The sequence below is a fragment of the Salarias fasciatus genome, chromosome 22 (genome assembly GCF_902148845.1).
Source record: "Salarias fasciatus chromosome 22, fSalaFa1.1, whole genome shotgun sequence".
In the NCBI taxonomy this organism is placed as follows: Eukaryota; Metazoa; Chordata; class Actinopteri; order Blenniiformes; family Blenniidae; genus Salarias; species Salarias fasciatus.
This window is the reverse complement of record NC_043765.1, coordinates 7,066,213-7,289,986: the sequence shown is the minus strand read 5'-3', so window position 1 is coordinate 7,289,986 and position 223,774 is coordinate 7,066,213. Positions and strand designations below refer to the sequence as shown.

Genomic DNA, 223,774 nt, shown 5'->3' with positions numbered 1-223,774 from the left:
AGCAGCCGACCGGCACACACTTCACCTCATTTGACTCACCTGTGATCGGCTTTCAAATATTACCTCATTTATGATTTCATGACCCAAAATAGAAACTGACACAGGAAGGAAAACAGCCAAGAAACACAAGCGATTTGCTCAGAGGCTGCAGGAAAATGTAACTATCAGTTTAACGGGGGCGTCTCAGAGCGTGGCAGGATGAGCCCCACTTCACACACAGCTTGAACCGCATTACACCTCCTGAGCAGCGAGTCCTGCTGGTTTTCTAGACTTCCTAATGATATTTACTGAGGCTACCATTAATGGCTGTTGTGATCCATAGCAACAAAAACAGCAGGAGTCTGGTCACCCTGGCCAGATGCTGACGCTTCCAAATATCTGGTTAGTCTTTATGTAACAGGAGTTGAAACTAAGAGTAAGAGGGACGAAATTGTAATTCTACCCAGAGAACCAAATGGTGACTGAATCAAACTTGAACCAAAAGTTTATAAATAAAAAGAATTGAGTGTATGTCTCAAAGCTAGGCTTTTTAAACAGATATATATATTTGATATATCCTTCATAATTGCATGAATTAATCCAGTATTCACTGGGTAGAATATTCATCTTGTTTTTCTTCCTCCTGTCACCTGTGAGGTAAATAATTTGTTTTTTGAAAAAAAAAGCTTGTGGACAAAAAAGAAAGGTCCAGGAGCCAAAGGTGTGCCCCGAACCGCCAGAGGACCATTTCTGTGATAAAGCTTATCGACTGAAACTGTCCGGAATGCGACATGTTCTGCATTTAAAGTTACTCTCTTGCCCATTTTTAAACAGACAGAATTACACTCCGTCACAAACACCCTCAAAGCCTAAATGCAGAATCACACGTAAAGGTAAAGATCAAAGGTTTAGGTTTTATTTGAAACAAGAATCAATAAGGTCAAAACACTGGATGATTAGACGTGACGATTCTAAGATCATCTGGCAACAGGAACAAAAGGGAAGTGAGTTTAAATAAAGCAGAGAGGGGCGAGATGCAGGTGAAGCACATGAGGGAGGAGTCATGTGAGACAGACAGGGAGACAAGAGACCTGAAACAGAGACAAGACTGGTAAGAAACTCAGACTTAACCAGGGCTGGAGCGAGTATGATCAAATTCAATTCTGAAAATGTATGACAAATAACAGTGATATCATCTGATTTTTGTTTTCTTGAAGAGAAAATGCTGGGAAAGGAATTACCTGAACCTGGTAGAATTGTGTTTCAACAGTTGAACAGATTGCCAGATTCTTCACCCATACAGTAGTTTTTTCACTTCTCAGTCATGTATTTTAACTTCCATTCGCTTTAAAAATATATTAAGTGTCTATTTATTCATGAGAGTCTCATAAAAATCATGCGGCCTTGCAGAGAAATCAATACCTCGAGAGATTACAGCCTGTCACAAGGAAACGCAGAAATACAAACTCACATGCAAACTCATCACTAAATGTTCCCAGGCGAGTTACCGAACCAGGATTTTCTCACTCACCGCATGCAAATACCTTCATGTAATGTTTCACCTAACAGCCCCAAACACCCAGTCATTCAAAGCTGATCCCCTGCTGCGTATTCATCAGTCATCTATATGAGGGAAGCAGACTATAAACTCCACAAAGTCTTCTTTTTTTCCACTGCTGGTTAACCACGCACACTGATTCACTGAAAGACCAAGTCAGCTGGTTGCCAGAACTCCAGCTGGTAAAGTAACCGGCCTCGCCGCCAGGCGCTGACACACAAAGACAACCATGTGTCACGGATGATGGAGCCGCATCAGAGTTTCACGGTGGCTCCCCAAACCCTCATTTCTGGTCAGCGCAGTAGCATCATGCAGAAAGCATGGGAAGTCGACGGTTTGGCCGTTGCCGGGATGAGTGCGGCGGTTTTCCCAGACTCCTCCCTGCCGATCCAATCCTGCCTCTGTCTGCCTGCATCCAAGAGGGACTTAAAATCAGCCAGTCAGCGGAAACAGGCCTCTGAGGTTTTTTCTTTTATGGGAGGAAAAATGATTCAGGCTGCTGGTCGTCTTTCCTGTCATTGCATGGGTGTTGTACAGATTCCAGCCCTGGACTGCAGCAAGGTGGAGAGTAACACCGCTGAAGTGGAGTCTTTGTGTTTCTTCACGTCTCTGAATCGTTTCCATTTACACACCGTTTCAACATCCACGGAGGAGAATGACTTTTAGGAGAGTCTGTCTTGTAATTTTTTTTAGCTTTGCGGTGATTTGACAGCGATGCTGGTAAAAACAGTTAAGTGAAACCACTGACAGGATTAAGAAAACATAAAAATAAACTGCTTGCCGCGCTCTCCCGTTTTCAGCTGAGTCACACGGTAATGAGTCCCACCTGGAGGAGCGTCTGAGGGGCCTTCAGCAGCAGAAGTGCTGATCTCTGTTCCGCTAACACATCAGAAGTGTCCCAATTTAAGCTGAGATGAATGCAGCTAATCTCTGATGAAACGGTGGGAAACTTGCAGAGATTTCACAAACAAAAGAAACATGATTTTAAAGATAGGATCATTTTTTGGGGGAGTTCAAGCGTCTTCTCAACATCTGAGGACACTTGAAGGCTGCTCTCGACTCTTGATGATGTAAGTGGAGCTACAATGTAATGGTAGCGTCTAATTATAGGCTGGAGCTTTGAAGGCTGCTGGAAAATGAAACATTAGCTTGTATGCAGGTCTGAGGCATGGCGTGCCTGCATGTTCAACTGCGTTCGGTCTAATTTAGTCAGCTCTCAGTGAACTTTTGAGTATAGGACCTCAATATTGTGTAATTTTAAACAAAGAAGGCTTCTGAAATAATGTTTGTACTCTTCTATTATGGACTCTCTTTATATTCTGTCTATTCATTCATTTTTATACCACTTTATCCAACTCAGGGTCTCGGAGCGCTGAGTTTGACCCCATCTGATGAGCGAAGACAGCGTACAGTCAGCAGACCATCACAGGACAGACAATCACACACACACACTCACACACACTCCTATTCAATCCTATGGGAAAATAATAGTCATGAATTTGCCTCACATGCATGTTTTTAAACTGTGGAAGGAAAGCGCGAGTCACCCACGTAATTCAGAATCTAAACTCATATACGTCACATGGACAATTATACATCAGAATGTGTGTTTTACAGAAAACAACAGTAAATAAGAATTCTCTCTATCCTAATGAGAACTTGGCATTGGGCCCTCGGAGTGGAGTTAAACGCAGCCTTCTCTGTTGACTCAAACCTTATTAGGCTGTTATCATTAAGCAGTTTGGTAAAGACATGTTTATGACGTCAGGAGTAATACGGATAATTGCACCCTGCACTCGTCAGAGCTGTAGTAAACTGTAATGTATCCTTAATGATGGAAAGAGGCACTCGCGTCTTGTGGTAGTCCAGATCTGGCAAGTTTCAGTTGATGTTAGCATTTAAATTAAAAAAAAAAAAAAAGGCACCAAAAGTTTAGTGTAGGCGATGCAATGATTACTTACATTGTCATTTCAATTACAGTTTATTTTCTGTGTTGATGCGATACATTTCCCTACGGTTATCGGTGCAAACTGTGGTAAAAAAAAAAAAAAAGATAAAATCTATAAAGGCCTAAGATAGAGATGTTTTCTGAATGAAAAAGTAGATAAGTAGAATGTTGCCGCTGTAAAAGGAAACCTGATTCAGCTAAAATCGTCTTAAACCGAACAAACCTGTCTGTGCATTGTGGGAGTGAATTAGACTGAAAAAAAAACATGCAGGGACAGGAAGAACATGCAAACTCAACACAGGAGTAGTGTTGGAAATATGCAAATTGTTAAACCACCAAAGGCCACCAAAGTTCTACATTTTGTCTTGGCTCTGAATTCTCCAGCTGAGACGATTTCAACATGAAATCCGTTTAAATCCTCCTCTGTAACATCTGTTCACACCCAGATAAGCCTCTGTCAGCTCTCTTGGGATCATTCATCAACTTCAAAATAAGACACTTCACTGTGAAATGCAGATTATCAAGAACCATTATTGAGTGTAATATATCACAGCCAAAATAGGTAGAACACAAAATGAACATGATTAGGTATTATCAGTCAGTTTTCAGCTTCTAGTTTGTAATTAATCATGAAAAGAGCCACATCAGAGCAAGTTTCCTCCTCAGTCCTGACCTTCTTTTTCAGGTAACCGTGTGATTTGCTGAAAACCAGAGGCTTCAGATTCTTAGGTGTTGAGTCCGCCTGTGCTCGGATCAATCTGGGTCAGTGTGGCAGCTGAGGGTAGCTGGGAGCACACCTCTGATCTCCGTCTGCCCTCTGAGCTCTGACATTTCCCTCCCAGACAGCTCTGCTGCTATGTGGGTGTGAAATTCCTCAGACGTGCAGCACCGAGTCACGGGATGAGTCCGACAAAGCGCCATTCACTGCGTCTGCGGGCGGCACAGCCGCTCACTAACCTTGACCTGTCCGTGTTGTGTGTGTCTGTTAAACCGGTAGAGGATGCAGCGGAAGATCCCCGAAAAAGCACGTAGCTTTATGTGATACAGAAAACGTAAGACTTCAGTGTGGTCGTAAATCTCACATGGTAGTTACTGAAATGGCCATAAAGTGTGCACCTGTTGCACAGCCTGCAGAGGTTCTGTTATTTGGTGACTGATAAACGATGGATAAAGTGTTTGTGAATGTGAATGAGTTTTCTCTTCAATATAGTGGCACGTCTCACTTTTCATGATAAAGTGACGATGGAACCTAAACATTAGCCTCAAAGTGTAATCATCATCAAGAGGAATCACCGATGTGGTTTGGCATCAGTACGCCTCCAACGCCTCCTATTAGCGTTCTACAGACAAGTCCAATATGGAGGACGTTAGCCCAGGACCAGCTGGGTTACAAGGAAGACTGAACTTCTGGCACCATGAGACCGATGGAGGACCAGGAGAGACTGTTAGTACCCTGATGGGAAAGATTTCCATGAATGTCCCAGTGGACGTCACAGTGATTTTGACCAAAAATGAAGAGCTAAACTACATCTTTAACAAGCAGGAAGGAAGGTTTCACGTTGGAATTCCGTTCGGTGGAATTCAAGCATCTTGTGGTGGATCAAATGTTTGATCAGGATGCCCCCTGATCAGGATGACACCCATTAGAGGTCTGCCAGAGAGGAGACCTGGACAGTCCAGGATTCCTCTGATGCTGTGGCCCCAATGTGGACCAAATGGAAAAGAAGATGGACGGATTCGTGAACTGGACCACAAACGTTTCCTTTGTTCCTTCACAGCAGCAGTGAAATCATTTTTAGCTTCTTGTGTTTCTTCAGTTCCATCACTGTTTGTATCAAAGGCTACACTTCTATTTTTATGCTACTTTGAAGCATGTGTCATGCTGTTTTAAGGCTATTTCTGGATGAGCTGTACTTAATGATTCAGTTCGTGACATGCTACTTTTTGTTTAACTCTTTATTGGGCGGCTGACCATACTTAGTAATATCCACAGTTTTCACAAACAGCAATAATAAATTAATAGATGACAAAATTAAAGCTAATATACACAAAACAATAGAGTGTTTCCAGTAAATCATAATCAATGTCATGTTATTAGTTAAAACCAAATATTACTGTGGGGTTGTAGGACTCAGTAATCTATTGAAAGTGTCACCAGAGTGGTGGAACACTTTAAAAAGAAGTTTATGTTATCCAGTGATATTTTGAAGCTATTACAAATCAGCCCAAACTGCAAGCTTTACTAAATAAGAAAATTTCAAGCCTTATCTTAAAAGCACAGACTGTGCAAGCCCGCTGTTAACTGCGGCTGGCAGCTGGTTGCAGGAGAGGAGTCTGGTGAGTGACAGAGCATCTGCTGCAGCCTCACAGAGGGGATGTGATGGGAAGTGCGCGTTACACCTGAGTGAGAGCGTGCAGACTCATTTAGGATGATTCAAAGTGAGGCAGGAGTCATACAAAATAGAGACAGCTGTGTTTGTCAGTGACAGGGCAGCCTCCCTGTCCCATCCAGGGACTGCTGCAGCATCAGAACCTGCAGCAGCATCAGCAGCATCAGCAGCTCCGGACTGCTGCGCTGACTCGACGCGCCCTGATCCATCCAAATGACGCACGCTCTGATTGTTTGTCGCCTCCCTGCAGAAAGAAAGGGGGACAAAAAAAACTTTGAGGTCTAGGTTTCACTTTACAGCCTATTACACCCTTCTCTCCTCTGACAGGCACGCGCCATCTCCATCCTGCGTGCTGGGTGGAAAAGTGGGCAGTTCAGGGTTTCATATGTGGCGTGGCTCTCTCTCTCTTTCTCTCTCTCCTTTTCCTCTGCGAGCGCGTCTGTGCAGCAGCCTCCTCCTCCTCCTCCTCCTCCTCCTCCTCCAGCAGCAGCTTCACCTGTGCAGAGCAGCATCCAGAGCCGCTTCCCCTGGAAGGACAGACGCACTGCAGCACGCAGAGAGCAGCTGACGGAGAACCCTCCGTGAAAGAAGTCCCTCCTGTCCCTCCTGTCCGTCCTGTCCGTCCTGCACCCGCTGACATGCTGCTGAGGAGAAGCCGGTAGGGTTTGACTTGGCCTCGTGTGTTCATGCTGCGTGCTTAACGTGGCCTGCTCGTTTTGAAGTTATTTTGGGTAAATTATGTCGAGTTTCAATACGACATCATTCAGGAGAATTCTCAACTTAAACACTTAATTGCTTTGGAAAAGTTGTTTTCCTGGTGTATTGACACTGAAGGGGATAATATCTCTCAAAACAAGACATTTTGTGCATCAAGAAACTTTAAAAAAAGGAAAAAAGCCAGTCTGCATAATTTTTGTATAGATTTTACAGAGCTGCTGTATGTGCAGCCTTAATTAACTTTATTGATTCAGACCATGTTGGTATAATTTCAAGGTCTCTTTCTTATAAGCAGCTGCACTCCTAGTTATTGTTGTCTACCTTAAGATAAATGCAAACTTCTTCATGACAGCTGCTTCACTTAGATCTTTATGCATTTCAACCAAATGATATTTTGCACTGTGTTAGCTGATGGTAGAGTTGAATATGAAATTGAAATTTTAAGCCAAAATATTAGTTTTCTGCTGTATGGAATGTTTTACATAATCTCTTTTGCTTTGGGAATGTTTGAAAAACATTGTTTTTAAAATCTGAGATCCTCTAATGGAGCACGCGATTACCAGCCAGTTGGAATTTCTGTATTATAGAGCAATGCCTGGCTTCAAAGTGATATATAGTTGATGTCAAGCACCATCTTTGGTGGCTAAATAGACTGATTCTGGAGTTAGATCTTCAGTTATGAGGGAAATGTGAAGGTAAAATTAAGAGGGAGGCTCTGTTGTATTTGACCAACAGACAGAACTGTACATAACCAAGCGAAAGAACTTTAGTGGTTTGTGCTCTAGGCTCACAGCATGAACATTACCAGTTCCAGTCTCATTTCCAAAAACATGCATTCACATATCTTTGAATATGAATATCTATTGTATTACATGTGTCCCTGCATTTGTCCTGTGATGAACTTTCTCCATTGCACTGTGACCCTGAGTCAGAAAAAGCAGCTTTATGGATGGATGGATGGATTAAACAGGACTCTGTGATAATTGCATGTGGAAATAGTTGAAATAACTTTGATGTTTTGTGTCTCAAGTCATGTGCTTTCTGTGGCCTGCAGACACAAGAAGCTGCTTTTAAGTTTTAAAAGCGTATCTGGACTCTTCACTGTGTGTGGCTCACCTCAGGGCTCAGGTAGATCTCAGTAATGGAAATGCAGCCCGACTAACAGACATATGAAGCAGACTTTTGGGGTGGATGTATTTTTTGTTTGGTGATGGTCCGGTGGTTCTTAGCCCTGATATGACCCTGTCCAGCAAGCAAGCCTGAAAGCGCACATTATTACCAATAAGCTTTCCCCTGACCTGACCTAATCTGGGGTCATTCACTCTGCGCTGGCGTTAACGCGACGCTGTGGAAAGTGTGAGGCAGCCTGTTGGAAACGGAGAGGCAGGTATCATGTTGAACCTGGCTGGTGGTGCCAGAGCAGCAGCAGCAGGTAGTGAGCCCGATTCCTCCGGAGGATGCGTTGCTCTTAGATGTATAACAATGAATAATGCATTAAATCTGCCGTGGTAATACAACCTGGTTAGAAGGCTTGTAAATATAAAGCTGGGCATCACAGGTGGCAATGCTGTCGTCAGGGGTCTTTAAATAGTGTAAATCATCTTGAAGTTGAAGTACAAGCTGAGTGTTTTAAGATAAAATAACTCTTTTTGGATTCAGGCATGCTGTTTTAAGTCTTTATCAATGTCTAAAACATATAATTTTACTAGTCTGTGGTGTAAAAAAGCTTTCCCCTGAATACGTATTGATTATTTGAAGCAGCAGCAAAAGTTGAAATCTAGTATTTTATTACTGAAAGGTAAAGTTACCCGCATCTATTAAATCCTCACTGATTTGTCGGCAAAAATTACATGATCTGAGACCATAAAGTTCACCCAAAAGTAGGAAAACCTGATGGGTATGGCTGAAAAAGCGTTTCATGTTTGGTCATGGTTTCCATCTGTGGATTTGTTGAGTCAGCTCTGAGATCAGGCTCCTGTTTGAATTGTCCTTCCACTGTTTCCCAGACAGGGTGGGTGGGGAATCATCTGGTGGGCGGCTTTTCCAAAGTAGCCATCTTGGTGAGAGACAGACATTTGGAGATGTCTTCATTGTGCAGCTTGGTTTGGGAAGTGTGGATGTGCTGCAGCTGAGTCAGTTCACATGAGGCCAGCTCCCTCTGCTCCGAATCCTCAACTAAGTACTGATGTTCACTGAAGACTGAAATTAGGCCAGTCAGTAGAGAAATGAAATGTAAATTTGTCTTCATCCTTTTTCATAATGATTTTTCCCCCGATGTTCTTTCCCTTGAACTGGATTAACAGCAGATGTTCTCCTTTGTATGAGCATTTAGAGGGTTTGTCCCCGAGGTGAATCAGAGGAAGTTTTACTGTTTTCTATACACACTTTTAATGTGTCCACGGTTGTTGTCTGTGTGGTCGATCCTCCGACCACAGTGGTCCAGCAGGTCGATACCAGCTTTGACATATTCCAGACCTGAGCCTTGTATTGCTGTGTGAAGTCACTGAACAAATTCTGAATCCAGTGACATTCACTGTACGTGAAACTCGCAAAACCAAGGCTTTTCTGAGATTGTCAATTTGGACTCTATGTTTTAAGCATATTTTCTGCTTCTTTTTTAAAAAAAAAAGGAAAAGGCAAATATGATACATTGTAGCAGATTTAAGTTGATTTTGTAATTTGGGCTATCGCAGCGGTCTTTGCTTTTCCATGTGGCTCATCAGGAATATTAATAACCAAAGCCCCGAGTTCAACCACAAGTTGTCCACGATGGCTTGTGATCATGTTGCGTAGCTGAGTTTCGGTGGGAGAATGTGGCTGAATCTGAAATCCAATTTGAGGCAAATAAGGTGCAAAAGTTCTGTACACTGCAAACATACTCCATTTATTATTTATACGGCTGAGGAGCCACTCAGATACAGAGAGGGTGAGAAGCCAAGCTTGAATTCAGCAGCTATTTATCAAATTCCAATGAAAAAACAGTCATTTAACAAGTATACTGGGGGGAAAATTGCAATTGCACATTCATAATGAATTCATACACTAATTTTCAATGTTGTGTACATCATGTTGCACTAATTTGAATTGTGTATTGTTTTCCTTTGTGTCAGTACGCTTTAGGTTTAAAATGTGAACGTTTCTAGATAATTAAAAGTATATCAAGTCAGTAGCTTAGACCAGGATTTATTTCTCTGCTGTTAAAACTCAATTTCTGGGCTTTTTTTTTTAAAAGCGTTTTATTGTGCCTAATTGTGGATTCTTTCTCCTGAAGTCATTTCCACCTTGGCAGTCCTCAGACCACAGAGCACATCAGTCAAGCGGCCATGTTTGAACTGGCTAAACTGGGACCAAGCAGTCATTTTCTGGTTTGTTGGTGGAGACGAGGTTCGCTTCTATTGACCTTGATGCAGAACACTGCAGAGGCCACCCACGAGATTGGCTGGCCGCTCTTTGCTGTTATTGCAGCACTGAAAGAGATCCTAGCATATCCTGCTTTACTCTGATTCCTATCTACACTGGCATTTTATCTCAGCAGTGCAGATTTAAATCAGATTTTTTTTCCTTGTCCTCCAGATCCAACATGTTACTCTGCAGCTGCTTTCTGCTCTGGCCCGTGTCTGCAGGAGGAGACTGGATTAGTCCCTAGTGTGGATAATGCACTGGCTGCACTTTGTGGACCTGTAAATGCAGTGTGTGGCATTGATTTCAGCTTGACTTGTCTTCATTGTAACTCTCATTAAGACGAGCAGAGCTGCAGAGTGCCTGCATGGTGACAGCGAGGCCAAAGACCTCTGTGAGACGACGCGATCTAAAGCGGACAGAAACAGGCAGAATTTTCTCCTCTGTCACTTGCTCTGAATGCACACACTGATATTTAAGCTCACTATCAACAACAGTTACACCATTTGAATCAGTGTGCAGGTCCTAAATGTGGCAGTCTTTTTTGTACAAAAGCCTGCTCCAGAGTGATTCTTGGTGCTCTAAAACTTCCTTTTCCATCGCTGAAAAGAGCGAGAGAAAGGAAAGAGAAAAAGCAGGCGAGTGTGCCAGTGCCCCGTCCTTTAATTTTCCCTGAAGGCTTTTGTGAGGGAGTCGGTATGAAATGAAAGCACAGTGTGCAGCTGTCCTCTTGGCCCACTACTCGCTTTTTGTGAGAGGTTTTCTTCTCAAGAATACTAATAGTGATCGCGACTCTGTGGAGCCCACCCAGCTGGCCAGAAAACAGACAACAGTTATTCTGCCATCAAAAGAGGTCATTTGAATTGACACGAGTTAGTGGGCTGTTTGTGCAAACCCCTCATGAAGGGTGCATTCGGTAAACAGATGCAACTTTATGGGACTTTTTGCATTTCTGCTTCACTCAAGAGGCCCGGTTTATGGTAATATTTACTATGTTGTTTGAGCTTTGACATTAAAGACGGGAACTCTTCTAATTATCTGGTGAAATTTGTTGACTCATGGCTGTAGAGGCTCATAATTAGATTGTACGTGTCAACAGAGCTCAGCGCAGGATGTCATCACCTTGTGCAAGGGGTGCAATTTTTTTTTTATGTTTATTTATATAGGAACAAGTGTGTAGCATCATTCAATAGCACATACGACATCAGTTATAGCCTGAACTCATTTGCGTTGCCTGACTGTGGCAAAAGACTGAGTCACAAAAAAGACACGTGCAAATAATCCAAAATATAATGCAATTTGTGAAAAAGCCAGATGACCTTTTTACAGATTGGCCTTCCGGCAACATTCATACAAGAACTATATCCAGAATCCCATGGTTTAATTCTGCTCATACTTAGTGGTACAACATCCCATTAGGTTGTTCGAGGATAGACGGCATGCAAATTGAAGAAGGACGAGCATTTATAATGCGATGACAGAGTTTTCATGTTTGGTGACATTTTGATGAAGACGTAGATCTAAACAGTGGAATCGGGATCACCATGAAGTTAGATGAGTTCCAGTGCAGAGAGTGATGATACATTGCTTCTGGATTGTTCTCAAGTTGTAGTCCTTGCTTCCACATACAAATATATTATATTGCGTGTTTTGTCTGGTTCATATAAAACAATAAAAGTAATCAGAGTTAGGTAGAGTTACAGAGTGGAGAAGGATTCCTCTCTTTGGCATGCCCCCATGTACTTATTGTTTTATTAAATCCATTGTTATTGTTGCTCAGCAGAGGATGTATCTGACAGCAAAAACTAGTTCACTATCACAGCAACATCACCGCACTATTAAATCTTTAAGATACAAACATACAGTTCTTCTTTGTCCTCCATGTTCCCTTGATGTTCTCAGTCTTTGATATTTGAGAGTTTTCTTGTTTTTTGGCATCAGCAACAAACTTTTCACAGCCAGACTTTTTATTCGTAAACTTTAAAAAAAAATCCCCAAAAAGTAATTGTTTGGTAAAACTATCATTTTATGCTTATAATTTTTAAAGAACTTGTATAAATGTTTTAATGCACAGGTTTATAAAACCAAATTTATTCCAAAAGAAATAGAGACCTATCTAATCAATAAAATACCACCGCGCAATACCACAAAGTGAACAGTTATGAGAGGCTTTATCTAATATCAGATAGTTAAAGTTAAAAACCACCAAAAGAAACACAATTGTGCTTTGTTGCCTTTATTGCTCTGCTGCCATTAAATATAATAATTTATATTGTGAAAGTTCAGAGTGAACCAAAAAGCACTACAGAGTAAAAGTGTGGTGGGATTGGGCGGGACACAGTACGTCTCAAATGAAGGAGACCCATCCTCAATAACTAATACTTCAGGTTGTTTAAACCATTTTCTGCACTGCTTTTAAATCATAGATGTCTTAAACCTTGCAGCATTTCTAAATATTTGACAATAGAGAGGTCACACACTGCAGAGTTTAATGCTATAAATGCTGTGGATATTGCTAAAATGTGCAATTAACTGTGCTATAAATTCACTGAAACAAAGCAGTAGCAGAAACACATTAGTGTAATTAAAGCTGCACCCCATGCTGGAGCCATAAAGGCACTTTTTTTTCTGTGTCGAGCCTGAAAAAAAAAGGCCGAGCCCCCGAATGAATGAACATTTGCAGCTTCATCACGGCATCCTCTGGAGGTTGTGTGAGGTCAGTGTGGCCGTCCTGCCATGCCTGCTGGGTTAATAACAGGGCCCGGCCTGGTGACGGCGCGCTGGCTGGATGCCCCCGGGCTGAGACGCTGTGTCATTAGCTCCCGGAGGTGATGAATGGCTTGTGGTCGGCAGCCTGCGCCTCAAGCTTCCCTTTGAAAACCAGAGGAGTTGGTATTTCGTGGTCGAGCGCTGAGATACGTTTCTTTTTACGGGCTTGTGGGACTCGTGTGCTATACTCAGAGATTCTGCTCCAAAATTACGCTTAAAGACAAGAATCTGTCGGGGAAAAAGCGGCAGGTTACTGTGATTTAGCAGTAAGTTTATTGAGTTTGCAAGGTTTATTGGGTACAAGTGGCAGCAACAACAAATACTGTCTGAAAGCAACAGCTCTGCAGTAAATAATAAACCTAATGCAGCCTATATTTGTAAGTTGTTGAAAAAGCAACAGGAGGAAGCTGATTTAACTTTACCTTCACGCAAAAAGAAAGGAAACTTGAAGAAATTTGAAATCTCATCAGATGTTATTCTTTTCTTTTCTTTTTAAAATGTATTCGATGCATGAATCCTCCTTTTTTTGAGTCAGAATTTTCAAAACCAACTTTTAAGATCTTGGATGAAAAGGGCAGGAGATTTGATGAACTGCAGCCGTTTCGGTGAATAGCAGCAGGCTGGCTCGGAGAGCTGCTCACATGGATCTTTTTAAAAAATCTCCAGCCTTTGTGGTGAACATGTTTCCCTTCTTTCATGAGATCTGATATTTTCCCAGAGACATGAATCCCTGCTGTTTTTACAAGTGTTTATAGCTCCTTCTTGATTTTGTGAGTGTTTCAGTTTGTGTTTGTTTTCTTTGTCTGTTTTTTTAACTTTTCCCTGTCTTTTTATGTTTCCTTGTTTAATGTGTTTTTTCTTTTGTTCTTCCTATTTCAGTGTTTCATCATAGCATCCCAGACCAGTATCCTCAGTAAAACATGTAAAATTTTCACATTTAAAATATGTAATTTAAATGTGTATATTTTATGCATTTTTTTCTCAATATTCATGACAAAAAACGTCCAACAGCATGACCTTAAGACTGTGTACAGGTGCATGTGCCGGACTGAGGCATGGTTGGGGGATGTGGTGATGAAAGTAACACGAGGGTATGCAGGTTGTGACCTTTAACTCTACAATAAATCAGCGTTGTGCAGTCAGTGGAGCGTGTTCTCGCTGAGCCATCACAATACGCGACCACCGCTGCCGGAAATCACTCTGCCTATTCAAGGTTAAATGTGTGTGAAATTGGAAATTTTTAATGCTTTCCTCCATGAGTTCAGCTCAGGATTTTCACATCAATCCTCTTCCATTTGAAAATGCATTTTATTGATTTATTTAGCTGTTATCACATCTTTTTCATTGAAAGTGCTCTAGTGTCTCCATTCATCTTGGACTCACTTCCTGTTCCTGTGCTGTTGTCTCCTCAGACATGTACAGATTCTTCCACTTCTTTGTGCTGCCTGTCATCTCACGTTGGCTTTTCCCACCCAAACTCCATCCGCCTCTGGTATGTCCACGGTTTCCTCTCGTCTCCTTCTCATAAAAAAAAAAAAGCGAGAATGGTCTCCAGGTTGAATCAGCAGGCTGACGGCCTCCTCCGCCCTCCTGTACCTGTCTCCTGCCTGCAGGTGATGCGCAGCAGCTCCGGGTGAAAATCCCCCACCCGGGGCCAATCGTCGCCCCACTGGGCAGCTCTATCTCCCTCCCGTGCTCGGTGTCCCTGTCCTCTGTGCCCGCCACCACCTCTTCCGCCCCCATTGCTCCGCGGGTGAAGTGGACGGTGGTGTCCGGCGGGGTGGAGACCCAGATCTTGGTGGCGCGGGGTCAGAGGGTGAAGGTCAACGAGGCGTACAGGGACCGCGCCGCCTTGCTCAACTACACGTCGTCCCCCGATGACCTGTCGCTGTGGCTGGGAGATCTGCGGTCCAGCGACTCGGCCCACTATCGCTGCGAGGTGCAGCAGGGCCTGGAGGATGCCAGCGACCTCGTTCAACTCAAGGTCAAAGGTACAAAGATGAAAGTCATGGATCGTTATTATTAGAACTAGCCTGGGGTGAAATAAAGGAAATGTTTAGATAAGTTTAGATCCATTTAGAGCCTCAAGATTCCATCCAAGTGAGCTGAAAGCAGGAGAAGAAGCAGATTTATGTCCGGTTGTTGTGGGTACGTTCAAATTGTTTTGTCATCGAGCTTGAATTAGTTGCATGAAAAGTAAATGTGAAGGTGTCAAAATCTGACAGAAAGAGAGTCACTGGTTATTAGCAGAAAGACTGAAAGGGTCTGAACTTCGCGGATATTAAAGCTGAAATTGTCGATTCATTTTCAGTTATTAAAACACCTCTTATCTGATCACAGGGAGAAATTAGTAAAGTAATCTACAGGTGTTTCTCTTATCTTTTCCCTTCAATTTTAAATCTCATTAAATCACTCACTGATATATTCATACTCTTCTTGAGTCTTCTTACTTTTCACCGTCATGCCTCCATTCCAAGACTTCATCATTAGTATTTTAATGTGTGTGACTCTGAATGCTGTTCCTCTGTTTGTTCAGGCGTTGTCTTCCACTACAGAGACGCTCTGGGTCGCTATGCCTTCTCCTTCTCCCAGGCAAAGAGAGCTTGTGAGGCCATTGGGGCACGGATTGCCACCGCTGACCAGCTGCTGGCGGCTTATTACAACGGATATGAGCAGTGTGACGCGGGGTGGCTGGCAGACCAGACCGTCAGGTACTTCAGTCTCTCTGTGTTGTCCTCTGTGTGTACCCATACAGAACAAAACATATGGAAAAACCCTTCATAAGGGTCGTGTTTGTCAGTGGATTGTTTTTGGTCTTTTTTCTTTGGAAACAACAGACTTTATTTTTTCACTCACAGCCTCTTGACATGAATTTGTAGTCACTGAATTCAGTTTTAGATATTTCTGCAGGTGAACTGACTGCGTGTTTTTTGCCTCTACAGGTATCCAATCCAAGTTCCCCGTGAAGGTTGCTATGGAGACATGGATGGTCAGCCGGGAGTGAGGAACTACGGGACGATGAATCCTGATGATCTCTTTGACGTTTATTGTTACGTAGAAGAAGTTTATGGTATGAATCTCTTCTGAATCTCAAACTGGTCCAAGTGTTGAGGCATATTATTCAAAGTTCAGCTAATTTTTTACTGAAGTGTGAGTCAGTGGGATGATTCATATTTAAGGTAGGCTGAGGTTAAAAAGGTTAAATGTGTAAAGCTCCATATAATTAAATCAATTTTGTTGTTAAAACCCCCAAACCTTCTAGTTCCTACAATGCAATTGATCATACACAGATATTCTCAAGATGTGGTTCATGAAATGAGCTGAAATGACGCTTTCTTCCCAGGGGAGGTTTTCCATGACTCCATCCCGCAGCACTTTTCATTCGATGAAGCGCAGTCGTACTGCAGGGCTGCCGGGGCAGAGCTGGCTACAACTGCACAGTTGTACTGGGCATGGAGTGAAGGGCTGGACCGATGCAGTCCCGGCTGGCTGTCCGACGGCAGCGTCCGCTACCCCATCATAGTCCCAAGAGACCGCTGCGGTGGGCCTCAGGCGGGCGTGAAAACTCTATACCAATTCAGTAATCAGACTGGATTCCCAGAGCCCACAAGCCTTCACGATGTTTATTGCTTCAGAGGTGAGTTTCTTGCGTTTCAGGAATCTGTTTACACAAAATGATATAGATTACTGCATTTTTTTTTTCCTATCTTCTATGAAAGTCTCATACTCTATAAATCTATATTTCCCACACAGAAAACAGAAACCCCTCCACTGACTCGCCAATGAGCCTCTTGACCACAGAAGCTGAAGACATGGGACAAGACATTGTTATTCTCGTGGAAAATGATCAAGAGCTTCATCTGCAGCAAGCGGAACACGTGGAGCGAGAGGCCCAGAGTGTGCTTGAATCTTTGCCATTTTTCACAGGCCGGTTTACTGAAGAAAACCTGGCTGATGCACAAACAACGGTTTCAACAGACACAACCTATTCTCCGCCCAGCACCACATCCACACAAGACTCTGATCGGTCATTTGACGAAACTCCATCGCCCACAGAAACAAGCTACGACTCACAGCCAATGAACAGCACAAAGAGCACAGAAACACTTAATTCAACCCAGAATGCTTCATTACTGCCTGATGTTCACAATGAGACAGACTCCCACCAGAACGTGAGCTTCAGCCTCCACCAAGCTGAGTTTGAAGGAACATCATATGAGCTTGAGCTGGAAAACCAAACTGTGGTGGAAACAAACCCAGAGGAGAGTGCTGAGCTGTCAGAACAGTCCAAAGAAATGCCAGACAGAAGCTTCAACAGCTCACAGGTCAATCACACGGAGACAGACAGCAACCGGACACAAGACGAGGCTTCTTGGGAGGTAGTCTCTCCGACCACTGAGGCTGCGCTGCAGGTGAAGCTTGATGAGGCAGCAGTCGAAGATCCGGTGCAGATGTTGCTTCCAACCGAGTCCTCAAAACAAGACGGAGTGCTCCTCACACAACCAGCACAAACCACCGACATTATGATCGAGGCACAAACTTCCCTGTGGACCCATATGGATGGATCTGGTGACACCTCTCCAGGTAAGTAAAGTCATGTTTCAGCTCATAACAATGTACAGATGTTCTCACAGATGTTTTGACAACTCCCAAAATCCTTTGTTGTTTTCCAGAGAGCGTCCTGGATGTGGAAGTGATCAGCATCCTCTCCACCTCGGACTCGGCCACTCCTGCCGTTAGTTCCTCTACGATTCCGTCTCTTTTGGCGTCAACCACTGGCGCTCCTGCTGAACCTTGGACGCCTCGTTCAGATCCAACCCAGTCGACTGACTCTCTGGGATCGAACATCCACTCCACTGCAACAGCACTGTGGGAGTCCTCCATGACTAGACAAGAGGGAAGCACAAGCTTAGAAACTGAAGACACACACCCCCTGGAAAGTGAACAAAGCCCAGAGGACCACATTGTTTCTGGAGAGAGTCTGTCTACCACTGAGTCTCCAGAGACCGTGAACGCCTCTCAACACTCGTCGACTGATCCCACTTCAGCACAATACCAAACCTCAGGATACAGAGTGGGGTTCGATATCCTAACCGATGTTTATGAAGAGGCGAGTGGACATGACAGTGATACATTTGGAGAAGACGTCAAAGTTATTCCGACTGCCGAAGACGGAATTACAGGTTCCTCAGTCCTCGAAGAAGTGACCAACAATTCTTTGTCTTTGGAAAATGAAATCCGAGTCACTCCAACCCTTGTCCCTGGAGAGGAAATCAATGATTCCTCAGTGGTTGACGACAAATCTGGTGAAACCTCAACCCTTGTCCTTGAAGAAGATGATGTTGGTCCAACCCATGCTGCTGAACAGGGAACTCCTGTTGTTCCAACCATTGTCTTTGAGGAAGAAAGTAATGTTTCCTCAACTCTTGAAGAAGAAGAAAATGCTGGAGAAGTCCTTATAAATGTTAATGTTACTCCAACTGTTAATGAGGATATTAACATCAGTCCAACACTTGAAGATGATGTTAATGTCACTGAAACCTTTGATGAAGTGATTGACATTGACCTAAATCTGGAAAACCAAGCTACCATTCCTCCAACAATCAATGAAGGTAGCAACATTACTCCAACATTTGAAGATGATGTTAATGTTACTCAAACATCTGAGGAAGCAGTCAATGTTGATCCAAGTCTGGAAGGCAACGTCACCGTTCCTCCAACCCTTGAAGAAGATATTAATGTTGCTCCAACCCTTGAAAACAACGTTAATGTCACTTCCAACCTTGAAGACATGGTGAATGTTCACCCAAACTCTGAGGATGAAACCAATGCTACTCCACAGACTGAGGACGAGTCTGACATTGACCCCGCCCTCACGGACTTCACTGTCTCCTCTTTGGACTCTCACACGTCAAACTGGGCTCCCTTGACCACCACCGCCGGACCCCAGGAGTCACAGAACGGTCTTGAATACAGCCGAGAAACCTCCACATCAGGCCTCGACTTCTTCCTGAGTACAAGGCCAACTGCTGCGTCGGCAAAGACGACCGCCACTGGCACCGTCAGGACCACCACGCACTGGTCCAGACGCTCCTGGAGCCCGGCCACCACAACGCAGAAGGTGACGCACACCATCCCGCCAGTGGATCACGGTCTGGCGGACTTTGAGATTAGTCTCACGCAGCCTCCCACCCTACTTATCTTGCCCAATGAACGGGCGGCTGTAGGTGGTACAGGGAAATCTTCAGGTAATGTTAAAGCCACTCTCATCAGCCTAACTGCCCTCTTCCTACTCGACGCAGCGACGCACTAAACTCCCCGGTCTGTCCTCTGCCCCAACCTGCCTCTGCTCCATTTTTCCCCTGTAAAAACACCCCTCCTGCTTTTCAAACGACTTCCACTCCCCCCCGTTTGTTTCACTTGTTGCCTCAACAAGTCCACTCCTCACCCCTTCTGACTCCTGCTGCTTCACCTTCAAATACTCCTCACTGCTCCCCTCGTGGCTCCCCACTCTACCCCCCCCCAAGATACTCACACTTGGACAGCTCCCATGTGACGTTTGTCAACAGTCCAGTCTTGTTGTGCATGATGATTTGTTTTTTTCTTCCAAAGATTGACTTCTGTGAAGTACTACAATACACTAGTATGTCTGACTGAGCGTTTTAGTGCCGCGATCATCTGACAGTGACAATCTTAGCTCGGTGAAGCTTACCTGAGTTTATTGATCATCACATTTAATTTGAAAATAATCCATCTCTTTACAAATTATTTTCCCTAAAAGTGGAAAAAAAAAAACATGTGGGACTTTTTTTTCTCATGAATGTATCAGCAATTGTGTTGAATGTAACAGCACTTACCAATGCAGCTGCAGTATTGCTCTATATTTAAGTGTTAACGTTTCTCTTTTTTTTTTGCCTTATGCTGCTTTTTAATATGGTATGAGAAGCACACATAGTTATTATCATTACAAGCACAAAATATGTTCAGTGCTGATTTGACGCTAGTGGCTGCGTTGAGCGACATGTTTTGAAATGTCATTTAAATGTTTACTCATGCACAGTCTGCTGTAGTTTATTCATGATTGTTCACTATTTGTATTGTTTTTAGGTCTAATACAGATAAAGTCAAATAATCTATAAGTGTTTCTTGTCTCGCCATCGCTTGATGAATGTGTCCCTTTGCTTTAATTTTCTTCAGCTTAGCTGTTCAGTTGAAGACAGCGATTCATCATATAGGAGCTAATTTCTGTCAAGAAGGAAAAAAGCAAAACAAAAAAATGAAAATAGAAAACTATTGATGATTTAACTTTTTAAAAACGGATTCCCAGGAATGGGTTTCTTTATCTTTTCAGTATCTTTCAGTCTACTGGGTGAAATTATGCACAGGAATTGAAAAAAAATAACTTTTAGTGACAGTATTTACTCACATTAAATGTCAGGGGCAGAGCCTTCCACTATCAAACTAAAATTGGTCGTCTTTATCTCATAAAATAACAAAATCATCTAAAAAAACAAATATAAAATCTGCACAAACTGGACAATGCAGAAGCCTTCTTTGCTGTTTAAATTTATTCACAGCATCACATTATATGTCTTCTAAAATTTCCAAATATTAACTGGACACACCTTATAAGTCAATGACTGAAAAAACACTTTTCATAAAGTTACTTTAAAACTTTTCACTATGACTTTTACAGCTGTTTTTTTTTCTTCTTTTTTTTTCTATCCAGTAATAACAAGACAGCCATTTTCATCTACAGCAAGAGATTCTCAAACATTGCTTCATGCCAAGTACTAATTTAAGGTTGGATGCTAAACTTCCTCAAGTAAAGACATAATCTAGTTAATGAGATCAGTAAACAAACAAACTAAAAAAATTAAAAACAGCTTTTTTGCTCTCTCTTTCAGTTACACTTAACATAAATTCAGGGATCCAAATGTTTTCTTTTGGTGTATAATAGCTGTAGAATCTACTCATGTCAAAAAAAAAAAAAAGCATAATGTCTTCTAAAAATTACAGAAAAGGCATCACTTTGACCCCCACATTTCTCCTGCAGCTGGTTACTGTGTTTTGGACTTATTTCATGCTACTATGAAATAATTCATTCATAGTAACTCTAGCTTCTTGTGAATATCACAGCCAGAACATACAGTGTGTTATTTCACAACAATGCAGACTGAACAGCTTTCAGAGCAGGTGGAAGAAAAAAAGGCCGCGAAATTCACAATTCGCTTGAAGTTATTGACTACAGACGATTAAAAATGTATAGATTTTTCTTTTTCTTTTTTTTTTTTAGTATTTTTTTTTTTTTTAGGTTTTTTTTTTTTTTAGAAAGGAAAGTTTCTCACAGGGAGTGATTTCAATAAAAAACAACAAATCATTATGTAGATGTGAAGGAACAATGTTTATGTCTGTCATTTTCACAACTTGAAAGGCATCTCAGTGGTTTCCACACACTGGAAACCAGCTTTTTGTAGAGTTTGGCGACACTCAATGCCAGTTTGTCATTCAGTACATATGATTCTCATTTTATTCGTCTAGAACAGTGATTGCCTTTTGTACACACGCACACACACACACACACACACACACACACACACACACACACACACACACACACACACACACACACACACACATCAGACCAGTGTGAGTGTAATGACAGAGGGAACCTAGCTCTTGTTTACAGGGTGTCAAAAGAAGCGAATAAACCAAGTTCTCTTGTAAAATGTATAATTCCAGCTTTGACACACATGAATTTATTATACCATCATTTTACAAATTTAGAGAATGAAAAGCGAAACTCCAATTTTCCATTTTGTCATTCAGGAGCTGTCCAGCTGTTATCTGGTGGTGGTCATCTCCCGGAAGTCACAAGATTGTTCCTCTTTACAATTAATAATGTAAATAAACATAATGTGTCATAATGACGAGAGGCAACCGAATCCTGACAGTAACTAAAGATTAAACGTGAATCTGAGAAATAAGAGCTGTACATGAGAAACTAATCAACATAGGTATTTGTGTAATGTTTAAAAACATGCATACTGCTGAAACTTCTAGATCAAGCGAGTGGCTTCAGTATTTTGAACATAGGAAAAGTGTTCAAAAAGAAATCACTTTCAGTAAGCAGTTTCAAAATAAAGCTCTGCAGGAAGTTAAATAACAAGCAGCACTGCAGAATAGGGTGTTTTGAGGAAAGGTCACAAACTGAGGCCCTGCAGGTCTGGAACTGTCCAACTCTGCTCCAGAAGGGTGTTTGTTATTTACACATCATCAGGTTTGTGATCCATGTCTGTATCACAATTCTACATTGCACATCAGATAAAGAACAAAACCATACCAGAGATGCATCGTCTTTGAGAAGAGGATCTGAGTTTTTCTGTTTAGGGTTTTTTTTTTTTTTTCCCTGCTGTGAGTGTGAAATTTTTCCTCTGCTGCCATCTACTGGCTCCTGTGGATTCTGGCGTTCTGTCTTTTTAAAATCCCCCTCTATTTTCTTTCAGAAAAATAATACTTTTAATGTTTTATTTTTATTTAGAAACAAATGGAACACTTATAATTTTGAACTGTGTAATATTGAGGAATTTTCTTCTTCTTCTCTCTTTTTTTTTTTTTTGCAGTGCTCTCAGCTGAGTCTGTCTTAAAACTTAAATTGGCCCTGTGCTGTTTTTTTTTTAGATGCGTGTCTGAAGGACCCCTGTCTCAATGGAGGCACGTGCACTGATGGAGGAGGACAGGTTAAATGTCTCTGTTTGCCAACATATGGAGGAGACTTGTGTCAGATCGGTGAGCTCTTTTTCTTTTACTTCAAAGACAAAAAATGTTGCTGGAGAAAAACAAAATCTACAGTGACGTCTGCCTGTTCATTGCTTGGTTCTTCTCTCTCCTCTCTTACGGTGCTTTTCAGACCTGGAGCAATGTGAACCGGGCTGGGATAAGTTCCATGGCTTCTGTTATCGCCACTTTGGCCAGCGTCAGGGCTGGGAGGTCGCAGAGCAGCACTGTCGCATGCTGGGAGCTCACCTGGTGTCCATCATGACCCCAGAGGAACAGAGTTTCATCAATGGTACATCTATCCTCAACCGATACTAACGTCTATCTTCATTTTATTCAATCACTGAAGGGCTTTATCTATATTTCCTTTTCAACAGACAACTACAAGGAATACCAGTGGACCGGTTTGAATGATAAGACCATTGAAGATGATTTCCGCTGGTCTGATGGAAACCCGCTGGTGAGGATTGTTTCCATTACAACAGGATTCACCAATGTGATCATAAATACAACTTACAGCTGGAGTAATACACCGAAAGCTAGATTTATCTAAAGACAAAGACTTTCTGTCTCACATTTGTATGAACACAGGGAATGTCTTCTGTGCATTTCTGTATTTACAGGCAACAATTTCCAATTACTACCTTATATAAACCCTACACTTTCTCTCTCCATGTATACAGCTGTATGAGAACTGGTACAAAGGCCAGCCGGACAGCTACTTCCTGTCAGGAGAGGACTGCGTGGTGATGGTGTGGCATGACGAAGGCCGCTGGAGCGACGTTCCCTGCAACTACCACCTGGCGTACACATGCAAGAAAGGCACCAGTGGGTAGCTTTAGTGAAAATGACCTCTTATCTCTCAGAACTGCTTCTTGAAGGAAGTTTTAAATTCTTGTGCAGTTGTTTTAAGCTAATAAAGCACTTTGCAATGCATATTTAAAATTTGAGGCGATGGGTAAAATGTCATTGAAAAACTGTATGTGATGTGTTGTCACATTTTATTCAATAAGTTTAATTTGATGGAAGAAGGACATTTCAGAAGTATTTGGACAGGTGCGCGACAGATGAACGATCTTTCAGCTGTTCTGAACGCAGCTGACTGGAGTTTGATCGTTTTCCCACAGCCTCGTGCGGTCCACCACCAAAGGTCCGAAACGCCTCCATATTTGGGAAACTTCGACAGAGGTATGAGACCAACGCAGTGGTGCGTTATCGCTGTGCAGAAGGTTTCCATCAGAGACTCAACCCCGTGGTGACGTGTCTGTCTGGAGGCATCTGGGAGAGGCCTCTGATCCGCTGCATCCCCGGTGAGACAGACACTTCAAACTATCACATTACATTACAATATATGAGATTATATAGATAACTATGTTAGAATCTTCAAAATACACTGAAAGCAGGAACAGACACACAAAACTGAAGCTCCACACATAAAGGATCTTATTTTTTTCCATTCAGAGGCTGGAGGACCAACACAGCACCCTGACGTGATTTCTGCGACTAACAACAACTACGCTGCGGCTGAGGAGGATGAATTTGAAGCGACGAAAAAGACACCGCAGTACTGGGACATCAAGTTTTAAGACTCCCTTTCCTGGTCTTATTTTCCTAATCTCTGCTACTGTAACGTCACGAGGTGCAAAGAACCGAGAGCTTTTACCAATGAATGCTCAAACAGGACAAACTTTAAAAACAGAAACACAAAGACACAAACTGGGGCTTCCGAGACACACAGAGCACAAACAGTCAAACATTCCCATTTCCTGTCCTTTTTAGGATGAATTGTAATGTACTTGGGAGATTTTAAATGCTAAAAGGCAGAAATTAAATGTACTTGTAAGTATGTGATGAACGTTTTTGTGGAAACACAAAAAGTTTAAGATGAAACAACATATCAACTCAAAATCAACACCTATTATTGTGTTTTTTCCATGATACTGAGAACCTTTTAACAACATGGTGCTAAAGTATTTGAAGCATTTAGTAGAAAACATTAATTGTTGTTACTGTGACATTTTCCTGTTTTATCAAAGAATCCCACAGCTCCAAAGTTCAGCAGATAGTCATGAAGCACTATACCTTTTTCACACCTGTGATTTCTGTCTACATTTTTCCTGAGTGAAACTTTACATTTCCGGCAGACACCGTTTTGTTCGTCAGCTTTATGTTGTAATAAAGTTTTGTAGAACAGAGCAAAGAATAAATCAGTATCTTACTTTACCCTCGGTGCTGTGTGTGGCCTTTGTTTCACATGTGATGAAAAAGAATTTTGTGTTTGTTAGTCAGCTGGTTGTTCATGTATCCGCTTCACGGGAGAAGATGTTCACCAGTTTCACTTTTCAGGCATCTTAAGAAGGATTTTTGTGATCTGTCTTTGTAGTATGTCACCTCCAAGCTCAGTGCAACAACTCCTGCTCAGCTGTATTTATATCAGTTTACAATCAATGAAACAGACATTATCTTCTTTTTGGGTTAAATACAATAACACTACAGTGTCACCGCTTTAAGCAAATTGTGACGTATGAATGTACTGGTAGCTTTTTAATCAGGGTTTTTTTTCTTCTTTTTTTTACTGACTTACATAGGCTATGGTGACGTAGAAAAAATTAAAATATATAAGATCACATCTTTCATTAGATTTCCTCAAATGAAGCATAAATTCATGTCTGTGCTTCTTTTTCTTTAGCTGTTGAATACAACAATATTGGAAGACCAAAAAGAATCACAAATTAAGACATGATTTCTGGGTGGTTAACTATATTTTTCACCAAGAGGTATCATTAAAAATAGCATGATGTTGAAACGGCACTGGTTTCTCCTCAAACTGTTCAAGCCAGTGAAAAAATATTGAATTAAATTTAGATGTTTTCCAAATATTTCATTTCACTAGAGCAAAATATGATATTTAAAACTGACAATAATTGGTTTTGATAAATTTATTAGTCATCCACAAATTGAGCTGTGTGACCCCTTCACTTAAAGCTTTGACCCCCATCCAGACAGCATGAACAGTGCCTCAATATTTGGCCAGTAGGGGGCAGTAAATGATTAGATAAGAGACAAAGTTAATAGGCTATTTTTTTGCTTGTGTATTACTTGAGGACAACATAGAAAAAAAAGCATAAATAAATACAGCTACGTATGTATATGCTAGTTTCTAGAATTTATGGATACCAAGTATTGCAAGTAACTACTGATTGTCATTTGGTAAATGTGTACATTGACCTCTTTTTAACTTATACAAATGTGTCTACAACAACCTACAAAGGATCTGAATTGATTCTTCTTACTGGGTATTTATTATAGTCATTTTTATATGAAGGTAGATATGAGGATTCGACATAAAGGCTGCTCTGTCATTTGAGAGCTCACCTGTCTTATCAGGCACTTGGTTTAATCATGGATATTTTAACAGGCTGTGTAGTCAGTCTGTTAAAAAAAAAAAAAAAAAAAAAACCTGTAATATATTGTCTTTTTTGCTATAGCAGTTTACCTTTTTGTTGTGTAAAGTGATGTTCATGATCCAAAATGTGGACTTGTAAATTTGTGGCAGTGCTTATATTATTTTTTTCTAAAAACAAACAAAAACCAAAACATGTCCATAGCGGAAGTTAGTTGAAAACAGAAAAATAATTCAGCCATATTTTATTCTATTTCTTTACTTTTTTAATTGGGTGAATTTTTTGTGGTTTTATCAACAATGTCATAAACTATAACAGCCCAAAAGACAGCAAGCACAAAATAAAATACACTGAAATAAACATATTTTAAAATCAGGCGACCAACGTGACCAACCTCCGTGTACACAGTAGGCAAACATCAGACCGTCACTGCGTTAAAAACTGTGGAGACGTCGGAAGAAGAAAAGAAGCTGTAGAAAGTAAGTCATGTCATGATTTAAATGTGTGTTTTTCTCAGGGAAAAACTGCAGATATCCGTGAAACGTTCATAGTCAAAGAGCAAAAACAGGTACGTTACATGCGTGACCTGTCCCGAAAAGAAGAGGAAATAAAAGAAAAAACACCCCTAAAGTCAGGAGAAAAGTCTGTCAATTCGATTCAAAAACAATGTTAAATCTCATAAATTTAGTACCACATTGTTAATTGTTCGAATGGCAATTTTTTTTTAAATATTTAACCCAATTTTGTCAGAAGTTGAGGCAGTTCTTTATTTGCCGCCAGGGGGCGTCGTGGGCGCACGGTATGAGGGATCTATAGGAACAAATAATGGCAAAAAGTCAGGGAACGGACCCAGTGTGTGAAATCACACACATCACAGCTGAGTCCTCACCAAATGTGTTGATCTCCACCATATTAATGACAGACAGGAGCAAACAAACACAGCTGCTGTAGCAGTCAGTGCTTTGTGTCATGGACCATAGTTCTGGATCTGTTGTAAAAAATTCTTTATATATACATATATACACTTTACAATCCATCCATTAAATCTGCCGTTTAATGTGATTTCTTCAAGAAAAACTTCTCCAAATTAGATCTAAATGGAGTCTGGCTGATGCATAACGAGGTATGACACTCCTGCAGCCTCCCTGCAGAATCATTTTAATGATGGAAGATGCAGTATAAAAACACTCTAATCTTATTTTTAATCACCCACTTTTCATTAATTTAATTTTAACAGTGAAAAAAGTTTTAAGGTCTGACTAAATGCCACCTTAACTCTTAGCTCAGCTCTAATGCAGCTTGTACTTCAAAATTTTAAAAAATGAATTGTAATAGGAGGGAAAAAAGGAATTTTCATCCATTTCTTTTATTTTTTTTGTTGTTGCTTGAATTTTTAATATACTTTGTGGCTTTTTGGGCACAAACATGTGTTTGTTGATAAGTGTTTCAACAGTTTATCATGAATCAGCAAAGCCACATCAATGGATGAAAAGTCATTTGAAAATCAAAAATGAAATTCCCTTTTTCAAGTAAAAGCCCTGCTTTCATCAGTATTTACAAATAATCGACATAACCAGGATACTTGTTGTGAGCATTATTGGTTTCTAAATATCAATAGAGATTACAATAATGTTTCAGCTGGGAAAACAGGAGTTGCTGAGTGACTTATGAATTCCCCCAGTGATGAATAAAATCCCACTCTAACTCCAATCCCATTCATTTGAAAAGTCTGAATATTAGAAGAAAATAAAACAAACTATGCAATTTGATGGGAACAGGTAAATGCATAAAAGTGCAATCACCCCTTAAATTATAATGAAGTAGAAACTTAAAATATTTTAAAGATGAAATTATCGACATGTTTACATTGTGCCTAAGTGAAGCTCTCAGACATTTCTATAATTATTGATTAGTATTTTGTGTTGATCTTAATGTAGAGGATGCAGCATGGGGAGGCAAATAAGAAGCACAACTCTATCCAGCGCTGCCACTGGGCAAGGCATGCAGCTCAGCCTGGCTCCTCATTAGTGCAGCTCTCTGATCAAACTTATAAGTTCATGGTTGCCCCAGGGAGCTCCCCCAGGGCGCAGTTTATATATGTGCTGCCCTCATTCCTTAAGCTGCTGCTCAATTAAGGAGGACGGGTCCCAATCATCGGCCCTGATCAGAGGCTGAGGCTGGATTTGTGTCGCTGCGTGGAGGTACAGAGAGGTGTCTCCCGTTCTCAGGCCTTGAATAGCCTCACACGGCTCGGCCTGAATGCAGGACGCCGGTGTCCGTCCCCTTTGTCATAGAGCCGATAACACAGCCCCAGATGGGAGTGTATTGTGGCCTGTAACCCTGGAGGTCGCGGGGTCAGGGGAGAGTGAACAGAGGCCAGTCTTTAGGGACTCCTTATGGAGTTCCTCTTTCTTCCGCAGGACGCGTGGCTCACTAATTGACGGCCCACCTCCTCTAACTCCAAGTGTGAGCTTGGTGGCGTCTTAAAAAGCCTGCTGGGAGCTTGAGGGAGAGGAGCGACCTGTGGGCAGCGTCAAAAGAAGTGACAGCTAATCCTCCGGTTGTTATCGAGGGAGATATGTCATATTTTTCGATGTAAACTTTTAACAGGATTTATTACTCAAAAGAGTGTTTTCTTCATGCACTGATCAGTTGATAAATTAAATAAAACTGAATGAAAAGACCCAAAGTCAGCAGTTCTTTTATGTTAATTCAATCAGCTTTTAAAAACCTGAAACTTCTCTTTGAAATAATATAAACCAAAAAACTGTCTCCGATGTGACACTTTCAGTCACAAATACTGACTAATTCAAATTTTCTTGAATGAAATTGCTTCTTTCTATAAACAAATGAACAGCTTTTCCATTAGGAGTTCAAGGCCACTTTCACTGTTGGATAAAACTAATCTGATCAAAAAATTACTCACATTTACATCCCACATTATATTATGGGCTCGATTTGAAGAAACTACTGAGATGCCTTCTGTCAGGCCATTCTAGGGGTGTTCGTTACCTCTCAGAGGACTTTCTCAGGTTTTGTACGGCACCTTAAATCAGTGACTTTAAGTAACTTAACAGATGACTGATAATCAGAGGGATTGTGTAGGTCTGCACCATGAAAAGACTGAGTGCTGAGGAGAAGTTAAAAGGCGTGCCAAGTTGGCTGGGAACCTCAGCAGTGAGCGTTCCCCACAACCCTTCACCCCTCCGTCGACGCTCACGAGGGTACAAACAACCTTTGTGAATCCCTCGCTCCCGAATTCCAATCTGGACAAATGCAGACGTTTCTCCTTTTTTGTTTTAGTGGCCTCAGTAACGTCCTCCCTTCTCCCTTTGCTTCTTAAATATGCAGAATTCGTGCAGCAGAGTAATCCCCCCCCCCCTCGTTTGTTTATTCTAGAAGAGATGCATGACATGTTGAGTTTTTTTCCCCAGTGATTTTCTCCTTAATCTGACTTTAAATAAAATCATCACGACAGTCTAAATCTTTTTCATTTTAAAAAACATGCAGCCATCAATTTTATCAAATATAGTCTTCAAATCAAGCTGAATCTCCCTGTTCTTGTCAGAAACTCCTTAAATAAAGAGGCATAGTTTTCAGTTTTTTGTTGAAATTAATGTTTCATTTGTATAAGAGACCATATCTGATCACTTTCAAATTTTTTTCTGTTTCCTCCTATCTAACAAAGATTAGCTCATGACATGCACAGAAGACAGGAAAAACAATCATATAGCACACAGGTGTAGATTTTGGGTAAATGTTCTATATATTGTATAAAACCAGGCAATAATCTTGTAAAAATAGTGTTGTTACATATCAGATGAAGCTCGGGAACCTCCTTGACAAGAATATGTAAGCCATTTGTACACACTCCAAACAAAAGACCAACTAAATTCATTCACAAAAATCCCTTTGTCCTCATTTCATAAGCCCATTCGCCACATTTTGGAGAAAACGCAAAAGTGTTTGGTTTAGTTCAGTTATTCAAATAGACCCAGCGATTTATACACATTTCTGAGCAGAAGCCTATAAAATGGGCTCATCTGCTCCTGTGATATGGAAAAGTACAGCAAAATGACAACATCATATTCGATCCCATACAACAAGCATCAGTAGACTACTGAGCAGCACATTATATTATAGTACTCGGCGCATCAAGAAGATTCTGTAACTGACAGAAAACTAGAGGGAAATATGACCGCTGAAGACAGATTCTGAACTACAAATCAAGATGTATGTCCAATACTCTCTCCAAAAATGTTACTGTGCTTAAATTACTCATACTGGGGTTAATATTTTTATTTTGTATCTTAAACAACTCTCAGGTCAAAAATCGATCCTCAAAATGCCCTTAAGAAAAGCCCCCTGGGGTTGACTGTTTAATGATTTTAGTGAATTCCTTTTGAAGATTTTAAACAACAGGGGGTTTTGGTTTATAATGAGGTGATCATTATGCAAAAATCTGTGTTCAGATACTTTGAGAAAAATCCCTGAACAAAGTTATATCTCCTTTAAGGAAAAGTGTATTTGGCACCAGTTGAGATAACATTGACAGAACAAACTTTTCCTCTTGATATGTGAATTTTCACATCCACACAGCAAATTTTCCAGTGTTGAATTAACTGTGAAAGTGTTAAAGAGTGATCTCATATGTACACTTTTGCAGTGTTAAAATCTCAACACTGACCAGTGTTAATTTTCTTATGGTGACACTAGAGTTATATTAATATTCCTCTCTGTTGACCAGTGTTCCTATTTACTCTATACAGTGTTAATTCTTAGAATGAACACTTTAAAGTGTATATTTTGACACTGACTTTTAACACTACAGCAGTGTATATATGAGACCACTCTTAACACTTTCAGAGTTAATTCAACACTGGAAAATTTGCTGTGCACCCATCCTACAAAATATGAATCTTTTGCCTGTGCAGTGTTTTATTTCCCCCCTGTTCGTCTTTGTTATGTTGCATATCGAGTACTAAATATCTATCCTGCAATTACTGACCTCCAGTCGTATTTCACTGTTTAATATTGTTATTCTCAGAATCAGATGCAAGCAAACTGAGGCATGACATTGGGATTAATACAACTGTTAAATGACCATTGTACTTAAAATACTTCCAATAAAATTAACATTTTGACCCAAATCATTTAAGAAGCACCAGGATTTAGGAACTGAATTATTTACTCTGTTACAGATTTCATTGGTTTGAGTGAAATCTCTTTAAATCTGAGTCTGAGTGTGTGGCGAAGCTGCGACTGGATGCAGCTGCATCGGTTTCCCATCACGGGGAAAGGTGGCTGCCGCCTGCAGCGGCTTTCGGATCAGCTCCCCAAATCCGAGCCAATTAGACCCACAGAGCATGGGGAGTGGCTGTTTTCACACTGCACCAATTTACGCTGGGGGTGGGAGGACTGATTGACAGGCAGCCGTGTGAAAACAGAGAAACAAATAGGTTATGATTTGAACCCGTGGAGGTGCAGCATGGAGGAGGCAGTCGACATGGGAAGCAATTTATGTAGGCGTTTCATTCTCTATAAAGAGTTTCTCTCTTAACTTCAGAAACAATAGTTCATTTGCATTTGATCAAATCAAACATTCGCACCAGTTGGAATCATGCTGAGAGCTGAAATTCACCTGATGAGTCTGGTCATTTCACACTACACAGATTTATATGCATGTTATGTTTATCAGTTTGAATATTAAACAAAAAACAAACTTCACCTATAATTTGGCCACATTTTCATCATGTAAACTGTTTATTTTCCAATGTTGTAAATAAATGATATATGAAACAGAATCCCAGATATACATGGTCTTGATTTCTTATCATTTTTGTATTTTTGATCTCATTACCTGGTTTTTGTTTGTTTTTTGTCCACAGTCGGCCCTCTTCTATGAATCTTTTACACTGTGCACACTTTATTCTTTCTACATATTACATATTTTATTATGTATATGCTGTGCTAATTGGAAGCCTTTTTTAATTTGTTTAGCACCAACATGAACAATATTCTGACTTTGATGCCAAGATTTATCTTTTCTTATGTCTGAAAGAATCAAGTGTAGCTTAGTTGCCAATAAGGACATTATTGTTAAGGTAAAATCCAATTACAAGATTGATAATATCCTATGATCATTAATGTCAAAAAATGTATGAAAACTGCTTCAAAATTCTCACTAACAGAAATTTTTAAGTTGTTCAATTTAAAACAAACAAAAATAGGTCACATGTTTTATCCATTTTAAATCTGCACAGACGAACATGAAATGATTTTCCTTTAATAAATGAATTAAAAAAATGAAGATATTTGAAGCAGTTTTCACAGCTAGAAACCTTTTTCCATCTTGAGGCGTCTGTAGGCTGCCCTGTGGCTGCAGTGCTGCAGAGCTCCAGCTGGGGGCGCTCTTACCTGAACTTGTACCTGCAGAAGCCCTGATGCATGGTGGGAATCTCATGTATTCGCCCTCTGTTTCAGTGTGATTGAACAGTGTGGTGGGAGAAAAGTCTTGAGAATGACTGTTAAAGCTCAGACGCCGGTGTCACGTGTGTTTCTGTGCTGTTCCCACATGGTCACACCTCAGCTCTGATCACTGATTTGCAGGATGTAAAATCCCACCATCCTCTCCAGATGATGGTACATTTTTTTTGTTTTTGGTGATATAATAGTTTGCAGGATGTAGATATATTTTTTAAAAGCAGTAAAGATGTGATAATAAATATAGGTAAAGGGTCAGCGAGGTTTCTGATTGATTCTGAAACCCAGGATGCTGATATTACGCAGTCAACACTGTAAATCACAAGTAGCTACCCCGAGACCCCCTGCAGGACGATTGTTTATTGTGGTTGCACATCTTTAGAAATCAGTGGTCTTTAAACACATAAGCAAAACACTGAGCTTGTGAAACATGGTGGAAATTGCTCCCTTGTTTCCCACTCATGTTGATATGTTTGGTTTTCTAATGGAGATACAAAAGAAATTGCAGTGAAGGCAATAATGTTTATATAATGACCAATGTAAATATAAGAAAGAGCAGAAAATATAGTAGAGAAAATGGACAGCAGTTGTGTGTTTGTAGTGCGAAAACGGTGGATGTAGAGTAAAAATAGTGCTGCAGGAAAAAAGCTTTTATCAACGCACAGAAAGAAGTATTATCCATAAAATCAGAATTAACAGTGAAAAGTCATGCTCCATATCGCACTTATACAGTCTTTACTCTTTATTGTCAATGCTACAGGCAATTAAATGGTAATAATGTCACGATCATTTAATTTGTAAGCAGTTTTTAACTGTTATATCAGGTTGAGGTGGAGCCAAATCACACTGTTTCACATTCTGTGGCTAGTTTCATTTATAACAATGATATTTTATGGAGATGTGTCCATATGAAGAGTCTTAATTAATGTTAGAAGTTGCTTCAGGTTGAATGTAGAACAGAGTGTGGTGTGAAGAACAGTATTTTCCTCTGAGAAGTATTAAAGTTGCACAATTTTTAAATACGAGTATGATAAACTCTCCAAGTACACGGGGGCATGTGAAGTTATCAGGTTTCTCCCAGTGGAGGTCGATGGTGAAAACACACCATCTGAGTGAAGTCTGTCCTTTCCACCGCTGACTGTGTTGGAATCAAACATGGACATGATTTATAGTAACCCTTATCGTCTACTTTACAATAATTTCCCTGCCACCTCACTCACGTTCACTCAGGTCCATATTCTAACGTCCCTGTGAAGCGCAGTTCTGATTTTAAACAGTCGGCTGTCCAGAGTCATTCATAACCGCCAGTTGAGCAGACATGTCCGTCAAACGTGAGATTGCGACACATTTAAATAAACAGTGTCCGGACAACATTATAATCACCAGGCTGTTTTCGCTTGTGTCGCTCTGAAGCATTAACATTTGAAAGCCCTGAGTTGCTGTGAACTTATTTGACCTGTGACCTCTCCTCTGTGTCTCGCAGACAACAAATAGCTGCAGCTGGGATGGAGGGCTCCCCGACTTGGTTCTCACCCACAGAATCCAGTCCAGACTGACTGGGATGTGTCTGCTCACCAGAAAACACCGAGTGAGTAAGAATAAGCGATTATTATAAGTGCTTCTGACTTGTTTTGACTATAATGACTTATTGAGACACACTCTTTGTGCTCTTTTATGCACTTAACGTAGCTTAAAGGTCCTGGAGGCCCAGCCAGTATGAACACACACATTGATGAGAGACTAAAATCCAAACTTTTGGCGCCACATATTTCACAGTATGCATCACTACCTGCACAGCAATGCAGGCTTATGATATTTAATGCCCTGCAGCTGCTGCTGTGATGAAGAAAAACATCTATTAATGATTAAAACTGAAGATGGGTAGACTGAGACGATTTAACTTCAGCATTAACACGTATGTCAATATTAAGAATGTACAAGGTAAGTCTGTTTCATTAGAAGTTAGGAGTTTGTCCCTAAGAATTGACCTGAAAATATATTTCTGGAACGTTTGAATTAATTGTTAGTGTGGAGTTTGTGCTCCTTATGTCTGTGCCATATCTTTTGCTCAGTACTTCTTTTGAAGAGTTTCAGCAGTGGTCTCTTGTGACCTCTTAGAAACGTTTGAACAGCCTAATATTACCTTTACCAACACTGGCTTGGCTGAAATTCACTTAGCCAACAACCCAGCTTTTACATGTAAGTCTTAATATGCACAAAGTCAACAGAGTTCATATTTATGCGCTTCAAATGCACATTTTGTTTCAGCGACTATGTTCCCCTGGTTTAAGAAGTCTGGAAGTGCTTTGAGGAACGTTAACACTTTGATCCAGGAGCAAAATTATGACCTAAAAAAGATTAAACAAATGTTTGGTACTTGCATTGCTGATAGAAGGTTTATTTTCTTCTTATGCTGAATGGATGTGAAGACATTTTGGATGTTTAGTGGCTTTTTGAATGCTCACAAACTGTGTTGTTTTCAGAGACAGTGGAAATCAGACTTTGCTGTGAAAATAAGTAGAGATCAGTGTAAGTATTGTAATTCTTATAAAAAAAATAAATTAAAAAAAATCATAGTGACCAGAGTCGAGCTGGACTGCTGCACTTTAGATTCACAGATTGATATATTAATGGTTAAGGTGAATAACGCTGGTCACTAGTTCATCAAAGGGCAAACCCAGAGAGACGTTCACACTGTTGGCCAATTTAGACACACCGGTACACTTGAGAGTATGCCCCAGAATTACACCTAGGATATCTCACTGTGACACCAGCCTGCTCTGCTGATCTGTAACGTGATATACGTTTTTATTAGTATTATGCCCACTTTAAACAAACAAAAAGCTCATTTTCAGCAACAGGATTATAATAAAGGTTTCTTGATTTCATTATTGCTCAGATAATGCAATAGCCAGTGACCACAACATTAATATGTATTATGTATACCAGGTTATAAATGAGCAGTCTTCTCTGTGCTGCAGATGTCTAAACATAAATGATCAGACACAATAAGCTGTGGTTGCTTTGGTAGAGAGCAGGTCCTTTAAGTGTTGCTGAGTATAACACTGAACCTCACAGTGGTCCTGGTGATAAGCAAGCACCTTGACTGACGGCTACCACTGTGTGTGTGTGTGTGTGGGTGTGGGTGTGTGTGTGTGTGTGTGTGTGTGTGTGTGTGGGTAAGTGCACGAATGCGTGGGAAAGCAGTGAAGACATTTTTAAGCGTGCTGAGAATACTAAAACTGCAAAAATATTCCTACAAGTGGAGTGTATACCAGTTACTCTGTTAAATCATGGCTGGGCAACTCCTTTACCTGACTGGGACTCATCTCTGCTCCATGTTAATGCATTCTGTTCAAAACGCAACTGTTTGTCTAATAATAGTTATTCAGACTGTGATCTTCCAACACAGTGAAAATGGGAAAAGGTGCACACACGAGCATGAACAGTGGAAAGCTAAAGCATCGAGACAAGCAGCTGTAGAACACTAGATTTTCATTTGATTCATATTTCTCATTGACATTGGCTCTCACTTCATCTGAAGGGCAACACGTTGCCCACGCGCGGTACGATGCTGCTCAGAGCGCTGCAACGTACCACACAGGCGTCTGGATTAGAGGAATTCTGACCTGACACTTCTTCACCAAACCTGTGTCACTTTCACAGATTTAGGTGTCCGGTGAAGGTCTGATTCCACGTCGTTCACAGATTCTTCAGACGGGCACATTCCTGCATGCAGCAGGCCCCGCGCAGCCGAGACTCAGACATGCAAGCGACACGCCGCGCGCGTTCTCACAGCGCCTCCCAGACACACACACTCACACACACACACACACACACACACACACACACACACACACCCACAGTGTGACGCAGACAATTTGAAGGGCCTCATCTCGCCTGGCTTTCTTTGGCTGTCTGCTCCGTCTGACCCAGCCTTTTTATATGTCTAATTAAGTAGTCAGACCCTCCAGCATGCCATGACATACTCATGGCTGATTTCTGGCCATGTTTTGTGCCTGTGTCTTCGTCTGGAAGGATCGTTTTTTTATCGCAACCTATGAGATATTGTTTTCCCATCGAGCCCGACGCCCCTTAAGTCAATGGTCTCAGAGAGCAGAGGGATGATTCACAAAATGTCCAGCAGGACCCTCGAGGCTGTTTTTGTGGGAAACCGGCAAGTGAATGACTCTGAAATTTCAGACATTGTTCAATTGTGGGGAGAAATTTGACTGCACGTTCCCATGCCTGATCTGTGACTGCAGGACAAAAAGGAAAAGTCAAGAGACTGTTTCTAAATCTTTGTCTCCCGTCAGTATTGTTTCTTCATCAGCCTCTGCATGCCTGCATATATTTAGGAATAAGTTCTGATGCCGGCGTCTGGCTGAGCGCGCGCGGTTTTTAATGGTTTAATTTCCACGGTCCACTGGGACCTGTCGACACACTTCGTCCCCCTGTCTGACCGTCCGCGGAGGACTTTCCCTCGACCCCTCCCAGCTGAGTCACGACCTCTGAGCTCCCATCAAAACGGGGGCCAAGAGGTTAAACTCGGCACACCAGCAGGTCAACGACCCCTTTATCCATCCCCGATCTCTGGCGCTGCTGTGGCGTGCAGGAATGAACCGCAGAGCACGCCTCTGATTTTTCATGTTGTCAAGACTTCATAGTTTTAATTTTTGATAAAGAAACTGATGTTAAAAATCTGAAATTGAGCTCTGCCTGCAGATATCTAGCATGAAACAAATAAAAACTTGACATGTTAAGTGTGAATGCAGTGAATTTTGTCCCTCGTCATTTTTAGTCATAAGATGCAACCTTACTGTATATTTGAGATTGGCATTAATATATAATAGTATTACCCAGTGTTTGCCCAAATTTGTGCATTTTTTTTCTTCTTCTTGCATTACTTTTCTTTCTGTGAGTGATTTTTCTACTGATGTGTTTGATCATAGATATAATTCATTGCAGATATTTACTTCTCCGTCTTTGGTGTTACGCTACTATATCTTGAGTGAATGTTCATAAATCAGAAGTGTGTGTCAGCGTGACACACAGGTGTTTTTATGAGAAATCCCAAAAGGCTGCGACGAAAACCAGCAACAATTAAAGGGATCAAAGGTCAAACAACTTGTGGATTTAAACGGCCATCAGTGAGCAGCCTCCTCCCTCTCTCACACTGAGCCATGTGACCCCTCAGAGGTCATGAAGCAAATAGGAAGTGACCATTGTCAGTCCGCCCTCAGGTCACATCTCTGGATGTCACACTTAATTTCTGACCTCAAACAGAGCGACGACCTTGATTTATTCCATGCTGCACACTCTGGTCTTCTGATCGATGACTTTTATATTGTCAGGATCATTTTAGATCAGTAACGGCACAGAAGAAAAATCTGACCAACTTAGATCTGAAGGGATTTAGAAGATCAGCATGTTAAGGAGATATTCATGCATTCACCTGTAAAGGCTTTGCTTTTATTTTCTACGATCTTTGGATGAACAGCGCTCTTTAACCAGCACCAAGATTCCTGTATTTTTTTTAAAATGCATTCAAACTCCATTATATAATTTATACATTTTTTTTACATGAAAATAAATCTTTTATTAAAATTTTCAGAGCTGGCCATTGTATTTTTAACCAATTGTCTGAATTAAGTATATTTAATAAGTAAGTAAAAAGTGTGAGACATAAGAAAGTTGTAATTACTGTGGAATTGTTGATCAAAACAATAACTGCAGACAGAAATGTCACAACATAGAATTGAGTCAGGAATTAAACTGTCAACACTAAAGTGGTTCAGTCTGCTCAGCATCATGAAAAGTCAAGCAACTCTCCTTTATAGCTGGATTCACCTTAAATCTATTAACATGGTGTCATTATGAAATGTAAGACAGGCCAGAAAACATTTTTTAGAGAACAAGACTGTGGACTTATTCACTCTGATTATCTGTAAATATTGTTTTTTCAGACTGCACTTTCCCAAAACTGGTTATCCTCCTCTACAAGTTATACCTTTTTGCAAGATAGCTATTTAAAGAAGATGAGGATCATTCTGTGGAAACAATTGCCCAACAGTGCAGTTGTATTAAACATTTTTAATTGATTTGATTACAAACACATTGTTTCATTTTCCGTGCACAGTTTGTTTTGCCAATAATGACATACTTGCTCAGTATTTAATGAAGCCGAAACTATCAGGATATTGTGATGATTTTCTCCTGTGATGGTGGGAAACGGGTAGTTTGGCCTGAGTTTGATTCAGACAGCGCTCTCCATGCGACGTTTCGTCGTCATCGCCTCGCCGTGCGGGGCGAGCATTTGCCATTGAACTTGAACCCAGTCCCCTCTCACGCTGCTTGATTTCACGGTGGCAGCCCCGAGCCCCGCAGCACCTCCCACGGTCTGCCCCCCACCCCCGCTATAGCACCATGCCCGTCTTTGTCAGGCTGTCTTCCTTGACTTTCCGCATCCCCCGTCTGGCCCTCTGCAACCTCTCTTCCATCTCTGCCCCCTCTCCTCCCCTCCCGCGCAGCCATTCTTCACTTCTGGGTCGGGGGCTCCAGGAGACGGCCTGCAGGGACCGGCAATACAGAATGCTAATCAGGCCCTCGGCAACACTTCCCACGATTTTCCTCCCAGACATGAGCTTTTGTTTTGTTATTGAGTCCATCATAATCAGACGGTTCCCGTAACTTTCCTGCTGTCTGGAGGCCGATCTGCAGCGCTGCGACTGCAACAGAGGGCCTACCTGTCATATGGCGCATTCAGCCAGGATTTATCTTTCACTTTAAAGTCAGTGTGTGTACTACTAATTCTCATGTTTACCACACTTGTAATGCCACTCATGCTCGTTTAATGGTGTGATTTTTTTTTTTTTTTTTTTACCAGAGTCATTGGATTTTAGCAGTTTTTCAGTATGTCAATAAAAGAGAAAGTGATTTTTAAGCTGTACAAATCATGTGCTAATACCCTGCAGATAGAAAATGTATGAAATTTGAAATACTAATGTATTTGGCTGATGTTTTTAATCAAAGCAGAGTTGGCCCTGATCCTAATCACTCTGTAATTACGTTTCTGTAAGAGACAGCACTCTGGGTAATTGCTCATACAGCTGCAACTTTAAATATTTGTTTTTTTTTTCTCCACAAAGTTCAATGCAGCTCAGGTTGATTTATGTAATGTAACAGTACCGAGACTGGTCCCTCTTCTTTTTCACACGGCGTCCTTGCTTCAACAGCAAAGCTGCAGTTTCCCACATTAGTTTCATGTTGGCATGCGCTCATGTCTTATGCAGATTTCTCTTTAATACTATGGTATATGTTCTTCTTGAGTATTCAGTGAGCAGACATTTGCCTCCTGTGACGACTGCTTTGCCTTTTAGTGCCTTTTAATCTAAGCGTACCTATTAATTAAGGTGTAGAGTCGTAACTTAGTAATGTGTGAAAGGTCAGCCAGTTGAGCTCATGTGGTGACATCAATTGTAAAACACAGACATTTACTTTGCTTTATTACACTGATTAAGATTCCTCTGCATAGGGGCCGTTTGATATAAAAATCAATAAATTCATCAATATTGTCCATGTACCTTCTCGTATTTTCCGGATTAGTTGAAGATATTGCAAAAATTTACAATCACACCTAAAAAAAAAAAAAAATGCAATTTATTTTAATTGGTCTGATAATTTATGTTGCTGAAAGGATTCCCAGAAAATTTTATAGAAAAGTCAGAGAGAACTGCTTCACTTATTAATGTATTTATGTTTTGGTGAAGAAGTTATAGCCCTGGAGCTTTTGTTTTCCCTCAATACCATCTGAAATTATTCCCAGTTGTAAATATTTTAGATGTGGAAACACTGTAAATAAATCCTAATTGTATCTGCTGGCTTCTTGAGCCTTGTGGGGAACAGGCATCTTTCATGTTACACACTATAGATTATTTCTAGATGGGGTGTAAACAAGAAACAACAACAAAAATGGCTTCAACAACAACCTCCTAATCTGTGTTTACATCTGTATATTGTCTAGGCTGAGCTTCATCAATAGCTTGTGACATCTGAACATGGATATATAGTTGTATGAATTGAGTACATTTATAATTGATATATATATAATTGATGTTGAAAAGGACAAAAATGTTCCCACTGACAGCTTATTAGCCTTTCCCCTGGCAGCCTTGCTTCTGGGTTCACGTTACAGAAATTGATGGGGCGGTATTGCTCATAGTTTCTACGATCTTTCTTGCTTCCTTTGGACCCTCGTGCTTCAGTTGACTGTTCGTATCCCAAAGTGTGAATGAAATAAGAAAACCTTGGCAAACTTCTTACCTCACCCTGACCCCCAGAGTGTTTGTAGTGTTTGTGAGCTGGTCGGGGAGCTCATCCTTCCAGATGTTTCCAGTGGCTGCATGCGGCACAGCAGCAGCTGGATTCACTGGGTTGCACATCCATCTGTAGCAGCTGTCCCCCGAGTCAACATTTGGTCCAGATGTGACTCACATTTTCAAATTGTTCATTGGGTGTAAAAAAAAAAAAAAAAAAAAAAATTCACTCACGGTTATGTTCACTCTTCATGCAAACATAACCAATTGCACAAGTTTATCCTTGTTCATACATTTTCTTTACTAGTACGACCTTATTACCTTTACTGTAGCACTGTACAACCGAAGGTTATGCTGGCTTTTCTGCAGCCATTATCCATGAATGGAGTCAATCTGGAGTACTTCCAGATCAGTCACATGTTGCACTATGTGACACTGCTGAGCTGCTTTCAGACATAATCCATATTTTTTTAAACACTCTATGGAAATATGTTAAAATACAACAAAGGTAGATTATCCCAAATTAAATATGCGCATTATTCCTGTCAAATGTTGTGGAATCAGGAAAGAGCTTACAGTGATATTAGTACTGCATATCTAGTAGCGTTACTAAGCATACAGTCTATTTACTATCTAATCTCTGTCTCCATCTGATGATAATATCTCTGCGTGGAAGTGAGAAACTTCGTCGTCTTGTGAAGATGCACAGAAACGGGAGCGTTCAAACTGCGATGCTCCACATCTGGAGGTGAGGCTGTACAGCAGACGGCTGCTGAGAGCACAGAGAGACTCAGCTGATTCTAAATGTGATGATGTGTTTGTCGATGGAGAGCATGCAGCCCGAGCCAGAAAACAACATGACTGCTCTCCCCAGCTACAGTATGTGAAAATGACACCAGCTTGTGTTGACACTACAGCACTGATGCGGTATAAATGTTGAGAAAAACATCCTGATGAAAGAAAGCTCAGGTTGAAACAAATCCTATTCAAATGGAAAATTAGCAATTTACTGTTTATTGAGAGTTTGATTGTGAAGTGAAATGTTGAATTAAAAGTTTTAAAATGCATTTAAATTGTAGCAATCTCACCTGACAGAGAGAGAGAACATAAAATTAAATCCACACATAGAGGTTTTGTCTCATTGTAAACATCACAACTTTTATTGATTATTATTGCAATAAAAACAGTTGCATAGTACAAAGTCGCTCACGTGCAAATTAAGCTTTTTTTTTTAACTCCTGAGACTGTGGTTTAGTTCTAGTGCACAAATGCGTCTCATTCTCTCGTAATAACTAACCTACTTCTTCACAACACTTCTCCACATTCACACTAGTGCAGGTAAGAAGTTCACATTGTCCGAACAGCTGATTTCAAACCAACTGTGACCCGAAACATCACGCATCTTCCACAAATGACTCTAATTATTGTTTCTGCCTCAGCACATTGAGACACACACATTGCACCTGCTCTCCTGTGTAGTGCATGTTAGTGAAACATCACAGTGCAACACATCTCACTCTGTGTTCAGCTCCTTGTGCAAACTCAACAACAGTGCCTGTGTGTAAAGACCTACATAAATGATTGAAATGAAACAACATTCATGAGCTTCTTTTTTGCATAGTTGAAAAAATAAACATTAGAAATTTATAACTGATTGGTCAAAAACATATCCTGCAGTGGGAGTTGTCATGATTTGACTGTGCGTTATGAATGAAGTGCATTTAAAGACTACAGAGGCTGCTCCAGTCTTGTGGTACTATTGCACAACAAAATAAAATGAGAATCTGTGTTGTGAGAACCGTATGAAGCCAGATAGGAACTGTATCAAGCAGTGCAAATCAATTACTCCCAATACACAATAAAAAAACAAACAAAAAAACCTTCTACAGTCACAGGACGCTAAAAAAAATTAGTGCATGCTATTTCAAATGCAGAGAAATTGTCACATACAATGCATAAGGCACAGAAAACACTTGCAACCACTTTCAAGTAATCCAGTTACACAGATTGTCAACAATTTGATACAAGGTTTTAACAAAAAAATTCAATTTTAGCAAAACAATAAAAAATAGAAAACCCTTACACAAATACAATTATTCAACATTACAAAAAAATCTAATGAATCATCCTAGCTTTCAGTTTTGTACTCTACAGTAAAAATGTTTATTAAAAGAAGAAAAAACTCAATATACTACTAAAAGCCAATAATGGACCCTAATTTTTTTTTTTTTTTTTTTTTTCATAAAATGTAGAAAAATCTCAGGAATGACTCGAATGTTTTTATGACAGAGAGAGAGAGACGGTGCGTGATCTAAGCTCTGACCTACATTTAAATCTAGTGCAGATGTTTCCTGAACAGCTGTGCAGAGCAGCTCCCAAGAACACAGTGTACAAGACTAACACACACACACACACACACACACACACACACACACACACACACACACAGAAGTATCCACTGTGCCGTCCCTCTCTCCGAGTTTCCACCTCACGAGTACGCGAGCGTCTTTTATCTCACTCGTTTCAAAGTCTTCTGTCCGTGGGGTTTTTTTTTCCGACGTTGTTCAGACTAAAAATAATTCACCGTAATTTGATGGTGACATCTGAGTCCAACACCGGAGACGAAAAGGATGGCTTTAATAGTCCAACGTCCGGCTGCTCAGTCAGAGAGGCCTTCTCTGTATTTCAGCCATTCTCTCCAGGTTCAAAACAGAGGTGAGCTGTGCTGTAGACCTGTGTGACGCAGGTACGCTGAATTAAAGGCATAGTCCCAAGGTCGAGTGATTCTTCACTGCAGGCACAGCAGGGACCTGAAAGAGAAGACAGGAAAGAAAAAAGATTTACTAAAACTTCACTGATATTTTATCATTACGGATTTAACACTCAATTGTTTTATTTTCCCTCATAAGATATGAGTTTGTTGTTTGCTAATGTCAAATTCCAGATAAAATGTGGAGGTATATTAATTATTAATTATTACAGGACTGAAAAAAATTGAAGGCATACATTGTGCTTGAATGAGGCTCGAAGTGCTTCAGATACACTTGACTTTAATGATCTGGAATGTGTTTTCCTGCCGTTTCAGAGCTTGTTTTTCTGAGGAAAGCTGGAGGTATAACTGGGCCTTTAAACAAGTATTGTTTCAGGTTTTGTCGACATCAAAAGAAGCAGATGGCCAGCACAAACTCAACTATTGGTGGGAATTTCTCTCTAAACCGGATATAATTGGTCACATCGCTCAGTGTTTGTGTGTTCGCCGCATCGTCTTCACACTCTCTACAGTAAGCTCCCAGTCAGCGCACACAGATGGTACACCGATAACAGAGGAAACTCAGCGTGATCACACACACACACACACACACACACGAGGTGAAATATACCCCTAAATATCAAACTCCAAAACAATACGTCTACACACATGCTCACTCCTCCTCTCTCTCCTCTCCTCTCTCCCCCATCATCCCACCATCATTGTCTCAGCCACCGGAGTGTTTTTTCCCACGCTTTATTTTTCTCTGTCCTGTTTGCAGCTGAGGAGGAGGAGGAGGAGGAGGAGGAGGAGGAGGAGGAGGAGGAGATGAGGGGTAGTGGGGGGATGGCTGATGGGGTCGCCATGGCAACCCCACATTGGCATGCCCCTGATTGGAGTATGTGGTGGCTAATTATTCAGTGCATATGCTTAAAAAAAACAATAAAGTAGGACGTATTGAAATGCAGAGCCAAGCATCGCATGGTGTGTGATTAACATATGAGCCCAGCGCTGCTTTTGAAGAAAGAAGCCTCAGTTCCTCCACATCGCCAGCAACCAACATTAAAATTTTATTGACTTAAACCCTACATTTTAACTGAGATTTCGTGTGTATATATATATATAAAAAAAAAAAAAAATCCTTGGAGATATTTTAGGAGTTAAAACTCAGGAAACTTTCTGCTGTGTTTTGTCAATATCCAGTAATTCTAAGTTATTTTCTATAAAAATCCCAACGTTTGAGCATGTGACCATCCATCCAAACTTAACACAGAGTCTGTGAAACAAGCAGGAAAAAAAAAGAACAGCATGCTAATGGCCGTCGAGTACCGGCATGACGTGTGTGTTTGTGTGTTTCAGGCTGCAGGGATGGATGGGCTGTTGTGTGAAAAAAAAAACCCCGCGGGGTAGGGGTTTGCGTGCGTGCGCGTGCACGTGAAGGGGGGGTTAACGGGAACAATACCCAGCATTGTTTACCAATCTCCCTCGTCCATTAATCAGGACGATCCGGCTCTAATTGGCGTTTTGGTTAAGCTGGTCTCCAGACCCCCGTTCCCTCCACTGGCCTAAATAATGGCGTTACGCCACAAGTGCCGCCACACATTGGAGAGGACAATGTGCCGCTTGTCTGAGGGCCCGGGATAGGATCCCCACCCTCTCCTCTTCCCCTCCTTTCTTAGCGCCCCCTGCGCCCCCCAAAATAAACCTCACACAGAAACACAAAGAAGGCCTCTCACTATTGAGATCTCACTGTCGCAGACTCCCTCTCTATGTCTGTCTGCGCCCCCACCCCTCCTCCTCTCCTCCCCTCCTTCCTTCTCACCCTCTCCTCCTGATTTCTCACTCATTCACCTGCTATAGTTTTCCTACTAGGTGGTTTCAAGGTTGTTGGGTTTTGTTTTTTTTTTATTTTCTCAGCTCAAGTTGTAGGATTAGTGTTCGAGTCAAAAAAAAAAAAAATCACACAAATCTGGAATTCCTTTTTAAACATTGAGTAAATTCACAAGCAGCTTAAAGTGCATAGTAGTTGATGATTTAATACCAAATTACCATTTTTACACCTGCTGAGGGATTGCGGTATTTGAATTTTGAGGGGTTTCAAGGATTTCTCGTAAAAGCAGAGTCTCCTGCAAGGGTTTGGACAGAGGTGCGGCTCATGTGCCACTCACATTAATACAGCGCCAGTAAAACAATACTGTCAAACTTCACAAAGGAAATGTCTGCATTTGTATATTCAGAAACAAAGAAATGCTTCATATAATGTTATTTTTTAGTAGTTCTTTCATTATTAGTATTATTATCACCCTATTTTCAACTATAATATATTTTTCTATGTATGCACAAACTACTGCAAACGTTTGACAATTTAAAATTTGAATCAAGTTGTGAAAAAAAAAAACCCTGTTATGCACACTAATGTATTTTTCTTTTAATCCTTTATGTAAAATCTGAGGTTACTCTGCTTCCACTGAGAAATGTGTGAAAACTAATACCACATTAAATATTTAATCTGGCACAACACAAGCAAATGAATTGTGTGCTCATTAAGATGAAATCAGCTGCATTCAGCAAGAACAAATGAGCCAAGATACGTGATCTATTTTAGGGCCATTTCCACTCAAATTTTAAAGTTTCCATGTAAGTCATGGATCAAGTCATAAGAAGTGGCTATTGTTTAGTCGCAAAACAAACACCATTATTGTGACTATTAACTGTAACCCTGACACAACCCTAACTCTGTATTATCTTCTAAATTGTGGAGTTTATATGTATAGAATTGCAATAATCAGTGAACGTCATTGTGTCAGATCTATGGAGGTGACAGGCATGCTGCAACGCCAGACGGGTTTCAGACTTTCTCTTAAAGGCGAATACGTTTCATGAAGTCTCAGTGACACCAGATGGTTTTCACTGAAGTGTGTCTTTGGGGTATGGCCTGAGAAGGTGGTGTGATCAAATTTCAACAAGCTCAGAAGTGACACTGAATTGTTTTACCCTGTTAATGTCATATTTTCTCAGAAGTCGGTAAAAGTTGACGACACCTTGTCAGTTTATTAAAACAGAAAACAGGATTTCTCGTGCGAGAGCGGTCGGGAGCGAACCGTACATGTGAGAAAACTGTTCGGCGTGATAACAAGTGGAGATTTATGAAGAATGCTGTGTTGCTAATTACAGCTCCTTGTGGATGTGAGGGCGCACGTAGGTGTTTTTTTTCCCTCACATCATCAAATGAGGCTGTCTGCACGTGTGTGTGGCATTAAGAACAAAAAAAAAAAAAAAAACGCGTGGATGCTCCTCATGCAGAAATGCAGTCAGTCGTCCAAATTAGAACTCTTTGTAATCAAAAACACTGGATCAATCTAATTAATGCCTCGGAGGCGAAGGGGTCGTCGAAAGACGGTCTTCCCTTTTCATGAGCGTCTCGACAAAATGGTGGCTCGTTGGCATCTGCAGCATGACGACGGGCACGGCGAAAAGCGACGCGGGAACCGCAGCTGCCCTGAAAAATGCCAGCTTGTCGACGCTCAAAAAAAAAAATTTAAAAAAAAACCCAGCGGCTCCACGGTTTCTCCCCTATCTCATCCTTGTCCTGGATGTCTCTTGGGGCGATCTGTACAATTAACACACTGGCAGTAATTAACACTGTCTTGAGGCAACCAATGGCGCGGAAAGGATCGGGGCCAACGTGAAGTGGGGGAAGGTGCAGCGCTGGCTGTCCACGTTCCCCCCCCCGTTCAGCTGCCATTTTGTGCCAGTCTTCACACCTAAGATGGTGGCAGGACTGTGACTTGCCGTGCGGGAGAGGAGGACAAACTGGCAAGGGAGGGGTCGGAGAAGAGGAGGATTATGGGATTGAGGAGGGAGTCTCTTATTTTCATTCTTGTAGTCAGTGCATTGCTGAACGGTTACCAAGACGGGGGAAGAGGAGGCAGGGAGGGAGAAAGAGGCATGATCATCAGATTGCTGCCCTACATGCACCACACATCAAGGAGGGATTCTCCCACACTTGGACACGCAGACACACACGCACACGCACACACACATGTCACAAGACGAAGAACAAAGTGTTTATACAGTGTGGACGCAAAATACAATGCCCTGTGTTGGTCTGTTTGTTGGAGGGAAAAAAACTGTAATTTACATGTGCTTAATATACCCCGCACACACACACATGTGCCCATGCATGAACACACGCGCGCACACACACACACACACACACAAACAACACAGCCGTTCTCATGGTATGGTCTGCCCCTGAGCATGCAAATGACATTCATTATGCAAATGCATACAAATCAGAACCATCCATCTGAGAATCCAAGCTGGGAAAAAACAGAAAGAATAAAATTAAATGAATGAGGAGGAGGAGGAGGAGGAGGAGGAGGAGGAGGAGAAGAAAAGAGGGTGACAGAAAAGAAAGACGACGCATGTTGGAAAGTGGAGAAAGTAGTGTCACCGTGCACATGTGGTCAATATTAAATAGACATGCTTTGTACTGGAAAAGAAAAATCATGAATTTCTGTTAAAGTGGAAGTTTTGAAGCTATGCTCACAGAAACTGAGGAAGAAGAAGCCTGTTTAGGGGGGATTTACATCCAACCACTGATTTCAAGTTCCACATAAACACACTTTCAGCTTTTCTCCCATTATAAACTTCTTTTGAAAATCTTTTAAAGAAGCCTGAAAGCTTTGAGAGTAGCTTTTGATTGCAATTCTAAAAGATTTCTTGCATTTATGCCCATCAAAGTTACACTAAATGTTAGACATGGACTGACAAACATGATCTCTCCTCGCTGCCATAATGCAGCAAACCGCCGCCTTGTTTGGGAGCATTTCGTTCTTCAGCGGGGAAAAGAAGAAAATCGACTGCAGTGGAGCATCGACAGGAGTGGAGATGCTCCAAATGATGGCAAAGTGGTGCTAATTGCCTCTCGAGGTGGTCTTTGTTTTGTTTCACCTCTCTCTCAGCCACAGCCTCTGTGTAGGACACGCTCTCTCAAAGCCCAGAAGAGCTGCAGTCACATCATCTGCCTTTATGAAATGTATCATCCAAACTCCAAAAAAAGGGGGTTAAAAAAAAAAAAAATCCAACCTTGATCTCTCAGTAGGAGATTAATTTCTGTATTCATGTTCGAAAATGTACGTGTAAAATAGATGAAATGGCCATTATGAGTGCGGGGACGGCTGGGAGGCAGAGTGACTCAGATTATCAGGTGTCTGCACACACATGGCTCGAGCTCACACTTCATCCAGCACCACAAACAACCGCAGGCACATTTCCCTCCTGGAGAGGAGAATCAAACTCCGAGCATGAGAACTTAACTCAACAAATTGCAGCTAAGTACCTGATATCCCTGAATAAAACCAGCAACAAAACAAAAGAAGACTCAGACATAAGAGTGTGTGTACAAAGGACAATAAGGGGAAAGATTATGCATCTTTAAAAATCTCAACCTAAACAGGTATTAACATTCTTTCAAGCACCTTTTTATCTGTCCTCTTTTGTACAGCCCATATTCCTAAAATGTCTGTCGCTTCGTATTTTAAACATCATACTCCAAAGGCTAAACTGTAAGGAGAAGTATGTTCACAATAAAGGTTTAGAAAGATCTAATCATAATCTAAATATGTGAGGTAGAGTCATAAACCTCTTCAATAAAGACTTAAATCAGTGAGTATAGACCTATCATTTTAATTATATGCGCACTTTCTTTCAAAAAGAGCAAAAAAAATTCTTGAGAAAACGTTTAATTCTGTGAAGTCGCTGCTCTTCCTGTTTCATGCTGAACCTGATCTGAAACGTCTGATTGAGATAATTAATCAGAGCAGATTCAACCCTGAGCACTGACTCCGAAATGAGTCTCGTCCTGAAGTGTCATCATCAGCTTTAAGGAGGATCAAAATCTGAAGAAAAACTTGAATTTGATCTTTTATTGTTTCTGGCCTTTTAGTGGAAGGCTTCTTCTCTGTACGCTACAGCGACTCTGAGTATGTTCAACCCTTTTATGACGAGAGTGAGGATCTGGTACATGTTCAAAATGTTTCTGATTCTGAATCTTAGTGACTGGACAATCATATCGCAGACATAGTGGTTCTATTACTGTAGTATATTGCAAATACATCTGCTTTTTGATGTTTTTATATACATCATACACAGTGTAAGAACTACGGTTGTGCTAAATTATGCCAACAGTGACAGGATATGGTTAAAGTCACAGAAAAACTGAGTTTAATTGGTTAGTGTGTGGGCAGGACGACAAAAATTCTTCGGGTTCTGGTATCTGAAGGCTTTAAACTTGTGTGTGACTGTGGCTTTTTTCAGGGCAAACATTTTTAATAGAAGTTTTTCTTTTAGCTTGATTAGACATGTTTCATTTATTCAGATACTGAAGTATATATAGAAAATAAAAAGAAGGGTTTATGCTTGATGAGGTAGTCTTTTTGTAAGTTGATGTGGAACACACACACATACACACACACACACACACACACAATGCAGAAAACTGAAAAATAAACACTACTGAGATTTCTGCTGACAATGAGCAGATTTTATGTTTTTGTGACAATCAAATTGCTTCCTGTAAATATGATTATCGACTGTCTTTTTGCTTTTAGTGCATCTCATATCCTTCGTGACACACGCCGCCTCCCCCTCCCCTCATTAAAATCAGATCTTATATAAGGCAGCATCGTACCTTAACGTCATTGGTTCACAGCATCCGTTGTCCACCTCCACTCCTCTCAGCTGCTTCTTTTATCCCTTTTTTCCCCCCTGTTGTTTTCTTCTTCCCGTGCAGGCATGTAATGGGATTCTTGTTACTTTCGGTTATCTAGCTTTATGAAGAATGTACGTCACTCATACAGCTAGATAACCAAAGATAACAGACAACCCCTCAGGCCTGCGGACGCGGCTCCTCAGCAGCAACGTACAAACACACACACAACCTCTGATACACCTGTAAGGACAAACAGTGAGAGGAAATAAAGGACTAATTCGCCAAGACAAAGCTAATTTACTCCAGAGGTAGAAATAATTATAATAATAGGCACATATCTGGAGTGTTCATATAGATGATTAATCACATGGCGTTAAAAACACCTCAGTGAAATGATATGAAAAACAAGCATGACTAAAGATTCACAGGGGATACTGCTGGGAAAACACATTTTCCAAGCTATTAAGTGTTTTTTATACGACTCAAATGTGAATGGGTCCTTAAAGGAATTCAAAACAAAGCATTACAACCGACCATCCGGTGAACTAAAGACAACAACAATAAAAAATTTTATGAGGGCGTCCGAAGCTGGAAATAAAATAGCACCAAAGGGAACAATTTACACAAATATTTCTGTAAAAAAAAAAAACAAAAAACAAATATGGCAGCATACAAAGGGAATTCCCAAGAAAATCTACCATATGCACTCATTTTGCTGCAAGTAAAGACCCAATTACATTACAAGGATGTATGATCAGATTAAATCTATTTCAAAGTGCAATCCTGAATTGTTTTGAATGCCAGAAATGTCCAGTTAGTAAAGATGTTTCTGTCACTTCCGGCTCAGTTTAAAAATCTAAAAACACATTTTAACTTTCCATCTCAGTCAGAGATTTTAACACAACCTTAACTTAGACTCTTCTTATGTGATATAAAACATTGAGAAATATCCTCAGTCTGTGTCTGGAATGACTACACAAAAATAAATAATAGCTTCATATTTTGCTTAAGAGGTGTGAAATTACAACATGATGGAATACTATTATTTTCAGACGTGGGATCAGAAAAATGTTTTATTATTGAAACTGACTTCAGGAAATAACATCCTTCCACTTTTATGTGTATATTTGTGCTGCAACTAAAGATGGGGTGATGTGGTCATTCCTTCTTATAGGCTATCAGTGTTTTGTGTTTGTGCATAATTTTGTGAAAATAATAAACCATTGTATTTACTCAAATAAATTACAGTGCATATTTATTAAAAAAAAACTTCCGGTTTGTAGCGTGAAATCGTTGTTGTTGCTTTCTGTATTTAATTGGCTTTTAGCGCGAGATGGAGGTGACGTCACCGGCATGGCTGGCTTTCAATTAATGCGTTAGCAACGAGGTGTGATGCCTAATTAACACGCACACGCACACACACACACACACACACACACACACACACACACACACACACACACACACACACACACACACACACACACTTGAAGATTTTTTTTCCCCCTTACAGCCTGGTGTAACTAGGCCACAGCTCTCATCCTCACATCTGAGTCGGTTAAAAACACAGTATTAATAAACTGCTGCGGGATGTTTGTAGGACACCTTAAAAAAATAATGACAGTAACAATTAAAGCTTTTCTCCTCGGTAATAAACACATTTTAAATTGTGTGTATATGTATTTTTATTCTGCCTGTGCGCTTGAGAGACAGCGCCGTTAATTCAGAAGAGGCTGAAACACAGACGCAGGTTTTGGATTTTTGCCAGAGAGCTCCATTAGTGCAGATCACTTCGCTGCAGGCCATGACACACGTTTTAACGCCAGTTTTAACACGACCTCGAGGTTTCCTTTCACACCTTATGGTGACAGCGCATCCCCTTTATTCGTGCATTTATTACCAAACGCACGCATATCTCGTTAGGCTTAAAGCCTTTCAATACATTAAAATTCTCCCCTAATTTTCCCGAGGCTGTATCTCTGTTTATCTGTGCAGCGAGCTGCTGCTTATCAAGGTAATAAAGTTATATTGAATTTAATTGAATGCTTCATAAAATAGATCCAATCAAGTTGGTGCCCGCGTGCCAGTTTTTTAATGTAATTTTAGACTTTTTAATTGCAGAAAATGGGGGACTTGCACAAAATAATTGTAATCTAATACTAAAGATAATGTGAGTGACCTTAGAAAATATTGAGGAAACGTGTGTTTAGTTTTCCTTCTCAATTCTGTAAAAGTTTTTTCCTTTTCTTTATAATTTGCTTTTTTTGTGTTATAGATTATTGACATGCGTCTGAATTTTAAAAGTTCACCACGCGTTTATGCTTCAGTGCTTCACATAATTAGGCAAATTTAAATTAAAAGCTTGACTTTTCGGTGTCTGTGTGCATGTCTCGTGAATGTACTGGATTTAGGCAATGCTCAGATTTGCTCAGCAGATTAAAACGACTGAAAAAGAGGACATCAGTTAGGTCCAAATGGGCTGCAGTATCCACTGACCCTCAAGTCCCTGTAGGGAAATTAGACTGAAGTTTCTCCTCAAGGTAACTTGGCAGCGATACAGTGAAAAATGTTCTGCTTTAATAGATTGTCAGGAGCATAAAAGGCTGCTGTAAATGGGACAAAATGTGAGCGTTCACGAGCAGGATCCTGAAAGGATTTAATAATGATTTCCAGGAGTAATCAGTTAGTTCCACACAGCGTGCTGCTGCTGCAGAGTGCTCACTGGAAGATAAAGAAGTTTGCACTGTTTTCCTTTTCCTTTTCTTTTTTTTTTTTTTTTTTTTTTTTTTTTTTGAAGCGCATTAAGGAGTCTAATCCAGGTTTAACAGCACACTGCCATTGTGTTACATGTGTCAATGGTGGCTTCGCCTCAAACAGGAAAACAGCAATCAATCATATTCACCTTGAAGTTGACTGAAGTCTTGATTTTCATTTCTGGATCCGCCGAGTGTACAAATCTGGAGAAAACGGGGGGAAAAAAACGTTGATTTCAGAATTAAAAAAATAATAATCAAAATGTTAGCGTGCTAAATTAGGCAAACTTATTTCTTCTCTCCCTCTCTCTCTCTCTCTCTCTCTCTCTCTCTCTCTCTCTCTCTCTCTCTGAAATTCCCTGGAAAGCTCCCTCCGTGGGAAATCTGCCTACTGGGTTTGGGGATAGCCCAGTCCAGTCTGTGTTAATAATCAGCAGGTTCTCGGTGCCAGAGCCTCGCACCTGCAGCTCCACTGACTCTGCACCATGATGCTGCTGCAGACTCTCAGCGCTCCCTCCTCAAATCGCTCCCTGCTCGATGCCAACAGCCCGTCTCAGCGCCCACTTCACTCCTGGGATCCACTGATGCATGAGTGAAGAGGAGCTGGTGTTTTTCTCGCTGAATTCACCTGCGGATTCATGTTTAACCCGAGTTGTACAAGTCAGGGCTTTCGCTGGGGGAGGATCCGGTCGTTTCGCCTTTGCGACATGCGGCCTGGGCCTTGTACTGAGAGGTGCGCTCTTCGTGGCCACAAGGATGAAACAAAACACATTAAGTAGCCTCGTGTACGCATAAAATCTATTTTCATCACAAAGAAGTTCTATGTGCATGTTTTTTTTTTTAATCTCATCATAATGTGAACCTCTGTTTAACCCGTTGTCAACAATAATAAAGCTTAACTCAGTATGTTGAGGTTTGCTCAAATGATGATAGGGTGGGAGTACTTATGTCTATATGGTGAAAGTTTGATTCCCTCTCACACGGATTAAGAAGGCCTTATATAAGAGCTCTCCATGCTGAGCGTTACGCTGGCACCATACAGTGTAATCCCAGCCCTGCCAGAGCCGCACGCTGTTGGGTCCATGTACAGTAATCACCTTTGCTTTTTTTCATGCTTTCCCCCCTGCTTAGCTTCTGGATGGCGTAATCTGTTGACTGCAAACATGCCAAACACAAGGCTGTCCTGTGAGAGGCTGTATGCCCCGAGGCCACTCTGGCCCCACCACGCGCCTTACACCGTGCCACTGCAATATTATCATTACAAATTAAAAAAAAACACACACACACATGCAGCCAGATTCTTCATGGAGATAAAATTGGATGCACTTTACTGGCTTATCCAGTTTGTGAAGTGGAGAAAATGCTGCAGCATGAACTTATGTAATACTTGGAACAATAACAACGGAACATATGGCTCATCCGGGGTCAGCGTCATTGGAGAGATTAAAATTCAACTCAAAGAGGCTTCACGTGCGTCAGTAATTACAAATCTTTCTTTTCAAAATAGCATTTTAAAAATGTTGTATTTCCTGTTTAGTAAATTTGGGGCTAAATAATGTAGGAAATCTTCAAATTTATAGAAAAGAGGAGTTCACACAAAGATGCAGGTTTCCATTCTTTGACGCACATAGTTTAACACTATCGATTCAGGTGATTGAAAACTAATCAAAGGCCTTGTAGGAGACGGGAACTTCCATCTAAAACTGGAGTTTGGCTTCACACACGTACAGTCAGGTCTCTGCAGACGCACAGCACCCAGAGCCAAACAAAAGTGGCCGCAGCCACAAGTGAAACTACACGTCTGTGTGCTGCTGCTGATGCTGCTGCTGCTGCCGCCGTCACCCTCCAGCTCTGAGCCTCTATCTCCGAGGATGCCGCTGCGCACCATGCATGCATCCTAAACTCAAGTGGGAGGCAGACAGATCGCACTTGAGCTGGTGTAAAACCTCCACATGGCCTGGAAAGCATCTCTTAATTGACGATCCAGTGCGTTATGATGCGCCCCGTGAGCGCGCCACGCTGAACCCCGTCTGTGTTGCGCCAAAACTCATAATCACGTTGCAACAAAATGACTTATAACACAAAAAATCAAGGTTCTTACTTTGTCCTCCTCGGCTGCGGCAGGGTGGGTTGCTCCGGGTTTGGATGAGCTCCCGGTAAGCAGCGCTCCCTCCGGACGTGCGGCATGCTGGGAGCCAAATGAGCGCGTTCATGAGTGGCGTACTGAGCTTTGTGGCGGCGGCGCATCGTGACGTCCCGCTGGCCCCGTCCATTTTTTTAATCTAGCGGGTCCTCTTGTGTTTCTCCTCGTGTGCCGTTGCACGGCTGTCCTCCGCGTCCCCAGCCCCGGTCCTCCCCGCGGCAGGCAGGGGAGTTGGGGCTGTCCACCCGGATGGCTACATCTCCACCACTGCTGTCTCCAAAATGGTTTAACATCTCATTTGTCCAAAATTCATATACTCCGTCCAAGGCCCGCCCCCTCAGTGAATCAGTGAGGTAACGCTGTTCCCACCCTCTGAGATTTTTGATATTATGCAAGAAGAGCAATGTAATTATAATACAGAGCTATAGCGGCGCCTCTCACGCCCCCCAACAGGCGCATGCAGAAGTGCATGGTGGCACCATCACTCATCCATCAACCCAACGTCCTCCTTGTTAAGACTGGGGCATCATAAGGCCCGCGGGCTGCAAGCAGCGTCCCTGAACGCCAATGTGGCCAGTGAAATATCAAGAATGAAGTTCAAAATGATTCTGCATATTGCATTCAGTACAACTGTTTTGCTTTAGGAAGTGACAGCTTATTTTTTTCTTTGTAGTTCATAGCTGTGGGTCTACTTCTTGTTGTGTTGAAAGATTACAATTTGAATCTCCATTATCAGACAAAACATGAAAAGAAAGCCAAGGACTTGAGTCATGCAGAGCAGAAACTGCATTGAGTGTAACTTACGGCTTGTCGCTTCATATGACCAAACTGGAAGAATTAATTTCCCACCCCTTTTCTAATTCATATACAGGCTTTAACAGTCACACATTAACTGTGTGTGCGTGTGTGCGTGTGTGCGTGCTTCAACTACACAATTTTATCTTGATGCTATCATCCCTATAATAATGTACAGCCTTATAATACCACTTAGACTGAAAATAATTGCCTCTATGTCAGCAAAGACATAAATCACACACTAAACTGTATCTGTAAGACTCCATGTGTTCTTATCTCAACAGTTTTTAATAACATCTTAAACATTACACACCTTCCTCCAGAAATATTAAGGCTTATAACTTATGTTGTGTCATTTGAAAGACTTTTATCTTCTGAGCTTGCTTCACAGGCCCCCTAAAGGGCATTTTCATATGGAGCAGTCACCAACGTAGAAAGATTGCATTATTATCTATATGGTAACATATAAAAGTCATGTCTTTGACTTTGGCTTCTCACCCCAGTGTGAAGATATGTGAGAGACGTCTCCAGCTGAAAACTTGTAGACAGTCTTGAGAGGCACTCCTGCTCCTGCTAATTATCATGATAATCACATCAGAAATCTTTTGAATTGGTGAAAGACGAGAATCCTCTCAAACCTTATTGTATAGGGTCTCAATATGTCTGTGTGCACAGTCAGTCCTAGACGTGCTCCACATTTGCATACATAAAGTTAAACTCCGTCGTGCTGCTCTGTCTAGACCACGTCGCCCCTAAAAACCTCCAGTAAGCCTTTTAATAAATGCACATAACACTGAGCTCTGCAGGCTTATTGGCAGCGTTATTGCACACTATTTGCAGAGGCTAGCTAAACCAATGAGAGAAATAATTGAATCTTTTCTGTGTTTTGGAACAATTAGACAACTATATATACCACACACATGCGGCATTTCCATTTTGCACATTTAACCAACAGTCAGAGATTTGTAGCTTCCTCTTTGACTCCCAGAAGGCCTGTGGGGCTAAAGGATGCCTTTGTAAAGCTTGGAACCGCAGACGGTTGCTTTTCACTCTGCTGTGCACATCCAGACACATTTAGCAAGCAGCGGGGAAATAACTCAGCTTTATTATCAAACAGAGAAAAAAACCTCCAGCAAACAAGTTTTCTGCAGCGCAGTTGAGGCGCGCTCACAACCAGCCAGCGCCCTCGCGCGCCTCGTTGCTAGGAGACCGCAGGAAGCGCCGATGCCGCCACTGCAGCCGGAGACATAACGCATGGAGATGTGGCTGATTTGTGGGGGCTTTACGGTGTTCAAAGTCCACATCATGGTAGCTTTGTGGTGTTTATTCAGCATGACTTAGTGCACCCAAAACACAGTTTGTCTACAAATCTGAAGCTGAGCATAAAACCAAATAGAACCAGATGGAAAAGAGGAAGGAGCAGGAGGTCTGGATCTTCACCACGGTCCCTTCTTTGGAAAAATATATCCACCAAATGATCTGTTCAACACTTTTCAAAATTGCTTTTGTTTATTCATTCCAAAACAACTTGGGAACAGTTTGAGTTTGGCAACAATCAGTATATTTCTTCATAGGCAAGGGACAAAATTGGGGAAACTTCTTAACCATGTTAAAATTAAAACTGCAAGTAACACTATTCATTTTTAAACATTCCTCCAATTACTTCAATAACTCACAGTTTGGGTCGTTCTTTTGTTTTTTTGCAGGACATTCATATTCCATAGTTTATTATTACAATTAAGAAGGAAAGTGTGCTTTATTGAACCCCTTGGGGAAATTACTTTTTTTACATTTAAGCCATCCTGTCCATACTTAACCTTCCCACCATGCCAGGAACAGTGGACTGCCACAGTGCAGCGCCTGCGGAGCAACAGGCTGCAGGGTCCTGCTCCAGGACCCACAGTTATGACCTGTCAGTGGGATTCAATTGTACAATTTTTAGCATGATTCCAGGTAAAACATTGGATATAGATGCTTTCACTTTTACTGTCATGATAAAGTGAAAATGTCTCAAAAGCTTTCAAAATTACACATCAGATTGATATTTGGAACTCCAGGTTTTTCATTGAGCAAAGTTAAAAGTGATTGAGTCAGGCCAGACTTCAGGCGCAAAGATTACACTCCTGGGTGGGTCTCGTTTGTGTTAATTATTTTGTTCATTATTTCTATTGATGAAATACATATTTGATTTAAACTGTGCCAGTTCCAGTTTTCTCATGGTTTCTGTAAAATATAACAGCAAATGAGGGATCATGAGCAAAACAACCTACATTTAGCATCTAGAACTTCCACTTTGTAATCATCCACTGTCTGCCAAAATCATACTGACTAAAACACATTTGTTTTCCATGTCAACTAAGTGTTTCAAACGTGTTAAGATCACATCTCTGGTGTCAACAGGTTCAGAGAGAGTCATTTTGTATGTCTGTGCCATTTGTTTGAGGTTTATCCTGTCAGTGAAGGCAATCGTGACGACAAATCACACAGCAGGAATGAGATACATTTGCAGCATAGCTTTGTATTGGCGTCCGCCGCAGTAAGTACAGCCTGACAGATCTGCAAAATATCCAAGTCGGATGCAAAAATTACAAAAAACCTGCCCTGATGCAGCTCACAAACAAAATGTAACTGTTGCAGTCTTTAAAGAAAACAGACTTGTAAAGATTTCCAGGGTATTTCTGAGTTAAAAGAAGCAACGACCAGCAAAACTTGCTGAACTCTAACAGAAATAATGGTGCAGAGGGAGTGCATGTCTGTCCCCCAAGGCAGGGTTTACACTGATGTACCCCCCGGGGTTAATTATTGGGCCTCAAAGTGACAAATATGTTTCTGAGTGCCAAAGCTTACATTTATTTTCAAGCTGTAAATGTGCACAGTTCCTGGTTAAAACAGAATAAATTTTTAATCAAAAACAAATAATACAGTTTTCTATTTGACAAATGTGCAAAAAAAAAAAAACAAAAAAAAAACAATTTTGCTAAAGTAAACCAAAGCACAAATCAAAAGCACAATGTAATATCTGTACAGCAAAGATCCAAACACAGTGGTTCAACAGCAGCATCATAAGACAGCAGTTCAGTGATGAGCTTTGTACCTCTGAAGGTGATGAGTTTTCTTCTTTTTTTTTTTGTCTGCAGATCTGCTCTTACAGTGAAATCAACCATCCATGATGTCACTGTTCAAGCTGCATGCAATTTTTTTCTGATTTGTGACTGTGACCATCACCTGCCCTCATGGCGAGTAACCTATCAAGTTTATCTCAGGCTTTTTTCCTACATTACGCCATTGAGGGCTGTGCACACCCAAGTGAGACATAAAACAAACACAGGACAGACAAAAAGAGAGGCATAGACAGTGTTCTGAGAAAAGGGTGCATTAGATTTATTTGTGCTCTCTGGTTCACACCTTGAAGCCAGTTACAAATCCAAAACCTTCCCAAACACCAGATACTGCAGAATCCCAACCAGGTCAATCAGGAAGCTGTCAGGAGACCAGAGGAAGTATAGATGAAGCAGAGTGAGATCCAGCAGACACTAACCCAGCAATCTCCACTGACTCAGCAACTGGGGGAGCGAATCTACTGAGTTTTGGTAGGTGCCGGTGTGGTGGATCTGGCATGCATGAGAACCTCCACCAAAGCAGGGAGCTTCTCCAGCCCAACGAAGTTCGTGATGAGTTTTCTCCCACCTGCATAAAAGGGCAAACTGGTTTGTTGTCAGAAAAAAAAAGTTAAATATCAAGATCAAGAATAGTAATGTAGAACAAAGCACTGTATTGCCTTCTGGATGTTTGATTTGGATGTGATAATGATGTTTTACCGATACTTTATTACCAGACTCTACATTAATCCTGCTGAGGGGAATTAAAATAAGCTTTAGGCTAATATGACTCAACTTACTTCCACTGAAGTTAATTTGAGGATGACAACATCAAATCCTGCAAATCATTATGTATAAAAGTACATGAGTTATAAACTATAACTTGGTGTGTTTTAGCGTGATTTGTAGATTGCACTGAGCAAATAATGGATCCCGTTATGCAGCTCATTTTACCATGCAATACAAATCGCCATGCAAGTTCATACTTGTACAATCTATCAATTTTGTTAATGTCCCCTAACCTGAACCCTGGTCAGGATCCATTATCTGCACAGTGCAGTAGATCCCACACACCTACATCCAGTGTATAGAATGACTTGTACTCCAATCATTATAACATTTGCAACAAGCATAAATGAGCAGTATTTAGAGTAAGCATATGTGGTGTTTTTCCAACTTTATTCTGTGCGTGCGAACGTGGTGAAGACCCTTGGTCCTACAGCAGGAATCGCTTTTTGCCCCGTCGCTCCTTTCAGGCCGTGAGAAGCAGACAGTCTTTTGGCTGCTGGGTCAAAGTGTGTCTCACACCTTCCGACAGCAGTAAACCACCCTCACCAGCCCTCCATTGTTTTACCGCTGCCAGCCCCAGACGCCATACAGCGCTTCAGTGAGCAGAGAGGCGGCGCGACAGACGCAGCCTTTTTACGGACGCTGCATGGCGAGCGGCGCGCACCACGAAAAGGACAACACACACCCACACACACACACACACACACACACACACACACTCAACGCCTCACCTGATAGTGCTGGAAATATCATCACTCATAGTTTTTCCTGACCACAAGTATTCACTGAGTGTTTTGCTTCTGTGTATGTGTGTGTGTGTGTGTGTGTGTGTGTGTGTCCATGCACGCACGGACCTTCACCCCCACGTCGCGCCAATATTCAAATTGGGATCGTCCGATTTGAATAGGAGCTTAATGAGACGTGGTGGTGTATAATTAATTGGGGGTAGGGGGTGGGGGGGCTCAGTGGGGTTAAACTCCTGCTGCAGAATTAGACTTACTTTAGAAATGTAGAAAGTCTTTTGAGTTTCTGTTTCTGTTTCCTATACTCCCCCAGTGCGTCTATGAATAATATAAAAAAAAGTCGACCATTCACCGTCGATGTGAGCATGCTGTAAATTATTTGGCAGCAGAAGCTCCTCTTTCTTTCTTTCTTTCTTTCTTTCTTTCTTTCTTTCTTTCTTTCTTTCCAGCGGAAATCAGTTTGGATACTTGCAGGAATTCAACTGGTGCCCCTTCAGAGGGGACCACCAGCTCTCCTTCACTCTCAGAGCATTTGCCAAAATGCTGCAGAGAATTTACAAGTCTTTAGCTGAGCTGCAGCTTCAGCGAACTGAAGAGAAAACAACGGTCTGCAACAACAAAAAACGTGAATTCACAGTGAAATCTGGCACAATCTGCGTCCTGGAAAAAAAAAAAGAGTAGACATTACTGTAATTTGTGGTTGTAGTTGAAATTTAATAGTGCTTGAGGGATGTGTATAACATGATGCTTACCTCTGGGCTCTTGGTTTTTGTGCAACTTTTTGGCTGATAATCAACTTCTAATTTGCAAAAGCTGCTGCCAAAAAGAATGCGAGCCAAGTTGAAACAGTTGTGTCAAGCAATTAGCCTCTTGTGCATCTTCCTCCTGCAAGTGGCTGCTTTGGATTTATTATGAATATAATTAAATCATTAATATTGGAGGGTTTGGGCTCATATTTATTCTTCAGTCTCCAACACAATCACCTTCTTCTTATACACATGGTTGCATTTATGTGTGCGTGTATGACATTTTTGTTGACCAATTATGAATCTCCATAATCCCAATGCACTTATGAAATGCGCAAGAGAAATGCCAACTGTTGGATAGATTTAGTGTGTTCTAGCATGTTTTCAACCCTTAAAAAGCATACAGGTTTTTTTTTCTCCAATCACTTAATTTCTCAAGATTCTTTTTTTTTCAGATGGAATCGTTGTTGTCAGTTCATTTAGTTGTTTAAATCGCAGAGCTTGTGTATGTGCACGCACAGTGTGAACTGTGCAAGCAGTGAACACACCACTGAAAGAATAGGCTGATCAAGAGATTTACTGTATCTGGATGAAGTCTCTGAGAGAAAGAGCATCAACAATTGTTCTTGTTTAATTTAATTTTCACTTAATTTTTTTGCACTGTTAAAATGTTCGTATATAATTTTCAGAGCATACTTTTTTATATATGTGGTGTTTGCACAAAGTAAATCAACTGAACCCATGACTTATCATTTACTCAGTTTATGAACATTTTGGTATACAAGTCTTCATTTTTGAACATGCTGCGAGTATTTCATGATTCAAATGTGGAGACTTAATTTCAGTTTGGAAAGTTTATCTTTTGATTTTTTCAAACGAAGAAACATTGCTATTTATGTGATAATGTTGAATTTTGCTGCTCTGAGTGATTTCACATGGACGTGCATCATGAACATGTTTTCATTTTCTTGCAACAAGTGAACAACATTGTGGTTTGAAGATTAGAAGAAAAACATGAATGCAATGTCATTTTTTTTTAATCGATATCGGGGAAATCTTGGGTTTCATTTATATTCAGTCTGTGGGGACACAGTGAGAACAAGTCCTCACTGCACGCAGTTTACTGAAAAGTTGCTGTTCCAAGACATAAATGATAATTCTTATGCAAACACAAACATTCATTTCACACAGATAATAATAAAATCAACAATCGGGTTTTCAAGGGTGTTATCATGATGACAACCAATTACCTTTGCGAATGGATAAATTCTTCATAGTAATAAAAAAGAAAAAAAAAAAAGAAAAAAAAGATTTTTTTCCTTTTAATTATTTGGAAGTTTAGAAAATTGTCAAACTCGCTTCTGGATTTCTGAATCAATTATTTGGGCAATCTATCACATTTGACCTTGAGTTTTTTTTTCTTTAAATAACAGACCACTTGTTGGTCTTTTCTGCGATTCATGACTGTTTTCTCTCAGACATGAACCCAGTCTACTCAGACATATTTAGCCTTCTTCGCTGTAAATGATGTTATTTTGGAAAAAATTCTTGATCGTGTAAAGTCACTGTTTTGCAGAGTTTCAGTGACACATATCAGTTTGCCATCAGATTTTTTTTTCTTCCCCAGAAATGGTGAAATGTTTGTGGTTTGGATCATTTTAGGCTTTTACACAGATTTTCTTGTATTTGAATGGCGTGCATGAGTGTTGATTTATTTTAACGACGTGAAAGAGTCGAGCAAACACTTCAGGATGCAAAGTATTTTCCAGAGGAATTTATGAAGCGTTTCAGTGCATGAGATCCCTGTAAAGGTGCTCCTTCCTGAGCTTTGTTTTACAGATAACTCAACAGAATTCTATCAAAATATTGATACCGTAAATGGGGAAATTAATAAATCCTGATGCCATTCAGTCCCTTTTAAAATAAATTTCTGCTTGTTGATTGGGTTTGATTGAGATTTTTTTGCTGTTGTTCTTCACAAGACTAAAGCATCTTTCAGAAAATGGGTTGGAAATAATCTCAGTGTTGTCAGCACAAATAAATAAAAACACACAAAGCCTTTTGATGCTCACGTAAAAAAAAATATCTGGCTTCATTCCTTTAATCGAGGTGTCAAATATGCGAAGACCATTGTGCTCAAATGATCTTCAAATTATACCAGAACAGGAAAAACAATAACTAATGTATTATTGCTCTATATTTAGTGTCATTTTTGATTAATTTGGTGTTATGAGCGTTACTGTCTGTGTGATAAATATGCGGTTCATTGAAAAGTCAAACAGGTCTGAGAAGCAACTGTTAAAATGACTGATTTACCGGGCTCTTTTGGTTTAAACTGCTGGTTCAAAATATGCATTCAGTCAGTGATCAAGCCAGAAATATCCGCATTAGCAGGTCTGATCGTGGTTTTAATAGTTTACCTGCTGTGGGGAAATTTATCGAGCAGGACGAGACCCGACATGAAGTCAGACCTGGTTTTCTTTTCTGCTGCTCCCACCACGTGGTCTTCATGAGTATTACATTTAAACCACCGGAGAGCTGCTTTCTGATGCTCTGCTGCCCCAACAGGCCAGAAAAAGAACAAGTCTGCTCAACTGAGCTGTTCAAAGAGGCCCACTAGACATCAGTGATCACAGTAATGCTTCACATTTATGACCCTTTATGAACAGATGAGGCCCTGAAGGTGAGAACTGTAGGGGACCAAGCTTTTCCTATCACATCTCACCAGCTTTGGAATCACCTGAGAATCTGATCAGAGCCACATTTTAGAGTTTTGATGCTGTGGTTACATCTCTTTACAGTTGAGGCGGTGCTGTATAAATAAAGACAATATTATTATAGACTATATATTTCCTCTCATTGAACCAATTGTGTTTCGGAAGGCGTTGATGTTGAACACTGTTTTTGAGGGTTAGGAAGTTTCTTCTGCACACTCCAGGGTGTGAATGGGAAATGCAATATTAAGCTGTTTTATACAGGACTTTCATATCCCACTATTCCTTTAGTTCCACTGTAAATCCACTCTGCAACACCAGTTGTCAAAAAACCTGAGATTTCATATCAAACGATAAGGTTATTATAATGTAAAAAAAAAAAACCCACCAAAAAACTCAATTTAGACTGTAAAAAAAGGAAGCGCAGTGTAACAACACATGTTTTAGGTTAAAAAAACCTGTCTTTTTGATCTATCTGCCTAGAATCACCCCTACTCTTGCCTCTTTCTCTTTAGTGAAGAAAAATGGTCTAAAAACAGTTTTTAACACATGTGCTGGGTCACGATCTAAAAATCACTTTAAATTTTGATAAATAACACTAAAGACTTGATTCTCCTCTGCCTTACATCAGGAAAATAACATAGTTTCATTAATAAATCTTCTTTGTTATCAGTGTTGAAAGCATGTAGAAAGTTTTCATCAAAAACACATTGCAAGTGGTTGTTAAAAACTGAAAATATTCTTATCAGTCAAGTGTTTTGTTCCTAAATATGGCAGAGAAACATCTTCGGGAGTTCTCTTTGGGTTGAAGAAGGTGTTACATTTCCTCTACGGTTATCAGTAACAGCTTTCTGAGAAGTTTTCAACACTTTTTCTATTTTTGCTCGATGAACAATGACTTCCACTTCTGTCAGGTCAGAGGTCATTGTCGGCCTGTCAGAAATAACTGGCAGGTGTCAGACTATTATTGCTTTTTTTATTGCTGCCCTTTTGTTCTCACAACACTTTACATGTTTATGAAGACACAATGCAACTTTGGCTGCTTTTTTAAAATGACATTCAATTGTTAGAAAGCGGTATCAAAGATTAATTGATAACTTTGTATTCACTTATCTGGCAAAAAGAAGTAGACAGTTTATTTTACCATTAATTTAGCTAAATATAGACCAAAACACCAGATCGTTGCCAAAACCTGAAGTTAGAAGACTTGTAGATGAACCAACATGTGATCAATTAAATGATGCCAACAGCATTTAGAGGGAACTTGGGCCTTTTGGGATCCCTGGATTTATTACACACACACACACACACACACACACACACACACACACACACACACACACACACACACACACACACACACACGCACACACACACACACACACACAAATACACCATGTCCTCCAGAAACATAAAAAGCCTTTGTTTTGCACACAGTTCCTATTTAACCTGCGGGAAGATATAAGCTGCTTATCACAGACGCTAATTTCTAAATGAACGTTGTTTATCACGCACTGTAACAGCCTCACTGTTGGGAGTCCAGCTTCTTCTGCCCGAGGCGCTTTTCCACACACAATGGTGGTATTATACGACAGCCCCAATGCGCACGCAGTCAAATCAAGTTTATTTATTGCAGTCGATCGTCACAAAGCATAAATAAACTTCAAGGGGCTTTTCAATCTGTACATTCTGTCCTTAGATTATCGCTTCACATATGGAAAGAATCCCCCCCAAAAAAATCCCTTTAAGAGGAGAAACATAAAATGCAGCAGATTCATAGAACAGACATTCAAGACGTCAAAATCACAGTGGATCATATGAACTTTAAGAAAGTTGGTGAATACGCTCCAACTTCCCGCTAACCTAACTTTACTGCCTTGCCCAAAGTTCCCACGTGGTCAGAGTAACAGCAACTTCCTGACAGAAAGGCATTCTGCTCAGCTAACACAGTAACAGGTGACCAGAGGAAGATATAAGAATGAATGGAAACCATGTGTAGACAACAAGTGGAGTCGTGACCTTCTGACCCTTTAGGGCCTTTAAGGAGGACAATCAGACGAAGCAGCAAAGCACAGCAACAATTCAACTCACCGAGAAGTAAAAAAGATGCCGATGTAACAAATCCACGCCTTGACACAGTTTTTAATTCCAACCATTTTATTGATTCATGCAATGACATACAAGGAAACTCAGCCACCCTGGCCCTAAAACAGTAAATACAGAAGGTGAATTGATGTTTGATCAACAGATTTTCTTTTGTAAATTAGAGTTGAGATTTGTTGTTTTCTGTTTCCTCCATACCGCATATTGTATTTCTTATGTTTATATATACAGTATATATTCTGTGCTCATTTCAGACAGATTTAAGCCTATTTTTGCTGATATTGGATTCAGGTCAGGATATACCATGAAAAGATTCCATTTCAGATAAAACTCACACGCAAAGTAAAGTCCTAGCTTTGATTTTTTTTGTTTTTTGTTTTTTTTGTTTTACCTGTCATCCTTTCATATAGTTTTTACTTCAAAATGAGCTGATTTTAATGTTTCCTCACAAATTACAAAGAGCTGTGTTTGTTCAGTCACATATCCTCCAATTTTGTTAATCAGGCAATATGCAAGTGAGATACATAAATAATTATTTGAAACAAAAACCCAGTGGAATCTAAAGTTTCATGGTAAACGGTAATGAAACATAAATGTCATCATTAACATAACACGCGTGTTAATGAAACATAAATGTTTCTTAAACACGTATGTCTGTGAAGCCTCAATAGAAAGCAACAAGGAGAGAGTGTTTGCATTGTTAGCAGCCCTGTTTTATTTTTGGCTCACGGTATTTCATCCATATTCAAAGATTTATATGTTGGCCGCTGCGTCTGAACACTGATGCTTTATCTGTGAAATCACCTGTAGCTGAGTGATGAGATTTCTCACATTGTAGAGCCGCACATTTATCAGTGGAAATACATTTCTACGAAACACAAACCCCTGCAGTAACACAATGAGGGTGGACTGAGGGAACGTATAATGTTCCGAGTTATCTAATGGTGTCATTTGTTCAGGTCTCATTGCTCGGAGGAGGTGACAGCTCTGAAAAAACACATCTGTGGGACAAAAGGGAAATTTGTGCCCTGCACTGAGCGGAGCTGCCTCCTTCTCTGAGAGGATTTCATGTAGAACTGGTTCCTCCGCTTTCGTTTCAGCACTTAGGTTTTCCAGCGTCAGAGATTAGTTTGGTCAAATTACTTTTGATTGTTCCTCAAACCAGTTTTCCTGAGCCACAGTAATAAAACAGTCCCGGCATGCACACTGTCAGGTGGAACGGACCTGAGCACAGGTGCACGAGTTAGAATTATGGAGAGTTAAGACCTAGTGAGAGAGCACTTTATGGCAGAGAGGTTTGATGACCGCAGTAATGAGAGTTCATCCTGGGGGGAACATGAATGTGTTTAAAACAGCGCTAATGGGAAGTTGTTTTGTATTTAGGGGTCTACAGAGAAAAGACCTGCAGAAATACCAGCGGTCGCTCTTTTCAGTGGATCGCGGTGAGCCTCCATACAGGTGTTTATTGCTCCCAGAGGATATGTTTTTTTTAGCACCATCAGTGGATGTGACGTATCTCGACTGAAGGCATGATAAAGATGGCCAGAGATTTCATGAGGCAGATTTTGGTGATGGCAGGAGGGTAGTGTAGCGGTTTGGCCCCTCACCTCACACTGAGATAATGCTCAGTTTGATTCTGGGCTTGTGGACTTTGCATGTTCTCCTGTATTTTGATAAGTCTGTCATTGGGCTAAAATTCAATGTGTGTGTAAAATTCCACATTTCAACCTATTTCTGTTTACCCATACATTCATCCACCCATCTCCTGTGTCTTATCTTTACTGCATTTGTACGTTTGTTTTGAAATCTGCTGTAGCTCACAGCTAATGGCTCTTTGTAGGATTTCTGCTTTCACCGTTGTGTGAATTTAATGTGAAAACACGGCCGGTGCAACAGAACGCCCTCGCGAGTAGTGACAAGTAGCTCTCGTCTCTGTGATAAAATGAAATGGTAAGAGTAACATGATGGCAGAGTGGAGAGTATGTGGGTGGGAGTGTGGAGACTGTGTGCGGTTGGGGGGGGGGGGGGGGGGGGGGGGGGACAGAGGTGTGTGGACCAGCACGGGGAGCAGTTTGGCTTGTTGTTGTTTGTCTTTATCATGGTGAGAGTGAAACACGTTAGCAGGCATGCAGATGGGACATGTGAAGATGTTAAAGCTCTTCTGATAAATATCTCTGCTTTTTGGATTCTGTAATCTCTGTGGGGTGTCAGTTATTATAGATGAGAGGATGATTCCAGGGCTTCTTGTAGCTTACTAAAAAGGCTGCTCAGATTAAGACTTGATGATAGAGAAAATATATCAATTCAGTTCAGTTTTATTTAGTATTACTGATACCTTAGCCATATGATGGCATGTTAACAGATAAAAACACAATAAAGTCCACAAACAAAGTGGAAAGCTAAAAGGAAAAACCTTTTACCTGGAGTATTCCTCTGCAGAACCAGAGTCAGGGTGGCAGCTTTACAGCTGGAACAGTTGTGGTTCAGGGGAAATAGGAAAGGAAACGACGAGGAAAACACATACAGCAGCAAACAAATAAACAATGAAGTGGGTGATCATTGATCACTGAAATTGTCTTTTGGATATTTTGTTTGTTTCTTGCTGACCGATTCTGACATGTTTGCCCTTTATTGAACCATTATGGATCGATTCACACAGTATCTACCTGCCTTCTCCTTTAATTTGAAATCTAGGATCATAACCTGTTTGCACATAGCTCTTCTCAAACTTTCTGCAAAATAAAGAAAGCTTGAAGTCAGCAGCCCCAACTTTATGAAATTGATTGTACATCGATCTTCACTGGCAGAAAAAAACACCTAAACTTGATTTTTCTCAGACTGAATTTGGAGGCCACAGCGAAGAGGTATTTGTAAATTTGAATGTTAACTATGAAGAAAATCAGCAAGACACTTTTGCAAGACAAGGTTGTACTTCTGTTTAATGTTTTAACTCAGTTGATTATCCACCCTGACAAAGGCTGGCAGAAGATACACTACATACGGCTAATCAGCACTAAGCACAAGAGGATTATTTGAATGTGGAATGGTACCAGTTCAATCATAAAGTGAAGATGCAGCTCTCGACCCGGTTCTCCTGGGTCCTCTTACTGTTTCTTGAAGGTCTATTCCTGCAATTTTCAGCTAAAGAAACTCATGTTAAAGTCAAGTCTAACGAGACAAGTATTTGTCTCTCATTATCATGTTTACCATTGTCATAAGGCGGCAGGTGTTTTATTAAAATCTTTTTTTACTAGTCACACACACACACACACACACACACACACACACACACACACACCTCTGTTAGGTGACTGTAAATTGCCCATAAGGTATGATCTTCTCACTGCGTTTGGCCTGCATTGCATCATATTTAAGAGTACTTTATGTTGCTATTCAAATTAGTAGGACAGGTTATAGTTACATATTAGTTACATTTTAACCATTTCTAAACTATTCTTTTTTCATGTCCTGCAAATCAACAACAACAACAAAAAAAGTTACAGTCAACAAATGACTAAAAGATAAAATAGCTGTGCTAAAAACTGGTAGGTATTAGTGTTACGAGACTTGCTGAATGTTTTCAGGTTGTCCTTTGGCCTCTTTCCTTTGGTAAAGCATTCAATATTTCTAGTAAATTCACTTTCCTGATGCTTTCAACATGAAATATGAAAAATGTGATAATGGCGCCTCCATTCTTGTTGACATACAATGTGCTGGTACAATTACATCATCCAGTGCAAATCACAGCGTGTTCACCTTTAAATATGAGCTCCATGTGTCTAATGAGTCCAATTTAGGATCTTTTGAAGGACCTTTCTTCAACATTTTACATGTAAGTGATAATTTCATCCCAATCACAGACATTTCAAAGCTCTAAAATGTGAAATATGTGTGCTCCAAGTCTATTTTATACCCCTTATTGCATATGTTTGACTTATAATGGTGTTTTGATAGACTTGACTGAAAGAGTGACATTCACTTTTCAAGTGTTATAATTTGTGTCTTATTAAAGGTTAACTGGCATACTGAATGCCGTACAGCCAGAGGCAAGTTATATCCAGTGAGCTATTTGGTCTGAATTAGAGGCCTTTTAACTCAACTGATTTACCAATACAGCCTTAAAAGAGCTCCATGCATGCTTCATGGTCACTCACCAGCCATCGCACTGACCCATTTAACTGCACTTTGTTCAGGTGATGCATCGGAGCTCCTGAATACTCTGAATTGTCATTGATCTTTCATGCAGTTCTGCATGTTTGAATATTGGCAGAAAACTAGAATCACTACCAGAGATTTGTTTCGTGCAGGAGAATGCTGAAAAAACATCCAGGTCAAGGATCATTTCACCATCTTGTTGGTGGTTAACCTGCCGCTACCAGCAGATATCCATCCAACACAAGAGAAAGTTCAAGCACCTTAACGCTGAGCTTCCTCCAGCCAGCGGAGGACATTAAACAGATGCCCACTCGTTTCTTTTCACGAGCCCAAGGCCACTTCTTTCTACGGCTGAATGTTTCCATCCTGTGGAGCGTGATCTTACTGCCCTCTCTGACCTGCGTTTCATTCCTCCTCTCTGCCTCTGGACACTTATACTACAGTCTTTGAGTTTCTACTCACCGCTGGACTTCATCCAAATGACTTCTATGAACTTTTAGAAACTTGGAGGTCTTCACTGGATTCCTGTAGTTTTTCTCTTTTTTTTTTTTTCACAGGATGTAGTGAAGCCCCTGAACATGGCTTCATTACATCGTCCACAGATGGCTCTTCTTTTCCTCTGGTGCCTCACTCTTCTCCTCGTCCACAGTGGAGTCAAGCTTGTGCTGGTTCCTGCGAAAGTGACTCATCTCTGTGCCTATTTGTAGTTTATAGATCCCCCACTCCTAAAAATAAAAAAAAAATCAAGCTTTCCTTTGATACTCTGTTTCTAATCCAAGAGGTCCCTTATGAGGCATTTTTCCAAGATGTCACGCGCTTTATCTCAGCAAGCCTGTCTATTCCCAGTGGTCCCCAGCTCTGGGTCTGATACAGCATATGTTCTTAAACTAGGACACGAGTCTGCCTAGAAAGGCAGTGGAAGGAAGAATAATGTGGGCAGCATGTTACTAGAGATGAAGCATCTTGAAAAGCATTTTTAGCTCTCTGGAGATGAGTGTGCACATCACTGTGATCTCTGTTACAAGATGAACTGCGCCCACTGGTAGCATTTGTAATTGCCAACTGCCTCGACTGGTTTAATGTATTTCGCAAGCCTCCAGGGCAAAGATGTGCAAATAGTGACCTCCTCCCTTCTACTTTTGTTTATAGCTGGCATACCTGTCACCTGTGAATCCTTAATTGTGGAACCGCGTAAGGAATTTGCATATTTCCCATCCTGTTTCTCTGGTTAGTTATTGCTATTATCATATTTGTTTTCAATACTTTTGCAGAGCCACACATGCAAATTTAGCTGCATGTTGAGCATTCGAATGTTAAAGCAGTATTGATTGTTCCATCCAGCTAAAATGTGTGAATACAGTTTCTTGAATACAGAGCAGGGAGCTGGGAGCAAGTAACTAACTGTGCTCCTATTGGGGAATAATGCCACCTGTTCTCAATACTTAAATATGTTTTGAAAGAAATATTTTTCAACATGACAGTATTCCCAAATGCTGTCGTCTCAAAAAAAAAAAAGAAAAAAAGAAAAAAAAAAGGAGACGAGTAAGACAACAGCAGCGACTTGACAAGCATAGTAGGTTTCTCTTCACCTGGCATGCCGCGTTGTGAGGAACTCCTTAAAAGAGCCTGTCAGATTTGTTCATTGGAAAGAATAGGATGAGTACCACTGCCAGCGAGATAACAAGCTGCAGTTGCTTTGCTGCTTTGCAAAGCGCATTTGAATAAAACTGGGCATGGAAATAGGCTGTTTTTGAGCTGACAGACAACACAGACTACTTTTGGATTTTATTTGACAAACTGCACGCTCATTATAATCAAAACAATACATGTAAAGGAGGTTTTCTGCTGACATGAAGCTGAGAGGTATCTGTAAAAATGGGACATCGTGGATTAAATAAATGATGTTGCACAGAGAAAAAAAACTGTTTGAGATTTGAATCAACTTTATTGGCCTTGTACAGTGACAAATACAAAGTCCATGATGCCAATTCTCTGCAGTTTTAACAGACTAAAATAAAAGATATAGAGAGGGAAAATGAGTGTAAGATAGACTGTACATGTCTTCAATTTAACAAAGAGCAGAAGAATTTAATCTACCCAATGATAAGTGCAAGTTAGGCAAAAGTGCACTGCAGCACAAAGACTGCTGTTTTAAGACTTCAAAAGCTGGATTTCTGAGTAGGAATTTGCCATGCATTAGGATTTAGGTGTTTGGACTGTTGGGCCTTAGACTTGATGATTTCTTTGTTGTAATTGAATTAAGGAACTTTTCTTTTTAAAGCATCACTAAAACATACTCTCAGGTGCTCAGACAAAATGCCAGAGGTCTGATTTGTTTAGAAGCCATATTTCAGATCGTCTTTACATTTTATTTGCTCATTGCACCTTTTATGTCATGAGAAGGAGGGCTAGAAACTGGTCTATCCAGGATTCCAGGCCACTCCAGTGTGAAAGTCTAGCTTTGAAAGAGATTATGAAAGCACACACAAACAAAACTGGAGTAAAACAAGTATGTGATTATATCAAAAAGAAAAAAATACTGTAAAATGATGTAACCTAATATGAATATCACTCCAAATGACTAAAAATCAGTGTTATAACCAGAATTATAGGCAAACAGAAATATGAGAAATAAAACAATAACCAACACCACAGAACTGAGACAAAAAAAAGTAGTCCATAGAAAACCATCCTAAAGCAGTGAGAAAAAAAAAAAACTACAAAGCCACAAAATGACCACAAACAGTAAACAACTAAAGCAAAGAAAATATGTACAATAGGATGACAATGACAATCAACTGAATAATGTGCAGTTGGAGGCACAAGACATCAAAAAACACCAGGGTGTCCTGATCCTTGTCAGATGTGCGAGGGCCTTTTGCAACCTTTCTGCCCAGGAGGTCTTTGTGCCCTGATCCGTCCATGCATATAAAAGCACTGTTATGTGCAAAGATGGAGAACAAATACAGCAAAAGCTTATGCAGCCAAAAGAGACCAACACATGTCAATAAAAGGATGTTATGCAGTAATATGCACAGGGTGGGCTGGCCTATTTAACACAGTGAATGGCTGATTTGCACATTATTCTGCAATTGTGCATTCTTTAGACTTCTCACTGATGTAACTGTTCCTTTAGCCTGGCATTTTCTCAGTGGACATGTCTGCAGGCTGTGATGGGATGTCGTGCGAGAGATTTAAAAAGGACAATCTGGACGTTTTCCTTGTTTAACAGGCTTCTCGTGTCTGAACGGCTGGTTATTTTCCACTTACGGAACTGTGGTGATTCCAGCCGTGAAAAACAAATGTGCTAGCGGGCTGTGGTATGGAAAGCAGGCAGGGCACAGTGGGGCTACACTGACATTTTCCCCACATGCAAAATCATGCAAAAGGTAAATACTGAGGCGGAGGGATACAAACACTATTGCAGAACATGGCCGTCACCTCCGTCATGTCCTCTCCCGAAGACCCGCCCCCTCAGCTGACTCCACCTTCTGATTGGACCACAAGTTCGCACGTCAGCTTCTCATTGGCTCCCCGGCGGGTCAATCGCCTGCTAATGTCACTGACGTCGGTCGTACAGTGGGTACGCTGTGTCGCCTGGGTGGACAGTATAGTTACTTCAACATTAAATGGACTAAAATGCCGCGGATCCGTGTAAATAAAGACGTCGCTTCAGAGCAGTTATTTAATGCTTCTTAACTCGACGCGGGTCACCTCTGGAGCAGGTGGCGGAAGGCCTATAGTCGGTGTTTATCAGCAATATTTCAGGGTAAGTGGAGTGATACATTTCCTTCCTGCGTCTTTTTTCCTCGCACGGGTCCAGGCTGTGCTTGCCTTGTTATTTTAATAAAGCGAAAAGTTATAGCTAAACAACACTCTTGGTTTACATAATACATGCTCGCAGCGTTCAGATGAACGCGAAATATCCGTACGGAGGTTAAAAGTAGTGCGTACTCCAGCTCTCCCAGTCGAGCTGCATGTAGAGAGTGAAGAAGGTAATGGCTGTCGGTCGGGCTCGTAACTAGAAAATTGTGAAATGGCCTGTTTGGAGTAACGCGAGCGCGTCTTTTTGCCCCACAACTCAGCCACGGGTTGTTGTGGGAGTACGCGTGGCTTGATTAAAAAATCAGGGCAGGTGATCTGGCGGCAGTGTCGGTGTCCAACATGTCAGATTGAGATCCTGGAGGGTACCTGTGTCTGCCGTCAGTGGGCCTGCTCAGTCTCCAGACTCCATCTGTCACCACGGCTGCAGGATACGCGCTTCGAGTCCTCATCCCACTTTATCTTCTCACATTCAAATCTCATTTTAGCAGGCATATCGCTTCCCTGTGCAGAATCTGACACTCTTGTAAGCTAACACAAGAAGGACACTCTACACATGAGGAAATTAGCTATTGTTCAAATCCCTTCATGCATTGTATCCAGTTTTTCTTTTCTTTTCTTTTTTTTTTTTTTGGAAAGAATAAAGTCATTTCCTGCTTGGCTTAGGCGCATACTATATGTGATATCAACACATAAAGGGAATATCAGTGTTGGCCCTAAACTAGATATCTGCTTTTCTGGCTGATTAAATGATTCTGTGATGCTTGGATATAAGATATTATGTGAATAAGTTTCATAACCTAAGTGACTGCTTTTGAAATAATGTCATTTGCCATGTAACTGGAAAGCCCGGCATTTTATATTTGGGGCATCGTTACAAAAATAAGTAATATTATGATGAATCCTCCACAAAACATAAATGCATGCATCTGTATTGGTGTTTCAATAAAAATACTGAATTATGCTTCATTCATATATAAAGTTTTTTTTAATAAAGATTTTCCCATAATTTACCTAATTAAAAAATGTTTTATACAAGCAAAAAATGTTCCAAACTACTATTGTTTTCCTCTTTACAATTTCTTCCTATAACCCACAATAAAATCAACCATACTTCTATGTTGAGAATTTAAAACATGCTTGGAAGTCTTTGTGGAGATTCAAATTTCACTCTTTATTGGTATTCATACATGCAACACTGCAGTGTACATTGGACATTTTCCAAAATCATATGATGAGTAGTATTAAAATGTAATTATAGAAAGATGGAAATGGTTAACTTTACAATGAACAATTTTCTTTGAGATTCACTTGTATCAGCAAAAACATCCCGTTTTGTCCATCCTTGATTTGTTTTATTTTAGTTTAAAAAAATGACGTCTAGATTTTTATCATAACAAGATTTTTTGAATGTGAACCTTAGTGGGATTTTTGCTTTCAAAAGTATTTTTGTGTTATGTGTGAAAAGCAAATGTTTATTTTATTTTATAGCCTATTTGCGAATCATGTATAACAAATCTGTTACTATTTTATCTTGAATATTATTAGTAATAAAATATTGGAGAGGTATCAAATTGCTAGAAAGTAGATCTAAATTTTGGGTTAGTTCTTTACCGCTTCATGGAGTCTGTTTTGTCATGTCACAAGGGTATTAAAGTGTATTTACCCGTATTCCCTGACTATCGTTATCCCACAAACAGAAAATGGGGCAGTGATCATGGTTGTATGTGTTAAGTGGCTGGCCTGTGCACCTCTGGTTTTTCTTCGCCCTCCCAGGATTGATAACCAGAGCTGCTGGGCAGAAGTAGGCCAGTTTGACAGGGTGATCCACCGCTGTGTGGCGTCCCGGCAGATAGATTCACCCCAACATCTGTAGGCAGTGCCGTACCACTGATCTGCAGCGCAGATTTCACCAGTGGTTGCTCTGCACCAGATTTTCTGTTGTAATGGGTCATATGTGCTTTGGATGGAGCATTAAAAGACTTTCTTTTTTTGGAATTTCAAAGCAACGCCATTTCATTTGAATTGCAGAATCTCCCAAGTCATATTGCTCTACTGGCCTTACAGCAGAATCATCATATTGGTTGGCCAAAGTCGTTGTTATCACAAAAGAAAGTATTTATTAAAATGCTAGAAATAATATTTATCTCCAAGCATGCCGCCTCAGTGGTCGGATTTGAGCTGACAAAGCTGGGAATGGAAGCCAAGACGAACAGAATTATGCAGGTTTTCCACAGCAACGGTTTCTGAAGACCGTATTAATTTCTTGAAATGTTAGCATTATTTGAGCTGTGGGAATTCCAACGATTGTGTCTTTTGACAGATGATTTCCAACGAGACGAACAAACAATTGAAGAAATCTTGATAAATGGTGTTTATTTTGTAGCACTGGCCAACCTCATTTGATCTTAATAACGTGGTCTTTCCCAAACACAGGCAAGAGAAATTGTTAATATGTTTTTTTTAAATACTCTAAAGTACAGTTCTAAAGCAGATGGTAGCTGAAGCCTGCCCCATTCCTCTTTTGTTATTGAAATACTGAAGGCTTGCTGAGAAAATTGCTAATATTTACCCTTTTTTCAAATTACGAATTAAGTTTTCTTTGGGCTGTGTCAGTAATTGCAACCATATTTTCTGAAAACATTTTAAGAAAACAGCTCATTCATTTGCTTTTTGTTGTGGAAAGTTTTCAGTAACAGTGATACTCGTGTTCTGTGAGGTGTTTCTTCAATAAGATTCATTTCTCTGTTGGCAGATTTTTCATAACTTCTCTTGGTTTTTGTCACATAAATCAGGAACGGTAAGACTTCACAGCATCTGAATACAATCTTTGCAGCTTGTTTCATGGTGTTTACTTTGCAGGAATACACAAAGAAAATCATCTGGGTGCAGGAAATGTTTATGTACACATTTCAGCTTTGAGATAAGCAGCATAAGCATGTTCTTATTAAGAGGAAACGTTTGAAACTTTGATCACGTTGTTCACCTTTCTGTTGGGTGTTGTTTCAGATGGACAGCTTCTGGTGCCGAAAAAACTGTAATTAATTGAAGAGTCAATTGACACAAGCATCTGTCAAGACAAATTTCAGGAAAATATGGCATCAAACACTCTAATTCTCCTCCATGGATGTGATGGTTGCTTAATTTCTTTGTTGGTGGATTTTTAACTAAATGGCTTCGTGTTTGGATATATTAATGCCTTTCCGAAGTCCACTTTGAACTGATTTCACCTTTATCCTACAGCCTATTTTCAAAATTACAGTGAGAATAGAAATATTCCAAACTCTGCTTGTATTGCCTGCAGGCGAGCTATTAGTCTTAAAGGGAGCCGTGTGTAGCTTCATCTTCTCAGGTGTCCAATTGATGCAGTTTCCTGACACTCTTTGAGCATAAATTCTTATTGTCCACCTTTGGAGATTGAGTCAGGAAGGTTGTTGAGAGTCCAAAACCCTCGTCTGAGAGCTGTGGATGGGCAAAACCCTGCTGCAAGTAATGTTTGAGGCACCAAGCATTTATCTCAGGGCTCTGGCACATTTCATTGGCTACTGCATAATCCGCTAAAGGTCACTGCCACTAATTACACTACTCCAAAACAGACAGATGCATACCCTGAGCTTGATTGCGCTCTCCTCCGTCAGAAGAATATTCAGAGGTTGCGTAACCACTACTTGGGTGATTCAAAAACATATGCGTTGCTCATATGGTTTTTATCAGAGTGACAGAGTGCCCTCCTTACGGTAATGAAGCAAACCTGCTCCCTCTGTAAGTCAGTCATCTGCTGCCGGTATACTGGTTTTATGCTGTCTTCCAGTGTATGTTTAGACTGACTTATAAACTATGTCTTTTCTGCCTCGTTGGTCACTCGTATGTTGCCGTGCGTGTTTGACTCGGCCGGATCCGGGGCTGAACTGCAACCGAGCAGCGACCTCGTTATCTTGGTGTCCAATCAGTCCTCCGGCCAGCTCCTAATTGAGCCATCAGCGCCTTAAGGGGGAAGAGGAGGGATGAACGTGTCAATTACAGTAATGAGGGGGCAGCCATGCAGAGTGCAGTCAGGGAGAGAGGGAGGCCAGACAGAAGCCTCGCAGTGCAGCCCGTTGCAGACACTGGCAAACTTAGTGGAGTCAGAAGGGAAGAGCTTTGTTTTTTTTTTCAAATAATCATTTGTCCCTCTAGCTGTAGGGTATTTCTCCATGTTGTGCTGTGGTGACTGTTGTAGCGCTGGCGCTCTACAGTTACAGCCAATGAGTGAGCTATGTTGACACTCAGCGGTGCCATGGAAAGCTATGGAGGTATGAAAAGCTCCACCTTTGCACATTGTTAGTTTGGTGTCATTGTTGAATCGTTGGAAAATGTCAATAATCATTTGACAGTATTAAAGATGAGTGTAGGATCTCTTCAGATTGGCTTCGAGAGCAAATTGCTTAACTCATGTTATCAGAGAACTGTTGTGGTGTTTTTAACTTGAACCTTCCTGTATGAAGTTGTTGTAAAACTTTGTAAATGTTCCAGTATTGCTTTTGGAGTCTCATAACAGCATTCTGCATCGTAAGATGACATTTACCAATAAAAGTCTAATAGAGCTCTTCTCGCACGTCAGTTCCCACAGCTGACCTTCATGTGACATCTTCAAAGGCTGTCAAGTTGTCAATTTGGGTTAATGGCAGCAGTGGTGAAGCCAGAACAGTTAATTGGATAGTTAACTGAGAAGTCATCTACTGTTTTGGTCAGATTTAACAAAGGTCTCTGTGTAGGAAATGGAGAAATATCTACTCTGCACATGTACGTACTTTGACTTTGAACTAAAAGTGAATGCAGCCACGGAGTGTGTGTTCTTTCAAGGTCAAGGTTGGTTGTTTGAGCAAGCCACCTAACCTCAACTTGCTCCCTGCAGTGAACATGCAACCTTCACGGCAGTCAATATTGCTGTGTACAAATAAGCGTAACTCACTTTCCACTGATTGGTTCTATTGAACCATTCACGTATTGATTTTAAAACCACTCCAAGAGTTAAGTTGCCACCTAAGACCTCACAGTGAACCTGGGACTTAATGTGTTGGCTTTGTTTGTAAGACCATATAACGAATTAGATGTGCGGTGACTCAAATTATCAAAAAATATCAAAAATAAGAATAATAATCATTTTGAATGTTCTCTTGAAGAGTGGCTTACATTATTTGAGTTTGAACAGATTGAATAACTGTTGATCAAAAATTTAACTTTGATGTTTAGTGATAATTGTTATTATCACAGCAATCTGCCACCAATGATCGACTGACTTCACGGAGGCTCTTCTTTGAAGCAACCTGCGTCATTTGCGACGTCTTAACTCCAGATGATGACTGAGAGTGTGAAAACTACGGCTGCTGTTTGTGATCGCTCCGCTGGCGGGGGTCGACCTGCGTTGGCAGGCAGCCATGCCACAGCTGAACTCAGAACTTTGCCATAGGTAGAAGTCCCTGCAAACATTTTATGTGAAGTTTCGTGAATCCAGAGATGCTTCAACGCAAGTGAAAAAGAAAAAAAGAAAAAAAAAAACCCTGGCCTGCGGTGAATAAACAAGTGCGATAGTGAGGATGTCGTGTAGAGCTGACACCTGGTCTGCTCAGTCAGATTAGTATTGGTGTCGATACCAATACAGCACATCACATATGGACATCTCTAGAAATCAGTCAGCCAGCAAGCAGAAAATGTATGACAGGATATAAAGACCAGCTGCTGCTGCTGCTGCTGCTGCAGGTGTTCATAGTACGAGCGCAAAATTTACCGAGAAGAATGAAGAATGAGAGGGGCAGAGGCATTCATACGATCGATACGTCATGTAGCTGTCCATATGTGCAGTCGGAGAATCATCCCAGCAATCATTAGAGGTGAAGCTAATCTGCCGGAGCGCTAACATCTTCTGATGAATTCTCAAGCTGGACGCGTGTTGAAATGTGGCTCACGGAGGCCCCATGTGCACTCCAGTGGCGGTTTTCAATTTTTCCGTCTGGCCTAACAACAATCCCACAGGAAAGCAGAAACGTGGAGGGTGAAGACTGGAGGGAGACGGTAACGCCTGCGTGGAGGAAGGAGATGGGTTTGAGGTGAATAGCGGTTAGAGTGGTTGGAGCGGTTTTGACTTTTCGTTTAGTTTTTACTGTGAATGTTTAGCTTTGGTTCAGTATGTAGTTGGCGCTTTGTCATTCCTAAATTAAATTAAATACAGCTTGTTCACTTCTATCCCCATGGAAGCTGTGAATGCTGAAGAAAGCACCATGTTCTCCTTTGTTTAACTCATCCTGTATCACACCAAACCAAACACAAATGTCATGTATTACAAATGACAAATTAAAAGATGTTTCTCTGTATGCAACTTCAAAAAAATCAAATGAGAAATGACAAAGATTGAACTGCTTTACTTCTGACCAATGGAATCATATAATACTTGCTCTATTTGAGGATTTTTCATTATTTATAATTGGTTTTCATTCAAGGTAATATTTTTTAACAGGGTGAAAGATTTTTTTTTTCTTTTCTGTTTTTTTAGAAAGTGTTAAAGTCACGTCCAAATCTTTCTTTAACATCATGACGCAGAACAATAGATTTATAATTACAATTATTTTAGCCTGGTTTGGACTTGAATAGACACTTATCAGCTCCTGGCATTATGGCCTAGTATTAATGTTATGCATTCTATTGATGCTACATGGTGTAATATTGTGTAATAAATCTCTGGAGGTGTGATCAGCTTTAAGGCCTGTTGGTTGCAGTGCGCCCCCTCCATAGATCCATGCTCATCAGCTAGCTGTAGCTGGTCATGACCTTGTCTCAGGTTCACCTCCTTTCCTTTCTGGTGCCACTTTTGATGAATACTGACCGCAGCAGACTATGGACACTTCACAAAAGCTTTTGGAGATGTTCTGACCCAGTTGTTAGATTTTACAATTTGGCCTGTGTCAAAACTTCACAAATTCTCACGTTCAGCATTATTTAGGTCACCGATCAATAGTCTCAATGTAATGGCTGATTGGTGTACATAGGGATGCGGAATTAAAGATGTCAAAAGTACTGGTGAATACTATCGCTGAACACTGCCGCAGAAGCTAAAGGTCACAAAAAGAAGCAGGAAAATCTCTTATGTGGGGTTTTTCTGTTGTTCTGTGAATTAATCCATAATGAAACATGGGAGTCCTCTTGTGTGCTGGAGTGCCTGATTTAATGCAGCAGACCAGCTCTCCTGAATGCAAAGCATCGGCACGGCACCAGGCTGTGTTTAATGAAATGTTGTGATTAATATATGACTCGCTGAGCAACCCAGCTGTGAAGGTAAATCACAGCTGTAGATATCTTAAAAGCTCTCACCGCAGGCAGGATAAAATGCAGCTGTATCCATGACCTAATGAATTATAACACCTAAACATGATGCTGCTGTCTGTATGGTGCTCTCTAAATATTTATCAGCGAGACAGCTAATATGTTAAACTGGAATAACTTCATGTCAATACATCCGTTAAGCCAGCGTAGAGGGCGGACGCTTTCTTCAGCCTCAAATCTGTCTGTTTGTGTGAGGAGCGGCTCAGAGATTTGAGCTACAGCAGAGTTCTCAAGGATTTCCTATTCATCCATTCTCCACTGTTCTCATTTATTTATTCATGGCTATCAGGCCTTCATACAAATGGTAATGACAATTTCAAGGTATGCCCGACATAAAGACTCCCCGGCAGTGATTCAGAGCGCACAAAGACGGAGAGCCCACATGTTCAAGGTCAACAGTGCAGCCGACAAAGAATTTCTTATGTTTCTGAGACAAACTTTAGCTTCTCATACAGAAAATATCATGATATTGATCTTGAGGTGAAATGTCTTGATTCACCACCTCGATCAATGCAGTTCTCCGAGCCTTGTGAAGCCGCCGTGACTGGTACTTTTTCCCACTGAATCAGCTATTAAAGGTCTTCGAGCTGCCCACTGACTTTCTTTTTCACGCCGGCCCCCTCTGACTTCCCTTCAAAGTGAAACGACATTGATTGTTTCAGCGCTGGCCACCGAGTGGCCCTAAAGAGGGCCGAGGCATCACGCGTGTGGGGGGGGGAAAAAAATGCTGACCGTTTTCTTGTTTATCCTGATGACTCACATGTTAAAGTGCTTAGCTCTGTGCAAGGCGGCAATAAATCAGCTTTAACATTGATTATTCCATTTAATTGATCCGTCTGGCATGAATTTACCCAGAAGGATAGGATATTGTCTTTGTTATATTGTAAGTCACCGATTGATGGAAGAAACATTGTGCTTGCTTGAATTTTTCTTCCACTTTATGGCTGTTATGTAACTTTTGACGCTGTAGGAACTTGACAGGGCGGTTGTTCAACGGCAATCGCACTTTAAAGGCAGGAAAATTCTCAAATGTACTTGACATGAACATATCAATGATTGACCCTGTTGTCAACATGAGTGATATCAAAGTCCATTAATCAGCTCACGTTTTAGCTGTCAGGCTTTATTCTCATGTCTCTACCTTCAACCATCCATCTTCTTTACCACTTTATCCTTTCTGAGGTTGAGGGGTCCATAACAGGGCAAACCACTGTGATCCAATACACATGTAAAATGTCTCTTAAAAGGGAAAATAATTCGAACCTTTGATAGGGAACTCATTGAAATACTTGGGGAATAATTATGTGTTGCAAAGTTATATTTTGAGACTTTATTTACTTTTGAGACTGAAACACTTTTGTGTATCATTCATATCATTCATATAGGATACATTTTTAATTAAAAAGAAAGGTGTGAAAATCATTTCTTACACATTAGTTATGCATTTCTGTCTTTAAAAACTTAATTTTTCAGTTCATGTTCTGACTAAAATTAACCATTGAAATGGTATTACCGTATTAGTGAAATGTCAATAATAATACATGACACCAGCCTCCTCATCCTCACTGTTTCAATGTTTGTAGCAGATAACAATTTAAAGAAGTGGGTACGAGCTGGTGACAGTTAGATAGACTGAGCATTCACACCATGTTTTTCTCAGAGAATAAATTATTTAAATGTACAATATGTACAATTTAGTCCTTGCCATTTCACTTTGTCTTTGTTCCAGCTTATGAGGTATGAAACTCAGTTATATTTATACTTCAAGATGTTCGTTTTTATTTGTTGTTTTCAATCAGAATATGGATTGGAGATGCTGAATTTGAAACAGCAGTGCAGTAGTTACCATTCTTTCCCTGGTTTGAGCTTTGTGTGTGGAGTTTGTGTGTTGTCTCCATGCTGGTTAGCTTGTGACTGTCTTTTTGCGTTTGATCTTTCCAGTGTGGAGCTGGATGTCATCGGAGAGGTCACATTGCATTATTTACCTCAATGTGATATCTATATAAAAATATATTGAACTCAACATCTTTTGCTCAAAATTTAAAATGAATTCTGAAATGGCAGTTTCATGCGTACCTCTGAAGTACTCTCAATAATAAACAGGCAAAAGAATTGACTTGAGACAAACTCCTTAGTTGTCAAACATCTGTATTGTGGCCATTTGTGTTCAGATCATGTCGAGCCTGGCACTCCCACAGTGACTGAACTTTTGTTTTTTAGAATGTTGAACACCAAAAAACACAAAACAAAAACATGTACGGATTGTTCTTACAGTCATGATCACTGAACATAAAGAAAGGTCTTTCAAGCTCACTTTATTCAACCGGTCAGTTTTGTTAAAGTTCAAATCTTATTACTGAAGACAAATCTAGTAGACCAGTGATACCTAACTATGAGCCTGCAAGAGAAACTACTTCAGTTCGTTACGTTAGCCACATGATGGCTCATTAATAGGGGTGTAGCGAAATGCTAAACAAATGAAACGATGTACTTTTATTTCGTGCGTCTTTCAAGAGAGAAAAAGTGTTAAAAGAACAACCGTTTTCACAGCCAAACAGGCCACCAGCTGCAACACCGCCTCCAATCTGCCCAATTTCTCCGTGTCAACATTAGTGCTCCCACCTGGTATCAACATCATAGTTATTGTTGACTTCCTGAAAAACAAAATAACCCCACTCTTCCTCTTGGCTGTTTGGCCATTATCCTTCTGTTTCAGCGAATCCCGGTGTCTTTTGTGCTGCTCACGCTTTTGAGTTAAACAGCGCGTCTCCAGTGAAGCATAGTGCACCGTCATCTGGATCGCATGAAACCTTTTCTTCTTACTACAGACGCCGAGTGTGCCGAGGCCACGGAGACAGACGGTTTAAAGGCACTCGAGTGTTTACAGGGTACTGCTATCTGTGTGCCCGTGGATGGTTTTATTCCATAAACACACCCAGCACCCACTAGTGGTCGGACGGCATTTCTAGATTGTCTTTGTCGCCAGAACGTCACTGTCTCAACGCAAAAACGTTTCAGAGAGGACAGACATCTTCACAGATCAAATACACCAGTGCTTGTAATAGTAACTGTCTGTACATGAGCAGAGGCTAGTTTATCCTGAGGAGTTTGTTGTCCGCAGGTCTCTGTGGAGGCGGCGCTGGTAACTTTTTGATAACGTTATGAATGGTTAGAGTGAACATATCCTTTTTTAGTGTTTTATGCATCTTGTTTTCTTTAAAAACAAAAACATTTTTCAGCAGTTTTGAATTATATTAGCAACAGAAAATAGTGCCTTTTTGTCTTGCAGTTTCTTGATGTTGGACAGTCTGAATGTTGAAGATCTCACACACATGATCTGTTCTGAAATGGCTCGTTTGAACGTTGCGCTGAGTGTAACTTGTGATTCAGCTGCAGCCTGCGCCGGCTGGTGTCTCCTCTGCCCTCGTGACCACACAGCACTGCTGTCTTTGTTGCTCTCCATTTAATTTGTCTGAACATTGTCATGTTATTTTCATCTTCTCATGTGACAACAATTTGATAGCCTAATGATTTATGAGTCCGTGCAGATGTAATCGCCTCTTGTAGCTCCTCTTATTTTTGAGTTTTGTACTTTTGGGACGTTTGAGTAACATTTTGGTGTCTTTGTGTTTGCAGGAGAGGAGCGACGTCCTCCTTGCTGCAGGGAAGTTTGTCACTTTGGCGGCGGTCGAAGAAACGATGAACTGAGCTCCTTTTCCACTTCTCCACATCACACGTCTCTGCAGCGCCCGCTCTTCATTCGCCTCCCGTTGGGGGAAAAAAAACAAAAACAAAACGAGCCGACCTCGTTGTCTCACCGCACCTGGTCAGAGAAATGTGCGTGCGCACGTGTCCTCGGATGCATGACTGTGTCTGAGCGTGTTTGGACTGCACTTCCTCTCTCACCTTCCGAGAGGCGCTTCACCACTTGATCGACTGCGACGTTTGTCTCCACAACTGCAAAGCATCATGGGTAGGAAAAAGATTCAGATCCAACGGATCACCGACGAAAGGAACAAGCAGGTGAGTCTGTGGTGGCTCAGTAGTCATTCTTCTTTATCTTTTTTTTCTTTCATTGTTTCTTCATCTAAAAACATCAGAAAGACTTTTTATGTGACTGAATAAACATCAAATAAAGTATGAAGTTAAAAGTTTGAGTGTTAAAATACTAACATCAAATATCTGATCTGCCTGATTTGTTATCTTATTTACAGTTGTACATATTCAGATATATACAACTGTTGATTTATTCTGTACTTTAAAAATTTTAAAATGACAGGCTTTATTATCTTTTCCGTTTGCTTCTTGCTCACTATTTTTGACTTATGTGCTTTAAAAAAAAGTTTCTGGACTTTTTAAAAAATGTTTATTTGTATCAACTAACATTTTTGCAGCTTTTTTTCTGTTTTTTGCAAAAAAATACCAGAAATGGAGTTAAAAAAAATCACTGCTGTTTAGAAATCCTTCGTATTAAAATCAGCTTATGCAACCTTTTATTAATTTGTAGTTTTCGACAGACGTGGTTTTTTTGTCACATTGCTTGAGGTGATAAATCTGCAAACACATGGAGATGCTGAATTTGCCAGTCATTGCATTTGTGTGATCGCCCTATTGGAGGAAAAAACAGTTTTTTACATTCAAATATCACAGTCGTGACATGAAATGTTAAACTTCTGTCATTTTGTCTCGGAACAATCCAGAGCGTTGTTTCTCTGGAAATGGCTTTTTTCTAACTGTAGATAACGACGAAACGAAAGAGGATCTTTAATGAATAGAACCCAACTGTCTGTCAGCCACTGCAGATCTTTGAGAATCAGGGTGGATAGCAAATTTTCACATACTTAAGTCCGATTTTCATCGTCCCTCTGTTTTTCTTTTCATTTTTACCCTTAATTTTTTCACAGAGCAACATGTGGCGTGTCGCTCTGCTATGCTGTTTATTGGCGTTTGATATTTATGCCACAAAATGGATCCAGATGAACAGTAAAGAAGGAAAATAAGCAGCTTTTAAAGTAATTCTGTTTGAGAGATTTTAAAAAACAAACGCAGCGGTTCAGTCATCAAAGCAGCCTCACTGTTGCTGCTCTGGGTCTGATTAAAGGAGCTCCTCCATGTTCGCGTGACAATTTGGAATAAATTGTTGTTTTTATGACAACATACGGCTCAGTGGATTGAACAGCAACGCTGTTTCGGTGTCGAGTTGATGTACAACTGAAATAATCTGCGTGCCTTCAGCAGCCAAAATGAGCTCAACTGTTAAACAGCTTTCCATGTGTCATTGAAAAATCAGCCATAAACTGTTTGAAAAGTGTCACTTGATTTTCTTTGCTCATCCCTCTGCCTGAGGAAAGACTCCAGAGTTGTTTCCATGAGCAACAGAGAAGTTGAGGTATAGGATAACTTTGAGAAGTAGTAATACACTGTTTGTATTATTTTCAGATGTTTTCAGTTAAAAAATGGGACGTTTCAGTGAGTGAGGAAATCAGACATCACCCAACACGCCAGCGGAAATAGCATTTCTTGACAGAGCGTCCTTTGTTTTAATTAAAGCAGAAATAACCGGGCTTCAGATCTGAACTCGGTCGTTACAAAAACCGTCAGAAATTCTAACAGTGAAATCATTGGAGAATATTGACTATACATTCATATTTTCACCTGGATTTTGACTCATGCGTTATGCTGTTTGTATGTTTTCGTAGATGATGTGGGAGATTATCTGTTGTCTGTTTTTTTTTTTTTTTTTTTTTTCATCATCAACAATCCCAATGCGGAAGTGTAAAAATTTAGAATTCTGAGTGGAGTTAATGCACCTGAAAGTTGGTAAACTCTGAACTTTTCACTGGGAAATTGGGAGAGATTCAGAGAACAAACTGATTCTAATTCAGCATGACTTACAAAACAACATAGGAAACAGTGTTACGAACCACAGCATAACTCGTCCCAGTTCAAGTTTGTCAACGACAAAACGCTGAAGTAATTCAAATTAAATTCAGCTGTATGTCGACTTTGACCAGATATACCAGTGCTGTTTGTCCTTTTTTCTGGAGATTAAGAAGGATCCAAAAGTCCAGCGAGCAAGAAGTGTGAAATTTCTTCACTCCCCCAAAAGAAAAATACTGACATTGCGATGTTCTCGCCGTCCTGCTGTGGGAGTTCTTGCAGCTTGTTCTCGACACGTGAAAACTTTTTTTCGCCCTCATGTGATGTTGTGTGATTGGTCAGAAATTTGTAAACATGGTCGATGGAAAAGCGAACGTGCAATGTGTTCTCAGGATTTCTGCTCTTGCGTTTCACTTTGAGGAAACAAATGAAAATCTCTGCTCTTGCGGAGTATGTGTCCACTTGTTGCATGTTTCCTGTTCTCAGTTGGAAGCGGGACTTTCCCAACCAGTAACTTTCTTGTTCAGACATGCCTGAATCCAATGTTATTGAACTGTCTTTCGTGGAGAGGTCCAGTTGCTTTAGTTATTATGTAGTTAAATGTCATTTTGAAACAAAAATAAAGTTATCCAGGCAGTGCAGAGTAAAACCAAAACCATGAAAAAATATTGCATCGAGCAGCCACTTACTTAAAAGTGTTATTTATGTCAGTGTTTACTTAGTTTGGGGGTAAAAAAAAAAAAATCAGTGTCGAATGTGTTTTGCACGGCCATGAAAAATCTTAGTATGTGGAACCAGAAGAAAAACCCGGAATGAGCTACTCTGGAAAGTGTCGCTGAGCAGGTTGCTGATGGGAGGTTTGCACCAGTCTCGGGGTTTTGAACAGGGTTTGACGAGTTGGTCACAGCTGTCTAGAAATCATTCAGATTTTTGTGTTGGACTCGGGTCATGACTGCACAGCTCTGTTGTTGATTTGGCTTCATGCTCGTGCCATTGTTCCTCACTAGTATCTGTCTTTTCCAAGTGTGAAAGGTCTCAAGTATTCAAAAGCAGGCTGTCCACAGAATTTAGCCTTTTTGTTGACACCATTTGTGGTCTTCTTTTTCTTTTGGCTGCGTGAGGCTGCCATCGCTCTTCACGGGAGTGATGGCGCTGGGGGAGCGATGAAGACGAGCCTCAGCTCTGCCAAACAGAGTGCTTTGTAACACAGCTGAGAAGTTTAATCATGTTTTCATCACACCATGGAGTATTTTGCCTCATGCTCTCTTCTTAGTGGCTTGGGAGCAATCTTGGAGCACAAGATTTTTCCATGACTGGATTTCTTTTGGCCCATTTTCAGATAAGTCTAAATGTATAAGCATTTGGAGCTAAATGGACACATCCATTGAGTTCTGCTTTTTTTCCTCAGCTGAGTTGAAGGACCTCTTAAAAACTTAATTTGTTGAAGTGTTTTTTTTTTTTTTTTGTTCTTACTACAGTAAGAACCGTCAAGGAAAGTTTGAGGTTGTACTGTCATTCAATATCTCAACAGCTCTAAACTATCTATGCAGGCTGATTTTTTTTTTTTTTTTTTACACTTTACTTATAATTTGTCCAAAATCCACCATGAAATTGAATGCCAGTCAGATTATTGAGATTTTTAAAAGTCTCTGTCTTGAGTTTAGTGTATCTGACATTGAGTACATTCATTTTTATTTACACTTACTGGCCCTAATATATCATTCACATGCCTTCAGAACTTCTTTAATCCTTCATGACACAGATTTAAAATACTTCCCAGATTTCACTTCATATAGATATGTTTGAGGATTCACAGTGTTAGTTGACTAAGTGGTTAAACTTCAGCCTCTTTGTGAGTCAGCACCAGAAATATCAGTCGAGTAAACCAATGAGTTTGTAGTACAGGATACACTTTGTAGAAGGAAGGAGATGATGAGCAAGTAGGCTGTGATGATTCCAGAACTCTCAACTGTTTAAAGGGATGCAAAGTCTGTTAAAAAGATTCACACAGCTAGCAGCCCGAACTGTTGAAACAAGGCAGAATGGATCCATGCTGTCATGTTGTTTACGCCAAATTCTGACCATTTGAATGCGGCAGCATAAATTGAGAGTCATCAGAAGGGCAAACTAACCTTCCAGATCTGTTATCTGGGTGAACCTGTGTGAAGCATAACCTCGGTTTCTTGTTGTCAGCTGACGGCAGTGGCCGCATGGTGCTCTGTCGCCGCAGCCCGTCTGCTTCAAGGTTGTGTTGAGAGGTGGTCTCATGCATAACTTGCTTGTAATGAGTTGGTTTTGGAGCTCTTCTCTTCTGTAGATTCTTTCTTTGTACAGTTTGCATGTTCTCCTTCTGGATTCCTGAGTTTTCTCCATTTACTTCAGTTCCCTCCAAACGGGGGAAAAAACACCTTTGGTGTTATGGCGTCTTTTACGTTACTGCCTCACTGTACAGACATGTACACACATGTAACGATGGCAGAAACCATGAAAGACTCCACTGTTTGAGATAAATCATTTATCAGTCGTTCTTTTGTTCTTGTTCTATTTTTAGTTTTCAAAGTTCGGGTATAAACAAGATAAAATAAATGTTAATTGCTCGTGTATCAAAGCTAAAAATATCAACAAGACTGATCGTAATGCCTATAAAAAGCGTCGTAAATGAAGATTAATGATTAGTGAATGCTGTGAATCCAAACAGTTTGAAGGTTATTTTTTCACTGTAGTGCTAATAATCATGACTCACAAAAGGCCACAGAAACGAGGATGCTTCAGTATTGATGCTGGAAACCAACGCTATTGTGTTTCATTGATGGCTCTTTATGATGAAAGCAGAAAAAACCAACACAAAACATTTCTCTATTATCTGTGTCTGCCATTGTTATCTAATGTGTTTGTCTGTTAGGCAGCTGAATGTATTTTCCGCACCACGAGTCAGCTGAAATATTACTCACAGGTCATCAACGTTTCCTGAATTATCAATTAGATTTTGCTCCTCTTTGTGCGTGGATCACTGCAGACCTGTGCATGGGGAAGTGTTTACATCAGTAGCAGCATTGTAACCATGGAAAATAAACTTGAGGGATTGAAGGCAGCGACAAGGAGAAGCTATATTTATATGCGCCAACCCAAGTAATCAGCTTCAACACATTAACTCACCATAAGTCTCAAACCGCACAGTTTTTCCTTTCTGCTCCCTCCATCCTGAACTTTTTTTCTCATGTTTCTCTCTCAGGTCACATTTACGAAGCGAAAGTTCGGCTTGATGAAGAAAGCATACGAGCTGAGCGTGTTGTGCGACTGCGAGATTGCCCTGATCATCTTCAACCATGCAAACAAGCTGTTCCAGTACGCCAGCACCGACATGGACAAGGTCCTGCTCAAATACACCGAGTACAACGAGCCGCACGAGAGCCGGACCAACGCCGACATCATCGAGGTGAAGCCGCCGTACCAGTTTTGCATCAGATTTTTTTTCTTTACTTTCCAAGCAAAATCACCTTGTCTCGGAAAATGACCGCTTTACCTTGTGGCAAATATTTGCAGGAGAAAGTTTTTAATCATATTCGTGATCAGAAATCTTTTTTCTGAAACAGAAAAGCCTTAATGTGGATCTGTTTTTGGTATAAACTGTGATTACAGAAATGTACTTTCTGACTCTGTGATAACTGATTAACTCTTTCTGTTTTGTATTCTCAGACTTTGAGAAAGAAAGGTTTCAACGGTTGTGACAGTCCTGAGCCGGACGGTGAAGACTCTATTGACCAAAGTCCCCTTAATGATGACAAGTATCGCAAGACCACAGAGGACCTGGACGTTCTCTTCAAACGCTACGGAGTAAGTTTGAGAAAGTCATGCAGCGTTTTCTAGCTGCATGTTGTTCTGCTTCCCTTTTGACCTGCCAGACATTTGCGTTGATCTTCTGTCTCGTCAACTAGAAACTGCTATAGGTGTGAAGTTCCTCCAACCACATGTTTCACACTTTACTCATCTTAGTCTGGTGAAAACATGATATACTTGTGATCATCATAGAGGATAACAGATATGTTGACAGTGTTTGGGCTGAAGTTGTATTTGGCTTTTGTTTTGAGCCATTAAGATAATATGAATTCTCTTACAGCTGCTGCAGCTTTGTTGTTACGACTGTATGCTGACGATACTCATCTCTTACTTCCCATTAAATCTGACTTTCACAAGTGTGGTTTTTTCACAATTGTTGCTCCTTTTCAAATGTTGATGTGGAGCCACTGATCCGTCTTAGTGAGCATAACTTTGGCAGTCACATGGTGTTTGATACAGGGTGTGTGTGTGTGTGTGTGTGTGTGTGCTAACAGGAGAGAAATGAGAGATTCTTTGTTTTGGTGTGGAAAGTAGAAGCTAAAACTTGTCCTTAAACTAAACACCACAGTTGTGGATTCTGCATCAAGGCCATTAAGCACTTCCCTTTTTGTTTTTCTTTCTCTCCTTCTTTGCTTTTTTTTTTTTTTTAATAAAATCTTTTTCCCCAAACATATTCTTTACCTATGTACATATATATTATCTTAAGTACCCATATCTCTGAGGCTACAGTGTGTATAAACTCACTCATAACACACATGCTCACAAACTGAAATTATGTCTGAAAAAGAGGAAGAAGAAGCAAAACCTGTTCGATCCTGCCCCTTGTCAATCAACAGGATGATATTACTAATCAGTATTTTGAAACTAATGATATCTGAAAGCCTCTGAAAACCCTGTAAAAGTAAATCCATGTGTTGTATTTTAGATGTTTGGTTTTCATACCTTTGGGTAAAACTACAGTGTATCGCTGTGAGATATGAAACCTGCTACCTGCTTAAACACGACTCTTGTCTAAGTACAAATAAAGTTGCATTCAACTTTAGAAACTGTATGAAAACACTTGAAGTATCAGTTGCGACTGTTGAAGTGATGCATAGAGTTGCCGAGCGTGGCCTGAGAGTGTAACTCTGATGTTTTTGCAGCAGTCGGCAGCTCCGCCCCAGACCTTCTCCATGCCGGTCACCGTCCAGGCGTCCAATCAAAGCACACTGCAGTTCAGTAATCCCGGCAATGCACTGGTAACTACCTCCTACGTGACTTCGTCGTCGCTCACCGATACCCACCTCCTGTCGCCGCAGCAACCGGCTCTTCAGAGAAACACAGTGTCTCCCGGGTTGCCACAGCGACCAGCGAGTGCAGGTGAGCCAGTGATCTTGTGCGGCACCAGTAGAGCCGTGAAAATGAAAACTGGGAGAAAACAGAGAGCGGATGATGCTCAGCTCAGAGGCGTCTTGTTTAGTTCCTCAAAGATACGGCCGTGTTTGTGTTTGTGAAAGAGACTCTGTGCTTCAGGGCGTACTGCATGTAGGTTTCTACATATTTCTGCAGAACAAGATGAATCACTGTGCAGGGAGGTGAACATGTTTGCTCTGCACTTATCTGACCTGTGTGACAATTCTTGTGCAATTTTTAACTTCTGCACCACATTTTAAGAAGTGATTCAAGCCACATGGAGTTTCTAATTGCCACAGAAATGGGAGTAAATACGTCTGTACCAAAACACAATAATAGTAATAATAATCGATTTGTCCCTCGAGTCCTAATCTCTGCACGGTAACATGCAGGCAGATGTACTTTCCCCAAAAGTGCAGTGGATGTTCTCTCAGACTGGGCAGTATCATCATTTGACTTTTATTTAAGTTAAAGCAAGTACACTTGTTTAGATACACACACAGGCTTTGTGCAGTTTGTTGGAAAGGATTGTTTTCATGATTTCCAAAAAACTGAGGAAGAAGCAGATCTGTCACTCAGTTTAGATCAGCGACCACCTGAAGCCCAGTTTGTGCTCTTGTGTTCTCGGGCAAACCAGTGAAATGGAAACTTAATAACCTTAAAGGTGTGTGTGTTTCTCTACTTAAAAAAAAAAATGTTTTCTTCTCTTTTTATCGATAGGCGCTCTTCTTGGTGGCGACCTTAATAATTCAAATGGAGGATGTCCAAGTCCAGTTCGTGAGTATCAGTATGATTATTTTACTGTCTTTGTTCAAAACCTGAGATTTATCCGTGTGGTTATTTCTTTTCTCCTGTGCCAAGTGTCCAGTGGGTGGTCTGATGAGTTTTTAAGATTTTATTCCTCCTCCACCTGAGAGAGAAAAGCATAAAAATTCTCTCCACAACCTCCAAAACTTAAATTAATCAAAGATGGCACTTGTTTTTTGTTTTTTGTTTTTTTTTTACTTTTATCAGATTTTTTTGTGAAAATTACACTTTTAAATCATTTCTTGTTATCGAAGGCCAATTTGACTTTAACAAGAATACAAAGAATTTGACCGGAGGGAGTGAATGTGTCTCGACATCTTGTCCAATAACCCTGAACATTTACTCAGGGTGGCATTTACTTTACAGAGACCTTTATTCTGTCGACGCTGACACATCTTTAAATTATCGGCTCTCCGAGCAGAATAACAGTTTGAACGGGAAACCTTTGGAGGATTATGTAACGCACCTTTGAGGGCGCATGCTGCCTGTCCTCCCACCGTCTGCATTCACCTGTTTGATTTTCCTATTGATTCCTGTCCATTCGCACCTCCGTCTCCCCACAGCTAATGGATACACCAGTGCCAGGGCCTCCCCAGGCCTTCTGACTGTTTCCAACGGCAACAGCCTGGGGAAAGTAGTCCCGGCAAAGTCTCCACCCCCACCTCCCAGCCCCCAGATGGTCAACAGCCGCAAGCCAGACCTCCGAGTCATCACCTCGCATGGCGGAAAGAACCTCATGCAGATGGTGAGTTTAACTAAGCCGAGCTTGTAAATTCGGGGGTTCACTTAGTTCACGTTCTGATGCTTTCAACGACCCCAGGGGAACAATGTCAGAGCCATAATTGATTCCTGTATGTTTAAGCATTTTCTTTTCGAAAGAGAAGGGGCATTTCCAAACTTGAAGGACATTTCCAGCGGCCTATCGCTGCAGCTGCTTCTCTATTGGACGCATATTTAGTGAATGCCCTCTAGTGCAACATGAGTCATGAGACATTTGACTTTGTTTCCAAGAAAAAAAAAGGACTAAATTTGATGTGGGCATTTTCTAAATTAAGGTTTGTTGGGGCTCTTTGTTGTTGTTTTGAGTTTTTTTGTTTTTTTTTGAAAGTATTTCATTACAGTTTATGTGATCAATGAATATCAGCCCCACCAACACAAGATGAAAATAGACAAATGTAATTTTCTTTTCAAATGTACGTGAGCGTACAAAATATAAATGATCCTGAGTCTAAAGGGACTCTGCATGCTTCTAACTTAGGTCGTACCACCAATTGTAAAAAGTGATTCCAGTCGTGTAGGAGACAACTCTGTGTATTGCACCTTTATGGGTGTAATTTTCAGTTCTATGTTGGCTTCTATGTGAGGATCTAAAGTGCTATACTAACTGTAGTAAAAGCATAATGCCTCCATTATTTTCCAGCGGTTTGTTCTGCAGAATTTGCGTGGCGCCCTTGAACTACTGTGTGATTGATTTCTAGAGAGTGAGGCGAATGCAGAAAGGCCAACACGCCTCCTACGTTCACTTTTATTTTCTACCTCCTTCCAGGAGTTCTTCACTTGACTTTTTGGTTGGGCATGACAATTCCTGTTCACGATCTGTTCTTGCCACTTTGAGAAATCCTCCAAATGTCTCTGTTCTTGATCCCATCCACTGACATAGGGTGGTTTGGATCTGTACTGCCACCATGAGAGGGATCATGCCGTCCATGTTTATGTACACAAGGTTAATTAATTGGCTTTTCCCCATATTGTACAATTTTCAGAGTCAGATTAGAACTGCACATGGAAAATGTTTATATGTTGCTTTAATTTAGATTTCTCAAAGCAAACTGAATCAGGTCAGCTGGACTCGGTCATCTGTCTGGGAAGACTGCGCTGGCTGGACGAGGCACAGCGTGAACTGATGGATAAGTGGCAAAACGTCTTCTGAGACATACGACCAAGTCCAGGCGACCCGATTCAGTCTGCTTAGAGATGTCGTCCTACCTGTGCTTATGCAACAATATTTAATTAGAATCATTGTATTCACACTTGATTAAACAACCAAAAGTGAAAAAAACAATCGGGTTGTTCACAATAATCAGGGCTCATACACACAAAAACAATATGTGCCATCGCTGACGTCCCTGCTAAACCACAGTGTTAAACGGAGTGTTACTGTTTTTCTTCACCTGCTCGGCTGTTGTAACCCTCTTTGTTACCACCCTTTGCAGACAGAGGATGAGCTGGAGTTGGTAAACGAGGTGATTTCTCCTCACGTCAGTCACTCGCATGAGTCGACGCCAGTCGACTGTTGGCACACTGTTAGCATGAAGCAGAACTGTGCAGGAGTCCATCGTCTGTTCTGGTCTTGTTCCACTGACATGTACTCGGGACGGCCTTCAGTTTGCGGTCCTCAGCCGGATCGCCAAACTTTAAACTCGGTCCCGCACAAAAAAAGATCAGTTTGTTTTGAGCTGAAGTGTCTCCGAGTGCTCCGGTTAGCTTTACGTCGGGCCCATTCGCCTCATCGTACGATGCCATGTGGAGCATGGGTGTCTTCTCCGTCAGCATCGTGGTGCCAAGCATGTCACCACTCACCACCATCCACCCGGAGGCGCCACCATCGGAGATGTTTCAAAACCTAACCTGCGTTACGCTAAAGGCATTTCACTCAACGTATCCTCCGTCACAGCTGGTGTTGAGGATTTGAAACGAGCAGCTAAATCATGAAAACAGTCGTCAGCTGCTGTGCTGATTCGATGGATGAATGCCAGAGTGGCTAGATGAGGCTTTGATTGATAGAATGGCATAGATAGGTAGGTCAGTAGCTCAAATAGGATTTGTTAATAAAAATATAGATTAAAATTTAAAATTTGGAGGGAAAATCTAAAAATCTGTAATGGGTAAAAATAATGATTTCCAAAGCAATGTTTATTTTTTGTGTGCGTTTTGTTTAAACTCAATGAAAGAAACAGAACACGGATGAAGACAGGCTTTTAAACTGTGTAAAATCTCATTCCAAGTTGAGATGAATGTACCCAGAGAGCAGAATGACTGCCGCTGCTGCTGGTGGCGGTTGTCATTCCTCCTCCTTTATAATTCTCCTCAAAGTTGACAGGCAAGATTCTCATTTTCCCGAAGATAGTGATTAATTTTCATCACCCCGCCACCCCCCCCCCCTCAATTCCTCACAAAGGCAGATAATTGAATCTGGCTCCTCTCTCCGCTCCGTCTCTCTTGCCTCTGTAAATCCAGAGCTACTGTCATAACTCCAGACGAATGTTTCCTCTCAGGACGATCAGCCTCGCAGTGCAGGAGAATCATCTCAGAGCAGAATTACTGCCTCTTTGGTCTTTTTTACTCTTTTATCAGTGATATAATTCAGCTGTAGCAGACTCTGAGGGGAAACGCTCCCTCGCAGATTTGCCTCTTCCAGTGCAGCGACATAATAATAAAACCTCCTGGCAGCATCTCCGTGGATCCACCGGCCCGTCTGCCGCTGCGTGTCGGAGAAAGACAGAATATCCTGCGCTGCTTTTGGGCTGGCTCGGTGTATTCACCTGTTACAGCGGAGCACGGAGAAGTGTGTTTGGCTGCAGCGTAGTTCACTGCAGAAGTGGACTGTCAGGACTTTACTGACATCCACTGGAGAACCAGGAGACGAGCCGTCATCAGAGTAACGTCCAGATGAAGCTCCGGATGACTGGAGTGTCGACTTTAAATACGCCTTACACTGCAGATGCAACTTAACCTGCAATTTTTAATTCATAATACACAGTTTACACGTGTTTCTCTTTGTAAAATGGGCTAAAGTTACTTTATTTTTTCTCCTGTTATAGTAACTTGACTTTCTTTCAACATTATTTTATATGGAAAACAATCAAAATATGACAGAACAGACTCTTTGAAGCTGCACAGAAAAGTTTAATGAACGATAGAGCTGCATGAAAGAGCTTCATATGGGACTACAACAAATAATTCAATCATATATATGTGTATGTATATATATATATATATATATATATATATATATATATATATATATATATATGTATATTACTGTACAAGTGGTGCACACACTGTCACTAAACAGGAAAATGAGAGTCCTATAACAGAAAGATTCAAACCTGAAACATAATCTAAGAAATATTTTAGGGATTTGTAGTTGTTTGTATTTGTATGCACACAACATACTTATGTATTTCTTGTAATAATACACTGGGAATTTAATTATTTAAATTCATATCATTTTCAATAAACTTGTTGTAATTAGGTTTATATTATTTTCAATTCATTTATTTTTATTTATTTATTTTTTCATTAAATACATAGAAGCACTGCAGGTTAGAGGCTTTTAGTTGATTATTTTGCACATAGTAGCATATTGTTTTTAATATGTATTTGAATTTCTTTTTAAAAATGCAAAGCGAATCTGCTTTCATCAGTGAAAAGCTACTATATATTACACGCCCCTGGAGTAATTATGATCCAGTTTTCCATTCTAGACCTTTCTAGTTCACCGTTGCAAATGAGAAGATACTCACAAATAAATACTTAAATGAATAAATAAATAGTGTCCTTCTGTATTTTGCAATAACATTTTCTTCTTAGTTTATCTGTGACGTTTATTGCAGATGCAACAATCTACAAAATGGCCACCACTGGTTGAATGAATTGCCTTTAACGTAATTCTTGTACACACTCATATCCAGGAAGTTGTTTTTTGATGCATGTCATCAAGAACGTCTTCTCAGTAAATCCACTCCCGACTCTGAGATTTACTTGAGGTCGGTACGTCATTATGAGTCCAGCCATCGTCATTCCCAGCATGCTGAAGACTCACGTGATTCACACGAGTCCCGAGTTCGTCAAGTCAGCCGGTCCCTCGTGTGTCCGCAGCGACGTAACGCTCTGGTGCTCCTCTCCGCAGAACGCGCAGCGGCTCGCCGCCGGGGCCCAGGTGGCGCAGACCCTCACCACGCCGGTGGTCTCTGTGGCCACGCCGAGCCTCCTGGCGCAGGGGCTGCCCTTCTCCGCCATGCCCACAGCGTACAACACAGGTGAAGCTCACGCAAATTAGGAAAATATTGTTTCTAAATACAAAGGAAGTGATGATTCAGTGTGACAGGATCAGCCTGACTGGAACCCTCTGTCCCGTCTCAGAGTACCAGCTGACCAGTGCAGACATCACCGCTTTGCACGCTTTGGCATCACCTGGCGGCTTGCTGCCCACCACCGTGTCCACGTGGCAGCAGCAGCAGCAGCAGACCGTCTCCCAGCAACCGCAGCAGCAGCAGCAGCCACCGCAACAGCAAACACAGCAACAACAACAGCAGCAGCAGCAGCAGCAACTTAACCTTGCGTCTCTCAGCAACCTGGTGTAAGTGTTCTCCTCATGTCCTGACTGGCCGTGTCACATGCAGGTCGAGGGGTGGCGGCGGCGGCGGTGGCGGCGGCGGCAGCGTGTGGGGTGTGTTTCTCTTTGTGTCAGGGCGCTCAGTCTGCTGATAACCTCCTTCCTCTTCTTAACGCTGAGATACCGACCGACCCCCTCAGTCGGCTTGCATGATATCCATACCATGACCTGATATGCAAGCGATCCACATCCTTTTTTTGAGCGAACTGGTCTCTCACCGGCATCCCACCATCTCTTTCATGACATCAACCTGAAGTCTCTGCTGCTGTCGGTGGACGTTTGTGGAACAAATCATCTCGTTTAGGGAACGTAGAAGTAAAAAAAAAGAGAAGAATTGCACAAATTAGAACGTTTTAATGAGCCACGGGGCTCCCGTTTACTTAAACTCTATTTTGTTGTCTGATTTAGCGGTGCGTTTGCATGAGTTCAGCTTGTATGCAGACGGTTCCGTACATCAGCTGTCTCCCTTGGCTTTGAAAGACGCCACTCTTCCCGCTGGAGGTCAGCGATCTTTCAGTGCTCGTCTCAGCGGCTGTAAACTTGTGAATAAAGAGGCTTTTGTTTGCCCCCTTCCGATGCCACTTACCCCAAAGCAAATCTACAGAGCAAAAAAAGACTTACTGGGTCTAAAAATAGAATAAAGACGCAGCTTAAAACCGCAAAGCATGAAAATGTGGTGAATATTTAGATGTCCAGTACTTCCTAGCCCTAAAATAAATGTGTGTGTACACTGTGTTAAAAACACTCTGTTGAGGGCTTATTGAAATCGCTATAAAAGGATGTCAAAGGTTCATTTTAATAAAGTTGTTTACATCTTTCTAGGGAAAACACTAAAACCAGTGTGAGAGTGGAGCCGATTCCTTTCATGAGGCTCTTCCTCACAAAGGTGCATGAAAATAAACTGAAAGCTTTCTGTGTCAAATCAAACTAGCGAGCGCTGCTGAGTTGGGAGGGAAACAGAGGATGAAATCTTGATTAATTTCTAAATATCATGGAAAAACATCATGATGAATGGAGTGAGAAACTTCAAGATTAAAATCAAGAAAGCTGTGAGTGGAGTCATTTCCATGAACCCTGCACCAAACACTGAGGACTCTTTGAAAAGCAGGATGATTGAAGACTGAATCAGGTGCGAGCATAACGGAGAGCAGAAACAGGACATGGAGGACTTTAAATGAGTCTGTTTGTCAGAACTGATCCAAACACAAGGATTTTTACCAGCAGTTTGAGCTGTTGTTGGTGTTTAACTGGTAAAAATACAGCCACAATATTCCAACTTAGAATGTGTTATATTTAAAAGAGACTTTTCCATGTGAACTATGAAGGCCTGAGCTGTAATACCATCTCTTATAAATATAAGTTACATTCAGTCTGTTTGTCCTGTTAATCAAAATGAGAAAAGCGTGTTTTGGTAGACTCTGAACAAGATTCGTCAGCGTCACACATTTCTAACGTGCACAGTCAGAAAAAACACAAAGAAATGCCAGAGATTGGAATTAAAAACTGCAAGAACACTGTTTGACAAATCTACAATCATAAAATCCAACCATAGGAGGATTAATGAAGCAGAATGTTGAGAAATTCTAGTTAACACTAGAATCTAACGATCAGCGTCTCACGTGAGAGCCTGGAAGAGTCAGTCATCTGCCGGGTCCCGGACCGGGTCTGGGTCTGGGTCTGGGTCTGGGTTTTTGGTTTGGTAGCATGAGCCGCAGATGGTTGAAGTGTGTCCTCTCCTCTCGTCCACAGCATGTGGGGCGTGGACAAACAGAGCAGCGAGCTGTCTAGCCAGGTGTCCAGTCTGGCTGCCAACCTGAGGTGAACAGCCACTGTTAGTGTGTGCGTGTGTGACGTGTCATGAGCGTGTCTGTAGGGGGGGGCTTGTGGTCCTCGCTGCCCTAGAAGACCCCCGGTGGGGGCAGCAGGACATTCAGTGCACCTCAACACAAACATTTGGACTTGAAATAAAGTTTTCAAACATATCGCAGCAGGTATTTTTAGATAAGACCTCGACTAAGGCTTCAACAGGTTTGACAGTGTCAGTGCTGTTACTTACACTTAGTTAAGTTAGTCATGAGATCCCTGCGTTACTATGGTAACAGCATCATGAAACCAAGCCTGGTGTAATTTGACTTTGTGAAAAACAAACCGCTTTCTATAATACCTTCAGTTCAGGCTGGTAACAATCTAAACTCAGAGAAAGTTATTTTTTCTCATAAATCATTCAAAATGAAGTAAGTTGTTCCTCATAAGCTGCTTTAGGTCATGCTAATAAAAAACACATCATCTCATAAGATCTCATGTTTTTCAATATTTTTAGTAACTGTAAAGTAAGAATTAATCATTAAACATGTAAATATTTCAGCAATAATCAAATTAATAGGTTTAAGTAACAACTTTCTCATTTCTACAGTTATTTTCTTTCTATTTTTAGCTGATGTCCTTGAACCTAAAATAAATTCTGTGTTCTTTGAGGGCCAAGTTTATGCCAAAAAAAAAAAAAAAAAAAATCACTGCTTAAATCCTTAAAATGTAGCAAAAGTTCAAACGTTATGATTGACTGGTACAAAAAAAAAAAGAAAAACTAGATGAATCACATGATTTAAACACTGTGTTTTCCCACATGTGGTCTGCGGGGGAAAAAGGAAAAAGTCACGCTTTTGTTTTCAATTTTGGACTTTTTGGTCCTTGAGGGCTCCTGTAGTCACACTGCAGTCCGACAGAAGCACAAACAGCCTCACTGTGCTGAAGAGAACGTCTGAACGTTCCTCTCACTGTGTGTTTGGAGATGAGACGACGTCTGGATTTGACTGTGTGCTGAAAGCAGAAGTCTGTGTTTCTCATTCTTAACATTATTGCTGTTGTTGGGGGAGGAAAAAAAAAAAAAAAAAAGAAGAAGGAAAGTGATGTGCAATAATGTTTCACACCGTTGTCCACACATGCCTCCTGACCCACCTGTTCCCTTTGGTTTGGGCTCCAACGTTTTGTTTTCTTCCCACAGTGTTGGCTCTCCGTCCAACCTGCTCTTGGGTAGAGATGAGTGGTTGGGCCGGTACTGTATCACACTTCCTGTTTCCTGTGTGTCTGTGCGCTTCTGGCTGCCCCCCCTCCCCTCCCCTCCCCTCCCTCCTCCCCTCCCCTCCCTCCCTCCTCTATTATATACACGCATGTCTGCCGCTGCTCCCTGCAGTCAAACAGGAAAGAGACGTAGTTCCGGTCTCCGCCATGTTCTCTAACCCGAGACTCCGTTTCTGTTCGTCATCTGTAGCGTCTTTCTTCACATCACCGCTGACTCACCGCGCACCGCCTCGTCACACCCACCATTTCACGCTCCTTCGGCTGTTCTGTTGATCTTTCGGGAGCAGTTGGGGTGTTTTGTTTTCTTTTTTTTTTTTCTTTCTTTTTTTTGCTCCTGCTTTTAAAAGGCTCAGAATTGAGTTGTGTGATCAGTTGATGGAGTGTGGCTTCTCCCTGTCGGTGCTGTGCTTTGTAACGTGGGTTTCTGTCTCGACGCCACTGGCCGTCCACTTCTTCATCCGCTGTCGTCGCGTGGCTAACCGTCTTGTCATGTTGTCTTCTTTTGTTTTTGCCTTCCCTCTCTGCTCTGTCCCTTATCTTCCCTCCATGTTCTTCCGGTCTCTGTGACCCTGTTCCCAGGCCGGTGACCCACATACCTCAGGGCGCCATGCTGACCGTCAACACCAACTCCAGCGTGAGCATCAAGTCGGAGCCGGTGTCGCCCGGCCGGGATCGCAGCACCCCGTGCCCGCCGCCCTCCTCCACGCCGTCCTCCACCCCGGGGGCCGCCGTCCTGACCGCCCCGCCGCAGTACCCCGGCTCGCTGCTGTGCCTGGAGCCGCCCACCGGCCGCTCGCCCGCCGACAGCGTGAGCAGCAACGCCAGCTCCTTCGAGGGCAGCGACCGCGACGACGCCGGCGCGGCCGGGGGCGGAGGGGGCGGCGGCGGCGGGGGAGGCGGCGGCGGCACCTCCGCCTCCACGGGAGCCGCCGCCCGGTCGGTGCCGCCCGACTTCAGCCCGTCGACGGAGCTGCTGAGGGCGTCGAACGAGCCGGAGCAGGAAGGCGGAAACATCAAGCGCATGAGATTGGATGCTTGGGTCACATAGAGGGAGCGCTGCCGCCGCCGCCGCCGCCGCCGCCACCGCCAACTCCTCTCTGCACCCACAGTGAAGCTTTGGTGACTCCTAAACGTCCACAAAACACACACACACACACTCACACACTCTCACACTCATTCATAGCCCCGCCCCCACCGCCATGTGACACTATCACCTCCACATTTAGACGTCTCAGCTGCATCACTCAGACTTACGAGGCCAAAAACACACAAAAACATACAAAAAAAAAAAGTAGAAAGAGGAGCGTGGTGGTCCCGATGGACCCTCCAGTAGAGGGACGGTAGATTTTTTTAAGCCTTCTTGCTTGAACGGACTCCCATATAGTCATTGTTTTTTGCAGAGCGGAGGCGCTCCGCCGCACAGACATGTATCTCTCACACGGTTTCCTCCTCACCTTCCTGTATTTACATCCGCCCCCCCCAACCTCCACGCCGCCGCGGCTCGCTGAATAACTGCGGGACTTCGGCCGCGCGGCTCGCCAACCCCACCCCCCACCCCCCCGATCTCCGAGCGTCACATAACCGGTGTGCTGTCCATTTCTTCCATGAGTCACTTCCTAACTGCACTATTGGAAAGCAGCTGTTATCCGGACGGGTTCGAGGACTGAAACCCCAGCTTTTTTGTTTTTTTTTTTCTAGACGATGAATCGGTGGATCTTTCCGCTGCCTCGTTGCAAGCAGGCAGGCCCTCCCCCCCCTTCCTCCCCCCCCCCCCTCAGGTGGCACTCGATGGCTGTGGAGTCGAGCACTTTGCCAGAGTGCCAATATATCGCTTCAAAAATGAAACACACACAACAAAAAAGGAAAAAAAAAAACAAAAACAAAAAAGCCAAATGCCTCTGTCTTGCACGCGGTGCAGAGACGTGGACGTCGCTCGCAGAAACGCTGAGGACCTTTCTGGGCTTCGCGGCCGTTCTGTCGGCCGCCACGTTGCTCCTCCCCGTCTCCTCTGGATCCCGGACGGAAATCAGAAATCCAGCCAGCCGCTCGGCTCGTTTGCCGGGAGTCGATCCATCTCAACACGTGTCGCGACAGGCGAGTTTCTTCAAGCCCCTTGGAGGCTTTTCTTTGAGTAGAGGAAAGTATTTGGTCCTTTCAGTCCAAGTGTTCTTTATCTGTTGGTATTTTAAAGAATAAAAATCTGTTTTGAAGGTCCGTTAGTCGTCCAGAAGTAGGAATTTGTATGAAAATCACTCCTTATACAGAAGCTTTGATGTCCTCTTTAGCTCTCTATAGCTCTCCCTAGCTCTTTGCCGTGTTTCAAAAAGTGAAAGGAAAAAGACTTTTTCTATATTTCTACCGCTTCAGTTGGCGACAAAGTAAAAATGGCTTTTCAGCTTCAACGCCGTGTAATGTACATATGAATATATTTGCATAGACTTTGCTAGGTATCCCTAAAAACAAGCAATGTGTTGATTCTCAGTGGATCTGTTTGCATATATGAGTGTGACTTTGATAATGTTTGGAGCTGCGGTGCAGGGGCGAGGCCACGGGCGGCAGCGCTGACGGATCCCACTCCTTTCAGTACAACTATTTTATTCTAGTGTTTGATGGTGTGTGCGTGCACTTTCTGTCCCTCACTCACCGAGGCCTGCCTGGTTGTGGTGTCGTCATCTTCTTCTGCCACACACTTTTTTGAGAAAAAAAAAAAAAACTGAAAAACTAAACACAAAAAAAAACAAAAACAAACAAACCCACGATCAAAGAAAGCTCGTACACCGTGACGTGAACTCATTATTAGGACACTGCCATTCACTGATAGTGTAATTATTGAGAGGAAAACTCACTTTTACAGTAGACGCAGGTTAACGCCTTCTTCCCCTCACTGTCGCTTCCCCGGCCTGTCGTGTTTGGTTTTCTTGAACAAAATCTGTTTTTGTCTGAACCATTTCAAGTTTGCGTGTGCGTGCGGGTTGTTTGTAGAGTAAAGATAGAAGAGTTTCTCTGGATTGTTTTGACCTTTTTTTGATCCTTGAGGCGACGCTGAAAGCAAACAAGCCTCCGGTCTGGAGCGGCCGTTTGACGAGCCGGTGCTTGGCGTGGCAGCTCACCAAAACGCGGCGCTTTCCCGCCGGATGACGGCGTCATAGATGTTCTCCATCGAGTCATGCCCCCCCCTTCCCCTTCCCCCCCTCCCTCATCGGGCTGTGTGGCGAGCGGCCGTGGCTCCGGGTCACGGCAGGCCTGTTCAGTGAAGAGTTCAACAGTCAGCACTCAGTTCTCCAGCAAACTTTGGCTCGCTTTTAGTTTTCAGAGTGATGAAAAGCAGGATTTTGATTTCAAACTTGTTAAAAAAAAAAAAAGTGTACAAATATTTACGTTTATAACATCAAAAAATTTGATTGTTACTCTTCATAACCAAGGCAGGTTTGTTTGTAAAGCCCCATCCGGACTCAAGTGATTCACAAAGAATCATGAAATCATATTAAAATTATAGGAGAAAAAACAGACAGGAAAACAAAAAGAGCATTTAAAAGACTTGCTTGACAAATTCAGTAGGAAATAAAATATTTCTGCCTGAGGTGAGAAAGCGCTTCAATGCAGCTCTTTAAAAATTGAAATGAGATTAATTTCAAAAAGCAAATTTCAAAATAAAGTCTTTAATTTATTTGAAATTCTGTGCCAATAATGTTTGCCGTCCTGATTTAAAAGACGTGAGTCTGTTCAGGGAGTTTATTTCACAGGTGAGGAGCTGAGAGCTGCTGCTCCTCGTTTCCTCTGATCAGTAACCGCTCCCTCATTAACGCAGTCACGAGCTTCAGAGTGAAAATGAGTTTGGAGGTGGTGCAGTGGTTCTCAACGTGTGGGGCAGGCGTCCACTGGGGGGCGCTGAAGAGCTTCTGGAGGGACACGGCAGCTGGAGGACTTCTTAACCTGTAAATTTTAAGAAGGATTACGCTGTATTATTAAATAAAATGCTGAATATTTATAATCATAAATTGAAAGAATCATGAGAAGAGCCTCTGATTCCACCAACTATTAATTATTATGGTTCATAAATAAAATACAAAGAAATCCAGAATTCATCCATCAAGTAGGGAGCGGTCATCCAGACACCCCCAAAGTGTCCAGCCCCTCCCCTCGGAGACCCCCGGACTCGCTCCCCACACAGCCCTTCCCATCTCTGCTCATTGGTTTGGTTTCCATGGCGACTCTCTTTGTGTTTGTGGGCGCTGACGTCGGACTGAAACGTGACACCGCACCGAGGGGCTTCCTGCCCCGCGTGTACAAAATAAAAGTTCTCTGTAGTCACAAGACAATCTATACGAGAAACGAAAACCTGCACCCCTGTTACTCGTCGTGTACAATGTTTTTTAGAATCTCACTATTTTTGGATTAATTTGTGCTGGTGACAGTTCCATTGTCTTATTATTATGATGATATTATTATGGAGCTTTTATTTCATTGATATTTTGTGTAGGATAGCCAACTGTTTTTATTTTCTCTCTCTCTCTCTATTCTTTTCCTTATCATAAACATATAGTACTGGTTTCCTTTTTTGAAACAACTTGCTGAAAATTGCACGATCAGTTATTGTGGTATTAGCAAAAATGCAATGAAGGAAATACCAGTTAAATGCTGCAGTTTTAATTAAGATATAGAATATATTTATAAAAAAAAAAAATGGGAAACAACTGAAATTAGTAATTCATAAAGAAAAAAAAATTTGAAAAGTGTAAATGCATGGGATACAGGTAACAACAAACCATATGTTACGTACAGTAATGATAAGGACATGCATCACACGTGAGCTCCACAGCGGCTCAGAATAATGTAGCATATGAAATACTAAAGATGAAATTTATAGCTAATATATTGTGTTGAGCTGGTCTGCTTTTGGGTTTTGTTGTAAAGAAAATATTTCTTTTTTTTGTTGTTTTTTTGAGAATGATATACAGTTTGTGTATATTTTCATATACAAAGTATGCACTGATATGTTATTGAAATTCTATACCGCTTTTACAAAAAAAGTGTTTGTTGTACCAAAGTATCCAAGTCCCTTGAAACCTTATCCTTTTTGCGTATGTTTTACCGTATTTTATATATTAAATAGACAAACTGAGTGAAATGAAGCCGGTTCTGTGTTTTATTTTCCCTTTTCTCTCCATCGTTCGTGCAGAACATGGGTGTGTTTCTCTGATTTATTTATTTTTTTTCTGTTTCCCCATCACAGTTATTTCCACGTGTGACGAAAGCTTCACACATCGGCTGAGAACTTCGCGGCTAAATATAGCTGCCGATCACTTGTGACCTCCGAGGAGGTTTAAACTGTGAACAGCTCAGGGTGAAGAGTCATTCATTATCACTCTGCAAGAAGGTTTTCTTCTTGTTCGGCTAAGCCACGGCTCTTTCTTTTAATTCTGCACGCAGAAATATACAGTTTATTGCTGATTGACATGAAATATAAAGTGAAGAAACTTTCATTTTCACACTTTGAGTAGATGGTGGGTAAAGCAAATCAAAAGTTTGCTAAACAACAAGAAAAAGGTTGGAAAACTTCATGGACTTTCCAGTTTTTCTGCAATAATTAGTTATAAAATGTCATCTGATTTACATCTGAATCACAATGTTTACTGAAATAATACCAAATGAATCTTGATTTTTCTTTATTAGGAACATCTGTAGTGGCCAGTGGTGCAACAGAATAGTTTACTTTTCACACACCTCTTATTCAGAACTTCAGATCTATTCTAGTTTTCAGTTTCCTTATAGGATTCTGTGACTTTCATTAATTTACTGTTTCATATTTTCATGTGTTGATTTGAGGTCTGATTCAGGAGTGATTTAAAAAAGACTGGAATCAGAGGCTGAGAGCTCAACAGGTTTCTTTCCTCCTCTGAGGAGGCTTTTGTTCTGGTGTTTCGAGATTCCTGCACAGGTCACAACAGATCTCTGACGGGAAAAGTCTGGCAATCAGTCAATGGGTGCAAGCACGCCAACACGCACCAAACACTCTCGCCCCATCAGACGGAGACGTACATTTCTGCCAGACACTCAGGAGATTTAAATTAGAGAGAAAAAGATAGTTCTGTGTCATTCGTGGCTGGTTTTAACCGACCTCACCCCTCCGGCAGCGCCGCCCTGTTCCCATCATGCTGACTGAGGTTTTATTTGTTTGTTCATGCAACACATAAAGCTCACTCCGGTGTTTACTCCACATGGTTCTCACATTATATGCATAGTTGCAAAAAGTAGGATGCAAAAAAAAAAAACCTGACGTCATCCTCTCTGTGTGTCGGTTGCTCTTTAACATTAGTAACATTTTCCATCTTCTTTGTTCTCGTTGAAACTTGCCTTCTGATGGTTTGTTTTCGTAAACGTCTGATCTGATCCCACGTTTCCAAAGAGAGGAATCAATGGACGGAAACACAAACACGCGGAGGCGCTCTGAGTCATCGGCCGCCGCACACGACTCGGCGTCACGTTTCAGAACCAAGCTTTATTGAACTCATTCGGTTTCCCAGAGATCCATCAAGGTTCACTTGAAACACTCGTCAAAATAAGATGATCGAAAAGACGCTCTGCTGCCATTTGGAAAAGCCTGTGATCAATAAAACAACAGCCTCACTTGTAAACAAAGTCATAAAAGAACAAGACACTTATATGAAGTGAGCTTGATATAAAAATGTAAAATCACCTTTAAATTTCTTGATTCAGTTTGAAAACATTCAACTTTTAAACTCACAAAAATAACTTAAAGGCTGTTGTAAGATGTGTAATTAAAGTTGGTAAACGTGAAAAGAGAAAGGTTTCCGTTACATGCAGTAAGAGTTCATCGTTTTGACATTTTTAACTCAATTTGTGAAAAATAACAGATGTTAACATTCAGTTTTTGCTCATTTTTTTTCAGCAAAAGTAAAAAAAAAAAAAAAAAAAGTATCAAATTCCAAAAGTTGTGATTATTTAGACTAGAAAATGTATTTATATTTACAACAACGTGCTCATTGTGTTTCTTATCATCGTCAGGCCAATGAAAAAACACTTCAGCGTATTTACAGTCAGTTTGATCAGAAATACAGTTCGTCTGCAGATTATCATTTATTGCTGCTTCAGCATCTTAAACACGCGGGTTTGTTTGGCAGCTCCGTGCCCGACTGTAGCTGCTGGAGGGATGTTACCATGGCAACCACACACCTCAGACTGTCCCGGATAGAAACTTTCAGGATTGTGAGTTTTAATGACACAGAAATACAAAAAAAAACAAAAAACAAAAACAAAACAAAAAGACCAAAACTGGTCATGATGTCCGAGGTGTTTCCAGACCTTCCTCAGCCCCACCATCGCAGTTTGGGCGGGGGCGCCGTGGTGGGTTGGGCCACCTCGAAAACGGCGCCCCGGCCGCCCGTGGAGCACACGAAGTAGAAGTTGAAGCCCAGCATGAGCAGGATGGGGAGGAAGGAGAAGCCGAAGCCGAGGCCGCGGACGCTGCTGCCCAGAGAGAGGCACAGCCAGTAGATGAGCCTGCAGACACACACACACACACACACACACACACAATCTGTATCATGATACAACACTGCAAACAGTATCTGCAGGTGTGTTTTCTAATTTTTTACTACCTAAAAGAAGGCGTTCCATGAAGTAAAACAAACTGCTCTCTTTTAGCCACAAAGTGTTAAACTGGATTGAAAATTCTTCTTTGAATTGAACTAAATGAAGCAACTAAATTTAATTATTCAGAGTAAAAAAACAAATGCAGTTTGGTAAATTTGAGTGCTATTCAATAAAACACTGCAAAATCGACTTTGAAAGAGGATTTCGGAGGGGTTGAGGACTCGTTCTCGCCTCTGAGGACGATCAGAGGAGTCCTGAAACAAACCCGGCGGGCGCCGATCAAAGTCGCCACGGGAAGCGAAGCGAGGAGTTAAACATTCACTGACGGGCCGATCCCATCACGCCACAGCTGCTTCGGATCAGACATCTAACCCGAGGACTCGTTCTAATCAGTCCGTCAGGCGGCATCATGTTTATGCGGCTCAGGAATGCCGATTGTGCAGTTTATTACCGACCGACGCTCAACGCTGAGATTACGTAACGACGACTTCATCCAGGAAGTGTCTGATGTTTTAGCACAAGCAGCTTGTTGCACTGCATTGGTAAAGTATTTCTTTGCATGTTATTGATGACGGTGACCCAACTAATAATAATAACGTTCAAAAATAGGATCGCCACCGAGTGCGCAAAGCAGGAACTGCTTCAATCCTAGGTACGCCACCTTTAAGCTTCAGACCGCTGGAGGGCGCTCGTACCTGCCGAAAACGAAGATGATGGTGAGCAGCGGCACCAGCTTGAGCAGGTCCTGGTGGATGTAGGTCGCCATGACAGCCAGCTGCAGGAAGTAGAAGAGGAAGAGAGCCAGCGACTCGTTGACGTAGTGCCAGTGCACCGCCACCTCCTGGTGCACCTGGCTGCTGCGGTAGAGCGGCGTGACGACGCTGTAACGCAGCCGGGCGATGCCCTGCACCACCACGCCTGCAAACACACACACACACACACACACACACACACCATCAGCACCAGAGAGCTTCACACTTGAAGAGGTGGCGACGCCAGAGGGGGCGGGGGGGCTCTCACCCAGCAAGATGGGGACGGTGGCGAAGAAGGAGCAGCGCAGTGTGTACATCACCCTGATGGGGGCGCCGTCCAGCTGGGGGGAGTCGAACGGCAGGAGGGCGTAACCCCCCCACACCAGCAGAGGGAAGAGCAGCGCTCCAGCCAGCGTGGCCAGGACCAGCTTCATCTTCTCACTGCACAGGCTGTCACACAGGTCTGAGGGAGGAGAGGCAATCGGGACGTTAGACTGAGCCGGAGGGGACAGGACGGAGGACCAGGCTGCAGAGTCAGGCTGTGAGAAAAACAAACTATCAAATGAAAACAAAAAGAAAGTGTTCTTCTTGAAAACGTCCACAGCTCCCCCAGATTTTCACACATGCACCGGACCCGTTATCTGTCCTCGAATGAACAGAAACAGAATCATTTAATCAAAAGGTAGCACTGTTCTTTAATCACATCTTTTATCTGCTTCATCATGAGGATTTTTTGAACAACAGATACAAACAGTGAGATTATGTTTCTAATTACTTTGCTGGATCTTCGGTGTTCCCTCTTATCAGTCTAAACTTTGCTCTTGTTTTATGTTTTGATGACAGTTTTACTTTCAGGTAGCTTTTAAAAACAGTCGCAAAGGACTTATTTGCTGCATTAAAGAACTTCTTTTCTTCCTCTGTTGAACTATTCGAGGAAACCGTCTTCTGTTGAGTTCTTATTCATTATTTTGGCCTTTATTCTTTTCTTTCTTTCTTTTTTAAATGTTAGCAGCGTATTTGGTTTCCCTTCCACATGAAGTCATTGCGTCTTGCACTGTAGACTCGGCAGGTTGGAGTTTTCTGCCACAACTGAGATTCCGCCTATTTTCTACAACATCCAGTTCAGGGCTGTCTGGAGCTGGACCTGACTAGAGAGGGATAAACCCTGGACAGGCCACCACCGTCGCGTCTGTGCATTGTTTTAGACTGTGGGAGGGTTTCAAACAGGCAGAAGATGCAATCTTTTCTCTTTTATAATGAAGTCACAGTTGTTCTTATGGCTATGCAACAGAGTTAGGTTAGAGTTTGCTTCAGAGGCAGCTCTAAATTAATAGTAGATGTGAATATGTGGGATTTTTAGTATGTTTGGTGTGTGATGGACTGTTGACTGACTTCTCCAGTATCAGATTAAGCTGTTTCAAATATTTGATGGATGCTTCAGCAGATTAAAATGAGTAAAAACTTTTAGGTTTTCTAACACTGGAAGACTCTGAGAAGTGGCTTCTGTCAAGTATTGGTGCGTCGTTACATTAATGGTTGACGATCGGAACACGTGACGGACACTCACAGAACTTGTCGTCCTGCTCCGTCCACTCGGGGTAAATGTGCACGGTCGAGTCCGGCTCCATCTCCATCTCCAGCTCCTCCGCGTACTGTCGTCTTGGCTCCTCGTGAATCTCTTTGCCAGACGGATGCATGATCATGACATTGGCTGTGAAACTCTGGCCGGGTTTCTCCGGAATCCACTCCGACTCCTCTTCATCATCCTCCTCCTCCTCCTCCTCATCGTCCGCAAAGGAGCCGTCTCCCTTATCGTTCCGTTGCTCCTGGATCTCGTCGTCCCTCCACCTCTCTCCTTCAGGCATGCTCTCCCTCCATGTGGCCTTGTCCTTCTGGCTGCCCTCCTCCGGCTGGCTGTTCTCCTCCGACAGGTCCTGGCTCCCCCGGCTGATCCCCGTGTCCCTCTCTTCAGGCTCCGAACCGTTTTCTGACCACACCTCCTTGGTGTCGCTGTTGTCCATCAGAGGCGTTTTGTCTTTGTCTCCTGGCCATGGTAACGTTGTTGGCTCCAGATGGGCAGAGCTGATCATCTTCTCCTCCTCCTCCTCTTCTTCTTCTTCTTCTTCTTCCTCTTCCTCCTCTTCCTCCTCCTCACTGTTGCTGTCCAGTGGGTTTTTGTCTCCTGCTGTCTGCGGTTCAGCGATCTGGTCAGCAGGTGAAAAAGCTGCCTCCTTAGTTAAATCTGTGGTCACACCGCCTGACATTTTTAAAGTTTTTTTTTTTTTCTTCTTCTTCCAAGTTTTCCTGTGTTGGATCTTAAGGCCTGCTGCTCTGCCAAGACTGTTAGTGACTCTTCCTCCAGCTGGCACCACACATCTTGGGCAACATTTCCTGGTTTGCCTGTATGGGAGTAAAACAAAGTTACACCTGTGTTTCAAACAACACCCTGCCTCACCTTCGCACAAGGAAAGACAATATTCAAAGTCCAGAGCTTATCAGTGGTGGGCTGCCATATAAGGCCCGTCCTGCCCGGGCACAGGCGGCACTGCACGTGTGACTTTCTAAAGATCTCACAAACAGAAAAAAAAAATACCTGGAAAAGTACAATAAGTCTATGACTTCTGAATACGTGAAAATTGTGAATCATGACAAACAAAATAGCAAATCAAAAAGAAACACTGTAATCTCACTGCATCAGAATGACACTGTGGATTTTTCTTTAGTCTGGACTCTCTCAGTACAAATAGAAAGTCCAAAAAAAATCAAGTTTTTAAATAGGAAAGAGTTCACTTTAGGGTTAAACTTCACCATGGGGAAATATAAGGAACAAGCCTAGGATGTTTTTTTTTTTTTTTGTTTTTTTTTTTTTTAACAGTTGGTTTCAAAGTCCTACAAGTCGTTTTAGGAAATAAACTCTGTTGTCAAAACGTTTGCTGGAACCAAATAAGCTGTTATAAAACTGTGTGTGTTGCAGGGTTTCTATTCAGAGCCGCAGCACAGCCGTGAGGAATGTAGTTTCAGTCTGAAGTTACAAACTCGTTCAGCGACTCTGTTTACTCTCGACTTTTGTCAAAGTCCAACAGAGAAAAATATCAGTATCACGCTGCTTGACCTACCTGCTTTTTCCACTCCGGTCACATCACCGAAACGCGTCGCAAACGAGCGTGAAGACGGAGAGTTTAGTCTGTCCGGGGCGAAGCGGTGCGGAGCCTGAAACTCACCTGGCAGGTGTGACCAGGTGTTCCACTCTGTACCCGCAGAGGTATCACTCCGCAGCTGTTTCCGGGAACCACAGAGGTATCACTCCTCTGGTGTTTCCACTCACCAAAAAAAAAAAAAAAAAAAAAAAAAAAAAGCGGGGAGGTGGGGTTGGGGTGACGTCATCACGTTGGCCAGGACCTTTTACGTCCAGGCGTCAAATCCCTTGCGCCTGTAATTTTTTAAAAATAAATACTTTTATTCTGTACTTTTTTTTTAAATACTTCAATACAAGAATCCAGAATAAACTGAGATGTGACAACATTCTCCTTTATAACCTATTTAGCTAAACTCAAGAAGGTATAGGTTACTTTTAAAGTTACTTTTAACAAACGCTCTCTTTTGCGAAGATACCCCCACTTCTAATTAAAAATGAAACAAACACCTAGCTTATGTTTTTTTTCCCCCATTGGATTATCAATGACTTCATTACACAACGTTTATAATGAGTGGTTTCGTTGCGAACATGACAAACAGCACCTCAAGGCCTGGCGTGCTACTGCTCACCACATCGTTTTCAATATTTCTGTCCTTTCTGTGTAAAAGAACACTTATCAAAACACTGAAATGCTGTGGAAATGGACCCAATTTTGCTGCACGACTCCTACCCGGAGCATGAAAGAGGGAACAGAACTCCTGTTCTGGCTTCCCGTGCATTTTAAGATTCTTTAATGTGTCTTTAAATCCCTGAACGGTCTCGTCAGGCCTTATCTGGCATGGTGCGTCAGGTCAGCTGATCAGCTGCTCCTGGAGGTACCGAGGTCCAGATGGAAGCTCAGCGGGGACAGAGCCCCTGAAGCGGAATAAGATACTGCTGTGCATCAGCAGGCCCCTCGCTGTCCATTTTTAAAAGTAACTTAAAACCCATTTTAATTCCTTGTTTAGTTCCATTGTTTTTAATCAGTCTTTTTATTGTTTAATTGCATTTTCTCTTGCATTTTATGGTTTTAGGTCTGCTTATGAACAGCACTTCGGTTCAGCTGTAGTTTTTATTGAAGCACTGTATGAATAATGTGGAGGAGGGTACATTATGGGGGAAAGGGGGTTTCACGATGTGAATCCAGAAGTTTAACAAACATGTTCATTTCTCATCCTGACCACAAGCACACAGGGGTGTGTCCCCATGCCCCTCCTGCACAACACCACCTCTGTAGGACTGAAAACAAACAACGAGTCCGCCGACAGGGAGGAAGTCCAGCACAGGGCAGGATGGCGTCTCACCAGCAACCGGAACCTGGAAGTGGTTGTGGATTTGAGGAGATCCACGCGCCGTCATCGTCCGACTCCGAGGTGAGGGTGCGGAGAGCTTCAGGTTCCTTGGAGTACACACGTCAGCTGGCCTCACCTGGACCGTCAGCATCTCCCAGCAGGTGACGAAGGCACATCAGAAGCTTGACTTCCTCAGGAAGCTAAAGCAGGCTCGCCTTCCTCAACCCCTGCTGGTGAAATTTTATTACAGAAGTAGAGTTTCCTGACATTCTGCTGCAGTCTGGTTCACCAGCTGCACTGCAGAGATACCTTTGCACAAGCCACTGCACCCTTGGCTGTAATGTTGTACATACTTATTCAATGCATCATGTTTTTCTCTCTTTTTTTTTTTGTATTACTGCCAGAGAAGATAATGTGAACTATATTTCACAATGAAAATGTTGTCCTTTTAACTTTGCTTCCATGGCGACAGTAAATTCTATTCTATATACAGGAGCCGAGTCTGACAGCCTTCAGACTCAATCTGTCATTATCGTATTTGTGAATGGTAAGAAATTTACTTTCTTGATGGACAAAATTTCCATTTAGTTCTTTTTTTTTTATGGAATTATTACATTAGTTTATTAAACGTGGAGTGGGGGGAACCCAGGTTTGAGTCCGGCTGAGGCAGGAAGGGTATCCGGTGTAAACACTGGCAGAGTCTACTGTGCAAGTCACAATGATTTACTCTTAAAGAAAAAGCATCTGAAGGCATAAAATCATCTCTTTATAGCAGAGATCAGTAATAAGAGCTTTATTTCTGTTTGCACTCACTGTTCTGTCATTTATCACAGAGTCACAACAAAATCACCAGTCGATTTTTCAGTTATTGTAGCAGACAGAAATTAGAAGGACATTTCCATCAGGCAGAGTGACTGACAGTACTTCAGTGAAGTGCAGTCACACACATCCCAGCACATCCATTTACTCTATAATAAAGTGTTTGAAGGCTGTTTAAGAACAAACAGGGCGTGCAGCCTTTTGCTGATTCTTCTCTTAATGTGTAGCATAAACCGCAAAAGTGGGATGAATGAAACAGTTACACTTTAGGCTTGTTTCCTGCCACTGGTGGTTAAAATGCGGGAAAACAAGCCTGTATGTCAAACATTCCTGGAGGCGGGAGGACGGCTGCTGTTATATGCATGCTTTTGTCCCATTAGTGAATGTTTCACACACTGGAATTTTTTCTTTTGGTTGTCTGGCTATTCAAACAACTTGTCTCCTCCTTTCTTATGATGAAGAATGTAAAACTAAAATAGATCACGGTTATGACTCCACAGGATTTACTTGTTACAGGTGTCAAGGTCACAAAAAGACAGACGTGTTAATGTGCAACATGACAATGTGTTCTTCACTTTTGTTCTTTATCGACACCCATAGCTGTTAGGATAGGTAAAATATGAAAACATCAAGAGTGGGATATTTTTGTTGTGTGAATACAGTGTGAAAATCATTGTCAGAATCAGAATTTTTGCTTGCACTGAAACATTTTAAAAACATGTCCTTTTCTTGTTGGGCCACTTGTAGGTGCTGTTGGCTGCTTTTTCAATGAAACCGAGGGAGTTGATTGCCTTTGTTGCATTATCCATCTACGACCCAGCATGTGTGCCGTAGTGTGCATGCACAGTGGCAGCATTATCAAAAAGAGTCTACACAGGGACAAAGTCAGAGCATTTCCAAAAGGTTCCACTCTTTTCAAAAAGCTGTGATTTCAGTGGCTCCGAGCCCTGCTGTTTTGTAAACAAACACTGAAAGTTTTGTCTTTTCGCTTCAGAACATCAGCATACAAACGGGACATTGGGCTCATAATTTAATTCCTGTGTCTCTGGTTAGTTTCTGAACATATTTACCAAGGTTTGTTGGTTTTAGGTGAGAGTCCAGTCTGGAGTGACTCATCTGTTGAACACACCCACCTGTTTGGTCTCGTGTGACTCAGGAGGTTCCTGAAGTCAAACAGGACTGGTGAGGGTGGAGCTCAAACCAAGTCAAGTCACGCTCCCTGCCAGCTCCCCAGCTCAGGCTGAATCACATCCATCAATGTGATAAATTCAGTTTATAAATGACCATTAGGACAAAGTGCTATGATGTTGGATCTTATTTCTTACCACCCACAAACAATGAAACGAATATTGAAAGAGCACAAATCAAAACTTCACAACACACTAAAGGAAATAAAACAGATCAACATTTTATTTCAACTCGACCATAATCTCACAAATTATTGACTTTTTCAAAACACACGAAAATGCAAATGTCCACTTACAATCGTCTGAATTCACAAAGCCGGTTCAAATTCAACCATATATATATTTTTTTTAAACTCTGAACCTCCTCCATTAGCATTTAGAAATGTTCAATGTTTGAGTCCACCCAGAAGCTGTCAGGATCAGTAATAATATTAAACAAGTCATGTCACATTAATGTATACAAGGTACTCCAAACAAATGAACTAATGTTTGTAAAATCAAACCGGTTGTTTCATTAGAATAAAAAAAAAAAAAAGAAAAAAAAAAAAGGTTTCACAGCTACAAACGTTTGGAGGACTGTAGAGCTGTAACGACTGCAAATCAACAAGTATAGACACAAAAGAGTGGCGAGGAAAAATATTCACACGCGGTTAAAGTTTTCCACACTTCAGTGATCCTTTTTTTTTTTTTTTTTTTAATTGAAAACCATCAATTTCCCTTCACTTCAATCATGCGGCACGTTTTGTTGATCTATTAAAACAAAATTCCAATAAAATACATTTGCATTACAACTTTAATGATGTGGGAAGTGTGGAAAACTTCAAGGGGGATTAATACTTTTTCAATCCACTGTCAATGTGGAGGAGGAAACCTTCTCGTCAGATACATATTTTTTTTTACCCCATCTTTTTGAGGAATGCAGTTATTTAAAAACGAAGGAGCTGATCAGTGCAGGATGAAGTCAATCGAAGTCGTGGATGGTACATTCCAAACTTTGGCAATTAAGGCAAAAAACAAACAATGAGGCCACGATGAGCTGCGAAATGGCATCGAGGAAATCACAGCATCATTTAGACTTTTTTTTTTTTGTTACTCTTCAAAAGCTGCGGACACTTCCTCACAGAAGACAGTATGCAAATAAGAAGAATCGGACACGACGACAGCTACACATTAGGGCCATACCGAACGAGAGGCACAAACAGGAAGTGTTTTTTAAAATTTGCATTAAGAATATAGACAATAGTTTAAAAATAACTAATAAAAATCAAATCAGAAATTGAAGAATATAGTAACCTTGTATTACAGCTTCACCCTTAAAATGCAGACATCTTCCTCTGGCCCTAATATGCCAACATAGGCAAGACAAGAAATGACTTAATCTCAATGACAGGAAAAAAAAAAAACAAAGGGGTTTATTTTCTTTATTTTGATGTAAGGGAAAGCAAAAACCATTAAAAACCAGTCTTGGGAAACATTCCACAGACAAAAAATAAAAGAAGTTAGCAATCATGCGGCAAGACACTGAGTCCCAAACCTACTATAACTGATGTTTATGGAGATTTCAGAGGAATGAAAACAAAAGGTGAATGGATTTAAAATCAAAATCAATCTAATTACATGAACCTTTTTTAACAGATGAAAAAAAAAAAAGAAAAAAAAAAGAAAAAAAAAAGAATAGCTGAATACGAAACTGCGTTGACATACATTTCCTAACAGTCTAACATTTCTCTGGGATTTCCTCCCACTTGAGAAACTTCCCAGCAACCGTTTTACTGAAAACTAAACTAACAAACACTACAGCCGCGAGGCACAATGAAAACACAACGGTCACTCTATCATAGCCACCTCCATGTCATTAGTACTTCCATTACTCAGATGACAAAAAACAAATGCATTTTAAGAAAAAAAGGAGTAAATCAAGCACAGTGAAAACAAGAAACAGAGTTAGAGAAACAGAGGAGCTACAGAATATCAACTGACAAAATTAAAAACTTTTTTTTTCTTTTCTTTTCCCATTGATGAAAATGTATTCTATGTTTTAAAATGTAATTACTACAGCAATGTGTGTGTGTGTGTGTGTGTGTGTTTTGGTCAGACGGGGACGGCGTCCTGATCGATCACGGAGCCTTCTGTATCGACTTGCGGCTCGGCGGACGCTGTGACGTTCTCCGCCCCCTTCTTCACCGCCTCAGCCTTGTCTGTCGCGGCTTCGCTGGGCGACTCCGAGTGGTTGGGGAGGCTGTCGCCGGGCTGCGTTCCACTTTTGGCTTGCTTTAAAGAGCCCTGAGGACGACCCCTCTTCTTCTGCGGGGCGCCGTCCTCCTTCTTTTTGGGGCGGCCCCTTTTTCTCGGGGGGCCGTCGTAGGGCTGCTGTGGAGCTGCTGGGACACTTTTACGCAAATGAGCGCCTTTTTTGGACTCGGACTTGCGGGGCCGGCCGCGGCTTCGGCGGGGAGCTGACAGAGCGCCCTCTGGAGGGTCGACCCGAGAGTATTTCCTCGGCCTTCCTAGCGGCTTCCACACTTTGGGCTTCTTCCGCTCATCGGGCGACGGCAGGGGATACTTTCTCGGCCTTCCTCTTTTGGCCGGTAGCGGGTGTAAACGCGGTCGCCCGTGCTTCTTCCCTTTTGCGGTCAGCTGAGAGACTTTCCGAAGCCGGTCAGACTTACCGAGCGTCTTATAGGCAGCGGGCTTCTCCTTGGATGAGCCTTTAGGTCGACCTCTTCCTCTCTTGACTGGCTGGGAGTCGTCTGAGGGCTGGAGGGAAATATTTTTTCGTGGCCTCCCCCTTCCACTTCGAGGCGTCTTTGAGATGCCGTTTGAAGCGCTCTGGGACAGCACCACTTTAATCCGCCGCCCTCTCCCTGATCTGGGTGAGTTGGGTACTTGGTCGGCGTCTGCGTCCTCCTTGCTGGCTTCCCGCTCCAGCCGGGGTTTCTTGTTGAGAGAGCCTTTTGGCCGACCTCGTTTGCTCGGTGTTGCGCCTTCTTCCGCACTTTCTGAACTTTCTATTTTGCGCTTGAAGGACCCTTTGGGACGTCCTCTTTTCGGCGTGTCAGTGCCACCGTTGGGTAAGTCAGGAGATTTCTCACCCTCACCCGGACTTTGACTGAGGGACTTTCTAGGCCGGCCCCTTTTCTTAGGAGTCTCCTCAGTCTGGCTTTTTTCACTGATCTGTTTCTTCGACCCTTTGGGCCTGCCTCGACCCAGAGACTTTGGCACCGAATCGTCACTGTTGCCATCCTCCAAACTGTCCTCTTCGGTGTGTTTTGTGGTGGAAAGTTTTGGACGGCCTCTTCCTCTCTTGGCGGGTGAACTATTAGGATCACCTGAGGAAACGTTGATCTCTGAAACACAAACTTTAAGCTTCTTGGAGCCCTGCGGCCTCCCTCTTCCCCGCTTAACGGGTCTGCTGTTAGTCTCGTCTGTAACGGCGTCACCTTCACTGGTCACAGCTTCTCCTTGTTCGGTCTCTGCTAACGCAATCTCTTCCTCCATTTTACCGCCTTGAGCTTGGAGGACTTGGATTTGGAAACACCTGGACATTTAACACAGAAAAGAATTAATCATTAGTTAAATTACTAACCACTGGATTTAAATGATTAATATTCACTTCATAATTTATAATATAATCAGCCTGCTCAATCTGGACTTTCAGTACAACTGTATAGATTTTGTGTCAATGATTAATCATCTTGGCTTTTCTGTTCATCAAATGATCATTTCAGATGTTCTTTGATGCCACAAAGGTGCGCTCCACTTTAATGACAGCTTACTGCCCTAAGCCAGTCTCTGGAGGGACATGTTTGTTTAGCCCCAGTGATGTGGGTCCAGGTTGCTTTGACATAATTCCATGTGAATAAATTGTGTGAAAAGATTTTTGGTACAACTTTCAAAGATTTTATTTAACATTACTATTACTATTGCAACAACACATCATCAGTCGGGTAAAACTAACCTGTCTCACAACGGTCGAAACCCAGCTCATGTTCCCTATTAGTGGGTGAATAATCCAACGCTTGGTGAATTCTGCTTCACAATGATAGGAAGAACCGACACCGAAGGATCAAAAAGCGACGTCGCTATGAACGCTGGGCTGCCACAACCCAGTTATTCCTGTGGTAACTTTTCCGACACCTCCTGCTTAAAACCCAAAAAGCTTACACGTGAAGCAGTGATTCCAGGAAAGCATTTGGAGCACAACTTCCTAATGTCCAAAATTTGTTGTGGCTTTTTTTTTTTTTTTTTTTTCCAAGTCCAAGTGCTGCTGCCGCCTGATTAAAATTGTGCGACCTGGTTAAGATGATACTTTAGTTTGACTTTTGCCATTTTTGTTTCAAAACAAGAAATAAGTGTTTGGCAGCACCCAACCAAGATGAGGGCTGTTTTTTTTTTTTTTAATCCAACTCGCATTTCAAACTTATTTCATTGGTTTTAAAAGTCTTTAATTGTCTTACTCCATGCCAACCTCTAGGTCAGCTGATCGGCTGCTCCTGGTGAAATCAAAGGGGAAGCTCGGAGGGGACACAATGTTTTCAATTACTGGAACAATATGCCTTTACACATCAGACAGGCCTCTTCTTGGCCCACTTTTAATACACGTCTTAATAACTACTTTTACTCACTGGCTTCTGACCCACCATAATTTTAGTTGTTATGCTTTATGCATTATTCTCTTCATCTACAGCACTTTGCTTCAACCGTGGTTGAATGAATGCGCTTTATAAATACAAATGTTATGGTGCCCAACATCAGTTGAAACAGTTCAAATCAAAATACAAGTATTGTACTTTTTTCACGATTTAAGTCAGTGATCTATGGACGCAGTGGTGCCCCCTGCCGGTGTAGCAGGAGGTTTTCAGGGTGGACAGAGGCAGGAGGAAGCTCTAGCTCAGTTTGATGTTTATTTTTTGTCTTTTAAAAATATATCCGGTTCTGTTTCCCAAAAAAAATATGCGAACATTTGTCTTATTTTCTTTTGATTTGATTCCGATGTATAAGGCCCAGACGACAGTATATTTAGATTGATAATGGCTTGTGTTGATTTACATGCACCTTTTTTGTTTTTTTTGCCCCGTCCTCTTGTATTTGTAGGGATGGGACAAGATCGAAATACCGCGAGATCTTGCGAGATCGAATGCCGCGAGATTGAGTACGTTTATATAAAGGCAAAAACTCTTTATTAACTGGAATATTGACGGAATAATACATTACATGGCGCACAGCCATATAAACACGTGCAAAACCCAGAATATGCTCATATTCATATTTAAAAACCCGGTCGAAAGGGACATGAAATACTGTTCTGCGCATGTTCTATCCACAAGGAATCTTGGTCTTTTGAGTACACAAACTACTTGTGATACAGTTTAATTGCTACGACGTAAAGAAAATGTGCGGAAACGATTGTTCAGTTCTTCTCTTTTAATGAAAAAACGGTGCATTGCATCAATGAACATTTTACCACGTCTTGCCGGTGTACCTACACCGGCTCACACTCTTTTTCTAACAACATGCACAGAGAGCCTGTGTAGGTACCATGCGGCGCCCTTCTTCCTCTGTGGTGTCTGTGTAAAATAAGGTTGAACATGCAAACAGCACACCTAGTGGCATGATATCCAATTAAAAAAAAAAAAGAAGCTCCAGCTCCGCTCTGACGGAAGGGGTCGGCACGGCTCCGTCTACTTTCTGGCTCTGGTAATGGCGGGAAAGTGAGCCGAGCTGGGCGTCCCGTCGATAGCCTGCACACTTCTCACCGCTGCCTGTCAAAGTGCGTTTTTAAAATGCAAATCCACAGAACTGAACAGTGGAAACTTCGAGAAAACCACGCAGACACCAAGCGCTCTTAGCTCCAGCGCAACGAAAGAAGTAAACATTATTAAACAATGTCTATGACTGAGGAGCAGATTGTTTTCCAGGACATAGTCACCTTCAGCGAAAAGAGTGGTCAGCGGCGTGAAGCAGATTAAACTGTGCAAACAGCAGAATGTGCGTCTTACCTCAAAAATGCTTCTTGTGCCTGTTTTATCGTATTTTTTTGGATAAAATGTGCACTGCGCAGACGTACCGTGAAGAGAAAGTGCGTGTTTATTGTTGCTGTGATGGTTGTTCAAATTTCACACCGCTTCCGGATGGCCGTGTCCTTCTCCAGTTTCCGGCAGAAACTGCAGCGCAGGACTTCTGTTCCGCTCCCATGATCCCAGAGATTTCACTTCCATTCATAAATTATTTAACAAAGCAATTAGAAGCGCACATAGTCCCTACACGAGGGAAACATAATGCTCATTAACAATATTCACCCATCGAAACAATTACTGAGGAGCACAGCCGCACTTCAATTTCACAAATGTGGAATACAGGAACTCAAAGCTGCTGTTAAGATTATTGCAGTATTAAATCAGAAATGGTAAAGTGGTGGTCTGCGGGCCTCGTGCAGCCTTTTCCCTCACCACTTGCAGCCCAGGAGACGATTCAGAAAAATGAATAAATCATAGGTTTTACAGACGATGGAGGGAAGGTTATTTAACAACGTCTAAATCTATTCTAAACATTTACACTTAAATCAATACGTCCATCTGATGAAAAATATGGGATAATACTACACTTTTTGTGGCGTTTTAGAGAGAGCACAAATAAGTGAAATCCGTGGAAGACGGGGTGCTTTAAAAGCAGGATTTTATATTTATTTTGTTTTGTTTTACCATTAATTCTTGAGAAGAAAGAATCCATAGGGCTTTATAATGTGCAATACATCTATTCTATTCATCACAGGGCAAACAGAGAGAGAACATTCACACCTTAAGGGAAATTTAGTGTCACCAATACACATGCTTGTTTTTGGACTGTGAGAGGAACACATGGGGAGATCATGCCAACTGCAGAAAGGCACTATGCTGAGATCAAACATTGATGTAAAAAACAGTTTCAGAGTAAAATATGAATGACTTCATTAAAACATGATTTTTCATCAGTGAGTTTGTTGAAAATGTATTTAACACTAATGTGCTTTAAACCCATCCTCACACACTTTAAGAACCCCTGATTCAGAGTTGTTTCTACAGTTTTTTGTTTTTTTTTAATATCCTACAGGTAGAATTTCTTCATCACCTTTGGCTGTCTGGTAGTGAGAGCAACCTTTTTTAATGTCCCAGTGATCAGTGTTGCTCGCTGATTGTATGAATGACTGTAAATATAATAATAACAGAGAATATCTGCCTTCTCCATGTACATGTTAATTCACTTCATTTATTTGGCAAACTTTCTCAACCTTTAGAATCTGAAAGGCTCTTTCAGAATCAGCCTCACTGACTTGTGACAACAATCCCAAATACAAATACAGTCACTGGGAACAACAACTGACGGACCTTCAACTGCAGGTTGGAGTCCGCATTTTCCCCTTCAGAGCTGCAGTGACTCTGTGTGGCAGTAACTCCACTCTGCCCTCTATAGACTATTTTGTTCACTGCAGATACCAAGAATGAGACACAAAACATCAAAACATTCATTTCACAGCAGGAACTGATGAATACAATGAGCCATCGTCAAGGAAATATATGTGATCATCCTCAGTGTAAAATAAAAATTATAAAATTATACAATTCTCCAAGCATTTCAACATCCATTATTCAATTAATCTTCCGAACAACTAATTTGTTCAGTTATTACTGATTACATAAACATTCTGAGGCCTAACATTTGTTACATCCTCTCACGAAATAATAAGAGAATAATTATATCACATATTTCTACCATAAAACTCACTTCTAAACCTGTTTTGAGTGAGTGTCATGGGTTTCTTTCATGAATACCAAATGATTACATTGAATTTAAACTATAAAGCAGTTTCTCCATGTCCGGACATATGATGTAAATCGGTGTTGCTGTTACAGATTGGTAAATCAGCATTACCCTTTTTTCACTGTGACGGATGAAGAGGTAAACATATAGGAGTTGTGGGTGTTCCATGAGGTTGTCATTTTAATATGTGAGATTGTGTATATGCAAAAGATTGAAGAATATTGAATGCAATTCAAGAATGTAAAATGACACACCACACATAATTTAAATGAATGAAATTTTATCTCATGCGCTCAAACATTGATTTTCACCATGATCAGATAGAAAAAGACACAATGAAGACATGCTCTTATGAGTGATCAGGAGTGTATTTAATTTGCAACAGAATTACAAAAAAGTACATGAACAATGTCCGTCACTGTGAGAACAAGGAAGCCTGTGGCTCAAAGTCTACGCTCAATTTTATTTGTTGTCATAATGTCAACGATTAACAACACTTGGGACACTTTTACGCAAATGAGCACCTTTTTTGGACTCTCACTTGCGGGTCAGACTGCAACTTTGGCGAGGAGCTGATGGAGCGCCATCCACAGAGTCAACCCGAGGATATTTCCTCGGCCTTCCGAGTGGCTTCTTCTGCTCATTGGGCGATGGCAGAGGATACGTCCCCGGCCTTCCAGTTTTCAGCCTCTCAGTGCCACAGTTGAGTAAGTCAGGAGTTTTGGACGGCCTCTTCCTCCCGGGGCAGGTGAACCAATTGGGATCACCTGAGGCTGGGATCACTTGATGCCGCAAAGGTTTGCTCTACTTTAATGAGTTTGCTGTCCTAAATGGCATGTTTTTTGTTTTTTGTTTTTTTTTGTGTGTGCCCAAGTTCTGCTGCCTGTGTAAAGTTTAACAATCTGGTTAAGATGAGACTGCAGTTCTGTCTGCATCTGTCTATGGGTGCATTCATCATAAAATATTGATATTTTACTGGAGCAAATACGAGACAAAAAACATAACTCTCATTGTCATTCTCATTCACTCGTTCACTCTTCACGGACTGCCTCTGAATTTCAGACTTTGTTTTATCTGTTTTTAAAGCCTTTAATGGTCTTGCTCCATGCGACCTCTCAGGTCAGCTGATCGGCTGCTCCTGGTGAAATCAAAAGGGAAGCTCGGAGGGGACACAAGGCTTTCAATCACTGGAACAATCTGCCTTTAAACATCAGACAGTCCACTTTTGTCCACTTTTAATACACATCTTAATAACTACTTTTACTCACTGGCTTCTGACCCACCATGCTGTTAGTTGTTGTGCTTTATGCATTATTCTCTTCATCTACAGCACTTTGCTTCAACCATGGTTGTGTGAATGTACTTTATAATTACAAATGCCATGGTGTCACCACCAGTTTAAACAGTTCAAATTAAAAACTACTGACGCAGTGGCGCCCCCTACCGGTGTAGAAGGAGGTTTTCAGGGTGGACAGAGGCAGGAGGAAGCTGCAGCTCAGTTTGATGTTTGTTTATGTCTTTTAAAAAGATGTCTGGTACTGTGTCCAAAAAGATTATGTTATTATTGCTCAGACGTACTGTGAAGAGAAAGCGCGCGTTTATTGTTGCTGTGATGGCTGTTCAAATTTCACACTGCTTCCGGATGGCCGTGTCCTTCTCCAACTTCCAGCAGACACTACAGGACTTCTGTTCCACTCCCTTGATCCCAGAGATTTCACAAAATTCAGAAAGTGCTCCCAACACATAGATGATAAAAGAACTGAATTTATTGCTGTGAACGAAGACAACGGTATACAAATTAGTTGATGAATACAAAATAAAAAAAGATCCATGTGAGGGAGCAGACCACTCTCTCGCTGCAGCAACACATTCCCAGTCATTAGTTTGATTTTGGTGTGAATAAGCTGGCTTAAAGCACAGAAACAGTCTTATCGCGACCTTTTACTCGCTAATAGAGCTCAGAGTGGAACTGCGATATAATATTAACAGTCAACAGAGCCGAGCTCAGCCTTCGGCTCCTTCTGTGTGGAGCTGCCTTGTTCTTTTCCTGCGTGGGTTTTTCTCCCCAGTACTTTCAGCTTCTTCCCACCGTCTATAGACATGCTTGTTAGATTAATTGGTGACTCTAAATTGCTGGTAGGTGAGGGTGATTGTGTGCCTCTTTGTGTTCACCCTGCGACGAGCTGCGGACCTGTCTGAGCTGCACCCTGCTCTTTTCCCCAGTGTCAGCTCGGATCGGCTCCAACTCAGCGACCCCAACCGTCCAAATTTTGTATTTTACTAAAGAAACTGAGGCACTGTGTCTACTTATAAAGCTTCACTTTACACATGCACTTTTACTGTCACTCTGCTTCCCCTGACAGTGATGGAAATGAGTGAAGTCAGGTCAGATTTTGCTCTGCTTGCCTCTTCTGTTTGAAGTTAGTCAACCTAAGCAGACTAACTTCAGAAGAAACGCAATCTATCCACAAAAAACACAGAGCTAATTATTATTTCTAAAGGGTGTGACTGATTGATAGAAGAAACACATCATTGATTGCGTGCAGATGGGCCTGTCAGAGCACTGACTTTGATTAAAAAACAAACCGTCTTGGATATGCACGAATGGAAGCAGTGCTACAGTATCACATTATGTGGCTGTTATTTTTATGTTTGCTGAGCCTGTTAAAGATTGATCCTGGGAAGAAAAAAAAGCATTTAGGATGAAAGAGAAGAAAAATAAATAGTGAGTAGCACATAAGGGAGAAAAGGGTTTTTGGCTTACAGGGGCAGCACAAGGCGAGGGCAACGGGATGAGGTCAACGTCAAAAGGAAAATCGCACAAAGGCGGCGAGGAAAAACAAACATGCAAATGTCTTCGGAGTGTGTGAGGAGACGGAGAGACGATGGCAGTTCAAACGAGGGAAGGAGAGGCTGAGAGAAAATGACAGACATGGCCGGAGGAAAGGAAAGGAGCGTTTGAGAAAGACAACCCCCGAGAGACTGCTCGCTGAACCCGCTGCCCCGTCTCCCCCACCCCCACCCCCCCCCCCCCCCCCCCTCCACCCCCCCGGCCTGTGTGCTTTGCCATGGTTACCAGACAGGGCTCCCAATGCAGCCAGTTAATGTGTTTTTCAGCGGCGGGAGCGAGCTGGGTACTAATGTGTCTCGGTCTGTCTCCCGCACAATCAATGTCAACTGTCCTGGGATGCACAAACACACGGCGGGCCGCGAGCCAGGGAACACCGAGCCACCCTGGCCGAGTGTCAGCACCGCCGGAGGCTGCGAGAGGAGCACGTCACTTCCATTTATCCACCTGAAGAAGTTTTACTCCTGTTCTCGGCGGGAGCCCCGTGTCGCGCGTCCATCTTTACGCCGCGATGAAACCTTTACCTCCCGTTGGATTCCTCGGTGGGCGAGCTTCGCGAGTCCCGGGCTGTGTCAAATCAGGGCCGGCACAAAACCACAAAGGCCAAATTCGAGTCAAGTCAAACGGACATATTTTATTCGGTCAGCCGTTACACACACCTGGAGCATGATGCAGAGAATCTATACATAAAAAAATCTGAAAATGTGGGTTTACAGCAATGCTTAATAAGCGCGAAGCAGGAAAATATTGAATAATCTTTTTTTTTTTTAATGCAAAGCAGCAAAATCTGAGCTGGAGGACAGTAAGCACAGAATCATCAAATTTAACATAATCAATGAAAATTCTTAATAAAATTTCCCCAGACAAACCCTCCATGCACCTGCGGGCTTTGAAATGTCTGCATGTGATCCCGAGCTGTTGTATAAGAGTTCTCTGCAGGTCTTCAGTGTCACTGTCAGTCTCTGGAAACACGTTTAAAAAAATCCCTCGTGACTCATGAATCGGGGTCATGAACCTTGGCTGTCTTTTTTTTTTTTGTATTGAAACATGAATGTATTCAGACCACAAAGACGGCCAGAATGTTCTGCCCCCTCAAAAAAAAAAAAAAAAAAAAACTCAAAATCTTCTCTGTCTTTCTGCGACGACTGGAAAAAGTTTCTCTGCAGACCAAACGTCTCCTCCTGTGACCGTCCTGCAGATTCACGGTGTGTCGTCATGTTTTGGTCACAGTGTGTGTGTGTGTTCGTGTTTCACTGTTCTCCAGAGGTTTGTGCGTGCGGCTTTGTTCCCAAGGACCTCACCTGTGACCTTTCATATCATCACAGGTTAAGGGTCTCAGGGACAATGGAGCACACCGGGGGGAGCGTTTGATTCTCATCTGTTTAGAAGGCGGTGCGTTCAGGTTAAAACACTAACATAGAGTCCTGGTTGTCACTGCAATCTGAGGAATTTCTGCCAGACTCACGATGCATCACACTCCATACCATCAGAAGAAGTATCAGTGTTTTTCATGCTGCTCAGATTCAGCGTTGTGGGAACACCCTGAACATTAAAATCATTTCAAAACGTCTCGATACATCGCGTTAGTCTTACATTATGAGAAAATACGCTCTAAAAAATAGAGACAATTGCAACATCACTTGTAATGATTACCATTGTTTCTTATCGACGGCGACGGAGTCCGACATGAAATATACGGTTTGGTCACGCCTGCAGAAACCGGGCTGGATCACATCCTGTGAACACAGAGAAAGATTGAGTTAGAGCACGCAGTTCAATATATGAAGATAAGTTGTTGCTTTTCGTTGACTGTCTCCCTCCTCCTGACATAGCCAGCGCCTGCAACTGAGTGCAGGTCTGTGCTGCAAGACTGTGAGACAACATGCCCCCTGCTGGCAGACAGGCGGACAAAGCATCCGGAGACACACTCGCATGCACAAAGACAAATCCTGACACGGAACGCAGAGACCGGGACTTGCAGAACGGATGAAGTTGCAGACACAAAGCCGGTGTGAGCGTTCAGCTCCGACGCAGCCCTGCATTAGAGCGCACGCACACGGCTGACTGTTGGCTTGTGCAATGTGCACATGCATGTAACGTCCGCGGACAGCTGTGCCCGGAGCCCCAGACAACACTGTCGTCTTATATTTCCTACAGGCCTTGTGATCTCACAGGATTATGCAATCGCTCCCCCATGACAAAGATGCTCAGCCTTGAGGGAGTAACGCTGATTTACTCTTCCCCAGACAAAATAAATGTCACACAAAGCCTGACACTGCAGATACCACATGAAGAATATGATCCGGGACTTCAAACAACCGCTCCGTTCTCTATCAGACACGGAATCTGTCCCACATGACAGCTTCACCGTCTGCCGGCCATCCAGAACACGTCCCGAACCCGCAAAATCTGCGTGTGGCCACATGCAGGCGAAACACGCGACACAACATGTAGCGATGTTGCCGTGTGAGAATTTACACTGCCTCTCTGTTTCCTCTTTGTCTCTGTGCTTTGAGATTTCTCCTCTGCCCCAGTTTTATGAGCTCCTCTGTTGCTCTCTGAAGCACCGGAGACAAAGAGCGGAGGATGTGAACCGCAGGCTGGAGGGAAGAGAAAGTGAAATTTTCTCAATAATCTCTTTCGGAGAGAACGAACATGAGGACGGACACGGATGAAGGAAGATGGCGGGTGGTCAGGAGAACCGCTCGTCTCGACTTGTTAGACGGCCCGTTCAAGTCATTCTCAACTCACCATTTGCCTGGTTTTCCTCACAACCACACACACACACACACACACACACTTGGTCCATGTGCACATGCAAACAAGTGCATGTACGTAAAGCAGGTGCACACAGACACACACACACACACACACACACACACAGTGTGGCAAGATCACACTCTGACGATGTGTTATTGATCCATTTTCCCTCTGAGAGAAAAGAAAAAACAATTAATCCGGCGGAAAAGAAAACACGGCTCGATCAAACCTATCCTGCCCCATCGTCACAGTCTTCCTCTTTCTGTGAGCGTGGTACGAGCGGCGGCGAACTGAAAACAGCTATTCCCCTCTCGCTACCCCTCCATCTCTTGCTCTCCTCTTTTTGTCTCTCCTCTCCGTCTATCCCTCGCTCCGGCGCTGTCCCTGGCTCTGTTTTCTGCCCGTTTCCCTCTGCCAAGTCACATCACTAATTCTCCAGGCGATTAGAGTCCGAACAGGCAATGTCTATGAGGCAGGTACGCCACACACACACTCACACACACACACGCACAACTGCATTGATTCCATTATCTAGTGCAGCACCAACACCTCCCCACTTCCACCAACAGTGCTGTGACCCCCTCCTTTCATAAATCTGTGTCACCTACATACATTGCACACACACACACACACACACACACACACACTTATGCAAGCATGCAGTATCTCCAGCCATCGTTCTTTCTTTTCTTGCTTGAACACTCACTATCACTCTGTCCCCGCCTCCCCTCGTCTTCATCCTTCCCCCTCTCTCCTGCACTCTCTAACCCCCTCAGATTTTTTTTTTTTTCGAGGCGTGACGTCCCGTCTCGCCTGAAAAAATAAGTCTACGTTCACATGATGCCATGTGCCTCGACGTGGGTGTCTATTACGCCGTGTGAATGTGTGTGAATGTGTGTGTGTGTGTGTGTGTGTGTGTGTGTGTGTTTGAACTTCATGCATCTGGAGGATTGCGAGCGAGAGGGGGAGGGAGGGGCAACGTGTGTGAGGTGTGTGCTCACATTGGTCCTCGTGCGCCGCTGTGCACACGTGCATCTGTATGAGGGCGAGTGTGTGTGTGTGTGTGTGTGTGAAGGCAGGGAGCGGAGGGGAGGCTGCAGACGGAGGCTGTGGATTTTACACAGCGTGAGGATCAAAGCCACAGCGAGCCCAGAGGTGATTAACCTCCCAGCCGCTCTGACCACAACACGGCTGCTCTCCTTCCATATTTCATTAACAGTCCGCACCATTCAGCCTCAATCCAGCTGCCTCTCGTCGCACAAAATCCCCACCAAGGATGTCAAAAAAACTGTGACGTAATGCAGGCAAACTTTGACTGAAAATCTTCTCCATCAACTTCTATCATGGAAGGAAAAGCTGCTGCTGAAAACACATCTTATAAGTTTTATTCATCTTCAAGTAGAAAAACAAACAAAAAAAACCATGTGGCACATAAGATAGAGGTGAAACAATTCAGCTGTATGAATGATAAATAACTGTATGAGCATTAAAGGTGGGAAACAAACGCGGGACCCGGCCACGTTAGATAAATAGCGGCGTGGCAAACGGCTCCATTGTGACGGGAGAATTTCCTCTTGAGTTGGAACATGCCTGGAAGTCTTTTCTTTGTGTGCGCGCAGAAAAGAGCAGTGCTCGGCAGAGATTGCTGATATGTGCTCTTTTTTCCCTTCCTCGCCGGAGCACTGCAACGCAATGCGGATACTGGGTGTCTGAGCCACTAGCCAGACACACTGGGGGACAGAGGAGGAGGAGGAGGAGGAGGAGGAGGGCGGGGGTGGGGGTGGGGTGGGGTGGGGAGTGGGGGTGGGGGGGAGTAGGCGGAGGCAGTAAGCAAGTTCACATACATCCTCCCGCTTTCAGGACACGCTGATACCAACGTCTGGGCACACTGTGATTATTTGCCATGGCTACAGAGAGCGGCGCCGCTCGCTCCTCACTTTGGAAAGATTTTTATGTCAACTGAATAAAGACGCGCTGAAAATAGCAGACGTCGCTGTGTGCCTGTTTAAAATAAAGTAGATGAAAAAAAAAAAAAAAACCACTTTAAAATAAATATCCAATCTGTGAATGCCACATTAGTGTGAAATAAAAGCGAAGGTTGAGGTGTTCAGGATGACGATGGACAGAGACTCGATGCAACGATACGAGCGGAGCAAAAAAAAAAAAAAAAAACAACACCGAATTTCTCTGTGACCCTGATTTTGAGACGTGTCCTCACACTCCAGCACAACGCCGTCTGAAGACAGATTCTGTGCACGGCATGCCAAGAAAGCACGGAAACAAACCACTATTGATAGCTGGCTCTACACCCTGTTAGACTGCACCAAATAACAAATCAAAGAGCACTGCAGAGCAAGGTGGGCATATCGATGTGCGGATTAGCTGGACCTCCACAGAAAAACACGGTCCGTCTCTCACATGTATTGCATTTTCAGTCAGCGCAGCGAAGCCGTTTCGTAGCTTGTCGTCGTGTGATTATAAGAGAAAAAGTAGTTGTGGTTATTTTAGCGAACAGATGTGATTTGAATGGCAGGGTGCTGTCAGAGCAGCTTCATTAAGCAATTCAGACAAATCTCAGTTCAGAGGGCCTTTGATTCCAAATCAAAAAAATACAAATATTTTCAGTGCGAAAAAACGATGGACTGCTGAACATAATTCAAAATGCTGTATAATTCATCTGCTGCCTGCCACCTTTTCTCCCTTTGTTCTGTTGAAATCTCACAGGTGAACAGCAGAGGCTCAGCTGGAAATTCTCCCTCAAACTTTCGGTCCTTTTTCTTCATACTCACCACATCAGAGGACGTCCGGGCCGACGGCGTTCACACGAAGTCTGCGCGACTCCGCAGGGAAAGCTAGAAGGTTGTACAGTTATCTCCAGGCTGTTTATTATGCGAAACCATACAACCAACTACCTCACACTGCAGAGCGCCGGAGCCGGGTCAGAGCTGGAGTCTTTTCTTCTTCGTCCAGGCACAACCTGTCTGCCTGTCTGTCTGTCTGTCTGTCCGTCCTGCTTCATTCAGGATCTCATCATTTCATCACAGGTTTTACACCCTCCCTGTTTGCCTGCACTTTCCCCCGATAACATGCTCCAAAGTATCTCCATCAGAGAATACAAACCGCAGCTTTTCTATACGATCCAATTTTCCCACTGTGATTTGAAATAAAGCATTTTTGTGGCCATGTCTCCCTCTTGTGGGTAGACACAGAACACCGACGCCCCCCTCCCCCCACCAGAGGCCAACGCAGACCTTCACTGTCTCCGAATACAAAGACAAGCACTTAACCTGCAGTTGCTCACTGTAGGCGTCTGCCTGACCTACTTCTGCAAGTGGAGCTGCTGGAATCTTCCGTTATCCTCAAAGATTCGATTCAGCAGTGCTGAGCACTCGTTTTCTGCTTCTCAGAGGTTAAAGTCTGACGCTTCCTCTATGGCTGGCTGTGTTTGACAGAGCCGGCAGTTAAACTGCGCTCCTGCCATCGTCCCAGAAGACAATCATGAGATATGACCTCTGCAGCTGTAACAAGGAACACCAGCTCTTTGTCTGCTCGTCTCTGGTTTATTCTGCGTACGGCCGCAGTTCGTCCAGCGCATGCAGGCGTACGAACAATTAACTAACGTCGAGTGTCTTGAAAAAGACATTAACCTGTCTGAGATCTTATAAATATATCAAATTTACCATCATATGAGACAAAGAAAAGCAGCAGCCAGCTTATGTTGTGATTGAAATTACCTCACTATTGAGACCTGAACTACTGTTGTTCGTTTGAAAGACGACATTTTGAGTGCTTGAAAACAGCTTCCATGGAGGACTGTTCTGGAAAACTAAGAAATGGCAAACTGGCATATGAGTTAAAAATCTTCTTTTTTTTTTCCAGGTACATTTACAAAAGAGATGTGCATGACGAGTCGGCAAAAAGACTGAACGTAATTAGGCAGCGGTCCAAATATAGCGTTTTCTACATGTCAAAGCTGTTGAAGAGTCAAGCAGCAGCTCCTCAGACAGCAGCAACCCTCCACAACACGACAAAACAGCACAACGCAAAGATCTGTGGTCCAAACAATAAAAACAAGGCAGCGTGTCAGAAAAAAAAAACTTGAAACGGTTTACCTGGATTAGCTCTCATCCTGCCTGGTCACAGATCTGACCTCCAGAGTACCGAGAGCCTCGTGTTTCAGCTACATATAAAATCTGATGAAAAGCTTCAAAGGGGCTCTAAACACATTAATATTTTCATGGAAAATTTTAAAAAAACAAGTGAAAATCATGTTATTTTAGTATGCTCACGCTTCTGCTGGAATCGCTCGGTTCTTTCTGATATTTGTTTTACTGACTCTAAATCATTCACAGAACTGGTGCTGGAATTAAAGCTATTGACATCTTCCCATGGTTAAAGTTTTGTGCGCTGCATGTTGAGTTTCCTTCTGAAGATGTTTTCTTTCCCCACGCTGCCTCAGTTAGAATATATTTTGCATGATTCATCCCAATATAACATGAAGCAATATATTTCCTTCCTGTTTGCACACTGAGTGCACATCATTGTGCATTTCTGCTTGTAATTTCTCATGAAGCGATATTATCACCTTGCTGTGGAAAAAAAAATGCAATAAAAATCCACTTTTCTGGCCTATCCTTCAAACGACGCGTCTCACACGCCCGTTCTGACTGCAGCCCTGAAAAGAAGGTGTCGCTAAATCTTTGTGATTTTCTACAAAAAAAAAAAAAAAAAAGAAAAAAAAAAGTGCGACCTTGTGGCCTGGAGCATCGAGTTGTGAAAGTTGGCAGGTTTGAAAATTGGTGTCTCCTTTTCATTCACTGTTTTTGTGAATACGACTGAGCGCAATCAATTCAAGGAGAGGCTTGCTGAGAGTGTGCTTCATTATCCGCATGTGTGTCATTACCGGAGCGCTGCTCTGAGACTGCAGGCATTTCGCTCCGTCGCCGAGGTCGGGGCGGGTTGTGTCAAACTCATTTTCGTGCATCGGCCGCACACAGACCAATTTGATCTCGGTTGGGCCCGGCAAGCTGAAAATTTCTGAAGAAAAGAGGAGAAATCTGAAATAATAATACCTTTCATTTGAATCATTAAAAGCTTTTCTGCCACAGAACTTTTCTTCGGCATAATATTGACCAAAAAAGACTGGTGCTCCTTAAATAAAAGAGGGAGGCGGGGGGCTCATCCTCCCACACTATGACATAAACGTACTTTCTGTGTGTTCCTCAAAAGGCGAGGCTGAACTTGTGACAGTGGATTAGCGTGGAGTGTTACCTAATACCGTTGCGGCGGTGATGAAGAACACGTTGCTGGCTCCAGGCCTTTAAATTAACAAGGGCAAACCGTGTGACAGATGCTAAGCCCCCTACAGAGCTAAGTAATGCTGCAGAGGTCAGTAACGGTGCCGAGTCTGCCCTCTAGAAATGACCATTCCTCCTCGCGGCGGCACACAGACCCGATGTGAGCGAGCGCACGAGCGTGCATACACTTCTACACCGATCTTCTAAACACTGTGCAGTTCCTGCTCAGTAGTACTTGCATTTCGTTCTCCCTCATCAGAATCTCAGGATGGTGTCAGACACTGCTGCACATTAAAACGACATGAGCCGATTTGTGCTGTTTAATAAGCCACAATCAGAGTGATGCAGAAATTGGTGCATTGTGGAACAGTTTTCAATGCAGCAAATAGGATCTAATGGGTGAGTAATTGGATGACAATTTGGTGTAACAGCACTATCCAGTCAATCTCCTTCATTATACTCCATAAATAATGGGGCACACCCACACATTCGACATCTAGCCGAGGTGATCTCCTGCAAAAGCTGCAAATTGGCTGTTGTTAGCAGTCAATGGCTGTGTTTTGACACCGCTCCTGTGTGCCTCAAGGACTCATTGATTACTTGATAGCTGTTGCACAGCTGAGTTGCTAGGCCTTCTATTCAGCGTGGTCAATGCACCAAAGGTGCAACCGTGGATGTAGGAGTCTGAAGACGAGCCGACAAGTGGTATATCGCCGAGTCCTCCAAAGGTAACTCACTCTATTGCCTGCTACAGCCGCTGCTGCAAGCCAATGAGCGTGGGCCACACAGGTAGAAGAGTGTTTAGGATCATGTGTGTCTGCGATGGGCCTCGTCCAATTTCATTAACTAAGGATTCAACATCAAGTGACTAATAAAAGAGAAAAAGAGCCAACTAAGTATTAACTTCAAAAGCTGTGGCTCTGGCCCTGTTTTGGCAACACCATATGCTTAATAGAGACATTGATTGTGTGCGTTTCTTTTTTTCCTTTCTTTTTACTGGCCAGCTTCCAGATACAAACCCATTCACCTCGCCTCTCTCCACTGCCCTCTGCCATTCTAAAAGCCCACCCTCCGCCCACCCTTCACTTTCTTTCTTTGGCCGTCCTCCCGCCTCTCTAAGTGCCTCTTATTTGTCCTTCATCGCTGAACATTTCATGCCTCAAAATCATTAACAACTTTTTCTTTTTTGCACCCCCCCCCTCGCCCCGAGACAATCTCTTCGTTCACATCAACTAAGGTCTCCCCCCTTTTTCCATCCCCTTGATTGTACTCCTCCCCTTTTTTTAAACCTTTCTCACCATCTCATTGGCAGTCGGATCACGCGAGCATGCGGCATGGTTGTGCCAATGCCAGCTCTTTGCCAATCTGCCTGGGCGTGTTTGTGTGCCAGAGGAATCTGCCCCTGCACCGCAGAGCACGGCTCGTTTGTAAGACCAAACTCTGGTTGGTGTTGAGTCAGGTGAAGCCTTGAGAGACGTATAATTCGCCCTCTGGAGGGCGAGAACGCATGAATCACACCGGACCAAAGCGCCAAGCTGAGTAAGCCACACCTGAAATCACCACAACTGCATTTTGGCTCTGCTGAATATCCAAACGGAAAGACCAGAGACCAACTTTTAATTCAAATGTGTGGCATCATTTGTGCTGCACAAAGGCTTGTGGCCAGAGCCTTCATTAAGTACTCAGCATGAACCGTTGTTTCAGTGTTTTGATCACTTGTGCCAAACTCTTCAAAGATTCGGAGAACATAACCTTTTGGCAAAATTGCAGGGAAATCCTGCTGAACTGACAGGTAAATACCACTGTAACTGCAAAATACAGCCTATGCAGCAGCAGAATACTGGTTATATAAATAGTGGTTAAATAAACTACTTCTGCGCCTGAAACACTCAGTGAGCCAGACACAACTGCAGCACTTGGACGACCAGTGGTCTAATTTCATCAGGAAGTTCTGCAGTCACAGACATTTGTTCTCATCAGTTCGATGCAAAACGTGAATTTCTGGCAACAGAAAATGCTTTTATTTGCTTTGTCCAAAAAGTTAGCCAATGCTAGTTTTGCATATTTTTTCAAAATTTTGTATTGTCTCAATTCAAAGTAATTTTTGTAATTACATCCTACGATAGCTCTTTATTTCGCTCTTAGAAATATGAAAAAGGACGTGGATCATCAAACAGCAGGCTGATATTGGCAGCTCGACTGGCTCACCATCTCTCAGGTTTTCAACTAAAGCTAAAACAAGAGACAAGAGCATTACAACATCTTGTTGTTTTCTACATTTTGTTAAAATAGCATGAAGATCTCTTGAAAAATCAGTTTTTACTTCCTGTTCATGCAATGACAACACCACAGATGAGTTGTGAAACAATCACAAATAGAATCTGTTGTTATTATTATGAAAACTTCTAGAATTTTATGATGTCTATATATGATGTTAATCATATATATATATATCACATGAAAGCAATTGAAAGATTTAAATGTAACTGCCCAAAAAGAAAAGTGTATCAAATGAACATAACATTTATCAACAAAAGTCCGGCAGTCAGAAAAGGAAAAACACTGAAGAACTCACAGGATTCCACACAAGAAAACAACCACCAAACACAAGTGAGCGGCTGACTTAGGGAGAGAAAATTAATGAGACGATTACTGAAGCCAAGCCCACATCTGCCTCGCAACAAGCCACTTTGGTCAATTATAAAAAAAAAAAAAAGAAAAGACAAAGACAAAAAGCTTGTTTTGGCTCTGCCATTGACCATGGAACAAAGATTTCAGGTGGCTCTCCGCCACTCGCTGTCTTTGAGAAATGACGCAGAGACACTAAGGCACCACCCAAACACTGTAGGGGCAGAGAGGAGCGAAATCTGCCCAGTGACAGCAAATAAACTGGCAAGCGCCAGCTCAACAGGAATGCAGACAGCGGTTCTCAAACTCAAGGCCAAGGACCACTGCCGGCCCTTTCCATGTGACAGAGGGACGCCGCTGTTTGGCTGGACAGAATTGTTTGTCACTTGGCGCACAGTTGATGGAAGTCACATTAGAAAAAGAAACTATGGCAAGAATCAACGTGAAGAAATGCTAGGACAGTAGACACACAACTAGATGGGTGGACTCAGAAAAATAAGCCTGGCATGGACCTCGGTGGAGCCAACGGACCACACCGGCCATTATTTTCCAAATAAATTTTAAAGGAGAAGCAATTTAGAGACCCGGGAAAAGTCTAATGCTCCTCGTCTGTCCTTCTGAAAAAAAAAAAAAAAAAAAAAAAAGCATTGGGTTTGACCGAGCGGTGAGGACTCAGACCTCTGATCCTCACTGATGCTAATGCAGCTCCGGAGCGACAACACAGCTTGGTGCAGGACCACGATGAGCATCAGCTACTCACAAACCATAAATTATTAGCTCTCTCAAGACAGAATGAGATTCTGTAGTGCAATTTCTCCCAAACCCCCCTTTTCTCTCTCCTAGTACCTTATTTACAAAGGCAGAAAACGTTACCATGGGAACACACTACCAGGCAACCTCAGTGGCTTGGCATGATGCCCAATGGTTGCTAGGGCACTGTTGTCAATGGCTATTGGGGTGTGTGGGCCAGTGTGTGTGTGTGTGTGTGTGTGTGTGTGTGTGTGTGTGTGTGGTTGTGAGGAGGAGAGGAGAGGTACATTTATGTGTGTGTGAGTGTTAACAAAATCACTACAATGCACACAGCAGATTCAAGCATTAAAAAATGTAAACTAACAATTTACTGTTCTGATTATGTAACGGCAGCCTTTATATGCGTCCAGTATGTCATTATCTTAAATAGTATGTGCCACTTTAAATAGTTTTTTTTTTTCTTCCTTTTTGCCTGTTTGACTCTGTAAGTGACAAATGATGCCAGGCAGCTTTTGTGGGTTTATGCACTCATTTATTCCTTTTCAAAATGTGTGTTTGTCAAAGAGAGAGAAAGAAAAGAGGAAGACATTATGTGAGGTCCCATTTGCAATTACGCTGAATAACATACAATGATTGCTCTCCAATTCATCCTTCTTCCAGCAGGTTTCAATGGGTTAGGCCAGCCGGGATTCTTTATAGTGCCGACAATTGAGCAGTTTTGTTTGGGTATACACTGTCAGCTCGAAAAAACTTGTGTTTTATGATGGGAGCGAAAATAAAAGAGACAAGAGGAGAATGAGAGACTGTCAGAGATGAAAAAGAAGCTGAGGCACATGGAAGTGTCGGTGTGTCTGTACATTTGAAGGCCCTGTTCTCCATCACTGCCTCTGATCTATCCAGCTCTTTGCTTTGCTCTCTCGTTTGAGTCTTTGTTGGTATAAGCAGGAAGAAGCAGATGTTGTCAAGGCACTGTACCTCACAACCGGCGCTGCGCCGCGGCTTTTTCCCATGACTCTCTCCTCACTGCGGAGCCTCCGTGGTTGACCGTGGCATTCCTGAAACCAGCAGAGCACCATGCAGATTATTAACATACCACAGGATAGGGAGGGAAACACCAATAAACAAATTGAACCTAGAAGTTTGGGATATGTAAACAGATCAAGTCAGTCAGCCGCACACGGCTTTACATTGCCTCTACATAGTTGACTTGTGACGTCTTAAGTCCAAACCTGAACACATTTATCAAAACACACAACACGGTCAGTAACTCATCATGGATAATGGAAACAGGAAGAGAAATGTGAGGACTGAAGCAGCAGACAGAGTAAAATTCACTAACAAAGAGGGACATAATGGTGAGAATGAATACTCGGTTATCAACAAAGCATGAATGAGAGGGCGGTACAAAAATACACATAGAGTCAAGACGCTTAAGAAAACGGTGATGAATAATACATTAATGACACTGGAAAAGACAATCCAATGTTATAAATTAAGCAGCGGCAAACTTAACTAATGCAATAATTAAAGACACTGCAACACAATGAAAGAAAACACAGCGAGATTTGTGGCTTTTGTGTTGCAGCCATTCACTCCCACATGTATGTACACATCTATGTGATTCTGTGTGTGTTCCAGTCTGACTGCTCTTAAGAAGAGCTTAGGCAGAGTATTGCCCGTGGTGCATCTTATCTAATATTACCAGGAGGAAACACAGTCTCCCCCCCTTCCTTCTCCCCTCCCGGCCCTTTGAACTCAAGCCGCTGCTGGAGATGCAGTCTGACTGAGCACAGCATGTCCTGAAAGGAGGTCAGAGGGCAGGACAAACAGTCTGCTGTCATGGCAACTCGATGCCACCAACCAAAAATTTAGACAAGGACTGGTGGGCCCGCGATAAAACTGGTCAACCTATCACAGCTTGTTGAAGATGGCGAGCTGCCACTGGGACGATTTTTATTGAAAAGAATCCCGCCGAGAGATTAAGACCCACTGATCCCCGTTACATGCAAAGGCCTGATTTATTTTATTTCACCACGAGCGCCAGTGAGGCAGAAAGCAACAGCAACTTTTCTTTTAAAGCTTAGGTCTTGTAAGATAACATGTGCAGCATGAAACAGCAGTCCATTATTGTGGAAGGAAAAAAAAATATTAAGAAAAAAAGCAGACAGCAGTGATGCAAAGATGTAACATTAACCAAATCCTCATGTAAGCATAAATCATCAAACTACCCAAAAAAATCATCTCTTTAAAGACCGACCGTTAATACTCAGTGGGGGGTCCTGTTAGCTCATGTTGAGCTTACGGTTTTAAATATTTTACACCTTTTTTTTTGAGATGTTGACCGGCACAATAATCTAATCTGCTAACATCCATCGCTCTGCCTTTATACTCACTGTTCATTCGGGCCAGGGTCACAGGAACGCGATTTCAAGCCTGAAATGTGTTTAGATGCTAAACAATTCATTACGTCTTTTTTCCCTCACTAATTATAAATTACTGTACCGATCCACAAGTCATTTCCTATTAATGACAATATAAATTTTTATGATCCAAACCGTCTGATTTGTGTGTTAACTGCAGTGTCTGTGGGCCTGAGAGCGATCGGTGAGTGGAAAGATTGAGTCTTCTGAGTCAAATTTAGAGGTTTGGTGAAACTCAAAACAATCTAATTGTTATCTTGTCCTCAAACCACAACAAAAGTCAGAAGTAATTGCTGAGGATTACGAACAAATAGCAGTAAAAGGCAGAGTAGAGAGTCACGCAGTCAAAGTCAATGAGGCTAATGTTTCTTAAATTTAAAAATAATGACAGACATTCACAGACTCTCTGTTGGAAGGCATTCAGAGTGTTGCACTCAAAAGTTCACAGACACAGAAGTAACACTTCTTATTGAAAAATACGGGAGAGAGAAGTAGCGAACATCAGGCCCATGTTGGTGCACAGAAGCAGTAAATGTTAAATTATCAGATTTCATCTCGAATTTTGATGGTTACTTGGAAAACATCCTGAGAGAAAAATTTATTTATGTGCTCTGGCGTGTTGGCAGGAAAACGTGGAATAAAGCCAGAAACATTGTTTAAATATACTCCGCTCGCATGTTGATAAAGCTATTTCTGTACAAGTGTGATCTTTGTTTTGGTTTTTCGTTTGTTTTAATCGGGTAGTGTTTCACGCAAGTATTTAAAAAGATATCTGCTATGAATCGAGTTTGGAAAAACCTATAAAAGTAAACAGTGCAGCTTTTAACCTTGATTTATGTAATTTGATTATTTTATTGTAAAGACTCTAAATGCTTTTCAAGCGAAATACAATTGCTGCCACTAATGTCACCTTGGCTCATCTGCCTCTCTGCACAATTACCACCCAAATTAATTCATTTCATTTGTTGCGGGAATAATTCCGAGTACAAATCAGCCAATCTGAGAAATGAACTGCGGCTGTAATTGTGTCGCCTGCCAGTGGCCGCCACACACTGCCTATGTTTTCATCTCACTGCTGAAGTGTTGGATCAATACAGAATCCAGGTTGCTCTGTATGTCATTAGCTTGCTGGGTGCTCGAGCCCAGACCTCTCCAAGCCGTCGCGTTCTTCAGCCTCTGAAATCTCCAAGATGGAGAGTGTGTGACTGCAGGTGCGTCAGTCTGTCGGCATGTGTCCACATTAACCTTCAAAGCAGCCAACGTCTAACGGCCTTGTAAACTAACGTTTTTTTTTCCCTCTTCTTTTTCAAAAGTCATTCATTCTTTGGATATGCGTGCACGTGCGAGACTTGTGCGAGACGCGCATGTGCTGCATCTGCAGGCCTTTGTGTGCACGGTGTGTGTCCTTGTGTTTGCTCAATGCGGCAGAGGGTGGAGTGGCAGATCAATAGGAAACAAATGAATTCAGATCAATATTAAGCCAGGGAGTGAAGGAGAGAGAGAAGGAGAGATTGAAAGCGAGTGAGTGGGGTGATGCACCACAGCGGCGGCGGCGGCGGCGAAGGAGGAGGAGGAGGAGGAGGTGGAGGAGGCGGAGGGGTGTTGCTGGGTCGGACGGGTGATGTGTTACCAGCAGCACAGCGACTAACTGCACACTTGGGAAAGACCACTCATTTCTGCAGCCAAAACCTCAGCGCTTTCAGGTCACTGTCGGTTAAAATGGATGGTTGAGCGAGGCCGAGTGAAAACAGGAGACGTGAGAGCGATTGTTCACTGGAGGTGAAAACGGCTCTCCTGCATCCCTGCTGGTGGTCTTTCACTGGACAGTCGGGATGCAGGAAATGTGTCTTTCAAACTGCGTTAAGACGACCACCACTTTAAAAACAGCATTAACCAGTTACTAATAGCAATCCACACATCATTATTGATGCATTTTGAAAGCCGTGGCAAGTTGTCAAGGTTACAGCTTATACTGTACCAGTTTCTAAATCAAACCCTGAGCTCTGGGTTTGTGCTTGAGCTCATGCAGACTGTTCAATCTGGAAGTTTATTTTTAGTACTTTCTCCTTGATTAAGATGGACATTTGTTAATCTTGAAATAGACTGTTTTAACAGAAAGACTGCTAGAAACACAGACGGCATTTGAATACAAGTATATTATAATCTGAGTGTACAAGCAAAACCTTGAATCAGACTGTAAAATAATAAAGGTAGGATAAAGGTGTTGCTAAATTATTATTTTCAAGATAAAAGCTGTAAAATAATTTTATTTAAAGATGCATGGCATATTCTAACAATACGATTAATAATTACTGTAATAATTTTAAGACGCTGATTACAATATGACATTTTCCAGTGGGCTAATGTCGACTGAATCACAGTACTGAGATACAGATTGTTATTTTCCTGTCAGATCAATTAATCTAATCAAGATCTTTCATTGCTAAATAAAGTCATTTTTCCTTTCTTTGTTCTATTTTTCTATATTAGAGGTTTTAGTGAAAGCCCACTTAACGTTAAAACATAAATATCAGCACGTTTGTACAGATTGTATGTGTTAGGTAGTGTCCAATGTACGTACAGCTTGTGTTTGGTGCAGTTCAGCCTAACAATAAACGACCATTACGGCCGTTTCGCTGTTGCCGCATTGAATTTTTTTCACTGTAGTGAGACACAGTTTCCCAGTTTGTTCATTGTCAGAAGCAATCTGCTGATAACTGAGGTAGGGAGGCCACGGCTGTAAATAAGCAAACGTCAGCTCGCATCTCGCAGCGGCAACATCTGCACGTGGCAGCTGGAGTTAAAGTCAACTCTGACCTTTTTACTTCTTTCCTCAGTCTAAATAACAAATTTCGTTCGCACCGAGCGTTATAAGATAAGAAATCTCCGGCCTAGCTTGGATTTAATTCTGACCTTTCAACTTCAGCTCCCAGTTGGAGCTTGACATTTGCAGCCAAACCTGTGAGGACCCGACACGTCCAGATTGGAAAAGGGCTCGACTTCTCACGTCTGGTTTCTCAATGTCTGACTGAAAGCCATGGAAAGCCTCGAGGCCTGGCCTCCTTTTTATTATTCTCTGCACAAGTAAAAATATCAAACTGAAACAAATTAGTTTGAAGTTACGATTTGCTTGTGCATTGTTTGATTTTTTTTTTTTAAACAAGTTTTACTGATTTAGAACATTGAAATTCTGCCAAAACAAAACAAAGAGGAGGTACAATACCTTAATTAACCAGTTTTATCAAGGTGCTCGGGATGAGTGTTCTTGCAGAAACTAGTCTGAACTCTGAATGTTAGGTTTTAATTGTGATTGCACTTCAAATAATGAATATTCAGAACAGGGTCTGGACAGACTTATCTCCACTGAGCTGCCTATCTGCACATGTAAAGGACCTTCAGAGAAATGCGATACGCCGGTCGAATACACTCGTCTAGACTGCGACCGAAAAGTCACCAGAGATTTGATTGCCTATCACATTTCCACGGTCGTGAATATTATTTAGAGACGGCTGATGTGCGGCACACGGGATGGATCGCCGTAGTGTTGGTGTGTCTTCTAGTCCTGTAAACAGCTTTTGTTTTCCTGTCTGTACTACAAGTCGTATCATTCATGATCTCACTTTCCTTGATTATCATCAGAGGCATTATTGGAGCATAACATGACCATATCAATCCAGGACGAATAAACAGTGACGATTCTTGCGCTGCGCCGTTATCACCTTGAAAACACAAAACGAGATTGCTCGGCGTTGTGTATCGGCTCGTCTTCTGGCGGCGAGATCAAAGCATCAAGAACCATTTGGGAGTCGGAGCTCAATGTGACTTTGAAGTGATAGTGGCAAAAACAAACACACGGGAGCTGAGTGCTTGTGAACGACCACTCTCCACTTCCAGCTCAAGGTTCCTCAACTCTTGAGAAGGATTTCAATGATAAACACCTCAATTAGCTCTGAGTGCTGTATTTATAATGCCGAAGAGAAAATACGGCGTGCTGTAAGCTTCTTGTTTAATTGTTCAGGATACCTATGGCGATGGAGCTTCTGAATTCACCGTGTGGCCTTGTCGGAAAACGGTGAATACTATTACACATTAGCTGATGATTATGAGAGGCATACCGCACATAAGTGAAGAGCATCAGGTTATATTTAACAGCCACTTTCACATCACTTTGGAATGTATGATCTGATGAGGCGTCGCTCCGACGATCACACTGACGAGTGTGCATGGCACAAATGGTTAGAGCTGCAACGGTAATGGGATACCTGACGTTTAAGGCAAATAAATAAATAAATAAATAAATAAACACTCCAACAACAGCCAAAAGTCCAGCTGGCTCCAATAAAATCCTCCTGTTCCGTTTCATTGAAGAAATTAAATAAAAGCATTTTTTCCACAATCATGATTTCATTGTGAAAATCAACATTTATTTAGAGTATAAATTCTTCCTGCTTATTTATGTATTGATTTGTAGCCTATATGACTTTACCAATATAAAAACTAATCAATTTTGGTCAAACTGGCTGGTTTACATTAAAGATGAGAAAGAAACTACTTGTACTAAAGCTGTACATTTCAATTAGAACAAAACTTCAAAGAATCCTTCAGTGTTTGTTGATGTACAGAGATGACCATAGCATCATATCGTTTCTGATTTATTCATCACTTGTTTTTTTTCTCATCAGGAATCTTAAAGTTAACATCAAAACTTCCCGAAACTAACAGCTTTAGTCATTTTGTTAAATAAAATGCTTTTTTTTTAACCTGTTCATGATAAAATTGCATTGATTCTTAGCTGAATACAATGCTATTTTTAACATTAATATTATTTAGTATTCCTACCTTCTCTCACCTCACGATACGCTGTAGCTGTTACCGTACACTCATCTGCATGGTTACAAAGTTTTCCGTCAGTCGATTCGCCGATGAAACATCTTATTGTTGTTTAGTGCGTCTCTGTGCTGCATGAGTGCCGCTGCGGCTCGGTATGAATCATCTTAACCTGCATATTTTGTAGCGCTCAATGGGCCCAGTGGAGCACAGGAGGGAGTTCAGAGTCAATCTATCAGGCTTGCATGGAGAATAAACGTGCGAGGCGGCGAGCTCTGCGGCCCTTCCGCCGCATCACTGTCACTCATTTCGCCCTTGCTGAACTCACACCATCATTTTCACCTTTGGCAATTTCACACAGTGAGCAAAGCTGACAGACAGTGACCATGGATACAAACAAGATAAAGGCTGACGACAGAAATGTCTGCGATGGGTGCAGCGAAGGGCCAACGCAGTGAGAGGAACAACCAGCAACTTTGTGTTTATCTATTGATCATCTTTTACGATTATTAGCTTGACAGAAAATGTAATTTGAGAAGGTTTTAGTTGCAAAGCTTCACCTTAACAGGAGCGAATCTGTGCGCACATCTGACAGACAAGACAGGAGACGGATTCATTTCTTTCATCTTGACCAATAATTACTTAATTGTTCTCGATTCATTTCCAGACTAGCTTCAAATTAACTGTCCCCGCTTTCATCTCACTCCAAAGCGGCGTTGGTGTTTTAGCATAAAGCAAGAGAGAGAGGAGAACGGAGCGCGAGCGAGACACTGAGAGAAACCTGAGGCGGTGATGTAGAACATCAACTCCAAGCAGACAGTCTGCTGAGAAAAAAGAAAAGAGGAGCACGGAGAGGCAAACATCGCCATGTCTCTCAGCTTTTCTTGCTCCTCTTTAATCTGACACCCCCCCATCTGTCTCTCTCCCCCTCTCTCTCTCTCTCTCTCTCTCTCCCTCTCCGTCCCCCTGAGCTGTGTTCTGCATGTTCTCTCCCTGTCTCTCTCCATCTCCCTGCCTCTAATGTGCTCTGGCGTGTGTTACCCACGGGTGCCTGCGTGCCGCCGCCGCCATCCTGAAGCCGGGTCAGGAGGGCAGCTGAAGCGGCGCGATGCTGCCTGTGACATCATCAGTCACCGCTATTACTCACGTCTCACCTCCCCTCACTGTCTGAAGCGCACACACACACACACACACACACACACACTGACGAGCGGATCCTCACCCGAGCTGTCAGCCATGAAAGTGTATTTAAATGTGAAACAGTGTAAATACAGTTTCACATACAGCTGACACTGTTGACACTCTGTGTTATATAATCAGACGCCGCTTTCCAAAATGTTGGACATCTTCCATGTAATTAAACTCTTCTCTTAATAATTCAAGATGTTAGTTTTAACCCAAGCGGACAACAAGATGGACGCAGTAAATAATTTAACATGACAAAATATTTATGATAGTTGTGTTGTCGGTCACAGTGAAAGGTCCGGACGGGTGTAAGAAGACACCGGCTTGGAAAATCATGACGTTTTGATAAAACAAATTAAAAAAAAAAAAAAAAAATTAATTACTAATCTCCATGCAAATATGCGAAGTAATCTGAAATGGTTAAATGAAAATGTGAATCAATTCCAGCAAAGTAACGACTGTTTGATTGATCTGTATTTAAGTATATAGTTATTGACAAAACTTCATGCAAATATATATAAAAGATTTTGTTTTGTGTTCAAACCCTCACAGCAAGAAGGGAATGGTATCAATCTTTTCGACATGAGACTTTATGCCTATACTCGCCCTGTGGCGGTTTATCCAAAGCAGATTGAATATACAATACAATCTCCTATTTATTGCGCTCCATCATAAAATACTGAAATGTGATGCCTGCATCACGATACAAACTGTGTGGCCAGTTTCTTGGCCTCATACAACCTTTAAAGAGCACAAAACTGCTGATAGATTAAACTATTTTTAAAATAGCCTTGTTACTTTTTGAAAGCTCATAAAGGAATGGGTTATCGATTAAAATAATAAAAAACAATATGAGTTTACATATGAGTTGCTCAAACTGAATAAAGTCTCAAAAAGCTGAATAAATTGCGAAAATTGGAAATTACTAAACGATCATAATCAATAAAATGGGTTGAAAACGATATATTTGGGTTTTTTTCTTTCTGCTAGTTTGTGAAGTAATCAATACAACCGTCATCCGGAAACTAGACGTCAAATAAAAGTTGACGTTTTCAGAAGGACAAGAGCTCCTCCAGATGTGGTGCTCAACTATCCTTTCACACATCTGTGTGAAACCAAGAACTGCGCCTCCATGAAGCCGGCATGTGCAAGAGGATCAGACTGTGTCAAATCGCCACATCTGCCATCAGCAGACACACTGTACATGAGAGTCCGTCAGTCTGTCTGTCTGTCTGTCTGTCGGCCAATGGCGAGGGGAGACACTGCAAACTCCTCCACTCCGGAATACAGATAGTCTGCATGAAAGCCGTCAGCCCGTGTGTGGGAACGCACCGTATAAATCAAACATGACCAGCACCACCAGCCACCACATGCATGTTACCGTGCTGCATTAATAACAAGCGCCCCAGCATCCACAGGCATACGGGGAATGTGTATGCATTCGTCTTTTTCTCCCTCACTCCCCTGCACTACTGACATGTCCTCTCGAAAGCACCTGCAGCACTGAACTCAATGCACCAAATAAAAGTGAGGGGGGGGAGAAAAAAAATGGCCGGATGAAGGGTGGAAGAAAGGAAAAAGGACTGATAATGACAGAAAAATAAGGTTTGGAGTATAAATAACAGAGGATATGAACAGCTAAATTAGAAAAAAAAAAGACACGCTCAAAAGATTATGGGGACAAATAAAAGACAGAAGGAAGCGCGAGAAAAAACACGAGGCAAAGTGGGACAGCGAGCTAGACGCCGCGTCTGGAAGACAAGGCAGACAGACTAACTGAAAGAGACACCGGAGAGACAGAAACAGACACAAAGAGCGAGCATGAAGAACAAAAGATGAAGGGATGAAATATGAAAGGAAGGAAGAGGAGAGCGAGCGAGAAGGGCAGACTTGCAGCCAAGTGGAGAGGAAAGGAGAGGGGAGAGAGGGAGACAGGCGGGCAGAGTTAGCGTTGCGCATGCTAAAATAGGTGGCAGACTCTTGTCAGTGCAGTGACCTCGTCGCGAAGGACTGAGGAATTCTCCCTGTTGACCCGGACACATTCCTCCGGTCCTCAGACGTTAACCCATGCCAAACCCGCCATACTGTACCGCCGTGGCTTACACGGCTTCTCTGTCACCGACCCGTGAGAAATATCACCTCCACCGTCTCGAACGCACACACGCCACAGACAAGGGTACAGTCCATAAAGCAACATCAAACGCTCCCCGGCTCGTTCGCCAACGAATTTCGAAATCTAACAAATGACCTGCAGCGTATTTGCAACGCACTTCACGACGGAGGGGGAAAAGTGCTACAAATCTCCATGCAAACACCTTTGAGAAGGACGGAAATATCCGAAAAAAGAGCAACACTGAATCAACAGCCAGCGCCTGCCTGCAGAGATCCGTGAGCGCATGTGTGCGCAGGGTCCCGCAAAAACATTGTGAAAATATCAGGGCAAGAAGGGCTCTATTGTGTCGCAGCGGCAGAATGTGGCTCTTATTCTCACGCTGCCGGTCGGAGGTCACGGGGCGACATCAGCACAAAGACAGAAATGTGATGCGAGGCATCTCCTGAGCTAGCTTCAAGGCTGCGCCACAGGCCCGCCTTTATGCCCGCCATCTCTCACTTTTCAGCAGCGTCTGATAATCGGGGACGTGACCAACTGGTGACCCTTCAACTTGTTGCTGACTGGGATGAGTCACGGGCGGGACCGAGACGAGCGGGCCGTCAAAATGAGAGGCGGTACGTACGCCTGCTGCGTTCGCAGCGAGCCCGCGGTTAGCACATATCTGCTAGGTTAATCATGGCGGAATGACTCAGGGAAGAGTAATTCAATTATTCTGATGGTGCATTGACGTTTCGATCGGGGCACAGACTAAAATAGCTGACCAAGTGTTCCTGACTGCTGAGAGCCATTAAGCAAAGCTCTTGATCTTACTACAAGATAAACACAAACTCCGCGGTCTGATGTTTACTCCACGTCCTTCATAAATGGACAGAAAGAAAAAGTAGAAGGGAAAACGTGAACATACCTTATAAACAACACTTCTGAAGTTCGGCATGTCTCCAGCTCAACCTGAAAAAAAAAAAAGAAAAAGTATTCTTAATTTTTACTTTCAATAAATTTTTGACAACATATATCTTTAAGGATTCATTGTTTTTTAAAACCATAAAATGCTTTTACTATTTTCACATTTTTTTTTTATTTAATACCACATCAATCCACTTTTATATAATGTTTTCTTCTTGGTCGTAAATTGACCTAATCTACGATATAACAGTCTTTTCAACCATCAATCAACGACACTCCCTCTTTCCTGCAGTCTTTTCTTTGTACTACAGTATTTGTATTTCGCACTGAGCCTGGTGTTGCGGTTGCACGATTCAGTTTGTCGGTTTCCAGATTAAAAAAAAAAAAAACGAAGAAGAAGGAGAAGCACAAATTCAGCAGCACGAATTCAAAGCTGCTACACACAATGGCAGCTTGCATGGGAATTCCTGAGGTCTGTTCGATCCATTAATGTATGCTGCGGTTGAATGTCATCAATTATGAATGAGAAACACACAAGCTTCACAGAGAGCTGCTATAGAATCATGGGAACGGCTCAGACCCGGGGTATCTTAGATATTTATGACGTATTGTGTGAAAACGAGGCCACGCAGTCAAATGTGAGCTGCTCTCGGCCGGGCTAATCTTAAAGCTTACACACTCAGAAGAAAATCTACTGGAATTCGATCAGAATGTAGTGAATAATTTTAACCGGACAAAAAAAAGGCGTGCAGAGTCAATATTAAAGCAGGCAGCCAGCCGCCTGCCTTCTGTGGGGTCACTCTAATTATTCAGTCTTTTTGTTCCTCAGACGTTTACTGCAGGATCTTTATGCAGCTGGGGTCTCTTCCCCTTTAAGTCTCAAGTATGCAGGAGTGTGCTGACCCTGCCAGTGAGTTCATACCATAAGCAGACCCATATAGCTTCTCCTCCAGAGCCCCAGATCACGAGCCTGCTGGGCTGCCGCCTCAGTTATGTAAGATTACATAACACCAGGTCTGTCTGAGTAATATTTCATAACCTGGGGGTCCCACCACACTGGCATTACTACCAAATCCCCTCCGGAGCTGAATCAAAGCTGCCGGGCAGGTTTGGAGATGTAAAAACAAACCTCATTTGAAAACAAATACGGGCAAATCTTGAGTCCTGCAGAGATTAATTTTCTCAGAAACTTTGCTGACAAAAGGCAGATGTTCCATCGATTCGGTCAAAACTTCGACATCAAAGAGTGTGAACTTGATTTTCTTGAGAGCTAAATTGGAGGTCACGGGGAGGCTGACCCAGGGACGCTACGAAACAAAAGCCTGCTCCCCCCGGCTCACCGCAGAGTGCAGTGATGCTGTCTGCCATAAGTGTCATATCATTGTGTATTAATCAGATGATTGAATATGAATTGATTCGGCACACATTTACGGGCTGACAATTATTTCTGAAGTAGGCCAGTAATTGTTATCTAACGGTCTCAGCTATGCAATCAGCTCCATTTGAGCCTTATCTACAACGTGTAGTGAAAAAAATAAAAGCTTGGATTTTTTTCTTTAAATCAAAACTTCACATTTCTTTCTACGACCCTGCTTCTTTCACAGGTGACGGCAAAAGATTCTGAATTGGAAGTACGAAACTAAAACAGATAATTCAAAGTGTTTTCTGAGATTTTTGTCCTCACAATCACACCGATGAAGAACACACACATCCACCCGGTCCCCTCCGAGCGATACCAGGGAACAATCTTAGATTTAGATAACCGCGGTGGCGACTGATACTGAAAATGCGTGTTGAGATAACAGCGGCTGGGTAAAAGTAAAGCAGAGCAGGGAGATACATTGCAGAGGAGAAGAAAAAAAGAGAAGGGGGAGCGATGCGAGGAGACGACTGAGGCAGATACCACGAGTGAAAAAGGTATATTCGATGTTGGCTGCGGTGGATGAACTGCAAACGGACAATAGCGGACTGGCGCTACATGTCAAGCGCCTCGTTCTACTTCCGAGTTTCATGCCTACTGTAGTTACTGTACGACAATCAATCCATCTAATCTACTGCTGTCAACATCTTTACATCACGGAGATCCGGTAAAGTGCAGTAAAGCTTCAGTCTTTAGCTGAACTTAACCTCTTCAAACAAAACTAATCTCGACAGAATTTCGCAGGTTGAAAAAAAAAAAAAACTAGCTGGGGAAAAAGGGGGGAGAAAAAAAAAACTTACTGAACCTGCCTTCGGTTTGTTGCTTTAGCTGACGCCCTCCAACACATCCGCCCATATCTTTCTCTGATACCGAACCGCATCTCGGTTGGACTCTGGGTTTTTGCCGACACGGCCAGACAGACCGATAGATCGGGGGGATACCCGGATGAGCGGATGGAAGATGGGACAGAAAAAGGGGCGACGGAAACGTAATGAGAAGACGAGGGAGGACAGGAAACCCCGGAGTGCTCGGAGTGTTTTCACGTCTACATTAATCCCCATTTTAACGCATTTATCTTGTGCGCGTTGTATAATAATCGGCGTGATATAATCACTCCGTGGATATGAAACATGAAACGTGATTGTGCAAATCCACGCATGCGTACGCAGCAGTGACCATCCGCCACTGCCGGCTCCTTTAACTCCAAATCACACCCCAACATATTAACACACACACACACACACACAGGCACAGACACACATGACTAATACAGATAGTTAAGTGCACAAACGCACGTACCCTGCCTCCCTGGCGTGCTAGCCTCCCATGCATGGGCCCCCTAAAAACTAGGTGCACTCAGTGGTCCCTTTCCAAAGCCCTCATCTGAATGTGAGCGGAGGTAATCCTTGAAGGAGAGGCAAAGAGAACAGCGATAACCCACGATAAAGAGGCTGAAGGAGGGAAAGAGAGAGGGAGGGAGAGAGCGAGAGACGGTGAAAGAGGGAGAGAGGTGGAGCGCGAGATGGGATAGACGAACAGGATGGGGGGATTAGCAACCTAGGGAACACATTTTTCAAACAAGTGAAAAAAAAAAAGAAAAAGAGTTGAAAAATGAAGGGGGGGGGGGAGGAGGAGAGGGAGCCGCTCGGAGAAAAGGAAAAGGCAGAGCATGTGTCGGGAGAGGAAGAGGGACGTGTTGGTGCCGTATACTCACTGATGAATGAGAGGCAGACCGAAGAAGTGACGAAAAATCATGTCAGAAAACAAAAATCGGAGTCGACCGGAGAGCACGAGTCTGAGACTGACGAGCGATCCAGTCTGTTCTCATTCTGGACTTTTGTTTTTTCTCCTTTTTCCCGCGATTTTGCCAATTCCTATCCAGCGGTCCCTCCTTCCTGAGTCTATCCCCTACTGGTCCTCCTTCTCCTCTCTTCCCCCTCCCGTTTTTCTTGCCAGTGCCGGTACTCTCGCTCCTAAGTCTCTCACCCTCTCTCTCTTTCTCTGTCTTCCTCGCTTTCTCCCGCAGACCATGCTCTCCATTTTTTCACCTCATTCTCTGCATCTGTCTCCTTCATATTTCTATTTGTCAGGTATGATTCTCCTTTCTTCCAAGTCTCAGCAGCTGCTTCAGAATTCAGATTTTCAAAAAGTCGAGTTTTTAGTTTGGGGAGAAAAAAAAAAAAAAAAAAAAAGGAAAAAAAAAAGATACTGCAGGAGGAAAGAAAAAAGTGTTTACAGGAAAAGACAAGCAGTTTGTGGCATGCAGTCTAATGCAGGGACAATCCACGGCCTGCGCTTTTCAGGGGCGCCACGCAGAGTAGGGGTGAAGCGTCTGTGTGGAGGTGCCTCCGTACATGAGGGCATAACCGAAAGCAAAGAATGCCAAAGCAAAAGAACAAGAAGGGAGAAAAACACACACACACACACACACACACACACACACACACACACATGAAAAAAAGAAAAAAGAAAACCTGGGCTCATTGCGGTCGGTCTCCAGTGAAAGTGGATAGTAAGCGCGCGTGAGGTGAGGGAAATGAGTGGGAAGGAGTCCGGGGCGTGTGCATGTGTGTGTGTGAAGAGGTGGGAGGGGAGAAAAAGGAGAGTCAGCGAGAAGAGAGAGACTGGAGGTTAATGGAGAAATATCCAAGAGGGAGGGATAGAGGAGGAGTGTGTCGGTGAGCAGAGAAAAGAGGAGGGGGCAGAATTAAGAATACATTTTTTTTTTCTTTTACGGTATTCAAATTTTATGCTTTTCATTTTTCGCCTCCTCTGTTCAGAAGCTAATACCTTCTCTTTCTGTGGGGAGAAAATAGAGAGGAAGAAAGAAGAAGAGAAAGAGCTACTGTGTGCTTTGTCTATCGCCCCTGCCGTCCCTTTCCTGGTTTCCTTTCTGCTCCGACTCTCCTCTATTCAGCCTATTTTCTGCACGTGCACTTGAACTAAATCCTGTCTGCTTTCCCCTCCCCTCGCTCTCTCTTTCGCTCGCTCTCTCTCTCTCTCTCTCTCGCTCTCTCTCTGACTGCGCATCTATGTGTGTCTGCCTCTCTCGCCCTCCCTCTCTCCTCGGCAGAGGCTCGAAATAGTGCGAGCAGTCAGGAGAGCGTGAGGGGAGGGAAAAGAAGAGGGCGAGGGGGACAAAAAGGGGAGAGAGATGTTGAGAAGGGGGGAGGGGAAGAAGCTTAGACGGGCTGACACAGAGCTGCTGTGTGTGTGCGTGTGTGTGTGTGTGTGTGTGTGTGTGTATGTGTGTGTGTCTACATGTCTGTACATCTGTAAACACACGTTTATCTACCTTGGGTTTCGACGCAGCGCTTCACACATCGTCAGACAAGAAGATGCAGAACTTCAGAGGTTTTAATGAAAACCACTGCAACAGCAGCGACACTTTACAGGCAGCAAAGACCACCAGAGCTGCCAGTATTGTTTATCGTAATTATTAATTTATCCAATAATGAATAAGTAATCTTAATTAATCTGTCAATGAATAATTAAGTTAAAAAGAACCATGAAAAGATATTGACAAAGCTTTATTGGAAGCTATCAAGACAGAGAGATGTTTTCTACCCGGAGGTTTTAATGAAACCTCAACCAGCTGCAACTCAGTTGACAGAAACCACTACTTCCCACATTCAGCAGGTAGTTACGAGAAAACATTTGTTGATTTTATTTGGAAATTGCCAATCATTTACTAATTTTTAATACTTGGTGGATGAAAAAACACTCGGTATATTAATATGGTACATAATTCTCTGATTCTTCCATATCTGACCTACTGTGTTGAAGTTTAGGGAAATAATAAGACCAACATCCAATCAGTATTCATGCTACAAAAGAGAGCCTTTAGAATAATAATAATAATAAAAAAGACCTAACAAACCTATTGTTTAGTCAGTTAAATTGATTGACATTAAAATTATTGAAATGTCATTATGTAGTGGATTATAGTATTCAGCAAAATTTGTATGAAGCTCATGAAAAAATATTCAGAGCAGATTTGCAAAAAAATAAAGTAACTATAATTTAAAAGGAGCAGAGATCTCCACCAAACTTAAATTGAGAACCAAATTGAGGGAGAGTTGCATTTCAGTACAAAGGAGTGCAGTTATGGAACAATCTCGATAATGAATCAAAAGAAATTAACCCAGGCACCAGATTAAAAAAAAATTTATAATATCGGGGTTATTATTAAAATACAAAGAAGCACAGCAATATGAAACAAAACTGTTCAGAGATAGCGTGGCTGCAGGCCGCTCAGACTTCAGTTATTTTGTAGTTGTCTGTTGTTTGTTCGCTGTGAAATTTATTCTTTACTTTTTTGTTTGCTGTTTGTCTCCAATGTTCACAGAACACGATTACATGAGATAAAGAGGCAGAGCAGATAGTTCACTCTTCCTTCTGCTCTCTTTCATTCAAGCAAGTGGAAATTGCTCTGTACTGTTGAGCTGATTTGTTTTCATGTTTTACGATGAATGAAGTAAACTAAACTAAATTGGGCATAAGTGACTTAACATGAGGGACTCAGTGAATGGTGGCAAATTAAGCAAAATGTATTTAGTTTTACAATATCCATTTGATATTGAGTTCAAATGTGGTCAATTGAATTTCTTTCTAACTTTTAAGCAGCTCTCTCATCTCACAGCAGGAGCAGTCCCGTTCGAATCCAGGCTTGGGGAACTTATGTCTCTGTATTCTGGTTTCTTGGATAAAGCAGTTTGGAGAATTTCAGCCGAATCTGTCTCCTTGTTACAATTAAATTGCTTCCAGTTATCATGAACTGAGAACAAACCTATGGCATCTGTCTCTCATAAAATTGTATTTATTGTCGATGAAGTTGTTTTTCAGTACCAATTTTCATGCATTCAAGATTAAGATGTTTTTTTTTCTTTATTTTGGGGTAGAAAGCAAAACGGTGTGTGTGCATCTGCCAGCATCACAGGAGGAGGACTGGAAGATAAGGGCACATCTTCAGAAACAACACTGCGTTTTCACTCTGGCTGTATTAGAAGATAAATAGAAAAATCTTTGAAGACAAAAAATGAATAATCAGTTGACTTCAAAAGGCTTTAAACTTCTGATAAACGCTCATTGTGTTTTTTTGCTCAAATAAAAGAAATCAAACAAGCTCAGGAATACTGACTGATAAAAATAAGTGATTAGGATGAATGAACAATCGACAAACAACAATCTCCAGACTAATTAACTTTAAAAGAAACTATCAGTTTGAGTTGATTTGTCTGACGCAGGTCGGTAGCGTGTTGTGTGTTTTGAACGTGATGTTTCTGTAATGATGTGATTTATGACGATGGCAGAGAAATAAAAACAGTTCCTGGTTTGTCACTGTGTTCAGGCCGTTCTCACCGGGTATTTGTGGTTCAGTCTGCCGGCGGATCTGAGCCTATATAAAAGATAAAATATTATTCAAAGGTGAGGAAAAAGGTGGTTGTCATATTTTCTTTTCCGAGCTTTATCTTCTCATAGCTTACAGCAATTTGACGGAAAGCACTTTATGGCTTAAATTTAAAACATTATTTAACTGTACTTCTTGGGATTGATTTTTGATGGAGGATTTCTACATTAGTGTATTGGCTGGGTTCCAATTTTAGCCACTTTTCTGAGCGCTCACATTTTCAAATTTAAGGTTATTGATTATGTTTGGCCTGAATAAATTTAAAGTTTATTTGTTTCTATTAAGTGTATTGATTTTGTTAAATTTATTCATTGTCAATATCTGTAATTTTAATTTTGCTTCTTAAAAGTATTTAATCTTGTTTTTTGTGTCAATCATTGCTACCAAAACTTAGATGAAAAATTATGAGTTGAATATTGCTATTATGGTAATCTTAATGATAATTTCAGCTGTGATTACCTGCACTGTGATGATGCTCTATAAAGCTATTTTAACCAGGATAGACACTGTTATACAATAGAATTTGGATGATCGGTTAAAAATGGTAAAGAGCAGACAAATGTTTTGACTTTTATGAGACCACTTGAGACTTTCTCTGAATAGTGACTGCGTTTGGTAGCTTCCTTTATCTCTTATGTTTCTTCTAAAACTAATAACTGAGTACCATCGCAGAATGCCTTCAAAACACCTGCTGCTGAGATTACAGTAGATTGCGTTAGATTTCTACAAATTATCTGACTATGAGAGAAATTTAAGTTGAAAGTGTCACAGGTTCTCAAAATTGCCACAAAATGTCACAAACAATAGTACAAAATACCAGTAAGTGCCAAGCAGTGGCTGATTGATGTATTTGACTTAATAAATATGATATAAACATCTTACTTGAAACTTGAGTTGTCCCAAAAGAGATGATCTTTTTCAAGGAATTCATATTAAAACTGTATCCATCTATGCACCATGAAATATGTTGTTTTGTACTGTCTAACCCATTTTACTCAATATTAACTGTGTAAGATTTCTTGTATTATCGATCATCTCAAAAGCTCAATATGGTGAAAAGGGTTTTACAAAAAGAAGATATTTCCCAAGCTATATAGATACCAGTGGTTTGACTCTCACCTCACAGTGAGAAGATCTAAGTTCAAATGCCAGCTGGACCTTACTGTGTGGGGTTTGCATGTTCTTCCCATGTGTGTGTAGGTGACCCTGCACACTATAATGATGGATGGATGGATCACAGAAAATACAAATAAACGTGAAATCCACTTTGGCAGCAACAAGGAAAATACTCTGCTCTAATCTGCTACATGGTCGTCCTAAAAAATGCAACATAATGTGGAGTCATTTCACAACAGCTTCGAAGTCTAATGCAGGAATATTTCATCCAGGGGAAGGTGCAGCTGTGCAGACACGAAGATAGATGTAGAAAAGTGAAAGTAACATGTGAACCCTGTTTACAGAGATGAAGGAGCGGCTGACCTTCTGCGGGCGTCTGCTGCTTCATCCGGTCTCCTCTCCTCTCCTCTCCTCTCCCAGACTGCAGCTGACTCTGTGAAAGGCCTGACGAGGCAGAGAAAGAGAAAAGGCTGCAGTAACACCTCCACCTGCTGGGACGAGCAGGAACGGCTCGCACAGCATCCTTCCTCGCCACCAACATCTTCTTCTATCACTGCTTCTCCATCACTTGATAAAGCTGATGGTGTGACTGGGTTTAAAAAAAGGATGAGGGCGGCGGGGATTTGGAGCCGCAGTGGAGGTTAATTCAGGTTATGGTATCATCCAGTCTCCCGCCATCTCCCCCCTCAGCATCCTCCCCTCCTCCCCCCTCCCTCCATCCCTCCCTCCCTCATCCTGCTGCGTTTTCACCGCATTAGCTTCGGCAAAGCCAACTCCTTCAATCCCACATCGCACCGAACTGGCTGCCGGCTCAATTCCATATATGAACAGTAAGATGTTAATAATTATTGAATAATATGAGAGCAGTTTGTGTGAGGAGCTGTGACACGTCTCTGCTCAGTTACTTACTTTAGCTAAAATGGCTAATGCTGAAGCTAATGCTAGCAAAAAAAAAAAAAAAAAAAAATGTTCCAGTGGTGCGTTTCGGCTCAAAAAGCGAGCATTTTCAGTGAGAGTTTCAGCTTACCTTCGTTTCCAATTTGTTCTTTTCAGATGCCCAGTGTCACGGTGAAAGATGTCAACCAGCAGGAGTTTGTCAAGGCGCTTTCAGCTTTCCTGAAAAAGTGAGTAATAAAGTGAAGCAGTCCGTCACGTGGCGACCGCCTCACGTCCACCTGTCAATCATCCGGAGCGCAGATGACCTCGAGTGACCCCAATACACCATAAATAATTTATTTTTCAGATACATACATTTATAATGAAGCAAATAATATTTTTTAAATGAATGACATCAAAATAAAATTTTAAATGTTTCCTCTCTTTCAACCATTTGTGGTATTGTAATTAATTATTCTGAAATAGTTACCTAAATTTTATTTATCTGTACACATTATTTGTGTTTCATTTGCGTTCAGGCTGTTTTTTTAGAGACAAATTTATTTGTAACAACAATTAACCCAAATTCTCTTCCTTTTCTCATCCTTAACTTACATTTTAAAATGATAATGAAAATATTGGCTTTATTTTATTGTGCCTTTTGTTCAGAAACATCAAAAAACATGAATCTACATACTGGTGGACAACAAAACAATAACTATTTAACAGACAGTGACTGTCAATAATGACTGCTGAAGAAAGTTGAGAATTTTGTTGGTATTTTAATTTAGAGTTCAAATGATTTCACTTAAATGGCCATTTTCCACCACTTGAGCAGTCCCCAACATTGCTAATCACATTCACCCATTCGCACACACATGCAAGGTGCTCATTCCATTTGGGTTCATTGCCTTGCTCAATGACACTTTGGCATATGAAGAGATAGGGAATTCAACATGCAATCCTCCAAACCACAGCCACCCCAGTAGTGGGGTGTTTGAGCCAATCCCAGCTAAAAATCAGTGAAGGTGAAGTGAAGATGCCTGAGACAGGTCACCAGTCCACCAGGGTAAAAGCAGAGAGACGAACTCCCAGCCACACAGAGTCACACCGACAGCTGAGCTAAACGCCGTCTAGATTAGCTGTTGTATACTGAATAAAAGGTTTTACTGAGGTGAAAAAAACTGGAAATTGTACATAATTTAAACTTAATTGTGCAGCAGAACCCCAAATACACAGACGCTATCATTAAGAATTGCATTAGGCGTAAGCAGGATTTTGTGTCCTGGAAGTGAAGGCAGGGTCTCTGCAGAGCCAAGGCAAGAGGAAGGAAAGAGAGCAAACATGCACAGACGATCTGTCTTTTTTTTTTTTTTTTTCAAGTTGGTTGGAACAAATTATCCCTGCAGAGTTCCTTCTTTCAGGAACTGGATACAAGTGTAAGAATCAATGCAGATTTAAAGGCAAAATGCGATGACACAAACTCTTCATTACCCTGCCTTTTCTTCACTTTGCATTTTATAAAATGGAAAAAATATAAATTTCATTTTGAAACTGTTACTGCTGCAGGTTTTTTTTGGACACTATACTTATACCCTATTCATTGAACTATATATTCTACATTGAAAATACTACGTTGGGATCAAGTGCCTTGTGTTGTTTGAGGCTGGTTGATTCATTCGATGAGCGGTTTTCAGGTCCGGGAAGCTGAAAGTCCCAGAGTGGGTCGACACTGTGAAGCTGGCCAGGCACAAAGAGCTGGCTCCCTGTGATGACAACTGGTTTTACACCAGAGCAGGTGGGTGACATTGCACCTGCTTCCCCTACATTCATTCATCCCCTCCAACTGGACTGATCATGGGAAAGTTGACGTTTCGTACTATTTCGCGCTGACGTTCTGGCACAGGTTTAATTTTGTCCCGTCACTCTGATCGCACATGAAACAGTGAGAACTAAATTGAAGAAAACTCAGTTTTTGACTTAGAACTCGACACAATAACAAAAGCAGGAACGTTGAGAGTATTGTTTTATTAAATCAAGCATAAAACTTCACATGCAAACATAATACATATTTACTGTCTTTCCATTGTAGTCTAATTTGTATGCCTTCATTAGATTAACCATCAAATGTACTAATCTGTCTATTTTTACAGAAAGGATCTTTGTTAAACTTGATTTTATACCAGCGTGCATATCTCAGTCTGTCATCTCTGTCAGTCCCGGACTTATCTTGAGCTTTTCCAGGTGTTCGTGTGTGACTTATACGGTCCTTACACAAACAGTTGGGTAATATGTCACAGCTCTTTCACCAGTAGATCTTCTGCGATATATACAATGAAAGCAAATCCAACACAGTCCCCTTTGCTGGTGTGCATATTATCTGTGCAGGCATGTCGACCCTGACAGCCGCATGGAAAATGTCACACATTCGATAAGTCGGAATGTTTGATTACACGTCTCTCGGGCCGAAACGAGTCGGGCGATAACAAAAGCACACATTGCGACATGTGCCGTGAACTGTACGTATGTCCGACCAGCGTCCACGGCCCGCCACCTGTACCTGCGGGGCGGCGTGGGCGTGGGCTCCATGATCAAGATCTACGGGGGCCGTCAGAGGAACGGGGTGTGCCCCGCCCACTTCAGCGTGGGATCCAGGAACGTGGCGAGGAAGGTCCTCCAAGCTTTGGAGGGCCTCAAGATGGTGGAGAAGGACCCCAATGGGTAGGAGAGGTGGAGAATGAGCGTGTGATTTTTGAACATGTGATTTGAATTAATAAGAAATGTTTATTTTCTTACTATAGTGGCCGGAGACTCACCTCTCAGGGCCAGAGAGACCTGGATAGGATTGCTGGTCAGGTGGGTGACTAAGCTGTGAACACTGGGGCCGCCATAATAATAAAAAAAATACTCTTAAACATATAATTCAATTTCTGTTATTGCTACTATATTATCGCTTCATCGGTCTCATAATAAATACCTGTTTTTTAACACATGTGCTCCCTGACCGCCCCCCCCCCCCCGTGTCGTCTCTCTGTATGTTTAGGTTGCCTCGGCAAACAAGAAGCAGCGCAGTTTGCAGAGCGCCATCTGAGGAGAGCGCGCCAAGAATCCAGACACGTGAAATGCAGCGATATGCCTTACTGCTTATTTACTCAAGTTCGCTCGTCTCCCATATCAATCCGGTACCCAAAGAAACCAAGCACAAGAGGCACTTCACAGAGATGCATGTGTCCATAGTACCGTCTGAGCAAATTTAATATTATACACGAATGTTTGCAAGAGCTTTAACTCTGTGCTTTGTTTGAAACGCATTATGAATTTCAAGACAGCGGTGGCCTTGAGACAGCAACACAGAATGAACACTAACGCACTGAGAATGCAGTATTACCAAGCATGAGCATGATAATATTGTTACCTGCAAATGTGAAGCTGAAAAACTGTGAAAATAAATAAAGACAAATGCAGTGAATCGTGTTACGCAGACATTTATTGATGTCCGTTTTTTTTGTTGTTTTGCAGAAACACGTGTAAGAAGGCTTTATCAGTAGTTTGTCTGAATACTGATTGTGATTAAAATGGCATCAGGTAAAGACTTCTTTCTATTTAGACCGGCCCTGTCCGATTGAAAGTATGATCAGATCAGAGGTTGTGCAGCCTTATGAATGATATGGAAACAACACTGTTCAGTGTTCTTATAAAGGTGAAGGTTGATTTTCAGTCAGTTGTATGAGAGCACCACAGTTTTCCACATGAGCTGACTTTGTATACCGACGACGGCGTTTTAATGTCAGCCGTGTGACTTGACAGCGGGTGTCTTAGTTGCTCCTCATGACGGAGCTGATCCAGCCGTTGTAGCGGCACACTCGGGCGTAGACGCTGGGGTGTCCCTGCATGGCACAGTCGTAACCCCAGGACACGACTCCCTGCAGCTGACCGCTACACACCAGCGGACCGCCGGAGTCTCCCTGCACACAACAGGTGGAGGCAGAACGACAGTGAATTAAAGGTTACTTACTCTCGGCAGTCAGAGCAAACTGCGAAGTGTTACGGTGAGAGGATACAGCTCCGGAGAGCGGCGCACATCGTGATCTCTCATGTTTTAGTAATGGCTATTGGGGTGAACATGTGTGTTGTAATCACTGCACATGCTGGGTGGTGCGCCACCTCACTGCCTCTGTGTTCTCTGTGATTTAGTCCAACTCACTTGGCAGCTGCTGGCGCCGCCGTGCATGAACCCGGAGCACACCATGTTGTCTGTCATGAGGTGGGGGTAGGCGTTCCTGCAGATCCTGTCGTCGATGATGGGCTGCCTCAGACACTGAAGTCTGTCGGGGAAATTGTCTGGGGAGCGACAAGGCAGGCCTCCGTTTATTCATACTTTTGGGGAGAGTTTCAGAAAACCTGATGAAAGGCATTTGAATTGAATAAAAGCAAGAGTAATGAAAAAAGGTTAACAGAAAGTGTGGAATATGCAGTTATCTGTCACGTGGATGGAAAGATATCAAGTCTTATGCATCACCCTTTAAAGGTCACTCCTCAAACTGTGTTCGTATCTAAAATTTTGACCCTAAGAATATTTGTATATTCCTGTTGGATTACACTCCAATTATACAATAAGCAAAACTGACATAATCATATAAAAAAATTCTGTAAATGATCTTTAGTCCCGTTTAAAAAGTACATATGCATTTTCAGAATATACATAATGATTTACAAAGACACGAAAGTGGATTGGTTGCAAGTTTTAAACTGAATGTAAGGCAGTTTTTTGGGCGATTTTCAAGATTGATCAACATAATTGATCCATTATTTGCTCAAGGATGCATCAGTCGCACTGCAAATTTTACCAACAGAAATTATTATACAGTGGTTGCAATCGATCAGTCATACAGCTTTAATCCATCAACCATGCGCATTTTGTTAAAATTCATTGATGGAATGTCTGTAAGTTGGTATGTTGAAACATTTGGAAAGGTTGGAATCATGTTTGAAAATATCACACTGAAGTTGATCAATGGAAGTTCAGGATTGGAGATACCATAAACTTCCCTCTTCTAATACTCACTGCCATTGGCGGACATGTTGCCCCACCCGGACACCAGGCAGTTCTCGTCGGCCGCGGGGCAGCGGGACGGCAGGGACACGGTCTGGACGAAGCTGTTGAGGGTGGCGGGGCGGCTCAGCTTGATCAGCATGATGTCGTTGTCCAGGTTGTGGCTGTTGTACTGCGGGTGTCTGATCATCTTGGCGCCGTCGATCCACTGCTCGGTGCCCTCGTTCGCCGCGATGTTGTGCTCACCCAGACGGACCTGGATCCGGCTGGAAAGTCAGGACGGTTTACGCCGTGCGTTTGCTTTGATTTTCATACGGAATCCTCGTGCGGTTTTAGGGTCAGGGTTTGAATCGTGACCTCTGGCACTTACGACTTGTAGCAGTGAGCGGCAGACACCACCCACTGGCTGGAGATGAGGGAACCACCACAGAAGTGGTAGCCGGCGTTCAGGGACACCTGGTAGGGCACGGAGTGTCTGGGACACTCGTACCCCCCCACCACCTTCTCATCTTCAGCTGCGACTGAAAAAGCAGACAATATGCTGTGACTCTTAAGACCATCTTTAAAAAAACAAAGTGTGAAATTAGGAATCCCACAGAGAAATTTGGTCTCTTACAAGCTGCTGCGAGCAAAGTCAGGAATACCAGGGCCTTCATGGTGACGTCTGTCGGGCTATAGGAGAAAGCTCAGGCTGTGTGTCCTTATATACGCCTGTCCTGACCTCTGCCCCTCCAACTTCACTTTACGTTTGGGAAAATAGCCATATGGCTGTAAGCTCCAGAACGACCTTGAGCGAAGTCAAAAAGGAGACACGCTGCCACTCCGGGGCTCTTCTGATTGAACAGCCTCCTTGATTTAAAAGTTATATAATCAGCTGTTATGTAATTTGCAACCACTGAAGCCTGTATGGGGCCAGATGCAAATGAAAAGCTTGACATCCGAGGCGTGCTCTCTTTGAGAAGAGGTCGTCACTCGCACGGCAATGTGTCAGCAAACAGATGTTTCCCGCAGTGAAGATGTTGGTCTAATTTAATGGTGGATGTGACTTGATGACGTCTCCCAGTCTGCAGGTGGCTTTGATCTGAAGTCAGCAGAAGCATGTTTACCCGGCCTCGCCATCGAAATGCTGATAAGACTGTTCCAAAGCTGTGAATATCAGCGACTCCCAGACTGTAGGCCTGGGCTTCTCACAGGGGGACACTGGGTAAATCAAAGAAATAAAATGTTTATACTTCAGATTATTATTGCTTCTCATATTTTTGTAAGTTTAACCTTTAATATTCATAAATCCCATGAGCTATAACAGCCTTCCAGAGGGTCCTATGCAGCTCATAATAACACCTTGCAAAGTGTAAAGGCTATAAAGAAAGAATCAACTTTAAATTTTTCAGTAAAAATAACAGCGGAGAGCCAAACACCGTCAGAGAAATAGCATTAGAATCAGTCTCTTTGAGCAGTGGAAACTGAAGGCTGCAAAACATCAAAATATCATGGAAGATTTTGGACATTTCACTGTAAGAGTGTAGTTAAAATGGCCTTTTATAGCACTAAAACAAATAGAAAACCAGCAGCAATGTGGCCTCTGAACTCAAATCTAACATTTTCTGGGACTCAGATGCTGCCTGATTAATTTTTCTGTTCATTCACAATTTAATCTATATTTAAAGGGGGATGTGGAACCACTAAAATCATACATCATTTTTCACACCGTATTAATGCATGACACCAAATCACAAAAATTCTGTTCATTTATTTAATACAGTGATAAAAACATTGGCCAAACGAAAGCAAACTTTGAACACATTTTATTGAACACAAGTTTTAAAAAAATTGTAGGTAAAAAAATATTTAACAGGTTTAGAAATCATTTACAACTATGTACAGGCAAGGATCCACGGTGAGCTCACAAAGTAACTGAGTTCTGCTTGGTAAATTGTTATCAATCGTACAAAAAAAAAACAACACACAACTCCACAGCATTCAACCTTCAACTTAAAGTGACAATTCCTACCTACATCCAGTAGCTTGGTGTTGGTGCACAATGCAGTAAATGAGCACGACAAAATGACTGAACCGGTTTCTGAAGGATTATAGTGTCGATGGTAATTCTTTTCCGATGATTGGAAACCACGAGGAAAAGAGGAAGTAGTTCTTCACCAAACTGGGTCGCGTAAATTAAATTAAATGTTGCTTCATGACGCCTTGAGGTAGTACACCAGTGAGAGACACAAACAGGAGGAAGGAGGGTGCAAAAACAAAACAGAACATTAACTTAGTAGAATTTCTTGGCAATGGCTTCATTTCTGTCAGTTCACCTTCACTTATAAATCGAAAGTTAAAAGCTCGAACAAATTTTTCCCCATCAGTTTATTGAATATACATTTATTATTCAAATATACAAAAACGTTTTGAAGGGGTCGCAGGTTAGCGTCACTATATTCACCGTGACACCCGCTCCAGCAGAACTCTCCCCCGTAGGCCTTAAAATACACAGAAAACACAAAATCAACAAAAAAACGGACTGTTCTAAAATGATAAAAGATCACAGCATCTCTGCCAGCGACGAGTACAGACAGAAAAGTCGAAGCTGACTGGAGGAGGAACGACTAACTCTTGGAATAAACGTCGTCAGCACCGGAAGTGTTGGATTCCCTGCCAATGACAGATGCGGTTTTTTCCCGGGTGGGGGCGAAGCGGAGCTGCACGACAACATCCACAAGGTGCTTGGAGTCAGAGGTGTCAACGGCGTTCTCAAGTGAAATGTGTTGCCAGTGACGAACTGTGTGCAAGTGAGACGCAGAATGACTCCTCCTCGTTCCCTCTTCGGCCTGCCGTCGGGTTGTTTCCCTCGCGGCGTGCCGCCGACATCCAACCCCAGTTCCAGCAGAGGCCAACGACAGGCGCTGTAACACGGACCAGTGTGGGAAAAAAAGAACAGACGAACCCCAAAAAAACAGAAACCAGATCGGCGATCCGGCAGTAAAGTCTTTCAAGTCGGCTTCCGTCTTGACGTATGGCTCTTGTCTGATTTGTTCTTCCGAGGACGCTCCATAAATCACACTCCCGTCAACGTGACGGGTGCGCCGCAGCGCGGCGTCCTGTTGGCGGTGACCCGGAGCCCGGAGATTTAATTCAGGAAGCGCCGGCAGCGTCTGGCGCCGCAGTTGCAGTGCAGCTTGCTGTTCTCGTCCTCGATGGGGAACTTGTAGTCGTAGGTGAGCTCCTCGCCGCGGTAGATCTTCCTCAGGGCGAAGATGACGATGTGCTTGCGGCCGTCCACGTTGATGACGCGCGAGTAGCAGTTCGGCTCGCACGAGTGGTTGATGAAGCGGGCGGCGTTGCCTTGCATCGTGGCGTCGACCACATCGAAGTCGTCGATGCGGAACATGTAGCAGCCGATGCCCTGGTGCGGAGAGAACCCGGTCAGAAGGGATGCATTCGCACGGCGTTCGACAACTTAAGGTTTTTCTTAACAGCAGGGTGCTGACCTTGCCGTCGTAATATTTCTCCCGCTTATCGGTCAGGACGGCACGGATGACCGTGCCGGCGTACTCGATGACCATCTCCCCGGCGTCGATGTTCCTCTTGCAGAACAGTCCGCGTCCGTGAATCTGGGACCTGGAATCGGTGACAGGACTCGTGTTACTGCGGCTGTGGAGAACAGAGCGTGCGCTCGGGCTGCACCACACATCAACGCTGTGCTATTGTGGTATTCCAGTGTACATCGAGGCTTATGCTGTAAGCTGCTGTCATGATAAAAGTTTTTAAATGAAAAGGAAAAAAAGTAATTTACTGACAATACTTTGTGTTAGAGGAGCTTTGTTACAATCACCTATAAACTCCAACTGCTTCTTTGGAGATTTTCTCCAGGTGTCTGAACCTCATCGCCATAGGAAGTTCGCTGCTGGTGGCTCGCCTGGTGAAGGGAAACACGCGCACACACACACACACAGACGACACCATTAACAGATTCTGCATCCGTGGAAGTGCAGCCTTTTAACAAATTAAAACGCTGCCGTGTGCTTTGATCAGCATCCATAAATACAGGATGAGTTAAATCCACCAACCTGGATGATTTCAGGGGGAATTCATCCTCCTCCTCATCAAAGGGGCCGACGATATCGGGGAGCTCTCGGTGCTGTGATGCCAGGAAATTGAACATATCAAAAGTTGCTTTCCTAATTAGACAAACAGAAGGAGGGGGGGGGAAAAAAAGACCAATTAATTTGTAGTGCATATCAAAACAACACAGACGAGGGAGGGAAAAAAAAGAAGAAGAGTGCAACACGTTTTAATTGAGCCTCATTAAAAGTTTTTTGCAGCGAGAGGATGTAAATGAGCTTGTTTGTACCGCGTGTAGACTTCAGCTCGAGCGCAGCCGCTGGGGTTAAGAGGAAGCTCCTCTTCAATGTCATCGCAGCGGTGGAATCGGAAGCGGTGATGTTTGCAGTTCGCGGCACCCTGCAGCTGCTCCAGCAGGAAGATGACGGCGTCGTGGACGACGCCGAGCACCCGCGGCCCGCTCATCCCGCCCAGAGGCAGCTGCTTCAGGTGGAAGCCTGCCCGGGCTTCAAGGACGCCGTCAATCACGGCGCGCCAGGCGACTGAGCGAGGAGAAGATGAGGGATGAAGGGGAGGACTTGGCAAAGGCTCCAAAACAATGCGGGCCGTTCGGCTTTTCACGTGTTCAAAAGGTTTCTCACCCTCTATACTGTTGGCCTTCACGCTGAAGCCGTCGTCGCTGGTGATTTCGAAGCGCAGGTGAGGCTGATTCATGTACGTTCTGTATCTGTGTTTGGGGACGGGAGCATCGTCTTCTGAGCTAACGCCTGCCGAGCGAGAGCGAGAGCGAGAGAGAGAGCGAGAGAGAGAGAGAGAGAGAGAGAGAGAGAGAGAGAGAGAGAGAGAGAGAGAGAGAGAGAGAGAGAGAGAGTCAGAAGTGCAAAGAAAGCAGAGACCTCACGCAGAGGTTATGATTCATTCAGAGCCAAAGATAACAAAAAAAGAAAGCCGACCTGTGTAAGGGCCCCACTCGGTGAGGTCTCCATGCCGGGAACTGACCCACATGTGTGTTTTACCCTGAACGTATCTGCTGGAATTGGATGGAGGTGGACTATTGACCCGAGGATGCCTGAAAAGAAGAAAAAAAAAAAAGGGTCAGAGAGACTGAATCTGATTTCATCGACTTATTTCACTGAAATAAAGAGAAAAGTGTTCATTATCTTTGAAAATTAAAACCGGATTAGAAGTCAGTCACTTTGATCTCCATCTGCTGTCCTTTCCCTGTGGACTGCACTGACCTGCTGAGAGTCGGAGGTGGAGGAGCAGTGATCCGTAGCGGCCGACACACATCCTTGTCCAAGTCCAGAGCGCCTTTCACTGACGGAGCTTTCATTCTCACGCCACTCAGCCTGCGTGAAGGATTCAAAATTTCTCAGTTCATACTTTGCTTTCTTTGTCTTTATCTCTCTGAAATGTCTGGAAGCTGCTGAAAGCATCCGCTGAGTATCTGTGCTTCTCACTATGACCTCGGACTGTCAGTCAATGAAAACACTGAAGCTGATAAATGTAATTTTGAAAATTATATTAAGTTACATAAGTTTTTTTTTTTTTTTTAACACAAGATAAGAAGACAGAAATATCCATATTGTGTTTTTATCTAAGAGAGGAAATGTTTTCACATTATTCCTGCAATACATTCTCAAATCTTGTCTCACCTGGAGTCTTTGATTTCTTCCGGCTCACTCGAAGGGTCTATCAAAAAGTCCATCTTGGATTTCTTCCTCGAAGGCCTTTCAGACACTGATGAGTCTCTCTTCACCTGCTGGCTGGATGAAAAAGGTTTCTGTTCCTTCAGCCCACTGGGGGATTCTGAGCAGCCCACTGACGGCTGATCACAGTCTTCTGCTTTCGGAGCCTCGGGAGCTCTTTGATGCTTGGACTGAGGCGACACAGTGCTGTTGAGAATGATGGGTCTGGTCCTGGATGGGCTGGGGGGGATCGCTATCGCTTGGCTGATGATTGCCTGCACTGGGTTTTCTGTGATCTTGGCGGGATCCTGCTTTTGAGCGCTCTGCACGCCGGCGGCAGCTGCCGGAGCTGTAGGACCGCCGCTTTTCACCACTCTCAGGACTATTTTCCTTTCGGGCACCGGATGGCTACCGGCGGTGGACGCGGCGGCATTGGCGGAGGCGGCGCCTGGGCGGGGCTTTAATATGACGCGGGGGGCGGAGTGACGCAGTGTGTTACCGCTGTGCAGAATCCTTGCGATCTGGCTGATTTTACTGTACGCCGGCGAATTTGCGTGGAGTGACTGGTAAGTGTTCGACCTGGGGTCTTTCAGCAGAATCTGACCTTGACGGTTGACCAGCAGGACCTGAGGGGCGGGGGCCTGGGGCGCGGGCGAGTTAGAAACCCCGGCCTGGCTGGCAGTGACGACCTGCTGGATCCCAGTGTTTGAGCCGTCCAATCGGATGGCGATGGCCTTCCCCCGTGCGGCAGCAGAGTGAATGGGGAGGGCGTTCAGGCCGTTGATGATGATGGGGGAGGTGACGGTCCGTGGGACAGAGCAGATGGTCGCGCCGGCGGTGGAGACGGAGACATTGTTGACGGGCTGTCGAGGAGGCAGAGGCAGTTTGATTTTGGGCTGGAATGGAAGGATTGGTTTTATCAGGCGGTTCGGGTCTGGCTGAGGGAGTTTGGGCTTTGCGGCGACGGCTTTCACCGGCGACGTGGGCGACTTTTTGGTTTTGGGCTCTGGGCTGTAATCAGGGTCGTTCAGGTCGTCTTTAAAGCCCTCGACCGAGTCGGTGGACGAGGCGGTGTCGTCACTCTCTTCGGGTGCTTTTTCGTCTGGGTGCACGACAGAGCCGTCCTCCGTGGACACGAAGTGACCGGTCACCGAATCCAAAATCACTTCATTCTGGATTACGGCTGTTTCTTGGGTCACGGCGACCTCTTCCTCCTGAACCGAAAGGTCATTGTTCCCACTGCCTGGTTCCAGAAGTTCAGACGGCGGTAAACTTTGCTGAAACTCTGCCGCGGCAGTTTCCTGTTCACCTTGCGACTTGGACGGCGTGTAGATGGACTCCAGCCGTTTCAGAGTAACCGTCAGTTGCTTGGTTGGAGTGTTGTGATTGGAGTGACTCTGATCGCCGCCGTCCTGCTCGTTGTCGCCGGCCCCCTCGCTGCCGTCGCTCTCTGACCCGCCGTCCGCTCCGTCTAACTGCGAGATCGACTCGGCCGGATGGAGCTGAGCTGCGGCGTCCGAGGCGCCGGCCGCGTCGCACACTACCGTACGGGAAAACTTCAGGTAGCGACTGGAGTCCTCGTCTTCCGAGTCGTTCTCCCGATTAGCTGCCTGCATTTCCACGTCGTTTCCTACACATTCCGCCTCTCCTCTGGCTCCCTGCGATTCGCAGTGAAGTGCCACGTTCTCGCCCAGCAGAGCGTCGTCAAACTCCAGCTTCGCGTTCAGCATGGAGGCCACGTCTGTGTCGGAATCGAATACGGTGTACGGCAGCTCCTGCGCCATCAGGTGGGCCACCTCCTCCTCCAGGTTGTCGGGGGCGAGTGAAATCCCGTTGGTTGTGGCCACCGCTGCATCCTCCGCTTCCGACGATGCCAGGAAGTCTTGTGGGACCTCTGCGGAGACGGGCGTGGTGATTTTAAAGCTGAGCCGCCCCCTGGGCGAGTGGCTGGCGAGTCCCTGACAAGGTGACATCCCTGCAGAGAGGCTGGAGTTGGATCTGGGCGGGGAGCTCCAAACCGGAGAGGCCGAGTTCTGTCGCGACAGAGGAGGGGAGGCCGATCCGAAGTTGGACGGTGGAGGGGAGCCAAACAATGTGCATTTGGACTGGACGGCGCCGCCGGGGCGCAGGGTCGACGGCGCAGACGGATCGCTCTCTGATGGCGAGGAACTGCAGCGGCTCCTTGATGAGAGTCTGCGAGTGCGACGGGTGTCCTCGAGGTCGCGCAGCGTGAGGATGTGATGTGATTTTGGAGGAGCAGATCCTGACGGCATGAAAGGAAACAGTCACACAACTACACCCACACACAGAAACAGGAATATATTAAGAACTATCAAAACTGTACCGACCTGGAGACGGGAGCGGTCGAGATGATCCCCCTGCTGGCCTCCTGGTCTGAGAGTAACTTGGACTTTTAGGTCCAGACTTGCTGTGCAGTTTTGAGTTGGGTGATGGGGTGGTGGACTTTATCGGACTGGATGAAGGGGTCAAACAATCTGGGGACTCGATAACTGGAAAAGAAAAGAAAAAAGTGTCTCAAACAACGCTGGTGTCGCACTGGTTTTTTTTCTGAGTTTGTTTTGGATTTCTGGCTCACAGTCGAGTTTGGGTTCCATCCTGCTCACCTCGCTCATGATGGGGACTGTGAACTATGGTGTGGTTCTCTTCCTGGTCCCACCTCGGGTCCTGCTCCTCGCCGGGGAGAGGTGTGCTCACTTCCGTCACCTTGCAGGTGTACTTGCAGCGCCTCCGGGGATCAACAGTGCTCCAGTACAACCGAGAACATCTAGAGAAAAGAGGGAGGAAGGTGTTTCTATGACCCAATGCCACTTTGTGATTTGGCTTAAAATTGTTCTAAGACAGTGACCACTTACTGATAACCGACTGGATATAACATCCGCCCATTTGACGACAGCTCAGACAAAACACCAAGTTTCTGAATCTGCAAGGAGCCTGGAAAGAAATCAGAATACAGTCAACAGATGAAGGTAAAATTTCCTCCCTCAGCAGAGACACAGGGCCGACGCAGGAGTCAAGTGGGACAAACCAACAACATCCAACAACCCGAGGTTCTCACCTATGCTCATGTTTATGCATTCTGGCTCCAGGCCTGTAAGGAACTTTCTTCTTAGAGTGATCCCTTCGAAATCCACGTAGACCCTTCGAGGAACTTCAAATCCCTGATCTGACACCATCTGGAAGGTATTGTCAGCAAAAATCAGCTGTGAGGAGAGCAAGCAAAACAGTGGCGTAACGATGAGAAGCTGGTTTCCCTACCTCTGCACTGACGAGGTCTCTGTGTTTGTAGCAGTACACCTTCCTGTCCTGCTGGAACACGCAGTTCTGTGCACGAGCGCACATGAAGTGGAAATTACTCTGGCAGGTGGCCAGACAGCAGCCCACCGTGGCTCCGGACTGCCCACAGCGATCACACCGCTGCGGAACGAGGGGCACACAGAAACCATGTCAAAATGTGTTTCACTAGAGAAATCCTTCATATTCTTTAATGCAAGTCTTACCAGATGGCGCCCCCTAGACACGGCGCTGTGCACCTGAAGAAGAGCACTGTTGTCCTCGTACACCTCGGCAGACCACAGGCAGCAGTTCACGTGGGCCCACTCGTTCTGGCCCAAGTACAGGAGGCGGCCCGCTTCCTGTAAAACACAGTCACATGAAGCAATTACACCATTTCACCATAAGCTCCACAAATAAAATAGAATGAGGGGAAAAAAAAATTCTTAATAAAAACATCATTATTGAAAATTAGTCCGTAGAACTCACACTGGGAGCAGAGTCTCCATACTGCTGGCACAAGGCACACTGCCTCATATCTTCAGCCTTGGTGGAATCTGGGGAATCAAGCGAAATTTAACAAACGAGTGGACAAGAACAAAGACACAAGAAATGACTTGTAGCTGTGTTCGCATCACATTAAACAGAGCAGGTTACAATGGCCTCCATACCATGAGAATACAGAGGAAGACCAGACTGCCGCACAGCGACTGAGGACAGCACGGAGTCAGTTTTCCCCTTGTGGGGGCCCCTGGACTCTTTCAGCTGGTATGTCCTCTCCAGCCACTGTGCATAGCTGTGCTCCAACGATGGAGGGAGGACCGCCTCGGGGAGCATGCCACTGCAAGAGTGAGGACAAGAACAGACATGTTTAAGACGGCTGTCCATCAACTGGAGTGTTATGAATGACATTTAGCTTATTTCTGCCTGGTGACTGCTTTATGAGGTGCACTTATGCAATAACTCTGGTAGCTGTAATGTAATAATGAAGTCCTCAGAACAGTTTCGCTAGAGGGTCAGATTTAAATGCAACTGTAAAAAGTTTTAATGCTCATAATTCACAGTTGAGGGCGTACTTTGCAGTGATGTTGAGCCAAACTATTATTTCTAGGCGTTTCTACCGTTCCATCCACGATATCAATACACAAAAGATCAGCAGAACAATAATCAGAAACTCAATAACTAATGTAGAAAGAATTCTCCATCAGGAATTCTGCTCCCACCTTGGAAACTCTTCTGAAAACGAATTCCACTTTTTGAGATTGCAGGGAGGAAGCCAGCTGAAGGCCTGCTTCATCACCTGTTGGAAATTGAAAACAGAGGACTGATTGCAGACAAATGAAGGCAAAACAACTTGTTGAAACACATTTTTGCAGGTCATCTTTGCCAAACCAGACACGTCTCTAAGAACAGAGTTAAGTGTGGGCGGACGTCTGAGGAGAGAAGCTTACTTTGATGTAGTGTGCTTTAGACTGAACGGTTGGTTTCTGCTCCTCAGGGAGAAGTTCCTCCTCCTTCAACCATGTCCTCATCACAGACGCAACATCTGCATGAAAAGCTTTCTGAGTGGGCGACAGGGGGAGGAGGAAAAAAAAAAAAGACACCTGGGTGTCAGGAGGAGCTCTGAGCAGTGAGAGTGCGCACAATTGATTTCACAGGGATTTCCATTTATTTCCCCTCGGCAGACGTTCTATAATCCATTCACAGCTGAAACAGGAAGAGGTGATGACTGATCGGGTTTTAGTTACATGTAGCGACAAAAAAGTTCACTTACTATTGAGGTGTAACAGCCCGCTTCAAACTTTTCCTGCACAGCCTGTAGATCACACGCCGGCTGCTGCTCCCTGACTGACGACGTGATGCTTCCTTCCTGACACTGGAAAACAGCAACCGTAGGTAAAGCAAAGAAAAATCTAGACACCAAACTGGAGTAAATTTAACATATATATGTAATGTATGCATTTCATTTTAGTTTGCTTGTTGCGGGATATTTCTGCTCACCGCTTTGCAGGAGACGAGGTGTTTCGTGCTGCTGGAGGAGAGCAGGTCTGTGAGGACCGCCTCCAGCTCCACCATCAGCCGGCTCTGCAGCCCCTCCCGCAGGCTGCTGTGCTTGCTCTGCTGCTGACCGCAGGGGGAACAGGTGAACTCTGCTCCGCCTGTCTGACCCGACAGCAGGCCAAAGTGCTCCTCTGCAAAGACACCAACGAGAAAATGAGCTTCACTTCCAGATTCAACGCTATTTAATGCACTGGTTTAAAAAGCAATCAACTATTTTTTCCCGTTGTGCTTTTTGAGAACAATACCAATTAATTAACAACTTCAAAAGGATAAACTCATAAATGATTCTTTTTTTAAACAATTTACAAATATTCTGTTTTAAAATTTTAATACATTCGACACAGAAATCAGTCAAACTTTCCTTTCGTAAGACAAGCTCTTTGTCATCTTTGCCAAAATGTTTTTGGCTTTAGATGCTCCTCACCTGAAAGTCCTTCACATCTGTAATGAATCCAGTGGCTGCACTGCGAACATTTCATCATCTGAGACGGTCGGCTGCTGTCGTCATAACACTTGTTGCAGACGGTGCAAAAATTGCCTGCGATAAACACAAAACATGCGCCACACGACTCAGTTACAACCGAACAATACATGTGATCAGAGAGCCTTCGTTGGCGCCGTTCTTCACGCCGTCCCTCTCCAGCCCACTCCCGAACCTTCACCTTTTTTGTGCAGAGCGGTGCAGTCGGGACAGAGGTCCTTCTCGTGGTTCCAGGCCAGATCCCAGGTCTTTCCAGGAGTAACACCACAACTTTTACAACGGATGCACGTCATACACACCTTCACAAAAACAACAGCATCCAAGAATTAATCTCTGCCAGCGAGCTTTTTCATGTTACATGTAGTTTCACATCCTAATTTGTTGTAATTCCGTCCATTACCCATGGAATGCTGCAGTTCATAGGCTTGGGGTATGTTGGTCCTAAGCAGGAGGGGTGGTAGGACATCTGGCATCTTCTGCACTGCAAAACAGGCTACAAGAACCAAAACATGTACATCAGTGTCTGAGTTCTGACACCTCAGTCCCACACATTCACTTCCTTAGGTTTCTCAAAATTCCAATAACACATAAACTTGAATAAGGTCTAAATAAAAATGGGTGGCATAATAAGAGCTTCAAAAGAATTGAAACATTTATGAAAAGTAAAAACAGTAATCAAAATGTTTGGAAAGCACTGCTCATTAATGATATAACAGTCCTCCTACACCGCGCACCTTCGTGCTCTTGCTTCTGCGGCCGCACACGTGACAGAACTTGCAGCGCCTGCAGCACCAGTTCTCCTTGCTGTCCTCTTGGGGGCGCTCTTCTGGCGAGAGGCAGAAACTGTGGAAAGGTTCACAGCAGATCTGGCAGAAGAGCATCTGGGAAAAAAAAAAAAAAGACAACATGGGAGAAACCCTTTATTGGCACCGAGACACGGGAGGACTGTTTTGAAAGAACACTGAGGTTGATAAAACCGTGGACGAGTCGGGCGGCAGCGGACGCTCTGGATTACCTCGTGTCGGCCTTTGCTGGCACAGAGCAGGCAGATGGGTTGCGGAGTTGTGGGGATAGAGGAGAGAACGCTGAGGCCGCCCATGAGCCACACATTCTGGACCGCACAGTCCTCCTGACGGACACACGGCATCACAGTTCCAGAAGAATTAGTTCATTTCATGGAAGCTGCATCAGACTGTCTCCACATGTTCTCAAAGCAAACAAGTCACTTTAATACTCTCAAACTGGAACCCAGAGACGGTCCAAAAATATATAGAGACTTTTTCATAGAATTAGTGTGTGTGGTTTTTTTTCAAATGTTGTGGTTTTTATGGACTTTTTATTTACTGCTATACAGCAGCGGGTCCCCGTCAGAGATTTATCTGCTCTTAAGTTGCCAAAATTAGATTTGCAGAAAGAAATCCATAATGAGACACTTTACAGAATCCAGAGCCAGCACAGAGAGAAACCACTGTTTTTCATTTGAAGGCTTCTGCTGTGGCACGTTTGTGAGTTTGGGCTCAAGAAAGACAACCAAAAATGATTTATTTTCAATTCAACGCTTCAAGGTTGACAATGGTGCAAGAACAAAAAACAAAATCCTTGGTGTCTTGAACAACATGATGCCAGGGAACAAAACGCATTGAGATTTAAAATTACCGTGCACCCAGAAACACGTGCAGACTCACCTTGAAGTCTACACGGATCTTGAACTTGCTCTGCAACACGCCCTTTTGGGGAAATCCATTAGCTAACCCAGTCAGGGAGTTCGCAGATGCGAACTCTGCAGGATTCTGGGAATGAAGGACATAGTGTGGATCAGTTGTTGGAGGGTTTTGCTGCACAGTCTCTGTCACAGAGGAGTCCTTCCCGTCCTCTTCGGCCGGCTCCGCCGGTTTTTCCTCCTGCTCTTCTTGCGGACGATCCTGCAACACTGTGACAGGACTGACTGCCTGGGGAGGCCCTGTTAAAACGCCGGGCATAGTTTTACCAGCATTCGAGCTGTAGGTCTCCGTCAAATCATCTGGGTGCTGCACCTCAGACTCTGATTGTCCCTGTGCACATGACCGTGATGGTACTTCTGTGGCGGCGGCGGACTGCAGCTCGGGCTGTGGGTTTTGCTGAAGTGGTGCCGGCGGATCAGATTTGTGCAAATGGAGGGAGGCCTGCAGCGCAGACTTTGGCAAACGGTGCAAACGCACCTGCAGGCATTTCTTTTGAGAGTTTGTTACAGGGCGGGCTGAGAGCGGGGGAGCAGGAGGCTTTTCAGGCCGGGGCGTTTCTGGAAGACAGCTTGCGACAGGCGGTGATGGGTGTGAAATAGCGGAGTTCGTTATAAGACGGGCCAGCAGTGGATGCGACTGTGAAACGCAGTGATCCACGCGCGGGGGCAACTCTCGCAGCATGTATGCAGCGGACGGCACGATATAATCAGGCAGACGGCATAATTGTATTTGCAGCTGCCTCGGCAGCTTCGTCGCGGGGCTCCGGGATGGTCGGGGCTCGGGGAAACTTTCTCTGCAGTCCGTCTCTTCTGTGTTCGCCTGTGCCTGTGGAGGAGGGGACTGCCTAAGCCAACCAGCAAGATAAGTTTCCAAAGTAACACTAATAACTAGAAACATGCACAGGCGGCAAGAGAGAGCAGTGTTAACCAAGAGTAAGAAGATTAAGTAAGGAGTAATTAAAGGGACAGGAGAACTGAGAGAAAGGCATTCAGTAGCAGCAGATACACACACAGAAGTGCAGCTCGCAGACATTCTGAGATGAGATTACACATTTCAAATAGTCAAAAAGCCATACTGAACATCTGTTAACAAAACCACTGTCACACCAAGAGTGTGCAAAACCAAAAACGCAAGGTATGAAGCTGAAAAACCCCCACAAAAGTTCTCTTTTTTAAATAAATTATGGATTCACGTCTTCATATTCCTACACGTGACGATTCAATTACAAGGTTCATGCTCGGTTAAGAAGAAACAACTGTTGTCCTACATGCAGAAAACAGTTCAGGAGCTGAAAAGACAAAACATGAACAATGAGAAAATGATGCAACTGCTTCACTGTCCTGTTGAGAACACAAACCCCATTTCTGAACATCTACATATAGATGAGCAACACTATCCAACTCAGTCGACTTTTCTTTGTCGGACTCATCTGAGTGATTAAAAATATCAACGGAGATCAAATCAAAGTGAAAATATTGCAGAACCTTTACAGATATTAAATTTTCTCAAAACAGTGGTTAGTCGCTCGGCCCGCAATTGACATCAGTTTTGCTTATTAAGACTGGGAAATGTATTTAGTATAGGCAGAATACCACATCACAAAGGTGAAGCAAGCGTCAGCGCCAACAAACAAGAGCAGCAACAGAGCAGACAGGGTGGAAGGAGGGAAGCGGCCCATCTGTACCAACTGTAACCTCTCTTTTCAAAACAGGGACCTCAGTACAGTTACCCGTCTCAACAAGCTTTTGTTTTTCTCAATTAAAGATGTGGTTTGTAGGACTTAGAGAGCACGGCCATTAACCTCAGACTGCATTAAGAGGAGCGTCCTGCAGGAAGCTTCTGCCAGATCAAACATGCCGACTGCCAAGTGATGCGACCCCAGACTGAAAGCACGCAGCATTGTTCTGAGCGCCGCAAAATCACATTAAATAATGTACGAGCTCCAAAGAAGTACATCTCATCTTCCACAGGGTTTGCAGACAATTATATTTATGTTCTCCTAGTTTTGTGACTGATAATTATCAATTAAAAGCAATTCCGAATAATCTGGGGGCTTAATCACTAACCAGTATTTTTGGATTAGAATCTTCATTTATAACTGATGTTAAATGACATTAAAGGTGCTGTAGGCAGGATTCGGCATCTCCGGCATCTTGCTTAGGGTTACCTAAGCAAGATGGCGATTTGACCCATCTAAGATGGCGATTTGAAACCCAGCACAGCCAATCCTGTCCTGTTTTCTCTGACATCATGCCCTTATTAGGGGTTAAGCCCCTCCCACAAGAACGTGTGACGAATGTCCCTCGACCAATCACGGTTAGAGTCTCAGGGGCTCTTCTGATTGGTCAAAGATACCTGGAGCTGTCGAGATTCATTTTCAGCTCAGAACAGAGACAGATGGAAACGCTGCGCCCTCGCGGTAGTGCAATTATGCTACACTCCTAAAGGATTATTAATGGATACTCTATCATTTAATCCAAAGAAAACACAGAAAAATTAGCATTGACTAGCAAAATCCTGCCTACAGCACCTTTAACTCTGGTTATCATGCTTGCAGCTCCGTGTTTAGTTTGAATGTAAAACCAAAGTCTTTAATTGCTTTGGTGAAATGTGTCTCAACATTTCCATCCCACTAAAACTTCCCATCCATCTCATCTGTTAGCGTAACCACTTTCTAGATGAAGCTCTGTGGTCTGACGTCGATCAACGTTGATGCGTCTGGTGCTCTGGGATTTCGGAAACTGAAAGGAGCTTTTTCAGAAAGCTAAATGTAATTTATGTTTTAGCAATTAATCAAACTAAACTAGCAAATGATCATGTACTATGGAAGGAGAGAATGAAGCAAAGGTCACTCAGCCAGTTGCGATCTTTAACTTCACCACTAGATGCCGCCAAATCCAACAAACTATACCTTTGAGTTTCACAAATAAAAGCACTCCTTGTCACTAATATAAAACCAACAGTTGTGAAGTATTTACTGTTGAGGCGAGATCCTCTATAACTCGTCCATTTTTACACTGAACAACTTTCCATTTAAGCCGACAGGCTTCTCGTAGTGCCATCAACACGCCTCAAACACACACTTGTGTATACACATCATGCTGCTACAAAAGCAAACAGTAAAGGCAGGGTAGACTTTACCGTGAAGACACATTTCATGCATTATTTAGTACATGCAGTGCGCCCGCTATGAAGCTTGCAGTGAGAAACAGAAGATTAGCCAGGCTGAATTTGAAAGCTGTTATTGCAATTATTTATCAATAAGGAGGTGGTGATCAAAAAAATCCAGAGGTGAGATGCAGGCCTGGGCAAAGTATTATTTGGAAATGAAATATTGATTTGGTTATGAATGACTAAGTCAAACTGATGATGATTTGAATATCAACAATGGGACCAATTTTGGAGAAAAAAAAAAAAAATATATACGATGAGAAATTTAGAGGATCTAGCTACACCAACAAAAACAACTTTCCAAAAAGGCCACTTAACCCAGGCTTGGTCAGGAGGTACGTCAGAGGTGAGGAGGAAAAACCTGCTCCATGTTTTTACCTTGTGAGCTCGCGGCCTGTTGCCGGGACCTCGAGAGAACAGGCGCCGGTGCTTCACCGCCTCGGTCGGCACCTCGTCTGGTGGAGAGACGCCATCTTGTGCGGTGCCATCTCCAAGACAAAGAGCACATCGGTCTCACGCACTGCACTACTCTGACAGCGTACAGAAAACACTCCACTGGGTTAAAGTTCAAAAATCAACGTGAAGAAATTAGTTTTGTGCTGTCTGCTGTTGCTCTACTCGATTACTCAAACGATCGATAGCTGCAGCTCTGAGGCTAACATTCAAAACGCTTTAATGAACTTTTGTTTATTCAAAGAAGCGCTGAAAACGAAGCTTCAGTTACCTTGCTTGCTCCCAGCCGCTGGATTTGGCTTGATGGTCGATTTATCGTCTCTCTCCTGAGCACCCCTGACCACCTCCTCTTCCTCCTCCTCCTCCTCCGATTCGGATTTAAGCAGGCTGCTGTACGAGCGCGGCGTGATGTTACGCAGAGAATGTTTCCTGACTCCGGACGCCATGGAGGGCGATCCTTCATTGGCGTCTTCCAGGCACCAGTTTGTGTCCTCGCTGCTCGACATAGAGGCTGAAAAGCGCCTCGCCTGGACTGAGGAAGAAGTGCCTTGTGACTTTTACATCCACAAACTACTTAAAATTAGTGCAGCTGAATAATTTTCCATTGAAACCATTAATGCATTTAAACATCTGTGGTTCTAACATGATTTGATTAGAGACTTACGTTTCAGCGGTCTCATGATACGCGCCATCCGCGCTTTTTCAATCCGATCACACTTCTTATATCTGAAAAGAAAGAAAGGAAAATGTATTAATCTAACACCTGCCACAATGCAACTCAATGTACTCTAGAATTAAAGCCAATATTTAAACAGCATAAAAGTTGTGTTTCAGGTTTTTTTTCTTTTTTTAAACAAAGGCAAAAACTACACATCTGCATTTAAAAACACAACAGCAAACAAATAAAGGAACAACAGCTTCAGAAGATCCTAACAGTAAGGGGCATGTTTCACAGCAAACATGTTTTCAGGTTCGACTGAGACGAGTTGACAGTCCAGCTGAGCTCAGATCTTTTGGTCATTTGTGTCACATGTGAGGAAAACAGAAGCTGAAAGCTGCATCAGCCCGATTGGTTTGATAATGCGACTTCGACATGAACCTGCTCCAGATGACGTGAGGAGAAACCTGAAACGTTCAGGCCCGAGATCTTTCAGCACTTATCAACAATATTCAGTGACACACGGGAAGTCAGTGCAGCTTCTATAATGTGCTCCGCTCTTTAAGTTGTTGGTCATAAGAAGAGAACATCAGAGGTAAGATAACATCCTGGAAACCAGAGGGAAAAATGCCTGAAAAAAGGTCTGTCCAAACAATTTCTATAAATGTCCACTTGCAATAACCTCTATGCATCTCTACATGACCCTCCAACCCGGGGTCACGGTGGGGCTGGAGCCAATCCCACCCGGCTATTGGCGAAGGCAGGTTACATCCTGGCCAGGCCAAAGTCCAACACAGGACAAACACAGACAGACATTCACATCGACAAATCACAAGAAACCTCTTCCAAGGACTGGACTGTTGAAACCCTGAGGAAATCCAGTTACAACCCCGTCTCATTGTAAATGATAAGCGAGGCCCTGTGCTCGTTCTGACTCACATGCAGCACTGCCGCTTGGTGTTCGGCCCCCCAAACTTCGGCTTGTCCAGGCAGTTGATGCACTTGGCGCAGTCCTTCACCACCAGGCAGCCTTTGCAGTGTCCGCACCGGCGGGACCGGAGGCCCCCGGGCGCGAAGCGACTCAGCACCTTCCTCCTTTTGAACCGACGGCTGCCGCTCCTCCTCCTGCGCTGGATGTTTTCCTGAGAGACGGCCCACTGCGCCCTGCCCTGATCAGACATGTCGTCGTCGTTGTCATCGTCGTCGTCGTCGTCGTCGGCCACATCTGCGGGTGAGAGACACGGAGGATGGGTAAAAAAGACTCACAACGTGTTTTGGGATAATCTTTACCTACATGTGAGGAGGGGAAAGGCGACATCTGTGGATGCCAGAACTTACTATTCAGTCAGCTGGAGGCATTACAGTTCTAACTGCAGTGATCAGAAGAGCTCGTGTCTCATGATTTAGCTTGATTTTTGCTTTTATGAGCTGCATGTTTCCTCTAGTTGCTTCAAATGTTGGATAAATAAAGATGCTCCAGATTAAAGTGAGGTGACTGAACAGAAACTGGAGTCTCTGTGTGCAGAAAGGAAATCCATGAAGTCTTTTGAAGCCTAATAGCATCCCCTTAAATCCCCCAGGGCTATTTTAAATGGCCACAAAGAGACAGTGAAGCCGTGTCGGACATAAAACAATCACTCTGAAGTGGCGGCTTGTCAAGATTCTTTTAAATAAATGGTGGGTTAGAAAAAATGGAATAACGCTGTGAAAGGATCACTCTGCTCTGGACCACTACATGTGTTGAGTGAGTCTATTATCGTCAAACAGCGCTTCCTCACCTCATACTGAGTGATGCTCACTTGACCAGTGTTGGGTATAGCTTTCCAACAGCGGTGGCTAATCTGTGTGTGACAAAAGATATTTTTGCTGGCAAATATTTTAGTTACAACTACATTGAAACTAACAAAGCAGATTTTTTTTTCTTTGCTCAGCATGTTAAATTTGTCAAAAGATAACCAGAATTACGTTACGGTACACATTTGAAAAAACAATTTAGGTTGTGTTCTTTAATTTGAGAGAATATTTTAGCTTGTCAGTGATTTCAGTTCAATACAATAGAAGGGTACGTCTGTCAGACATGAGAAAGCTGCAGAAACAAATGGAGAATTTGAAAACTGAATTAAAAAGAGGACCTACCTGAGACCGCGGTTTACACACTGCATGAAAATGAGCTATTTTATCACAAGCAGAACAGAGTATGGAATACTATGGAGTATTTCTGACAACTGCTGAGTCTCCAATGCTAAACAAAATATTAAGTTTAGGATGTGTATCCACTTTTCTTTTGGCCATCAATGGAATCGGTGAGAATCTGTATGGTATAATGGTGGCAGTGTGAGCTCAACCTGCTGTCTGTGTTTTCGCTAAAATGATCATGAAAGCAGTGTCGCTCCTGTTGACAGCAGATGTTCAGGTAATAGCTACCACCGTGGTTCCAAACATGCGGTTTGAGCCCCTTTGAAGGAGCACATAGGTCATCTGCTCAGACAAAGTTAGGTTTGTGCGGCAATGGCTGAACGTGTGAGTACTGCTTTTCAAAGTGGAGCACTTTGCTGACTTTTCTTTTAACTGATTTTGTTTTGCTCACTTCTCACTCTCAGTTCTTTATCCTATTAATGTTAACATTCAGGATTACGACACATGGTGATTAATCTGACAGTGTTCATTGAGTAAGACTCCGCCTTTATGTTCCGTTGTGAGTTTAATTCTAACTCGAAAACGGTAGTTGCAGTTCATTCACTTCCTTCTTACTTGATATATATTTGACTAATCCACAGGAAGGAGTATGTAAATAACTTCTCTCTAATAATCTTTCCACTAAAAACATATATTGGGACACATTCAACCAAGCCTGGAGGGCAGAGTGGATAAAATTAGAAAAACAGTGATTTACTGAAACGCTTGTGCGCTCGCTGCACGCTGACAGTGCAGCGCTGGGAAAAAAGAGGCTGATGTGGGGACTGTACCTTCTGCAGCAGGAGAAAAGGTGATACCCTCTCTCTCATGAAGGGGCAGGGCGCTGAGTCTGGGAATATCGTCTGGCACCATGGCACGAGGCTGGCCCAAAGCCACCGCCGCGGCCCGACACACGTGTTTGATTCTGGGACCGCTGAGCTGCTGCTCCTGCGCAAACACACCATAAATAAAACACCAGGAAATGCAACTGAAAACAAGTAACTGCTGAAGAAAATAAAGCAGACATTTTACCTGAGGGCCAAGCTCTTTGGAGCCGACTCTCCGTCTCCTCCTGCCGCCGCCGCTGCTGCTGCAGCTCACCGGCATCCGTGACTCTCGAGATCCCAACTGGAGATCCAGACAGGGAGCGAGAAGAAATCAACATACCGGAAAATCATTGTTACTGTGAACCAAACGGATGATTTCTTACCTGAGACAACTTGAGCTGTTTCTGCTGATCGATCTTGATGAGCTGGACTTTGGCTTTCTTGAGCAGGTGCAGCATCCTCTTGTTGGCGCCGCTGAGACCGATTCGATGGCTCGGCCCGCTGAACTCCAGCACGTCGCGGCTTTCCCTCGCCGCGGCCGCTGCTTCAAAACAGAGACGGGACTGAGTCGAATCTCTTTAGTTTCACAGCCAAACCTATTCCTAGAAAACACTTGTTCTTACCGGTGTTCTCTGCATCCTGTGCCGTCGCTTGCGGAGACGTCTCCACGTCGGTGTTCACCACCACGGCGAATTTCCGGACCACACCCGGGGAATCGATCTCCTCCATCATGAGCTTGGACCTGCGTCTCTTCCTGGCGTGCGGGGTCAAGCTGTCGCCGTGGTCCAAGTACTGGCCCTGGGCTTCAGACTGGCCCCTCTTCTTCGCTGCCAGCTTCAACGTCAGCTTCTTGAGGTTCTGGTAGATTTCCACGTGGCTCGCGCCCGTGCTGGACTTGGATGTGATCTTCGCCGAGGCGGGCTGGTTGTCGAAGGCAGCGACGGCGTCCATCTGCGGCGAGCTGCCGTCGCAACCCGACTCCTCCTTCTGTTGGGTCTTCAGCCACGTTGTGAGCGAGCCTTTGGGGAAGGGGATCATCTCTTCATCCAGGAACCTCTTTGGCGCTTTGATGACGCGGGAGGACCGTGCGCTCATGACAGGGGTGGGGGAGTTGTTGGAGGCGTGCGGGAGCTGCTCGGGGAGTGGCTTCTGCTCACCCTGGGACGGGGTGACACTTTGACCTTGGGCCTGCGAAATATCCGCGACCTGCGCTGCGGGAGCCGGAAGCGTCTCGGGAACGTATGTGTAATAAACACGCCGAGAGCGAATCTGACCCATTTTGGGCCGTCTGATTGAAAGGTCTTTAGACTGCTTCCGCCGGTGCCCAAACAAAGATCTGCGCTGTGGCTTTTTATTCAGTTTCTTTTCCGAGGCATCTTCAGCGTTGCACTCCAGGGGCATGGCCGCCTCCTCCTCTCCGCTGTGCGCGCCAGCCTCGGCCCCGGCCTCCGGAGAGGCGCCCATACCTTTAGTCATCCTCTTCCTCTGCCGTTTGTGAAAAGATGTAAACGACAGAGCGATGGCCTGGGACGTGCCTTTGGCGTGCTCGGCACGGAAACCCTGGATTCTCCTCACAGATCTGTCTGTGCGGGACTGGTTTGAGTCCGAGTCCTCCGAAACCTCGCTTTCCGCTTCCCGGACCCCTTCTTGAGTTTGTTCCGGGTTTGCGGGTTCAGTGGCGGCGCGGTTCGTCTGGTCTTGCTCGGTGCCACCGGCTGAGGTAGCGGCGGTTTGGTTCTGTGTGCTGCCTGGGTTTGTGGCTCTTCCTGCTGATGATGTTCCTGAGGCCTGCTTCTCTGCATGCTTGGCTTTCACAGGAGGAGCGTGCTGCTTGCTGTGCGGTTTAATATTGACCTTTGGTATTTGTTTGTTCTTTACTGAGCGTTCTATAGCACCCTGCTCCTCTTTAGAGTGTTTCGGAACAATTTTCCCAATCAGTGCTGGTGGTGGGGTCTTGGGGCTCGTTTTTCCGACGGCATGCTTTGCTCCTGATGAGTGGTCAGAAGCCTGACGAGCCTTTGACGCTCTGAACGACGACTGATTGCCAGCGGCCGAGGTTCTCTGAGGACGAACCGTTGTGGTACCAAATCCAGTGAAATCCTCCTCCTGGAGAAAAACACAGTCAAACATTGAAGTAAGTACAAGATTGATGTGTTTCACTTCAGTGTTAAGCATCTCCTAAGGGTTCATCACGCACTTAACCATAACAGCTACGATCACTGAACAAACAATATACATTTACTCAAATTCAACAAAGAAAAAAAAAAAAAAAAAGGAGCCACCGCAAAACAACTCACCCAAGAAGATGGACAAATATTTATATCCATATATACAATGAACTTTGCCTTATCTGGCTTTCCTCTGCTATAAACTTTGCCAAAATAAACAACAGTTCAGCATCTCTGCTCCAGCTGTTGCTTCAATCTGAACTCTGTACATGCAACAGTGATCTGCTGGAGATGACTGGTACCAGCACGCACACGCACACACCAACCGAAAACATTACAACAAACTGCAGTTGCAGGGCCTGTAATTGTCAACAGGGATTAGACAGTTTTCATTACTTTGACGGTCGATTTAATGAATTTATAGAAATTGCATGGTTGATTTTAATTAACGGGCATTTTATAGTACTCGTCATAGTAATTTCGAGTCATTCCAATTTAGATTTGGTTGATATGCGATTGAAATTAATATCATTGAACAATTACTTGTGAAACCAAGACGTCCACAGACTGCCAGGAGCACATGTGTGGCGTAAACTATAAAAAAAGAAAACTTGTCAGTAAGTAATTTATTCATTTTTGATTATCTAATTATCTTATATTTAGCTACATATTACATATTATTTAGCCACAGAACTGTCACGGCTAATTTTGATCCATTTCATTTCATCTAACATTAGAAGGCTAATTCTATCTAAAAACAAGACTTGCTTCAAGTTCAGTGTCAATATAATATTCTACGTTAATGTTATGTCTCCTGGAAGTTTTTAGCCAATGTTCAGTATGAGGGACCAGGGTTTGAATGCCCATCTGAGACTGACGCTGAAAATTACAGCCAGTCACTTTTCTGTTGATCTAACGTCAAACAAATATGTCAAATAAATCTAATTTACATAACTTGGAAAAAAAAATCTAATGATGGTGTGTAAATAATTTAAATACTGCTGTTTCTGCCCAGTATTCAATTTCAAACCATGATGTTGGTAATGAAACGGTTCAGTAGATTCTCGGGTTTCTTTAGGTGGGATACGGTGGAGGGTGGGGCTGTCCATGCCACGAGGCCGCCACTTACAATTTGCACCCGAGCTTGAATTTCTTCATCACCTATCAACGCTGATGAAACTCCAACCACAGCACTCCTCTCTACTCTACTCTTACTCCAGAGTTGCATCAGTGGCATTCTGAGGCAACACATAAACACTTTGTTTTCATTCAGACAATTCTGAGTAACAGTAGAATAGTAGAAGTTTTGGTGGCAAACACTCAAATTATTAATAGTTGACTGTTGCAGTATAATGCACATCCAATGGCTACCATTCCTGACATCCCCATTGAGCAGAAATTTTAAAAATACACTGACACCCCCGTCCTCTGATTCAGACACGTGTCTACTTCAGATGCAGAGGCGGCACACTGCAGCAAATCATCCCTCAACTGAAAGTCCACTTACTCACATCCATCTTAACTTGCAAAATGGTGAGTCCACAGATTTGTCAGCAGCGAAACCCCCAGAAAGATCATCTCACACACAGACACACACAGACACACACAGACACACACAGACACACACAGACACACACAGACACACACACACACACACACACACACACACACACACACACACACACACACACACACACACACACACACACACACACAGGAGTGTGCAGTGCTCCAGCTGAGCATCACCCAGAGGGTTTAGCAGGAGCCATGTGACCCTGTTTCAGTCCACTCTAAAAGGATTGCATCAGTGAAGCCCAACTGATGTCAGACGCCACAGCTCCTGCTTTGGAGGTTAAATATGATTAGATCCAGTTTGGCATTAAATCATTATATAGCATCCTGCCTGAGTGGAGCTGAAGAGAGACGGCACTGCCAGAGTAAATGATACAACACACCACACAAGCACAACACCAGGACTTGAAGTCCATTAGTGTAAGCTGTATTTATATAGTTTTTTGTTTTTTTTTAACTTTCACCAGAGGCTGGAAACTGCAGAGACTGCACAACAAACACAATTCAAGAAACATGTCAATGTCTGGTAAATCCTCAGCCTGTTTCAACACATGCACATCAGCTGAGGTGTCAGCATCTTCTCACTCTCTGACATTAAATAAGGCAGCATGAGAATTTATCTGATTCCAGACCAAGTAATAATTCAGACTAAACAGTGTCCATACGTTTTGTTGAGCCCCGAGGCATCTTAAGTTGGAAAAAATACAAAAGGTAATTTTCTGGCCAATTTTTTTTTTCTTCTTCGTCTTCTGGCCAATTTTTTTTTTCTTCTTCGTCTTCTTTTTAATCTATAAAATGTGAGGTTCCCTTTAATTTTAGGATGAAATTATTCTACAATGTTGATATAGCATTTGTAAACAAATATTACAATTAAAGTCAGTAAATGTATGTATGATGATTTCATAATGAAAGACAGAATCACTTTCAATATCAATTCGTTTTTTTTGTGTGTCTTTCTAAAATAACGGTTTTGTCTTGCTCAGGAAATGTAATTATGCTTTCACAACTTATCTCCTCAAAACATTTTTTTCATAATTCCACTATTTGCTATTCCAGGTCTACATTTGATTACACTACTTCATGAACTGGTGCAATATAATTTAACAGTGGACTCTTCAAATGGCTCTGTTCTAAATTATTTGTTCACCTACATGGATATGTAAATGAGGCTATGCACTGCTGACTGAATACCTATGCTTCTTATTTTCCTCTAGATGTCTGTACCTCCCCTGTAGTCATGTGCTGATTACATTTTATTTCAATGTTAGCTGCTATGCAATAAACACTGATGTAATGAATGCCCATCCTTTCCAAAGTGATGAAATCTTTCATTCATTTCAGTTGCTTTGTAGTCCTGATCACTGTAAACAAAGCAACAAGACGGATAATCTGTGTGGAAGTGAACATTAAAATAATTTAATCAAACGGTTTAAAGTTCAGTAAACCTACTCTGTCCGTTTTGTGGCATATGTCTCTGTCAGATTAATATGATTTAAACCTCAATTCCTTTCAGGATGAGCGCGCTATTGCGTCCCACGTTAAAAGCCACGTTCAAAACAGCGAGAAGTCAGCTGACAGCTCCAACGTGGAGGCTGTGAGCGGTTCCGACGTTTCCACTACGATCAGATTAGCAGGCGGAGGATGTCAGCACAGGGTGGGAACTCAAACTCTCGGAGCCATATCAAGGGATGCACAAACAAAGACATCTTTCCGTTTCCACAACAGAAAACACGGAAACAAAAGTTTCACCCTAGGGTCCCTTAATTATGCAAACAAACTCAGCTGGACTGAGCTATGTGTAAGCAACACTGCTGTAACTTGAAGTATAGACGTGCATTTGAAATAAACAACAATTAGGTAAATATGTGTAGGTGTAATCCAAGTAAAATATTCATCCCTCTCAACGTAGCTGAAGCACATCACGCAGGCGAGCTACGACGCCTCTTTAATGCTCATGTTTGCATGGCTAAGTTTCCGCTAATGGCTAAAAATGCTATTTGTAACCAACGACAATGATTAAAAGGTGTTTCTTTCCAGCAAACCTCGCGTTAAACACACTTATGGCGTCCGCTTCGCGTCTAGCTGCCGTGCTACATTTAGCATATTCACCTCCTCGCTGTTGCTGGAGTCGAAGCCCACGTCCTTCTGCCGGCTGTGCTTCTCCGTCACCCCGAGGAGGCGCAGCAGGGACGGATCCTCGCTCAACGCCAGGCCGATGTTTACAGGCCTCGGCCCTCCGGCAGCCAGCTCCCCGTCGTTCGAGCCCAACCTTCCGCGTCTGATGCGTTTCTCCGACCGCAGCCTGCTGCGAGCCGCGCACGGCCGACCCGGGAACCGAGCCCGGGCCGGCGCTACGGTGCTCTGGCCCGCCACGGCCGCGGGAGATGATAATCCGCCTCCCGATGCCGCCATTATTTACTACAACAACACGGAGGGCGCGCAGGCGGAGGGAGACTGCAGCGAGAGAGCCAAGATGGACCGCTCCGAGGCGAAGGCGCCAGATAGAGAGCGGCAGCGAGGCATCATGGGAAAACCGAGCGCTGTCCGCCCACTGCTCCACCGCTCGACCGCCCGAGCGAACAGGAAACAAATCAACGCTTTGTGTGAGAAGCGCAAACTTACAGCAGAGGATCGACTGGGAAATGTGAACATTTAGACATAAATGATGAACGTCCTTTAAATGTTGAACTGCATCGTCTGCATAGCACTTATAAATATTAAATACACTTATTTCCAAAAGGAGTCAATCTCTGAACAACCTTCTTTTCAACAGATTGAAACAAACCTTTTACGAACGCATTTCATCTGCAGAAAAGGCTGCAGTGTCTCATAAGTGAAACTACCAAATAATAACTAAACCTCAGTAAAAATCAGGCCAGATTTTAAGATACATTCTAAAATCAACACTTGACTTTATAGATTAGATAAATGATGGAAACTGCATTATTTACCTTCATATATCAAATTTTAAAAAAAAATGTAATAAATTCTGTAAACTAGTAATGCATAGTATTCATAATGCATACCTTTCATTGGGCACTCATTTAAAACAATATGGTACCTGGTATTTCAGAACATTTAAATTGTCCCCATTTTCCCCAAGTTATAAATAATTAATAAAAAGAAATCAAGGATACAGTATTTCAAAATAAACCAAAAATCAAAATTGGCTCAAATAAAACTTTGAAAACGCTTGAACTCTTTAGTCTACCTCTCATGAGTGGAAAAACTTGCCAAATGCTTTATATGGTTTGTTGAGTTTATTCAACAACCATAATTAGTCAATAATTATATTAGGGCCAATTTTTCTGGCTGGAAACTGGAAAACCGGCAAATTACCAATGCTTTATTTTCAGTCAATTTTAAAAATGGAAGAGAAAAAACGAACAAACTAACAAAGGGTACCTTGTTCAAAAACCCTATCATAATAATGTAAGATAAGAATATTGCTTTACATCTTGTGTAAATCAGTGTAAGGGTTTGCTTTCTGTGATATTATGTCCCAGTATAGTTAAACTACAACTGTAGATATTTTATTTTACCCACCTTCTATTAAAAAAAAAACTGAAAGTGATTCATCTGGTTGAACCCAAACCTATGGTTGAACCTGTGGTGAGATTTTCATGAGGCTTCTGAAATCAAATCTCTGGAAGTCTTTTCTCTGATCATTTGTTCTCCACACTGCCCTCTTGTGGTGGGGGGTAGAATCGCTGTAAAGAAGCAGTCAGTCAGAGACAAGGAACAAAGATGGTATGATTATTATCATCGAGGAAGACGGTTGTGACACTGATCAGAGAAAATTACAGTCGCCATTTGATTTCTGCCTGTGTTAAAAAGCTCGTCAAGGAATCAGTCAATTCTACTTTGTTTAATATTGCTTTGACAGTATGGGTTTCTCATACACAATGCTTATGTTTTCCATGTATTTCATGATACATTTTCTTGCCAACAACTTTGTGACACTTTCCTCAAACTGGTGAGTGAAGAAACACTGAATACAAACACTGACTGAACTTGTCATGTTTGATGTGCAGTGTCACCTTGTATTTTGTGGGGTAGCAGTGTCCGTGTGAAAAATTAAGTTGTGATGTTTAATCTGGAAAAGAAAGACGCTTGACCAATACCCAAGGTAAATTTAATTACATAAAAATTTTCTGTCTGTGTTCCTTTTGAAGGTAATATCCACAAACTGTGAAATCCAAAGTAAACTATTAAAAGCATTGAGTCACTGACATACTACTGACACATAATTAAATGAGTTTTCACTTTGACTTTTATCAGGTGATTATATAAAAAGTAGCTGATTTAAATTACTTTGTAAATTTCAGAAGACCTTAAAATTCTACAACTAAAATTTTACACTGAAACTGAAAATTTGCTTTACAGAAATTTCAATCCCTCTACTTAAAAAAATCTTCTCAGGCCAGTTAAATAACAGGCTACAGATAATAAAACATCTAAACTTCATCCTTTTAGTGCTAAAATTTAATCACATTTGAATGACATTTGATTTTCTTGTGAAGATAAAAAAACAGCACTACATTAATGAAGTCCCATTAAAGACAATCTTGCAAACGCACCCATTTATTGGATTTAGCATTTTATTGTGTTGAAGGCTTACATTCTCTGTGGCTTTGTAATATATTGAATTTCAAAAAATAGCAGGATGCAGCAAAACCAAAATCATCCCCACAGCTGAGGGAGAATGAAGACACTTAATCTACAAAGAGTAAAGCAGAATAGAGGCAATACACTGACATCAAAAAGAAATGTGAAACCATTTTAAATGAAAATTGATGATAATTCTATACAGAGGGGTAAACACTTTTAATCCACAATTGCAAATATAATTTAAAAAACCTTATACATTGGCGCTGCATTCATCCCCATCATCACCCTGAAATATTCACATTTAGGAAAAAAAAAAAATCTTCATACATGTTCTCCGATGATATAACTGAACACTGCAGGAAGATAGCGAAGTCATTTTTTCTGGAATCAGCATTATCTGTTTGCCGTTTCCTCTTCTCCCTCAGTGTGGGTGCATTGATGAGCCTTCAGTGTGGTCACTCTTGCGAAGCTTTTTCCACAAATAGGGCAAGAATACTCGGCGCTGGCGGCCTTGCGCTGCAGGGACCCGTGGGCCTCCTTCTTGTGGACCCGCAGGGCTGCCACGGACGGGAAGACAAGCTCACAATCCGGCTCAGAGCAGGGAATCTGCATCTCTGCAGAGGAGCACCCCTCAGTCGGGGAGCCGTCGTCGTCGTCGTCTTCTTCTTGCTTCATCTTTTTAGTGCCCACTAACTCCTCAGGCTTTGTTTTGCGGCGTCTTCGGCCACAGTTCATATCGTTTGCATATTTCAATAGGTGCTGCTGGAGAGCTTCGTCCGACTGGAAACTGCAGCTACATTTGTGGCACCGGTGCGCGTCGAGGTCTCGTGCCAGCGCGGCGGCTCGGACGTGTATTTCGGTACGATGGTTGCGAAGTCGTGCAACAGTGGGGAATAAGATATCACAGTCTTTGCAGAGGTACTTTCGTTCCACGCAATCATGTCGCCTGTGTTTGTTCAACTGCAAGACAACAAAAAGGAATAAAATATCAATACTTTAACTTCATGACAGATTTGCAAAAAAACTGTTTTCTCACATCAGTATAGGTGACAAAGTTTTCCAAGCAGTAAGAGCAGCGGAAAGGCCTCTCCTCAGTGTTATGGGTGACCTGGTGCTGCCTGAGTTCTTCAGAGAATTTGAAGGATCTGTCACACTTATAGCAGGTGAAGAGAGTATTTGTCTGCACAAAGATGAGAAGAAAACTAATGAGAACAACCTCATTCACTGCACAACACTCTCAGCTAAAATGAGACATGTACAAATGACAACTGAATGCACAACAGACAGAGGAGAAAGATGAGACTGTTAACCACGGGATACCAATGCCCTGAAAACATCGCTCATTTTTACAGCACACACATCTTTCTCATACACAAAGTAGACTAAATAGGAATTTAGATGTAAAGGTAAATCAATCTGAAGATGAAGTTTGACACTGTTGCTTTTTAACTCGGTCTGAACGTAACTCTACCTGCATCAGGTGCTGTCTGTACTGATCCCGGTGGCTCTTCCTGATGTGTCGCTCCTTGGCTTGCAAGTTGCGGAAGGTGATGAAACACTGAAAACACTGCAGACTCTCATGTTGATCTGCATCAGAATGACACAAGTTGTTTCATGCTTAGTTCTGTGAATAGAGTAACCATAACCTTCGACCTCATTAAGTGCACCTGTAGACACCCTAACTCCTAAAGGCCAACAGTTACCAGTCCTCATGTATTTCATCCCATCAATCGTCCAATCAACTAAATATGATAATAATAAACGGTTTTACATTGGCATATAAGATTTGGCAAATTGGACGGGGACACCATACATACTAAGTATGTCCACCAATATTAAACGTGCTGTAACAAATACATTGTTTCTTTACTCTTGGGTCTGTGATTATGTCAGGGGTTTTTGGGTGATTGGGCACGATCTCCTGATTCCTAATCACTGATCCATTTTATCCATAACAGTCGGACAGCAGCTGGTTTGCAGAAACCACTCACACACGCTGTGTACTCAGCTGCATCGCATGAAAGCACGGCTGCAGTTGTGAAATGGGACTTTGCACTGAAGACGAGAGGAAATGTCATCTTACAGGCCGGCAGAGGGGCGACCACAGGATCGGGCTTCACCTCCGGAGGAGGAGGAGGAGGAGGGGGCTTCATCTCTCCTCCGACAATCACCTGCTCAATCTTCACCATGTCCATGTTGATGCTGCTGAACACTACTCTACTGCACGAAGCTGGAACACAGAAAGCAATGAGGATGAACGCCAAAAGACAACATTAACCGGAGAAAATGATGACAACAGCGTATGTAATAATTAAACAAAACATGACAGACGCCGACAGGCCCGATCCCACCGCTGACACGGGATGAGGGTAGCTGATAGTTAAACAGCCAGAGGCTCAGACAGAGAGCAACTTTCTCCATCTACACCATTCTCTGTCATGTTAATGTCGGGCTCGCGCGCTTCAGACGCCATAAATGTGCGGAATTACTGCAGCTTTGGACCGAAGCCGACGTAAACAGTTCCTGACGGCTCCCCTACCGTCAGACGGTTCCACCGGAATGAAGCCGCGAAGAAACGGCTGTTCTCGTCACGTGACCGGGGACACGTGTTATCGCGAGATTACGAGAAGAAGGCGAGTTCCGTGAGGACTGGACCACAGATGTGGACTGTACCACTGCGTTTGTTTACACTGAGTTTAACAGGAGCAGCGCTCCTTCAGGGCAAATACCACACGAAAAGGGTTTCTAAACACTTTATTTACTTCTGATTCATTTTTATGGGACTTCACTGGCACAAACGTCTGCTGTTATTGTGTTTTGGATCACAGGATTCTTTAAGTGTATATACATACATATGTAAATGAATTAATAAATTATTAAGTGTAAATTTGGGAAACTCATAACTATTTTTTGAAAGTGAAAATCATCTGAAAAATTTCTATATTACAAAAATTGTTCAAAACCGGTCCATGGGACATTAAATCCATATTCAAAATAAGTATTATTCATCCTTCTTGTTGTACTATCATTTAATCTCAGCAGGGAATCAATCAGTGGAACACAACTGAAAAAAAGAACTAAACGTACATTCAAAAGACTGATTTAAAATAATATGATTTTTATAGGTGACTCATAAATCAAAGACAGAGTGAAAAAGGACACAAGCACTTGAAGGTTCATAGAACTTTATTCAGTAATTTCCCCCTACAAGGCAGACACATCAATGCAAAAGTTGATGATGAGGTGATGAGACGGCACGTTATCTTTTTTCTTTAAATAATATGTGAAAGACACAAGCACAGGGTCAAGAGCTCGAGAGGCAGAAAGATGGGTTTAAGGAGCACAAGTAGTGGTTTAAGCTCTGGCCTGCTGCTGCTGCTGGAATTCAGCAATCCTGCTTTCCATCACAGGCCTGAAGTGCCTGATCAGTCCCTGAGAACACAGAGGAGACAAAGGAGTCATCTTGTGTGAGCAAAGCAGGAAAAAAAACATGACGATATGTAAACACAACGCATACAAATAGCAAATATCACAGCAGAATATGAAGACAGACTAAAAATAAAAAAGTGGGTTTATGCACAGTTGGTTGGTTAATTTCTAGATAAGGAAGAACCTTCAAAGCACAAGTTGGATATTCATTTTTTACACTATATGTAAAATTTGACACAGATGCCAAAATACTGTAGAGATTTGTTTCAGTATTGAGACAAATAACGGTTCTAGTCTTTACCTGTACAGGCCATGCGGCACCGTCTCCCAGGGCACAGATAGTGTGTCCCTCAATCTGCTTGCTGATTTCCCAGATCATGTCAATCTCTGCCGGGCGGGCATCGCCACGCACAAAACGCCACATCATGTTGTTCATCCAGTCCACTCCTGCACAAATGAACCAGTGATTTTTTAAGTTTGCTATATGTTCAATTTAGAAAGATCACCTCTGAATGCACTGAAGCAGTGCTTACCTTCTCTGCAGGGTGTGCACTGACCACAGCTCTCATGCTTGTAGAACTCAATCAGGCGAGCAATGGCTCTGATGATATCAGTCTGCAAAAAAACAACAGACCCAACCATGAGAGAGCTGTCTTCCTGTTTAATCTGCACATGCTTTAATCTGCTTTCAGGGGTGAGACACTTACTGATTTGTCCATGACGATGATGGCGGCGGTGCCCAGGCCAGTCTGGGCCTGGATGAGGCCGTCAAAGTCCATCAGCACCTCCTCGCACACGTTCTTGGGAATGAGCGGCGTTGAGGAGCCGCCAGGGATTACGGCCAGCAGGTTATCCCAGCCGCCCCGCACTCCACCTGCCAGACAGATGTTTGTTTCAATCAAGTGGAGAAAAATAAACTGCCCGCAGTTTGACTCTGAGCTGTTTTAATCCTTCAGTCCGAGCCCTGATCACTCGCTCATCACCGATTTTACAAGAGGGACTTTATTTAACCAACACCTTATCACTGCGAACGTTACCTGCGTGTCTCTCGATGAGGTCTTTCAGAGGGACGGACATCTCCTCCTCCACGGTGCACGGGTGGTTAACATGGCCCGAGATGTTGAAGAGCTTCGTGCCAGAGTTTCTCTCTCTGCCAAAGCCCAGAAACCACGAGCCTCCGCGACGACAAATGGTTGGCGCCACGGATACCGTCTCCACATTGGCAACGGTTGTTGGGCAACCAAACACACCTTCACAGAGAGAGCATAGGAAGGAAATACTGGCATGAGGGAGATGCTCGTTGTTGTAGTGGGATAAACAAACGCCCGGCGGTGATACTAATCAGTGTTATGGTGAAGAAAACACTCTGAGTTACGGAATCCCTCGTGACGGCAGTAACTCACCCACATCAGCAGGGAACGGGGGCTTCAGACGGGGCTTCCCCTGCTTTCCCTCCAGGGACTCGATCAGAGCCGTCTCCTCTCCGCAGATGTACGCGCCAGCACCGCGCATCACAAACACATCGAAGTCATAACCAGAGCCACAGGCGTCCCTTCCAATCAATCCAGCAGCATAGGCCTCATTGATCGCCACCTGGGGGCAAAACCACATCATATAACATTCAACTTGCACAATTTCACATTATGCTGAAATAGAGGTAGATATGTACACAGTACATTTATAGGCTACAAAATATTTTTCACAGCGTTAACACATCAATATATGCTTTGCCTTCATATGTTAATCTTTCTGTATAATATTTCAAAAGACGATCCTGTAAAAACCCTGTCAGTCATGTTCACCTGCAGGTTGGACGACTCGTTGTAAAACTCTCCTCTGATGTAGATATAAGCAGCACGGGCTCCCATGGCCCTCCCGGCCACCAGGCAGCCCTCCACCAGCTTGTGGGGGTCGTTCCTCATGATCTCTCTGTCCTTACAGGTGCCCGGCTCTCCCTCGTCTGCATTCACCACCAGATACTTTGGGCTGAAACAGAAACAAAGACACGAGTGAATAAATGCTGAAACTTTCAGTTTGACAGGAGAGAGATTATCATGCCTCGACAGATTGGCTAAAATTCTGTGCCTTCACACAGAATAACATCTTGAAGGTCGGAGAAGTGTGTGCCAGTGTGTCGACTGACCGGCCGTCACTGGGTTTGTTCATGAAGCTCCACTTCATGCCAGTTGGGAAACCAGCTCCACCTCTCCCGCGCAGGCCAGAAACCTTGATCTCATTCAGGATCCAGTCCACCCCCTTCAAAAGTATCTCCTTAGTTTTGTACCAGTCGCCACGCTTCAGCGCACCCTTCAGCCTGAAGCACAAACATGAGTGACGAATGTTAAATATTCCAAAAATTAATTTAACCGTTTAATAAATTTAACAGGCACAAGAGAGAAAAATGAGTAGAGTTACCTCCAGTCATGGCGGCCATAAAGGTTTGTAAAGATGCGATCCTGATCGGCCAGAGGGCCGAATGTTGTTTTCTTTGGAGCGCTCTGGAAAAAAAAAAAAAGTTGTTCCTGTTGTCGCCATTCAGATGGTTTTAAATGTCATTTTACCAACGTGTGATGAAGGTACCTGAGCCGTGCTGTTGTACCGGGTCATCGTGGTCACGGCACCCTGACTGACAGCAGCCGGGGCACGAGACACCCCGCTCACCACAGCGCGAGACAAGGCCAGCATCGTTCCTGCATGGAGAAGAGGCCAAAACATGAACCCTAATTCCAATTTTAATTCTTTACAGAGGAAGATAGGATTATTCTCATTATTGCATATCTGCATATAAATCACAGTCAATAAATCAGTTTTTTCTACACACAGCAGTATCAGTGAAAAAACAAAACAACAACAATAAAATCCTGAAGTGTGGAATCAGATTGTGAGACGATTTTTATTGTATAATTTGATCAAGTTTCTGTCCTTGTTATTTTTAGATGACAGGCCCAGACTGTCATTTTGACATGTCAGGAGATGAAGTTACTGAAAGTCTTCAATTTAAAACAGAATGGATGCTTTATTAAATTTCAACTCTTTTGTTTATCATTTTTCAGTCAAATGCTTAATCTCAACTGATTTCTTATTTCCTACAATATAAAAAAAACAGCTCTACCCATGTATTCTATTCACTGAGGTCTTTATTCATATTTCACCCCTGTGTGAGCACTGATAAGTGGTCTTGCCTCATGAGAAGGTTGAAGTGCAAATACTGGTTGGGCCTTTCTGTGCAGAGTTTTGCATGATTTTCTTGTGTGCAAGTGTTTCCTTCGGATACTCCAGTTTCCTCCCACCAACCAAAAACATGCATGTGAGGTTAATCAGTGATCATAAATTGCACCTAAGCATGAATGGTTATTTGTCTGAGTGTTTGAGATCCTGAGATGAACTGATCTGTTCAAGCTGGGATTGGCTTCAGTGTCCCCGAACAGGATGAAGCAATAAAGAGGGTGGATGGATGGACCAGAATAAAGTGGCTCTGCTTATTATTTTGACCATGATCAATATCTATTCATAGGTTGAAAGCTATAATCTGTGATTTAACACCAAAACACAAAGATGAGTCAAAGGAAATAATGATTATATTTATTCTGTTTGTTATTCTTTCTTATTTTACAATGATCCATTAGAAAAACTACTTCCCACATGTTGGGGAAAATGTTCTATTTTGTTGACACCCATAAGATTTTCACTGTGTCTTCACTGGGAACTACAGTAGGTCAGAAAACATTCACATAAACAAATCGCGAAATGGACAAATTTAACATGTAAAATGTTCAAAGCGATTCAAAAATTCAACATGACATACTTCACTTTCACTGTTCCATTAGATTTACTATAATCTCACATTTTGATGCTGCTAAAAGGAGGTTTTTGTGAGAATCTGGATTAGATTGTAGCTTCTGTGATGTGACGTTATGTCAGCAGGAGCTGACAGTTAGCTAACGAAGGTGAGCACAAACACAGATGCTATGGATCCTCACGCAGCAGAGGCGAAACCTTAAAACCTGCACATATATGAAGAAAAGGGACAATAATCCACAAATCTGGGCTGCTTGCTCCACTGTCAGCGCCATAGCTAAAACAAACACACTGACCTCCATGTAGCCGCGTGCTAAGCTAACTGAGCGCTTAACCTTGTGCAAGCAGAGTAAAAACAGCGGCTTCACCTAAAAAATCTCACACACTGACCGCCTTTTAGTCAGTGAGATAACACCAAACGAAGCTTTAAAACGAGCCAAACTGCACAAACCAGTGAGCAAACAATCGCCGCGTCCTACCTCCAGTCTGCGTTCCGACTTTATGAAACGGAGGTAGACCGGAAGCGGAGCGCCCGGTCCGGATACAGTTCCGAGTCCGTCCGCTGCGGCGCTGCGGAGGAACATTTAAACACAACACGTTTCATAACTTCTAGTCTTTTATAAACTCACATTCATGACAGCACGCTTTTATAACTTTACAGTGTCCTTTAGAAGGTCTCATTTATTACAAAAAAAAATTATACTTAACATCATTGTTTTCTCTAAACGTTTTAATCTACTTGAAAAAACAATCAGATTGTGTCATTGTGTCCTTCAGAAATATCAAATTTACTTCAAAACTATTCTATAACTTCCCCGTGTCCTTTAAAAAAACCCTAATTTATTCAAACAAAATTCAAAAAGTCGTTCGTACATCTCAGTGTCCTGTAAAATGTCTCATTCTCTACAAAAACTCCTTCATTACATCATTGTCATTTAGAATGCTCTAATTTATTCAAAAACTCTCTGATAACACCAGTCTACACTTACATAAAGGTCACTCGGTGTGAAATATCTATGCAAGATGTCACCAAAAGATGCATTATACATATATTACATGTGTAATACAACTGTAAAATAATATAATTAAAAAATTGGGAACATTGAAAAGAGCTCTAAAAGTGTATTATCAAGTTGAAGTAAGGATCATAGTCTTATATTGTGTTCAATTTACCCGGAAAAGTATTGTGGTTTAAAAAGTACACTTCAAAACGTACTCATTCCTTATAACAATAATGAAGATTAAAATGACTTTCTTTTCCTAATATAATTAATGCTGAAAGAGCATGAATGTTGTCTTTATGGATGTTTGATTAGTGGTGTGAGTGTGTTTCTGTGCTCACAGTAAATATGACACTGAATGAAACACTGAAGCAACTGCATAGGCAAAAATACATATTTTATAATTGTGTATCAAGGATCAAAATAATATTTACATAACATAATCAATCTGAGGGTATTCACTGGAAAGCTTAAATACCAAAGCAACCAAGCAAATAAATACTGAATACAAATTGATCACATTCACGGGAATACTACGATGTACAGCACTCTAACAACTGCTGTATCTTGTCAGTGCATCAAATGTACCTTTATTAATACGCTTATTCACCTGAGAGATGTACACGCTGTATCGATTTCACTGTAAATAAATCTGTGGAATAACAAAACGGATGAAACTGTTGTTCATGGACCCTTTAATTCATGAACTGCAGGAAATAAAAAGCTAAAAAGACATTTTGCTGCCTATTTTTTCATATATCATTTGTTAAAAAGCACAGCTGTGATTAGATACCATTATTAATGATTCTCAATGTTGGCAGGCTACTTAATGCATCAGATAGTGGAATCATTTCGCATGCTTCTGCCTGTCCTGGTACGATGAGTCTGTCATGAAAAATGTACATTTATTTTTACATAATTTGCCTGAAATCTTGTCTCTGCTCTGTAATAAACTCTTCATAAATGAAAACTGAAGGTCTTGTGGTAAGAAAAAAGTTCAGATCATGAAGCTTTTTAATTAATTACATTCGATTTTGAAAATGAATACTGAAAAACTGGTTACGGAAAAACTAACAACTGAGTTTATGCATAGAAAAACAAATGACCTCTGAGAACACTGGAGACTAAATCACAGACTGCATATGCGTCCTTCAGCTGATGAGATCTTTTTTTCTAATAAAAAAAATAATCCTTAAAGGGAATTGGAAGTTACCGTAATTTTAAAAACGGTGTCTACCGGTACATGTATGCAGCTTTTCTGTGTACAGTTGGGCCTATTACGTCACTGCAGCTTATCGTCTGCCAACGCCGGCATTAAACCCTCACTTCAGGCAGACCATACATCTCAGGGATAATTTAAATCTGGAATCTGTGTGATGTGTAGCACCAGCTGGTGCTCCTGTGTGCTTTCAACATCCTGCAGGAAGGAGTAGATTCACAATCAAATCCGTACAAACATCCCTAGAAAGAAAGCAGGGCCTTAGATGTATTTAGACTGGAACAAGCGGTGAGGCTGGAGGGGAAAAAATAAAACAGAACAAACAAATATAATTTGGTCAAGAAGATAGATAGGGAGAAAGTGCTGTTTCTCATAGGATTTCAGTGGACGGAGCATGGATAATATACAAAAATCTGAAACTGACATGAAAACAGCTCTTATAGATTCAAGTACCAAAGAGAAACAAAGTGACAGTCAAGTATTTTCAAGTACAAATATAATAAGTTAATAATTCATGATGAAGGTCTCCATTTCAAGTTCATTTAAGATCTCTTTGTTGCATAAAGTTCAGGTGAGAAGTCATATCTCTGCTGCTCATGTCCGCCTGGAGCTTTCTAGTTGTCGGCCTCGTTCTCTGGAGGCTGATAACTGGGTCTTCGGGCGACCCGGTCCAGCCGGTCCACGGCCACGCTCTCGAACGCCCTCCTCATCAGAGGGTGCTCCTCCAGCACCTCGTTGAAGCTGTCCACGCTCAGCGAGTACAGGCGGCAGTAGGTGTCGGCCCTCACCGAGGCCGTCCGCCGGCCCTGAGTCAGCAGGCAGATCTCTGAAACACAGAGGACGGAGTACATATTGCTCCTCTTGTGTTTTAATGAGTGACACAGCAGACCAATTACAACTTACGCTTGTTTCTGTTGGTGTGTGTACGTGTGTGTTTGTGTGCACCTTCCTATTTTAACTGCATTTCTGTACTTTACTTCTGTATGCTCTAATTTGTCATGTTGTTATTTAATATAAAAATTAAATAATATAATTAAATAATATAATTTCCACAATGCACATGAGATATGCGCTTTGACTGAGATAGACCTGATTTACTGAACTATGAATGTCTGGATATGTTTAATTCTAACTCTGATATCAACAATAACCTGCAGCCTCTGTTGCTACGAGGGTTAGTAGCTGATTTCTAAAATGTTTGGTGAAAAAGAAGAAAGAACAGATTATTTTATCCACCAATGCTTACGTAACTTTATAACCATTTTAGTCAACCTTTGACTGCTAAAGAATACTAGTTTACTGATTTAATATTGACATTTTGCATGTGTGTTAAAAGCCTCTTCACGTTCACGACTTTCTAACAAAAGCTAGTTTTTTTAAATCATCTCTGTTGGTTTCAGACAGGATGAAAAACAATCCTCCACAGCTCCCACAGGCAGTAAAGTTAATGAAAAGTGTTAGATAATCACAAACAAATCTCCATGAATAGTAATTAGAAACAACTACTTAAAGAAAATTAAAACATAATTTGTTATTGAAAATTAATCTTTTGCTATAAAAAAATATGATACCAAATTAAATAAGTGTGAATTTTCAACACAACACGCAAAACTGTGGACAACACAACACTGACCAACTAAATCTGCAGTGAAGTGAAGGTAAGCGTGAGGAGATTTCTATATTTCTCAAACGATCCATCGAAACCTCCTTCCTGCTTCGTGGATTTACCTCCGAAGTAGGCTCCATCACTGAGCCTGATCTCCTTACTGCCGCGCGGGATGACGGTGACGGTGCCGTGCTGGATGAAGTACATCTTCCGTCCCAGCGTTCCCTCTCGGATCACCAGGTCTCCGGGCTGGAAGACCTCGAAGCGCAGCTTGGTCAGGATCACCGTCACAAAGTGAGGGTCCGTGTTGGCGAACAGCGGCATGTTGGCCACCAGCCCGCGACAGTTATAGCTGACGATCTCCTGCATGGAGGGGGAAGAAGCAATAATATATAAATAGAGATCTTTTGATTATTGCTGAGAAATCTGTATTTTAACTCTTTATATAAATTAAGTTAACATATTATGAGGACAGGGATGTGTGCATGTTCACTAAGTTCATCATAGTTGAATAAATGTACTGTAAGTTCTGTCATATTTAATAAACTGGAGTTGAAACATTGTCAGAGTTGTGTGCTGTTCTTATTCATAATTTTATGTTAATTTAATTAATCTTATGTTCTGTGAGTAGCTTGATGTAGAAAACACACTTAAGACCGCATCTAATCTTTACTTGACAGATTAATCATTGTTGTCATGAGTTCAGAGCAACAGCTGTTCTATTTATTTTGGTAAACAACAGTCCAAACACCAGAGAGATTAGCTTTAAGATTAAAATAAAAGAAGAAAAAGGTTAGCTTAGATTAAAAGGAAAAGGAAATTGTGGAGTGTTCTTGTGAAATAAAATGAAAAAAAATTCCAAACTGTATCAAATCAATTGTTTTTAGTTGTAGTTTAGGGTCTGAAGAGCCTTTTTTGTTTCAAAACTGTAATTTAACAGATTACAGACTACAGTTTAAAAAAAAAAAATCCTATTTTTTCAGATAAACAGCTAAACAAAACATGTTGTGCTTTGCAGGCTTGTAATTCTTTCAGGTTCCTGATCAATGAGACTGATGTGTTTGGCTGTGCTGTCCGTGAGAAAAACCTGCGGGGAAAGTTTATGAGCGACGCACCTCTTTGAGCGGATCGCTCAGCTCTCCAAAAATGCTGTCCTCATCGAACATCTTGCCCTGGAACCGCTGCTCGTAGTAATCGTGGATCCTCTGCCTGACGTCTGCGGGCAGTTTATGAAACGACATGTACTGCTCCACTTGCTTGTACTGTAAAAAAAAAAAAGTGTAGAAAACACACAGGGATTGAGGAACCAGCTGAAATTCTGCAGGATGCCTGTCAGCTGTCACAATTAGTCACATTTTGCACCATGTGTTTGGTGAATTATGCCGAGCACAATAATTACACATTCGTTCTATCAGCTGTGTGGGATTTTTTTTTTTTTCTATTGTTTTAAGTGGATTACAAACTCATTTGTAATGGGCATTAGCCAGCAGTCATTCAAAACAAAGGTGCCGCCATTTGTCTATTATCTGCTCCTGCTTTATCTTGTGAAAATCCCCCGGAGAGGGTCACAGTGAGGCCGCAAAATCCATTAGATAATACACGTATTCTCTAGACATTTGGCACAATTTCCACGAACGAGGCAAGTAAGCAAGCCTATGATATAAAAACATGACTATCATATTAAATCTGCAAGCTGGAATCACATTAGCGTCCACGTGAGGCTCCCGGGACACACTGTCCGCAGAGCGAGCCAGGCCGTGGGTCAAAAGTGGGGAAGTTCGTTCAAGTTTTAAAGCCCGAGAACAGATGATCACCTTCTCTTGATACTGGCGATGCGACGCGTCCAAGGACTGGACAAGGTTGGTGGCGTGACCGAGGAACATGGCGTAGCAGGTGGCCCCCACCACCATGCTGATCATGGTGAGCCAGACGTCAGTCATGCCCTCCGGGGGGTGGGCGCCGTATCCGATGCACAACATGTGGCTCATGGCCATGAAGAGGGCGTACGAGTACTGGATGTGCCACGTATCGTTCTGAGGAGGAGTGGTGAAGAAATACACAGAATAAGATGATATGACACTTTGAATAGAGACGATAAACTCACATATCTGTCAAATCTGATATAAGTCTGTTATTATAGACCTGCTTAAAGACTGAACACTGCCTTTTTAAAGAAAACAGCAATAACTATATTTGACCATTTGCTTTCTATCATTTAATTTAAGGTTGGATTTAAACAGAATATGTTGAGACTCCTAAGAAATGTGAAAAAACTAGAATTAAGTTTATATGTTTTCATTGTGGCACTATGATCCCGTGCGGTGTTTAGTAAATCAAGTGTGTACGTAACATAATCTTACACTTCACAGTTTGAATTCATGCTGTGGATTATTTTAAAGTCTGCTTGTGGGTGACTCTGGATTTAACACACTCTTACTGTATATAAAATGAGTGTGAGGTTCACGCACTCACTGCAAAAAGGATTGGATTTCAAGCTTATGGATATGAAATGATGGAAGATTTTTTTTCTTGGCTTGAATTCAGAGTTACATAAAGTCTGACAACAAACTATGTTTTGCAAGTTTGGACATACTTTCTTGAGTGCATTCAAGCCTAGATTCAAAATTCAAGATTTTTGTTTACAATCATACTCAGTGCAACATGGAGTGAAAGGTGTTTGGGAAATACACAGCAAAATAAGGAAAGAATCAAAACTTCTTAAGAAAAGTGTTCTGTGAAATGGTGCCTTATGCCAGTAGTTACGTACTTGATAAAGCTCAGTACATCCTGTGATGTGTGTAACTGTGTGTATTATTGGCAAGCCCCACCTGATTTCAGTAGGAGTGTGTTTTATGTTATGTCTCACTGTAATCTGAAGGTGGACTCACCACCATGTTGTTTTTGGACACCCAGCAGTCTGGAGGAAAGTCCTGCAGCATCGGCACCATGAAGGTCAAACAGCCGTCCCAGTGGCACAGCAGCAGCATCATGCCGATCAGGTTGACGATTCGCACCACGGCACTGGCCAGGTCGTAGGTCATGTGGAAAATCTGAGTGTTGGAAAAAAGAGAAAAACATCCATGGTTATATTTCCGACCTGCGCGTCTGTGGATCTCCTCCCTCCTCCGCCGTTACCTCCTCCCACTGGTGAATGTATCGGATGAGGCGGGACAGCCGGAGGAGCCGCAGCAGGCTGAGGATCTTGGTGAACCGGACGATGCGGAGAGCCCGGGCGGTGCGGTACACGTCGGACGACTCGTGCCGGGACTCCAGGTCCACGATGAGGAAGATGTAGTCGACGGGGATGGAGGAGACGAAGTCCACCAGGAACCAGGTGCGCAGGTAATGCATTCGGATCTCCTTGGGATCCAGGATGATGTGGCTGTCCTCCCCTAAGATTCCCGTACGGAAGTTAAACACCAGGTCCATGAGGAAGAGCGTGTCGGACAGGACGTTGAAGGTGATCCAGGGCATCGTGTTCTGGTCCTCGAAGAAGGTGATTCCCCACGGCAAGATGACCAAGTTACTCATCATCAGCAGGAGCATCACGATGTCCCAGTAGAACCTGGACGGAGCAGAAGGAGGAGGATGATTCATCCATTCATTAATCCCCCACAGCGCTGGGTGAAGGCACCTGGCAAGGTACATTCCATCACAAGGCGGAGAGACAGACAGTCACACACACTCTTCAATCACAGCAACAAACAAATGTCTTTGATCTGCCAACACAGCTGACATGAGGAGCTGTTCAGACTCTCTAAAGCTGAATGAAACATCAGCGGACATTAAAGATTTATTGACATGCAACATGAATCCTGCAGTAAACCTGATTTTCATGGTGAACTTGTGCTTAAACAGATTAATAAGTTGCTTCCGGTTGCAATTTCAAAACACCGGTCACACAAAAGTGAACGTACAAAAACAGGAAGAAAGAAAACACAGTAAAGAAGCAGAACACAAACTCATTTAGATGCTTTACAGTCCCTGACAAAAGCATTGTGTAGAAACAACAGCTTATACCCTGACTATTAATGAATCCATTGGTTTTAGAAAAGGCTCATATGAAAGCTGAAACTCTCCCAAATGATGTTTCGTATACTAAGATAAATTTGTTTCACTGAATAAAGGTTGATCATTCAATGAACACAGAAAGGACTGCCAGATTTTGGCAAGACAAAAGTAATGTGAAAATTGAACAAATAACTTACTTCATATATAAAAATATGTTGCAAAGCATCAGTAAATGAAGTAGTGGGTCTATGAGATCCATATTTAATATTTTGCATGACTTCCAGCTTGGAGGACTGTACAGGTTTTGTTAATGGACTACAAAAAATGAGCCAAAAGTGTTTTTTCCTTACTGTTATGCAAGTGCCCCCCTATTTAAGTTTCGTGTGAGTGTTTGCCCCCGCTGGCCATTTGGTCCAGCTGTGTTTTCTCTAAATGCTTTTACTGCTGATGTAACACAGATGTTCAGCAGGATTAAAAGTCTTACACCTGCAGCAGACATGAAGCTCCTCGTCTGATCTCATAACTTCATTCAGTGAAGGGAGATGTGCTGCTAAACGCAGATGTGAATTCATTCAACGACTGCCTGATGTATATAAAACACATTATAGAGAGAGTAGAGTGAAGTTACTCTGATGTTTATGAGTCAGGAAATGGCCAATTTACTCTCATAACCACATGCACTGGATCTTTATATTGACAACCAGTCCAATAAATGAGTTTGCACTTTGACCATCACTATTTTGAACCCCATGTTTCAATTTGCCGGTGGACATCATTTGCATCAGGATACACAAGTATTTACACCATCCAACCAATCTGTCCCCATCCACTTTTATAGCAGAGTTTACATAGCAGACAAACAGTCAATGTCAAAAACCCTTTTCAATGGACTTATCAGTGAACTCACTCACTCTCTGAGCCTGAATTCCCCCTCAAGGTCAAGATTTAATCCGATGCACAGTCGATATTACTATGTGGATTATTTTACCAACATGGATTTAAAAGAAATCATAAACTTAAAAATGTCACAGTTGAGTTAACAGGAATATAATAGGGTATTTGATATAATAATAACCTAATTCCTCAGACGGAGATGTGCTGGTAGCTAAAAAGGATGTACAATCATTCCACTAATACATAATGGAAAGAGGCTACTCTCATTTCTGAGACCAAGCAAGCAACCTTTGAGTTCACATAACTGACTGAAACAGCCAAACAAATCATGATAAAACTAAACAATTGGAGTGAATCAATGAAAAAGGAACAATAATGTTTTAAATTCTTAAAGGAAGATGTGGTTTATATGCATTGACTGACTGGTTCATGTGTAGAGCATTCACTGAATGAAGAGGCTTTATTCTCACATCAATGAGGAGCTAACTAAACATTATGTGCACTGTAAAAGCGAGGTTTATAGACCTGACTACAACAGTCAAAGTCAAAACTTTCTGTTGAACCAGATCGTTAATAATCATGTCCAATTATCAGTTGTTAATTTTAACAATAACAAACAAGCTATCAACATAGTGACGACTAACTAAACCTTAAACTGGAAAGAAATAAGCACAATCTACATTAAGCTAAACAAAATACAAAGTTATGAATGTAAAAATGACGGAATTAAAAAAGGAAGAAAATAAACTCTGAGTTGGGAGTCATATTAAAAGAACAACATGATAAGTCTATGAAAGAGTTTTAAGAAGGGATTTCACTGATTGTTTTTTTCAGAGTCCTCTCTCACCAGCTGTTCTTGTAACCTGTAGTCTGGCAGATTAAATTAACAACACGTGATGTTTTTTGACTAACTGGGCCGAGTTTTTTTTTATCAAGGATGTGTCACCCTGCGTGAACTGGATTCACCTCCGGCTGAGAGTCGTCTCTCAGTGAAGGAGTCAGATCCAGATGCTTCCCACTCTGCTGTCTGTGAGGCTTTGCAGCTGCATGCGCTGAACCCGATCCAGACGTCATACGTGGACCTGGATTGTGTGTCAACAGCAGGTCTGAATGGGGTCTGCAGAGTCTGAAACATCCACCGAGGGCAGGTGGAGTCATCCAATCAGGGGGTCAGCGCCGTGCAGAGGGAGTGACCCACTTCAGCCTGAGCCTTACTCTCATCACAGCTCCTGTCACAAGAGGAACCCCTCTCATTAAAAATGTACGCCGCCCGCCTGGTCAGGCTCGATATACTATGAAAAGGGAGCGAAGAAAAGAAAGCTGCGCGGCGTCTGGAAATGTCCGGCCTGTGCTGTGTGGTTGGCAGCGTGTTGAAGCGAGCTGCTCGCGCTCATCTTCATGTCATACACGTCTCATTTCCCCCCAGGGCTCCAGTGTCTCGTCCAACAGCGCGTCTGCACGGTTTCAGTTTCCTGACAGACTGTTTCCATCAAGTGTCAATCACTTCGGGTCTTTCGGTCACTCTTTCCTCACAGCGGCCGGGGAACCGAACACGAACCAGACTGTTTTTGATTACCGTCACCCTCCAGCGGCGGCACTGTGAGGCCTGTGAGAAAAGCGACCCGCTTCCCTGGCTAATGGAGGCACGGACACAGAACTGATTGATGGGCTGACTGATTGTCGTTCAGGTTTATCCGCCCATCCATCGCTCGCGTCCGTGTCCTGCCGGCACACACACGCACCGGTTTACATGACTACTAATCATCACTTCTCATGTTGCAGCAGATTAGTGGTCGCAGGCTGCTAATAACTGAAAGACTCTGGAAAGCATTACGGCCGACCTGTGTGCGTTTAGCACCAGCGTGTGAGAAAGAGAGGCTGGATGAAATCTGCCGCATTAAAACCTTTTAGACTTAACGTCACACGTGACAGAAATAGAAACATAGCTTTAAAGCATTTCAATCATTGACGCGAGCCTACTTTACACTTCTTAAAGCAGGACAGACTATCTCATAACTGCTTTTAAGATGAAGAATTTAACACTTTTACAACTATTTGAAGGACTGCCACATCAAACTACTTTTAGAAGTAAGAAAGCTTCTAAAAGCTCTCAGGAGGTCGTTCCCTGCCTGAGCTGTCAGGCTGGAGACAGTGTGTGAGGAGGCAGAGGGCAGAGAGAAGGACAAACACAAACAACACAGCACGTGAAAAATCAGATAATTCATCATCCTCAGTGCATTTCATGTACGGATACTTTCTAATCCATGTTTTATCTGTTCGTACACATCTGTAAACCTTATAACTGCCCAACAATGTGACTGCGAGGACACTCTTGAAAAGTTTTGACTGCCTAATAACCAGCTGTTTCAAACTGAATACAGAAACAAAGAATTTGACTCTGAACGTGCTGGTCTGCCTCATGTCATTTCAGATAGGAAGTTGGAGCATAAGGAGAGCAGGCCCTCTGTAATCCCTCTCTCAGCTGTCCGTCTATTGTTGCATAATAGAGCAAGATGGGAATTATGCGGATTCTTATAGGCAATAATCCCCGTGCACGGGTTGATCCTCTCTGTGTTGCAGGCCTGATGGCTGGAAATTGTTTAAATTTGATGCTATTAAAAGAGGATTCAAATTGCTTTGAAAAGACTTTCAGGATGTACTTCAGCAACAAATACTGAATGGACACAGAATACAAAGCTAGTCTATACTGAGAAACTACTGGAAGCTATTAATTTTGAATAGTGTGGATGGCCTGGGTGACTGGGATCAGTTGGTGTATAGTTGTGCCCTCATGAGGAAGGAAGAAAGGAGTCACAGGGGAGTGGTATCATTAATCCAGATGATCTGGCCCTATATACTGTATCACTAATCAGATCCCTTCATCTCCTTATCATGTGCTACGAACCATGACATCAGCTGCTGTCCTGTACTCTGTCCTTGGAGAAAACTTGGTGGGGACACAATGGCTGAGGGATTTAAAAAAAAAAAACCTAACCACAAAACTGAAGTTACTGGATGATAACAATAGAAATTAGAAATTTTATGGTGGATAAAACTTTAAATGTTGCATTTTTTAATCAAACCTTTGCACAAACATGATGAGATTAAGCCATAATTCATCCCATCTTTACCTGAAGTCACTGTATGGATGAATGATCCACACTCCGAAGCTCTTGACCCTCTCCTGTTCCGCAGCGACCCCTTTGTGGCTGCCGAACATGCGCAGGGAGAACTTGTTGACCCCGGGCTGCAGCATGGAGCCGAACTGCTTCTGGAAGTAGGTGGCCTGGTCCTGGGGCGCCTCCTCCGCGTCCCCCTCGCCCTCCCTGTTGCTGTCCAGCAGGCCGTCGGGGTCCGCCGTGTAGTCGTCATTGTGCGTCTTCACCAGGGAGAAGAGCGTCCGCGACACGTCGCTCCTCTTGTCCGACTTTGGCGAGGGGGTGGTCGGCGGGGTGGTCCTCCCAGAGCCGCTCCTCCACCGGGAGAACCGGAGGCTGCTCCAGCTGCGGAACCGAGGCGTCTCCGGTTTGTGAGCGGGACTTTCACTGATGCCTTTCTGCTCCTCCACGCTCCTGCAGGGGCTGGTCATTTTCACACCTTGCGCGTAAAAATAAAATAAAAATAACGCGAGTTTTTTTTTTCTTCTTTTTTTAAAATCTAGCTGAAAAGTTTAGCTTAAAAAAGTTTAGCGAAAATGATTTTTCTTCTTTTAAATTAAACTTAAAATGTTACAAAAAGTAATAACACCGAATAAACAAAGATGCACAACTTTACCAAATTGCGCAAAACTGTGAATTCCGCACAAAAATGATAAGTCCCAATTCGTCTTATTCTCCACAAACACAAGTTCCCAAAAGTTAAACAACTTTCTTCTTAGTTTTCATGGTAGCAGTCCATATCCGTTTAAAAAAGTTGCCATATTCCATAAAAAAATGCGTCTTTTACGCAAAAATGAACCAACGGAGAGGAGATCGGCTCTTCCTCCTCCCGTGTGAATGAGTGGACGGACACAAATTGACAAAGAGGGCTCAGTGGCCTTCAATAATCGGCTTGTTGGCACTGCTGTTTCCACTCTCCCCTCTCCTCCTCCACCTCCACCTCCTCTCAGTGGTGGAAACAGCCTCCCCTCCGCCCCGCTCCTCCGCTGAGCCGCAGGTCATGTTGCTCCAGACGGGGATGATCCGAGTCAGCAGAAACACAAAACACCACGAATTACGCATTTACACCTAACTGGATTACAGATCAGTGCTATTTCTACTAATTATTATATTATCAACTGTTGTTTGATGAAAAAAACAAACAAAAAACAGCAACTTTACGCACAGCTTTGCATCATAATTTATGTGGAAAACACCCCTGAAAAACACCTGCAAATTCAAACGCTCAGGTGGATTTTACATGCTTTGACCCAACAAACTGCTTTCTTTCTCACATATTTGCTTGCATGTCTAACACACTGCGCAAAAAATCAGGTAAATAAAAAGACCATATAAACACCTCTTTTACTCAAAAATGCTCCAAAGTTATTTATTTGAGGAGAAAAATGCATCTGCAACTTTTAAAGCTATGGCATTGTGTGCATGTGTGCGTGTGCGTGCGTGTGTGTGCGTGCGTGCGCGCGCGTGTGCGTGTGTGTGTGTCTCTGTGCGTATGTGTGATCACCTAACAGTGAAGCAGTTAAAAATGGATTGAACTGTATGTCCACAGCACATTTAAGCAACAACAGACACTGCCTGACAACAAGGATATATCTGTTTTTTGGCTAATAATACATTTAATAAATTAATTCAATGTTTGCATGTTCTTCCTGTGCACATGCGAGTTTCAACTACTCTGGTTTTCATCCATAATTAAAAGATGTGGATTTGTAGATGTAGTGTATAATGTAGTAGATATTACAGTGTATTGTTATCCAAGTGCCAGCAGTTACTTCCAATGGAAGATCACACACCAACAAGTTATACAACATTCAAACTAAATGTAGAATTTTAGAAAAAAAAAACTTTTTCTGCCACTACAAACTAAATTGGACTTGGTTCACTGAGTTTTGCCTAAAGGGTGAGTAGTTTAATAATTCAGGGAACTTCTCAAGTATGTCAAACAGATTAAGTTTCCACTTTCTAAAATGTAGAAATTGTCCTTTTTTTACATGAAGTTTCCCACAACACTTTAAGAGCTGATGCCAATAATAGTGTTTAGGGGAGAACAGAGATTGGAGTGTTTTCTGCTGTGTGACCAGGTCACTCGACAGCCACTCGGCGTGCATCAAATTTCACTGCTGTCGGCCACGAACTCTCTGAAGTGGCAAATCCCCTGCTCACGCACAGTTACAGGTACATTTGAGCCTCACTGGGTCATGTCTTCAGCTTGTTCCTCTCTGGTTTCGGATGTCAAAATGACTCAACGGTTACCTTAATTTTTAAAATGCAAAACATGTCATAATCTGAGGCTCTTTAAGATGAGAGGACTGTCAAAAGAAATGTATATTTGGTTTTATAAGATAGACAGTGGTAAATCACTGTATTGCTCTAACACTTGTGCAATTACAAAATATGTTAAAATTCACCAATACACTCATATACCTATGGAGACAGGACAAGTCAGGGTTCAGTCTCTGAACTAACTGCGGGATGGGAGATTAAATCACTTAAAATTTAGAATTGGAAGATGACACTTGAGCTGCAACTACCTCATGATACCAACGAGTAACTGGTTGAAAAATTCCCAGAACTGTTCATTTTTCATTTAACAAAATAAGCATAAAATCACATAAAATGAGAACAATTCTTCCCTTTTCCCTGAAAATTTCAAACAACGCCAAGATACCTCAAGCAAAAACTGGAAATAAACCCAGAAAACCTATTTATTTGAGGCATCTGAGAGAAAACTGGCACATTGTCCACTGGAGTAAGCAGGACGACTGTCCAATTTTAACACTCTGGCTTTTGTACATATTAAACAACACAAATTATTCAGACGAGCGGTTGAGGTGAGAGGCAGGTTTTGTTTCTTCTTGGCACAACAGGACAGTTTCCACGTTTCCAGTCACAACAAGAGACTGGAGAACACAAAGTAAAGGTTTCCTCTCATGTTTCCTTCTGAGTACTCATAAAACCTGCTGAACTGACAGAAAAAAACTTCTATTCCTGAAGAATCAAGAATGCCTGAAGTGTCACTGAACTAGATGTCAGATATAGCATCACAGCAGGTTTTACTGCTGAAAAATATTTATGGAAAAATGTGACACTTATCTAACAGGATTTAAGATGATGGTTTCAAACAAGGTGTTCTCAGACGAACTGAGCTTGTCTGTTTTTAACTTTAGACCCAAGAAGTTTATTTCATCCGTAACAATCATTACTAAGAAACCTGGAAACACGCCCAGATACAGTCTCAGTGTGAAACGTCCTCTTCAGAGTTTGCTTTGTTTGTAGCCACACAGCTCCCTGAAAGACACAATCACACCATCAACACAGTTTTAAACTCAGTCTTTCTCTCGTGGTTTGATCTTTCCAGACTTACACAGCCTTTGGGTCGTTCTTCACATAGTCACATATCGGACTGCGGCTCAGCAGCTGCGTTTTCAGGTTTTTTATCTCTTTCTTCCAGACTTCAGGTTGTTTTTTCAAGAGACCTTGTTGACAAAAAAACAGCATAAAACAGTTTTAACATCAGCAAACTAAATCTGGTATTTCACCACATGGTGGCCCTGGCTGCTGAGTGTTCTACCTTTACTCTTCGTCTGTTCCTTCTGCAGGGAAACCAGCTCTGCTTTCATTGTTTTCTACATCAGTGTGAGAGAAATGTTGGTCAAGAATTACATAAGAAGCAGTTTGGAAGAGGAAACGTGTAAAATTGGTGGAGCTTAAAAAGCCCTCAGGCCAAAATCGCTTTACCACTTAAACTGAACCTGTGAGACGAGTGTGTGGACCGAAATGTTCGGCAGGACAAATGCAACAGACCATGCAAACGAAAAGTCAACGGTGACCGCCTTGTGTTTTACAGTAAAGTTCAGATAAAGCATCAGGAGGAAAAAAGGCGTTGTCATGCTTTCGCTGTAATTTGAAGTTATCTCACGTCAAGTGTCGCTCACGAGAGAAAAAAAAAACAGAAATCAAAAAAGAAAAGTGAGAGAGAATCTCTAAATGTTAAGATTGTTTAATCACCTTTCTTTAATGTATTTTCTCTGTAAAGCACTGTGGACTTCCTTGTGCCCTATAAACACATTTTCTTTGCCTTGAAATGATATTCATTTCATTTCATTCATTCATTCATGAAATTCATCACTCAGTTTGCTGCTGAACCGGCTTGTTAACCCGACTGATTTCTGAACTCCACTGACGAAATGTGAACGAGGCTCATTTAGATGAAATCCTATATTCATACCAAACGGAAAATATTTCTAATCATTTGGATCAAACTATAAATCAGAGGAACACGGCTGATGGAATATTACAGTGCTGTCTGTGCAGGTTTGGGCATTATTGGGCTCTTTTGGGCTCTAAGTTTTAGCTAAGAACTAATTTCACTTCTTTTTAATGACAGTGAACAATGACTATCCGTGCATTTGAAGTTTTGAAAACATGTGCAATCCAAGAATGACACTCATAACTTTATTGTTTTAGTGCGAGTTGCCTTCATCAATTCAAGAATCAGTTAAAAAAAAGTTGGTTCAGTGAAAATAAGTCAGATATCGTCACTATAAGAAAGATACTGTGGCATACATTTGACTAATAGACCCATGCAAAGCAAAATATGTGTATATTTTAATACAGATTGAGGATTTTTTGTGTTTATTTCAGGCAACAAAAGCATATTTCTGGTGTCAAAAAGATTTGAAATCAGGTCTAGCAGGATGAACTGGAAGGATGACGAAAACCAACCACTGCATTCTGAGGATGAAAGAGCTTTTTTTGAGTCTCAGACAGAAATACTTTCCTGGGACGGAGTGAGTAGAAACCACTGCATGTCAGAAGCTTAAATAGAAAACAACATGCCAGTGTGAAATGAATGCAGCAACACCCGGACGAACAATGAAAGAAAGACACCCTTCACTGCCATCACAGACGTGGGGATTAGTAAAGCAAAAGGAGAGAAAAAAGTGAAAGTCTCGGGAAACTAATCTTGTTTTCAAAGCTGATGGTGATCATAAATCTACTCTGACATGTTTTCTAAAGAATTCATGCTTGATCGAGTCTTCTCTTAAAACAGCTTTAAACTCCACTCGCTCCTCCTTCCTTCAGTCTTTGCGATGCAGGAAGAGACAGATGTCCTCCTGACTGTATAAATACTGAATATGGAGATGAACATGACAGGTGAGGTGACACTTATCGTGCAGGTTAGTGCAGGTTAGTACATCAAAACTGTAAATGTGGGGGAAAAAATGAATTTTTTTACCAAAATCTCTTGACAGGCGTTGTTTTGCGTTTTAGTTTTCTCAGCGGTTAAAATGACTTGGGACAATTTACTTTCCAGATCCTGTGCCACACTTATTCCACTTGTCACCTGCAGATCCATGTTGGACTTATAGAGCTCTTCGGCGACAATTCGCTCATTCAGTTTCTCGGATCTGATTTTCAGCCGTTCGTCTTGAGCTTTCAGCTCCGTTAGCATTTGGTTTTGGGTTAATATGACCTTCAGCAGCCAAAACGACGTCAACATGGAAAAAAGGAACACGATCGAGCAGAGCTGCATGGTTCCTGCAGCAGGAGAGAGAATAAAACACAGAAGTGAATGCAAATGACAGAAATAAGTTAACACACAAGAAATGTTTTGAAATATTGCCTTTGTCCTTAGTTTTCTCACCTTATGTGTGCATTTAGCCCTGTAAAATCCACATAAGTTCCCGATTGTGTCTCAAAGGCAGGTGATGGAGGCTGTCGCTTCAGTGGATGTCAGTCAGTCCGAGCTCCTCTCATTTTTGAACCCTTCCTGTTTCTCCTGAGCCCCACACTGCAAACAGGTTAAGTAGGTTATATTGGTTCAACGACGTATTTCCCAACCCTGACTTCAGAGGTTTTTACTGAAGAGGGAGGAGACACATGCTCCTGCATCTTTTTTCTTCACCACAGCTGAATCTAATGAATGTGTCTCCATGAAGCCTGATAATGAGCTCCTCATTTCACTCAGGTGGGCTGAAACAGGAAGACCCTGCAGGACTGTGAGCCTCCAGGACCGGGAGTGAGCTCCCTCGTCTGGGAAACATCATGGCAACAGATTTCTAGAAAACTAGCTGCAAAGAGTGGCAAAATCCAAAAAGTGTTTGGAAGCCATTTCATGTTTTTGTCTGTTTCTTCTGCATTGCCAGACATGTTTGTAGATGAACCAAATGGACTTGCTGGAGTGAAAATATGTGGACGAGCTTGTATTTGTCCATGGTGATGATTACAAACCTTACAACAACAATTTGTGTCACTAATTGCACATGCAAGCCTTTAGAACATGGAACAAGGTGAGTTGTACCCCTTGTTCATGATGAACATTAAACATTTTGTTGCCGTGATCTTATGCAAATCTATGGTCTTCTATGTGAAATTTTCCATTCGACAAAAGTGACTCATTAAAGGGATACTTCAATATTTTGGCAAATTGGCCCGTTTAGCGCAATTCCTTAGTCATTTCGAACAGCATACTTACTTTTTTTGTGAGGGCGAGCTATTGTTTATTCAGAGGTGAGTCGGGGAAGGTTTTCGGGACGGACACAATGGAAGTGAATGGTATTTTTGGTTCCCCTCGTCAAACTCATCAAATACAAAATCCAACAACCCCAAAACACTTTGGTGGACACGTTATAATCCGCACATTCACTACACTGTGAAATATTACCGTATTGGCCCGAATATAAGACGATGTTTTTTTCCAGAAATTGCATCCTCAAAAGTGGGGTCGTGTTATAATCGCGGACTTACGGTAGATGGTCAATACGCATCCGCGCCGCTAGATGGAGCCAAAGTATCACTGACCAGAGAGCGAGTGGAGGGATGAAATGAGATCAAATGATCTGATAAAAAATGGTGGATCATCTGGAACAAAGGGGCTCGAACGCTGGACAACTGAGCAAACAACAGAGGCGAAGTTATGATACCAACTTTAAACTGATGGTGATCAACGCAGCAGAGTCATCAAACCACCAGGAGATATGGTGTAGAGTGCCTCGTTCTTATTGGAGAGCACAGAAAAAAAACGCCCATAGAATGCTAACGCTATGAGAAAAGCTTTCCGTGGTCCCAAGAGCGACGCTTCAGAGAGACTGATAGAAGGGTGAGTGAATACGTCACTGAAAGACGGAAAGGCGGAATGCCCACCACCATATATATATATATATATATATATATATATATATATATATATATATATATATATTATTATATTATATTATATTATATATATTATATCTCATGAAATGTTATCTCAGTTGTGAGTTTTTGAATAATTGTATAATAAAAACTTGTTTCATGAGTGACCTTATTATCGTCAGCATTTTTTTTTTTTCACAAAATGATCTTTGAAAAATAGGGGTCATGTTATAATCGGAGTCGTCTTATATTCGGGCCAATACGGTAATGCAAAAATACCAGATTGAGTTGTTTATGCGAAGATTGCTGAGATGGAACTACTTACTAAATATGGCGTCTGGGCGTAGTGATTTCATAAGAAAAAGTAATTCCCAGTATTTGCTTCAGTGTCGTAACGCTACAATATTATTTGTCAGTGTTCCACAGTGTAGTGAATGTGCGGATTATAAAGTGTCCCCCACATATTTCAGTCTTTTGTCACACACTCACACCACACACTGGAGACCCTACCAGGAGGCATAAAGCCCCCCAACAACGTAGCTCCTGGGGTCATGCGGGCACTCAGACTCCCCCACCACGTTAAGGTGGCATTCATTCCATTTTTAGAAAATCTAAACAACCTGAAACTTTGTGCAATCTGAGAACCATTTCCCACTGTCTTATCATTCAGCAATTTCCCTCTCTCTCTCTCTCTCTCTCTCTCTCTCTCTCTCTCTCTCTCTCTCTCTCTCTCTCTCTCTCTCTCTCTCTCGCTCTCTCTCGCTCTCTCTGTCTCTCTCTCTCATGGTAGGAATTTGGTGCTCAAACTGTTTCACTTGCTCTCATATGTATAGCCTTTTGACCTTGATTAAATAAACTTCTCAGAAAAAAAAAAAACCTTTTGAAGTGGAAGAAAGATCAGTTACTGTCCATTAGACTCAAAAAACTGAAGATTCTCCCTCAGAGGTTCACTGAACCCATTTGAAACATCCATAAAAGATGGTCCAGGGGACTGGATTGTGGCCATTGTGCCAATCATGAAGCGGCAAATATGCATGCACAGCATTGTAGCTTACCTTAGGATGAAGAGAACCTCTTACCTCCATAGACTTTCATGCACTGCCACTCCGATAACCTCCGTAAGATGGTGGCGCATAGGCACGTCCCCTCACTGTCAACGCAACGTCTCCAAGCTGCCTTTCATCTCTACAGTCTTGGAGAAGGTTACCCACTCATGACTAAAGCTCTACCTGGATGAAAACAGCATCCTGGAGGTTTTTAAGTCTGGTTTCAAAACTTTGTACAGTACCGAGTCAACATTGCTCATTGTCTTTAATAACGTCTTCCGCCAATGATTCTGGTGACCACATGGTTCTTGTTCAGCTGGACCTAACTGCAGCATTCAACACATTAAACCATGACATCCTACCATGACATCAGTAGCTCAGATGGTAGAGCAGGTCGTCCCATAACCGGAGTGTTGGTGGTTCGATCCCTGCCCCTGCAGGCGTAAAACTGTCGTTGTGTGGCAAGACACTTACCCACTTTGCCTAAGTATGGAAGTTGTGAGAATGAATGGTTGGAGGGGCTGATGGCGCAGATTGGCAGTCTCGCTTCCGTCAGTCTACCCCAGGGCAGCTGTGGCTACGATAGTAGCTTACCACCACCCAGTATGGAGAGAATGCTATGTAAAGTGTCTTTGAGTGTCCAATAAAGCGCTATATAAAACCAATGCTTTATTATTATCCTGATACCCTGATTGCACCACCTGGTGGGTGTCAGTAGTCTTGCACTTGCATGGTTTAGGTCCTACCTGGCAGACACAACGATGTATTCTGGCTATGAATCTTCCTTGGTTTCTCTGTTGTGGGGTTCCACAGGGTTCAATTTTAGGCCCACTGCTTTTTTCCCCTGTGCCTGTTGCAACTGGGGCCCATCCTTCGAAGGCACAGTATCTCCTTTCACTGTTATGGTGATGATACCCAGCTATATGTTCCATTAAAGCTCGCGTCCTGAGTTTTAAAAGAATTTTTTTTTTTAATCCAATGTCTCGAGGTTCCGCCCTCCCACTGCTTTCGTGGGCGACCAAGCCACGCCCCTTTAATTGTGCACTGTGCACTCGCATTACCCATGGAGTGAAAATGAGTGCCCCCGAGTCCGCAAGCATCCTACATGTTTAGCTGTTTACGGTGGATGTTCAGCAGACAGTGGATATATCCGAGGTAAGCGGGGCGGCTGCTGCGTAGCTACTCACCTCTGCCTGGGCGAGTGACCTGCTCTCTGGCTGCGTGCACACGTTGATTAACAGCATGACAAAGCGAAAGCTCGAAATCTATTGGCTGAAGCTGACCGGTGCTTTTTCGGATAACATGGGGGTCTATGAGGGGAAGACGGAGCTCATAAATACATTTTTATATTGCTTTATGCTTATATTATATTATAGTATCGAACCAGAATGACGCATTTAATCTCTATTAAAAAATGATACATACATTGGAAACAAACGGAAACTCCGGACACGAGCTTAAAGGAAAAAACGAAGCCTTCACACTAACGCTTCTGTTTCAATGTCCTGATGACATTAAGGCCTGGATGGCATTGAACTTTTGAACATTTATATGCTGTTAGCATGTTATCATTTATTATTACAGTTTTATCTGCTCTTTTCTGGACTGATCAGAACTGCTGGACACTTTTTATGTACCTCGTGTATGATATGTAATGTTAGATTAATGTCATCTTTGTCTGTGGCTGATCTTCATCTATCTGGTCTGATCTGCTCCTAATCTATTTCAGATGAGGTTTCTATTTTATAATCCACGGTGAGAATAGAGATTGCAAAGTTCCTTGTGTAATTATTGTTTCTTTCCAGGAGAGGGTGCTAGATCCCTTTCCCAAAATCCAACTTAAAGCAGTTTGGAGTGTTGGGATCTGTTCTTTTCAAAGTTTTTTGAACCATTCAGGTGGAAAACTATTACTGTCGAGTACTTTATTAGTTTTTCATTTTCTTATTGCCTTTTCATCTTATATTATTATTATTTTTTTTTGGTGTACATTTGTTTTGTTTTTTCCCGCTTGCAGGTGGATCTGATATTTGAAGGAATGTTTTACTTTCAATTGATGATTGTGTATATCGATTCCTGTAAGAGTATCGGAAGATAATTTCTATTTACTTTAGACTGTGTGGGGTTTATTTGTTTTTGGCAAAAAACATTGGAGAATATTGATTTCATTTTATTCAGTTTCAACACTGGAATAAACTATAGGACAACAAATTTTATAAATGTGGTGGATGAACAAAAATACCAGATGAATGGCATCAGAGTGAAAAAAGGAGGATGTGCGTTTAATTTAAAAGGTTTTAAGAGAAGGGAATTCAGGATGTTTTCTCTTGTGGATTTCCAAAACAACACTTGTCAGGCTGTTTTTTTTCCCATTACGTAACTGACCCTCAAGTGAAATGTTGCTGAATCTGTCAAGAGTGGTTTGAATCACAGATAAAAAACAAAAACATCAACACAAAGAAAATCTGTTTTGGAAAAATAAGCTGGGCTATTCCAAACACAGAAAATTGTGTGTATATTGTTCTATCCATCAAATTTAAGTTAGTGCAAGAGTTTTAGTTGATTAAAAGGCTGCACTTTTGCATTATTCATCCTAATACAACACTTGTGCACAGCATGGCTGGTGCAGATGTTGTCTGACATAAATGAAATATTGGAGGTGTGCTGATATAATTTCAGCCTCCTCCTGCAGCACAGCACCATCCCGGCTGATCCCACCCTCCTAGAGGCTGCAAACGCTGCCCCCTCCCAGTGACGCTTGCTGCACAGACCCTATAACACCCGGGGAAGTGAGAGCTGCTCTGAAGAAACTGAACATCAGGAAAGCCCCCGGCATCTGTGCCATCACCGATGAGATGCTCAAAGCCGGCGGTGATGGCATGGTGGAGTGGCTAACCCACCTATTCAATCAGGTGTAGGAAACAGAGCAGCTGCCCACTGACTGAACCAGAGGGGTCATCCTGGCCTTCTGGAAACACAAGGGTGAGAGGCATTACCCTGCTCTCCATCCCTGGCAAGGTCTTCACCAGGATCTTTCTTAACCGTGCCCTTCCAGCGATCAGAAGCTGCCGCCGTCCCCAGCAGGCTGGCTTTATGCCCAATCGCTCCACAGTTGACCACATCTCTGCCGTACGTCTGCTGATAGAGAAGACCCATGAATTCCGTAAAGATCGCCATCGGTATATCGGATTCATTGATCTGAAGGCCGCCTTTGACACCGTCTGCCGCTTCTAACTGTGGAACGTCCTCCAAACCCTCGGAGCAACACGCAAGATCGTCGCTCTGTTCAAGCTGCTCGACAGAATCGCAGAGAGCTGTGTCCGTATTAACGGTATTGAGTCCAACTGGTTTACCATCTGCAGTGTCGTTCGCCAGGGCTGTGTGGCTGCTCCTGATCTTTTTAACTGCATCATCGACCATCTGCGGGCGCGTCCCCGGAGTGCCCTTCGGCAACTACCACCTGACTGACCTGGAATACGTTGACG

General features: G+C 42.5%; 10 protein-coding genes and 2 long non-coding RNA genes across 22 annotated transcripts; 3 read left to right on the top strand and 9 right to left on the bottom strand.

Moving 5' to 3' along the window:
* The first annotated feature begins 12,727 nt into the window (after positions 1 to 12,727).
* LOC115409747 (brevican core protein-like) lies at positions 12,728 to 24,526 on the top strand. The gene is made up of 14 exons (XM_030121022.1): positions 12,728 to 12,819; positions 14,173 to 14,252; positions 14,374 to 14,751; positions 15,297 to 15,471; positions 15,703 to 15,830; positions 16,104 to 16,397; positions 16,514 to 17,344; positions 17,434 to 19,008; positions 22,442 to 22,549; positions 22,671 to 22,829; positions 22,915 to 22,997; positions 23,221 to 23,365; positions 23,665 to 23,847; positions 23,999 to 24,526. Exons 1-14 carry the CDS (start codon positions 12,728 to 12,730, stop codon positions 24,121 to 24,123), a joined length of 4,356 nt encoding a protein of 1,451 aa, XP_029976882.1. The 3' UTR covers positions 24,124 to 24,526.
* Positions 24,527 to 35,670: 11,144 nt separating this feature from the next.
* Positions 35,671 to 42,608, bottom strand: LOC115409607 (uncharacterized). The gene is made up of 3 exons (XR_003933999.1): positions 42,406 to 42,608; positions 38,061 to 38,067; positions 35,671 to 35,680 (listed from the first exon to the last, which is right to left on the bottom strand). It is a non-coding gene; the product is annotated as an uncharacterized LOC115409607 (long non-coding RNA).
* An 874-nt stretch (positions 42,609 to 43,482) lies between these two features.
* On the bottom strand, positions 43,483 to 55,363 carry LOC115409876 (uncharacterized). Its single transcript, XR_003934028.1, has 4 exons — positions 55,058 to 55,363; positions 53,106 to 53,160; positions 50,183 to 50,443; positions 43,483 to 43,549 (listed from the first exon to the last, which is right to left on the bottom strand). It is a non-coding gene; the product is annotated as an uncharacterized LOC115409876 (long non-coding RNA).
* Positions 55,364 to 73,808: 18,445 nt separating this feature from the next.
* Positions 73,809 to 106,568, top strand: LOC115409924 (myocyte-specific enhancer factor 2D homolog). Of its 8 annotated transcripts, none has more exons than XM_030121264.1 (13): positions 73,809 to 74,011; positions 85,057 to 85,443; positions 90,533 to 90,736; positions 90,997 to 91,134; positions 92,283 to 92,496; positions 93,250 to 93,306; positions 93,900 to 94,081; positions 95,550 to 95,579; positions 98,249 to 98,378; positions 98,482 to 98,698; positions 100,484 to 100,552; positions 101,736 to 101,786; positions 102,392 to 106,568. In XM_030121264.1, the coding sequence occupies exons 2-13, from the start codon at positions 85,390 to 85,392 to the stop codon at positions 102,858 to 102,860; spliced, it is 1,815 nt and encodes a 604-aa protein (XP_029977124.1). In that variant the 5' UTR covers positions 73,809 to 74,011; positions 85,057 to 85,389; the 3' UTR covers positions 102,861 to 106,568. The 8 variants fall into 8 exon arrangements, with proteins under 8 accessions (XP_029977124.1, XP_029977123.1, XP_029977125.1 ...); XM_030121263.1 differs by having other exon boundaries at positions 92,280 to 92,496; XM_030121265.1 differs by lacking the exon at positions 95,550 to 95,579 and having other exon boundaries at positions 92,280 to 92,496.
* A 1,696-nt stretch (positions 106,569 to 108,264) lies between these two features.
* tmem79a (transmembrane protein 79a) lies at positions 108,265 to 113,445 on the bottom strand. The gene is made up of 5 exons (XM_030121274.1): positions 113,295 to 113,445; positions 111,746 to 112,578; positions 110,447 to 110,641; positions 110,122 to 110,344; positions 108,265 to 109,333 (listed from the first exon to the last, which is right to left on the bottom strand). The coding sequence occupies exons 2-5, from the start codon at positions 112,440 to 112,442 to the stop codon at positions 109,141 to 109,143; spliced, it is 1,308 nt and encodes a 435-aa protein (XP_029977134.1). The 5' UTR covers positions 112,443 to 112,578; positions 113,295 to 113,445; the 3' UTR covers positions 108,265 to 109,140.
* Positions 113,446 to 116,856: 3,411 nt separating this feature from the next.
* Positions 116,857 to 122,795, bottom strand: LOC115409925 (ABC transporter F family member 4). Of its 2 annotated transcripts, none has more exons than XM_030121273.1 (2): positions 122,719 to 122,795; positions 116,857 to 120,189 (listed from the first exon to the last, which is right to left on the bottom strand). In XM_030121273.1, exon 2 carries the CDS (start codon positions 120,147 to 120,149, stop codon positions 118,743 to 118,745), a length of 1,407 nt encoding a protein of 468 aa, XP_029977133.1. In that variant the 5' UTR covers positions 120,150 to 120,189; positions 122,719 to 122,795; the 3' UTR covers positions 116,857 to 118,742. The 2 variants fall into 2 exon arrangements, with proteins under 2 accessions (XP_029977133.1, XP_029977131.1); XM_030121271.1 differs by having other exon boundaries at positions 122,651 to 122,785.
* Positions 122,796 to 158,867: 36,072 nt separating this feature from the next.
* LOC115409456 (40S ribosomal protein S19) lies at positions 158,868 to 162,465 on the top strand. The gene is made up of 6 exons (XM_030120657.1): positions 158,868 to 158,955; positions 159,179 to 159,249; positions 160,699 to 160,799; positions 161,539 to 161,722; positions 161,803 to 161,857; positions 162,045 to 162,465. The coding sequence occupies exons 2-6, from the start codon at positions 159,179 to 159,181 to the stop codon at positions 162,090 to 162,092; spliced, it is 459 nt and encodes a 152-aa protein (XP_029976517.1). The 5' UTR covers positions 158,868 to 158,955; the 3' UTR covers positions 162,093 to 162,465.
* Positions 162,466 to 162,816: 351 nt separating this feature from the next.
* LOC115409097 (trypsin-3-like) lies at positions 162,817 to 164,760 on the bottom strand. Of its 2 annotated transcripts, none has more exons than XM_030120088.1 (5): positions 164,671 to 164,760; positions 164,425 to 164,575; positions 164,063 to 164,320; positions 163,206 to 163,326; positions 162,817 to 162,966 (listed from the first exon to the last, which is right to left on the bottom strand). In XM_030120088.1, the coding sequence occupies exons 1-5, from the start codon at positions 164,708 to 164,710 to the stop codon at positions 162,817 to 162,819; spliced, it is 720 nt and encodes a 239-aa protein (XP_029975948.1). In that variant the 5' UTR covers positions 164,711 to 164,760. The 2 variants fall into 2 exon arrangements, with proteins under 2 accessions (XP_029975948.1, XP_029975947.1); XM_030120087.1 differs by having other exon boundaries at positions 163,206 to 163,342; positions 164,067 to 164,320.
* Positions 164,761 to 165,843: 1,083 nt separating this feature from the next.
* Positions 165,844 to 190,864, bottom strand: kmt2ba (lysine (K)-specific methyltransferase 2Ba). 2 transcript variants are annotated; one of them, XM_030120085.1, is made up of 36 exons: positions 190,492 to 190,864; positions 185,266 to 186,748; positions 185,026 to 185,186; positions 184,848 to 184,943; positions 184,607 to 184,763; positions 182,580 to 182,865; positions 181,647 to 181,708; positions 181,254 to 181,514; positions 180,908 to 181,017; positions 177,323 to 178,183; positions 176,653 to 176,766; positions 176,372 to 176,518; positions 176,038 to 176,130; positions 175,819 to 175,936; positions 175,581 to 175,694; positions 175,097 to 175,287; positions 174,870 to 174,971; positions 174,547 to 174,657; positions 174,319 to 174,395; positions 173,767 to 173,936; positions 173,585 to 173,652; positions 173,323 to 173,457; positions 173,081 to 173,239; positions 172,881 to 172,998; positions 172,678 to 172,756; positions 172,429 to 172,589; positions 172,153 to 172,314; positions 169,772 to 172,067; positions 169,355 to 169,465; positions 169,070 to 169,185; positions 168,758 to 168,883; positions 168,406 to 168,658; positions 168,122 to 168,232; positions 167,887 to 167,970; positions 167,543 to 167,672; positions 165,844 to 167,457 (listed from the first exon to the last, which is right to left on the bottom strand). In XM_030120085.1, the coding sequence occupies exons 1-36, from the start codon at positions 190,792 to 190,794 to the stop codon at positions 167,182 to 167,184; spliced, it is 9,402 nt and encodes a 3,133-aa protein (XP_029975945.1). In that variant the 5' UTR covers positions 190,795 to 190,864; the 3' UTR covers positions 165,844 to 167,181. The 2 variants fall into 2 exon arrangements, with proteins under 2 accessions (XP_029975945.1, XP_029975946.1); XM_030120086.1 differs by having other exon boundaries at positions 177,323 to 177,427.
* Positions 190,865 to 192,924: 2,060 nt separating this feature from the next.
* Positions 192,925 to 195,573, bottom strand: LOC115409410 (zinc finger protein 574-like). The gene is made up of 5 exons (XM_030120578.1): positions 195,533 to 195,573; positions 195,077 to 195,223; positions 194,465 to 194,580; positions 194,030 to 194,173; positions 192,925 to 193,953 (listed from the first exon to the last, which is right to left on the bottom strand). Exons 2-5 carry the CDS (start codon positions 195,186 to 195,188, stop codon positions 193,387 to 193,389), a joined length of 939 nt encoding a protein of 312 aa, XP_029976438.1. The 5' UTR covers positions 195,189 to 195,223; positions 195,533 to 195,573; the 3' UTR covers positions 192,925 to 193,386.
* A 594-nt stretch (positions 195,574 to 196,167) lies between these two features.
* On the bottom strand, positions 196,168 to 200,766 carry ndufv1 (NADH:ubiquinone oxidoreductase core subunit V1). Its single transcript, XM_030120577.1, has 11 exons — positions 200,700 to 200,766; positions 199,003 to 199,112; positions 198,838 to 198,920; positions 198,566 to 198,736; positions 198,225 to 198,408; positions 197,826 to 198,015; positions 197,460 to 197,672; positions 197,130 to 197,296; positions 196,956 to 197,037; positions 196,724 to 196,869; positions 196,168 to 196,425 (listed from the first exon to the last, which is right to left on the bottom strand). The coding sequence occupies exons 2-11, from the start codon at positions 199,105 to 199,107 to the stop codon at positions 196,348 to 196,350; spliced, it is 1,419 nt and encodes a 472-aa protein (XP_029976437.1). The 5' UTR covers positions 199,108 to 199,112; positions 200,700 to 200,766; the 3' UTR covers positions 196,168 to 196,347.
* Positions 200,767 to 202,919: 2,153 nt separating this feature from the next.
* On the bottom strand, positions 202,920 to 212,540 carry hcn3 (hyperpolarization activated cyclic nucleotide-gated potassium channel 3). Its single transcript, XM_030121021.1, has 7 exons — positions 212,083 to 212,540; positions 207,182 to 207,611; positions 206,935 to 207,096; positions 205,861 to 206,079; positions 205,162 to 205,308; positions 204,169 to 204,409; positions 202,920 to 203,266 (listed from the first exon to the last, which is right to left on the bottom strand). The coding sequence occupies exons 1-7, from the start codon at positions 212,538 to 212,540 to the stop codon at positions 203,055 to 203,057; spliced, it is 1,869 nt and encodes a 622-aa protein (XP_029976881.1). The 3' UTR covers positions 202,920 to 203,054.
* Positions 212,541 to 223,774: the final 11,234 nt, after the last annotated feature.

Coding starts and splice junctions, on each gene's coding strand:
- LOC115409747 (XM_030121022.1), top strand. CDS start 12,728: ATGCCTGCTGGGTTAATAACAGGGCCCGGCCTGGTGACGGCGCGCTGG. Junction 22,550..22,670: donor AGGAGACTTGTGTCAGATCG/GTGAGCTCTTTT, acceptor GGTGCTTTTCAG/ACCTGGAGCAATGTGAACCG. Junction 23,366..23,664: donor CACATGCAAGAAAGGCACCA/GTGGGTAGCTTT, acceptor GTTTTCCCACAG/CCTCGTGCGGTCCACCACCA.
- LOC115409924 (XM_030121263.1), top strand. CDS start 85,390: ATGGGTAGGAAAAAGATTCAGATCCAACGGATCACCGACGAAAGGAAC. Junction 100,553..101,735: donor AGTCTGGCTGCCAACCTGAG/GTGAACAGCCAC, acceptor TTCTTCCCACAG/TGTTGGCTCTCCGTCCAACC. Junction 101,787..102,391: donor AGAGATGAGTGGTTGGGCCG/GTACTGTATCAC, acceptor CCCTGTTCCCAG/GCCGGTGACCCACATACCTC.
- tmem79a (XM_030121274.1), bottom strand. CDS start 112,442: ATGTCAGGCGGTGTGACCACAGATTTAACTAAGGAGGCAGCTTTTTCA. Junction 110,642..111,745: donor GGAGCAGGACGACAAGTTCT/GTGAGTGTCCGT, acceptor CTCCTCCCTCAG/ACCTGTGTGACAGCCTGTGC. Junction 110,345..110,446: donor CACCGTCCCCATCTTGCTGG/GTGAGAGCCCCC, acceptor GTGTGTTTGCAG/GCGTGGTGGTGCAGGGCATC.
- LOC115409925 (XM_030121273.1), bottom strand. CDS start 120,149: ATGGAGGAAGAGATTGCGTTAGCAGAGACCGAACAAGGAGAAGCTGTG.
- LOC115409456 (XM_030120657.1), top strand. CDS start 159,179: ATGCCCAGTGTCACGGTGAAAGATGTCAACCAGCAGGAGTTTGTCAAG. Junction 160,800..161,538: donor CTGGTTTTACACCAGAGCAG/GTGGGTGACATT, acceptor ATGTCCGACCAG/CGTCCACGGCCCGCCACCTG. Junction 161,858..162,044: donor TGGATAGGATTGCTGGTCAG/GTGGGTGACTAA, acceptor CTGTATGTTTAG/GTTGCCTCGGCAAACAAGAA.
- LOC115409097 (XM_030120087.1), bottom strand. CDS start 164,710: ATGAAGGCCCTGGTATTCCTGACTTTGCTCGCAGCAGCTT. Junction 164,576..164,670: donor GACTTTGCTCGCAGCAGCTT/GTAAGAGACCAA, acceptor CTGCTTTTTCAG/TCGCAGCTGAAGATGAGAAG. Junction 164,321..164,424: donor GCCGCTCACTGCTACAAGTC/GTAAGTGCCAGA, acceptor CTGACTTTCCAG/CCGGATCCAGGTCCGTCTGG.
- kmt2ba (XM_030120085.1), bottom strand. CDS start 190,794: ATGGCGGCATCGGGAGGCGGATTATCATCTCCCGCGGCCGTGGCGGGC. Junction 176,131..176,371: donor GCAGAAGCAAGAGCACGAAG/GTGCGCGGTGTA, acceptor TGGTTCTTGTAG/CCTGTTTTGCAGTGCAGAAG. Junction 172,068..172,152: donor TCGACCGCTCCCGTCTCCAG/GTCGGTACAGTT, acceptor TCATGCCGTCAG/GATCTGCTCCTCCAAAATCA.
- LOC115409410 (XM_030120578.1), bottom strand. CDS start 195,188: ATGGACATGGTGAAGATTGAGCAGGTGATTGTCGGAGGAGAGATGAAG. Junction 194,581..195,076: donor GGTCGCCCCTCTGCCGGCCT/GTAAGATGACAT, acceptor ATTCTGATGCAG/ATCAACATGAGAGTCTGCAG. Junction 193,954..194,029: donor ACTTTGTCACCTATACTGAT/GTGAGAAAACAG, acceptor GTTGTCTTGCAG/TTGAACAAACACAGGCGACA.
- ndufv1 (XM_030120577.1), bottom strand. CDS start 199,107: ATGCTGGCCTTGTCTCGCGCTGTGGTGAGCGGGGTGTCTCGTGCCCCG. Junction 198,737..198,837: donor TATGGCCGCCATGACTGGAG/GTAACTCTACTC, acceptor TTTGTGCTTCAG/GCTGAAGGGTGCGCTGAAGC. Junction 198,409..198,565: donor AACAAACCCAGTGACGGCCG/GTCAGTCGACAC, acceptor TTTCTGTTTCAG/CCCAAAGTATCTGGTGGTGA.
- hcn3 (XM_030121021.1), bottom strand. CDS start 212,540: ATGACCAGCCCCTGCAGGAGCGTGGAGGAGCAGAAAGGCATCAGTGAA. Junction 206,080..206,934: donor TGTCCAAAAACAACATGGTG/GTGAGTCCACCT, acceptor ACTCCTCCTCAG/AACGATACGTGGCACATCCA. Junction 205,309..205,860: donor ATCGCCAGTATCAAGAGAAG/GTGATCATCTGT, acceptor TTTTTTTTACAG/TACAAGCAAGTGGAGCAGTA.